The sequence below is a fragment of the Marmota flaviventris genome, chromosome 7, assembly GCF_047511675.1.
Source record: "Marmota flaviventris isolate mMarFla1 chromosome 7, mMarFla1.hap1, whole genome shotgun sequence".
In the NCBI taxonomy this organism is placed as follows: domain Eukaryota; kingdom Metazoa; phylum Chordata; class Mammalia; order Rodentia; family Sciuridae; genus Marmota; species Marmota flaviventris.
This window is the reverse complement of record NC_092504.1, coordinates 46,661,239-46,949,596: the sequence shown is the minus strand read 5'-3', so window position 1 is coordinate 46,949,596 and position 288,358 is coordinate 46,661,239. Positions and strand designations below refer to the sequence as shown.

Here is a 288,358-nt window from a genome sequence, read left to right as displayed (position 1 = left end):
CTTCTACCTCCTAAGAAATTGCAACTTGAACATAAATTGTGGTGAAATGAGTAAGCAGTAATATACACCTTAGCAAGGAACCTCAAAATATCTAAACTCAGAACTTTAATATTTTTAGTTGTAGATGGACACAATACCTTTATTTTGTTTATTTATTTTTTATGTGGTGCTGAGGATCAAACCCAGTGCCTCACATGTGTGAGATATGCATTCTACCACCGAGCTACAACACTAGTACAGTACTTACTCTTGATTATTTCTTAAGGCCCCTTCATCCTGTTCTTCCCTATGATCGACTTTGATACCTTCTGGGTTTGGACTCAGCACTAGAAATATAGCATGGATGTCTTTTGGGTCATCTCCTGACAGATTCTCAGGAGACAAAGTTTATTTTAGCAGAGCAGAATCGTTGTGCTGAGAGAAAGCAACTGACTTACATATAACCTCTGCCCTTCTCTTGGGCATTTTCAGGACTTTCTATGACATTATAAGTATAGAGTTGTTGTCCTAAGGATAATCTAATCCGAAATAGTTTTTGTAATATTCTTTAGCTATCTTCTGCCTCTCTTGTATTGAAAAAGAATTAAAGGAGTTTAGGCCATGGATAATTCTGGCTTATTGCATATATATTAACATAATGATAGCTCATTCCTTATTTAGTCTAACAGTGTATTAGAGACTCCTGTTGTTGACTGAACCAATACTTTATTTTGTAAGTAGCCTAAATAGCTTATAGTATTACAATGCATACATATAACATGTCATCCATTCATACGATGGACATTTGGGTTGTTTCCACTTGTGGCTGTTATGAACATTTTTGCACAACTCTTTTTGTGTACATATGTCTTCACTGTCTTGGGTAAATGCATGAGAGGTAGAATTATTTGGATCTAGAGTAGGTGTTGAAATAATTAGTTTTCTGAAGACATTCTTTTAACAGATTCAACAGATAATTTTATATATATATATATATATATATATATATATATATATATATATATATATATATAAGAACTTTATTTATTTATCTTTATGTGATGCTGAGGCTCAAACCCAGTGCCTCACATAGACTAGGCAAGTACTCTACCACTGAGCCACAATCCCACCCCAAAAGATAGTCGAGTGTTTTATTTTGATGAAGTCTAATTTATCATTTCATTTTATGATTTTATTTTTTGCAGTGTCTTCTCAAGGAAATCTTGTCTACTTCAAGCTCATGAAGATATTAGGCTTTCCCTGTGGAGTTTATATTTTTAACATTATTGGTTGGTCTTTGATGGATTTCAAATTAACTTTTGCATAGTGTTTGGAAGGACTTTATTTTTATATATTCATTCAGTTGTTATAGTACAATTTGTTGATTTCACTTTCCCCACTGAATTGCACTGCACTTTTGATGAAAATTGTTTCTGCAAGTTTTATTCCTAAATGCTCTCTTTGTGCCTATTGAATTATGTTTCTCTCCCCACACCAAGCCTATAGTATGTCATTACAATGCCTTTTTAGAAATTTTTAAATTCAAGCAGTGACAGTTTCCCAGACATATTCTTTTAAAAATTGTTGTATTGCTTAATCTAGATCTCTGCATTTCTATCTAAATTTTAAATCAGCTTCTCAACTGATGCCAACAATTCTATTGTACTTTTTTTTAAATTTTTATTGTTGGTTGTTCAAAACATTACATAGTTCTTGATATATCATATTTCACACTTTGATTCAAGTGGGTTATGAACTTTTGACTGGGTCTACATTGAAGCATACAGATCAATGTGGCACATCAAGAACACTGTCTTAAAGTCCATGAATATGGCATATGTCTCCATTTCATTGGATTGCTTTTAATTTCTTTTAGCAGCATTCTTTCCAGTGTAGAGACTGACTTTTCTTTCATTAACTCTATTCCTAAGTGGTTTATGTGAGCTTATAAGTGTTTTTAAGAAACACAGTTCCATTTCTGAAAGTTGCCTCATATATTTTGTCTAGTGTTTTATTTTTTATTCCAGGAGGTCACAACCAGTTACTTTGTCATGGCCACAAGTGAAAATGCTGCAGCAATCTTTTTATAAGAGAAAACAGAAAACATTTTATGTTACCTTCTATTCGAATTTCAATTACAGTGGAAGACCTTACAAGTCCTCAAGGGATTCTGTGGTTATGCACCATTCCTAACCTCACAACTCACTACTACTTCTCCCATTGTGATCATCATTCCAGTCATTACTCATTGTTCCTCAGAATTACCAGGAAAAATACAATATGTCCTTTGCTGAAATGCTCTCTGTGACTGTGACAATCCTATGTGGATTTCTATGAAGCTGATTCTCCCCCCTCCTTTTTGGCCTAATCTTATCTTCTCAATGGGGTCTACTCTAAAAACCCCATTTAGTACCGTAAACTAGGCTTTCTATAACCTGGAAATAACAATCCTTGCTAGCTTATTCTTTTTTTCCTTTTTGCCAGTGACATTTTTGTCTTCTTCTAACACACTTGAAGCTTATTTTTCTACTATGTCAGTTCCTTATTGTCTTTCTTAGTGTGGCATATCTGTCTGGGCTCTAACCAAGCCGTATAAACCTTTTACAGTACTCATGCTCTTACCCAAGTGCCATTATTTTTTGCAACTCTGGACTTTAGTACTTTCCTCCAGAACTATAGAATACTGTTCTGTGTGCAGCAGACTGAATGTGTGGAGAAATTAACACCTTCCAAGCACTTCTCCAATGACTCACACGAGTTAGTCCATAGATACTTTAGTTTTCTCAGTTTCCTGGTGGATAATTCTCAAACCTGTGTTTTCAACATTTTCCAAAAGTTTCCACTCAAGAGTAAGTGGCAGTTGCCCACTGCTCACTGTGATAACTGATTTAATAATCCATGACTGATTGGTTGCCTTTCTATCCCTCATTTAATCGATCACTACTGTGCCTTCCAAATAATGTACTTCTAAATAAATTATTTGCACTCAGATCCTTTATTCAAGATCTGTTCCTGAAGCAAACTGAACTAAGACATCAAATAGAGTGTAAGTTCTATGGAGGCAGGGATCCTTGACTTTTAAAAATTATTATAACTTTTAATTGATGTATCTCAGATGTCTACAACAATGTTGAGTGCAGAGTACATGTGCAAATGTTTGTGGAATGACTTAATGAATGTAGAAAATAGTTTCTAAAAGTATTCTTCAATAGTGAGACTTACAAAAAGCATCTGTTTTATCTGTTTCAATTTCTTGGTTGCCAATTTTCCAGTTTTATAAATCAACCTCACTTCTTTTTGCATTATAAATTTTTTATAAAATTGGTAATTTTGGATTTTTAAGGGACTCTTATGGCTAAGATATTTTATAATTTATGCAAATTATAAATTTTACATTTATAATTATGTAAAATTATATTTTATATTTTGAATTGTTCTTTACAAATTTATTTTTGGGGTACTGATATGTTAAATACTTTTTGCAAGTTTTTTTCCTTATGCTTTTAATCTTTCAATTTATTCAATGCCTAAAATGTTATATTTGTCTAGGTAGATCATCCTGTGATTCTCTATATGCCTATACTCAAAATATTTTTCAAAATATTAACCTCTGTATTCTGCTTTTATGTTATCTTTTAAAGTGGATGTTTATTCTTTATTTTCCCTAGAATTAAATGAGGTTTTCCCTTTGATATAGATAATGATTACCTTCATGATCAATGATTACTCTTTCTTTAATATAGTAAGCCATATTTTGAAGAATGGGGATTAACCATAAAGATAAGGAAGGGAACAAATTTTTCAGCAAATGGAACCATATGGTGAAAGACAAAAATATAAGTAAGAAAATAATGGGAACCAGGATCTATAGTAATTTAGCACATTGTTGGAAAAGTAAGTTTGGACCTCCATATTTAGTTTGGGACCTCAGTCTTATTATAGTACTATGTGTTGTAAAGGATTTGATAGTCCCTGTGATAGAGATGGTCCACATGCTTCCCTACATTTCCTGTCCTTCCTTTCAATTATGTTAGGACCATATGATTAATTCTGTGCTTAGGACTGTGAGTGGAAATGATGTGGGTCAAATCTGAGATAACACAATCAAAAGCATGCGTTAAATTCCATCCCCACTTTTTTTGTATAGATCAGCCACAGGCCTGTGTTTCAAATAATAGCTAAAAGGGGCAGAGTCTTCAACAGCCTAGAACAGTATAGACGAAATCCCCATGTAATCTGTGAGGGACACATAATGAATTTGAGTTCTCAGATGTGGGAGATAACATTCTGCATCATGGAGAACCTCACCTATACTAAAACAAGAAAAATGAAACAGAATTCATTTTTCATTACTCCAAATCCATTATCCCATTCAATTTTCTGATTTCTGTTCATGGCAAACTGGTTCTTGCCTTCTTAGGAATGTTTTGAGGATTATATAAATAAGTATATTTTGGCACTTAAAATTTATCAGTCTTTCAGTTAGTGTTTGATATCATTGTTGTTAGCTACCTGAGTGCAGAATATTGGACTTTCTTGTCTTAAGCCTTTTTCTCATTTAGTTAGTTATGGATACATTTTGTTCTATCTCCTAAATTCAGCATTAAATCAAGCTCACTTCCATTTCCCCTCCTGCTCTCTTAGTTTAAGCTTGACTTAGTCTATTCTAATAGTCTTATAACTAGTTTGCCTTCTGTTACAAGATTTATATTATTATTACACATGCAATCATATTCCTCTCAAGCTTCAATTGTTGCATGCTTTCCTATGACATACTAAGACTAAATTTTCATCTCAGGTTCTATGTGATTTAAGTGCAAGTTACACTCAAGCTTGATCTTATGCCATTCTTGTGAACCTTTTTCTTATATTACTGACCCAAACACACCTCATTTATTTTTTATTTTGTGCTTATGGAGGTGATAGCTTTAAACACTATATCAAATACACCAACTCTTGTTTGAGTTCCAACTTGAATATTACTTCTTCCCGATAACCTTCCATGATTTTCCTAGTTAAAAGTAACCTTTTTTTTTCCTGCTGATCTTTCAAGGCACATTGCATCTTACTGTATTCCAATAAATATCATATCTTTAAGAGTCTACATACTTAACTCATTTTTTGTTTTAATTGTCACTTAAAATAGTATCTTGAATCTCTTGAGTGAACACTATATATTTCTTGATACAGACTGAACAGTCCCAAGGTAATTTTATGTTAGAAACTTTACATGCCAAGTTCTTCATAATCTGTGTTTTCTTTGCAGAACTTAGTTGTTGCTTATTTATGTACTTGGGGCCTATTTTTAAATCAACTCATTGAATTGTGTCCATTGCAATTTAGTAGTTATTAAATAAAACATTCAGGTTATTTGCTTTTATTTTTCTACAAGGTGACATTCATGCCATTATCCACTACAGACTTTAATTTCCTATGTGGAAAGGTCTAGATTAAGGAAATACACTTTCAAAGGCCAAGGAGAATAGCATAAGTTAGAAAAAAATTATTAGGAGCCTTAAAGATAAATAAAAGAAAAAATTATTAGGGGCCTTAAAAATAAGACAGTATGGAATATCCTCTGAAGCAGCTGCAACTAAAAATGTTAATAAGAATCCATGAAAGAACAAAAACTGTAAATGAGTCTTTTAACAGGTAGAAATACAATAAATTGCACTACTCTGGATAATCACAATTAGCAAAATGGAGAATAATTAACAAAACCAAATGAGAGCACATATAGTGATAAACGAGGTTAGACTCATTAAGAACTGTGTCATTAGCAGATTCTTTCTGCTGGTGGGTAAAAGAATAAGGAGAGAAAGTTTTCATGAAAATAAAAGGTGGATGTCCATGCCCTATTACACTTAATGAAATAGTGGTCTAACAGTGAGCTGTCCACAGGGATGAAAATCTACAACTAGGCAAATGTTCCTGAGCCCTCAGGGAGGCAGCCTCTGTCGCACAACTGTCACTCAAGTAAGTACTTGGAAGATTCAGGTCACTAAATACTAACCTTTTCCTGCCCGTGTTTTCCTTTGCAGAGAGTGGCTATGAATTACACAGCAGGAGAGGTGCGTGTCTGTGCTTATTAAAGTCAGGGAGGCTTGATCACATGTTTTCTGATACTGAAGGTTAACTGTGCTAACTAGAATATTCTTAAGAAAATAGTGTCCTTCCATACCAATAATCCCTAAAAATATTCTTGAAATGGTATACATTCTCCGAGTTATCCTTGATTTATCAGAAACAATATGAGAATTGACTGTTTTGGCTAAGCAGCATGCTCTCATCCCAAAGTCTGGGATTTGTGTTGAGTGCCACCTCTGAAATAATGGAAATGTCAGGCCTGTGCCTCGAGCCTTCTAGGACTGAGTTTATCAGTGTAATCTGGTAGAAATGGGTGTACTAAGTTGTTTTGTTCAGTTCTCCTGATCAAATTACTTTAGAGTCATACTCTTAAATGACTAGAAGTTACAGCTATGTGCCCACGTGAGTAGCTTAACACTTTTAAACTCCTGAACACTGCTTTACCCTAATGTCTATTACTTTCAATAACTGCCTACCTGCTATAGTTGTTTGGTTTGTGAAGGATACACTGGTTAGAAAATACATACAGTTTCCAAATATACAAAATTCATGACATCTATGTTGTTCACAGATATCTAAATGAGTTTGTGGTTATTACCAAATTATATAAACCTCCTAGAGTATCCCAAACTGCTATTTCAATAATTTCCTGAAGAGAACAGTTCCTGTTCAAATATCTGATCCTATTTTTTTGTCTGTTATGAGTCGATAAATGTACATATATTTGCATTTTGCTTCTTCAACATGCATGGAGAGTCTCCATAAGGTAAGCACTGGTTTAAGCATTAGAAATAGGGGATTGAGTAAGAAACAAGTTTTTGTATAAAGATTATTTTTAATGGGGAAAGATAGACAATAAACAGATGAACATACAACATTCAGTACAATGTATTGAATATAAAACAGGATGTTATGCTGGATATTAAGTGGTCAGGAAAGGCTTTCCTTCTTGAGAAGATAACATTGGAAAGTGATTCCTGAATTTAGACGAGTAAACATTTAAATGTTCTACAAGACCCTAAGATTTGAATGCTATTGTTGTATTTGAAGAACAGAAAAATCAGTATTATTAGAGTGTTCTGAGCAAGGCACAGCATGGTGTTAGATAGGTCTGAAGTTGTCAAAGGATCAGTAGTTTGGTACATTGCATGTGATTTTTTTTCTAAGTGTAGTAGAAAGCATTTAGTTAATTTTAAAGGGAGAAACATTATAGTATGATTCCATTTTTTTTTTATCTGTACTTGGAATTGCACCCAGAGCCTTTTTCATGCTAGGTAAACATCTTGCTACTGAGCTAAATCCCCAGATTCTTGATTTCTATTTTGGTTGTTCAGTTGAGAAGGATTGGAAAGGGACAAGAGTGGAAAAGAAGAAATCATTAGAAATCGCTTATAGTAATCTAGATCAGAGTTGAGAACAGCAAAAATAATGTGAGGTTAAGTTAATCAGAATTATTGGAGAGAGGGGTTGGAGGACAATGAAAACATTTTTTTCTTTAAACATGTTAATTATGAGATGCCTATTAAAAATCCAAGTGGATGGATCATATAGATAGCTGGAGTCTGAGTCTTCAATTTAGAAAAGATCTTAGGACGGAATGTATACATTGGAGGTCAAAGACACATCAATGTATTTTAAACTTGAGCTAAATGAGATTGTCAAAGGAAAGATGGATAAAAGAATGAGGCTAGGATAGTATCCATGAATAATGAGAAATTGAGTAGAAGTGTAGAAGCCAGCAAAGGACAGTGAAAAGGAATAGCCAGTAAGGAAGGAGGAGAACTAGGAATGCCTGAGATGAAATAATTACAAGAAACATAGGATGTCCCATTTTGTTACATCTTTCTGAGCAATCAAAATATGTAAGAGAGTATCCTAGGACCGATGGGGAGGGAAGTGGTGTAGTGATTATAGGAGAATAGAGAGATAAGCAGGACTTATTTTATTTAAGAGTGCTTGCATGCCATGGGCAATGCTCCCACAGAGATAAATTGCTGGTGCAAAAAAAAAAAAAAAAATAAGTCATTGCAAAGCTTCATATAAATTTTGTAGGGACTTGTCTGAATAGATCACTTTCAGCTTGTGCACTGCAAAATTAAGAACAAAACTTGGAATTACCAGTACAGTACTAATCCTGGGAAAATGAACCTGAATCAGCTATTTAACGTGATTCACTGTGTTTCTGCATAGTAGGCACTGTGAATGTTGTTGTTTGGCATGGATTATTTTACCACTATCATTGTACAGTGTGGTAATTTTGTGAAATAAAATTAAAGTTTTGCTAAGTTTAAATTATTTAATCAGGAAGAGTAATATAGTGAAGATAAAATATTTCAGTTCATAACATAGAGAAGATCTATTGTCTTGAATTGTAATAGGTGGAAACTTGGCTATAAAATGTCCAAAGTCACATATAACAGTTATAGCTATTAGAGAAGTTATGGAAACAAGATCTGCAGATATCTTTGCTTTTTAAACTGCCATCCAATCAATATGTAAATAAAATATGGTGATGTATATCTGTGAATCATTTTTTATGCTTCTTTACATATATATGTATATCTTTAGAAAACATGCTTTTGATTTGCTGAAAATAATAAGGATGTTTCTTCCCCACCCCCCCCCCCCACATACACACACACACACACACACAGATTAGGGTTTTTTTGTCTGTTTTAAGTGTTCTTTTCATGTATTTTCAGCAGTGCATTTTATGTGAATGAATGTCATAAAGTGGTAAAGATATCTAACAACTGCCCTTTGAAGTAGTCTTTACTCATCAGCCCTGTTTTTCAGAGTGGCCATTTAGTGAGTAATGCTTTTATGTTGTATGGTCTGTATACATTACCTTGAATCTTGACAAAGGCCAACACATAAGTTATTATGATGTAACTTTATAGATTGAGGAAGTATAAGTCCATGTGGTTGAATATACTTTCCTAAATTCACTCACATTGTTGGTGAATTAATGTAGATTTGAACTGTTGTATGTCTGATTTGTCATTCTGTTTATCAGTCACTACCTTTCTTATTGCAAAAGCTTAAGTATATAAGTGCCAATCTATTTAGTTTATTTAATTATAATTTTTATACTTGGAAAAATCAAAATTATTTTCTTCCTGAGAGAAAATGGTATAAAAGAAGAAACATGTTTCAAAAGTCCATCATCTGTCAGAAAAAAGTGAAATATGAGGGGCTGGGGTTGTGGCTCAGTGGTAGAATGCTCGCCTTGCACATGAGAGACCCTGGGTTCGATTCTCAGCATCACATAAATATAAACATTTTTTTAAAAAAGTGAAATATGATAAAAAATACTTATCTGGATTTTTGTCTTTGTTCAACAATATAATTAATGTGTAATCTTAGCCAAATTGACTCTCTGAACCTGATTTCTTCATCAACAAAAGTTTGTTATTAACTATTTCAGATTTTGTGAAGTTTAAATTATACATATTTTGACTGTGTTTAGGGGCATAATGTGCTATTCTTCAAACTTCAAGATAAGGTAATGTTCTGAAACTAAAATAATGACAAGTCCACATAAAAGTAATATTTATTGAGGAAACACAAGTTAATAGGAATTTAATGGCAGCAGAAGCATATTGGAAGACTCAAAGTCCAATCAAAATTTAATATTCAAGTTTGTGGATATTATTGAAAATACAAAAGCTTAACACCCAGTAATCAGCCACAGAATAATCTGAACAGTTGAAATAAAAAGAATTTAGTCTCTTTGTTTGCAGGGTAGTTCCCATAAAAATGGATCTGAATACTCTACATATGAGGAGGTATATACTGATTAAAGAGGGAATAGATGATAACCAGGCTTATGCATCTTAGCCTAAAGTAAATAAATGTTAAGTTTTTCTGTCATTTTTTTTATTCCAAGTAATGAAATGAACATTGAGTTCATACTAGAAAGGTAGGGAATGCATGTGTATTTCCTTAGTAACAAATCTATTAAGATATAACTGATATACGAAGAACTTCATGTATTTAAAGTTGAAAATTTGTTAAGTTTTGACCTATGAATACACTCAGGAAATAATCACTATAACCAAGGCAATGAGCATATCTATCACCCCCAGAGTTTCACTGATGCTCATTTAAAATCCCTCTTTCCTATTCCTCCCACTTCCTCCCACTGCCCAAATATTCATTTCCTTCCTGTCACTATAAATATGTTTGCATTTCCTATGAATTATATAAATGGAATCATACAGACTTTACTCATTTTTGCCTGCATTTTAAAATGTAATAATTATTTTGAGATAATGAATAGACACATCTTGTGTGTATAGTTACTTCATTATATTTTATATTTGATTAGTATTGTATTGTAATAGTTTATACATTTGCCTTTTGATTGATATTTGTGTTTTATTCCAGTTTCAAGCTATTACAAATAAAGCCATTATAAAGATTTATGAACAATTATTTATATACTAATATGCTTTCATTTTTTTCTTGGTGAATACCTGGAAGTGGAAATTCTCAGTCAAAATTTAGGAAGGTACCATTAATTTTATAAGTTACTACTAAAATGTTTACCAAAGTGGTTGTAACATTTTACATTTCACCAACAATGTAGGGAAATTCTTGTTGTTCATATCTTCACTGACTCTTGGAATACTTAGTATTTTTAATATTAACTATTCAAATAAATGGGTAGCAATGTTTCATGGTGTATTTACCTGACTTTTTTCTAATATCTAATAGTGTTGAACATTTTTATGAGCTTATTTAACACCCCTATATCTTCTTTGGCAAAATTTCTCTTTAAATCTTTTGTCCATTCCTTAAATTGGATTACTGATTATGTTATTAAATTTGGAGGGTTATTTTGTACATTCTGGGTAATATTATATCAAATATGTAGTTTGCAGTAGTTTTGTTAGTGGCACCTTATTTTTTCATGCTCTTATTAGTATCTTTAAACTAAAATTTTTTTCATGAAGTCTGATTCTTCATTTTTTTGTGGGTTATGCATTTGATACTGTATGTAGCTGAGATAATTGCCTGAACAAGTTTGCAAGCATTTACTTATAGGTTTTCCCAAGATTTCTAGAAATCTGGCTGTTATTTTTTTGTTATGACACTTCCAGTACATACACAAGTTGGGGACATAGTATGATGAATTTTCATGCATTTATAATCTGTTTTATTAATTAACACATTGCAAATCTTGTTTCATCTGTATTCCTCCCTACTTCTACTTACCCTCAAGTTATTAATGGATTTTAAAAATTTTATTGACATACAATCCATATACAGAGAAGTCTACAAATCATAAATGTGTAGCTTAATCAATTTTTAAAAAGTCAGACATTTGTATAATCAGCATCCCAATCAAGAATGTCAATATTACCAGTCTTCCAGAAATTCCCTTATGTTCCAAAAGGAACTCTTACTCTTAATTCTGATATGATGCATAATTCTGGCCTGTAACCAAACTTACAAAATGTAATCTGTAGTATATTCACTCCAGTCTCTTAGCTCTTTCATATGTCACTATGTTTATAAATTTATTCATGTTGTTTCTTGTGGTAAATATTTTTTCATTTATTATTCCATTGTATAAATATATTATAATTTATTTGTACAGTCGGTTCTTGGTGGACCTTTGGATTTTTTAAAATTTCTACTTCTTACATACAGTGCTGCTCTGAACAATTTTGTGCAATTTGGTTTTAATTATACATATGCAGTGTGTGTGTGTGTGTGTGTGTGTGTGTGTGTGTGTGTGTATCATAACATTGAGTCCAAAACTAAAGGTAGAATTGTTGGGTAGTCAAGTATATGTATAATAAGCTTTAGTAGGCATTGACACTTTTTATATAAGTAGTTGCATCAACAATGTATGAAAGAATATTGTATACATATATGCCATGTAATCTTCAGGATGATAAATTTTAATCCCTTAAATTCTTTAAGTATTTCTGCACCCGTAAGCAGTAGAAAATCATTTGATGCCATTTTGCATTTGTTTTTTATGAGTGATTTCTCTGAACTTATTCAATTTTTTGGTCCAACAATTGAATTTCTGGCTACAATGTTGAGACTGGGTCTGTACATGAAGAAACCAACCAAAGTTTTTCCATTTCCTGATACTTCAATAAAGTGCTATTTGGTCTCCATAGAAATTATTTTTGGTTCATTTCATTATAGCTGCAACAGTTTGTTAAAAAAAAAAAAACAAAACAAAACAAACAAACAAACAAAAAAAAAAACTCTTCTAAAGCCTAGTATATAGATGTACAATAAATGTGATTCTCTTTCCTTCTATTACAGTAATCTTTTTACAATTTCCTTTAGCCTTTTCATTATTGTTAACATCTAGCTTTTTACAAAAAAACACCTCCATGGCCAAATCTAGACAAAAAGTAGAAATCCATCGCCATGTAAGCCTTCAAGCTTCAATGACAAATCAATACCACATCTCTATGAAACAAGTATATCTTAACGTATTTTCACAAAGGTCCTGACTCACCCTATCTTTATGTAAGTTTGGGCCCAATCCAATAAAATTGTAGATCTGAAAAAAAAAAATCTTCCCTATCAAGTAATGCTGTTGAAGGCTTTGAGATAAATTCTTAACAGCAAAAAAATCACTCTTTTGAAAATCTGAATGCCTCATTTTCACTAATACAAAGAATTAAGTTGCTGATTTGTGTTTTTAGTGTGGTGACAGGAAGTATTTGAATTATACACATGAACATATTTTATGCATAACTAGTTATTATTTAAAATGGTTACATTTTTGTGTGTGCCTGCCTCTCTATTTTGATATTTTATCTAGTTAACAGCTAGACGGCAGAAAACATTGTGAATATAGAATCATCAATTGTATGGTTTGTATGACTTTACTAATCACTACTACTTGTGAATAGACATTTTCACATTGGGTAACGAATGGCAAAATTGATTACAGGTGATAAGCCAATTAGGTGGCACTGAGGTGATTGAGGGACAGGTGAATAATACTAAAATAAATATGAGGTCTAATTTGCACATTCACAATACATCTCAAGATCTGTTATTAATAGTAAGGTGGAGCCACTTGTGTTTTTCAAAAAATCCACTCATTTATGTGCAACTCTGTAATATAACTTACTTCAAAACAAGGGGCAAATCATAGAACTTGATCTTTTGGTATTTATTGATTCCCAGTATTTTGGAAGTGTCTTTAGAACAAACAGAGAGGGGAAAAAAAGTGGGAAATTAAAAGCAAAATAGTTTCTCTCAGAAAGTTTATGTTATGGTAGATCATATGTAATATATATTTACTGGGAAGGAAAATTTAAGACATGCCAAAGTTTCTGAAATGTTGAGTTTAATATTTAACATTTATTTTGCTGAATTTTAAATAAGAGATGTCAACTATTATTTTTATTTAAAATTTAACCTATTTAAGAAAGTCTTTTTGATTTATTCTGTGTCTTAAGAGTTATTTTTTTCCCTGTGTATTATAGGGCTATTCAGCAGTCTCTTTAGTTAGTACTCGTTGAATCAATATACTGCTAATATAGCAGAATCATTGTACAATGGTAAAATACAGAATCCTTAACTTCACAGCTGAACTAAAAAAGGGTTAGGGCAGTGGCTTTGTCATTTGTACTTTTCTAGAAGTTCCGCAGAAAGTTCTGATTCCAAAGGCTAGTTTGCCATTCCTTACATTGCCTGGTGGGGGGTGGAGGTGGGGTAGGGGAGAGTCCCTCCCATATCTCTATGGCAGTGAATACTAGCAGCTACATACCAGAATCATTGTCCTTATAATAAGATTAGACCAAGTGACTTTGTTTCAGTCAAAGTGGTAGGAACAGATGTGATGCCAATTATGATATGAACGATTTGTGATTTCAACAAAAATATTTTTTTCACTGAATCTTCCACTCCCTTCCCTGTCAATTGGATGATTTTCCCATTATTAAACTTTATAGTCAGGAGTTGGATTCCAGACTCTCTATCAGTCCATGTGCTTAAATCATTGTGTGGAGGAGAGCCTCTTTACTGATAGGAAATTCCTTATAAGACAATATCAAACTTCTTCTATTGTATTGGAGCTATTGTTGACATTTGGAGGCAAATTTAACTTACTCTAACAAACAGTTTATCAAGGAATCTGCTGCTTACAAAAATACATAGGAGAGGGTATTGTTTCTGTTCTTTTCGAAGACCACAGAATAAGAGTGGAATAAGGAGATAAACAAATAATGGTGTACAGCATGAAAAGTTCTTTGATTATGTGAAAAGTACAGATAGGAATGTCACCTTTCCTAGGGAGGAAGGTGCATAGTCAAAAATCACGAAGCCCTAAAAAGGAAGTATTTTTGGAATGTCAACTAGGGAATAAATATGAATTTTCCAGGTAGAGAAGGCACTTTATGGAGTATTCAAAGACAGACTGCTTTCAGGAGCAGAGGTTAAGTTGCAGGACTGAAGACCCAGCAGCAGGAACTAATGGAAAGGAATAGATCAGGTGGTGATCTTTATGCCATACTAAAGAGTTGGGCACTTATTTAAAGAGCAATCAGTGTATACTGGTTTTGAAAACAATTAACAGGGTTAGGTGTGTTTTGAGCAACATCACTTTTATGTAAGAAAAGAAAATGGAGACAGAGAACATGATTTGGATGTTTTAAAATAACATCTGAAATTAAGTGACAACATTAATAATGGGAAGGAGACAAGAAGCTGCAAAAGATTTTTAGCAGAAGATGAAAAATCATTTGGTAAAGAACCAAATATCTGAATAGTGATGAAGATTCAGGTTTGGCAAATGAGCAGACATTGGTGGTGGTCACTGAAAAAGGGAAGTTGGCAATGAAGTTAGTAACAAAAATGGCAGCTTTATCTGATACTTCACTTGTATTGTGCCAAGTCATTTAAATGTACTAACCTATAAAATGTTCATACCTCTTCTGTGAAGTTAGTTCTATCCTTTATGGATTTTATAGATATAATTATGGAGAGGTGACACATTTAAAAACATGCTGGTGGTGATATAAAGTAGTCAATGGAGAAGCCGGTGTGCATAGAGTCTAGGTCCAGGCCAAGCTCTTAATCACCATCCTGTAATGACTGCCTGAGAATTGAAAACATAAAAAGTCTGTTTGGGTTTTGTTGAATTAGAAATGTTTGTGTCATTTGGTGGAGAATTTGTGAACATCTAAAATATAATGTTCTGTTTTGTGACAGAAGAGAATCAACACTAGTTATGAGAGTTAATAATGCAAAAGTTGAAGAGATGTCACAGTAAGAAAATATATAATGAAAAAATAAGAGGATGGAGGATGGTTAATTAGTGAAGACAAATATATAGACATGATAAGAAAGGGATAAATATCAGCACACCAAGAATCAAAAAACTAAAAAGAAATTTAAAAAGAGCCTATTTTAATGAGAAAAAAAGTTCATAAAAGAGTAGTTAAAAAACATGCCAGATGTGGCAGAGACTTCAAGTAATATAAGATTGGAAAAAAATCAGTGGCAACCTTAGCTAGATTAATGTTAATATGTGGGAATTGAGATCAGAGTGGAAAGAGCTGAAAATTCATTTGTGAGAAATTAAGGAAATGAAGGGAAAAAATCTTTCAGATTTTTGAGTAGATAAGTTTTCAGGGAAGGAATTTTTAAGATTAATACATCTTGAATCTGTTTTAAGTTACACTTTCATAATTTATCAGTTGCTTTATGTAATAAACACATCCAGAATTTTGACACTGGTCTAAAACATCTATTTCTGTAACGTCTATTTTGTCATATAACTCCCAGCAATAGTTCTTCCATTTGTTTTCCTTAAATTTCTTCTTTTGGAGTTTGACACTCATTTTCTTCTTCTATATGAGAGGATTGTTTCTTACCATTTCCAATTTTTTGCACACATAGTTGACTTTTTCCAATTTAAATTAACTTCTAGAGCTAAGAAAATGCTAACTGGAAATATTTCCAAGTTAGAAGGAATTATAAAGTCTTAACTTAAAAAAAAACAGATACAAAAGGATTAAAACACAATGAAAAATGCAAGTAGAAATTTATTCTTAATGCATTAAATAAAATTCCAAAACAAAAGTTTATTACTATGCAGTATAAAGATTATCAGAAATTAGCACATGTTCAACCAAATTAATAAAGGCATCTCTTCCTTAAATTATTAAAATTTACTTTGATTTCATATGCAATTAACATGGGCAACTACAATCATGTGAACATGAGAGTTCCAAGAGTTTTATACAAAGTAAAAGCTGGGAATTGATCTTTGTTTTTATTTGGATCTGAAGATGCAGAAAAGGAAAAAAGAAATGGTACAAAATTGCCAATCACATTATCTTCATTGTGAATTTATTCTTTTATATATTTATTCATGATAATCAGTCCACACAAATTCAGATGAAAATACATTTTGGTCTTAGAAATGGTGAAGATAAAACAAAGAGAAAAAATATGTTTAACAATGTGACAACATGGAGTAATGGAGGAAAGGCAGAGTTACTTTAGTTCTGGAAAACTTAGGTCTGCCTCCCACATATTCTGTTGTATTCTCAATGGCCAAATCAAAAAAAAAAAAAAAAAAAAAAGAAAAGAAAGAAAGAATAAAAATATTTCCCATAGTTGATCATATTAGAATCTAAAAAAAGATGGTGTGGGTGGAGTGGGAAGGGAGGACTGCTAAGACACAAATATAACCAAGAAGCCTGCCCACTTTATTACAAAACAAGAGAATCTAATGGTACTATGTATGACATTTGTGGGACTTCACTGACTCTTGAGCTATGTCTACATATCTCAAATTTGAAAACCAGTAAGGAGATATTATATAGCAATTCTAGATAAATGAGTAAAGCAATTAAATTTCCTGTGAAAATATTATGGACACAAATAATGAAAACCACAGCTGAAAGTGAAAATTTAACAAAGAAAAGAGCCACTTGAAATTGTATTAAAAAATCTATCAATAGCACCAGGTTAGGGATGAAATTTTTTGTTAGAGAAGAGGTAGATGCCCAGGAACTCAAGAATTCCTGTCTTGAGTAATATTAGAAGCAATGGGCAGATGAGTTTAAAGGAATTACACTGAGTTGGAGGTATCTATGGGAAAACTAAAGTGTGACCTATGTGAGGTAGAAGTCACTAAAAATTCACAGATTTTTTTTTAATAGAAACATGCTGTCTACCAATATTAAATAAACTACACCTAATTTTATAAACATGGACAACTGTAGAAAAAGAAGACCAGACTTCTTTAAAACAAAAGAGGAAAAAAATAAAAAATTATAAAACTTATTCTCATAAATATTTGACTCATATACTGCATATCAGAAAAAAACTTCACGAACTATTATAAAAGTTTTTTTAGAATACGAATACAAAACACGTTATAAATTTTAAAAATATTTGACATAAATATGAAATAAATAAACCTATGAAGTGAACAAATTAAAGGAGAAAGAAATAGTGAAATTCTACTTGAAGAAAGAGATAAAAATATGAAGAAATTTTGAAAGAAAAAATAAAATTTAGAAAAAGATAATTTGTTATTTGTGTATTTTTCAGAGAGAAAGAATGAAGCAGAGTTGGAAGACCATCAATAATAAAAAAGAGAAGGAAGTATTATACAACCACCAATAATATGTGAATTTTACATTATTTGTTGAGCAGGATTAACATTACAAATAGCTGTACTTGATATTTACCAATGGCATCTCTTTATTTTTCATATAAAATGGAATTTTAAAAATATTAAGACACAAATTCTTACAAAACTCATACAGTGAATAAATAATTGTCAGTAAATATATCTATAAATAAAGACCAAAGACAGGACTGTTTAACATATACATTTTGATAACAAAAGTTTAGATGATGTGGAGCAATATTTCTAGATTTTTGAATCTCTTGTTTTCTATACCTAGGTAAAACTATCTTTCTTTTGTGAAGCTGATTTTACAAAAGGAGATTTGTCCCTCACTTGTGCATTATGTATTTGTGAATCTGCCTGCCTGCTGAAATTTGTTTGTAGCCACTAAATTAAAACTAATGATGTTTTATGGTCACTTGTTGATATATACATTTGAAACTCAAAAAAAAAAAAAATTGAGAAACCCGAGGTCAGTGTTCCTATTTGAAGATAAGTAAGGCAGCAGTTTACCTTTTTGTTTTAGTTCTCAGACTAAGAATAGGCATCCTTCTCAATGTCTATCCATTGCCACGTTTTCACCATTTTTCAGCTGTGTGTGTGTGTGTGTGTGATTTTGTTCTTTGAAAATTTTCTCTCACACCCAATTCTTGTCTATTATTCCTAAGTGCAAGATAACTTTAATGTGCCTTACAGGAAAAAAATGTGTTAAATAAATTTCTTTCAGGTCTGTGATTCAATTTATATAAAATTTTTAAAGATAGCCAAGATCCTGTAAATATTGTTGAAATGTAAATGTATATACATTAAAGTTCAGACAGAATGCATGGAAATAACAACATGAAGCTCATGAGTGTAGATTCTTTGGGGATGAGAAGAGAAAATTCAACAAAACCATCTAAGAATTTTCAATTACAATACTTCATTTCTTAAGGTGAATGCTAGGTACCATATCATACCATCATTTTATATTTCAGGTGAAATGTTGCATTATAATAAAACAGCATACTTTACACCAAATCTGTGCAGAAAAGTCCTGATTCTGTCATGAAATATAGGCAGCTTAAATATATGAAAGTAAATTATTTAAAAACTCATTTATATTTCTATATGACACTAAGATACAGCATTAAAAGTAAGAGATGAATCCATTTCAAACTATCAGAAACAGCTTTTAAAGTATATGTTTGTCAAGAGAAAATAAATGCCTGCTGTAGTTGAGCTTATCACCTCAAGAAATTTTCAGCCATTAATAAATAAACTCATATCGGTGGTCACTATAAGACTATTAAGATAATCTTGAAATTTTATGAAACAGTAGAGATAAACTAGCTTGAGTCTGGTTTACATGGAGAAACTTTCCTGAGTCTTTTTGAGTTTCAATGTCTGTATTTATAAAACTGGTATTTAAAAGCATTTAATACATGAGTGAGTAATAAGGATTAACTAGTAAAGAACATAAATACTTAAGTGTAAAAGTGCCACATGAATGCTATAGAATAATGTAAAACATTTGTCTACTGTAGGTGTTTTGTTGATATTTGTTCAACAATATACAATTACGTGATTTCATATACTACTCAGGCAGAGTGAGTTTGTTTGCTTTTTTGCTTTTTTAGTCATTGTTACTATTGGTAAAAATTCCAGATAAAACAAGAAAAAGCTCTTGATTCAAGGTAAGAACAGTGAGTTCATCTTTTTCTTACAGAGTTTAGAAAGAATCCAATCCTCCATAACAATGGGAAAAAAATGAATATGAAGGATTCCTCTCTCCTCTTCAAGTGCTTTTAAAACTCAAGCTGATCACTTCTGTAACAAGGATGTGAGTCTAAGTGGACCATTAATATGACTTGGTGGGGAATCCTTTCCTCACATGCTCAAATAAGCTGGCTTTCTTTGAAATATAACCTTTAGCATGTATTCTTGGAGACATGCAGCAATCTGTAGACAGGCATGGGATAATGACAACTCTTACTCATGTTGACAATCATCTCTTCCTTTGGTGTTTTAGCTAGTTATTAATCATGCTATCCTCTACCATTTCCAACTAGACAACACATGTTAATTTTTATAACATGAATATAGGCTGCCACAGGAAAAAAATGCTAATAAAATAAGAATCAATAAATAAAAGGAAAGAGTTTTCTAAACCCTTTTCTTGACCTGGCATGCTTTATGTTTCCTATTTGCTTCGAGCTATTAAAATGTTATACAAAACAGCAGGCTAAATAAGACAGATTTCCAAGGAGCTGAGCTATAAATTTCTTGACATATTATTTGATGAAGGTAAATAATGTCATTTTCTACTTTATTAACTTCATGTGATATGCACTCTGATCTTTAAAAATTTATTATATTTGGAAGAGAGAGGAGATAGCTTGTTTAAAATCCCCTCTACCTATAATTTATTGGGCCTCTTATGACGGTTGTGCATCTCACACTCTGATCTATTCACATTATCTAGTATTTGGGTAATTGGATGTATTTTGGTTTTTCTTTATCTAAAATATGACAAAATAAGAATAAGAGATGTCTTTTTAAAGGGCAATGGGATTTATGAATCATCAAACAGGTAAATCAGGTTTTTTCTTTTTTTTTTTTTTTAACACTCCATGTCTATTTAAAAGATTGTCATTATCCTAGTTCTGTCATAGTTTTTTCTTCTTATTGTAACTTCTGGCATTTACGAGCAATATGTGTGAATTTGACCTTGACAGTATTAATCCTGGCTGTGTTTGTCACAACTTTATCTTCATTTCCTCCCAAGCAGCCTGAGTAAGTAGACTGTGATTAACCAGGCAAAAGAACAATTTTCAGCTTCTATTTTCTTGAGCCTAAGAAGTTGAATTACCTCCTAAGTCCCTGGGAATTATTAAACAGGATGCCCATCAAAATTAGTGAATATGTGCAGCACTTTTCCTTAATGAGGATACTGAATGTCTATTTTCTATAGGAAGAGATAATTCTTCTGGTTTAGCAGTTCTCACAATTTATTATTTTCTGCAGAGTCACACTTGACAGATGATAGTCCCATGACCAACATGCCCCCATGAACTTATAGAGAAGGGCATTCAGTCCCCTACATGAGCCCGCTCATTCCCACTTGTATAAATGCCCTACTCAATGCCAGGGTACATGATGCTGTTGTAGGAGTGACAACAAATAACTTAATTTATATTTTTCCCAAGGTAAATGAACTGAGAGAGGCAATGTTATAAATATTTGCGGTAACAAATCAGAATCATGCCTTTTTCACCAGTGTGATACCCAGTGTCTTGACTTCAGAATTGAGTATGGCTGCTCTAGATAGTATGTAAGATTTTAGAACTTAACTAAACACACAAAACTCAAGGATTCATGAAGTGGTTGTTTTCAATGCCTTTTAAAATATAATATGCTGTTATGAAATTGGTAGTATTTCATATTAAGAAGGTGAGGGAAATGGATAAATCTTATATTTCTTGGTGAAAATAGTATAGAAATGGAAGAGTACTTATCATGCTTTTGTTTTTGATTATGCTAAGACCAAAATGAAAGAATGTGAATCTTACCAACTTGGAATAATCTAAGGGTATCATGGGACTGATTACTAAAAGAAAAAAAATACAAAATAAAAAATTATTTCCTTATTATATTGAAATTCTGATTACCAGAGAAATGATCTGCTTGAAACTGTGTCTTAGGCAAAGCATGCTTTTAAGTATTTGCTGACATTACTAGGTGCTGTGCTTTTTAATAATTCTGTGACATCTCCCATTCTCAGGAAACAGTAAGGTGAATGAAAGACCACTTAAAGCAGCTCTTTTCATTCTATAGATAAATAATTGTGAGCAGTACAAAGAGCACATATAAAGAGGACAGAAATGAATCTTTATATCAGGCTTCAATGACTTCCTGAGCCCTGGGAATCAGTATGCGTAATCATAGTTATATGGACATTTAGGGGGAGGAGTCCATAACTTTGTTATTTTCTTAAATGGGGTTAATGATCTACTCAAGAAATCAAGGACCAAACAATTTTAGTATTAATGTTTTATAAGAGACTGAGAATAATCACATTGGCGGACTGGGGAATGGAAAGGATGTGGTTTGCCAAGCTAGATGACTTTCTTCTCATTCTGACTTGAATAGACCACAACAGTGTTTCCTCTTTAGATGAAGTCAGTTGGATAAAAACAAACATAATCACAAAACTTTGCAATGTCAAATATAAAGTATTCTAGGGCTAATCATCTTTGGGGCATTCCACTTTTGCTTCTCTTCACTGCATCCAACCAAGAGTTAGCAAACTATATTCTGTGGGCTGAATATGGCCCAGAGTCTATATTGATAATATTTGCCAGCTAAGAAAACTTTCATATATTTTTTACAGAGACACAGACAGAAGTTTCTTTAGGAAAGCAGAAACATATTCAAGGAAGAATGTGGACTCTTGAGAGTGGGAAGGTCTTGGGGGTAAAGCAAAGGGTACACATCCAAGGGGGTCTACAAACCATCTCCAGGGGGAGAAAAAGCTGAAAACTTTTATATTTTTAAAGAGCATGTAACAGAAAACGTTCGTGGTCTGTAAATTATAAACTATGTACTATCTGACTTTTTATAGAGAAAGTTGACCTTGGTCAGCCATGGATTAGACAAATCATTAAGTTATTTGAACAATAACTAATGTTTTCTAAGGGTTATCAAGCATCTGATGAGATTTTAGAGCTGATAATACATCAGTGCAAAAAAAATGACCTAAGTACCTACTTTAGTAAATCTCACATCTATTTAAAGAACAACAACAACAACAAAAATAAAGGTAGTAAAAGAGTTAATATGTAGCATATTGTAAGTAATAAATGTGGGGAAAATAGAGCAGGGTATGGGATTTGGGGAGCAGTTGGGACAGGTGGGATGTGTTCTTATAAGGAGTGCTTGGAGTTAAGTTCACTGAGAAAGTACTTTCAGTGCAGACTTGAAAGAGATAAGGTAGTAAGGCCTGAAGGTCTTCAAAGGAAGAGTGCAGTAAGCAGGTCAGTGCAAAGGACCTGATGTGGGATATTTTGTTGCAGGAAGATTGAGAACAACACTTTAGAATTGACTTTGTATCAATAATCCATGCTTTAAGTCTCCCAGGCATAATTTACCTATAACATATTTATTTTAAATTTTGGTAACATGTAAATCTATCTTTGTTTTACCAATATCTACACAAACATAATGACACATTTTGATTTATGATTTAAGTGCTATCCACAAGTGGATTGACATTGTAATTTCATTAAACTTCTCAGATCTTATGAGGGTATCAGTATAATAAGTCAGAGATGAAAAATTTAAACTATCATGAATTATGTTTAGGATATTTTAATGTGTAAGAAGTGAATGCAATTGTGCAAAATAGCTGCTCATGTACACCATATGTGAAGAAAAAATTATCCTTAAGCATGCAAAAATATTTAATTGCTTTCAAAGAACCATGCCTGAATGAGTTCCTGATGATTTGTGTAGAAGACTTTTAATTCTGCGCTGTCCAGTATAATAGCCATTGGCAACATGTGACCATTTTAATTTAAGTTGAAGTTGTTAAAGACAACAAAACATTCAGCTCTTTAGGTGTACTGGCCACATTCCAAGTGCATGGTAGTCACACATGGCTAGTGTATTGAACAGCACAGATAATAGAACATTTCCACCCTAGGGTTGCTTTGACAGAAATAGTGAATTTGATTATGCTTAATATAACTTACCTGAGGAATTGGGACTTTAGATATAGAAGAATAAGGATGACTCCAAAGATATATATTTCATGTAGAGGAATAATATATGGGCAAAACCAATCAATTGATTAGTACAGACAATGTTTTTAGGTTATATCAATTAAAATTAATCAATGAATGTAATATAAATTACATCAAGAAATAAATGAATGATGGGTAAGAATCATTCTGCAATTTCAAAACTTATTCTGACAACTTTCTTGAAAGCTAATCGAGTAAATCCAACTTGATCATATTAAGTATTGTTGTTAAGAACTGGTTTGTTGACTCTTCATCCCCTTTTATATATTACATACACAAATGTGATCTTTATTCAAAAATTTGGCCAGAATAAATATAATAATGAAATATTTTATATTTACCTAAAGATGGTCATTTATACTCCTTGAAGTTGAATGTTTGGTGCTCCAAGATAGCAGTGTGATTCCCTTAATTAGAGAAGATAATTTTCTAGCACCATAAATGAGGCCAGCAACAGAGCAGGAAGTCATGTTGGCTCTGAATTAAAGAAACATACACTTAAATGCTTGTTCCCTGGGGATTCAAAAGGCAAGTAGCTAAAAGATAAACTTCAAAGCACCAACCCCATAGATTGTGATAGTCTTTGAAGAAGCCTAGACAGAATAATGGCTTCCTCTAGACACTCCAAAGTTCTTCTGCTCTTGCAAAATTTGAGATGGATAACAAAAAGAGGGTGAATGAAGTTTTTCATATATGGGGCAATTAAATGTCAAGGCCCTGAGATTTGTAGTTTAGATTGGCTGTGACTGGTGCCCCAATGTAAAAGAAACCACAAATACAGTTGATTAACTCAAGCTAGAGAGACTCTTGATTTTTAAAAAGTAAATTGATAAAGATGTACTGAAGAGTCACAGTTACTATTTTCATAATTTTCTTTCTCAGATTCATGAAAAAATGTGAAAATGAATGATGATTTAATTATGAAATGTTAAGGCTTTGATACCTGCATACCATAGCATTTATAAACTGGAACATGGCACAGTGTAATTCATATTCAGGTCATTGCTTGATATGCTAAGAAACATGTTCACATACTAAATGGCAAATGTTCAGGGCACTGACGATTTGGTGTGAGAAAAAATATTTTCATATAAAATGTGCGTTTGGAAACTTAAAATATCAACAATAGGATTATGAATAACCTGTCCTGTATGTTTATATCCATCTTTCAAATTTCATACAATAAGCAGTTATTCATTTTATAAACAGAGGAGAATATAGAATTGGAAATATTATAATTGGAAGCCTTTCTTATTTTATGATACTTTTCTTTTTATCTCAATAGAAATATGTAGAAAAAATAACAAGGAGCACAGATCTTGAAATTTCTGTGAAGTTTTATCATGATACTGAGAAAAGATGCTGCTTTATTATCATATGTACATTTCCAGGTAGATCTGAAATTTTCATATTATTAAGTTACTAATATTTTTTATATTATTCATAGAGAATTTCACTTTATTCATAATTTAAAATTATGAATAAAGTTAATACATTTTCATATTATTAAGATAAGTCATTGGAACATGAACTATCAATTTTTCAGCAAAATATTAAAATAAAAAGCAGAACTAAAGTACCAAGCAAAGTATTTTGATACTGGATATTTTCTCTTCAACCTCTCATCTCATTCTTTGGTCAGTAAAATTCTCCTAGATTATAACACCTGATATTTTCCCTGAAATTTGCTACATTTATGCTCTGGGTCTAAAACATTGGGCAAGAAAGACAAATGGAAAAATGTTGGGAAAGAAAAAAAGAGGGGAAAAATACCCTAAATCCTAGGCAGCCTTGCAACTTAGAAATATAACATGAAATTGTTACAAAATGCTTTTGTTGCAGGACAGATGATGGTGGGAGCAAATACAGTCTTAATTCAGGTGGCATAATCATTTTCCGTTAAATGCTCAGAAGTCCTGCTTTCTTCCACAGCACAACAATTACACAGCAGAACATAATTATTTTACAGTCAATTGAGTACACCAAATGGGCATATTTATGAAACCTGATTTATCCCTCATACTTGCAACACTACATGGAGCATGGCTTCACCTCCCACCAAACCTGCAGCCAGTAAAGCTATCAGAAGGACTCTGCTTCAGCCCCACAGCAAAATAATTTCAGTTTGAGCACTCCTTTTGAATGTTGGTACTGCACTTAGCTTTTTTCTATCAAGTTTCCTGCAAAGAGTAAAGGCAAAACAAGTAATGTGGTATCTGTGGAGAAGCTCCATAAAAGTTTTATGGCTTTAGTTCATGCCCTGATTCTTGCTGTGGTGAGCGAGTACATTTTTCATTAGCCTATCCCACAAAGCAATGAGACCGTCTACATTTAAGTAATGACCTTCTCCATATAAACTCAAATTTGTTTTCCTTGTGCTTCAATAACCAAAAATTATTTATGAAGGTTTTCATAATTACCCAAGGTGGTGCAGTAGTTTGATCACATTGTGACCTTCCTAAAAACTTCTCTGAATATGTTAGTTCTAAGATTTTTGAAGATATTAGACTCCTGCTCCTTTTTCAGAATGATATCCTTTTCTCACTGATTTGTACAATTTGCAAGCCTTCATCTGTTTATTGTGATGGCTTTTTAGTGCCATCAGTGAATTTTGTATTGCCTGTATAATGCATGTAGATCTAGTATCTTTTTTACATGCAAAAAAAAAAAAATCAGGTTGATATGCTGAGACTATTTCAAAAGTCACATAATAAGTCACATAATAAGGATTACATAATAAGTGATTTTGTTGATTTGCTGATTAACTATATTCAGTGTATATGTTTTTCTTGTTAATTGCTTCATTTTAGACAATTGCATGAGAGTATAAAGTCTCCTGTTCCACTCAAGACTGAAAAGGAAAGGGAGTACTTATTCAGCATTAACTAGAGCACTGTGTGGTCTCTGGTCTCTCTGTAATTCTTTATCTTCAATCTCTGAGCACAACCTAATATGGAGACTGTAAGACATGATTCCTCTATCTAACTTTGACTTCCAAATGAAAAAAGATTTTTCACTCCTTTTATAATACCTGTGAAAATCGGCTCATGTTGATGGCCTCCAAGCACAGTAAACTAACACATAAGGGTAAACAGATGTTTTCTCTATTAACAGCATCAACCACCTGGCTGCAGGCCAAGTCTAGTCTGGGGAGTAATTTCAACTGGCCTGCTTGTTAATGTGAAAACTGACTAAACACTTTCTCCTGTTAGTCTTCCCATCCTGTAGTTGATGTTTCTTCCAGTGTATGATTCACGCAAGAACAGGAAGGAGGGAGATCATTTCAGAGATTTAATTAATTCTTAGTTGAAATTTTATTCAATTACCTGTTTAAAATATAAAATGCATAGCATTTGAGATGTTAGAATATAAACTAAATATGATTTGGAGAATTAGGGAAAACATAGAGATAAATTTTCCTAAACACTGGAATCAGCTGTGGTATTTAATTTAATCTTTATTTAAACAAGCTCAGTTCCTGGGAGATTATGAAACTAGGTTGCAGACTGTCTTCTAAACAGTAAAGGAGTGAAAGTAACTTTTGTGAAGAGTAGGTAGAATCATGATCATACCACATATTATTTAGTTTTAATCAATGAATATATTATATTTTTCCAAATAGAATTGCCTTAATTCTAAATTTTAATGTTTTCTTTAGTAAAGACTCTTGAACAACATGAATGTATTGTGCTCTTAATGAACCCTAAATTATTTGAATTAAAAGTTACAATTTATAGCAGTATTATTTTCACAGATGTAAAATTGTCATGATTTAGGACAAATATCAGTGGTTTTTATTCATGGGTATTTGTTATAAATATCCACCTTTGCAGAATTTCTCTTTTTTTCTTATTTATGGCTAAATGCTTTGATTACATTTTTTTGATTACATTTTATTTTAATATCAGATTAGGTATACATAGTGGGAAATTCCAACCCAAGAAGAGCAATCCTTACAAATGGAGAACTGATTTTGGTCCAGAAATTATCTGATATTGATGCATGGCATCTTTTTCCGACTAAACCTAGTGCAAATATTTCTCCTCCTGTGTTGAAGAGGTCTCTAACTCTAGGAATAGTTAAAAATTTTGCTTAAGGCTTCTAGACTCAAGTTGGCTTACTTAAGGAACACGTGGTTTTTACTGGCTGCATAGAATTTCTTGAATGGATCAGCTAACAGGGAGGTGAAACTTGATGACAGTACTGATCAAGCTCCTTGCCTGGTGTGGAGAGAGCTTCAAGTCTGTAGACTCTGATTTGAGTCTTAAACTAACACTTACTAGTTGCCCATTCCTTGCAGAAATGCATTACCAAGTTCCTTTAAATAATTACTAATGGGTTTATTGTGTGCCAAGTACTGTGTTCATAGCTCATGGTAGCTTTTAGGCTACCATAAATTTTAACCTCATAGAACAGGTAGTCTTATTGAGAAAATAGACATAAGCTGGCATAATTAAACATTGAGGCCCATGCAATAAAGGAGAAGAATTGAGTGCTGTGACAAGAAGTTATATACTTCAGTTTTGTGACTCATTTTGTATTGGTGGATTAGACAACGTTTCTTTAATGAAGAGGTATTTAAAAGGACACCACAGAGGTAACAGGGCAGCTGTTTAGATGGAAGAAGGAAGTGTGTTGAAGACAATAAGAGCAGAATATGTAAGCTCCATGAAAAGAAAGAACCGAGGGGGTTAAAAAATTGAAAGAAAAATGTCACTTCTGATATTTCCCAGCCATGTTAGATGAGCATCTGCACAATAGATCTAATGTGATGTACACTTCAGATACTTGTTTTGGGAATAATTATGCCTAATGTTTATTAAGAAGTTACTATTTACCAAGTACAAGTGGAAGCACTTGCCTTGAATTTATTCAGTTAGATTTTATAAGTCACCTCATAACCACTCCCTCTCCATTTTCTAGATAAGGAAACTGAGTTTTTGGATAAATTTCAAAATTAATATTGGATTGACAGGGTAAAGTTGTAATCCAGAAGGATGGCATCTTGAATGGCATGATGTAGTTGATGCTTTAAGTGTAGAAATTGTTATTATCAATACTTTACATGATACAGAAATATATTAGTCTGATGTACTGGCCTCCCACATTTTATAGTTATTTTTACAATTTATATTTCATGCCAGAATGATTTCAGAATGAGAGTGTTTAATTATAGGAGGAGAAGTATAAATCTAAATTGTACTGGTCAAACTGGGACAGATGGTTGTCCTGCCTAAAATGTTGTAAATTTGCCATAATTGGCTTGAGGTCACTATTTAGTGAATAGCAGAAGTACTATACCTTCATGAATTTATTAAGCTGGAAGTGAATTTAGAGGCTATCAATTCCAATTTCTTGTTTTATAAATAATTTATTTTTAAGGGTCAGAGATCTGAGTTTCTTGCCTAATGTAGGAACTGGTTAGGAATAGAGCTAAGAATAGAAATCCATTGTCCTCATTAGTTTGGGCTGCTATAACAAGGTACCATTGATGGATGGCTTATAAATAACAGAAAAAAATCCTCATGGTTCTGAAGACTGGAAGTTTGAGATCTGGGTGTAAGCACAATTGGGTTCTAATGAGGGCCATCTTCCAGGTTGAAGACTATGGACTTGTCTCTAATCCTCATGTTGGAAAGATTTCAGTAGGGTTCTCTATAGAATCCATTTTATGAAGGCACTAATCCTATTTTTGAGGGCCACCCTCATGACACAATTGCCCCCAAAAGGTCCTATCTACTAATACTACTCCCTTGGGGATAAGAATTTCAACATATGAATTTTAGGGGGATGTAAACATTCAGTTTGTTGGATTCAGTGATTTTTTTTCAGACTGCTTTAAAGTGGGTGCAGTGGATCATACTTATAATCCCAGCAACTAAGGATGCTGAGGCATGAGGATGGCAAATTCAAAACTAGCCTCAGAAACTAATTGAGGCCCTATGCAATTTAGTGAGACCTTATCTTAAAATAAAATATAAAAAAGGCTGGGGATTTGACAAATGTATATTTTTAGTTGAAATATATGGAGTTTACTTTCCTATTATACATTTCTTTTTTAAATCCATGACCTACATTACAGAAATGACCATGATTTCCAACTAATCTTGGAAACTATTTAGAGAGGGACCATAGTGAGTTTACTGAGATGTGCAATTGATATTTCTTAAACATAGGCTGTTAATTTTGACTTTGTCATTAATCAGTTAATTTAATGGTCTTAAGTCAGTCAATTATTCTCCTTAAGCCTTGATTTCCTTATATTGAGAGGAAAAAAAAAACTTGCCTTTCAAGTCCTTTTAGCTTGAACTTTTATGAGAACAACAGTTTGAGTTTGAGAAAGGAAGAGTTGGTAAAGGGAAAAACAAAGATAATAAAAGATTTCAATTTTGCCAAGGGCTAGGCCTGAGTCTTTTGCATGTTAAATCACATAGTTCCTCCACTGGATTAGTGAGTAGGTAGATAGAGTTATTGATTAGGACACTAGTGATTATCCAGTAAATTATGCATGACTGAGTTTAAGTAGACCAACAGGATACTTTTGGACTGTTTCCCACAAGACAAACTAACATTGACAGCTCATTTTCTGGAATCATGTGGGATTGTTCAAGTCTTTACAAATGGGCAATCATGGGTATTTTAAATTTTTAATCCTAAAAATAAATAGAACTAAGAGTCTAGAAAAATGAATTCCAACATTATTTGAATTTAAAAAAAAGTTAGGAAGGTAGAGACTTGCATTTGCCTCTCCATTTTCTATATAATCTGGAAACAGTTGCTAAATATTTGTGTTATTTAAAATATGGTAATGACACTAAAAGAACACAGGTAAAATTTTAGGCATTTGGATTTGGAGTCAAGTAGATAAGTTTAAATCAAATGACTAAAACATAATAGCTTTTTGATATTTGGCAAGAGTTATGTCCACATTTGTAAAATGCAGCTATTACAATTTGTGGATTTATAGGATTGTGATGAGAATCAATTGAATACTTACCTCATCCTTTATTGTGCCCTAGCTACACGGCTTTCCTTTCATTCTCTGATTGCATTACATTCTCTTCAGCCACAGAGTTTGTGAAAAATACTGTAGATTGATTGGCTCGTTCAACTTCCCTTGTACAGAGTTTGAAAAGCTAGACTCTTTTCTAGGATTTAAATGTATCCAGAATTCCATAGACTTACTTCTACCAAACAGACCCACACAAATGAGAACAGGAGGGCAAAAATAAACATTGGGAGAAGTTTTATTTTTACTTTTGGTTAACATGTAGAAATTGTACATTTTAATAGAGTTCAGTGAGATATTTTAATGTACACATTTGTGTACTAATCAAACTTTAACCTTTTTTTTAACCCCTGTCTCAGGCCCCACCTTTCCTAACCTCTAGTAATCACTATTCTGCTTTTGATCAATGTTTCCTTTTTAGCTTCCACATATGAGAAAGAATATGCAGTACATGTATTTCTGTGTCTGACCTATTTTACTTAACATGTCTTTAGTTTCAAACATTTTACTGCAAATGGCTGGATTTTGTTCTTCTTTATGGTGGAATAGTGATCCACATTCTCTTTATCCATTGATCTATTATAGATAGGCATCTAGGTTGGTTCCATGTCATAGCTATTCTGAAGTACTATATAATAAACATGGTATGCTAATTTCATTTTCTTTGAATATATACTCATAAATGGAATATAGCTTCCCACTATCATATAGTAGATCCATTCCATTGCTACTTTTTTGAGGATACTTCATACTGTTCTGCATAATGATCGCATTCATTTACATTTTCACCAACAGTATATGAGAATTACTTTTTGTCCAGATTCTCACCAGCATTTGTCATTATTTTTGTTGTTGTTATTTTTACACAGGTAAGAAGGTTTTTTATTCCTGAAATATCTGAGAGGATCTTATGTCTAATCCTTTGCTTTCTAGGACCACTGAATGCAGATGGTAGCATCAATGAGGTTTCTGGTGGTAGTGTTGGGTATAGCTTCTGGTTGAGTCACCTGGTTGTTTCGCATCAGTTTTACCTCCTTGATGTCCCCCAAATTCTATGCATTATTAATAAGCTATTATATGTGCTCTTCTTTTTAAACAAGTCAGAATAGGTGCTGTTGATTGTAATTAAAAATCTTAAAAATACTACAGAGATTTTGAACATTAAAAGAATTCCATTAAAGTCTCTGGCTACAGGAGAATCTTTATTTGTATATGTATCCTTTCAAAATAATTATTTAACATAAGACATTGTGTTAAATGCTGCCAATCTACTGAACAAATTAAAACATGTTATCCTTAGATGTAGAAGTTAAAAACTATTAGGGGAGACAGATTATTAACAAGTGACTAAACAAATAAATATATATGCTAAAATAGTAATTGTGATGTGAATTAAATAGATGAGCTAAAGTGATATAATAGGAGAAGCAGCCCAGTTATGTTGAAAGAGATTGCCTGAGGAAGAGAAGAAGTCAGAGAGTAAGAGTGTGAGAAGAGAATATCTCAGCTCTTGAGGTAAAAATTGTGTTTGGTGCACTAAGAACTTCTGGTGAATTTTACAGATGTCCATTACATAGCAAGTAGTTAAGTTAAAAAATTTTTAAAATAGAGAAAACCTAAAGTCTGGTGGTAACTGATATATACTTATTAATGAAATGTAATTCTGATAACATGACAAAAGCAGCAAAAGTGATCTATTTCTAATAGCTGGATACCTACATAATTGTTTCCAAATATTTTTTAAAAGCTTCTTTGATTTTTTTTTTAAGAAAAGAGGATGGTGATTATCTAGTTGGTGATTATCTCTCCACCAACTAGCTCCTCTAATAACACATTACTCAAGTTAAAGTCGTACTTTTATTAAAAACCATATACTTTATATACAAAGATATGAAAAATCGTGCTCTATATGTGTAATAAGAATTGTAATGCATTCCACTGTCATGTATTTAAAAAATAAAATCAATTAAATAAAAAAAATCATATGGCATATCTATGGTGGTGGGAATCCTATGATCACATATGATAGAAAAATAAGGTGAGGAACAAGTCTAGTTATGAACAGCAAAATGAGCAAGCTAACAAATTTGGAATGACCCAGTGGCTGCACACTATCATTTACCACTGTTGGGAAGACTATGATTACTGGGTTCTCTATAATTCTTCTTCCACATTACTACTAATTTTAAAGATAAATTTTGTCTTTAGTATATTAATTTACTTTTTACAAGGGCTCACTGCTCTTAAAATTTAAAGTGATATTTTAGGGTCAGCAGAGAGACTTGTGATTAACACAACTGGGAACAAACTGGATCTTGAAGCTTTTTTAAAGACTTGGCTCATACTAATCAAATGGTGTGATGTGTTTTCAGTATTCACCGTTTAACTGGGTCTTCAACAATCAGGAGTTGTTTTTTTTTTAATTTTTTACCAAAATATGCTTATTTGTATAGGACACAAATTTTCTCTTTAACCTGTCTTTGGCTGGTACCTTGGTCCAGCTAAGCCTGGCGGAGTGTTCTTTGGATGGGCACACTGCCATCATGGCAGATGGTCCTGGGGCAGCTAGTTCAAAAGCCAGAACATATATTGTATTTGACAAAGAAGGGCACAATGACATGGGTGTTTATGGAAATAGCACTTGGTGTTCAATCTCCCTCCCTGTGGCTGAGGAGACATGACCCACTAATCTAGCTGAGCAATGAATTAACTTCATAATCTAAAACATTTAAGCCTAATCACTACAGCTCTATTGCCTGGGAAAGTTAAGGATGGGATTCAGGGTATGTTGGGAGAGATGAAAATGTAAAGTTTTGTCTCAAGATATACTTTGAAGAAAATATTTGATATAGATATTTCTTCAAAAAAGGATTCTTATCATCTACAAATATCACATTGATCATATACTCCATTCATGCTACTTGTAAGGTACTATATCTTATAAACAAACTCTTAGAGAAAAGATTTATGATTTGTTTTCTTCACATAAACAAAAGTACATTATCTGAGCAATAGAAAATTTATACTTTATATCTCTTTCATTTTTATATATCCTATTAATATATTCCAGGGTCTCCTCTTTAATTTCTTCAATGCCATCTTTCCTCTTCAAATGCTTTACTGTATATTATATTACACTTCACCAAGAATGAATATTTTGCAAAATATCTTTTAAAGCATTTACCTACCTCACTTCCATCCTCTTAATCCTGCTTTTGTGATTTCTGGCAATGGTGTTACAATTACCCTGATTTGAAACATCAAGGTCATCTTTGACATTCACTTACTTTCATTTACATACCTAAATATTATTCAAATTTTGCCAATTGTATCACCAAATTACCTTTTCAATTAATCTTCTTATTCCCAAGCACAACTTTGTTATTTTAATCTTTAACCACATTATCTCTTACCTGGATCAAGAAAATATTCTCCTAAGTACTTACCATAATGACTTTGAAGTAAGATTTGTTATTAATTCTGGTGAAACCATTTTGATGTCTAGCCAGAGTAGGTGCTGTTGATTGTAATTAAAAATCTTAAATGCACTACAGAGATTTTGAACATTCTTCATCCTGAAGAATTTGTAAAACAATATTTATCTCTAAAAATTGGGGAGTGAGGAGGAAGATAAAATAGCAATATGTATATGAATATAAATATGTAAATATTAACTAAAATAAATGGTTACTGTATTTGCTATTATTAGCATCGTTATTAATATGTTTTCTGGTTTCTTCTCTCTTATTGCTATGATTCATTAGTTAGATGCCACATCTAAACATATAATGACCAAACACCACTTCTACCCTCTACTTCAAACTTGCCTAAGATATCCTCCCCATTTTTATTAAATAAAATGGAAACACCTAAGTATGTACTGCAGCAGATAATAAGGTTTTGGTGTCTAGCATACTATATTAAGATCTTAGCTTGGGGATTTTTTGAAAAAAAAAGTATTGGTGACCTATTGCTTACATGGGACTTTGCTGAAGACTAAAAATAGAAAAGTCAACCAAACAAACATAATTACCCTCTTTTATCAATTTTAAATCTCAATTTACGTTGCTACTCTGGTGTCTACTGTCTCTATTTATAAAATAAGGGATAATATTTTAAACTGTGAAGCTCTTTGAAAGGTTTCATGTAATAAGAGTTAATGTTGTTATCATTAATGATTTTTAAAAGAATACACAGTGATAATTAAGAGTAATCAGATATGGGACTGGAGTGGTAGAGTGAAAAAAAAGGTAATACATATAGACGCCGAAGTTCACCTTCATAATGTTGAGGGAGTGCTCTAGGTAGAGGAATAAGGAATAAAACAAATCTAAAACCTGAAATACAACTGAACATTGTATTTATGACCATAGATGCAAATACAGTCTTTAAAAAGATCATTTGGACATACATACAACTATCAGCTTTTGTTTGTGGTTGGTTGCTTACTTTAAAACATATTTGCACTATGTGTATTACTTTTATCTTTCAACTTCTCTTACTGTTTTTTTTCAATATTTAAGTGTTAATAAGTTTGCATATTATTATTTTGTATAAAAATAAAATTGAATCATAATTATAATGCTAATAAAATAATAAAAAGTGGGTGGGTTGGAACCATGTAGGATTTTGGAAATCATAAAAAGAATGAATTTTGTTATTGTAACGGGAGAGTTTTGGGGGGAGATAATATGAGGGAATCTAGGCTTTAACTAGTTCGCACACTACTTTGTAAAGAACAGAAGGTAGTAAGGCATGACAATAGTTTAAGGAACAGTTAGAGGGAGGCCCACTAGGAGTCGATGGTGGTAAAGTGGTAATGGTAAAAAGGTAGTGAAATTCTGCATATGTATGTGAAGTAGACATAATGAATTTGCTAACTGGTAGAAAGTGGGGCTTGAGAAAAGTATGTGAGTGGAAGATGACTCCAACTAATAAATAGTAAGGAACTGCCCTTTGCTGAGAAGTGTTGGACTGAAAGGGGACCAAGGTCTGAAAGGTGAAGTGGTTATACTGCATTTGGCATAGTCTCAGATATTACAGATCCTCTTCTGTGAAAATAATAGGATTACACTTCCCTATCTTTCTTAGGGCATGCCCATATGATTTGTTTTAGCTAAAAAAAAATATGAGAGGAAGTGATAGATGTCATTTCCAGGTGGAAACTTTTAAGGACCCCTACTTGATTCTACATTTTACAGACTTTTTCAGACTTGAACATAGAGACTGAGGTTAAGATGAAGTGTCTGGATATATTTGCTATTAAGCTTCATCCACGTAAATAAGCAACTAAAATTATTTTAACTTCCTGTTAATCCATTTTGGAAGTGTAGCAAAACCCAGAAGTGATTTTTTGTTATGCTAGACCACTGAGATTTGGGGGCTTTTCACCACTGCAGCATATCATATCTTATCTTGATTGACACTAGAGAAGAATGGCAGAAACTAAATTTTGAAATTGCTATGTGTGCAGTGTTATTAGATATATGACTGAAGATGTCAAGATGGATATATCTGAATTTTGAGAGACAAGACTATAGATATAGATGTGGAAGTCATCAGGATATAAATCATTTTTATGGCACAGTGGTGGATGAGATCACTAAAAGAATAATGTAGAAAGAAAAAAAAAGTGTCTAAAACCTGAGTTTTGAGCCTTGCTATTCTAAAAAATCCAGAAAGAAAGATGGAGCCTGCAGAGAAAACTTAGAGGAGCAAACAGTAAGATTCTGGCATTATGCATGCCAAGTAAGGATAGAGTAATCAAGAGAATAGATTAATAAACTGCCAAATGCTGATGGTGGGTTAGTTAAGATAAAAAATAAAAATTTGCTACTGAATTTAACAAAATGAAAGTTACTTGTGAGCTTGAAAAGGAAAATTTTGGTGGCATGGAAGAGAAAAACTTGACTTCCTACTTTTATCTTCCTTTTCTATCACTGCCTGATATGCATTCATTCATACAATCATTTAAATTGTTTGTCTATCCCACTAGAATGATCCTAGGTCTTTGTCTTTTATGTTTACCTTTTTATGTCTAATGACTAGAATAGTTCTTCAATAATTATTTGCTGAAAGAAAGGATAAACATCAAAAGCCCAAGAAGATTCAAAGAACAAATGAATATGGCTTCTCTACTATTAGCAAGAATTAACATTTTGTCACATATTTTTTTTAAACTCCAGGATCTTTTAATTAGCACTTTTGCTAGAATTGAGACACTAATTATTTAGCCAGCAGGCCATTGCATCTCCCTTCTCACATTCAGGACAGAAGTTATGAATTAATCATAGAACTTTGAATATTAGTCAACATGCTCTCATAATCCTTCTCAACCCCTTGCTCTATGTAGTCACAATCAATTGGGTGGAAATTGTATACGGTATTATTTAAAACTTATTTATTGAGAGGTACCAGGAAGTTAACTATAAATAGATATTACAAGTAATGGTGTTACACAATGTAAAAAAGCCATATATGTCTGTAACATCAGTAAATTTTTGATCTCTTTAGGAAAATAGACAATAAACAAATGTATAGTATATTAGATAGAGATTAGGGGATTTTTTGTTATTTATAGGTTGGTGTATCATTTGAAGTATACATAGCTCTTGCAACAGACAAATGTTGAAATCTCATTTAAATTTGTTTCTTCTTCATAATTGTAAATGACAGAAACTATGTATGCTCAACTCTTTGCAGTCCTTCGGAGATCTAGACTAATGTGTGTCCTACTGTTTTCAAAGTGTGAGTCCCAGTGTTAACTTGGGCAGCAGAATCTAGATGGCAGATAAGAAATGAGGATGTAGCAATTTCACAGATTTTTATGTGGTGGGCACAGAGTGGTGGGTCACCTCTCCCACTCCCCCCTTTCACTCTGTATTATGAAATTACATGATTGCTGTAGGTTGAAGGGGTGTTGGCAACTGTAGTTCTTGCCTGGGCAGCCACTTGCTGTGCTGGTAATCATGGAAGATGAAAACCATTTTTGATATATTTGGTCTGGCAATTGTTGACTGAGAGTTCAGCATTTGAAAGGAAAGCTGGAAGTAATGGTAGGGTAAACATATAGCTCTCTCCATGAAGAGCTAGTAGGCACAGAGAATAACAGATATAAAGCTCCTGAAAAGGGAAAGAGGTGTTCTTTGGGAGAAATAGCAAGATAAGCAAGAAAATGAATATCTAATGAACAAAGGCAGAGCCATAAGACACAATATTAGAGGTGACCTGAGCAGATTCTGAGCAGATCCTAAGGTCAAAGTAACTGTGGTCAGAGTTTCACTTTTTACTCTGAGTGATATAAGTAGTCACAGGAAGGAACATAGGAGTGGTGAGTTATAGTTTGGAAGAGAACTACTCTACTATAGAGAATAGATTATAGAGGCCCATGAGCAGAAGTAGGAAGAATTATGATATTAATTCTAAAGCTCACACAGGTTGAGAAAAAGTGGTTAAGAACAAGCAGGTAGAGTTGGATGGATATCCTAAGAAGCGATTCTGGGGAAAAATAGGTTGTAGAATCATCACTTGTATCAGACTTTTTATTCTAATATCTTAAACCCAGAGAATATTGAAATAACAGTAAAATAAATCAGAGTATATTTAACTTTCAATTTGATTCACCAATTGTTATTATTTTACTGTAGTTGCTTTAGCTTTATCTACTTCTGACTATGTGTGTATATATGTTCACATTTAAGTTCTGTTTTTTTTTTTTTTTTTTGGCTCAATTAATTTTAAAGTAGTTTGTAAACAAATTCATGACCTAACATTCCTCAATGCTTCATACTGCAATTCTTAAGGATAAAAAATTAGCCTACTTTACAATAATACTGCAAATATTTTGAAAGCACAACTGACAAGATTTCCTGATGGATATTTGTGGGATGTAAGAGAAAGACATAATCAAAAATGATTCCAAAGATTTTGGCAGGAGCAACTAGAAGCATGGAGATGCAGTTTACATACACAAGGAAAACTGCAAGAGAAGCTGGTTTTAAGCCCAAGAGATTAAACTTCCTGCCATCCTTGTCTAGACTTCGTTGGGCAAGGTTATGCTTTAAAACCTTGGGGGTATGTATGGTGCTGTACAAAACTACATGATCCTAGTGTTATAATATTTTTAGTAAAATATTTTTATAGGAAACTCAAATGGAAAATGAAGTTATGTCATTTGTAATCTGTAACAGGATTCCAAACTCAAACTGCAGTAACTTCTGAAAAACTATTAATTCTAATATGAAGAAATGCAGAGTAGGGTAGTTTGCAGAGTTGACTGAGTTGATGGTTAGAAGTATTTCTAGTTTTCCATCCTATCATGCTAACTATAGATTTTATTTTGATAATGATTCCCATTGTGTTCAAAAAACAGCTATTAGAAATACCTAAAGCAATGTTTATTTGTTCTTGTCCAATGAAATAGCAAGAGAGGAGGCTTGGTTTGTAATTCCCTGTTTTAATAATGCTTGATTGTATAAGGAAGATGAAGGAGTAGGCAAATAACAGAGTCCATTACTCAAAACGCTTTCATACTTCACCCAATATTGCCTTTTTGGTTTTTTTTATGATAGATTATTATGTTTTGATCAAGAAGTACATAAAAATTTATCCATATAGTATATACTCATTTGGTATGGTTTCTTTGGTTATGCATAATCTCTGAGATATTTATTTATTCCTTTATGTTGTATGTGTATAGACACACAAGATATATCTATTCTTTGTTTTTTTTTTAATATTAGTACATAGTATGAATATACTGTATGAATATTTTAGTTAATGACTAAATGATCCAACCAGAACAACTTCAGGGGAGGAAAATTTTATTTGAGGGCTCATGGTTTCAGAGGTCTTAATCCATAGAAGGCCAGCTCCATTCCTTGGGACTCCAGGTGAGGCAGACCATCATGGCAGGAGAGTGTGGCAGAGGGAAACAGCTCACATGTTAATCAGAAAGCAGAGAGAGAGACTTCACTCTCCAGATACAAAGATACATGGCAAAGCAATATCCCAATTCCCACCTCCTGTAGCCATACCCTATCACTTCAGTTACCACTCAGTTGATCCCTATCAGGGGATTAAATCTTTGATTGGGTTAAGACTCTCACAATCCAATCATTTCTTCTCTGAACCTTTTTGCATTGTCTCACACATGATCTTTTGGGGGGACACCATATCTACACCATAACAATGGATGTTCGGCTATTAGTGGTTTTGGTACTTTTGATTAATGCTACTATGAACTTTGGGAACTATGCATATTTTCATTTCTATTGGGTAAATACCCAGGAGCAGAACTGCTGGGTCACACCAAAGGTGAATGTGTAACTTTGTAAGAAACTGCCAAAACTTTTTTCGAAGTGAAGTCTTGGAAATAACAGAAGCAGAACGAAGGTATTAGCATTTGCGATTATGAATCATTTAATACAAAATTTAAATTATTGTATGAACTGTTAATTCTTAATTTCCAAATTACTATATGTAGAGAAAGGAGTAAGGTATAGGTCTTATTTACTGAAGGCATGCACTGATTCTTTCCAAGGTTGGCCAATGCAAAACTGCTGGCATATGATATTTGAATCTCAGAAAGAAGAGTGTAAATGGATCTTCCTGATGGACAGAATACTCAATACTGTCTTAGAGATTCAGAAACTGAATCATCAACTTACTAGAGCCAAGAAAGGGCCATGGCACAGGACTGGAGCCTGATCTTTAAAATAATGTTAAACTCCAAGAACTGTTACAAGAACTGTTACATCTCCTGAATGGAATGTGTTTTCTCTGAATTAGGAAAGGTCTGGTCACTTGTTAAATCATGGAGATTAGTGAGTTGTCATCTCCATGCTGTGGGTACTGGTGCCAACCCTGCAAGGTCATTTCTGACTCACCTATATACCCCTTTACCAGGTGCATTTTTACTGCCTGTCTACTCATAGGGCAGCATCCATCTGGGGGGGGGTGGCATCAAAGATGTGCAATTCCAATACAAATATAAATTGCAAGCAAGTTTATTTGTTATGGCCCAGTTAGTTTACTTTTCTTGGCCTACCCTTTTTCTCCTTATAAATCTTGAAAAAATGGCTGTTGTAGATAATAAGCCCTTTCATTGTTCTTCATTTCTTTCTTCTCTACTTTTTACTAACAATTATTTATAGCTAGTTTTATTCTGTATGCCCTACTTTTCATGACTTGTAAATATGCAACTGTGTACTTCTTTGACTTTTTCTTATCTTCTAGACTAAAAGAATTTGTTCTATAGGACTATTTGCTTTCTAACATATTTAACAAGTGCCAGGATCAGCTCACAAATGTACTCTCATTACTTTGTATGTACACTCATTGGCTTTTGGTCACTAAATGAGAGCCCATGTACAGCCAAACTTTAAGAATGACAGTACTACTTAATATTGGTTTCTTTTCCTTTATGTACATGTTGCTACAATTTGTCATTGGCAGCAAAGTGAAATATTTGCAGGCCTAGGGTGACATTTTTTCCCCACTCTTTTTTTTGAGTAAATCCCTTGGCTTGAGGTCATTATTTTTAATAGAGTAAGTGATAATGTGATTGTCATATTTCCAATTTGGAACCAGGGTGTTTTGATGTAATGATTACATAGGAAATACTTACTTGACTAGTTACAAGTGTTAACTTGGGCTCTTTCTATAATTATTGGTGTGAAGTGGAGAGGTATACATCCTCCTTTATAACCCATTTGTTAAAATAATTAAAAATCCCTGATTCTATATTTTTCATTGACTCAATAGATACGTGGTTAATAAATGGATAGTTAGGTCAATCTATTGATCTAATTTCCTGGTGCCACTTCTATATTTCTCATCAATTGCAGAGTTCAGTCTTGCAATTCTGAGAAGTCATTGCCTCTGGATTCACCATGTTAGCTCAGTGTCTTCATTGTTCTAGTTTTTTTTTTTGCAACTGCTTCATCGTAGGCCAAACCAGCTTGGTTCTTCCCTTTCTTTTCTAAAACACCACTCATATAAGTTTGTGCATCTAATAGATCATGAACAATAGGATAACAGACAGTAGTGAGATCTTACAGAACCTTTTTTGTTAAAATAGAAACCAAGACTACGATACCTTCCTACATTGCATCATCTCTTCCCTGTCACGGAATAATTTTTGCTGACTTTTTTGCCTCATTAGACCTCAGCTCATTACCATTGCCTTGGGCTTGTTTCTCTACCAGCTTTCCTTTGCTACTTACAGGCTATCAAATGCAGACCTCCACATTGCTTTCCTGGTGCAGAGATTTTTATCTTCTTTTTCCTACTCTTGCTCAGATATATCCGGAGACCCCCTACTTTACTAATATTGTAGACTCATCAAGTTTCTACAAGTGTTTAATACATTGAAACAAGGAAAATACTTTTGTTTTCTTTGCTAAAAGAAATATTTGATCCATATTTGGCTATAAACATACCTCTTTTATATCTATTGAGATTCCTTATCCATTACCTCACTCTGATTATAATTTGAATCAGATTTCTGAGCTCCGTGATTTAAATCATTTTTTAACATCTCAGTACAGAAAGCAGTGAATATGAACTATATTGCACTCAGATTAAATTTTTCTAAGATTGCCCAAAGTGTTTTCTCTTCATATTTAACTATTAAACTGAGCATATCAAAAGAGATTATCAAGTGATAAAAACAATTTTTAACCTAATACTAAATCATAGTAAATTGAAGTGCCATTCTTGTACCATTTCATCATTTTGTAAAGGGAATGGTAAACTTTAAAATTTGGGTCATGAACCAAATACATCCCTTCTACACAGCTAGGTCATGCTTTTGCCACTTCGTTCCTGAAGTCCAACATGGGAAAACTGACTGAAAACTACCCTCCTAAGTCCCATTGTTTTTGTCATCAACTAAATACCCAGTGTTTTAGTCTTTTGGGGCTACTATTTTTAAATTTTTTAAGCTGAGCTGCTTAAAATATATAGAAAGCTCATTTCACAGGTTTGGAGCCTGGGAAGCCAAAGTCAAGGGACTGGCAGGTTCGGTGTCAGGTCTGCTTCCTCGCTAATGATTGCTTCTGGTGTACTTAAATGTGGCAGGGACAAACAAACTCTTTAGGACTCTTTTCTAAGGTCACTAATCCTATTCATGAGGGTTCAGTTCTCATGACACAATTGCCTCCCAAAGTCCTACCTATTAATATGTACCACCTTGGGAGTTAGGAGTGTAACAGATGAATTTGTGGGAGACACAAACATTCAGATCATGTAGTACTCAGGAGAATAAGGCTCTTTTACAATCTCTGAGCACCTTGTAAAGAGAAGTTTACTCAGGATCTCACTTTTGCAAAGCACTTAGAAGACACCTAGAAAGTACTTAAATGGTGTTGCTATCAGGATTAATGAGAGGTAACATCACAATAGTTACAAGACTGAGCTCTGGAATAAAACTGCCTAGATTCGAATCTTGGCACACCTTACTTACTACTTGCTGTGATTTGGGCAGTATTCTTATATTTTCTGGGTCTCATTTTATTGTCTATGAATAAAATGTTATAATAATGAAAAGTATAACAGGATATTGATTAGAGGATTAAGTCACTTACTACATGTGATGTACTTAGAAATGTGTTGGTGCATATAAGTACTAAATGAGAAGAGTTCCTCTCTTTGTTCTTGCTTTTGCCAGAGGCTGCCTAAAATCACTTCCAGTGCCTAGAATCACTTCATCTGTGCTCTGTGGCTTTGATAATTTCATAAGTTGGTGAGAAATATGAAACTGTGGTGATACTGTATCTGATTAACAATGAAAGGAAAAGATCTGGTGTTATCAACACCGTTTTTTTTTTTTTTTTTTTTTTTTTTACTGGTTTTATTTTTTTAAATACATGACAGTGGAATGCATACTGTGGATACTGCAGATCAAGTGGAGCTCTGTCTAGAAAATTTTAAAAGGGTATCTCATAGGGTAACTAAAGTATGTGTGTGCTGATCCAGGGGAGACTTGGTAATGTATATTCCCAGTTCAAGCTAAACCATGAAATTTCAAATGAAGTAAAATATATTTTCACTGGGGATCTAAGGGTTCTTACAACTCTACTAATTATAGAAAGGAATCAATGGCAATTTTGTCATGCACACTATTTCTGCTGTTTTTCTTTAATGTTCAGATTTGGAAATTCGGCTGATCTAAATATGTATAATCCATCAGGTTCTTTCATGTTTTGGCAAATGGAAGCCATGAGAATTTTATTAGGGTTTTCTGGGTGTGTTGAGGGAGGTGTTCTTTTTCCTCTTCTGCCAGTGTTTTCTCCAGCTACTGGCACTTCTCCGTGGTTTTGGTACCTGGATTGGGTCAGGTGAACCTTGGTAAGGGTTAGTTCATCTCACTGGGAATCTTACCTTGGTATTATTCAATTCCAAGGGTCTTTTATTCTTCAGGTTCAGGAATGTGGGTCTCGGATTTGTTGGCTCTGTTTGGCAGTATACAGGTTCTGATTTGTAATAGAGGTCTGGGAAAATATTCAGGCATCTGTTGGAAGGCAGGAACTGAGCCAGGGTAACTGCTGGAAAGCAATTGACTTTTTGACAACAAAAACTGCTTGTCTTTGCTTCCACATATGCAACTCTGTGAACAAAGGTAGAGATGGGAGTAATGAGTGGTGTGTGGCTTCTTATTTACCAGGAAGGGACTGGGCAATTTACTAGCATCTCCAAAAATCTAGCTGTGTGATTCTGTGGATGTATGTATGGAAATGATTATAAAGCTGAGCAAATAGGCAACAATGAGCAAAAGACCCCAGCATCTTTCAGAGTTGGCTGAATTAAGTGAAGTGGCCTCTATATCATGCAAAACAAAAGATGGATTCAGAAGAGGAAGAAAGCCAATGCCCCATGATTCTACAAGACCCAAACGGAACTTATGATCTTTTACCATGCTGCTACAATATTTTAAAAGAAACACATAACATAAAAGTGCCAAGGGCAGAGTTTTACATAAACTTTTCTTTTACATTATTTTGCAATCAACTTGCATGTTTCAATTAAGATGACACTTTAATGCTTAATGTGTAGAAATTTACACTATTAAATGAGAATTCCATGGTAATTTTTTTGAATGTGTTAGGCAGGGTACTCCATGAATTATTTTAGGTCATTTAGTTAATGATAAGGAAAGGATTTACTTTGGTGTAAAAATATCAGTTAAGAGTTTACTATTGGGATAAGATATGGCTTTAGAACATGTTCCTTGGTTGGGTTTAAGAAGGTTACAGGTGGAGTGCTCATGGTGGTTCACACCAATAAATCCAGCTACTCAGGAGAAGGAGTTAGGTAGATCAAAATTTTTAGATCTGCCTGGGCAAAACTGTCTCCAAATAAAACATAAAAAAAAGAGCTGAAGATATAGCTCAGTGCTAAAGTATCCCTGGGTTCAATCCCTAGTACAAAAAAAAAAAAAAAAAAAAAAAAAAGAAAATGTAAGAATTGGGACATTTAGTTCAATTTATAATCCATCACATCCATTATTCATTAACAAATATTTATTGAGTGACACCTACACACAAAGCTGTTTCTTGGCTCTAGAGTTACTTCTGTGTAAGACTGGTTTCCTGGTCTGAAGAATATCAAAATCTGATGAAAACTAATGCTTAACAAGTAATCTTGATAAAACAGAATTATGTAGTCTCTGACAAGAGACATCAAAGATGAATGTGCAGGCTGTCACAACTGGGGTTCCACTTCAGCTTTCAATGCTTACAAGTGCTTTTATCTTTGGTTAGTTATTTATCTCTCTGAGCTTCAATTTCCTATCTCTCAAATGGAAATAAAATTATCATTTAAGGAAGATTCTTGGTATTGTTAAGAATATTAAATTTAAAAAAAAAACTTCATTAGATGTGTATAGTACCCAGCATATAGTAAGTGATATTCATGATTCCTCCACCACATACAGTTTGTAATAAATGATTTGTAAGTAATACTGGCACAATTTTGTTTTTTAAAAGGAGCTTTACATAATGGTCCCATACATCACTGTTTGTGCAAAACAATTTGATATAAAGTCTGCAACAATTAGGTGGTGGAATTAAGTAACATTAAGAAGGTAACATTAAGTAGGCCTGAGAAAATGGATATTGGAAGAACATAAATTCATCTCTCAAGTACTTTCAATGAAGCTAAAAGAGAGAGAAAGACAATGGATTCCAAAGTTGACTGCCACCTACTGGATAGATGACTTTGGAAATATGCTTTTTTATGCTTCAATTTACTTCTCAGGAATATAGGTCTGTTTCAGAAACAAACAGGATAGTCTATGTAAGCACTGAAACAGCGCTGTGTGCATAAGAAGTGCTTATTTCAGTGTATTGAAAGCCATAGGAGAAGATGGTGGAAGAACGCCATAATCTGTCCAAAATGTTGAAGTGACTATTCTAGCTGATAATGAAAAGCAATAAATAAATGGAAGGAAGAGATGTATAGAAGTGTTGAAAAGAGCAAAGAGGACTACAGCAAAAGGACTACTACATGGAACTGGGTGGTGTCAGTAGAGTTTTGAGGGGGAATTATGTTTTAAGATGTTTATATATTTGATGGTGAGCAAATAGGATTTACTGATATGGAATGAGAGAAAAGAGTTAAGATGTTTAGAAAAATTGGGTTTGAACATCCTGTTGTCCCCTTTTATCACTATGTTATTATAACCATTACTTCCCCCAAGTTTACACCATATGCACTATACTGTCTTGCTTAGTAAAAATTTAAGAACACTGTGGTAGTTTTTTTTTCTGTAAAATGCTTTAAATGCAAAGGCTATTAAAATAAGTGATATTGTTTTAAGTATTAGAGACAATATATTGAAGTGGAAACAATAGAAATTTATAAAAAGGCAAACTGAGGTTCAACTGTGAGGTTAAATATTTAAGTTTTCTGAGGACCTATGTTGAGTCCTAGGTTCTGATTCAGTTCTCTGTCTAGTACATTCTCTGAGATGGCATATGCCTACAATTTTTGTTGTTGTTTTTATGCCATCCCTTTAAGTTGTTAATAACCAGTATGTTAAATTTTGGTTCCCTATTATTTTTCGTTAATATTTTAGGATGATCACATTTTCTTCCTGTATCCAGTGACCCCTAACATTATTTGATCCTTACCTTTTTTTAGGTGACCTGTTGTCCATGTAGGCTCCCAGGATTTTCTTTTGTCTTTTGAGTTTTCATAGCTTTCCTCCTCCTCCTCCTCTTATCTCCTAAATATAAAAGGTATATTATTATTATTTTAAATTATCTGTAACTCTACTTTGAATGATAGGTTTCTGAGGAATTAGCTTTGTATTTAAAGAGCTCCAGCCAGGCTGCATTGGTCTCATGAAGTTTAGGGAGGAATGAATCAGTTTTGAGTGTTAGTGTGGGTGATCCCCATGGTCACAAAATGCCAATAAATATCTTATGTCAGGTTTTCATTACAAACCTTTAGAAAGAACAAATTTTGAGTTAACCAGTGTCCCCCAAACTGTAATCCTACCGTGTTGGGTACCCAAAAGGGGAACTTTCATGGTTTTCTAGTTAATCTTCCCTCTCGCATTCCCTTCACAAAGTTCTACATTGAGTTCTGTACAGCTGCTGCGACTGATTGCTCTGGTGAAGGCGCTCAGTATGATGCTCCACAAGCTGTGCTGGACAGAGTCAAGAACAGCATGCAAACTATGCTTTCACCCTTTTCTTGCCACCAGTGACTGTCCTTAGTCCTGGGTTGGAGGTCTACTGACCCTTATTCTTCGTGCATTCAGCACACACCAGTTCAAGAAAAAAGGCTTCCCAAATCTATTGCTTGTGTTTTTGTTGTTTAGTTTGTTAATTCCTGAAGTCCAAGCCCATTTCTGTTTTCTATAACTTCTCTGGATTGATTTAATAAGAGAAAGCAAATAGTTCACTGCAGTTCCTTATCTTGTATGGTGCTCTACCCTTTAAGACAATACTCAGGCTTTCCCAAATCCTGAGGAAACACATGCAAATTGAACATGATTATTCATTACAATATAACTTTTCATTTGTATATTTAGATTGTAATTTTATTTTTAGTTTTACTCAATGTCCCTCCTTCAAAAAATAAAATTTTGTCTTGCATTTTATTCTCATCATTGAACATTGAGGAGCATGTGATATTTGCTTGTAAAACTGCCTCTACTTATGCACCTTAAAAAATGACTTTCTAAAATATAAGCTCTATTTCTGTTGTCACACTTGTGAGATGATAAAACAGGAGGCCTGCGATGTGATGCGTTATAGTTAGTTTTTTTTTTTTTTTTCTCTTATTGCTGTGGCCTTGCAAAAACAAATACTTCACCAACAAATAAAGTAGACAAAATAGGCTTGGATATAGAAAATGCAGCAAATGAAGTTAGAGAAAGTGACAGCTCACTGCTCTTCAAAATATTATGGGAACAATTGCTCTGAAAAGAGATTGTTGTGTGTGTGTTTTTTTTAACCTGCCCATTTATTTATACTCCTTTCATTTGTTGAAATGGGTTTTTATTTGATTACGATACATATATATGTATATATATTTCAATGACACAAGCACAATATAGGACATTAGGTACTTGAAGAATCATTTAATGCTTTTTAAAATTTTTTTGCTTCAGGAGTTCAAAGCCAATTACAATCATAATATATTCATTAATGTGCTTATCTAGATGAGGCTAATGGACATGATTCATTGGAATTTAAAGAAGCAAATTAAATAATAATGGGAATTTCTTAATGATTAAGAAACATCATAGACTCTATTAGAAAGTGAGAAGTGGAAGGGAGGAAACAGATTTGTGCCAGCTTTCTAGGCTAGCTCCTTCCTCTGCTATGTAATTTGGAAGTTAACCTGGCATATTCTGCAGTTGTTTCAAACACATTTATTGAATGTTTTACAATTACGTGTTTTCCCTGTTTGCTTGGGTAGGTGACCTTTGGTTCGGCTTCTGTGTGTACACACAATCTAATTGAAGCTTTTAGAGATTTCCAAGGAAATGGAATTAGTTTTCCAGATGTTGTCTCTCAGAGAAATCTAGCCAGGAGGTGTGAAGGTTCTGGGGTTAAATAGCTGCCTTTTAATGGTAAGACTATATCATTTATTCTCTCTATTCCATTTCCTTTCCTTTTCTCTCTTTCCATATACTATATTTTCTTGTTGTTGGTTAGAACCTACTGTGATTCAACTAGAAACCAGAACTAAAAGAATTGGGATGTTTATCTGACCTTAAACAAATCAGTTTCAGATTAGATAGGTGTTAAAGCAAATGAATTAATTTTATATATCATGAATATTACAGACATGAAATATGGTATAGCTAAATGAAGTTGGATTTAAGAAAGCCAACAGCAAAGTAAATGTTTAGGAGTTATTGTCAAAGACAATTCTATTTTTAAACAAAACGCTTTTTGTACAAAAAAAAAAAAAACATTTGTATGAGATGCATTGAAAATTTTTTTTAAACTGAGAAATTTGTTCAAAACAAAATCTGATAAATAATATAATCATCAAGTTATTTTACTATTGGTAATGCCTTTAAAGCCTTCCTTTAAAAAATGTAATTTTGAAAAAGGAATGCTTTCTGTGTGCTCTAAACTGATGGAGAGCAGTTCCTGAAAGAGAAGCTCCCATGTGATCAAGCACAAATAACGTAATTAATATAATGTCTAGATTTCCCAGGGGACAGTAGTCAGCACATATATTTGTGTATTTAGGTCCTAGTGTGTTTATGACTAAATCAGGCCTATCCTCATAAAGTCAAATTGTGTATACTTTTGCAGTTAAGGTTAAGATATTACCTATTCATTTCATGTACTGTGAAAAAGGATGGGGGAAAAGAGAAGAAAGAAAAGAGTGGTGTTAAGAACAATTTATATGCAATAAAATTCAGCTGGATTGAAAGCTTTGAAGCAAAGGAACAAGTTTCCAGGCAAGAATAATATGTTACCCAATGATTATAACAGATGCACTGAATTTGATGGCTATCAAATGACAAAAACATTGTCAATGTTTATCAGCTTTTTTTTAATTACATTCCAGAAATATGGAAAATAGAGTTAGATACTTAAAGACAAGGAAGAAGAAAAATACAGTCTAATCTGTTCAAAGTTATCCACAAGCAGAATAATAGTATTTGCATATGAATACCAAAGGAAATCTCTACTGCCTAGTCCATTGATTTGTAATGTAAAATATTATTGAACTTTTGCCACCTCTAAGATTTTTTCTTGCTAATATATAGTGCTGATGTTCTATGCATCTTTTTATCTTTAAGACAAAAACAAACAAAAAACAGTTTTTAGTACCAAATAGCAAGGAGATGTCTCCCTCCCTCCCTCCCTCTTTCTTTCTCTCTCTCCTTCCTTCCTTCCTTCCTTCCTTCCTTCCTTCCTTCCTTCCTTCCTTCCTTCCTTCCTTCCTTTCTTTCTTTCTTTCTTTCTTTCTTTCCTCTGCCCAGCCTATGAATTCCTTCTTATGGTAAGTATAGACTGCATCATGGAATACTCTATGGAGCTTTGTCAGGCTGAATCTATCTGTAGGTACAGGTTCTGATAAAACCTTTGGACCTTTGTGGCAGTCAAAACATGAACATGACTTAGTATCAGTAATCAGGGCTTGGTAAAGGGGCCAGGGACAGGGGTGCATTCATTTTGCTCATGGAGCAGAAAACCTTTGTCATTTCTAGGGGAAGACATGGCATGGTGCCAGTTGCTGCATCCAATGTCTGGTGGTGGTAAGTGTGGAAACCAATGTAGGGGAGACAGGTTGGTTAAGATCCTTGGACTGGCAAGATTTTCATTTTAGTTATTTATTGAGCTCTTACTGTGTCTCCAGCACTGATCTAAATACTATCCATTGATTTAATTCATTTATTTTTATAAAAATGATGTAGGTAGATACTGTTTTTATTGCCGTTACACAGATGAATTAATAAGGAATAGGAAAGATGAGCAGTTAGACTTAAGTAGGCAGACATAGGGATGAAACCCAAGTATCATGTCATTGGCACCTAATTGGTTAGCCTCTTTGCTTTCTGGTCTTCCTTTGCTCCTGTATTTTCCATGTCTCATGTCAGAACCTTCCAATCGTTCTAATATATATATAATATATATAATATATATATATATATGCACACACACTAGGGTTTGAACTCAGAAGCACTCAACCAGTGATCCACATACCCAGCCCTATATTGAATTTTTATTTAGAGACATGGTCTCACTGAGTTGCCTAGTGCCTCACCCTTGCTAAGGCTGGCTTTGAACTTGTGATCCTCCTGCCTCAGCCTCCCTAGCTACTGGGATTACAGGAGTGCACCACTGCACCAGCCCCAGTATTCTTTTAATATGCTATTTTTATGCTCAAAATATCCAGTGAGCTTCAGTTGCTAACAGTTAAGATCCCTACCTGATACCATAATTATTTTATAAATGAATTAGTTGTACAATCATAAGCAGATCCATTAATCTATTGAATCACATATATGTGTATGTACACATATATATGTACATATGAAAATTTATGAGTGTTCTTATTTTCTACCCTTCAAGCTTTCAAAGAATAATAAAATACTGTTTAGAGAATTACTTTATAAACTAATATTATTAAACTCACTAATTTCATCTGAACCAGCATTACTTCTAACCTCTTGGATATAAACAACTTATAGTAGATATAAACCGCATCATAAGTAGATAATTGCCCATCGACTATCACAATATACCAGTCACTGCCCAAAATGGAAAACAGGAACTACTATGGATATTGTCAGTAACTGTTATAAAATTGTTGGAAGGACTTGAGAAGCAAAATGATGGACTCTTACTCTATTTAGACTTCAGTAATTACAGGAAGCCCCTGCTGTGCCTGTTGTTGGAGGAATGAAAGTGATGAAGCATGAGTCAGCAATTAGAAGTTACAGAAAGCTGGTGCTCTCCGGGTGGCTGGAGACTTATGGGGTTTAGTATCAAAAGATAATATTTGACACATTACATTTAATTCTAGAAACTTTTTAATGTGTAATTATTAAAATTTATTTTGCTTATCAAGTTATTTTTATCTATAATATTATTAAATTGTTATTGGTGGCAAGCAAATGTTAGGAGGAAATCTGCCAACAATGGTACCATTCTCTGCCTTTTTTCAATTAGAAAGTGGATAAGATTATTGAAAATGTTCATTGATATTTCATCAATTCCATGTGGGGTTATCTTTTCATCAAACTTTATAGTCTTGCTAAGATTGTAATTAGTCTTCAAATCCAATACCACAATATTATCAAACTTTAGAGGGATGAAAAAGTCTTTGAGACTTTCTGGTTTAATTTAGTATGTTATAGAACTTACTGGTCAGGCCTTGACTGCAAGTCCCTTCTGATACTTCAGTTCAATTTCTGTGTCCCAAATGTGGTACAGGGAATATAGTTTCTGTCTGTGAAAGCTGCCAGGGAAAGCTCTGGTAACTGTCCATGGTCAGGCCTCAAAAATGAAATATAGAGTTTTGTCTAGGAACCAGACTTCTCAGAGGTGAGAGGGGTGTAATGTTCCTGTCAGTTGTTCTAATTAGTTATACTTGATAGTAGAATGTATTATGACGTATTGTATGGTGTATAATGTCTCATTTGTCTGGTTGTACATGATGTAGAATTACATTGGTCATGTAATTATACATGCACACAGGATAGTAATGTTCATTTTTTCCCTACTATCTCCCATTTTCTAATTCCCCTGACCTTCCCTTCATTCCCCTTTCTCTAATCTAAAGCACTTCTATTTTTCCCTAACTGCCCTCACTTGTTGTAAATTAGAATCTGTACATCAGAGAAAACATTCACCCTTTGATGTTTTGGGTTGGCTTATTTTACCTGGGATGATATTCTCCAGTTCCATCCATTTACAGGCAAATGGCATAATTTCATTTTTTTAATGGCTGAGTAATATTTTATTGTGTATATATACCAGAGTTTCTTTATCATTCACCTATTGAAAGGCATCTAGCTTGGTTCCACAGTTTAGCTATTGTGAATTGAGCTGCTATAAACATTGATGTGGCTATGTCACTGTAGTATGATGATTTTAATTCCTTTGGGTATGAACAAAGGAGTGGGATAACTGGGTCAAATGGTGGTTCTATTCCAAGTTTTCTGAGGAATCTTCATATTGATTCCCATAATGGTTACACCAATTTGCAGTCCCACCAGCAATGTAAGAGTGTACCTTTTTCCCCACATCCTCACCAATATTTGTTGTTGTTTGTATTCTTGACAATTGCCATTCAGACTGAGTGAGATGAAAGGAATTAAACTAAAAAGCTTGTTCACAGAAAAATGAAACAATCAGTAATGTGAAGAGAGAGCCCATAGAATAGAAAAAAATCTGTTCTGCACCTGCACCTCAGATTGAGCATTAATCTCAAGGACATATAAAGAACTAAAAACACTTAACACACACACACACACACACACACACACACACACAAAACCAAAACAAAACAAAACAAAAAACCCAAATAACCCAACCAATACTTGGGCAAAGCAACTGAACATATGCTTCATGGAAGAAGAAATATTATCAGTCAACAAATAAATGAAAAAATGTTCAATATCTCTAGCAATTAGTGAAATGCAAATTAAAACTTCACTGAAATTTCATCTCACTCCCTTAGATGATGCTTCAAAATGCATCATCTAAGGTATAGTGTGAATAGGAATTAGGAAAGCTAATCCACAGAGAGAAATACCTTCAGTCACAGGGTGCCAAACTGTGAAGGACCAAACATGGGATGAAATAATAGTTTGAGGCATCATAGGCATCATCTTTTGTCTCTTTAATTGATTTGGAAAATGTCTCAGGGACAAAGAACATATAACCTCTTTTTGTGGCTTTTTTCCTCCTAAAATATGAAGCCCTGAAGTAGAGAAAGTATTTAAAGCCAGTGGGAGGAGGAAAAAAGGATAATTTTCTTGTTGCAAAATAGATTAATTTGGCATTAAAAACAGAATAGGAAAAGCCCATGCCAAAAGAAGGGTGGTAGCAGGAGATATCTCTGTGGAGAGAAGGCAGCCGACCATTATTTCCCTGCCCTAAAGGAAGAAGAAAGTATAAAGGGTGATGGAGGACCTTGTGTCCACAGCCTTCAGTCTTTTTGTTTGTTTGTTTTGTTTGTGGTCCTGGAGATTGAACCTAAGACTGCTTAACCACTCAGCCACACCCCCAGCACGTTTTTATATTTTATATTTTTATATTTTATTTACAGGCAGGGTCATGCTAAATTGCTTAGTGCCTCAAATTATGCTGAAGCTGGCTTTGAAGTCATAATCCTCCTGCCTCAGCCTCCTGAGCTTCTGGGATTACAGGCATGCACCACTGTGCCCAGTTTAAAGCCTTCTGACTTACCAAGAGCTTGCCACTACATATGGTTCCAGTCCTCTAACAAGTCCTGGTATGGAAGGGAGAACTGAGGTTAAGTGTTTAGATTTGAAATACAGCTGAGCTTGAAAAAAATATGTTATAATGTGAGCTGAGATTAACATGTTCTCTGTGAAACTGACATAAATTCTTTAATAATATGCACTTAGTTTTAATGAACATTTATTGTATGCCTGATATTTTAGGAATAACATTTAACGACGTTCATGAAAACCCATTGGACACATATAATTAACATCTACTCTACCCAGTTGAGAATATTGAGGCTTGGGTATGTAAAATGACTTCCCCATACTTTGCAAAGTTGGCAGGTGGCTGATGTCAGGCTTCATCATAAGTATACACCTCTAGAGATTTTGCTGTTAGCTTTTACAACACTGAAGTTATCAGGTGAAAAACAAGACTGTTCCTTACCAAGAAAGGTAATATTTCTCTAATCATATATAAAAAATGAAGACAAGCTTTCAGTTTTGAAGGCTGGGCTTGCCCTGGAGATGAAGGTTATACTGATCCTTGTGGATATAGATTAGATAATCTGAGAAAAAGAAATTTAGATGGAGGGGCTAGAGATTGTATCTGTTTATGATGACTAATCAGTGTGTCCCCACTGCAAGCACAGTGCTGGGAATGAAAAACAAAATACTATAGAGATTCGTACTCTCACATGGGGGGGGGGGGAGAGAGAGAGAGAGAGAGAGAGAGAGAGAGAGAGAGAGAGAGAGAGAGATCCCATTTGCACAAAAGAGGTGTGAGCACACAGTAATATGGCAGCCTCCTACAAATGAAGAGAAGTCACAATGAAATTTACCTTGTCAGCACCTTGATCTTAAGACTTCCAGTCTGCAGAACTCTAAGGAATCATTTATATTGTTAAGCCATCCAGTTTATAGTACTTTGTCATGGCAATTTGAGCAGATTAATACACAGGTATTTCAATTTACCATGCTCTAACTTAATTCTAACTTAATACAAGAGATATGTTTAGAAAAACTACTCTCTAAAAAGTTAGTCTGTTCTTTAGACTGTCTCCTTGAAATACGAGGTGTTTGCATAGAGGTTTTGGAAAGTGTTAGATCACATATTATTCAAGGTTTAATTATTTATTCTATAAAACCTGTCCTGTGAAATGGTTGAGAGAGCAATACTTTCTTTTTTATAGCTGCTTAAATTTCACAAAAAACACTTTTTCTAATATCATCTTATCTGATCCTAAAACAGCCTTGTGTTGCAATCTTTTCCCACTTTTCAGATAAAAAAAAAAATAAGGTCCTTAAAGAAAAGTAGATTGCCAAAGATTAGTTTATTTTTTCAACTGACATTAAATATACATTCACTGACTTTTTCTTTTTTATTCCAGGCACTGTGCTTGCAATAGGGACACATTGATTAGTGATCATAAACAGATGTGATCTCTAGCCCCATGGGGACTCTACCTTCATGACCTCATCTCACCATAACTGCCTCCCCTAGGCCCCATCTCCAAATACCATTACATTGGAGGGTTACAGCTTTGATATATGAATTTTGGGAAGACAAAATTCAGTCCATAGCTAATGGATTTCTTGTGTTATCATTTAGTTTTGTGTTCTGGGCTTTATCTTCCAAGGCTTATTACAGGACATGGCCTTTTGAAGAATGATTGCATATCCTCATTTGATTATATCTGAAAACCCTGTTGGCCATGATAACCTTATATCTGGAAGCACAAGGTAGGTACTGACATGACTTAGGCTCAAAGGAAGTTTATGCTCTCAAAATTCACTCCCGTTTCCTATCTAGCAATGAAGTCTCTACCTAATGCATTTTTATTGTCTTTAATGCCAGGAGGAAAAAGGGCTAAAATCAGAGTTTTGTTTTTATAAGCAATTTATCATACGTCCCTGATTTAGTTTTGTACTGTCTTAATCATTTACATAATTTATAGTGTATCTTGGGCACTTGCTGTTTAAAAAAATCATTATTGTTTATTATTGTTCTGTTCTTACATTTGCTTATTTTCCATAAAAATTTCAAGATTTTTAAGCTGCTATGAAAAAAATCAACCCAGAGCTTGGCAGACAGCAAACTTAAAAGAAAAAGACATATGCATTCCTCTCCCACTGTGATTATCTGGGTCTCAGGTCTTCCTACTGCCTTGTTTTATTTTTCACATTAATAAATTTAGGAGAGGGATTGTGGTGACCTATTTATCATACAATATTGGGAGAAGATAATTTTATAAATTACAACACTCTAAAGAACCAGAGGGCTTAAATTCTAGGAGCAATATAAATAATACATTACACTTCAGTCCCAGTTAATTTCCATAGACACAGAAAAGAATGAGTATGCATGAGAGTTTTAAATTATCATTATTCTGAAAAGAGAGGATCAGAAGAGTGCAAAACTTTATTTGGGGGTATTTCAGAGGCAGATAATGCTTTTAATATGCTTGTCTTGGTTGGAGTCATGTCACAGTAACAGATGCCAGGAGGCACACAGCTCCTCTGATTGGAGGAGCGGCAGAGTAGCTGTACAGTGACATGTGAGGATGTGCTTTATACATTAGGATGCTTAGTCCAGCTTAGGAGTCCCAGAGAATGATAAGTGATACTTGCTTGAGGTTCTCTTGCATTTAGATTCTCCACTAAACAAACACACACACACATAGCAAGACAGAAGGACATTCCAGTGTGGGAGCACCTTCACTGACTGCCTTATTTTCCCCGCAGGCACATTCCAAGTTCAATGGTCAATGCAGCCCTTACACAGTATGGAATCTATCATGTTAGAGGAGACCACAAGAACAGGATTTTTTTTTCTCATTAGCCTGTGGGCAGGTCCAAATTGTAGCCAAAGGTCTCTCCTATTACCAGTAAGGTCATTCTGTCATTCTTGTTGACAATGTTTCCTAGTTCTATATTCTATTTGTTAATACTATCATCTAGCCTAGAGCAGGCAGGTCCATAACCTGCTGCAGATATAAGCACAGGAAAATAAACAGAAAACAAAGCAGACCCTTTTGGATAGAGGTGAAAATACACCATTAAGTGTTTATTCTTCCGGGGTTTCTCTACCTTGAACTGAAATAATGCTGTTTAAATTATATAATTCAATGGTACAGTGAGATAATTTTCTCCAGTGAAATAAAAGCACTGACAAAGATACTCCTTCTAACTGAAGATTTCTGCAGTTCACTTAACATCTGAAACACTTAGAATTGAATATACAAAATAAACCATAGAAGATAGTGATTTTGATTATTTTGTCTGAAAGAGTCACTATATGACCTTGGACAATTTCTTAGTTTTCTTAAGGCACTTTACTGCTTACAAAATAATTTTTGTAATTATGACGATTACAAAAACCTGGCCAGGTTCAGTGGCATATGCCTGTGATCCCAGCAACTCTAGCAGCTGAGGCAAGAGAATCGAAAGTTCAAAGTCAGCCTCAGCAACTTAGTGAGATAAGCAATTTAGCAAGGCCCTATCTCAAATTGAAACATAAAAAAGATGGTTTTATTTTGTTGTTTTATTTGTGGTTCGTGGTTAAGCACCCTTGAGTTTAATCTCTGGTGCCAAAAAAACAAAACAAAACAAAACAAAAATATAAAACAAAACCCATAACATTATATACTATGCATATGGTTTACTGTATGGATTGTAATAATTGGTAGATATTCTATGATTAATATGCTATAACATTTGCAAGATTTATAATAACTTGAGCTATGACAGGCCTTGAAAGTATTAGTATCATTAAAATTTTTCAGTCTTTTATCAACTTTTCTTACATTTGTTTCCTAAAATATACTAATGACTGGCAGCAAAAATAGGAAAATCTATAAGATTTCTCTAACGATTTGTGCCAAAACAGTTCTCTAAGTATAGAACTGATCAAGTAAATAAAGGACAATCTAGAGAAGGATTATAGAGTATACATAACCATAAAACCCATTTTGAAAGTGTTATTTAAAGTAGCAAAAGAACATTTATATGCCTCCAACAAATAATAATTTGAATCACAACATTATTTTCTTCAAAAGCACCAAAAATAAAACACCCCCATATCTCTTTAATAATTCAATTAAATTACCTAATGACTTATACTGTTAAAAAGTAGAGATGTTTTTCTCTATTTTTTGAAGTATAGTTGAAATTCTTGAGTAATATGTATAAAATAAACATAAGAAAATGGTAGAAGGCAGAGAAAAGGAAGCAGATGAGACCTTCATGTCTGACTTAAGGCAGTGAGTCCCTGGGTTTTATCTTTGTTTCATATATCACAGATTTGGCACCAGAGAAACAGACATTTAACATATAGGAAAAAGGTCCAAGAAAAGTCTGTTCTTTCTACAAAAGGGAAAAGGAAAGAAGTAGCCTATAAAGACACAGGCCTTTTAGATAATAATTCTTGTATTTTTCCTAACCAGTGTGAATAAGTTGTGGCCTCAAATGTATTAGTAAGGGCAGAGTGGAGAACTTGGACTTCACCCTTTGCCAGACTCTAAGGAGTCACCAAAACCCCTGCCTGGACAACGTCAGAGAAAGGAACAGGAAATTTCTTTTTTATTACAGAGTTATAATTATAAATAGTATTGGGGTTCATTTTGACAAAATCATGCATGTAAAGAATAGATTTTGACCCTCATCCTCCTCCTTTGCCTTCCCTCTTCCCTCCCCCCAATCTCCCTCCTCTACTCTACCAATCTTCCTTTCTTCTACATACACATACATGTGAAATTCCCTTTGGTATCTTTATATGTGAATGTAGTATGATTTCGTGAAATTCATTCCATTTTTCTTCCCCTTTCCCTGCCTTCCTCCCTCATTTTATTCTCCTTCTTCTATTCCACTTAACTTCCCTGTATTTTTATGATATCTGATCCCTTCCCCAACTTCCTTCTTTCCCTTTATTTTGCTCTGCCTTCCATATATGAGAGAAAACATTCAACCCTTGATTTTCTGAGACTGATTTATTTCACTTAGCATGATTTTCTCCATTTTCATCTGTTTACCAGCAAATATCCCTAATTTATTCTTCTTTATGACTGACTAATACTCCATTGCATATATATGATATAATATACAAGTATGATATCATATCATATCTATCTATCTATGACATTTCCTTTGTCCATTCATTTTTTGAAGGGCATTTGGTTGATTCCATAATTTGGCTATTGTGAATTGTGCTGTGTAAATATTAAAGTGACTGTATGTAAAATGTTTGGTTTTAGATTTTTTGGATAAATACCAAGGAGTGAGATAGCTGGATCATATGGTGGTTCCATTCCTAGTTTTTTGAAGATCTCCATATTGCTTTCAGAGTGGTTGTACTAATTTGCAGTTCCACCAACAATATACAAGTGTACCATTTCCCCCACATCCTCACCTGCATATTATTTGTGTTCTTGATAATTGCCATTCTGACTACAGAGAAATGAAATTTTAGTAATTTTTGATTTGTGTTTCAGGGACTTTTATTTTTGATGGACAGTTAGGAGCCCTGGAGCATCGTCTCATGAGTAGAGACCATGTGGTGAATCTGGACTTCCACCCCCATTAATATATTGAGGCATGCTTTTCCCTTGTTGTGGTGGTGTCCTAAAAGCCTCAGGTGGGAACAGTGACTTATGCTGTGTCTTCCACTGTGTCAGTAGAACCACATCAGAGGAAGGCAGGAGAAATCGCTGTGCCTCTAGGCCAGGATGATGTGATCAGAAGTTTAATGGAGAGCTTGAACATCCACCACCAACTGGACCATGACAAGAGTCTCCTCTTACACATCAGGAGTCAAACTCATGATGAAATATGAAGAATGTGAACTTCCATTCTTACCTGAAAGTAAGAAAATGATGTCAGATGATGCCTGCTAAAACACAATCATCAATTAATATTCATTCTTATAGAGCCCAAACACAGATTTTAATTGAAAATCACTAACCATATGATGAAATAAGAATATCTAAAATTCAATGAGAAAAGACAAACAACAGATATCATCATTGATATTACACAATTCTAGGGTTACCTGACAGGAATTTTAAAACAACCATCATAATATGCCTCAATAAGCAATTGAAAACATGCTTGAAACAGATAAAACAATTGAAAATCATAGCAAAGAGGTAGAAGATAGAAGGATAAAATGAAAATTTTAGTACTGTGAGATATAATAGCTGAAATTAAACAGTCAATGATGGGTTGAGAAGCAAATTAAGAAGACAGAGGTAAGAATCCAAAAATGAGGACAGAACAATAGAAACTCTTCCAGTCTCAACAACAGAGAAACTGAAAAAATAATGATCAGGGTGTTGGGTGATTATACCGAATATATAATATTCATGTCATGAGAATGTAGTAGGAAAGAAATAAAGGGGACTAACGGGAAAATCCTTGAAGAAATAATGCAGAAATCTTCCCATATTTGGCCAAATACATAAATCTGCAGAGTCAATAAGCTGTGTAAATACCAAGGAGGATACATTTAAAGAAATCTGCACCAAGACCTGACAGTAAAAATTTAAATAATCACAGACAAAGAAAACCCTAAAACCAATCATAGAGAAACAGTATGTTATATATAGGGAAAGTATTTGAATTACAGAACATTTTTCAAAAGCAATCATGTAAGCCAAAAAACGACATACCACATGCTCTACATGTGCTAAAACAGAAGACCTGCTGATTTGGAATTATTTATCCATTGAAAATATCTTTCAGGAGTGAAGAGAGGCTATAAACATTTTATGATGAAGGTAAACGCAGTACTTTGGCCATCAGTGGACCTAAAACTAAAAAGAACAGCTAAAGGAGTTTCCCTAACTATAAAGGACATGATAAAAAGAGGAATTTTGGAAAAACCAGGAAGGAATAACAAAGGAAAGGGCATATATATGATAAAATATGATATATATTCCCCTTGAGTTCCTAAGTTATATTTGAAGGATAAATTAGAAATTGTAATACTATTTAACATGGTTTTCAATGAATATAGAAGAAATACTTAAGGCAATTTCAAATGGGATTTTTAAAGGGACTAAAATAAAGATAGTTTTTGTACTTCGCTTAGACTGGAAATGTGTTAACATTAGTAGAGTGTGATAAATTATGTATTGCAGTTTTGTTGCATAATGATGGAAAACAACTCATACATACAATGGTGGTCCCATAAGATTATAATGTAGCTGAAAAATTGTTATTGCCTAGTAATGTGATAGCATAATGACATTGTCTTCATGCAACACATTACTTATTTGTTTGTGGTGATGCTGGAATAAATAAACTGACTGTACTGCCAGTGGTATAAAGGTACAGCACATACAATTATATATATTATATTTTATAAAGATAAACAACTTTGTTACTGACTTATGTGTTTATTACATGATATTATTCGTCATCATTTAGAATGTATGTCTTCTACTTGTAAAATTGTATTTATTGTAAAGCAGTATGCCATATTATGCTGGCAGCAGCCTTGTATAGTTCATACTTACCATGTCTCTTGATCATGTGCTTAATTTTTCCTTGTTTTAAAATTTTATCTCATATTATTTTGTTCATCATGGCCCCTAAACATACAGAACCCACTGCTAATGTTGCCACTAAGAGGTTACATTGAAAGATTGAACTAGAAGTGAAATTAAGAGTGATCAAGGACTATGAAAGCAAAGACTCAGTAATGTTTATTGCTTGCCAACAATGCAAGATCCATTCTACCATAGCTACATTATTGAAGAACAAGAACAAAGTAATGGAAGCTGATAAAGCATCCCTTCTTTGCAAGCACTATACCAACAGAAATTCAAGAAAGACCAATATCAGATATGGAGAAACTCTACAATTGGACCAAAGACCAGATAACAGAACTGTATCTCTCTTAACATGACAATCACAGAGCAAAAAAAAAATTGTCTTTCAGTGTTGAACAAAAGATCTGGACCTGGCCATGTAGATTAATTGATTGCCAGATGCAGATGGTTTAATTGACTCAAGAATTGTTATTCATTACATAATGTGAGAGTGAGTGGTGAGTATATGAGGACTGAAGTGACAGGAATTGAAAAGTTTCTTAAAACTTGACATATGCTGATTATGGAAGAAAATTACTTGCCAGAGGAAATCTGACAAAACAATAGGTCATACTACATAGGCTAAGAGTGTGGTAGGCAATACCATCTAAGTTTGTGAACGTAAGTTCTATGATGTTCACACAATGAAAACTCTCTAACAACACATTACTCAGAACATATTCCTGTTTTTAGGTAATACATGACTGTATAATGTTACACTGTGGATGAAAACTAAAAAAAGAAATGTGGAGAAACACTTAAAGTTATTATAGGTAAATTAAAATGGGATTCTACTACTGTTGAATTAACCCACATGAAGGTAGGGAAATGTAAATACGGAAATGAAAACCAGAAACATACCTGCAAAGCAAAAGATAAAATGGCAGACTTTAACATATCAATAATTACATTAAGTATGAATTACCTAAACATATGAACGAAAAGACATAAATTAGGAGGTAAATAAAATTATGACTCAATCTTCAGGATTTTCCCCAAACTCACTTCATATATATATAGTAGGCAGACTAAACATGAAGGGGTGAAAAAGTTATACTATTACATTAAGTAAGAAGCACCTAATGAAACTGAATGAAATTATTGGCTTTTCTGTTTAAATGAAGCCTTATCACATCAAATCAGTAGTGGGAGCTGATGAAAACACACCAAAGATTATTGGTAGAAAGTATACTGGCAGAGTAAAATACCTAAGCAAACTGAATTACCTATATAGAAAAGTAGAATTTATAAAATAAAGGAATAAAAACAGGATTTCACATCAATAGAAGGGAGATCAATAGAGCAGAGGAAGAGGATTGAGAGCGAGAAGGAAGGGTATGAGGAAGTACTAGGGAAAGAAATTTACCAAATTATATATGCCATGTCTATATATGAATATACCACAATGAATCCTGTCTTTATACATAATTCATAATTGTAATGTCTTAATTAAAATAATAATAATAACAGTAGTAGTAGAAGGAATATCATAGAGTAAAGCAAGGGGGTCAGGAAGAGTAAAGAGAAGAGGAAAAGGGAACTTAATGATGAATGAGATTGCACATATTATATGCATGCACAAATATGGTATAGTAAAAATGAATACCACTATTTTGTACTATCATAAAGCAAAATTTAGTGCATCAGAGAGAAAACAAATGATATATGACAGTATAAAGATATCAAGCTAATAAATGAGCTGTTTTATTGTGAAGGATAGAGCCATTGGCCTTTCTACCACTTGGGTGCAAATGTGAGGGCCCACAATAATTGTGAAATGTGAGTTGCTTTGTAGTTCTTTTACATGTATTTACAAGTATTTTACATGTATTCTTTTACATGACAATTACTATCATTTTTCTTATTTAATCCTCAAGTCAGGAAATGTGCATAGTGAACCCCTTCTATACAAATAACAGGTTGTTGTCCCAGAAAGCTAGTAGTTCAGAGATATAAGCAGGCATAAATAATGTAGAACCAAATAAGCAAGAGTGCTGAGTATCCCCTGAAACTTAAATACTTAAGGGTACAAGGAAATTTTTTTGTGAATTAAGAAAAAAAGAGACAAAAATATGGAAAATTATACTAGAGATTATTATTAATGCTTCCTTAGTATTTTCTGTATCTTAGTGTCTATGACTGAAACATACATAGCACAGAATATTTGGCTGTCATCTTGCTTTAGCCAAGAATTGGATAGAAACTAAAAGAAAATAAAGAAGTGTGAGCAATAAATAATAATAAATTCATAGGCTTATACATAATTTAATTATAACAGAGAGTAATCTACTGATAATATTAAAATCATGAAAAAAATATACTGGAAAGAATAGTGTGTGCCTGTAATCCCAGATGTTCAGGAGGATCACAAGTTCAAAATCAGCCTCAGCAATTTAGTGAGGCCCTAAGCAACTCAGTAAGATACTGTCTCAAAATAAATAAATAAATAAATAAAAAGGGTTGGGGATATGGCTCAGTGGTTAAGTGCCCCTGGGTTCAATAGCTAGTACCAAAACAAAACAAAACAAACAATATTTATCTTCCATTTTTGGTAGATTATTCATGATATAGTTATATAGGAAGTGATATTTTATATTTTATAGCAAACTTTTGAGAGTATTTATAGGTTCTTTTATGGCATATAAATTCTTTGTTGAAGCTAGGTGTCTTAATGTAACAGATTTCTAGCAGGTCTAATTTAAGGAAGAATATAAAATTTATCCTAAAAGTCATCCCAATGATATTAAAGGATTTTAAAAAGGTAAAAAGCTAATCAAATTTACATTTTAGAATGCTCACTGTGGCAACCATGAGATGGATGTCTGTAGAATTATGGGGATGTAATTATAATCCAGTTAATAAGGGATGAGGGATTGAAGAATGGCAAGAGACATTGCAAAAGTGAAATAATTCAAGGCATTTAGAGATAATCTATAGATCTTAGAAACTGATGAAACCAGTAATGAAGAAGGAAGAAATGCAGAATAATAAAAGTAAATTATATTGATTGTGTCTGTACTATTTACTAACTAAAGGAATAGAAAAAGACACATGTTTTGAAATTTGGTGTTGAAGTGCTTGTAAGACATGCAAGTGAAAATGCCCAGGAGACATTAAATGGAGATCAAGTGAGAATTCTCAGCTAAATCCACAAAGGTTGCAAACAGCACATTCACACTAAGTCAACGATATTTGTCAAATGTGTATAGCATGCTGTAGGTACTGAGCTTGGTGCTGATTATGCAGGGTGAATAAAATACTTCTACCCAAAAAATATACATTCTACTGGGTAATAAGAAAACTGAAATTTATGCATATGAAAGATTTGCTTAAATTTACTGCTTGGGTGAAAATGAGTATACTCAGTCACCTAGTTTGCAAATGCTGGTAATCTGGGGAAATAAAGTTTTTGATTTTTTTTTAAAAACCTATTATTATAATGTATTTTAAATGTTTATGTGTTTTTCCCCAGTGCAAAGGTCACATATTCTAAAATGGAAGACAATCAAAGCAAAAAAAGTAATTTATTCATAAACATTTAAGGTGTGCCCAATACATATCAAGTGTTGTACTGTGTGTTGACATTAAATTTCTTCTCCTCTCTGGTCCAACCAAAGAGCAGTGTGCTTGCTTTGTATCAGACCAGAGTGGTCCACGTGTGGTAACCGTTTTCTTCTTTTTCTCTAAGTTCACTCAGTTTATTTTTATTTGCCCTTCAAGTTTCCACCTCTTTGTCCCTTATTCTGAGATGGCTCCTTTGACATGGACCTTACAGATGAAATTATGTGTTTCCATGTTATTCTGTCCTTACCCAGCTTTTGGCAAATTTCCCAACATGTGGTAATTTCCTGTTTATTAGCACCAGGTGATTTTTGATAAAAATAATTTGGCTAAAATCATATTAATTGGCTTGAGAGTGTGTGCAAAAAATGACAATTTGAAAGTCAATATTTCTCATCACAGAATTTTTGATATTGTTGATTTTGACACACTGAAAAGGTCGTTTGCAACTTTTGCCCATTCTTTTGCTAAGAATTTCTGATTTTTCTTAAATAGTTTTCCCAATCTTCAGTCAATTTTCTTGCTTTATAATCTTTTCAGTTGGAAAATATTGGCATACTTTACATAATTAGTTCAAATCATAGTGACTGAGATTAAGAAGCTGAAAAGTCTAACAGGTCTTATAAACCATTGGAGACATGCATTTCAGCAGATCACATCCTAGTACTGGACCCTCGCTATTAGAATCTGTTCTTCAGTGACAATTGCCCTCTCACTCAAATTCATTATTGTTGCATACCTAGTGACATTAAAAAAACCAAAAGAATGGTAGGATCCATAATTATTAGTTTTCCTTATATGAATAATCACTATCAGGAGGTGGCTTGCATTTGACATATTAAAACTGAACTATGAGCTGATGTGTCATTTTCTGATTTCAGATGGCCTAGGAATATGTTATCTTTGGGTCAAAGGACCAAAAAAGCAAAAGAGCCACTATTTAAAAGCTTCATCATTCCCATTCTGTACCATCCCAGGTATAGAAAGTGGGTTATAATCAGGAACATTGGTTTAGACTTTTTGCTTCATTTTGGGGTGGTGTTTCTGCCAGGCAACAAGAACCCTATTAGATTTTATTCATTATGTTTATCTAAAAATTTCATTTGACCTTTTCCTTTCACCCTGCTGGAAAATTCTAAGGCAATATTGACTTGTAAAAGTCTAGGTTTCTCCAATTATATCTGAATTGGCAGTGAACGTGTCAGATCATGGCATCATGAATCAAGCCAGCATTATGCCACTTTCTAACCTCCTGCAATGAGTTCCATGCTGAGTTTCATCACCAGCTCCAGAGCCCCGTCTGTGGCCTACACAGGCATAGAGACATGGAGACTGGATTCTGCTAATTACCAGGATGCATTTCTTTTAGTAATAAGTACATTCTGGAACATTTGGTCTATTTCCTTCCTGTTTGGAACAGAGAAATTTGGAAATAATTAGAGCTTTTTCTCAAGTTAAAACATTGACTGGTTATAATGGCACTTAAATTTTACATTGCATGCTCAGAGAAAACAAAACCAAAATCGTGTTCAGAGTCACAGGGTTTCATCTAGATAAATAGTGCCTTGAATGCAGAACAGGTATTTAGCTTTGTATCATGGGAGGCAAAGCAGTGCTTGGAACTTCTGAATTGTACTCTTGACTCACTCTTCTGTGTTATTCTGAATAGCACCTTCATGCCAGGATGAATTCATTAAGCCAACGATTATTTTGGGCCTCTATCATATATCAAGCACTATTTTAGATGGCGAGGTTACAGTGGTGAGTGAAACAAAGTTTCTTACCTGATGGAGTTTATAAATTTGTTTTATTCAGAAACAAATGCTTATGAAAGATGTATTCTTTATTATGGCACATGACTTTCACTCAATTTTGAGTAGTGAAGAGACAGGGGGAACACAAACTTCTGCCTTTCCTTTTATAGCTTGGACATCACACATGTAGTCAGAGGCCATCTGCCCTCCCGTATGAACTCTTTGAACTTTTTAGTTCAGCCTGTGCAAAGGAGACAGTAAGCCAGCAAGACTTAGACCACATCTGCGATTTTCTTTGTTGATACTCCCTAAGTATGTGAAAATAATGGGTTAGAATCAGACAGCAATTGTCACTTAAGCAAAGCTTCTAATACTGAGGGTTAAGTGCTGAAGGTGATCCACACGTCAACTACAGATATGCAAGTCTTAGAGTCACTGATGGCAGAATGATGGGGACCTTGTCAAAGATTCACTTCTGTATTAAGTCCCTATTTTGCACAGTGACATTAGGGATGTTAATGTGAAGGTTCATAAGTTTGCCTTCTTCAGATTTTAGTTTATTTTCCTTTGGTCTTTTTTTTATTCCCTTCAGTAATAATATTTTGATTTTTTTGTTGGTGAAAATGTTGAGGAAGAGAAAATGAGCCATATTCTCCTGTAGCAACCATTTAACTTTGTGATCTCCCAGCCCCTCCTGTCCAGCCTGCCCAGAAAATCAACTCTACCTCATGGCTATATAAAAAGTACAATAAAATCTAACTTTCCCAGGATGTGAGGGGCAATTATTCTCTGGTTCCTAATGGGAGGTGATGACTCAGTGCTTTCTTTGGCCTGAAATATTGAACTAAACTAGAAAAATTCTATCAGCTTTTTGAGATCACCCCAGAGTAGCTGGGCTCCAGATATGCCAGAAGGAAAGAGGGAAAGGGGAGGGAAGTTAGCCTTGTGTACAAGTGTTTCTGGCACCAGAGTCAGAGGTGAGATTGCCAAATAAATAGGACAACAGGTCACTGAGGGAGAGGGATAAATTTTGGATTTTAAGGTTGTTGATTTTATTGAGCTGGAGCAGACACTAGGGCCACAAATCAGCTGGCAAGGTCATCCATCTCTGCCAAGTAAACACACAGCAAAGGTGTGAGATAGGCAAGATCTTATGACCCACTAAACCACCAGGAAAGAAATGAGACCACTAACCACAGAAACATGAGAATGATTTCAGAACCATGCATTGTTAGTCTTGATGCAGAATGGAGCCCTATGGTGTGCTGGTAAATTAACTGGAGCATTTGCTATTTTCTATAGTACAGATAATTTCTCCATGGCTAATTTTAAGCTACCAGTGGTTTGACATTTCACTCAACAGACATCCCCGAATATTTAATGGTTGGTTCTCATGGACCATTAGTAAATGCCTCCAGGAGACCACTGACTAGGAAGTGGTATATGGTATTATTTTTCTTTTTCTTTTCTTCCTTTCTTCTTCTCTCCCTCTCCACCCTTCTTTTTTTCTTCTCCTTTCTCTTTCTTTACTTCTAACATTAAAACATGGAAGATGATAGTAAAACTAGAATAATTTTATAAAGATTGAAGAAGAATGTCTTTATCTAAAGTAAAAGAAGAACAAGGTTATAGATTAAAAATTAGAAAATAGAAAGTTTCAAGGATGACTTGAATCAAGTCAAGCTTGTGTATCTGGATGGATGATTGTCTCATTCACTAAGAGAAAACAAGGAGAAAAAATGCTCTATAAGGGATGGGCTGAAGAATCAAATTTAACTTTGGACATCCTGAATTTGAGGTAAGCATGAAAATAGTTGCTCTAACAGAATTGATGATGATTAGAACAGAGTCCACAAGCAGGTGAGCTATGATGGAATAAAGAGCATAATTAATTGATAATTCTCTTATTGAAGGAGGAAAGAAAGGAAAAAGAAAAGTATGGATCCTGACAACTTTGTTGTTGTCTTGAAAGGAAGTTGAGAAAGTTCTTGGCTCATGTCCTTGATTTACTCAGTAAAATGGGACACACAGTCATTTGCTGAGGTTGAGGCATAATGTAGGCGTTTTGTAAAAACAAGAAAAAAATTAGGGATATTTATTAAGGTAAATCATTAGCAGAGACAGCTGAAAGGAAATTTCCTAGGGAGTACTAATGACCCAAATGAAATTGAGTTTGTAGTGGTTTTGATTCAATGTTTTAAATAGCTACATGCCTTTTTAGTAATTAGAGAATATTATTAAATATTCTCTACCTCATGCTTTCCACTCATTCCAATATAGTCTCTGGCTAAAGAGCAAACTATTATATATTCTGAAAGCAAACAATTTAGTGCTGTTAACTCCTAATAATTTTGTATTTTACTCGCTGATTTAATCATTGTAGCAATCCTAGGAGGCAGATACCATGACTTCTCTCATTTTGCAGATGAGGAAATATAGTCCTGGGACATTAGTAAACTGCCCAAGGTCATATATCACCATTGAAATCACAGCCCTTCCCTAGGCTTCAAATCTGGTGCTTTCAGTCATTTACATACCTCCCAGTATAGAATTATACATATAGAGATGACTCAGAAACCTCAGTTCTTTTATTCTGTTTAATTGTATTTTATCATTATGTCATCCAAATTAAGTAGATATAAAACAAGAAAACGTGAAAGCAAAGCAACAAGCAGTGAGGTTATAATAAGCACCTTTATGTAGTTTTATTTATTTATACTCAGGGGAATATTGCATAATTCAAAAACACAGTATACAAAGATTGAACAATCTTTAAATAACGAAAGAAATATCTTTCATGATGCTCTATGTGGAAGTAGTTTTTCTCTTATTAGAAATTGAGACAACCTAGAAATCCCATTTGATACCAGTATCAAAGCTATTCCCAGGCAAGCATACACAACCATGTTATTTAAGGAAATCTCTGAAGAATCAATAGTAGTAAATAGAACATTGGAATTATAAGACTACATGTGGAGAAGACTTTATTTTAAGGGTTGATTTTGTTTAGATTGAGATGTCTTTGAAATTAGCATGTCAGTTTTGTTACTAGGATATGATTAATTCAAATTGAGCAACACAGCAAGAGGAAAAATCGACAATTCCATAGTGGCTCCTGTCTATGTTTTACCAACATTTAAAAGAAAAGATTTTGTATTATTTATATTTTATGGTCTCTATATACACCAAATATATGAAACTGTATCATTTAAAAAACTAAGCTGTACTTATTTTTTTAACTACCACTTACAAATTAAAAAAAAAAAAACTATGTTTAAATGTTTTAAGTAAAAGACTAGCAGACAAAACTGATAATCATAGTTAAGAGTTTAATGGTCAGATATGGCTGGTCAAGTAAGTTGAATTATCACAGAACATTTCTGAGCAAGTCTGATTCATGAGTCTTCAAACATCATTATAACACCGCACCTTATGTCATGTTTTAAATAATATTAACATTATATCTTAAGATTATGTCCATCTGGGATTTAGTGCAAGATTGCCTTCACAGCACAACTTTTAGTATCTCAGTCTATTTTGCTGTGATACCTCTAACTTTGCTGAGAGAACATGGGCTTTCTTATAATATGATAGCAGCTCACCACTATTTAAAAGCATCAATCTGAAGGACACCATGCTTTTAAAAAAGGCCTGTGGTATCCCGAACTCATTTATATTTTATTATTGCTAATTCAGTAATGTGCTGCATTTTTGTTGATGTAATAACATGAACAATGAGTTTGAAATAACCTTATGGTGATTATTTAAGGATGAGAATTTGGTATATTTCTAAAGACTTTCCCTACTTTTATTTTCTCATCACATTAATCTACACAACATATCAATTACTTTGACAAACATCATTAATATTGTACTGTATTCCCAAAAGAGGATGATACAAAGCTAGGTGAAACACATCAAAAGAAATCAATAATTTTACTGTATCATATATTATGAAGAAGATGAAGGAAAAATGACATCCAAAATAGGTAATACTACAATTAAAGTAGCAGCATATACAAAGGTATGAAATAATAAAAGTTTAGAATATAAAAATGGTTTGGTCTTGCTGAATTATAAAGAAGGAAAAACAGAAAATCAAGCAAGGATCATATGAAGAATTTTAAAATCTTCCTTACTTATACCTATAATCCTTATCTTCTGCTTTCATAATTGTGCATGTTTCCATGCTATATCAAATCAATCCTGAGTATTTCTACATGGAAATAAAGATGTTGTTTTTAAAAATCTGATATTAGCCTACCTTATCACCCTTCTTTACTTCATCTCTCTTTCCATGTAAATTTAGCATTTGTTGACCTCTTCAAATATTTGTCACCTTTTTTCACTGTCCCCAGTGCCTGAGAAATTTCTTGTATTTGCCATGACCCCACTCATTTTTTGAAGGCAAAGTTCAAAGACACAATTGCAAGAAGCATTCAAAGTTTTCCCAGTGGTATATTATCCCTCGTTTTCCTGAAAACACATGAATTCCTATAATTCAGGGTATTTCTTTCTGAAGCTTTTCATAGCACAGATTTTTAAATTTGTGAATGCCTCTGTTTTTCCATAAGTTTATGAGCTCTTTTTTATTTCTTGCTAACCATAAAATTACATAGGCTACAGCAAAAATAAATAAATAAATAAATGATCCGAAAAGCAATGGTCTGACTCAATAAGAACATACTTTATTCACATGGAAAAGTGCTGGGGAGGTGAACAGGGTAGCTGTTGCGCTCTCCTCTGCAGATTCAGGAACCCAGGAAAGGAGAAATTGCGCCATTTTCACCAAATACTTTCCAAGGCTGATATTGGTACTAATATCCCAACTGACCAGAAGAGAGAATGAGCCTGAAACATAAGGAAGCCTACCTTCCTGGGCCTGGCTTGGCCTCACTCTCCCTTGCCTGTGGTTTAGCCACATGACCACACTTAAGAGTAAAGGAGTCTACGGTTCATAGTCCAGATAACATGAGGGTTCAGCTACTGATCTTGGCCATGGTGCATTGTTATAATATTTTAATTATAACAATGTTAGTCAATATTGATAGAGCATTTATCATATGTTGGACATTTTTTCTTAAGGGCTTTGCATGTGTTTACTGATTCACAAAAAGCCTTGAAAATAAATGCAGGCACTTTCTTATCTCTCTTATTTTAAACAAGGAAAGACAGAAACAAAGGAAATGTAAGTAATACCACGACGGTCACTTGGTTAGAATGTCAGGAAGTAGGGCTGTCTTCACAGGGTCCGTGTTCTAAGCCATTGCTTTTAGGAGAGTAAACTCTCAGACGTCCATCAAATGAGTATACTTGAGGTCTATCAAGTAGCACATCAGGACCAGGACATATTTACAGTTCAGGTTCCATATATACAGAGTGGGAAAGTGGCTAATTAGAACTATTCTAAAAACAATTTTTAGGGATCCATTTGCCAAATGTTTACACAGCACCTTTAGGAAGACATTTTGGAATGTTTTCATGTTATTGTACTGAGTCTCATCATCAAAATATTATGAACATTAGGAAATGGACATTTTTTATATTTTTTTATTTACTATAATTCTTAATCAATAGATGAAAGTCAACAATAAACATAAAGGCAGTTTACCTACCCTTCATTTAAAACACTGCTTGGAGGTGGTTGGTGTGCCAGACAGCCTGGAGACGTTGTATTGACAGCTGAGTCTGAGTAAATCAATGGATCTGTGCCTTGAAACCAGTTCAAAAAACATTTTTACCAATGCATTGAAGAATGCTGAAGGTAAAATTGTAATGGAAAGGTCTTCAGTGAGTGGGGTCAGCCTTTCTTAGACTTTGTTTTCACTTTCTAATACAAAAGTTAACTAATGTGTCTTAACAGGTCATCACTTTTTTAGTGTTCTTTCAGATTTGTGCTGTATTCTATGTGATTCTCCTCTACCAAGAAGAGCATTTATTGATTTTTTTTGAGCAGCCAGCTGCAAACTTGGAGTCTCTTGGCTCAATCAACCCAACCTGAGCATTTTGCAGAGCATTAACTGAAGGATTTTATGGAATGTTTCTTAAAACTTTATAATTTGAAGGAAGCACATTTCTTTCCTTACAGGTGGGCATTAGGATGATATATTGATATTTTTATTAGCACAGATATATAGTAGTGAATGTTTGCCATCTTTTCAGTTCCTAGAAATTATACCATATTCTTGTGGTAACAATATTTCTTTTTTTTTATCTGTGGCACTACCTATCTTTTTTTCATTGCGATAGCTCAGTAATTTTGGGTGGATGGTTTTTGCCCAAATCTGGAGAAAAGATTGTATTGTTATCCTCCAAAATAAACTAAAGAGATTTATGGAGATTTAGACTGTGGCTACTTGTATAGGTGACCATAATATTTTCTGCTGAATTTAAACTGTGAAGGCAGGAATCTGGAATTACTATTGCCATTTAACTTTCATTCATTTATTTACTTACTTACTCAATACATATTTATACAATATCTACCATAAGTATAGCACAAGCACTTTGAATACAACAACAAATAACATAAACAGAAATTCCAGAAAACTGGATGTAGGAATCAGCTTGAGAAGAGAATTAACACTGTTGAAATAGAACTGAGAAAATAGAGGATGGGATTTTTTTCAACATTGTTTGTGTCCCATGATAAAGCCTGAATGAAGTTAACAGTGGCATGAAAAATTCTATTTCATATCCTGATACATTTCCTTCTTAAGTAGTATGGGTTAAATCTTTCACTTGCATTCAAAGACACCTCAATTAACATTTATACTTGCAATGACATATACTATGAAAATCACCTGAGTCATATGACTTGTACACTCTACCCGATTATTATAAATTATTCCTCTCTAGATTTTCTTCTTGCTACTGCTGCCTTACTGCTTTAGGTTAGGGGTTGCATCATATTCATTTTATGGTTTAGAAAATTGAATGTGAAGTTCTAGAACACATAAATATTCTTTGTATTGCTATTACCCAGGGCTTGGGATATAAATGTGGAAAATACCTGGTATGTATATATGTAGTTACTTCTAATTTTCAACATATGTACATTATATTGATTGAAGGTATGATTTATAATTGTGAGGAACAAAATATTTTTGTCCTAATTATTATTTGCAGTGTGGACTCAAAAGATTTTTGATGTTGTTTTAATGTTGTTCATTTGTACACTAATTATATCATTTAAGAAAAACATCATGCCCTAGTGAAGTACTTTCAAATTGAAAGAACATTGTATAATGATGTTTTATTAATTATGCTTAAAATACCTCTTTCACTTTCCATTAAAGCTGTTTGTCTTATGGTATGATGTATTTCTTCCAATGTGGAAAACAAGCACATCTAAAATTTAGATTGAAATATAGGTAATTTTGTAGGAATAAGCAATTACTATATGCTTAATGTACAAAATGAGAAAATGTAGAAAGATAAACTAGATAAAAAATCACCCCTACTGCCACAAACCAACTGATATGTTTGTGCATTTCCTTCCAGAAGTGTTTTAAATGATACAGAAGTATTTTTAAATGACTTATTTCTCATCTAAAGCATTAGGTATGGACTTTCATCACCTACTTCTGTTTTGAGTTTCTACTAAATAATTCTAAGTAAGAAAGATAATATCCCCAACATATCTAATTTATTGTCATACCATGATCTCTTTAAATGTTCCTCTATTGTGCAAATTTACATTGTTTATAAATTCATTATTTTAAGAAATACTATAGCCGGCTTCTTACTCTGTAATGTTTAGCTGCATTTCTGATTATTTAATGCAAAAATTCCCTGAAGCTTAGTTTTAAAACACAAAAATAATACTTTATCTTTACCAGGCATGGTGGCATACACCTGTAATCCCCGTGGCTCCATGGGGCTGAGGCAGGAGGATTGCAAATTCAAAGCAATCTCTGCAATTTAGTGAGGACCTGACTCAAAATAAAAGGTAAAAAAAAAAAAGGGGGGGGCTTTGGGTGTGAATCAGTGGATCAGTGGCTAAGCACCCCTGGCTTCAATCCTTGGTACCAAACCAAACCAAACCAAACAACAATACTTTAAATTTTTGTCTTTATTACTAAAGATAAATAAGTTGTCTTTTGAACTTCTTTCTCCATTTTTCCAGTATTGTGTGGGCTTTATTCCTTTGCTTGTTTCTCTGTGTAACAAATAAATTAACCTTTTTTCTCCCATGTTCATTGCCAGTATTTCTCTAAATTTATCTTTCAATTTGATTTAAGAAATTATTGGCATAAGAAGACATATGTTTGCATGCATGCTGAAAAACTTACTATTTATCTTTCTTTACAATTATTTGCAATGTCTTTTTGTTCAGAAAAATCTATACCCATACTTAAATCATTTACATAATACTTAAATAGTGTCTTAGTCACCTTTTTCATTACTGTAACCAAAAGATTTGGCAAAAACAATTTTAAAGGGGAAAAGTTTATTTTGCACTCAGAGTTTCAGAGGTCTCAGTCCACACATGGCCAGCTCTGTTCCCTGAGACCTGAGGTGAGGCAGGACATCAACGTGGAGGAAAGCAGCTCAGGATATGGCCACCAAGAATCAGAGAGAGAAGGAGATTAAGCTCAGTTCACAAAATATATACCTCAAAAGCAGTGATCCACCACCTCTAGCTACATCATAACCTGCCTACAGTTACCAATGAGTTAATCCCTATCAGGGGATTAAGGCACTGACCAGATTAAGGCTTTCATAAACTAATCATTTTACCTCTAAACTTCCTTGAATTGTCCCACTCATGAGCTTTTGGGGACACCTCATATCTAAACCATAAAAAATTCACTTTAAAATATCCTTTCAGCATACAAGATAACAATTGGTAAGTACAATTTGCTAATTAGTGGGGAGTTAATTTTGAATTATGGCATAGACAAAACTTGCATTTTTCATTTTTAACTTAGCTATTTTCTCTCATATCATTTGTTGCTTAACTTTTATTTTCCCCATTTAATTTGATTTCTTTATCATGTAACTATTTAAATATAATACAAAATTCTTTTCCATTGATTCTGGGATTTTAAAAAATCTATTTACCAGTTTTTCTCTAGTAGTATACTACATTAATTTTTATAGCTGTGTCCTAGCTAATAACTAGTGTATTATCTTCACCACTTTTCTTTTTTGAGTACTTTCATATCAATTCTGGACTCTTTATATTTATAAGTAAATTTTAGAATAGTACTTTGAAAATTTTATAAAAATTCACCTACTGTTTTTATTGGAATTTCTCTAGTTTTCTATGTTGATTAATAAAAATTTGATTAATCTCAAATGTTTACATCTTTCCTGAAACATAATGTGTGACTTTAATCATTTATAAATTCTGTAATATCTATAGGTATATTTATCTCTTTTAACCTATACATACATACAAATATATGTACACACATATATATGTATGCACACACATATACATCTACTTGCTTTTTGTTTTGCTGATTTCCAAAATATTTTCATTTTCTATTGGTAAGTATATATATATATATATATATATATATATATATATATATATATAAAAATATTTTATATGTCAATATATTATATATGTCAATATATTATATATGTCAATATATATGTCAGTACACACACACACACAGACATATATGTATGTGTGTGTGTGTGTGTAATATATGCCCAGTATATATTTAAGAAATATATGTCCTGTTGGGCATGGTGGTGCACAACTATAATCCCAGTGGCTCAGGAGGATGAGGCAGGAGATTCTCCAGTTCAAAGCCAGCCTCAGCAATTTACTGAGGCCCTGAGCAATTTAGTGAGACCGTATCTCAAAAGAAAACATAAAAAGGATTGGGGATATGGCTCAGTGGTTAACCAAACTTGGGTTGTATTCCTGGTATCAAAAGAAAAAGAAAAAGAAAAAATATATATATGATCCTTAGGTATTTCAGCATTACTGTGATTTATATAGGAAATTATTTGAATGGAGCATTATTGGAATAGCTGAAGGAGTGAGACCTACATTCCATTTATGATCTCAGGAACACTGATATTGATTTTTCTTCACCTGCCTCTGTTTCTCATGAATTTTGACTGTTAGACACATACCACGGCCACTACAACAGTCTCCTAGTATTTGTGTGGCTATGACATTGCTTGACCTCAGATGGAACACTTGAGCAGGTTTCTGCATAATTTCTGTCTTCCAAATCTGGCAAAAGTACAACAAAGTATTGGAATATGTTTTGTATCCAAACTTCACTGTTAAGTTACTGTGAAAAGTGTAGATTTTAGGTTGTGAGCCTGTAGAATTGAATCTGAGTCAATCTATAAGATCAATCATAATGGTATTGTTCATTACCTATTCTTAAAAATTGTCCCTGATATACAGTACATCCATTGAGATTGAATATTTCTTAGATTGATTTTAATTTTAATTCAAATTTACTTTTAACACTAGCTATAAAAACAAAAATAAATAAATTTACAATTATAAATATGGTCTGATTGATAAACTTTAAAAATTTAGATTGCATTGAATTGAAATTATTAAAGCATAAAAATTATATTATCAATAATGTCTGAGTGATTGAAGTGGTGACACAAGCATATAATCTCAGCAAGTCAGAAGGATGCCGAGGCAGGAAAATTGCAAATTTGAGTCTCAGCAACTTAGCCAGACCACCAGCAAGCTACCAGAAACCCGGTCTCAAAAGCAAAAAAAGGGAGTCAGTCACAGTGTCAAATGCCTGTAATTCCAGTGGCTTGGGAGGCTGAGGCAGGAGGATCACAAGTTGAAAGCCAGCCTCAGCAATTTAGAGAGGCCTGAAGTAACTTACTGAGCCCCCGTCTCAAAAAAAAAAAAAAAAAAAAAAAAAGTAATTGAGGAGGCTCATTGTTTAGGCACCTCTGGATTCAATCCCCAGTACCAAAAAGTAAAAATAAAATAAAATAAAAATAAAGGACTACAGATATACTCAGCAGTAAAGCAACCTTGGGTTCAATTACCAATATAAATAAATAAATGAATAGATAGATAGATAGATAGATTGATTGATTGATTGATTGATTGATTGATGCTAGCTGGCTGGACTGGCGACATGAGCTGGGCTCAAAGGAGCTTGCTGTATCAATAACTAAGAAAACAGTGAAGAATCCATGCAGCACATGAACATGGGTTTCTAAGATAGAGGGTGGGACTGCTCTGTGACCCCAAGGGTCAGCTCCACGCTGGGCAGTACTGGAAAGACAGAGCAGGCACCCAGATTCTTTTTATTTTATAGAGAGGACACACACAAGGGAGGTATGATGGAATGTTCTTCACCAAATAAGGCAGGGAATAGGGTTTTGAAGGTGGAGTCTTGTTTTGTGAGGTCTTGTGGTCAGCAGATTGATTGACATCTTGGCTAGTCACACCCATCTCCGGTGCTGTGTGGGATCACAGGCAGAGCAAGAGGGAAGGCACTCCTGCATTGGACAGCCCAATCAGTGTGCAACACCAGACCAGTTCCCTCACATGCTCAAATGTGCATAGCTCACACACTCAGCCCATGGATGGCTCACAACAATAGATAGATAAAATATCAAAGTTAAGTAAAAATGTAATTTTTGGTAAGTATTTTATTTGATAGTTTTTAATTTCTTCTTCCTCATTTCCTTTCCTTTGTGACCTAACAATCAGTTATTCCTAGTCTTCAATGTCTAGCAATTTAAAAATGTACTATGGGGCTGGGATGTGCCTCAAGCGGTAGCATGCTCGCCTGGCATGCATGCGGCCTGGGGTTCGATCCTCAGCACCACATACAAACAAAGCTGTTGGGACCATCGAAAACTAAAAAATAAATAAATATTAAAATTCTCTCTCTCTCTCTCTCTCTCTCTCTCTCTCTCTCTCTCTCTCTCTCCCCTCCCCTCTCTCTCTTTAAAAAAATATATATCTATAAAAAATGCACTATGCTTTTATCTGGTTTATTTTACTATGAACTTTGAACGACATTAATAATAACTTTGACAACATTTTCTTACACATTGACTTGATATCCTTAAAACCACACAATATATTTGTTAATAGAATAAATAACTGTAAATATATCCAGGTTATATTAATTTTGCTTCAGAAACCAGTGTGAATTGGCATGTAGACTATTTTCTCAGATAAATATTCAAATGTTTTTAAAGTCATATTTTGTTAATTTAAAAATGAGGACTTTTACAATAACTTAAGAATGGTTTCATTTTTCTGAGAGACACATAATATAAAAGCTAGAATAAAAACTCAAAAAACAGAGTCCTGCTGCTATCACTTTCATACTTGCACATTTTAAAAATACATTGAGTGTTAAAAAAGAAGCACTCTTTACTGATTTTTATTATTGAACATTCTTGTATAGTGGCTGATGGGATGGGAGAGAGGATGGGATTTAGAACTAGCTATAACAGTAATTTCTCATGTTCTCATATACCCCTGCTTTCACGGCACTCTATAGTCAACAACAAAAAGCAATGATAACACCCAACTATCAACTTAAAAGAAATTCATTCCTTTTAGGAAAATGGCTTTCTCTGTTTGCAGTGTGTCATTTTATTTTGTAATATTTATGTGATTAATGCTAGTAATATTTGGAGACTGTTCAGCATTCTCTACAATTTCAGTATAATTCAGTGCAACATCTTTATGTGCAGTAATATTTGATGAGGTCTGATGATTTAGTATTTCTAATTTTACTATCAGATGGAAAAGTTTGCCAGTTTAAGGCTTCTAATTTATTAATGATGTGCTTCAAAAGGTATTGTCTTTATTATATATGGTGTCTGGATATTTTTATGTACAGTTGTTTATGTGAATCCATAATTATAAACCTTTACCCCAGGCGTTGCCTTTATTTATTACCATGCCTGTTCTCTTATTCCTAACCAGCAGTCCTCTTTTCTGTTTATTTTGGTTTTCTCTGAGCCAAATGCCCTAGTAGCTTCAAGCAATACCAAAAAAATAGAGTGTATAGAGTTCAACAGTAAACCAAACTAACAGTTTATAATTCAAATCCCTACCCAATTCTGTTTTTTCACGGCTCGTTTGTTTTACCCTTCTTCCCTGTCATCTGCACCTTCCGAATCTGAAGAAGACAGTACACATGTTGATTTGTGACTCTGAATGTCAGAACTTTCTGTAGACATAGTAGCTAAAGTTCACTCCATGGTATTATGTTTCTAATAGAGAGAAAACTGAACTGGGAATCAGGAAATTGGATTTTTAGCCTCCTCCGATGTGTTGAACTGAAAGGAGCTGTGTTTTCTTTTCTATGTCTTGTACTAGAAAGGCAGTTAGAGCTGGAGGGAGAATACTGTTGAGATTAATGCTGTGATTGAATATGACAATTATATACAAGTTGAAGACAAAGGGATTTTCCTAAAGAGGATGAAAATTATAGAGTCAGGCTTCATGATGGGAAATATAAATGGAACTTCAAAGGTTTCGTATGTGGATAGAAAACAATTAAATAATATGCTTACCACAAACCTGTTCCAACTCCTGGATGATCAGTTGAGTTTGGAAAAAGCCACCTGGTAAAAAAACAAAACCTTTAAGACAGATCTCTATGTTAAAATTATAGCTTGAGAGGCTGGGGTTGTGGCTCAGTGATAGAACACTGGGCTGGCATGTGTGAGGCACTGGGTTAGATCCTCAGCACCACATAAAAATAAAATAAAGGTATAGTGTCGAACTACAACTAAAAAAAATATAAAAATACATAGCTTGATACATTCCTTTGTTGCTGTATATAGCTTAATATGAGAAAAGATTTTTAGAGGAATTAATTCACTATTTACTGAAAACTCAATAATTGGATTACTGATTTGCAGCCAGAGTTACATCAGAAAACAGATGGTCTCATACAATTTATATTTTAATGTGTTTCAAGTATATATTAAGATTGCCATGATAAAAAATTCTAGGATTCTGAATATTGAAAATTCAGTAGAATAATGAACAAAACACTTGAAGAGTCACCTCACATGAAACATCTTATATGAAACAGAAATGGCCAACCAACATATGAAAACAAAGCTATCTTCATTATTATATGTGTGTGTGTGTGTGTGTGTACAATGTCTTAGTCTATTTTTTAATGTTATGATAAAATACTCGAGACAGAGTAGTTTGTAAAGAACAGAAATATATTTAGCATGGTTCTAGAGGCTGGGAAATACATGGTCAAAGTGCCATCATGTTGGTTATTTTGTTGAGGGTCTAATCTCTATTTCCCAGATGGTACCTTGAATACTCCATCCTCTGGAGGACAGGGATGATGTGTCTCTTCATATGACTAGAGGCAAAGGGGCAAAATGGCTGAATACTGAATTTGATTTTTTACAAAATAAAGCCCTTAATCTTATTCATTAGGGGAAAAGCCTTACCTTCAATTAGCCATTAGATTTTAACACTTGAATTTTAGGGGGACATATTCAAATCAGGAGTGATGCCTAATAGACTCCATAAAATGAAAAGATGGGAAAATAAACAAATAAAAACAAGTATTCTAAAGAAGAAAGCCCAGATTCTTACATTGCTAGATAAAGTAGAAATGGCCATATACACATTGTAAAATTCTTTGGCAGAACCTATCAAAGGTGAACACTTGACACACTAAAGAAACAGTAGAAATTCTACTGTCAGGCATATACAGGACATAAATGCATAGAGAGGTTCAACAGAAGATATGCACTTTTCACATGGGCAATATTTGTAAGCAACACAAATTGGAACCCAGTAAAGTGTGCATAAGTAGAAGAACATAAAAAGAAATTGTGGTATTCCACAATGGAACAATTCTTGTGAATATAAAGTTGAGCAAAAGACGCCAGACATAAAAGAATACATACTCTGTGGTTTCAACTATATAATAAACCAAACGAGCAATTGAGGTTAGAAATCAGAATAGCAGTTGTCATTGAGAGCAGATGTTGTGACTGGAAGGGAACACGAGAGGTACTTTTTGAGCTCTGGTAACATTAGGGATTTTTACTTGTGAGCTGACTATATAGGCCTTTACAGTTTGCAAAAATTTATTGAACTGGACACTTATGAAACATATTCTTTTGTTTGTATTATTGGTCAATTAAAAATAAAGTTGTTTTGTGATTAGTCCCTACTCAGTTCAGCTCATTGCATTCACTGATTAGTCAGTCACTTTAAGCTCCATTAAACATAGAGATGATTAAATAGCTAGAATAAGTTTATAACAGACTTGTAAGTCCATGCCATTTCATGAATATGAAAAATCATGCTTTAAACATGATGATAGGAATCCAGAACTCTCAAATTTTCCTCATAGAAGTAGTAGCCATATGAAAAGACTAGTAGAAATAATAGGAAGAAAAACCTTACAATTCACTATCCTATTAATGAATATTGTGATAGAAATAACTTCCTATATCAATTTCAATGAAAATAATGAAAATTTACATGAATATCTTTGGAAAAAGGCTCTTATTTAGAGGTTTTCAAATACATAGACATACTTCTAATCTGCCTGTACCAACAAAGAGTTGTGTAGTCCTTGGCAAGTTATAGTCTGAATCTCATTAACCAATATATTCTGAATTAGATTGGCCAGAACATGAGCAAGATACGACAATCTGCTAGATATATGGGGTCTCTCCTGTGCTGGTGGTCTTCCTTTGCATCTCTGAAACCAACTTAATATTTACTAAACAGTGTCCCTAATTTATTAATATCTGGGAAATAAATGAAAGACATTAATATACAGGTGATCAATGAGTGACTTAGTGTATTACATACTTACTTTATATTTTTAGAATTTATAGGGTATCATTTTTAATCCTCACTGATGATTATCTAATAATGTATTGTCACTTTCAGACAACTAGTAGAGACTGTCCAATTTCTCAAAATTAGGAGAGGAAGTACTTTATCTAAAGAATTTCATGCTCAAGCCTACTTCTCTTATGACTATATAATACTAAAATATGTGGTTGTTGAAAATACATAGAAAGAAACAGTCTTGTGGAATTTCAGAGCTAAAAATGGCTTCAATTTTTATTGGTCTCTAACTCTGTGAAGGATTGTTGTCAAACATATCATGAATATATGTGCAGTAATGGGAAATCCCCTACAATTGTTGGGTACATGCATCATAAATCAACAGCTATAATTGTGAAATATCTCTTGTCTTGATTTAAATTGCCTCCAAAATAAATTATACCCATTAGAGAGCCAAAGATGAGCCCATTGTCTACCTTGGTTTATGTATATCCAGAGAAGTAGTTCCTAGTTTGTGATGAGATGCCAAAGAAAATAATAAAGATTACCCCAAACCAAACCAACCAAACAAACAAACAAAAAACCCCCCACATGATTAGACTAACTCAGCCTAAAATTCTGTTGACATTTTCAGTAGCCACCTTACAATATTGTCTGTACTATAGAATTTATTATTTTCAAACCTTGTTATGATGTACTTCACATAGGTTGTACAAGGACCTTAAGTTCCAAAATGGCAAATTCTCAATCTATATATATATATTTTTTGTTAAGGCTATAATATTTCCATTAATTTCAGCAAGTATTTATTGATTGCCTATTATATGGCCTTGCTTTTGTAGAGTAAGAGATACAATAGTGAATAAAACAAAGTTCTCTGATATCAAAGAACTTATGTTCTAGTTCAGAAAAGTAGTCTCCAAGGCAAAAATGGTAAACTGTAATCAACTTCTTTTTCAGAAATGTACATTTTTTTAAATAAGTTAAGTACTCCAAACCCCAATTACTGCCAATTATGGCTAATAAGAGAGGGCTTTGATATTAACTAAAGTTATTAAAAATCATGCCTTTTATGAGCAGAGTCCAATGAATTAATTGGTTTCTATTATTTCTAGTCAAATGAACTTTTTATGTAATTTCATTATTCTTTGAGAAGAGCCATAATTAAAATTCTGATTTGCAAACCTTCCATATAATGTTGATTCTAGGGTGGGTGGAAATACTTTCTAAAATACATTCACAAAAATAAAATGGAAAATTACTTCAATGATTCTGTTGAATTAAGACTAAAAAGGCAGGTAGATATTTAATGATTTTCCTGATAAGGATGGCACTATACGCCTCATCATCACTATTTAAATTTCTGCATAACAAAGCTGAGTTAATTCAGTATAAATTTACAATTCTGTTTATTGCTTTAGTTAGGTTGTGACTTCTTGTGAGAAATGTAAGTAAATTACATAATGATGATGGTAGAGTGGTGGTGAGAAATCCTATTTATAGACTATATTAATTTAGACCAAAACATTGAGAGGAAGAGGAGGCCCATATACAAAGGCACAAGGAGATACTCCTCACATCAAAACATAGTTAAATCATAAATGTGGTAATTATTTAAGGTCTAAGTTAAATGGATTATAAGGGTTAATGAAGATTAGCTCACTTTGTTACTATCACCACTGTATTTTTGAAAATTATTATTTGAATGAAGCACTACTTTAAATCCAACCCTATAACCATGTGAAAAATCATACAAGTATTACATTGTAAATGTGTTAGAGTTCCATTTTTTTTCTGCCTAAGCAGAGTTCTTTTTTTTTTCTACAAATAGTAAATTTGTTCATCTGTATATTTAGTTACCTGATAATAGGAACATGCATACTAATTTTATTGTGGTTTTAAATTAAATAGCATATTCTTTAATATTTTCAGAGTATATTCAAGATAATAAATATTTTTTCAGGTCCTCCCTAAACTTACCTGGGCATTTCTACACAGAAGTCAACATCACTGTTGATGATTGTTTACTATTCTGCTTGGTTGCCACAACAAAATGCTGGAGACTGGTAGCTGAAACACCAGAAATATATGGTTTCGCAGTTTTGGAGGTAAGACGTCCCAGATAAATGTGCTGGCAGATGACTTTTCTAATGAGGCCTCTGACTTGTGGGCAGCCATTTCTCCCCTGTGTTTCCATGACCTTTCCTCTGTGTAGGCTTGGTGTCTCTTCCTCTTCTTCTAAGGATCCCATTCCTATTGGCTCAGGGCCTCTTTCAACCTTCTTTACCTTTTTAAAGGCCCTCTCTCTAAATGTAGTTACCTTGGGCTGAGGGATTCAACATAGAAATTAGAAGTAGGGTGAGGTAAGGCAGAATTCAGTCCATTTCAAGATGTTCAAATATTACTCTTTTTTTTCAAATAAACTTTTTATTATAGAACATTTTTATGTTTACCCCCAAATTATGAAGATGGTATGGAGCATTACCATATGCACTATATTCAGTGTCCCTTTTTATTAACTCATATAAAAATATGTTCATTTGTTACAATTAATGAACCAATATTCATACATTAATATTACAGTCCATGTTTTACTAATGTTCAATTTTTATCTCATGTTTCTTCTTTCTTTCTTATTTTTATTCCTTCCTTCCTCACTTTCCCTCTCTCCCTTCCTTCCAAACACACACACACACACACACACACACACACACATCCACACATCTCTCTCTCTCCCTGTCTCTCTCCTTCTCTCTCTCTTTTTTTCTCCCACTCAGGATAACATTACAGTTAGTAGTCATTAGGCCCCACATGACTATGGTAGCATCTCATATTTTTTCTTGTTTTTGATAATCTTGACACTTTTGAAGATCGTGATTTATTTATTTATTTATTCATACATACGTATGTACCAGGGATTGAATTCATGGGCACTCCAACACTGAGCCACATCTCCAGCCCTATTTTGTATTTTATTTACAGACAGGGTCTCACTGAGTTGCTTCATGCCTTACTGTCTCTGAGGATGGCTTCGAACTCTTGATCCTCCTGTCTCAGCCTCCCAACCTACTGGGATTACAGGTGTGTGCCACCATGCTCAGATCTAGGTCATATGTTTCACAGAAGCAGTGGGATTTTGTTCAAAGTTGAACTGGGCTTGTGCATTTTGAAAGAACTGACCACAGAGATAACAGTGCTATTTTTATTACACCATATGAAGAATTCATATTATCAATTTGACTTATTATTGAAGATGTTAATTTTAATCATTTATCTCAGACAGTATTTGTCAGGTTTCTCCACTGTGAAGTTACTGTTTGCTTGCTCCACTTTCCATACTGTATTCTCTGAGAGACAGTTACTATGCTCTGCCCATACTTAAGAAGAACGAAGCAGTTATATCCTCTTCTTAAGAGCAGAGTATCTTTATAAATTATTTGGAATTTTTTTGCACTGGTCACTGTTTCTTCACTTATTCATTTAATAATTTATATTTTGGTTGTACTCATGTACAATTATTTGATACTTTATAGTCCAGTATTACTTTATTTAGTTGCCCAAATTTTTATGGCTTTGGCTACTGGTAATCTTCTCACTTGGCTCCTGTCTTTCTTTAACATAACTCCATTATTGTGCCTTTTAATTAAAAAAAAAAATTGAGCAATTCCTTACTCTCTGGCACTACAAGGAATTCCAGGTTCTTCTTGTATATTTTCTGGACCAATCCTAGAATCAGCTACTTTGCCAAAGTGCTCTAATCCCTTTTTGCTGGACTATGATATTAGAGATCAAGATTGGGGTATTAGATGTGCTCCTTGTTACTGGGATGTGTTGCTTTTAAGCCTTTTCAGCTTCTCAGTACAAGGAGATACATGCACATATGTAGTGCTGTGCACATTATGAAATTTGTATATTTAATGTATGTCAAGCTAACATTTTTACTGATGTCCCAACTTCAATAAATCACTATCTGGGTCTTTGCTGATCCTCTCCCCTTTCTTATCAGCAACTTCCCACTTCAGTACTTTCAAATTTCAATCCAATTATCTTCCCTTCAATTGCTTAATTATTGTTTAATTAAATAAAACAACTGTACATAGCACCATACCTTGGTTAAGTAGTTTACCACAGAAGTATGGGTGAACAATTTGATGCTTGTGTTGTGGGCATCTTATCCAATAAATCGTTGTGAAACTCAATGAATCTCTCCCACTAAGTTTTTTTTCTAAGAGATTCACAGTTTCAGGTCTTATATTTATGCTTTTAGTCCATATTCAGTTGATTTTGTTATTGTGTGAGATAAGAGTCCAATTTCGATCTTTTGCATGTGTATTTCACCGTTTCCCACTACCATTTTGTTGAGGAGACAAATCTTTCACCATTATGTTCTTGACACCCTTGTTGAAGATCCGCTGGCTGTGTCTGTGTGGGTTTCTTTCTCAACTGATGCTATAGAAATAGAAAAGATCATTAGACACTATTATGAATGACATGCCACTAATTCAGATAGCCTAGAAGAAATGAACAAATTAACAAATTCTCCAGGACTTACTCATTGGTAAATTCTACCAAACATTTAAAGCATTAACACCAATACTTTTTAATAACTTTCAAAAAATAGAAGAAAATAAAGCACTTCCAAATCTATTTTATGAACCCAACATTACACAATCACTATTATTTTAAAATAATAGAGTTTTTTTAAAGGTCAGTGTTGGGTTCTGTTTGAGTATAATTTGTCTGTAGAAAGTTATTCATGGTGTATGATATAATTGGAACCAAGATAAACAGGCTCCTCAGGAGTTGAGCTGTGTTGAAGATTCCTGTACATGTAGGCAACGGAGGTGTCCTAATTCTCATTTTCACCTTCTGTTGTTTATTTTGGATTGAACCTAAGTATTTCTCCTTTGGAGTCTCTTTCAAGGTAAGTCACTTTTTAATCCTGTGTTATAATATAACCCCTTTGGTGTTTGGTATAATACACTTTAGGAGAGGATGTGCTCTATAAACTTCAGATTTATTCTCATTCCTTTGTGGCATGGGTCCTTCTTTTGGGTGTAGTTCTCTTGTTTCTTCATTGTATAATATTTTGCTCCCTTAGGTGAGACAGGCAGGCCAGCAGGGACTGGAGGTGTAAGGGGTGAGTTTCCTTCTTCAGCAGAGCCAAAGATCTGCTGAAGTCGCTCCCCCTGAAGAGCATGTCTTTATTAAGAAAAAGACTGTGAGGTTTTCCTAAGCATTCTTTTTCTCCTGCCAGTCATAATGGGATCTTTCTTGGATCTTCACTGAGATCCTTTTATAAAACCTGGGGGTAAATCTATAACAGTGTGAGGAGCTTCCTAAGATAAAGCTGCCAGAATCTTTTGCTCTGATACTTGTGGATTTTCAGCCCCCAGCAGTTCATCAAATTACCACTTAAGTGTTCCTACCAGTGTGTGGCTCCAGTAACTTCTGATCTAGTTAAGCAGATCTCAGCTCTGACTCTCTATTTTTCTGTCTCTCCACCTTTTGGGGTGACATTTTTTCCTAAGACCTTAGTCCTCTGATGGGTCAAAAAAGTAATTGGTTTTTCAGTTCCTTGAGTTTTCTTGTGAAAAGGGAACTGATGACTTCCAATCACTTTATGTGTCAGAGCTAAAACTGGCAGTCTCGTATTTTTCTTTTAAAGATTTATGTGGCCAGATGTTTACCCAGACTCTCAATACAAACATCTGTAGCCGTTTAGGCAGTTTAACAAAATGCTAATAATTTCCTTTATGTATTCAGAGCAAATGACCATCTGTAACTGCTGTGGTCAATTAAATTGTATATGGTCACTATGTATGGCAAATTCTGAGTTCATGTAGAAACTAACTTTTTGTTCTTAAGTCTTGAGTTCATGTGGTTTAATAGCTATCATAAACATCTTAGTTAAATTTTCAAAATATCCAGATTACAGCTGTGGTAGTCAGAGTCCTAATTAGCTCCTTGGATTCCAAACATGCTTATATACATGCTCTGGGTAATTCCTCTCCCAGTGAGAGGGACATGTCATGTGATGAGATATCCTTTCTATGATTATATCACACTATATGACAGAAGAGACTTTAAAGATGTAATTAAGGTTCCCAATCAGTGACTCTGAGTTAATCAAAAAAGAGATTATTCTGCTTTGATTTATTTTAATCATATGAGGCATTGAAAAGGTCAAAAAGATTCAAGGCAAGAGGGATTCTTCCTGCTGACCTTGAAAAGACAAAGCCCCTTTTGGGAATTACTTATTGAGGGGGTTACATGGCAAGAAATTGATGGTGATTGATCTCTAAGGCTCAGAGTTTTCTTTAACATATGGAGAAAAAAAGGTGTATTCAGTTCCTATAGTCACAAAGAGCTAAACTCTTTAAACAACCAGTAAGTTTGGAAGAGAAATTGAACCTCCAATGCAAATACAATCCTCACAAACACCTTGATTTCAGCCTAGTGAAAACTGCTGGGGATGGGTCTCAGCTAACCCATAATGAGTTTTGAGTCTTGGAAACTGAGATAATGAATGTATGCTGCTTCATACTGCTAATCTGTAAAAAAAATTAATAGAAAAAGCTGGGTGAAAATGCACAATGTGAAAGTATTTGATTATTTTGTTAACATTAGCCCTATTGGAAACATAATCAGAATTTAGATCTACAAGAATTAAATTCCATTTTTATTCTTATATTTAACTTCTTAAATATAAGACTAATCTATAGACATGCATAGGTGTGTTGCCACCTTCAGTGGGTTGTGATTTCCATGTGGTCAGTGCAACCAAATAACATGGGATTACCCAGGAGCACTACAAAATTCAAGCATTGAAAATTTACCAGTTTGATGCTAGCTGTTGACAGGCAGGTAGCAAACAATTCCAAGATCTGTATTTGTTTCACAGTATTAATTTGCTTAACTGTAATTTTAAGAAGAATAAATATGATAGATCTGTGTGTACCTAATTAGCATACAAAAGTGTTAATTAATATGTCAAAGACAGACCAAATAGATAAAGACTAGAAATCCTTCACTGAGAAGTAAAATGGCAAAGAACACCAAAGAATAAATAATGAGAATAAAAAAGAAACACTCTGATTAATCAAATGAAAAAAATTACAGGTGAAAAACTAATGCTTAAAATGCAAAGAACTAAAGAGGAGTATGTGTTGAACTGTGAGAGCTGTGTTGTTTTCTTCCCCCTCACTTTGTTAGGTCTGCCTTCCTGTGATTTTCATCTGGAACTATTTGAGTTTCAACTTTCATAGTTGTAATAAGCCATTATTCTATGTAGTTAGCTTTCCAGAGCCAGAATTTTCTGTGTTCAAAAGTCTAGAATTAAATTGTCAAAATTTGAATTTTTACCTTCTTATGTGCAGCTCCCTGAGAATGAGATCATGTTTATCATGAATAAGATAAAATGGTACTGTACTATATTTTTATATAATATTCTTAATATTTTAAGAGAGGAATTCAAAAATAGAAACAAATATCCATCTTACTATGTAAATTGTCATATATTTTTATTATACTAGAGAAATATTTTAAAAATCATCCCCACTTAAAAAATCTTTAGCATAGTGGACTTGTTTTCAAAAGTTGTTTATATTTCTGTTTTTCTGAATGTATTCCCAATTTGTTATCATTTTCTTTGTGGTTCTTTACCTTGAGGATTTAAGACTCCTCAAATTCTCAAAAAAGGATGCCTATCTGCCTCCCTATTTGAGACCCAAATTCCTGTGTACAACCTCTTTGTTGGTTGAAAATTACTTCTCCACTAACTCCACTGTGAATTGTGGTCTGAATTCTTCCTTACCATCTCCCATTTTAAGAGTCTACTTAAAATGCAGGCTCTTTGGGCACTTTTGTCTTCCTGTGTCTTCAGTAACTCCTCTTCAGCCTCTTGTTAACTCTGTCTCTGGTATCTGCAGTGCATGACCTCCTTTAGATTTGGGGGAATCCTTTGAGTTTCACTTGCTTTATTTTCTCTCTCTCTCTCTCTCTCTCTCTCTCTCTCTCTCTCTCTCTCTTTTAAATCTGCTCATCACTTCCTACTTGATTATATTGTGAGTTACCAAGGCATCACAACGTGTGGTATAATTTTTTTTGCTCATGTTATTTTTATGTTTCAGTGTTACATCAATTCTCTTTTACCCCTTTTCTTGTCTAGTGGATAATGTTTAAGATTGACAGTTACGATGTTTTTTATAATAATAGGTGTGATATTTGTTGCTGTATACTGTTGGCATATTCTTACCTATCTTTATTAAATAACATTTTGAACACCTGAAAAGACATGAACTTATACTGAATATGGATGAGAAAATAGAAAGTCTTTATATATCTAACAAAGAAGAAGACTGCTGATGTTTTCCTTTTTACCTGAAATAATTTTGTTCAGTTAAAAATGCTCCAGTTTTCTTTTTTAAAGCCAATGAGCCAATCTCCTGATGTCTTTTAGGTGCCCTCTAAAATAAAGAGGAGACAATTTGTTATGTGTGTAAATAATCATTGACATATATTAAGTATGCTTCTTTCCTGAAATATCTGTATAATAAATCTTTATTTAAATCATACTGCAACAATGCTTAAACTACTTTTCTACTTCATAGCCCTTTCTTCTTTTGTGTACAAATTAGTTTGTAATTAAATAATTGGACTAATTTTGTAATCAGGGAAACTAGAATTTATTTTCTAATGTCATAAGGTATTATAAAAGAAAACAGGTTCACAGAGGAATCCTGTATTGAAAATCTACTTACAAACTTTGAATTACATCACTGTGCCATAGGTGAACTCGGTGCTCAAGTGCCAGTTTTGGAAACCACTTTTCAACATCTTAAAGAATTCCCTTTTTCAAAGCAGTGACAGTGAATGACTTGTGAGATGGCATGCTTTGCTAAATAGAATCAGTGTGCATTTTCCTCCAAATAAATTATCCAATGTACAGTAAAATTAATTTTTTAAAATAAATTAGAATTTAAAAAAGGAGTTGTGGTATTATGGGTTGAAACCCAGAGACAAATTAATATTTGGCATCGTTATTATATTAGTGCTAATATCTTCTTTAGATGTACAATTTAATATTAAAGATTTGTAAATGTTTATTTAAAGATGATAAAAAATGAATATGTATGTTGTATCATTATGTTACATTGCTATATTGAATGAGAACAACTCTGCTTTACTTGTTTGATATGGTCATGGTGTTTTGAAAATGTTTTTAAATTGGTAATATTCTACTAAATTGCAAAGTGATGTCAGTAGGGGGCATGTATTATCTATTTGAGTTAAACTACCATGAAAACATACAGAGAATCTTCATATATCAATGAAAACAATCTAATCATCAAGGAATTGTTTTACCCAAATGTTGTAACTACTATTAAAAGTTGTGAGCTGTTCATGATGGCATATTTCTGTAATCCTAGTGGCTTGGGAGGCTGAGGCAGGAGACTGCGAGTTCAAAGCCAACCTCAGCAACTTAGTGAGGCCCTAAGCAACTCTGTGAGACCCTGTCTCTAAATAATATAGAAAATAGGGCTGGGGATGTGGCTCCGTGGTCCAGTGCCCCTGAGTTAAAACCAATAAATAAATAAATAAATAAATAAATAAATAAATAAATAAATAAGCAAGCAAGCAAAACATTGTGTTATGATCAGTTTGAAATATTTGCACAGTTCTTACTAGTTATTTGTTGTCAGATGAATAAAAGGACTGGCAGAGTTATAGATTGAACAGTTCAGAGAAAAATAATGCAATCAAATAGTAGTAACATTAAAATCATTATTGTACAATTATAGTAAAAGCAATATCTGCTATCAACTTCTTGAATATTTATGTGTATGTTACTGAGTATAATGTTTCTGGTGGTGTTCTGATCACTTTCTAAGGGTAAAATCATTTATTTCCCACAATAATATTATGTAGTAGTTATTATTTTCCAACTTATAGTCGATAAAAAACTCGATACAGAGAGAAATCAAATAAATACAAGGAAGTACTTAATACCATCAACCCAAGATGGCTCACATTGTCCTTTCCTTTCTCTCATGAAGCAGACAGACTAGCTGGACCTGATCATGGAGTTCTTTGTTTTATGCAGAGGTTTCTAGCATGTAATGGGCTTGCTGAGGATATTCAACAATGATTTGTCATGACATGCAACTGAATCAGTAAGGGTCACTCAAGGTGAATTGGGCTGTCTACTAAATAACCAAACAGAGACAGAAAATACCTTTTTTGGGGTGTTCAGTGATGGCTCCTCAATCTCAGCTTCCACAAGAGAGGCAAGAAAAGCAGGCAAAGAGAGAGAACATGCCTGAAACCTATTTATTGAGGGGGAAGCATTGGAGAAAGTTCAACCCAAATAAGGCAAGGGATTGGGTTTCAGGAGGATGTAGCCCAGTCCCACTGGGTGACACCCACTCCCAGAGCTTTAATTCCTTGCTTAGGGAAGGTGCAGTCCACCTGCTTTTGAGCTGCGATTGGAAGTCAGTTCTATACCTTCACTGCTCAAGGCTAAGGGTATGTGCTCAGCTCCGACATGCTCAGCTGCTGTTCATTGTGGTCCCAGACAAAGATTCATGTGAACAACATAATGGTCTCACTGGACAAGAGAAATCATCCTTTAGTTAGATGTCCATCATGAACACTCACTCTGTTTCTGTCTCTCTCTGTCTGGGCCTTGGGACATGTTCACACATGGCCAAGGGATCAGATAATCTGTGGAACTATTGAAAAGCAGGTTATTGGTCTGGAAGTTACACTATATAAATAATACAAATGAAAGCAAGCATTATGATAACTACTACTAATAATAATAATAGAAAGATATCTTGTAGTAAAATAATAGTAAGTTATGTTTTTGATGTTTATATCTCACCAAATAGTTCTCAAATTGATTATTTGTATAACTAGTAAAGCAATATTATTGAGAATATTTTATTATCGTCCTAACTTTGAAAAAAGGAGCTACGTTTCCAGGAGATGGGTCGCACAGCCAGAACTTAGTAAAACCAAGTCTTGTCATTCCTGTCTTTTAGTAACAAACATCCCTAAGATTTACTAGTTTAAAACAGTATGGTTGATCCTTCAGGTCCATGATTTGGGCTGAATTTCACTGGTCATGGCCAGACTTTCTCCAGCATGTGCAGTCAATTGCTGGTCAGCCATGTAGCTCTGAAGGTTGGCTGATGGTGAGCTGAAATGAAGGGGAGGACTGAGCCAGTATCTCTCATCTAACAGTGTTCTAAAATTAGTAAAAGGAAAAATGCTACAATGTTCCTTCACTTTTCAAGTTTTTGCTTGTATCTCATTTCTGTTATCTCACTGGTCAAAGAAAGTGACATGGCCAAGTTTAGTGTAGGTGGTTGCGGACCACCCAACAACATTGGTAGAAAGAGATGTGAACTGCTTGAGGCCATAATTGTAAGGATCTACCAAACATACTTAAAGGATAAAGCCCCTCCAGTTTGATAGGTCCTATGACAGTTATTTCTAAGGGCACATTGATTATTGATTCAAAAAGAAATGAAAGTGTAAAATCTTTCAAAGGTTATGGAGAGAGTGTGGTGTAATGTAACAGTCATTTAAATCTCAAGCTATAAATCTCTAAAGATTTTTATAACACATTGTTCCTGAGAATTGTTCTTTCAAGAGATGAATATTCTCATCAAAAATGTTTAGAAAATGCTTATATTCCTGTTTATATTATCCTGAGATTACACATTAGCACATATAATAGTTAGTTGTTTGTGTCAACTTTTGACTGCCCAGACATTTGATTAAATATAATTCTGGATGTGTCTGTAAGGATATTTCTGGATGTGACTAACATTTGAAAGAGAGTGCCTTTATTAATGTGGGGTGGGATTCTTATCCCATCACCTGAAGAACTAAATATGACAAAAAGAGGAAATTTTTCCTTTCTGACTGCTCAACCGGAATATCAGTCTTTTTTCAGCTCTTGAATGCAAAGTGAAAAATTGTCTCTCATTGGGTCTTGAGGCTGCCTGATTTCAAATTTAACTTACACATTGGCTTTCCTGGTACTTAGGACAAAATGAAATGGCGTAATGTACTTATTCTTGCATAGAAGTTTCTAAGCAAAGCAGAGCTTTCAGTGAGATTCTTCTGAGTTACATCTTTTTTGGGAAAGGCTGATTACTAGATGGAAGATTTATATGTTTGATAAGAAGATAATATAATAAACAATAGTAATGACAGTCCCATATAGTTCTCGGTCATCCTTAAGTTTCAGAGTATGTGTTACCTCATTTATAACATAACTCATGAACAAAAAAGCAGGACTTTTGATATGGCCACATAGTCACAAACTACTAGAAAGTTCTACTGGTTGACAGATCAACTACTCGAAAGCAGAAAGAGTGTCATGAATACCTTGTCCTTACAGATTCAGAATATGAGGTTGATAAAGAACAAATAACATGGACAAAATGGATCACTCTGAAATATCAAAATAATAGTTTTAGGTTAAATTTTTTTTATTGCATCTAATAAGTAAAGATTACATTAAATATCCCTTACTCTAACCAATCTCAAAAATGGAAACTTCAACACTGTGGTGTCTGGGTGAAAGTGATTTCATTCTTTTCCCTTAATGTTCTGTGCCTCCCATAAAGTTTATTTTAGCTGGAACCAACTAATGTTATTCATTCATATATATATATATATATATATATATATATATATATATATATATTCATTCATATATATATATATATATATATATATATATATATGATGGAGTAATCATTATTATACTACTTCTCCAGTTGGTGTATAATTAATAGAGGATTCTGTCATTTTTCTCATCTTTTGTACATTGTGACCTATTCGCACAAGGATGAGGAAGCTAGAAAACTTTTGGCTACAACAATTCATCATCAATGTTCATAGCAGCTCAAGTCACAATAGCTAAACTGTGGAATCAACCTAGATGCCCTTCAACAGATGAATGGATAAAAAATGGTGGTATATTTACACAATGGAATATTGCTCAGCATTAAAAGAGAATAAAATTATGGCATTTGCAGGTAAATGGATGGAGTTGGAAAATATCAGGCTAAGCAAAGTAAGTCAATCCCCAAAACACCAAAGGCTGAATGTTCTCTCTTGTAAGTGGATGCTGATTCATAATGGTGGGGGGGGGCGGGTGGTAGGGATGGAGGAACTTTGATTGGGCAAAAAGGAGGGAGGAAAGGGGAGGGCCATGAGGGCAGGAATGATGGTGGAACGAGATGAACATCATTACCCTAGGTACATTTATGACTGCACATGTGGTGTGACTCTACATCATTTACAACCAGAGAAATGAAAAGTTGTGCTCCATTTGTGTACAATGAATTGAAATGCATTCTGTTATCATGTATAACTACTTAGAACAAATTTAAGAAAGAAAAATTATTACTATATTTCTAACTGCATATATAAAATCTACTGCTTCTTTAAAGAGATGTGCAGAAATATGAGCATTTTCTTATACTATTTGTTGGTGATTGATAGAAGTCAGACTGATACAATGATGATAAAATGTTTCTTTTTGTGTCTATAGTTACATTTTTCTTCCATCACAGACTAGACCTAATCAAGAACAATTTATTTTTTATATTCTTATTTTTCTTCTCAAAGGCCTTGGGCAAAAGTTAGTTAATAGATGAATTTCTAGAAACCCAAATCTCTACTGGGACAGTCAATTAATTTGAAAACCATATTGAGAAAGAGGAAATGAGATCTTTATTTATGCAAAAAATACAATGAAATGAAAATCATCTTTAGAGTTCTCCAGTATGAAGCTTGATATCTAATCATCTCTTTCCTGAGCGTAGATCATAATTCAGCCAACTCTTTTTCCTCACCATGCATTTCACAATCCAGTTAAAATCTTAATCCCGTTATTATTTTTCCCTGAATAGTGCATCTGAATGCAATCTTTTTCTTTTCATCTTCCAAATCAATATTTTCTACACTGTTTATGTTATCTTTTTTCACACGTAGGTGAATAATGTCATGGTTAAGAGCATGAATCACAGATCTTAAGGACTGAGGTTCAAGTCTAGCTCCACATTTATTTGCACTATTCACCTGATTCTTTCATGTTCCTGTCAGTTAATCTCCATGAGGTATGACAGGCACATATGCCATTTAGGTTATTATAAAAATATTTAATAAAATGTCTGATACATACTCTGAGTTTTAAAAAAAATGATCTTGTATCATAAGCTTTATGAAAATTCTCAATGTTATATTTCTAGTTATAGTTTAGATACAAAGGATGGGACAAATTTATAACATTTATTTTTTTTAACATCCACATTGACAGTGCAATGTCTTGCTCCTAGTTGGTACATAAAAATACTTGTAGATAAATAGTTGTCTGATACTAGCTAAAAAATGAATAAAAAGTAAAGATAAAGGGTAAACTATTTCTATATGGACAATACTAACATTAAAATTAATATCTGGGTGTCAACATTTAGCATCTATGTTAAATCAATAGAGTAAATGCTAACATATTAGACAAAGATTCTTTCAGGCTATGTTCACATAAGCTGTAATTCTTGTACTATGATATATTTTTTTAATTTTTTATTGTTGGTTGTTCGAAACATTACAAATTTTTTGATATATCATATTTCACACTTTGATTCAAGTGGGTTATGAACTCCCATTTTTACCCCATATACAGATTGCAGAATCACATCAGTTACACATCCATTGATTTACATATTGCCATACTAGTGTCTGTTCTGTTCTGCTGCCTTTCCTATCCTCTACTATCACCCCTCCCCTCCCCTCTTCTCTCTCTACCCCCTCTACTGTCATTCATTTCTCCCCCTTGTATTATTTTCCCCTTTCCCCTCACTTCCTCTTGTATGTACTTTTGTATAACCCTGAGGGTCTCCTTCCATTTCCATACAATTTCCCTTCTCTCTCCCTTTCCCTCCCACCTGTCATCCCTGTTTAATGTTAATCTTCTTCTCCTGCTCTTCGTCCCTACTCTGTTCTTAGTTACTCTCCTTATATCAAAGAAGACATTTGGCATTTGTTTTTTAGGGATTGGCTAGCTTCACTTAGCATAATCAGCTCTAATGCCATCCATTTCCCTGCAAATTCTATGATTTTGTCATTTTTTAATGCAGAGTAATACTCCATTGTGCATAAATGCCACATTTTTTTTTTATCCATTCGTCTATTGAAGGGCATCTAGGTTGGTTCCACAGTCTTGCTATTGTGAATTGTGCTGCTATGAACATCGATGTAGCAGTGTCCCTGTAGCATGCACTTTTTAGGTCTTTAGGGAATAGACAGAGAAGGGCAATAGCTGGGTGAAATGGTGGCTCCAATCCCAGCTTTCCAAGAAACCTCCATACTGCTTTCCAAATTGGCTGCACCAATTTGCAGTCCCACCAGCAATGTACAAGTGTACCCTTTTCCCCACATCCTCACCAGCACTTGTTGTTGTTTGACTTCATAATGGCTGCCAATCTTACTGGAGTGAGATGGTATCTTAGGGTGGTTTTGATTTGCATTTCTCTGACTGCTAGAGATGGTGAGCATTTTTTCATGTACTTGTTGATTGACTGTATGTCCTCCTCTGAGAAGTGTCTGTTCAGGTCCTTGGCCCATTTGTTGATTGGGTTGTTTGTTATCTTATTGTCTAATTTTTTGAGTTCTTTGTATACTCTGGATATTAGGGCTCTATCTGAAGTGTGAGGAGTAAAGATTTGTTCCCAGGATGTAGGCTCCCTATTTACCTCTCTTATTGTTTCTTGCTGAGAAAAAACTTTTTAGTTTGAGTAAGTCCCATTTGTTGGTTCTAGTTATTAACTTTTGTGCTATGGGTGTCCTATTGAGGAATTTGGAGCCCGACCCCACCGTATGTAGATCGTAGCCAACTTTTTCTTCTATCAGACGGCGCGTCTCTGATTTGATATCAAGCTCCTTGATCCATTTTGAATTAACTTTTGTGCATGGCGAGAGAAAGGGATTCAGTTTCATTTTGTTGCATATGGATTTCCAGTTTTCCCAGCACCATTTGTTGAAGATGCTATCCTTCCTCCATTGCATGCTTTTAGCCCCTTTATCAAATATAAGATAGTTGTAGTTTTGTGGATTGGTTTCTGTGTCCTCTATTCTGTACCATTGGTCCACCCGCCTGTTTTGGTACCAGTACCATGCTGTTTTTGTTACTATTGCTCTGTAGTATAGTTTGAAGTCTGGTATCGCTATACCACCTGATTCACACTTCCTGCTTAGCATTGTTTTTGCTATTCTGGGTCTTTTATTTTTCCATATGAATTTCATGATTGCTTTCTCTATTTCTACAAGAAATGCCGTTGGGATTTTGATTGGCATTGCATTAAACCTATAGAGAACTTTTGGTAATATCGCCATTTTGATGATGTTAGTTCTGCCTATCCATGAACAGTGTATATTTTTCCATCTTCTAAGATCGTCTTCTATTTCTCTCTTTAGGGTTCTGTAGTTTTCATTGTATAAGTCTTTCACCTCTTTTGTTAGGTTGATTCCCAAGTATTTTATTTTTTTTTTTGAAGATATTGTGAATATAGTGGTTGTCCTCATTTCCATTTCAGAGGATTTGTCGCTGATATACAGGAATGCCTTTGATTTATGCGTGTTGATTTTATATCCTGCCACTTTGCTGAATTCATTTATTAGCTCTAATAGTTTCTTTGTAGACCCTTTTGGGTCTGCTAGGTATAGAATCATGTCAACTGCAAATAGTGATAATTTATGTTCTTCTTTTCCTATTTTGATGCCTTTAATTTCTTTCGTCTGTCTAATTGCTCTGGCCAGTGTTTCGAGAACTATGTTGAACAGAAGTGGAGAGAGAGGGCATCCCTGTCTTGTTCCAGATTTTAGAGGGAATGCCTTCAATTGTTCTCCATTCAGAATGATGCTAGCCTGAGGCTTAGCATAGATTGCTTTTACAATATTGAGGTATGTTCCTGTTATCCCTATTTTTTCTAGAGTTTTGAACATAAAGGAATGCTGTACTTTTTTGAATGCTTTTTCAGCATCTATCGAGATGATCATATGGTTCTTATTTTTAAGTCTATTGATGTGGTGAATAACATTTATTGATTTCCATATATTGAACCAGCCTTGCATCCCAGGGATGAATCCTACTTGATCATGGTGCACAATTTTTTTGATATGTTTTTGTATCCGATTCGCCAGAATTTTATTGAGGATTTTTGCATCTAGGTTCATTAGAGATATTGGTCTGTAGTTTTCTTTCTTTGAAGTGTCTTTGTCTGGTTTAGGAATCAGGGTGATGTTGGCCTCGTAGAATGAATTTGGAAGTTCTCCCTCTTTTTCTATTTCCTGAAGTAGCTTGAAAAGTATTGGTATTAGTTCCTCTTTAAAGGTTTTGTAAAACTCTGCTGTATACCCATCCAGTCCTGGGCTTTTCTTAGTTGGTAGTCTTTTGATGGTTTCTTCTATGTCCTCAATTGATATTGGTCTGTTTAGGTTGTCTATATCCTCCTGACTCAATCTGGGCAGATCATATGACTTAAGAAATTTATCTATGCCTTCACTATCTTCTAATTTATTGGAGTATAAGGATTCAAAATAATTTTTGATTATCTTCTGTATTTCTGAAGTGTCTGTTGTGATATTGCCTTTTTCATCCCGTATGCTAGTAATTTGAGTTCTCTCTCTTCTTCTCTTCACTAGCATGGCTAAGGGTCTGTCGATTTTGTTTATTTTTTCAAAGAACCAACTTTTAGTTTTGTCAGTTTTTTCAATTGTTTCGATTTTATTAATTTCAGCTCTGATTTTAATTATTTCTTGCCTTCTACTTCTTTTGCTGTTGTTTTGCTTTTCTTTTTCTAGGATTTTGAGATGAAGTATGATATCATTTATTTGTTGGTTTTTTCTTTTTTTAAGGAATGAACTCCAAGCAATGGAACTGCTTTCAATGTGTCCCATACATTCCGATATGTTGTGTCTGTGTTTTCATTTATCTCTAAGAATTTTTTAATTTCCTCCTTGATGTCTTCTATAACCCATTGATCATTCAGTAACCTATTGTTCATTCTCCAAGTGATGTATGCTTTTTCCTTCCTTCTTTTATCGTTGATTTTCAGTTTCATTCCATTATGATCAGATAAGATGCATGGTATTATCTCTACTCCTTTATATTGTCTAAGAGTTTCCCTGTGACATAATATATGATCTATTTTTGAGAAGGATCCATGTGCTGCTGAGAAAAAAGTGTAACTGCTTGATGTTGGCTGGTAAATTCTATATATGTCAATTAAGTCTAGGTTATTAATTGTGTTATTGAGTTCTATAGTTTCCTTATTCAACTTTTGTTTGGAAGATCTGTCCAGTGGAGAGAGAGGTGTGTTGAAGTCTCCCATGATTATTGTATGGTGGTCTATTAGACTCTTGAACTTGAGAAGAGTTTGTTTGATGAACATAGCTGCACCATTGTTTGGGGCATATATATTTATGATTTTTATGTCTTGTTGGTGTATGGTTTGCTTAAGCAGTATGTAGTGTCCCTCTTTATCCCTTTTGATTAACTTTGGCTTGAAATCTATTTTATTTGATATAAGTATGGACACTCCTGCTTGTTTCCGAAGTCCATATGAGTGATATGATTTTTCCCAACCTTTCACCTTCAGCCTATGTATGTCTTTTCCTATCAAATGCGTCTCCTGTAGGCAGCATATTGTTGGGTCTTGTTTTGTGATCCATTCTACTAGCCTGTGTCTCTTAATTGGTGAGTTTAAGCCATTAACATTTAGGGTTATTATTGAGATATGGGTTGTTCTTCCAGCCATATTTGTTTATTTATGTTACTAAACATGGTTTGTTTTCCTCTTTGATTATTTTCCCCCCTTTACTGTACTACCTCCCACTGTTGGTTTTCATTGTTATTTTCCATTTCCTCTTCCTGTAATGTTTTGCCGAGGATGTTTTGAAGAGATGGTTTTCTAGCTGCAAATTCTTTTAACTTTTGTTTATCGTGGAAGGTTTTAATTTCATCTTCCATCTTGAAGCTTAATTTTACTGGATACACAATTCTTGGTTGGAACCCATTTTCTTTCAGGGTTTGAAATATGTTATTCCAGGATCTTCTAGCTTTCAGAGTCTGTGTTGAAAGATCAGCTGTTATCCTGAATGCCTTACCCCTAAATGTAATCTGCTTCCTTTCTCTTGTAGCTTTTAAAATTCTCTCCTTATTCTGTATGTTGGGCATCTTCATTATCATGTGTCTAGGTGTGGATCTCTTATGATTTTGCTCATTCTGGGTCCTGCAGGCTTCTAGGATTTGGAATTCTGTCTCATTCTTCAAGTCTGGGAAGTTTTCTCCTATTATTTCATTGAATAGATTGCTCATTCCTTTGGTTTGGAGTTCTGTACCTTCCTGTATCCCAATAACTCTTAAGTTTGGTCTCTTTATGTTATCCCATATTTCTTGGATGTTCTGCTCATGGTTTCTTAACAGTCTTGCTGAGCTGTCTATGTTCTTTTCAAGTTGAAATACTTTGTCTTCATTGTGTGATGTTCTATCTTCTAAGTGTTCTACTCTGCTGGTAGTATTCTCCATTGAGTTTTTAAGTTGTTTTATTGCTTCCTGCATTTCTAGCATTTCTGTTTGTTGTTTTTTATAACCTCTATCTCCCTGTATATTTGATCCTTTGCTTCCTGGATTTGTTTGTGTAATTCATTGTCGAAGTGATCTTTCATTGTCTGATTTTGCTGTCTAATGTCTTCCTTGATACTCCAGATCATCTGAAGCATGTATATCCTGAATTCTTTATCTGACATTCCATCTGCTGCAGCTGTTACCTCTTATAAAGTTGAGTTGACCTGCATTGCTTGTGGTCCTTTCTTTCCTTGTCTTTTCATACTGCTTGTGTTTCTTTCTGCTTGGTGAAACTGTTGTGTTTTTGAAATGTTTTTTTCCCCTATATATTTATATTGCTCTTGTATAGTTGAAAAGTCTCCCTTGCAGGGCCGGGCGGCGGTCTGCCTACTTTGCAGGCGCGGGCGGCGGCTCTGCTCTGCCCCTCCTCCAATTGGTGTGACTTGTCTACCATGCCCGCGGACCCCTGGGCCAGTTCTGCCGGTCGGTCGCAGGTCTGCCTACCTTGCAGGCGCGGGCGGCGGCTCTGCTCTGCCCTTACTCCAATTGGGGTGACGTGTCTACCACGCCGGCGGGTCGCTGGGCTTATTCCGGTCACGGGAGGTGGCTCTGCTCTGCCCCTACTCCAATTGTGGTGACGAGTGTACCACGCCGGCAGGCCACTGGGCCTGATCCGCCGGTCGGTTGCAGTTCTGCCTACCCTGTAGGCGCGGGCGGCGGCTCTGCTCTGCCCCCCCTCCAATTGGTATGACTTGTCTACCACACCCGCGGACCGCTGGGCCTGTTCCGGACACGGGCGAAGGCTCTGTTCTGCTCCTACTCCTATTGGGGTGACGTGCCTACCACCTCTGCCGGCCGCTGGGCCTGTTCCACCGGTCGGTCGCAGGTCTGCCTATCTTGCGGGCACGGGCGGCGGCTCTTCTCTGTCCCTACTCCAAATGGGGTGACGTGTCTGTCGCACCGGCAGGCCAGTGGGCCTGTCCCGCTGGTCGGTCGCAGGTCTGCCCACCTTTCGGGCACGGGTGGTGGCTCTGCTCTGCCCCTAATCCAATTGGGGTGTTGTGACTACCACGCCGGCAGGTCGCTGGGCCTGTTCCTGGCACGGGTGGCGAATCTGCTCTGCCCGTACTCCAATTGGGGTGACGTGTGTACCACGCCGGCAGGCTGCTGGGCCTGATCCGCCGGTCTGTCGCAGGTCTGCCTACCTTGCAGGTTCGGGCGGCGGCTCTGCCCTGCCCCCACTCCAATTGGGGTCACGTGACCACCACACTGGAGGGGCCTGATCTGGGCGCGGGCGAAGGCTCTGCTCTGCCCCTACTCCAGTTGGGGTGACGTGTGTACCACGCTGGCATGCCGCTGGGCCTGACCCACCAGTCTGTCGCAGGTCTGCTTACCTTGCAGGCGCGGGCGGCGGCTCTGCCCTGCCCCTCCTACCACGCCCGTGTACCACTGGGTCGCAGGTCTGCCCACCTTGTGGGCGCGGGTGGCAGCTCCGATCTGCCCCCTCTCCAATTGGGGTCACGTGACCACCATGCCGGCGAGCCGCTGGGCCTGCTCCGGGCGCGGGCGGCGGCCCGGCTCCTCCCCTCTGGCTCCACGACAAAGCGAGAGAGACTCGGGTGTCTGTGACTCACCCTCCCTACCAGGAGACCAACTGTTTCTGTCACCGCTGGTATTGATGAAGTTCTCTCCTCCACCGCTTTCTGATGACATCAGATCTCTGCCATGTTGGTATCCTATGCGAATGGCAGCATTTCGTTCCCTTTGCCATGTGACCAAAGCAACGGGTGAGTCCTGACCGGCCCTCACAGGCCCCGTCTCAGTCCTGTTGCCACTGCCCACGAAGGCTCGGTTGGTATTTACCTCCACAGTACTCAGCAGGACCCGGACCGAGAAGCAGTTTCCGCGGGCTCCTTAGCCCTGGGCCAGAGCAGTTCCGGGAGCCGGAACTCGGCCGCTCCGTGCTCGGTGTATGCTCTGATAAGAGCAGGCTCCAAGAAGCAGTTTCTGCGGGTTATTTAGCACTGAGCCTGAGTAATCTGTCTGCAAGCCGCAGGTGAATGGCAGCCTGAAATTACCTGTTCTATGGCTGAATGAGCTGTGGTCAGTCGAAAACAGGGATGGTGACGTCAGCTCTCCAAGATGGTGGTCGCTGGCCTCCTCTGTGGTCTGACCAGTGTGGAGAACCGAATTGGACCGCTTCCTTCCCCCATCTCGAACCCAGAATTCAGCACTGAGTATGGTGCTTGCACGGCTGGCATAAACTGCAGCGCTGTATCCCTGCGTCGCTATCTCCTCGTTTCCCAACGCGCGCTGCAGACTCTAGCCGCAGGGCGATTTGCTGAATAAGCTGTGTTACCCTCCGTGCGACAAATCTCTCGCGTTTGAGTCCCCGTAGCCGATCCTCGTGCGATGGAAATCCTTCCTCCAGGTTCCGGAGCACCCCACTATTGCTGGAAATTCCTAACAAGATAGACTTTAGTCATCCTGACTCGTCATACTCCCACACAGTGTCGCGGCACATGGGGGCAATGCACTCCCCTTGCCGCCATCTTCCTCTCCCCTTTGTACTATGATTAAAATATTCTTGAAAGAACTAGAGGGTCAGTGAAAAAATAATCTATAATATTATGAATGTGTCAAGTAAAGTGAATATAAAAATTAGCACATAGAAAATTTCTATGATTTGCGTATGTGCCCTAAAATTTTATGTATTGGAAACTTGATCCCCCAAATCATATGTTAAGAATATTTGAAGGTGGGGTCTTTGGGAGGTATTTAGAATGAAAAGAGGTCATGGGGGTGGGGACCCCATGAATGACATTAGTGGCTTTGTTAGACGAAGACAGACTCAAGCTAGCATTCTTACCTCTGTCTTGCAACGTGGCGCTCTCTACATTATGAAGTGGTTAAAAGGCCCCTGCTAGATGCTGAGCACATTCCAGCCATTGTCATGCTTTTGCACCTCCCAGCTACCAGAACTATGAGCCAAATATACTTCTTTTCTTTATAAATTATCCAGTCTCAGGGATTTTGTTAAAGTCACAGGAAGCAGACTTAAAATAATAAACATCTCCAATTTTCTAGGCATTGTGGTAAATTCTGGGAATAAAGTGACTACAAGTCATCATCTCAAAGTAGCCCAAAGTCAAGAGGGCAGATAAGTAAGCAATAAATTGTGAGAGGGTGACATGACTTTACAGAAATATTTGTTCAAGATGGTAAAGAGGCACAGAAGAAGGGCACCCAAACAAGTCAAGAGAATGTGTGTGGGAACCATTTAGGGAAAGAAGTCTATTTTAGCAAATTTTTAAGACTCTGACAAATTGGTTAAGAGGCTACTGTGATTGCTTAGCCAAAGTATAATAAAGGTCTTGTAAAGATGCTGATTAAAATTAGACAATAAATGAACCAGAAAAAATAATTCAATATACTCCCATGGTAGTTCACCCCAAATCAATACGAGTTTGGAAATAATGGAATTATTGATTAACTCTCATCACATGCCCAACCTGTTCTTAGAAAGAAGGAGTCTTTGTCTTCTAAAGATGAGGCCAAGAAGAAAAATAGCTGAAATTTCATCTTGAGAAGATTTCTCACGTTCTCCTGTATCCATACTTACTGATTGTTGGTTTCAGACTGCACCATGGAAGTGGGTCTATTCCTAGGCAGAATCCCGAAATCACTGCTCTGTCCCAGAAGTTCCAGACTGTTAAAAGACCCAGCATCATCCTCTTGATTATTAAAACTGGGAAGCAACTGCCACCAGGTGGCACCAAATTGCAGGCTGGGGTTCCATGAATTTGGAGTACACAAGTTGTCTGATTCCTTTACCAGTAAGCTAGACAGGAGAGCCCATCATTTCATTAAGTGTACTACAACATGAGCCAACATTTCATATGACTTTTTCTGTGTTTTCAAGTAAAAGAAGAAAACTACAGCCTGGTGGAAGGAGACAAATGCAAGATCATTTGATTCTGCTGGCTCACCATCAGAGGAAGTGATTCAGTCGTTGGGGTGTGAAGAAGACTGGATTCATAAGAGTAGTGCAGGAAGAATCTTGACCTTCAACTGTTTAAGCTTCTGGGATAGATATTAATAAAGGAATGAGAATCAGAACAGGGGTAAGAAAGGCTGAGAGAGAAACCATTCTAACCATTTATATTTTAAGCAATTCATGAAAATTGGAGCAATGTTGGCATTGAGAGAAAAAAACCCTGGAGATCCTGATGTTCTTATATTGTTTCATTTTGTACTATTGACCAGTTCCTGAAATAGAATGGCTAGTTTTGTAATGTATAAAATCATTTCCGCTTGCTCCTCTCTCAAAGAATGTCATTGAAACGACTCTTGCCTTCTGATAATGGTTTAAACTGTTGGCAGTCCCAGGAACCAAATCTTAATTCCTGATAGTTTTATGCTTATTTTTAATTTCTCCCCAAAATCCATGCCCCTGTCTTCCTAATGCACTACTGACTTTGAGCTCTGTCTGGTGATATAGCGTTTTCATTGACTCAAGACCAGGCATTTTCTGTCCTCTTTCCTTGAGCTGCTCTTTGTCTTCCTTGCTTTGGAATTGCTCATGCCTATGAAACTTGCCTCCTAGGAGAACTTTGTCTCCAATTTTCATAATTGTTTTTGCTCTAAAATTATCTTGAGAAGATTCCTAAATTGACATAACTCTGGCTCAAATTTATTCAATTAGGTTCCTAGATATGACTGATACATTTACCATGTATGTTTCAACACACTGTGATTGCTGACCTTTTGATGAGTTGCACCTTGTGTTCCATTTCAACTCATACCATTATGTGGCAGAATCTACCTCTAATGTGATGCTCTGACTGAACAGGGGAATAAGTAGGGATTTTCTTGAGAAATCATCCTGTTACTGCACAGTCTGTCCTACAGTTGCTAGTTTTTTAAACACACTTTTCTAGATATTTTTTTGGTCTCCCATAGCAAAAAATAATAGACCTTCCACATATAGTCACTGTTCAAAAATTTTCTTTTCTTTTTTCTCATCCTGAGTTAGAAAATTCTACCTAGTATCCATTATTCTCATAAACTAATATTTGCCTTAAGCATTTACTGTAGCTTTACTACTTATTTCTGGTTATATAATTTTAACTATGAGATAGTAGGGGTTCTGAGTAAGATGTTCTCTACCTTTTATTCTGCAGTGAATCCTAATATAATATACTTTTCAGCAATGTGTGTGCAGAGGACATGTAATACCTTCACCCCACCTATGAGTATAGGGATCACTTTAGATTGTACCCAATAAATCCCTTAGTATTCAACAGTAACTTTTATGGTCTTCTCTAGGTTTTCTGTAATAATTTGAGATGCTTGCACTAATTCTAGTGCTTTTTTTCTGTATATGAGGGAATTTCTCAATATTTTCTGGGTTGTGAATCTTGCCTGGGAAGTCATTACATTCTGCATTCTGTGATTGTGATATCTTTGAGCCTTAGCCATACTAGCTGATTTATTAACAGCTAAAGCAACATACTCTGTCCAGCTACTCTATCTTTCATTTCCCTTATTAATATCTCTCTTTTCTCATCTTCTGAAATTCATTTCAAAATACATCTGTCTAAGATTTAGTTGTCCTTTTGAAGAAATCTCTCTTTCCCTGAAATAATTATGTTTCATTCTCATTCTTTTGGCATAATTTATGTAATAAAAAATTAAACTTTATTTTTTAGGTAATATCAGTTTCTCTTTGATTCACTATTATTCTTAGGGCTGTAAGTTCTAAACATGGATCTTTGTAAAAACATCTTTGGCCTTTGGATTTCCCATCATTTCATTGAACTAACTCTTCAAACAAAAGTAGATAGGGTATTCTCATAGGTATCCTTCTATTGTTGCTTGTTTTTAAGAAAAATATTGTCATTTACTTGTGAAGGAGGTTCAATTTTATGACTACAGAACTGAAGTCATTGTTAGATCTTGTATATTTAATCTAATTAACAATGAACTGAAGACCAAGGGCAGAGGTCAGGACTTGGGCTGTCAGGCAAATCCCAGATATAAAAATGCCTGATCCCATAGGTCTAAAGTATTCTCCTAAACTCAAAAATAAGAGGCATCAGAGTTTTTGTTTGTTTGTTTGTTTTGCTGGAGAAAAACAAGTTAGTAGGGAGAGACTAGATATTTTTATTTAAAAATATTCTCTTAGAAAGGAGAGGAGTAAACAAAGTTCTTTCCTAATGTTTAGTACCAAGTCCAGTGCAATTTCCCCTCAATAAATGGGGTATAGAGTTGGGGGCTGGGAAAGTTCTCCTTAATTTTAAGTGCCCCAAAGCTATTATGGAAACAAGTGGGAAGGACCACTTGACCAGAGATGAGACAGGTGGGATCACAGTGTATGACAGCTGGTTAACTGGGTTTTTATTTAGTTCTACAGTTGATAGTTCCCTCAGTTATGATAAGGAACAATAGTGATAAGGAATAACGATAGCAGAAATCAAGTGTATGTAAAATATGACAACATTTATATTAAAATATATTCTTATATATATCTTATTTCAAATTATAACATATTAGATTTATTATATAAAATGTTAAAGAATAGTAAACATATGAAAAATGCTAAACATCAGAGAAATTCAAGTTAAAGCACAATAGGATATCACTTCATAACCAATCAGAATGAATATTATAAAAAAGACAAAAGATAAATGTTGGAGAAGATGGAGAAGAAGGAACACTGGTACACAGTCGGGGCAAATGTGTTTAGTATAGCCATTATGGAAAACTCTGTGATGGGTACTAAGGGGGAAAAAACAAAAAAGAAAAAGAGAAAGAAAGAAAGAGAAAAAAAATAGAACTACTACATGATCCAGCAATCCCACTACTGTTTATATATCCAATGGAAGTAAAATCAGTGTGTTGAAGAGATATCTGCACTCCCATGTTTATTGAAGCATTATTCAGAATAGCTAACACATGGAATCAATTTGTGCACATTTTGTGAATATACATAATGGAATGGCATTCAGCTTTAAACAAAAAAGGAATCCCGTCATTTGTGGCAACATGAATGAACAGAGGACATTATGATAAATGAAAGTTGCCAGGCATAGAAATACAAAGATTGCATGATTTCATTTATATGTTGAATTTCAGAAAGTTCAACTCATAAAAGTAGAGAGTAGTATAGTGGTTACCAGGACCTGGGAAAGGAGGGATTGGGGAGATATTGATTAAAGAATATAAAATTTCAATTAGAAAGAATAAATTCAGAAGATATACTAAAACATGGTGACTATAGTTAATAATCAAGTATTGTATTATAGACAATTGTTAAGATAGTAGATTTTAAGAATTTTCATCAAAAGAAAAGGATGGAAGTAATATATAAATCAAACACAAATTAGTTCTATTTAGTTATTCCACAATGTATGTGGGAAAAATGTCTTATGTGGTCAATGTATACAAACTTTTATTAGTCAACAAAATAATTATTATTATTATTATTATTTTTTTTAGCAAAGACAGACTTTCTTATTCCTCGAGAAGATGCACTACTGTATGGCAGTATAACTCAAATAAAGTGCTGTCAACAGAGCTACCACAAGAATTTAAGAAATGTCTCTGTATTCAAAATCAATTTTGGAAATACATAGAATCTTATGCAAAACTTTGAAGAAAAGAGAGTATATATTAGGAATTATGACTTATATTCCATATCCAAAGCTCCCAGATTTCTGAGACTCAGGGAAGAAATCCCATATCTTTATTTATAAAAATAGATTAGTTTACTGATTTTCAAGACTCTTTTTAGTTGTAAAATATTAGAATTCTGACAAAGATGGAAAAATTTGTAATGATGTAAATGAAATAATTTTGACTTATGCGTAAGATTAAAAAATATACAGAATAAGTTTTGTTACATAATTATAATATATAATATTTATACTAATGTATTAATATGATGGATGTTTTATCTGTTTTCATATATAAATATTGATCCATACATAGTCTATACAATTAACGTTTTAAACCTTCATATCTTTTATCTGCAACCAAAGAAAATCTTAGAAAATAGACCAAACTAAAAGTAAGAACTTTGAGTGATGCCATCATATATTCTGTTCATTGGAAAGCAGCCAAGGCAAGGACTAGGGACACAGTCCATGGTCAAAGCCAAAGAACATCATAAGAAAGAGCCCTTAGCTTTTCCCATGGCCAGGTGTGTGCAGAAGCCCCGTCTATCCTCTGTACCTGTGTATCTCATTCTACAAAATATCCAGCTAGAGTAGTAAGTGTCTGGCATAGTTGAGTGACTGAGAAAATTTTCCTTGTAAGACCAATAATTGTTTAAAAGGAGTCTTTATACTGTGAACTTAACTTTACATTATTCAAATAATATATATAAATACTTTAAATTTTTCAAAAAGAAAATTTCAACTAATTTTGTTTAAAGGTCTAATTAGTCTTTATTGATTAAAAAATTAGAGAACCTCTCACAGATTTAGAAAAGGTACTCAGATGAGCTGAGCAGTAGAGATTTGCTTCATAAGCAGAGAATGACTGATGAAAATAGAAATAATGAACAAACAGCAAATTAGTTAGCATTGGGATATTCCATGTTTGTCATGTACTACTTAATGAAGATAGGTCTGTGTGAACCTCATAGAGCATTCCTATATAATCATAAAAGGTACAACCTACTACACCTGTAGGCTAGATGGTTTATATTATTTTATATTCGGCCCATCATTGGCCAAAACATTGCTATGTAGTGCATGAACAAAATTTTCTTATAAAGGTTAAAGTAGGCTTTCTTATTATCTCAAAAATAACTGTCCTTTTTGGGGATTTGGCTATTTTATCTTTATCTCCTGACTTTTAGTAAATCAGATATACAACTTATCTTCAGTATGATGCAAAAGAACTATAGCACAAGTGACTCCATTTTGTTTTGATTTGCTGGGGTCTAATGCAGGATCTCACTCCAAATCAATGAGCTCTTTTAAATTTTACTCAACAAATTATTCAGTTGGATTAATTTTTAAACACAAAATAATCAAGTACAAGTATTTGCTCTAACCCATGAACAGAAACTTGGAGAACAATACTTGTTGGCTATAGACAAACTAAATTTGTCTCTTCTTTAAGGCATTGAGAGTAAAACTTTGACATCAATGGCATTTTATGAATCAGAACTCTCAAGCAATAATCTGTATGTGTTGTGTTCAGATATACTGATGACTCTGAAAATACAACTTATGTAAAAAGAAACAACTTCTCTTTTTTTTACAGAAGCTGGAAGTTCAAGGCAAGGCACCTCAATGTGATCACTCAAGAATTCTAACCAAAATTAATAAATAGAAATTTGAACATCATTGCTCACCTCCATGTGTCAGGCACTGTGTGGTGAGGATAAAAGGGTGATCTTGGTGGGGATAAAAAGGTGATCAAGGCAGATATGGATTTCATGTTGAAACAAGGAGAGATAGAGGAAATAAAACAATAAATAGCATCATTCCAGATGGCAATAAGTGCTACAAAAAAACTACAACAAATTCATGAGATAAGAGTTTGTAGCATAGAAATTTATTTGGAACAAAGGATGAGAGAAGAACTCTGAGAAGACATCATTTTAATTCACATCAGAATCATTTGATTAAATAAATTATATGACAATGCAGAGTGAGAGAATAAGGTCATAAGGATCAAACTTGTTTGGTTAAAGCAAAAGAACACAGGTTAGTTTGGGTATGATTAAAGGTTGGGGGATAAGTTTGCAGAAATAGTCAGGGATACATCAAGCAAAGTCATAAGTAGCAGATGGGTTTTTACAGAGTCATGGCAGATAGATTCTTTTCTAAGTGGAATTACATAAAGGATAGCATTGGTGCCCAGTTCCCTGGAGATATGTATACTCTTTTTGTGTGTGTATATTTCACCTGCAGTGTTCTCTTCTAGGGATCTGTTTTGGAGGAGCAGTCCCCATGCTGTTGAAGTCTGCCTTGTTGACATTGTAAAGAAATATCTGAAAACAATTCCCAGAAAACAATGAGATAACTAATAGGTGGAACTTCTTGTTGGGAAAACACTAAGACTTCGTATTCTGTCTGGTATTAGAGTGGCTCTGTGCGCTCAGGCTGAAGCTGCCCTCCATGGGAATATCACATCCTTGCTTGTATTTATCCATTTCTCTGTCACATTTCTCTGTCATATTTTCCCAGTTCCTCCCTGGAAACAGCTCCCTCTCAGTTTCCCTGGGAATGGCTCTTTTTCAAAACCCTTGCATACCAAACCTCTTCTAACATTGTGTCTATACAACTCAACTTCTGACAGTTGGAAGACATTGGAGGAAGTTAACAAAAAAGACAAAAAATGACTAATGTTAAAAAATATTGCGATGTAAAGAATGTGTAGTGGGGATTGGGAGAGAGCCAGGAAGTAAGGACAAAGTCAAGGAGGCATTTATATAATCTGAACTAGATAGCAAGCTGTAATCGCCTAAATTAAGTTCTATAAGATGACATAGGTGCATTGGAGAGGTTGCCATAAATGAAGCAACATGGTGTAAAAAGAAAATGATATGTTTAATTTCTTTGTTTCATTCTAGAATTTAGGAAATAAATTATGCTTCACTATTAATTTGTGGGTGGACAGATATATACATGCTTATGCTTTAAAAACAAATTTATATATTTGAGGATGTGCTTCAAGATTTTGTACTGAGGAAGTAGGTCATCAAAAATGACCAGAGAACACTGGTTTTGGACCCCAACCATCCTTATATTCTCTATTAAAATGCCTCTATTCTTGAAAATCTTATGGATGCTTTTTATGTGTATCTGTCTCTGGTAAATACTTTTTCTCTTGAATCCTTCATTTTGAGGAAGGAGATTAAATTATTTGGGAGCTCCTATAGGATGGTTATTTTGAAAAATGAAGCCATTCAATTTGTTCTGAAGAAGTGCATAACTAGTTGTGGGGGCAAGCCTGATAATTCTCTATTATTTTCTGAGGATAAGAAAATTAAAAGTGCTCCAGATACTTTAAGTGTAATTTTCCACCTACCATAAATTTACTTCAGAATGCTTTCCTCAAACAAGGTCAGGGCATTAGTGCTCATTAAGGACTATATACATGCACAGCTTGAGAATTCATCAGAAAACCAATCAGTTGTTTGAACTCAGAGAAAGTCTGTAAAAAATTGTTGAGCTAACTTTCTTCCTCACTCAGCAATCCACTGACACCTTTTCCATCAGATATTGCTATTTTAAAATGTAAATTTTATTATTATTTAGGTACAGTCAGGCTAGCAGATCAGACGGCAATTGCTGTTAAAAAGATAACTTGTTACTTAAGAGATTCTAAGAGGAGAGGCACAAGGCCATGCATGCTACTTAAAACAGAGAGTGTCCTCTGGGTTTAAGAAGCATGTGAGAATTCAACAAAGGAGGTGCTTCATTCTGGGCATGAGCTTTAGATTGGTTGATTGGCACATGAAAGGGATCTTACAGGTCATTTTATACTCATTCTAGAAACTGGCTTACCCTGGGATGACAGTTTCTCCCAGGTCAGAAAGGTCCCAAGATATAAAGCATCAGAAAATTCAGGAAATAAAATGATGGTTAATACACTCACAAAAAAATGAAAGAAAATATGTTTTTATCATGGGATAAAAGAAGGAAAGAAGAAGAAGGGAGAAAGGGAAAAAAGAAGAGAAAGAAGAAAGGAGAAGAAGAAAAGGAAAGAGGAAAGAAACAAAATGGGGAAGAATGGAGAAAATAAAGATTGTACTTTTGCTAATTTTTAAGAGGAAACGATTTTAATGTGATAGTCTAATAAAAATTTTGTAGGCTTTAATTAAACTTCTCTCTTTCTAACATGAATTGACTCATTTAGCAGTGTGGAAAAGTGTGGCTAAGTAGATTTGAGACAACTGAATGACAACATATTTCATAATAATATCTCTATATTGAAAAATATATTGAATGTATTTTAACTTAAGCTTTACATAATTTCTTTTTGTAAGTTTTGTGCTTGAATGATTTCTTCCTTAAATGAATAGTGGAGATTTCTAGTCATCAAGAACTGCAAACTTGACAGGTGTTCAGGAGAGAATGTGGAACTCTTTTTTTTTTTTTTTTTCAGGTTAAATACTGAAAAATTAGAAAAAAAAAAACAGACATTTTTGTTGCAGATTTTATTTTTTCCCTTTTTTTCCTTTTCTTCTTGAGATAACACTGTAAATATTGGCTTGAGTAAAGTAGCATTTAATTATTTTAGCTATTCAAGGTTTTTTCAGGTGTCAGATCTTGCTTTTGCATTCACCTTGGATATGACTCCTATTGACACCTTTCTCACTACATATAAAACTGTCAACACACTCATGTTTCCTCCTTTATTCCTAATCTAGATTTTCTAAATCCGTCCCAGATGCTTGAGTGAATATAGAATCGACCATATGTCCAATGAATATACTTGGACATATGAGATCTGTAGCAAACAGACCAAGAGGCCAAATAATAATCTCTGCAGCACTCAGCACAGAATACCCAGGACTTTGCTAATGGATTATGAGCATCTATAACTTGGTTCTTCAGGACCATTTTCCCCTCAAAACCAATCACATAGGATACCCTGCCTTTTAGGTACCCCACATGCAGATTCCTTATGCCAACAAATCCTAGTTAAAGTGTACTTAAGCTTGTTTATTTATTTATTTATTTATTTACTTATCTACTTATTTATTTACTAGAAAGTATTCTCACTCCCTTACTGACTTTCACTCTCTACCAAAGGCAAGTTATGGTTCCTGTGATTGAAAGCTCTAAATAAATAGCCTCTACTAGTTCACTTAGATGGTCTTCTAAGATGTCTTTTTTCTTTATTTCAATAGTATGTAAATATATATATATATTTTCACACACACACACACACACACACACACACACACCAGGGATTAAACTCAGGGTGCTTAACCACTGAGCCACATCTGTAGCCCCTTTTTAAATATTTTATTTAGTGACAGGATCTTGCTGAGTTTCTTAGGGCCTCTTTAAATTGCTGAGGCTGACCTTGAAATCATTCTCCTGCCTCAGCCTCCTGAGATGCTGAGATTTCAGGCATGCACCACTGTGCCCTGATTTCTTCATAATTTTTGCTGAAGAAAAGGTAAATGATGTTGTCTTTCTACTGTACTGAATATTATTTAAAAATAGAATGATATTATATCAATCAGGGATGAATATGGGTAAAACCATGACTTAAGGTAGGTGGATTTCCTTTCAAGGCTCCTAGATGGTACAATTATTTCCTCTTATCTGGTGCCTGACATACTTTAAATTTTCTTCCCATGCCGAAGTCTGGCTGGGCACAAATCACGAGCCACTGAAGCAGGAACAAACTTTATTTCTGAACTCCACCAGCACACTCCACACAGGCTACCGGGAAAAATGCCGAACCACACCACAGGGCTCCTCCCGGGACACACTACACCAACAGGAAATCCCTCCTCCGGAATTCCTCCTACTGCACTTCCCCAACCAATGGGAACTCTCCTGGAGTCCTGAGAGAGCTCCAAAGTAGCAGGCTGAGACGGACAGCAGGGGTGTAATCTCCAATTGAATGCATCTCTTAACATAATCATTATCATCTCAATGGCTTGCTGGTGTCACCTTTCAACCAAAAATGCCATGTGTCATTCCTACTTGGCTATGGCTCTCAGCATTCCCATCCTTCCCTTCCCCTTCTGCTTTCCTTTCTCTCTCTCTCTCTTTCTTTCTCTCTCTCTCTCCTTCCTCCACCCCCCCTCCCTCCAACCACCTCTTTCTTTTTTCTTTCTCACTGAGGTTTTAACCTGAGGTCCTTAACCTCTGAGCCACACCCTGAGATTTTCTTTTCATTTTCACTTTTTCAGTGTGAGACAGGGTCTGGCTAAATTGTTGAGACTGGCTTCAAAATTGCAATCTTCCTGCCTCAGCTTCCCAATTTACTGGGATTACAGGCTTGCACCATGGATTCCCACATTTAACTTTTTATTCGATAAAACCCAAACCTTCTTTCAATACCAAACTACATTTTCAGAACCTTTGTGGGGTTAGTGGAGACAACATGAATTCTGTATCAAACTGCCAAATTCAAATTAGTTTCTCCTTTATAAAGCTATTTGACCTTAGATAATTCACTTAATTCTTTTGAATTTCAGGGTTCTTATTTGTTAGTGATTGCTTACCTAATGTAGATCAAACCCCCCCCCCCCAAAAAAAAATCATATAAATATTTTACAAACATTTTGTATACCTTTTCCCTTTTAAAATTTTAAATAATATTTAAACTGGGGTCAATTGTCCATTTCTATAATCCCAGCTATTCTGAAGATTAAAGTTATGGAGGAACCATAACCATGAATTTGAGCTGGTCAGCAACATAACAAAACTGTATAAAAAATGTTGTAAAATACAGTTTTGAGTAAATAGTTAAATTTACAGTTTTGAGTAAATAGTTCAGTAATAACAAAACACATTCATGTTGTTGTATGAATAATCTCCAGATTGCTTTTCATTTTGCAGGGCCAAAACTCTATGCCTATTAAATAATTCCTCATATCCTCTGTAGGGATATTCCTAAAATAATATATGACAAAAACTGTACGTCCATTTCACAGAATGATGTTTTGGCTGCCGATTCAGGTTTCTTTCTGTAGGAAGAGAGCATGGAGCAGCATCATCCTGGTCCCTGTAGTGGCCCAGGTCTGCCTACATTTACCATGCATTTATTTTGATTCTTCATGTCAAATTTTTGCTTATTCCTGTTCAGTCAAGTGATATTTCCAAAACCAAAGTAAAAGCATGTGTCTTTTAGTAAAAATTTTTGGTGGCATTGAGGGTATTCTGAGAAAAGACCAAAATCTAGAATTCGCCCTTTTAGAATTTTTTTTTAATTTCTTCAGCTTTATTTTTATAATAGTCTCCATCATAGATTGATTCAGCCTTACTGATCATTGGATTCCCAGAAGGGGTCTTGCTTCCTTCATCGCTCTTTCTTGTGTGTATGTGTGTGTGTTTGTGAGTGTGTGTGTGTGTGTATGCTGTGAAACTTGTTGGCAGTTTCTTTCACTTAGGACCATTTCCATGAATCCTGAGAGAAGGGTTAGAGCATTTCTTATGTCAAAATAATCTTATAACAACAAATTTCCACTATACTTTATCACATTACTAGGTAGAACCAGAAAATATAATGAAATTTCCATATAATGTATTAATGGAGGAAAGAGAGATAATATAATCAGTTACAATGTTAAAACTACTGAATGGCAAGAAGAAGGAGAATAACATGTAAGCATAATAGGAAATGATTTTATGTTTCCTCAAGGATCAAAAACTCAAACTGTATTAAAAATTGAGTTGGTTCCAAGTCAGTAGTACTGTTGTAAATGCATGTGATACAAGTGGTTAGCTGGGGGAAACTTCTGTGTACAATAAAACAACAACTAATGGTTTTCATTCTCTCTTATAATTAGAAACTTGACTTGTCCATGTTATCAAGTTATCTGAAGCCAAACTTTTAATATTGGGAAATGTCATTTATTTTTAATGTCTTTTCTTTATGAGTGTAAATGAGAGTCTGTCAAACCAAATCAAGCAATATTATAGTATTTGTATCCAGGATGACTATAAAGCAAAGTTGAGGTTCACTATTATATTCACCCATGATTTGGAAGACCTAAATTGCTTTGCATAGTAAGAGAAGAGATAGTGTAAGGAGGTATCAATACTATGAAAAAAATAAATTATTTCTTTTATTCTGAAAAAGCAGCTGTGCTGAGGTTCAGCAACAATCTTAAAATAGATTGGAATGTGTGAAAGTCTGGTCATTGTTGTCAACTATTTTTATGTTCTTTACTCTGATTTTCTCATAGAAAAGGAATCCACCCTGAAGATATTATGTGCTACTTGTCAGAACAATTTAAATATATGGAGATACAAAGGCAGACAGAGAGAAGAGAATCAGGACCCTTTTCTTCAGGCAACTATCTGTAACTATTTGATTTATAGTAGCAGACTTGGTTGCCAGTTACCATGGTGGTTATACCACATCTAAAAAATATGACAGATTCCTGGAAAGTAAAATAGCCTCATTTCTAATTAAGCATGGATAGACTTTTTAAGAAATTTGCAGCTATAATTTATCTGTTAATCCACAGTAATTAATTCTTGACTTTCAGAATACTTAAGAAAAAACTAGAGGCTATTTTTCTTCTGTAAGTTATATTTAAAATTCAAGAGTAAAAAATATTAAGACTAAATTGGATAGAGAATGACAATATTTGCAATAATTATGATGAATTTTGACAGTTCATTCCAGTGATTTGTGAGTGTGTGTGTGTGTGTGTGTTGTGTGTACTCACTTTTAAAGAATTCATTGTAGTGTGAATTGCCATAATGTCTTTCAAAAGGTTAGAAATTTTTAGTACTCTGACCTAAAAATCAACCATCAAAGATTTTGCTTTGGAGACAATAAGTGTTTCAAGTTCAAGTACATGGCATTAAATGGGGGTAGATAATCTTTCTCAGAAGTTCTTGCCCATCTCTCTAGTCTTTACCATCTAATCATCCTGTGGATTTGTACCCAAGAACACTCAAATACTGGCAATTTTAAGTCCATTTCTTATGCTTCCTGAATGAAAATTTCCTTATAATCTTGTTTCTGTTTGAATTTCAATACTCTTATTGCCATTTCATCATATTCCTGAAATAAGTGTGATGTGAAAATAGGATCAGATGAATTACTTAGGCATCATAATCTTAGAGCTTTGTGGCATTATTTTCAAAGTATCTTAGGGAATCTGGATACTTGCTGATTGCTTCCTCAGTATCCATTCCCCTTTTGTTTCCACCAAAAAGAACCTGAGTTTCTTCAGGAGAATTTACCCACCCACAGTTTAAAGCAGACATGTGTTTGGGATGATAGATGCCTCCCCCAAGTAAGTCTAGCAGTGCATTAAAAAAAAAGTATCAGAAAATCAATGAGAAAACTTGTAAAATACAATAGCAGTTTTATAACTCCTTATAATAGCAAGGAAGTGGCATAAAATCAAAACAAAATTAAAGAATGTATGTTTGTGATATTGTGCAACAAATAAAATTCTCTCTAATCTCTTCCCTAATTTGTAAAATGGTCATTGTAGTCCATGCGAGACTTTTCCTCTACCTTTTCAGTTTCTCTGGCTGGGCCTGAGGTTTAACTAGATATAAAGCAAATTAGCAGGAGAAATGTATCATGAACAAAGAACATCTTTTTCTTTTTTTTTCTTTTTTGACATGTCATCTTCAGTTTCTTTCATCAATGTTTGATAAATTTTCTTGCAGAGATATTCTACTTCTTCACTTAAATTTATTTTCAGATATAATTTATGTACCCATTGCATATGAGATTACTTTTCTTGAGCTCCGCTCTCGTTCTCTCTCTCTCTCTCTTTTGAAGTCTGAATTATTTTTCAGATAATTCACTTTCAGTATATAGATACTTATGGAGGTTTGTATGTTGATTTTTTTTTTGCTCTAATTTTGTTGAATTGTTTTATTAGCTCCTGATAGTTTTTAGGCGGATTATTTGGGGTTTTCTGTGTGTAGGAGCATGTAATCTGCAAGCAGTGACAGTTTGATTTGCTGTTAATTTGAATGCCCTTGTATATTTTCCATTTCTCTTACTTAGTTGTTCTTGATGGAATTTCTAGTACTATGTTTAATAAAAGCAATGAAATTCATCTGAAGAACTTCCTTCTGGATTTCTTGCAATGAACAACTTTTGGTGATAAATTCTTTTAATTTTCCTTTGTCTTTCATTTTAAGGGATAGCTTTGCTGTGTAAAATATTACCAATTGTTTATTTCCCTCAGCATTGTTAAGATCTCACTTTACTATTCCCTGGCCTATAAGCTTTTCTGTTGAGAAGACTGCTGTCAAGAATTAGGAGACTCTTATGTGTTTTTTACTTATTTTTCTCTTGTTGCTTTGAGAATACTCTCTTTATTGTCAGCATTTTAAATTTGATTGTAATGTGCCATATAGTATATATTGTTTAGTAGAATCTGACTAAAGACTGGACATTTATATCTTTCCCTAGGTTTGGTACATTATATGTTATTATCTCTTTTAATAAACTTTCTATCCCTTTGGCATTCTCAAGTCTCCACTGGGCCCCAATAACCTGAATGTTTGCTCTCTTAATACAAAGTACTCTGTCTGCATTTTTTTTTAATTTTTTTATTGTTGGTTGTTCAAAACATTACATAGTTCTTGATATATCATATTTCACACTTTGATTCAAGTGGGTTATGAACTCCCATTTTTACCCAGTATACAAATTGCAGAATCACATCAGTTACACATCCATTGATTTACATATTGCCATACTAGTGTCTGTTGTATTCTGCTGCCTTTCCTATCCTCTACTATCCCCCCTCTCCTTCCCTCCCCTCCCCTCTTCTCTCTCTACCCCCTCTACTGTCATTCATCTCTCCCCCTTGTATTATTTTCCCCTTTCCCCTCACTTCCTCTTGTATGAAATTTTGTATAACCCTGAGGGTCTCCTTCCATTTCCATGCAATTTCTCTTCTCTCTCCCTTTCCCCTCCCACCTCTCATCCCAGTTTAATGTTAATCTTCTCATGCTCTTTGTCCCTACTCTGTTCTTAGTTACTCTCCTTATATCAAAGAAGACATTTGGCATTTGTTTTTTAGGGATTGGCTAGCTTCACTTAGCATAATCTGCTCTAATGCCATCCATTTTTTGTTTATTCCTTTTTTGTTTTCCTTCTACCTGTGCATTTTCAATTAGCCTTTATTTGCAGTCACTGATACATTCTTCCCTTTGATCTTTTTCTTTGATGCCTTCCATCACATTTTGAACTTTCATTTAGTGTACTTTTCAACTCAAGCATTTCTGTTAGATCTTTAAAATGTACTTCAATCTCTTTGTTAAGTTTCTCTGATAAAGTGACCAATTGCTTCTTCATGTTTCTTGGAATTAGCTGGGTTTCCTTAGAACAGCTATTTTAAGTTGGTCAGAGAGTTTCACATATTGGTGTCTAGATGGTAGATTCCTTGTGCCTTATTTTGTCTCTTAGGGTAAGTGAAGGTTCACTGAAAGTTCTTCATGATTTGGGCATGCAAAATCTGTACTTTGAAAGATTCTATATTTATTTCAGTCTTCATAATCTATCTTTGTTACTCTGTTTCCAGAAATTTGAAGCTGGTTATTTTCTCTGAACCTGTGGCATTGCCTCCATTTCAGCACTAGGTGGTCCCCTTACTCCCAAGTTTGCTGTGAGTTCAAAAGTTTTGTTTTGCCACTGTTTCACTAGAGAGCACTCTAGGCCAAGTTTTTCCCAGTTCTGCAGTTGATTGTTATTCAGAATGGCATAAGGGTGTGTCTAAAAAGGATAAGCCATTCTCATAAGACACCATCTAGTGTTGTGGTGAGACAAATCCTTACCCACAGTTACAGTTAATGTGGTTTTGGAGGCACTGTCTGTAGGGACTAGCCTGGGGCAGGAGGCAGGGAGTGGTGCAGATGGTGGTGGTGGTGGTGGTGGTGAATTTCACTTTGGCAGGCCTAATACTGGGTTTCAAGTGTAAGGCCTGGACTTAACTCTTTATCCTTATGGAGATAGCTCTTATGCTGGGTTTCTTGGAGTTGGGGAAGAGCTGACATGAGAGCAACTGTTTCTTTCTTTGCCACAGTCTGGCTGGACACAAAATCATGAGCCACCACACAGCTTGTAGATTCAAACAGCAACTCTTTATTCCCGAACTCACACCGGCACTCTACAATCACGTTCTAGGGAAATCCACGTTCTCTGCCCAAATCCACCTCCACTGGGCTTCTGTCTCCCAAAAAATACTGTCTGAATCCCGTGAGAACTCAAGGGGAACTCAGGCAGCAGGATACGCCCTATTCCCAGCAGGAATAATCTTAAACCTTAAACCTGGAACCTAAACCGGGAACGCCCTAAACCCAATTATCCTAAACCAGGAACACCCTAATCTGCCCTGGTCCTTGAGCAAGGTCACCTACATGCAATGTCACTGCAAAATGTCCTATTTCCACGAGTCCTTCCACTAAGCAACATGGGGTACGCTGCCAAGGAAATTGTCATACCTACTTGGCTAATGGCTCCCAGCACTTCTTGTCTTATTTATTACAACTTTTCTTATTCCTACCAAAGCCAGATTCTGTGATCTCTCATTTTGTTTCCTTATCTGTGGTAAAGGTGATTTAGCTATGCCTCTTCAAATGTAAATTCTGATACCAGTATATAAGTAAATAAATAGATAAATAAAAAAGTTTGAACAATTTGTAGTTAGTCAGTACAAAGAAAAATTTATAGATTTCTCAGGAATTTGAGAACGATAGGTCTGGAAGAGGTACTGACATACGGAGTTACAGGCCTCAAAAATCATGGGCCCTCTTCTTTTATTTTTCTTTTCTACCTGTTTCTTATTTCTTCTATCCTACCTCACAATCAATAAGGTGGCAAACATATTTATGTCTAAAACCATGGGGTTTTCATTAGTATCTAATAAATAAATATTTGAGAGGGAAATAAATATGTTATACAAAGAATGTTTATCTACTGGTAATTGATGACACTGAGCATACTTTCATATGCTTATTAGCTTTCTTCTAAGTTGTTGTTCAAACATTTCAGGCACTTTCAATCTGATATTTCTTTTTTATTAATTTGTAAGAGTTTTTATGTATTCTAGATATAGATATTTTAAAACAAATACATTTTGTTTAAACATTTTTCATTTAAAGGAACCAAAAGGAAAAGACACAGAAAAGAGTAGGAGAGAAAGTCAAAACTAAAACAAAACAAAACAAACAAACAAAAACATGCTGTGTGAAAAGATGATAACTAGACATTTTACCAATAAATAATTGCAAGCTATTATAAAATATGAAGAATAAGAATGGGAAAACAAATTTGAAAGACAGTTAATAGTGAAGATTATAACATGTTTAGTAGGAGTCCCTTTGAATAAAGATTCAAGAAGTTCCCAGAAAACATGATTAAATTGCAATAGAAAAATAAATATAAATGCAAGAAATATACAAAAATTAGATGATCAGTTCATAATGTTAGACATTCAAATTTTAGGAGTTCTAAAAAGTTAGATATTTGAAAGTTGGAGATAGGATTGCAAATTGCTAAAGATTAGGTCACATGAGAAGACTCTAAATAATCCAAGAAAATGAAAAAACAGTTTCATACAAAAAATCATGACATATATACTGTCAATTTTCCCACACTATTACTAGAAAGTGAAAATACATACAGAAATAATTTTAGCTATCTGGGAAAATATTACTTTATCAAAATATCAATGAAATAATAACTATTGTAAGCATGTATGTCTTAAAAATATTATTTATTTGCCTTGTATCTTTTTGTTAAGAAACACTCAAAAATTGCTCTAGAAAGACAAGAGAGTAGTTATAAAAGGAAAGGATGGAAGACCCAAGAATCACGATACTTACAACAGAAACTTAGAAAGGTATATTAGTCAGCTTTCCATTACTACAACAAAATACCTGAGGCAGCTAACTTTGTTTTTTTATCTTTGATTTTGGAGACTGAACCCAGATGGTTTGTTATTGAGCTACATCCCAGTCCTTTTCATTTTTTAAAAAAAATTTGAGACAGAGTCTTGCTATGTTGTTGAAGATCCTGCTAAGTTGATGAGCCTGGCCTCAAATTTGTGGTATCCTATTGAGGTAGCTAACTTTATACAGATAACATCTTTATTTAGCTTACAGTTTGGGTAGTTCAAGGATATGGTTCCTGCATTTTTCAGGTGAATGTTCTCCCAGTTAGTCACATCATGGCAGGAGATTGTGTGTGTATAGAAAGGCTTATATCACCAGACAGGGGGAGAAAATCCAGGGCTCCATATTTCTCACCAAAGATGCAAAGCCACACCAGTAAAGTTCTCATTACTTTGTAACAGCAGCATCCAGGAAACCAAACCTTTAGTCACAATAGTCTCTTGGGGAACACAAGCCATATTTTATCTGTTGCAAAAGAAAATATGTAGTATGATGTTAAACCATGGCAATTATCCCTCACACCATAATAACAACCACTTCTTATAACATTGCATGTACCACACAAGCCCTCAACAGCTGAGCTACCCAGCCCTAATGGATTGTTACTATGAAAATAATATACTCACTTAACAGACCTGGGGAAAGCATAGTTGGTATAATCATAGAAAATAAATAAATAAATAATGTGAGTGTGTGCACAAAAAGTAAATATATAATTTGTTTAGTCTGAATAATATTTGCATAATCAAAAAATATAAATATTTTCTGATCACTTAACATAAAAAATTTGTTATGTAACTTTGAGGTAAGAGAGGTGTGTAAGAGACTGCTATGTATCATTATTTATCATAAAGGAGGCAAATGAAGATCTAACACTGAAAAAAACCCAAAAAATCAGAATATCATTTAGATTATTTAGTTAAGTATCAGATGATAGAAACAGCTAAAAGAATTCAAAATGTTTGTTTACCCGAGTAGGGTTTGGCATGACAGATTTGGGGATATTATTTTTCTGTGATAGATCTAGAGAATATAGTCTCTTAATGTCACTCTGACTTGAAAATATGTACTGTACTATTTTAATCAATTTAAGAATTAGTTTATACTAATTGACTTCCCAAATATTATAACCTTATAATTTCACTAAAAATTTGGAAGCATATATATTTTGTGAGAAAATCAGCCACGAAAATATCAATAGGAAAAATACTTACTAGAGCCTGGCTATAGTAGACTGTTAATTTGGAGTCATTTTCACATTTTTGTGCCAGAATATAATTAGTATTTACACAAAGACTGATAGGTTCCAGTGATCAGTATGGAGAAAATCCAAGTGATTGATGGAAATATTAATATTTGGGATGTTATTCTGGTTAATATACTTTTGCAATACTTAAAGGAATTGGAAAGAGTAAAAATGTGAGGAATTGACATAATTTTGCTTATAAATCTGGAAGTCTGTGAAACTCACATGAATGTAGATATTCCTTTCTGTTTGCTGCTGCAAGCCAAGAAATACTCCCAATAATTACTAGAAATAAGGGAGATTGTGAGGACATAATATAGTGATTTATCATCTTTACTTATAATTTGGTAGAAACATGACCCAAATGTAGAAACACTCATTCATAGGAATTAGTCAAATGAGATTTGATAACTTTTGATACTGAGGAGTTAAATGAGTAAATTTCAAGAGACTTCTCAGGTAATATCTTATGTTTGAAATGCATCCCTGAACTATCCTGTGATAAGCAAAACATGTTTGTAATTTTAATGGAAGAATACTACTTTTAGTTCAATAAATCTGTTTAATAAATTAGATTTTTAAAAGGTGTTTCTCTATTAGGCAGCAAATAGTCTTTTAATCAATGCAAGCATTAATGTAACTTCCTTCCTCCTTATTAGTCACTGTATTGAGAAGATCCTGGATGGCAGATTCTGGGCTGGTATTTTAAATATACCTGTAAATATTATAACAACCCAGGAAGTTTGAGAAATATTCTGAGAATAAGGAAATTTATTTTTAAAGATGTTAATTAAATTGCCCAATATCACAATGCTAGCAAATTGGAAAAAAAAAATATTTCTTTCTGAGAACAAATTTAATACTTTTCCATTACATCATCTCCTCTCATTTTAAACATGTATTCTTTCAATCAACTAGTGTTCATAGAGTGCCTAGTATCTGTCATACTCTATTCTTGACATTGAGATAGAGATATACACAATGTATTTTTCTCTTCTTATGATTCTCGTAGCTTAATGAAGAGAAGTATTCACATAAAAATTTATTTTGGGAAGCATGAAAAAATTGGTTTTGGTATTATTATTATTATTGTTTTTTGAGAATTTTGTATGTTGGGAAAATAAATTAAGAACAGAATGCCATTACAGAATTTCATGAAGGAAAAAAAATCCAAAATAACTCTGATAAATTATCTCCAATTGTGACATTTTAAAAAGATAATAAGGGGCTGGGGATGTGGCTCAAGCGGTAGTGCGCTCGCCTGGCATGCCTGTGGCCTGGGTTCCATCCTCAGCACCATATACAAACAAAGATGTTGTGTTCACCGAAAACTAAAAAAATAAATATTAAAATTCTCTCTCTCTCTCTCTCTCTCTCTCTCTTAAAAAAAAGATAATAAGAAGAAAAATTTTTGAAAGATAGAGAAAGCCAATGTAATGAAAACCTTATTTTGTTCCCATTTTTCATATTTTGAAATTGTTTTCACAAATTATTTGGGAACACAAAGCCTATATAGAAAAAAATTGAAGGAATTTCTCATTTAAATGACTGCAATAAAATGTTAAGCATTTTCTGTGTATAAAACATTTTTAGATTTACTCAAGCCATAAATTCTAAGTAATGGAATTATATATAAAAGACATGTTGTTGAAATACTACTTACACTGCTTCTGACTTACACTCTTCTGTGTACACCAACCCAAAAGTTTCCATATTATTGAATCAGTATATTTCTTTTTTTTAAATAATCATACATTTAACCACAAGATACTACTATAATTATTTTCTTTTGTGATGTTGAATAATGAAAAATTTAATTATTCGTATGCATTATTTTTGAGAGACTTCAGGATCTTACAAAGTTAATAACTGAGTGAATCTGATTGTTGAATTATATGTGGAATAGGAAGATCAGTAAAGAAAATGTTATAATTATAACTGACAATAAAATCAATATGGCAAAGGTTCTGAGTGACATGGGATAAAAAGATGATGGATAATTTTGTCCACATCCTTTGGGATGTGTTGAAAAAGTAATTATAATACAGAAAATGTAACAGAATGCCTGCCCTTACCCAGGAAAACAGTGATCTAATATTATCACTCCACTTAATCCAAAAACAATCTACATGACATAGAAAGATGATGGAACCGCATTGTCAGATATCAGATGTTCAAACAAGATGGAATTGAAGCTGTTACACTTTTTAAAACGATTGAACTAAGGAAAGCTTTGTCACTATACTCTGCCAATAACAATACTAACATACAAGACAGCTTGCTTGTAAAGAACATAATTTATTTGTTGGAATCTGCTTGAAAAATAACCAAACAGGTGTGACTTGATAGTAGCAGCCTTTCTTACATTATGCTTGCTATAAAGAGCCTCTCAACATTTTGCTTCCCAGAACATGCAGAAATTACTGTGCATGGAAATAAAGCTGAGATAGTTGCAGGTGGTAATTTGGAGATTTGTTATATTGAAACCTGATTTAGTCCATTTTCTTTTTCTATAGCAGAATACCACAGACTCGGTAATTTTTTTGACAAAAATAGATTTATTTGGCTCACAATTCTGGAGACGAGTAAGTCCAAGAACATGGCACTGACGGCAGTTGACAAAGACTTTTATCGTAGATCAAAACATGTAGAAAGAGCAAATTATGTTTGTGTGTATGTATGTGTGTGTGTGTCAAAGAGGAAGAGGGAGAAGGAGAGAGGTGGAGAGGGAGAGGCAGAGGGAAAAGAAGAATGAGAGGGAGAGAGGTGGAGAGGGAGAGGGGTAGAGAGAGAGGGAGAGGGAGAGAGGTGGAGAGGAAGAGGGAGCGAGGTGGAGAAGGAGAGGGAGAGGGAGAGGGGGAGAGAGATAGACAGAAAGATAGACAGAAAAAAGAAGTTATCAGTGCCTGAGCTGGGTTCGCTATTATAAAGCCTACTGTATTGAAAATGACTCAGTTCTACAATAACTAAATTAATCCAGTCACAGAATGGATTAGGTGTCCTCAATAGTGGGAATTGTGTTTTTTTTTTAATTTTTTTATTGTTGGTTGTTCAAAACATTACATAGTTCTTGATATATCATATTTCACACTTTGATTCAAGTGGGTTGTGAACTCCCATTTTTACCCCATATACAAATCGCAGAATCACATCAGTTACACATCCATTGATTTACATATTGCCATACTAGTGTCTGTTGTATTCTGCTGCCTTTCCTATCCTCTACTATCCCCCCTCCCCTTCCCTCCCCTCCCCTCTTCTCTCTCTACCCCCTCTACTGTCATTCATCTCTCCCCCTTGTATTATTTTCCCCTTTCCCCTCACTTCCTCTTGTATGAAATTTTGTATAACCCTGAGGGTCTCCTTCCATTTCCATGCAATTTCCCTTCTCTCTCCCTTTCCCTCCCACCTCTCATTCCAGTTTAATGTTAAACTTCTTCTCATGCTCTTCGTTCCTACTCTGTTCTTAGTTACTCTCCTTATATCAAAGAAGACATTTGGCATTTGTTTTTTAGGGATTGGCTAGCTTCGCTTAGCATAATCTGCTCTAATGCCATCCATTTCCCTGCAAATTCTATGATTTTGTCATTTTTTAATGCAGAATAATACTCCATTGTGTATAAATGCCACATTTTTTTTTTATCCATTCGTCTATTGAAGGGTATCTAGGTTGGTTCCACAGTCTTGCTATTGTGAATTGTGCTGCTATGAACATCGATGTAGCAGTGTCCCTGTAGCATGCTCTTTTTAGGTCTTTAGGGAATAGACCGAGAAGGGGAATAGCTGGGTCAAATGATGGTTCCATTCCCAGCTTTCCAAGAAATCTCCATACTGCTTTCCAAATTGGCTGCACCAATTTGCAGTCCCACCAGCAATGTACAAGTGTACCCTTTTCCCCACATCCTTGCCAGCACTTGTTGTTGTTTGACTTCATAATGGATGCCAATCTTACTGGAGTGAGATGGTATCTTAGGGTGGTTTTGATTTGCATTTCTCTGACTGCTAGAGATGGTGAGCATTTTTTCATGTACTTGTTGATTGACTGTATGTCCTCCTCTGAGAAGTGTCTGTTCAGGTCCTTGGCCCATTTGTTGATTGGGTTGTTTGTTATCTTATTGTCTAATTTTTTGAGTTCTTTGTATACTCTGGATATTAGGGCTCTATCTGAAGTGTGAGGAGTAAAGATTTGTTCCCAGGATGTAGGCTCCCTATTTACCTCTCTTATTGTTTCTTGCTGAGAAAAAACTTTTTAGTTTGAGTAAGTCCCATTTGTTGGTTCTAGTTATTAACTTTTGTGCTATGGGTGTCCTATTGAGGAATTTGGAGCCCGACCCCACCGTATGTAGATCGTAGCCAACTTTTTCTTCTATCAGACGGCGCGTCTCTGATTTGATATCAAGCTCCTTGATCCATTTTGAATTAACTTTTGTGCATGGCGAGAGAAAGGGATTCAGTTTCATTTTGTTGCATATGGATTTCCAGTTTTCCCAGCACCATTTGTTGAAGATGCTATCCTTCCTCCATTGCATGCTTTTAGCCCCTTTATCAAATATAAGATAGTTGTAGTTTTGTGGATTGGTTTCTGTGTCCTCTATTCTGTACCATTGGTCCACCCGCCTGTTTTGGTACCAGTACCATGCTGTTTTTGTTACTATTGCTCTGTAGTATAGTTTGAAGTCTGGTATCACTATACCGCCTGATTCACACTTCCTGCTTAGCATTGTTTTTGCTATTCTGGGTCTTTTATTTTTCCATATGAATTTCATGATTGCTTTCTCTATTTCTACAAGAAATGCCGTTGGAATTTTGATTGGCATTGCATTAAACCTATAGAGAACTTTTGGTAATATCGCCATTTTGATGATGTTAGTTCTGCATATCCATGAACATGGTATATTTTTCCATCTTCTAAGATCTTCTATTTCTCTCTTTAGGGTTCTGTAGTTTTCAATGTATAAGTCTTTCACCTCTTTTGTTAGGTTGATTCCCAAGTATTTTATTTTTTTTGAGGATATTGTGAATGGAGTGGTTGTCCTCATTTCCATTTCAGAGGATTTGTTGCTGATATATAGGAATGCCTTTGATTTATGTGTGTTGATTTTATATCCTGCCACTTCGCTGAATTCATTTATTAGCTCTAATAGTTTCTTTGTAGACCCTTTTGGGTCTTCTAGGTATCGAAATATGTCACCTGCAAATAGTGATAATTTAAGTTCTTCTTTTCCTATTTTGATGCCTTTAATTTCTTTCGTCTGTCTAATTGCTCTGGCCAGTGTTTCGAGAACTATGTTGAACAGAAGTGGTAAGAGAGGGCATCCCTGTCTTGTTCCAGATTTTAGAGGGAATGCCTTCAGTTTTTCTCCATTCAGAATGATGCTAGCCTGAGGCTTAGCATAGATTGCTTTTACAATATTGAGGTATGTTCCTGTTATTCCTATTTTTTCTAGAGTTTTGAACATAAAGGGATGCTGTACTTTGTCGAATGCTTTTCCACATCTATTGAGATGATCATATGGTTCTTATTTTTAAGTCTATTGATGTGGTGAATAACATTTATTGATTTCCATATATTGAACCAGCCTTGCATCCCAGGGATGAATCCTACTTGATCATGGTGCACAATTTTTTTGATATGTTTTTGTATCCGATTCGCCAGAATTTTATTGAGGATTTTTGCATCTAGGTTCATTAGAGATATTGGTCTGTAGTTTTCTTTCTTTGAAGTGTCTTTGTCTGGTTTAGGAATCAGGGTGATGTTGGCCTCATAGAATGAATTTGGAAGTTCTCCCTCTTTTTCTATTTCCCGAAGTAGCTTGAAAAGTATTGGTATTAGTTCCTCTTTAAAGGTTTTGTAAAACTCTGCTGTATACCTATCTGGTCCTGGGCTTTTCTTAGTTGGTAGTCTTTTGATGGTTTGTTCTATTTCCTCAATTGATATTGGTCTGTTTAGGTTGTCTATATCCTCCTGACTCAATCTGGGCAGATAATATGACTTAAGAAATTTATCAATGCCTTCACTATCTTCTAATTTATTGGAGTATAAGGATTCAAAATAATTTTTGATTATCTTCTGTATTTCTGAAGTGTCTGTTGTGATATTGCCTTTTTCATCCCGTATGCTAGTAATTTGAGTTCTCTCTCTTCTTCTCTTCACTAGCATGGCTAAGGGTCTGTCGATTTTATTTATTTTTTCAAAGAACCAACTTTTGGTTTTGTCAATTTTTTCAATTGTTTCTTTTGTTTCGATTTCATTAATTTCAACTCTGATTTTAATTATTTCTTGCCTTCTACTTCTTTTGCTGTTGTTTTGCTCTTCTTTTTCTAGGATTTTGAGATGAAGTATGAGGTCATTTATTTGTTGGTTTTTTCTTTTTTTAAGGAATGAACTCCAAGCAATGAATTTTCCTCTTAGAACTGCTTTCAATGTGTCCCATAGATTCCAATATGTTGTGTCTGTGTTTTCATTTATCTCTAAGAATTTTTTAATTTCCTCCTTGTTGTCTTCTATAACCCATTGATCATTCAGTAACCTATTGTTCATTCTCCAAGTGATGCATGATTTTTCCTTCCTTCTTTTATCGTTGATTTTCAGTTTCATTCCATTATGATCAGATAAGATGCATGGTATTATCTCTACTCCTTTATATTGTCTAAGAGTTGCCCTGTGACATAATATATAATCTGTTTTTGAGAAGGATCCATGAGCTGCTGAGAAAAAAGTGTAACTGCTTGATGTTGGGTGGTATATTCTATATATGTCAATTAAGTCTAGGTTATTAATTGTGTTATTGAGTTCTATAGTTTCCTTATTCAACTTTTGTTTGGAAGATCTGTCCATTGGTGAGAGAGGTGTGTTGAAGTCTCCCATGATTATTGTATGGTGGTCTATTAGACTCTTGAACTTGAGAAGAGTTTGTTTGATGAACATAGCTGCACCATTGTTTGGGGCATATATATTTATGATTGTTATGTCTTGTTGGTGTATGGTTCCCTTAAGCAGTATGTAGTGTCCCTCTTTATCCCTTTTGGTTAACTTTGGCTTGAAATCTATTTTATTTGATATGAGTATGGACACTCCTGCTTGTTTCCGAAGTCCATATGAGTGATATGATTTTTCCCAACCTTTCACCTTCAGCCTATGTATGTCTTTTCCTATCAAATGCGTCTCCTATAGGCGGCATATTGTTGGGTCTTGTTTTGTGATCCATTCTACTAGCATGGGGCTCTTAATTGGTGAGTTTAAGCCATTAACATTTAGGGTTATTATTGAGATATGGGTTGTCCTTCCAGCCATATTTGTTTATTTCTGTTACTAAACATGGTTTGTTTTCTCTTTGATTATTTTTCCCCCCTTTACTGTCCTACCTCCCACTATTGGTTTTCATTGTTATTTTCCATTTCCACTTCCTGTAATATTTTGCTGAGGATGTTTTGAAGAGATGGTTTTCTAGCTGCAAATTCTTTTAACTTTTGTTTATCGTGGAAGGTTTTAATTTCATCTTCCATCCTGAAGCTTAATTTCGCTGGATACACAATTCTTGGTTGGAACCCATTTTCTTTCAGGGTTTGAAATATGTTATTCCAGGATCTTCTAGCTTTCAGAGTCTGTGTTGAAAGATCAGCTGTTATCCTGATTGGCTTACCCCTAAATGTAATCTGCTTCCTTTCTCTTGTAGCTTTTAAAATTCTCTCCTTATTCTGTATGATGTGCATCTTCATTATAATGTGTCTAGATGTGGATCTCTTATGATTTTGCACATTCGGCGTCCTGTAGGCTTCTAGGATTTGGAATTCTGTCTCATTCTTCAAGTCTGGGAAGTTTTCTCCTATTATTTCATTGAATAGATTGCTCATTCCTTTGGTTTGGAGCTCTATACCTTCCTGTATCCCAATGACTCTTAAGTTTGGTCTCTTTATGTTATCCCATATTTCTTGGATGTTCTGCTCATGGTTTCTTAACAGTCTTGCTGAGCTGTCTATGTTCTTTTCAAGTTGAAATACTTTGTCTTCATTGTGTGATGTTCTATCTTCTAAGTTTTCTACTCTGATGGTAGTATTCTCCATTGAGTTTTTAAGTTGGTTTATTGTTTCCTGCATTTCTAGCATTTCTGTTTGTTGTTTTTTATAACCTCTATCTCCCTGTATATTTGATCCTTTGCTTCCTGGATTTGTTTGTGTAATTCATTGTCGAAGTGATCTTTCATTGTCTGATTTTGCTGTCTAATGTCTTCTTGGATACTCCAGATCATCTGAAGCATGTATATCCTGAATTCTTTATCTGACATTCCATCTGCTGCAGCTGTTACCTCTTATAAAGTTGAGTTGACCTGCATTGCTTGTGGTCCTTTCTTTCCTTGTCTTTTCATACTGCTTGTGTTTCTTTCTGCTTGGTGAAACTGTTGTGTTTTTGAAATGTTTTTTTCCCCTATATATTTATATTGCTCTTGTATAGTTGAAAAGTCTCCTTTGCAGGGTGGGTGGCGGTCTGCCTACCTTGCAAGCACGGGCGGCGGCTCTGCTCTGCCCTTCCTCCAATTGGTGTGACATGTCTACCACGCCCGCGGTCCCCTGGGCCTGTTCTGCTGGTTGATTGTAGGTCTGCCTACCTTGCAGGCGTATGCGGCTGCTCTGCTCTGCCCTTACTCCAATTGGGGTGACGTGTCTACCACGCCAGCGGGTTGCTGGGCTTATTCCGGGCACAGGAGGCGGCTCTGCTCTGCTCCAACTCCAATTGGGGTGATGTGACTACCACGCCGGAGGGCCGCTGGGCCTGTCCCGGGCGCGGGCGAAAGCTCTGCTCTGCCCCTACTCCAATTGGGGTGACGTGTGTACCACGCAGGCACGCCACCGGGCCTGATCCACCAGTCGGTTGCAGGTCTGCCTACCTTGTAGGCTCGGGTGGCGGCTCTGCTCTGCCCCTCCTCCAATTGGTGTGACTTGTCTACCACACCCGCGGACCGCAGGGCCTGTTCCGGGCACGGGCGAAGGATCTGCTCTGCTCCTACTCCAATTGGGGTGATGTGCCTACCACCCCGGCCGGCCGCTGGGCCTGTTCCACCGGTCAGTCGCAGGTCTGCCTACCTTGCGGGCATGGGCGGCGCCTCTGCTCTGCCCCTACTCCAAATGCGGTGATGTGTCTGTCGCACCGGCAGGCCACTGGGCCTGTTCCGCTGGTCGGTTGCAGGTCTGCCTACCTTTCGGGCGCGGGTGGCGGCTCTGCTCTGCCCCTACTCCAATTGGGGTGACGTGTGTACCACGCCGGCAAGGTCTGCCTACCTTGCAGGCGCGTTCGGCAGCTCTGCTCTGCCCCTCTGGCTTGATGACAAAGTGAGAGAGACTCGGGTGTTTGTGACTCACTTTCTTTACCAGGAGACCAACTGTTTCTGTCGCTGCTGGTAGCTGGTATCAATGAAGTTCTCTCCTCCGCCGCTTTCTGATGACATCAGATCTCTGCCATGTTGGTATCCTATGCGAATGGCAGCATTTTGTTCCCTCCACAGTATTCAGCAGGACCCGGACCAAGAAGCAGTTTCCACAGGTTCTTTATCCCTGGGCCAGAGCAGTTCCGGGAGCCGGAATTCGGCTGCTCCGTGCTCGGTGTATGTTCTGATAGGAGCAGGCTCCAAGAAGCAGTTTCCATGGGTTATTTAGCACTGAGCCTGAGTAATTTGTCTGCGAGCCGCAGGCGAATGGCAGCCTGAAATTACCTGTTCTATGGCTGAATGAGCTGAGATCAGTCGAAAACAGGGATGGTGACGTCAGCTCTCCAAGATGGTGGCCGCTGGATTCCTCTGTGGTCTGACAGGTGTGGAGAACAAATTGGACCTCTTCCTTCCCCCCTCTCAAACCCAGAATTCAGCACTGAGTACGGTGATTGCACAGCTGGCAGAAGCCCACAGAAACTGCAGTGCTGTATCTTTGCGTTGCTATCTCCTCGTTTCCCAGCGTGCGCCGCAGACTCTAGCCGCGGGGTGATTTGCTGAATAAGCATGGTGACCCTCCATGAGGACAAATCTCTCACGTTTGAGCCCCTGTAGCTGATCCTCGTGCGATGGAAATCCTTCCTCTAGGTTTTGGAGCACCCCAATTTTGCTGGAAATTCCTAACAAGATAGCTTTTAGCCATTCTAACTCATCATTCTCCCGCACAGTGACGCGGTACATGGGGGTAATGTTCTCCTTTCACCACCATCTTGCAGAGTCCGAATTGTGTTTTCTTGATGGGTATTTTGAGAGACATATTTAATCCATAGCAAAACCAGTTCAAATTGCCATTACTGTTATCTATGATCATGATTAAGGGAAATTTTGTTTCAGATGAATGTAAAATAACAATTAAGCAAAAATGTTCCTGATAAAACAATATATTTCAAGAGACCTTAAGTCTCTTGAAAACATGCAGACTCTTTAAGTAGTTGAACAACTTCAATTTTAAAGTTGATTTGATCACTTTATAGTAATTAAAGAGTTGATAAACCTTTTCCTAGACAATGAAAAACTTCCAAACTTAGTGGCTAGTTTCACCATAAATGGGAGCCTATTTTGGCAAAGTTACTATAAATTATCTTAAACACCCATTGTTTATACTTGAAAATAAGAAGAGAAATACTTTTTCCTAAATAAAATTTTAAAATCTTAAAATTTATTTTTTAAAATTTTAAGTAGAAAGACTGTAATCATAATTAATTTGGGGGGAAATTTTTCCAATTTTCTGAAAGTCCCATACATTCATTTCAGGATGGTATCACTTGGCTTCCTCTAAAAACTGATTTTAACATTCAACTCAATTCAAGGTATATTGAAGTCATATCTATGATTATAAAGTGGTGTGATAATTTTAGTAATAAAGACATTAACTCAAAGATATCCACTCAAGGAGATATATTGATAATCAGAAATGATGGTAGAACATTAAGGAAAGCTATAGACAAGTGTTTTATGGTAGTGTATAGAAATGAAAAAAAAAAAGTGCTAGGACTATAGCTCAGTGATAGAGTACATGATTGGCATGCAAGAAGCCCATGATTTTATCCCCCTCACACACACACACAAAATATATATATATAAAAAAGAAAGAAGAAAATAAATAAAGGAAAGAAAAAGGAACAAAGAACAGATAATAATAACCAATTTAATAGAAAATTTGTGTTAGTAGAACTATAAATACAAATTAATGCAATCACCATCATTTTGTACATCTTCTACAATGTCCACAGAACTGGTCAAATACATATAAAAATAAAATAAAATTGCCATATTTTATGCAATATGTTGTGTATGAGCCCTTATGTAAATGTTTAGTCTTCCTATTAACACCTATTATAAATAACCAAAAATTTTACATTTGATTGCATATTCCAGAATATACTATTTTTCTCATTTTAACATTTATTCCTTTTAAGGGCAAAATGTTTTCATTCTCATATGAATTTTTGGATGTACAGGAATTGTTGGAGTCTACAAAACTAGATAAAATGGTACCACTGCATCTTCTCCTCATCTAATAAAAGTAGAATTTTCTATATGATTGCGTATATGAGGAGTAGGAAGGATTAAAACCAGGAGACTAAAATCAAATATTGATTTTTGCCACTGGACCTCCAGTTCTAAATTTGTAGCTCCCTGCTGTGTCCAAAGAGACAAGAAGAAGACTGAAAACAGCAGCCCAATTTTACCCAGCCAAGGAAGTGCAGTGAAACAAGGTAGAGCTCAATTAAACAATTTTCAACTTAAAAATGACATCATAATATTTAGTAGAAGAAACAACTTGGTGACTCTAACCCAGTTCTTCTAGTGAAGATTCCCATTTACATTTTCCTGTATCATTCATTTTCCTCTTGACCTCTGCTTTTGAGGATGATGCAATTCTCCAAATCCTTCCAGACCTTACTACCCAAAGTGGAGCCAAGTGGATCACTGAAAATCCCTGTCTAAATTAATTTCCATATAATTGTTGTCTCCTGTAGAAGACCACTTAATTAGAACTTCTAGGAGAAGGTATTATATTCTAAACTTGGCCAGATTTTTTTGTGTGTGTTTTTGATTAGCTTCATTTTTGTGACCATAAGAATGTAATAATAATTTGATGTTTTTCTCCCTTTTGTTTGGCTATTTTTCTCTAAGATCTTGTGACACCTTGTATTTCCAGAATGCAGTAGCTTCTCAAATTTTCAAAGACTTCCCAATGGATTATAACATTATGATCTCTCTTCAGTTTTAAAGCATCACCCAATAAAATCTCCTATGTTTTCAAGTTTGTTAGGAGATGGTGAAGTGACATAAGGTGAAGCCAACTAATGTTACTGATATTTAGTCAACAGAGGTCTTCATTGTTTAGTACTGATTTCTTTTAAAGGAATGATGATACATTAGTTCAAATGCAAAAGTTTGACCATCAAAAAAAAGTGTGACATTTAACTTTAAAAAACATACACTCTTCCTAAAAGCCTCTACGGTATGAATGCTTTTCTCTAAATCACTGTGCCATTATTTTCCAGGCAGCCTGGCTGAAGGTAATTAGTTTTGCTTCTCTTTGTGAAATCCATTGAGAACAGGTCAGTGGATAATGAATGTGAATGAGAAAATCTTCAGCACATTCATTTTTAAACAATACACCACAATGACTAGTTGTTTATGGTTTGGTCCCCACTAGACAAGAGCAGCACAGGGATCCAGGAGGCCTGACACTGGCTTCTTTTTGCTGGATGATGTGAATCAGCTTTTGACACATTGTTGTAATATTTCAGGTTTTACTCTAGATAGGCATACATAGATATTTCCTATTCATTAATTTAATTTAAATCTTAAGGATGAAGATCAGATTGAAATCAAATTTTAAGCACATTGTTGGAAACATAATTCCATTCACTTATTTCAGAGATTTGAATGATGTTTCTGAAATTAATCATGTGGAAAATGGTCTTAAAGGGCAAATGAGATGGTGAAGTGACTTAAGTGGTACAATTTTTGACTTAAAATAACATCAAAGTTATTTAAGTTCTCACTTGAGAAAAAAAGAATGGCATAGACCATTCAAAAAGTCTCAATAGTAACCTGATGATTATCTTAAAACACCTTTAGCTGGGTGCCTTGAATGCCTGCCTATAATCCCAGTCCCTCGGGCATCAGGAGTTCAAAGCCAGTCTCAGGAAAAGTGAGGCGCAGAGCAACTCAATGAGACCCTATCTCTAAATAAAATACAAAATAAGGATGTGGATGTAGCTCAGTAGTCAAGTGCCTCTGAGTTCAATCCCTGGTACCCACACCCCCCCCCCCCCAAGAACAAAACAAAACAAAACAAAAAAACCTTTTGGAATTTTCTTAGAGTACTTCCTGAAAAGCTAATGTAACCAATTTTATTTTACAAATGCTGCTGTGTGGATTCAGCTAATTTTAATATAATTGATTAATCAGTACAGCTAAATAACTAGAAACTCGTTTATATTTATGGTTAATGGAGAATGTTTATTTAAAATATTGCATTATAAAAATAAGCAAATCATATGAAAATTAAATTTGTGATTCTAGAAATGCATATAACATTTAATACTCTTATTTATTACACCTCTGTGCTTACTTTTTAGAATTTTGTGAAGGCTTTTTAAAAATGTCATTCATCATCCTCTTCTTGCCTCCATCTAGACTAAGGAGTTTGGCAGTAGGAGGCATTTCATGATAGACAAAATGGGTCTGCAGGGAAAAGAGTAGTGGTCCAGGCCTTGAAAGTGGACCTGGTGAAGGAAGCTTGGTGTTTATGCCACCCACAAATTTTAGGAGGTTCACTTGGTAAGTTGGCATGCCTACAGTTGCTTCCATGAGAAGATACAAGCTCTGACTAGGAAGCTATCATCCTCAATAGATACATCCAAGAACATGAGTCACAGTGAGTGATAATAGCAGCTTGGGTCCTAGTTTTTCTTTGAAGGTGGATTGGATTAGTCAGCCAATTAGACAACACTGTGAAGCATATAAAGGGCATATGCCTATTCCTAGACAGTGTGGAATCTTCACTATACACAAGAATTAACTGTGGTGTGTGGTACAAGGAACTTTCCTTCATGCCTTTTTCAGAAATCATGATTTAGAAAATATATTTTTGAGTCCATTAAAAATCAAACTTTTAGGGCTGGGGCTGTAGCTCAGCCGTAGCACTGCATGGCATGGCATGTGTGAGGCATTGGGTTCAATGCTCAACACTGCATGTAAATAAAAAAAAATAAAGGTCTATCAACAACTTAAAAATAGTAAAAAAAAAACCCTTACTTTTTGGAGAATTTTTGATTTCTGGAAACTTCTGAATATAGTACAGAGTTTCTGTACATCTCATACCCAGGGGAATATTTTCCGAGGTAAACATGACTTAGATGTGTGTGTTTTGAAACTAGAGAAGAATCATTTTCTGCTCCTGAGGATGCAGAGTGGGGAATGTTTGTTACTTAGGCAAAGCTTGCACTATCTGGATCCATCATAACCTATACGGTTGGAGCAAAAGCTAATGGGTAGCTGGCTATGAGATTTTTTTTTTTTTTTTTTTTTTTAATAAAGGCACTGACAGGCATTATACATGAAATTCTGGTACTGGTAATGTATCTAAATTCTACAGGACTGAGAGATAGGATTGCTAATATATTTCCTTTTTCAAACAGAAAAGTCCTGACCTGAGCCTGCAGGTGCGTGATTTCTGTATTTCAAAGTAAAACTAACCAGGGAAAGCCTAGAAGTAAGGCTTTTATTCCATATGTTAGACTAGTTATAAGGTAAATCTTTCTAGAGTATTTAATATATAATATTCTCTCATATATTGATATAGCTTGCTTATACTGTTCTGTATTTATTCAGGAAGCTTATCCTGTTATGAAATTACATGAAGTCTTCAAGTTAAAACTATATTCTAATTTTCTTGCTTTCAAAGTACTATTTGTACATCATTCTATATGCTTTGTTTTGGGCCATGGGTAAAACAACTCTTTTAAAAGTGGGAATTGGAAATAAATATAACCCAAAAGAGAGCAAAGAAATACATTCATTCACTATGTGTTCATGAGTTTTTTTTTTTTTTTTTTAAGAATAGCAAACATGTACTTCTGAACATGGGATTTAGAAAATACTTTCATAGTTTAACTTATAGACTAGCCTAATGCTTTAACGGATGCATCTTAGAAATAAATGAGTATAAATTCATCATGATGAAAGGATTGATGGATTTCTGACAATGCTATGACAGCTGAATTGATGTGTGTGAAGTGTTAGCTTTAATGATAAACATTAATAAATGCTGCATGTAATTGAATTAACAGTGATGTTAAACAATTTTTTTGCTTCTATGCAAAACTCACTGAACCAGGCAGATACACTACATTCTTATGCCTAATATAAACAATTTCAAAGTAGAGCACCTTATACAGGATACTCATTGAGATTCCATTTATGTTGCCTAAGCTTGCATTCATCAAAGCTAATTTTCTTTGTGTAACTTCTTGAAAAAAAATCATAGCTTTGGTGCTAAAGTTCATATTCATAACATAGTATTTTTAAATAAATCGAGTGCTAATGAAATATCAAAATTGTACAAACTATGTAAGACCTACTAGTCCTTGATTATCCTTTTTATTAGTATGATACTAATAGCCTTTATATACAGGCAAGGCTGTTTCAATCAGGGACTACATTGTATATTAGTTTTTGGGTTGTTACAAAGCAAATATTCTCCCTTCATTCACCAATAATAATAATAATAATAATAATAATAATAATAATAATATAATACTGAAATAATCCAAAGTATTCTTGCTCCCTTCCTAATCCTTGAGTGAATTATGTAGTATCAAAAGAAGACAGTAGAATTGAAGCATCATCTAATTCAAAATAGATGAGTATTGTGCATGGATAGGAGAGTGAACTTAATAATTTTTTTTGAAAAATTAAAAAAAAATGGTAACAATTAATCCCTTCCTTATTACTTAAAGACAGAATGCCGTGTCTTTCACACCAATTTATTCTGGTTCCTGAACCTGGTGGCAAAGGGATTGAGAAAAGACAAACAGACACAAAACTAGAGAAAAAGCCGGGGCCTGGTGGTTCAGACAATCTCTAAAGGAGGAGGACTGACTGACCACGAGCAAGCTCAGCACATTTATAATATAAGTTTTAACATCAAAGGGTTTTATTGTGAGGAAGTTACTTTAAAACAAATAGAACTGAGGGCAAAAGTATGAACAGCCCAATTATAGTTATCAGCTTGCATCCATAATTCTCTACCTCAAGGTGGCTGACATTTGAACCTCAGGCCATGAACCGATACATTTTGTGGCTGGCATAGAATTCCCCTTTGAAGGGCATATCACCATAGCAACTGGGCAATCTTCAGTTGGTGACTTTGCATGGAGACATTCCCAACAGAGGTAATGCCTCAGTCTCTGGGCTGTTTAAGACCCATAATTCAGTTGTTGCTTCCACTAATAGATGTGTCCAAAACACAAAATTATGACTGGAAGCCAGTAGTATGTACAAATTTTTACTATCATTTGTAGATTCTACTGCATTTTGAATTACATATTCTACTGAATTATATATTTTCTAAAAATGAGTAAGGACTTTGCACTTTGCTCAGGTTGAATATGTCTAATTATGTTTTAAACTCTACATCCCACAACTATGCTTCATTTCTTAGAATAATTATTTTGATATGTTCTGTGAAAATTATATGGTTTTGTAGAGGAAATGAAAAATACATTTTGCATATATAAATGAGGCAAATAGATATGCAAGCAAGAAATTTAGTCTCATCCAAAACCTATTGAAGGACTGAAATTTCTTTCATCTCCTCCATTAGAATTTAAATAATATTTTTTCTTAGATATGTAATGATTTTGTGTGTAATTTTTTTCAGCATTCTAATTGTCATTGAGATTTTTCCTGAAAGAATTTATTTTATTTTAATTATGTTATTATGAAAATTTTAAACCATATCAAGAAATAATCAATATATTCCTATGAATGTGCCAAAGACTGATCTTTAGTTACAGATTCATCATTCAGTTCCAACTTAATGAATGTACACTAAATACCTAATAATGTCACATAAGATTTTGCTCCCTAGGAATTTTAATATAATCCTTTGCATTTATCTTTTCCAAATCCAAAAGGTATTCAATATTATGTTCTGTTTCTAGTGTTGAAAATGACAGTGAAGGGAAGTGAGCCACTACTTACTGCAAGTACACATGCCAGATGATTAAGAATCAGATCATAAAGCAGACCCTTTAATTTCAGATTTCATTTTCGTTCCAAAGCACAGGAAAAGGAGAGTTCTTGTGAAATCAAGGGGTGGAACAGGAAGGTGAGGGTGCAGTTGAAGCATCATCTAATTCAAAATAGATGAGTATTGTGCATTTATGGGAATGCCAGAAGACTATGAATGAAGGACTAAGACTGGCTTGCTTTCTAAATCTCCTTTCTTGAGGAAGAAATAGTTGAGAAGAGAAGACAATTCTTGTCACATAGGATTCTAAACAAAAATCTGACAGTGATGTAGGAGGATGTAGAAGGGGATAGATAGTTGTTACCTAAGCCTTTTTCATAAGTTCAATTAGGGAGACAGAACAAGATGATATTTTTCATAAACATACGTGTATTTTATGAGCTATCCTGCACATTGCTAAAATATATATTTTTGATTAACAATCATAATTACCAATAAGTCAGGTTTTACTGTTTCAATGATTTTATGCTTATCAATTAATTTTTAATTGGAGAAATGACTTTCTATTCAATTGGAAGACTGCATATAACATAGTAATACTTTTAACAGATCAGAGACTAAGTGAACTGTGGAAAAATTCTTTTCATACTCTACTTCTTCAATACAATAAATATTTATTTTCTTTATTTTTTTAAGAAGTTAAAAGCTCAAACACTTAACTTTTTGGATGCTTAGCTTGTTTTCTAATTTTAGGAATTTCTAAGTCTTAGTCTTATTCAGTCTTCAAATAGAAGTCCTTGAAATAAAAAAAAAAGTTGAAATTTTTGGCATTGCTTTCTGTTGATTTGGATATTAAAAATTCTTGAGCTTTTATTGTGGGAAATGACCTTACAAGGCTTTTCTTTTCTGACTATGTCTAACAAGTTTTCAGAAAGCTGGTTGAACACATTCAATAATGGGGTATTTGCCATTTACAAGGGTTGGTGTAAACTGCTGGCTAAAAAAAAATCTCTAAAGTCTTTTTATGTATTTTTGAACCTCAATTATGTTCCTTAATGTTTATTATTAAATTATTGAGCTGATTTGATGACTTGACACTCTAAGTTTATTCAGAATACTGTGACACATGGTAAATATCATCTAACAATTAGTTTCACATCCCAGGGCAATCATCTCATTTCTAAATGGATATACTTTAGAATACTTAGTATATATCCTAATTTATTCTATGAATTGGAAAACTTTTCTTCTGTTGGGCCAAGTAGTAAATATTTTCAGGCTTACAGGATACAAAGCCTCTGTTGTAGCTATAGACATGGTCACAAATGCAAAAAGCAGTCATCAACTTATAGATTAGTATAGATTCATGACAACTTAATGAATATAATAAACATAAAATGAATGGATGTGACTGTGTTCCAATAAAATTTATTTGTAAAAACAAGTGATGTGCTAAGTTTGGCCCACAGTTCATAGGTCACTAATCTCTGATTATGAAGAGTATTTCAGTTCTTTTATCAGTTTATCATTCAGACTAGAAGATACTTAAATCCAAGTTGAAACAAACATGCCCTAAGTAAGGAAATTATGTACTCTATGCTCCCTTGACAATAAATCCATTTGGATATCTGTCAACACAGTGGAGGAGCAATGGCATCTAGAAGATCACTATTAACTACAGTGAAAACCTGGAAGGGAATATCAGGGTTCTGATTTATGACTAAAATATAAGTCTATCCAAAGAAGTACATTTAAAAATTTCAGATAACTTTTAAGTAAAGATGTTAAACCTGTTGTGTATTATGATTTTGAATAGCAAAACCATACACATTTATACCATGTATGAAGACTTCATCTGCCAGTGTATTAGAAGAACTTATTAGTATTAATAAAAAAATTAATAAATATAATAATATTTTATATAAATTGATACTTAAAACAGTACACATATGATTTGGAATGAAAATTATAAATGTAAAATATTGAGAATTTTTAAAAGATCAATAATAATACATATTTTAAAAATTATACATTAGAATCTGAAAAGAAAACATAGTTAATAATTCTAAATATCCTTCTATTAAGTTGTCAAATGAATAATTAAACTAAAAATTGAAATAGAATTAATATTTAAAACATTTAAACATGCAACCACTCTGGAAAGGAGTATGGAGATTCCTCCAAAAACTAGGAATAAAACCACCATATGATCAAGCTATCCCATTCCTTGATACATATCCAAAAGATCTAAAATCAGCACATTACAAGAATACAGCCACATCAATATTTATAGCACAATTCACAACAGTCAAGTTATAGAACCAACTTAGGTGCCCATCAACAGATGATTGGATAAAGAAAATGGATAAATATATATTCACAATGAAGAATTATTCAGCCATAATGAAGAATGAAATTATGACACTTGCCAATTAATGTGTGGAACTGGAGAATACCCTGCTAAGTGAAATAAGCCAGACCCAGAAAGTCAAAGGTTAAAGGTTTTCTCTGATATGCAGAAGATAGTCCAAAGTAAACAGGGTGGGGGTGGGGGTGGGAGGGGAGGGAGATGGGGAACAAAGAAACAAAATGAAAGAAAAGGAAAGGAAGGTGAGAAATTCCATCAAATTAGATGCAAGATCAGTGGATAGGATTGAGAGGGAGGAAGGAAGGATAGGATAAGGAAAGAATAGTGCAGTGAATCTGACTAAATTTTTGTATGAACACATATGAATATATATAGTGATTCTCACTTTCCAATGTATCCACAAGACACTAATTTTAAAAAAAAGTAAGTAAATAGCAGAGAAATCATAGAGTAGAGGAAAGGGAACAGGGTGAGGGAAGAGAGGAAGAAACGGGGAAGTATTGGCAACTGAATTAGAGCAAATTATATTGTATACTTTTATAATTATGTCAAAATTAATCCCAATATTATGTATAACTAGAAAGAGCTAATAAGAATATATAAAAATACAAAAATAAAATAAAATACTAAAATCTGAAAACAATTGGTTCTACCTGCTTAAGAATAGTATTAAGTAACTTCTATTTTTAAAAGTATATGTTGAAAGCATTTTTGATAGTTGATACTTATAAATTAAATAAGATTTTGTGACCTATATATACATAAAGCTATTTTGTTAAGTTTAAAAGTTAGCAGAATGTAATCTAATTGTAGTAATATTCCTAAATGTAAGTTGATGTTATAATACTTAATGAAAAAATATTAATAGAATTTTCAGCAATTTTAAAATACATTTTACTTCTTTTACCTTCATGAATAAAGTATATAGGACTTTGTGTTATGGTTATCCCATCTGTGGAGGATGGAAGAACTGGGGAGGAGGAAAGAGATTAAAATTTGTAACAGAGGAAATGAAGAGTGAAATAGGTGGATTAGTAATACTTAGTAGTTTTCAGCTTCTGACATGTAATTCAATCATGCAAATGGACAATATCCTTTCAATCCAGTTATTGTTCTAACAGAGAATTTATCAAATTTATTTTCCCCCAATTTAATGCCTTGATTATCACTTAGTTTTTGGTATTACATGTACAAAGGTCAATAGAGTAAAAGAGCACTATTGCAGACTCTTAAAGCATAGATAAGTAGTACAAAGAGGGAATGGTACAGAACATCTAAAGAAAGGTCAATCTTTTATGCCTCTGGGGAATTTCATGAAAGAGAAAGAAGAAATAGAAGAATCAAGGAGGGTGATATCCATTGACTCTGAATAGAGAGGAAGAAAGTATTTCTTGTAAAATGAAGAAAGTATTTCTAGGGCCAAAGGTGGTCAAATTTTCACATTTGGCTTCTTCTTGGAATTCTAAATTAACTTTAAATTTAGCAATCTAAATTTTAAGCTTCTGTCAACCTTACATTAAAGACATGATTCGGAGGTGGTGTTTCAGGATTAGATCTCCTGAGCCAAACTCAATTCATTCTTATCAGTGACATTGAATACTGGGCTATATGTGTCATTGGTCCTGTGGTCGTACCACGTAAGCAGATGGAGGTGGCTACAACAGAGGATGGCTATATCTGGACCAGTGAAGACAATTACAGACTTAGGAAAATAAAACCAGAGATAATTTACTAAATATAAACAAATAAAATATAAGAAGACTAAAAATTCAACAGTTATATATTTCAGTATCAGAAAATGGCAGAAAAATCAATAGCCAATAGAAATGTGATACACATGACCAGAATAGCACCTCCCTTAATCCCACTCAAAATGGTACATAGCCAAATATCTGGTACCTATACTTCCTTTCAGTTTGTTTGTGTTGCCTTAGTAAAATACTTTAGATTGGTAATTTATAAACAAATATAAACTTGTTTCTCATAGATCTGAAGGCTGGCAACTCCAAGTTCAAGTTAGTTTTTAGTGAGGGTGCTCTCTCTCCTTCTAGATTGTGCCTTGTTGCTATGTTCTTGCATGGCACAAGGGCAAAAGTGCTAAACAACTGCTTTGTACCTCTTTTATGAGGTCATCAATCCACGTCATGAGGGATCCACTCATAACTTAATTACATCCTAAAAGTTCCTCCTCTCAATACTATCACATGGTGATTGAGTTTCCATGTATGAGTTTCAGGGGGAAATTTCAGAGGGTAGCAATCACAGAAACCATTTTGGAGAGGAAAAAAAGCTTATGTGAGAGTTTTAAGAGACTGAATGTTCTTTTCTTTAGAAACGAGCCTTACTTGAAAGCTGTCTTAACCTATGTTGCATCACTATTACAAAATAACTTGGGTTGGATAAGTATAAAAAAAAAAGTGATTCATTTAGGTCACTGTTCTGGAGATTCAAGGGCCTGAATCTAGTTATAGTCTCTTTGTTGGCAGAGTCCCAGAGAGTGCAAGGGATCACCTGACAAAAATCAGGGAGTGCATGCATGTCTGAATTATTTGGTACCTCTTTATTATAAAGCCACCTGTATTCAATCATGGGTCTTCTACCATTGTGATCTTATCCAATCCTATTCCAAAAAATGCACCTGTAAAGAACATAGTTAAGTTTTATTTCTCTTAACACTTCACAATGGTCCATAAATTTTAACCCTTAGGGGCAAACTCAGATCACCTCCAATCACTAACAAAGGAACTCCTAAAATTATCATTTTGGTTTAATAGTAAAACCAAATTAGATAATCAGGTTAATTCATCCACCTCAGCAATAGGTATGTGTTTGATAGAAGAAGACAAAATGAAATGCATACTAAATAAATAAATTATACAAAACTGAAGTGATTGACCTTGTTTCCTGGTCACTATTGTAATTTGTGAATGTCTTCACAGATTTATTATAGACAAATCAACAGTATGTATACAGTATAGAACCAATGTCTGACTTATTAATCATGGTAAAGAGAGATAAAGAGCACAAAACTTAGTTAACACATAAATAATTAAGACATTGACTTCTTGCTTCAAAATTCTCCCTGCTAATTTTTAACTAATCCATAGTAAGTAATTATTTATTTAAAAGGCTTATTAAGTATTTCATGAGTTCTGTGTTCTTTCATGAACACTAAAAGAATTAATAACATTTTTCACTCTTGGGGAACTTATTTATAAGATAAAATTTGAATACTTAGAAAATTAGATATTAACTCTAATAAATATCAGTAGAGAAGGTAAAATATTATATGAGAGATTGTTATTGGAATTGGAGGAAAAAGGTCACGATAGTTTGACCTTATAAAATTCATGTATTATTTGTATGTACACATGATAAAAGAATTAGATTGAGCTATATCTGAAGGGAGAGCAAATATGGAACATGACAAAAGTGTAGCATGGTCTTAGACCCATTTAAAGTCAAGACATATATTTGGAATCATTAAGCAACTACCAAAATAATAGCAATATTTAGAACTTACTATTTAAAATATTAACAACTCTATTATTGAGTTATTTTCTTTACTTGTATGTAACATTTCCCACAATTAAAAATAGATCTGTTGTGTACTGAACATAGGTATTTGCTTAAATTTATGTATTGAATTAGTAGCCCAAATTATGGTGGTACTAAGATGGAACATTTGGAAGGCAATTATGTGATTAGTGTGAATCCTTCAAGAGGATCTTTAGATTATTCCCTCCTCCTCCTCCTTCTTCTTTTTTTTTTGCTACATGAGGATGTAAAGAATCTGCATCCTGAAAGATGGGTCTCACCAGAACCTAACCATAACCATTCTGGCAAACTGATCTTGGAATTTTAACCTTTGAGAAAGAAATATTTGGTGTTTAAACCACCCTGTCTTCAGAATTTGTTTGGTAGCTCAGATTAAGACAAGATCTGTACTCAGATGCCAGTGTTTTAGCTCCTTGTCTCAAACACTTTACAAAACTGAAAGACTAAGACAACATCAAATAAGAGTGGACATGGAATACCAGATATAAGAATTTTAACATTGAAATAGAGATGTGATAACATAAATTGATTGATGTAACAGTAACTTTTTGATAGAGTTTATGTTCAGAAGGAATGATAAATAATGTATATAATATAAATATTAAAGCTTTTTGATATTATTGGATTTGGTTCTGAATCTGGGTTTGCTGATAACAAGATGATTACATTAAGTTCATTTCCTGATCTAAAAAGCTAATTAACCCTAACTTGGTTCTTCCAAAATGCAGGATGCTAAATTACGAGGTCACATGGGCTTCTACCAAGATTTCAATGGAAAGTCTAGAAGTTTATGCAAAGTATAGCAGAGTTAAATTCCTCCATGCATTGCTTGAGAGGATAATATGAGAACTTGTGAGAATGAAGTTGAGGTTGCAGTGTAGACTCCACAGAATTAAGAGATGCCAGTAACATGGAACATCTGCTGATGGAAGCTTCTGGGTATGAACACAGTCTCCCTAACAAGGAGACCTTGTTGTCTAGAACTGGCACTGCAAAAGGGGTAGGGCTTCTAAACCCCTTTGGAGAACATTCTTGCCACCATGTGTCTCAGATTCTGTACATTGAGCTACTGAATTTGTTTGCCCAACTGGGTTTTGATCTTGTTTTGGTCTGATTTTTTTTCTATCTATTCCATTATTTTCCCCTTTTATAATGAAAATCTTTACTTTGTGCCATTATATATTGTACATGTGTAATTTGCCTTTGATCCTTATGGGGTCACACTGCCAAGGGTTTGTCTTGAATCTTAGAGGAGTCTTTGGACTTCAAATTTTGAGCAATGCTGGAATTGTAAAAACTATGGGGACATTTGGATATAGACTAACTTCATTTTGCATTTTGAGATGAACATGAGCTTTTGGGAATCAGTTATGGCTTGGATATAAGGTGTCCCTGGAAAAGTTAAACAATAAAGAAATGCTCAGAGGTGAAATTGTCAGATTATGGTAGCTTTTACCTAATGATTGAATTAAACATTTTGATGGGTTATTGAGTTGAATTGATTGAACTGATTAGCTGTAACTATGAGGTGGAGAAAGTAGGTCCCTAAGGGGGCCTCCTTTTGGGCATTATATTTAATCCCTGGCTCTTTGCTTTTACTCATTGTGTTTCCATGATCTTAGCAGATTTCCTCTGCTGTGATCTTAGCAGCTTTCCTCTGCCATGTCTTTCTACCATGATATTCCACCCCATCTTGGGTGCAGACCAATGGAATCAGCTGATCATATAGTGAACCTCTGCACCTTGAGGCCAAAATAAACATTTTCTCCTCTAAGTGGTTCTTGTCAGTTATTTTGATCAGAGTGATAAAACAAAAGAAAACAAAACAAAAAACCCAAAACTACATGAGGGCATTGAACAAATACGGAATTGTGTGATATTTTTCTCTTTGGTATCCCTAGGTCCATAAGTGGAATAAAAGAGTTTATTTATTAAGACAATTTAATAATAATGGTCACAATCTTTAGGAACCAAAGAAGTCTTTCTTAGAACAGTTAGAAAAACAGAACTTTTGGGGAGGGGAAGTCTTTTGGAATATGGTGTGGAACATTTTGGAGTAAAAAGCACATCTCCCACACTGTGTAGAAAATGCATTAAGTGTTCTTCCATAGAGAATGGCTTTAGAGAATGGCATCTATGGATCTTCTAGAATGGAAATAAAATGGAACAAAAGTTCTTAAATTATTTCATACTTTCAGATTAATAAATTTGACAGGATTATGTATATTATGTATAACATATTATAGATGTTTGCTAAATAGTTGATTAAAAGTAAAATTGCTAATTGGCCTATTAATGTTATTTCATGAAAAATTCACCTTAAGAGAAGACAAAGGCTGAATTTCCTAGATTTGAGAATTACCTTGAATTATGATAAAAAAGCAATCATTCACAAGACACATTTAAACATTTATCAAATGCATGTACTATTTGTTATAATATATTGATGGATATGAATTGTGATGGTATAAGAAAACTTTATTGTTCTTATATTTTCTGCAACTCTGTACGGGAAATATCCAAATTTATTTTTTATACTCATTCACATTTAATGTGCCATAATAATTTTTAAAGCCTTTAGAAATTATACAGTCAACTTAAATTTGTCCTTAAGCAAAATTAGTCTAAAGGATAAGAAGTAAAGGAAGTGAGTATAAGAGTAAAGACAAGAATAATTTTGAAGACTTTATGAAACATCAAATACCTTTAATCTTCCAGACACTTGCAATCATAAAAATGAACTAAATGATCCTTTAATCATTCAACACCAAAGTCAATATTTCTACAACACTTGATCATCACCATTTTCCCTTTCTTATACTTACAAAATAGACTTTAATTAAATGTTCAATAACAAATACATTTTTTAATTCTTTGTATACTGACCTTGAATTCTAAGACCTTGCCATAATATACTTAATTTTTGTAAGATGTCTTCAAATTTTTAATTTACACAGTCATTTCATTTATGAATAAAGACAGTATTGTTTATTAGTTTCCAATTTTGGGGTAAATAATATTGCTTTGTTTGAATAAAGAAAATTAGTTAAAATGGATGATTCCACATTAAAAGTTGCTGAAGTTAATCTGTAAAATGTTCATTTATAATTTTAATGTACATAATAATGACTGTACTCAGTTATCTTTGCTGTACCTTTGCCCTGATATCACTGTTAAGATGACTGTGCAATGAGATAAACAGATGTCCTTTTATCCTATTCTTTGAAAGATTTTGATTGTTTCTTCATTAAATGTGAAGAATTATTTGTGGAGCCTTCCTGGGCATGGAGGTTACTTTGTGAGAATAGATTGAATTATTCAGATTCCTTAGCAGATGTTTATTCAGAAAAATATCTTGTTAATTTGGGTAATTTTGTTATTTTTCTTAGAGAATTTCCCAATTCATTTAAAATTTCAAGTGTATTAGAATAAATTTATTCATAATATTCACTTGTTATGTTTAATATTTTTGAAATCTCTGGTGTTATCTTTTTTCCATTCGTCATGTTGTATATGTGGTTTTTCTTTTGAATCTTCTTATGATGGATGTTGTAATTTTGTTTTCCAACTTTAGACATTGTTTCTTTCTACTAAATATTTCTTAATGCATTATTTCAGGCCTTTTACTCTTCTAAAATGTTTTTGAAAGTACAATTTTCTTTTTAATCACAGCTTTAGCTACATTCTACAAATTTTGCTTATTTTGATATTTCAAAAATTTTCATTGTGAGTTCTGTTTTCATTAATGGTTTAGCACTGTGTTGTTTATTTTTAAAATATTTGGAGAATTTTATTACACTTTTATTGTTTTCTTGATTAATTTTATTGTACTCTCATGATTTCAAAGTTTGCTAACACTTAAAAATTATCCATGTTCACAAATGTTCCAAAACATGAGAAAATAATTTGTATTGTGAAATTCTTGAGTGAAACATTCCATAGAATCAACTTTGTGAAGTTGTTTAAACTTTTTCTGATCTTTACATCCATATGTCTTATTTTATCCTTTATCAAAAATGGTATATTATCATATAGATATGTCTTTCAGTTTTCTTACTTCTCTTTTCATTTTTAGTTGTATATGGACCCAATGCCTTTATTTTATTTTATTTTTGCGGGGTTTGGGGGATACCAAGAACTGAACTCAGGGGCACTCAACCACTAAGCCACATTCCCAGCCCTATTTTATATTTTGATTTGGAGATGGTCTCACTGAGTGACTTAGTGCCTCACTTTTGCTGCGGCTGGCTTTGAACACATGGCTTTGAACACTCCTGCCTCAGCCTCCTGAGCTACTAGGATTACACGCATGTGCCACTGTGCCTGGTTTAGTCATTTACTTTTATGTGATGCTGAGGGTCAAACCTCATGCCTCACACATGCTAGGTAAATGCTCTATCACTGAGCTACAACCTCATCCCCTTATTTCATAATTTCTTTATTTTTAAGATAAAATACTAAATTCTTAAAAAAATATAATCTATTTATATTCCTGGTGGATTGATTTTTATTCTAAAAAATGATTCCTCTTCATTGTTGTAATTGAACATTGCTTTAAATACAATTTTTCTATTACTTGTATATGTTACATATTTTTCTTTAGGTTTCTGTGAACCACCAGATATCCTATAATTAAGATATATCTCTGAAAAGAAGAATACAAGTATGTTTGCTTTAAAACCCAATCTGAAAATATTTATCTTTTAGTTGGTCATTTAATCCATTTAAGTGTGTTTGGTTATAAGTACACAATTTTAACATGCTATGATTTTGCCACTTACCTTATATTCCTTAATTTGTTTCTCTTTCCCTGACATTATTCTGGATTAGTTAGGATTTATGTTATTACATTATTTCTCTTTACTACCTTAATGTTAACACATTCTGAAACTTCCACTGGAAAATACCTTGGAGAGTGCAATATGTACCATTAATTTGTTTAAACTATGAACTGCAATATTATAATAACTGCGTTACAGATAATGCTAGAACATTGAACCTTTGCTTAACAAAGTGTGATCCATAGACAAACAATATTGCCGTCACTTTGTTGTATTTAAAGCTTCAAATTCTCCCCCTTGAGACCTATTGCAACCAAGCCTGGAGTTTTTGAAAGAATCTCAGGTATATATTATGTATGTTAAATTTAAGGAACATTGATTTTGAACACTTTAACTGTATTAGACTTGTTTCTTGTCTTTTTCTTTAATTATGTCTGTGCAATTTCACTGCAAAGTATTGCAAAATTCAACAAATATCATTTTTTTAGCAAATAGTTTGGCTACCTATTTACCCATAATTTAGATATACTCACAAATAACATATTTACCTTTTCCCCTCTCTTCCTTCCTTCCTTCCTTCTTTTTGATAATTACACCAATAATAGTTTTCTTTCTACTAGAGTAAGTATGTCAATATTTCCATTATTGTAGACAAGCTGGTGTTTAATTCTCCCATTTTAATGTTTTATGAATGTACTTATGTATCTTTAATTTGGGGAATATATATGACATCATAGTTAATGCCTCCCAGAGGGTCTAGCACAATGTGTTTGACACAGTAGATCCTCTACATATTTGGTGAATTAATAGTTGAATTTAAGAAATTCATTTTCTTAATTGAGTGTGTTTGACATGTAACCCAATAGACAGTATCAGAGTATTTTTCTTAATAGGAAAAAGTGATCTCTTATTTTCAACATAATAAAACAGTCAATTATCCTTCTCTACTTTTTTTGTGCATGTGGAAATAATCTTTATAAAACCTCATATATATCAGTTACAAGAGTTGCAGGTCTGTATGGAAGTCACCAATGTTAATTAACTATATTCAATTTTAAAGTTTTGTCAAAGCAAATAAATACATAACAGCCTCCTATTGTGCATTAAGATTTCAATTCAGACTGAAATACTATAATACAATCTATTTATTTTTGTGATAGGCTTGGTTATAGCTGATCATGAATAGTTCTCAACAAAAGAGAGAATATATCTATATATAGATATAGATATAGATATAGATATATAACAAATAAATAACAAAACTACAGATTCTTTTGATAGATATACATCTTAGCTGGAAAAGAAGTGATTAAACCCTCTAGCTAAAGAAGCTTTGTTAAATACATAATGTGCTGAAGAGTTAGACATCAGACTACTGTTGCGACTCTTACAGCAAATTAAATGGAACATCTAGAATTGGCAATATGTACGTTTCTGTTTTAAGTGTGTGTCATCCAAATCACTTAAGTACTTTTCCTGTTCACAGTGACAGCTGTCAGTGTTCAGCAAACAAACAAAACAAACAAACCTACAAAATCCTTAACATCTGTTCTTATTTAGCTATAACTATTTTAATAGAGTTTGTTTTACATTCTATATAATGGGAAGAATGGGAAACCAGCAAATGAATATTACTCTTGGAAGTTATTTTTTACTGGTATTTACTAGTCTATAAATAACTGAAATGTCTATAAAGTGAGCATATGTTATTTTTTAATTAAATTTTTATTGTGTGCATAACATGTTGTGATATATAATAATGTGATGTTATGGGATATATATATATATATATATATATATATATATATATATATATATACACATACACACACACACACACACATACATACAACATATCATCTCATATGGCTACTTTTTGTGGAAAGAGCAGATAAAATATATTCATTGCATTAATCTCAAATTCAGTACAATTTTATTATTTATACTTTTCATGTTGTACTTTAAATCTCTATACCTGTTACTCTTACATACATTGTAACCTATGTTCTATATCTCCCATGTGCTCTTTATACCCAGTACCCCAACTCCACCCACAATAATCACTGTTTTATTAATTTTGTGTATTTATTTATTTATTTTTATTTAGTTTTTAGATCCCATATATAAGTGAGGTAATGCGATTTTTTTCCTGCATCTAACATTTCACTTTGCTTACTGTTCTCCAGCATCATCTAATTTGTTACAATGGCAAGATCTTCTGTTCAGAGCTGAATAATATTTCATTATATGTATGTGTGTGTAATCTTTAATTTTTTGCATATAGAATGATGTTATCTGTGAACAACCATAATTTGACTTCTTCTTTTCCAATTTATATCTCCTATTGGTTTTTCGTTGTCTGATTGCTTTTTGTTAGCACTTCCAGTACTATGTTGAACAGAAATGGTGAGAATGGGTACCCTTGCCTTGTACCACAGGTTAATAGAAAAGCTTTCAGATTTATTCCACTAGTTGTAACATTTGATATGTATTTTATTCTATAAGTGGTATTCATTATGTTACAAAACATTCCTTTTGTACTTAGACCTTTGAAAATTTTTATCAAGAAAGAATATTGGACCTTGTTGAGTATTTTTCTATATCAATTAAAATGATCATGTGACTTTCATCTTTTATCCAGCTAATCACATTAATTGCTTTTCATATGTTAGACTAACTTTTCATTCCAGGAATGAATATACTTAGGTCATTATGTGCAGTCTTTTTGTTGTTGCATTTTGTTTGCTAATACTTCCTCAAGGATTTTTTTGCATCCCTATGTATTTGAGAGATTGGCATTTCATTTTCTTCTTTTGTGACGTAGCTGACTCTCTTAGGTGTTAAGATTAAATTGATCTTATAAAATGTTTACAAGTATTCCTTCTAGGTCTATTTCTTGGGAGAGTTTAAGAAGCATTGGTATTAATATTTTTTTTTTGTACAATTCAGCCATAATATCATCTGGACGTGGGTGCTTCTTTGTTTGAAAAGCTTTTTTTTTTAAAAAAAATTATTACTTCCTCAATCTCTTTTTCATTTGACAGATAATGACAAACATGTAAGGTTTTCTAATGCTTTTTAACTCAATCTTCAGAGTTTATAGTTTTTTAGGAATTATCCATTTTGTCTTGGTTATTCAATTTGTAGGCATAGAGCTGTTCATAATAGTCTCTTATGATTATTTTTACTTCTAAGCCATCTGTTGTAATTTCTTCGTGTTTGGTTTTATTTATTTGAGTCTTCTCTAAATTCTTCTTAGACTTGCTAAAGGATTTTACATTTTATCTATTTTTTAAAAATCCACTTTTATTCATTCTTTCTGTAGTACTTATTTTATCTACCTGATTTATTTCTGTTATGATTTTATTGTTTCCTTTTTTTCTGCAAATTTTGGGTTTAGTTTTTTTCCTTTCCTAGTTCCTTGGGGCATAATGTTTGGTTATTTTGGATTCTCCTCCATTTTAAATGTAGACATGTATTAAAATTGCATTTGCTGCGTCCCGTAGGTTTGCATAGGTTTTAGTATGTTGCATTTCTGTTTTCACTTGAATAAAGACATTTAAAAATTTCCCTTTGATTTCTATTTTAACCTATTGAAATTTCAGAAACATGTTGCTTAATTGCATGTATTTATAAATTTTTAAAGATTTCTCTGACTATTGATTTCTGATTTCATGATATTTTCTAATGCAATACTTGATATGTTTTTATTATTTTTAAATTTGTTCTGACTTGTTCTGTGCCCTAACATATATGCTGTATCCTGCAGAATGTTCCTTGTGTTCTAAAGGAAAATATGGATTATAATGATTTTGGACGGAAAGTTCTGTATATGTTGTTAGATCCATTTAGTCAAAAGTACAATTCAAGTATAATATTCTTTATTAATTTTATGTCAAGTTGACCTATTTATAATTGAAACTACTCTGTTGAAATTCTCACTAGTATTGAATTCCTCTCTTTCTATTTTCATGTTGATTGTTTTCTTATATACTTAGGTACTACAATGTTGTGTGTATGCATATTTATAATTGTATATTCTTTTGATGAATTGACACCTTTATCATTACATGATGACTATTTTGCCTCTTGCAGCAGACTTATTTTTAAAATACAACAAACACTAGTATTGCTGTATGCATAAACGTGACTGTATAACCAAAGTGATTCTGCAATCTGTACACGTGGAAAAATAAGAATTCAACCCCATTTGAATCAAATGTGTGATATGTCAAGATCATTGTATTGTCTTGAGCAACTAATAAAAAAATTTACAAAACTTTTTGTTTCTTCTTTTTTATTGGTTCATAATAGTTATATATAACATTAGGTTTCACTTTGACAAATTATAAATGCATAGAGTATAGTTTACTCCAATCAAGTCCTGAGTACTTCCTGTTCCCCTTCTCCCTCCATCTGTCCCCTTTCCTCTATTATATTTATCTTTGTGCTTATTTAGTCTTTCATTAATAGTGTTTTGTATATATACATAATGATTATATTCACTGTAGCATATTCATATGTGTACATTGAAGATCAGTTAAGATTCATTCCACTCATTTTTTCCTTATCCTTTCTCTCTTCCTGTTCCCTCAAGCTCCTTCTTCAACTCCCTGATCACCCCTTTATTTTGATGGAAATTCCCCAATTTCTTTTTTTCTCTCTCTCTCCTTCCCCATACCACTAATTTTAGAATAGATTCTGCATATCAGAGAAAATATTTGGCCCTTGACTTTCTGAGTTTGACTTATTTCATTGAGCTGCAAATCTCCAGGTCCATCCATTTAACAACAAATGACATAATTTCATTCTTTTACCTGACTGAGTAATACTCCTTTATATATATATATATATATATATATATATATATATATATATTATATATATATAATATGTATATTGTATGTATGTATATGTGTGTTTGTGTAGATATATATGACATTTTCTTCTGTTGAAGGGCACCTGGGTTGGTTCCATAGTCAGGAAATTGTGAATTGTGTATCATGAAAGTCCCACCCTTGTAACCATACTAATGCTGGTTATATTAGAGCTTGAGACTATGAATTCTTTCATCCTCTCACTTTCCACAGTGGAATGAAATACCTTCACTTTAGACTTTAGACATCAGAATTGTGAGCTAAATAAATTTGTTAATTATAAAATAATAAGTTTGTGGTATTCTGTTATGCCAGTCCAAATGAACTAAGAAATTTATTACTAATAGGTAAGGATGCACTATTGCCATTTACATTTTTTCTCATTGTTTGAGGGCTCATTTGTTCATTTTTACCACTATTTTTGGCCACCTATGTGATAGTTTTCTATATTGCCAAGCTATGAATCACTTCTTTTAATGTTTGTAGATCTTTTTAATGTTGGTAATTTTTATTTGTGGTTACCATGAAGTTTATATAAAACATCTTATAATCAACTATTCTAAGCTTGTAACAACTTAATTCTGTCATTGACAAAATCTATAGACTTTTATCCTTCAGCCCCACAAATTATGGCTTTGATGTAACAACTCACATTTTTATATTGCTCATTCATTAGAAACTTCACTTAGTTTTAGTTATTTTTGAGTGTTCTGATTTTTTATCTTCATGTTAGAAATATGTGGATATATGTAATGTACACACACATCACCATTATAATATTGAAGATTTTTTATTTGACTATGTATTACTTCTACCAATGAGTTTTATATTTTTTAAATATATTTTTATTTGCAGATGTATACAATACCTTTATTTTATTTTATTTATTTTTGTGTGGTGCTGAGGATGGAACCCAGGGCCTCACATGTGCTAGTAAGGCACTCTACCACTGAGCCACAACCCCAGCCCCACGTTTTATATATTTTATATATAATACCATCCTTTTATTCCTACTTCATGAAGTCCTTTAAGAATATCTTGTATATTACATCTAGTGGTGAGGGAATCCTTCACTGTGCCTACAGAAGATTTATATTCCTTGATTTTAAAAATATTACTTTTCTAGACATAGTATTCTTGGTTGAATATTCTCTTTTTTTCAACATGTTCATATGTATCCCATTGTCTCCTAGATTGCATAGTTTCTACTGAGAAATCTGCTGAGAATTTAATATCACTTCCTGTTTCCATGTCATTTGCTGTTTTCTCTTCATGCTTTAATTTATTTTTTCCTTTTTAATTTTTGTCCTTGACTTTTGTCAATTTGATTATAATGTGCCTTAGAAAGTATCTCTTTGCATTTTTATCTTTTTGAGGATATTTGAGCTTCATGGACCTTGTTGTTCATATTGTTTCCAAGATCTAAAAAATTTTAGCAGTTATTCTATTAACTAAGCTTTCTGTCACTTTCTCTGTCTTTTCTTCTACAGCTCACATTAAGCAAATATTTGTGTACTTAAGGGTATCCCATAAATTCCATAGGTTGTCATCACTTTTTTTTTCATTCCTTTTCTTTTATTTCCTCTGAGTCACTTCAAAAGATTTATTTTCAAGTACACAGATTCTTTACTCTGCTTGATCTACTTTGCTTTTGAAATTCTGTATTGTAATTTTGTTCCATTATCAAATTCCTCATCTCCAAATTTTTTTTTGGTATTTATATCTGAATTTCTCATTCAGATCATTAATTTTTTTCCTGATTTCACTGAATTTTCTGTATTTTCTTATATCTCACTGAGTTTTCTTAGGATCATTATTTTGAATCCCTTTTCTGGTGGTTAACAAATACCATTTCTTTGGGAGTCAGTCACTAAAATTAATTATATTCCCGTGTTCCTTTGCTGGTGTTATGCTTAATTTTTTTGATATCCCTGAATTGATATCATGGATATAGTAGTGTGGTAGTATGGTAGCAGCTATTGTTGGGGAAGATTTTTACATGCAGATGGGCCTGAGCTGGGTTTGTTGGGCAGGGTGTGGTGACTGTAGTTCTGTGTTTATTCAGTGTTATAATCTTGGTGTAAATTCTTCTGTTGTGATCAGCATTAGAAATGACAATTGATTTAGTCAGCTTTCTTGATGCTGTGACTAAAGAATATGACCAGAATAATTTTAAAGGAGGAAATGTTTATTTGAGGGCTTATGGTTTCAGAGGTCTTCGTCCACAGAAGGCCAGCTCCATTCCTTGGGGCTCTAGGTGAGGCAGAACATCATGGCAGAAGAGTGTGTCAGAGGGAAACAGCTCACATGTTTACCCCAAAGCCACATCCTCAATTCCCACCACCTCCAGCCACACTTCACTCACCACTCATTTAATCCCTATCAGGTGATTAATTCACTGATTGGGTTAAGACTCTTATAACCCAATTATTTCTCCTCTGAATCATCTTGTATTGTCCCACATGTGAGCTTTTGGGGGGCACCTCACATCCCAAACCATTACAGCTATGTATTCCCCAATGATCTAGGCTGCAAGAGCTTTAATAAGTGATGATGCTGTATAGATAAACATAAACTTCTTGTTTCAGCAGAATGTGAAAACATCTTAGATTCTATGAGGGTAGCTGTATCAGCAGCAAGATTGTGCATGGCTGGTCTAGTTCCAGATAGGCATGGTACCAAGTCTGCTCATAATAGATGACTGATTATTTCAGTTATTTCAGGCTCTGATTCCCTGGGACGTGAGACATTGCTTCTGCTCAGCATGGAAAGCAAGGATACACTGATTGGAAGAGCTCCAGATACTAGGGCAGAGAGCTCTGCTTCAACTATGGCATTTGGAAGTGTACTTGAAAGAGTATTCTAGAGGCTTCTAGCTCCCCCAGTGAAGAATGCTTTCTTTCTGTGACAACAAGGGTTGGGTCAACTTATTCAGTGGGCTGGGGTTCTGAAATCCATAAGGGGTGGAAAACTGTCTCAGCTGTGACAATGATGTCAGAGAACATAACTACTCTGGTAGGCAGTTTTTCAGGAGGCCTGAGCTTTCCAGAAGTTGGGTACCATTTCAGCTTAGTCATAGAGGAAGCTGTAACAGTACATAGAATTAGGTCAATGGAGCAGATTATGAGTAGTTTGTCTGTAAGGAGTAGGGAATTACAGTAACTTGATTTGGGGATGGCATGCCACTGGTCGGGGGGTGTTATAATAGTGGGGAAGCTTTCAGGACAGAGGGTACAATGGCTATTTTTCTCTGGAGAAGGATGCACTCTAAAGGTGGTTCTGGTTTCAAGAAGGTGCAGTGGGACTGAAACACTGCACTAAATCTTCCAGGGATACTCAGCATGTACACTGTAGGGAGGATGGTTAGCTGGATCAGAGCTTCTAAGGACTACAGGAATCTCCTCTCACAAAGATTGCAGAGGTCCACAGTGGTGATGAGGATTCTGACTTTCTCTTGGTTACAAGAGATAGGAAGAAGTCCTCCCAATTCTGAACTGATTTTCACTGGGGGGATAGAGTGAGGCAATGTATTTCCTTCACTTCTCCATGCAGCTATACCACTCTGTATTTTATAGAACTTCTGCTGGCTCTTTATCTGTTCTTGGGAATGCTCTAGTTATTTTGTTTTTGTGTGTGTGAGCGGGGAAAAGTGTGTTAGGAGTTCCTAATCACCATCTCACTTGGTATTTGTTTTTTAAAAATACACTGAACAGCTATGTTTTAGGTAGACAATATTTTTGATAAGCTTAAGCTTAACTAATTAACTGACACAGATTTAGATTCTAATTGCTTTTGAAAGACAGCTAAGAAAATACATTTTCTATATCATGTAAAAAGGAAATTCTTTATCAAACCTAAATGTTGTGTGTTGTATCTTACTTTGGTTTGAAAAATATTTAGTCCATAAGAATGGGAAAGACTGCATCAAGCAACCCATTTATTATGTTTTTTTTTTTTTTTTTTATCTTTTACCTGATGAATTAGGTGGTTCTTTTCAGAACCCTGCTGCTTGATTTAGAAGTAGCAATAATACTTAAGTTCTTATTCCTATTCATAAACAGATTACTGTGACAGGGCATTATCATCTCAGGGAGCTACTAAAACTTCTAGATACTCTAGTTTTGTGTGGCAAAAGAGCTTACTTTTTTTTTTCTTCATCAAGCTACTATGTAGTACCAATATGTAGAAGTTCAACATTTTGGAATTATGTAATTAATAGAAAAAAAGAGCAATACCATAATAGAAATTAAAAAATATTATTCATCAAGCAATAAGGAAGGGGATCATTAAGCATCATTTTTTCCTTATCTCAGGTTTGAAACATTTTTTAAAGTTTGTAATCAACATTAAAAAAAATCATCTATTACCTCTACCTAACTCATTATGGATTGATATTTTGTCTACTTAATTATTATTATTTTTATTTAGTTAAATTGGCTTCCATGTTTTTGTACCAACTATGCACCAAAATAATGTGTGTGTGTGTGTGTGTGTGTATAAAATATATATAAAATATTTTATCTCCAACTGGAGGAAGAAGTGCATCCTCAGGGTAGTTGTGCTATGTCTTTAATCATTCTACTAAGTAGCTCTGAGAGCATGGTTTTTTTTGTGTGTGTTAAAACACTGAAATTTGAACTATATTATTTTTCCAAATTCATTACATTTTTAGTAATATGCCAATTTGAATTAATTAAAATTGCTCTGGTAACATTATTATAGATGGCCTGATAGAAAATTGGACTGAAACATATCCTTTACTTTGGAACTGAAAATTTTATAACAATTATAATGCTCAGCTCATACTTCAAAAATTTCCAGTATTTTGTAAATAATGCAGACTTCTTCCCTTTTGCATTCAGTGCAGAATTTAAACAATAAAAATCTTACTTCTAGTTTAGGGAAAACATAATCTAAAAAATACTGATATAAACAAAAATGTAGTAGATTCTTGTTTTTCCATGCAATCTGTCAACTTTTTAATAGAGAAAATAAAGATAATTTATAAAATAAGGGATGGCAACAGATCTAAGAAAGATTTATGCTTTATGCTTACTCATAGATGTGTCCTTTTAATACCTAATGTTTTTTTCTTTTTTTTATTAATTTGCTTTTAGTCATCTAGTTTAGTTATTAAAGATAGACACTATCTTCTTTTTCATGGATTACTATGTGAGATGAATTCAGATATTTCACTTATATATATTATTCTATTATCTATATTTGTAATATAATAAACTGTCAATTATAATTTGAAGTTATATATAATGATATGAGTAATGTATAATTAAGAATAATTAATCAATTTTAGGCATCATATTAAGCATTGATGTTATACTCTCTTTGAATTATAACTTGTAGCCTCCATGTAGTATCATATATGTAGTTATTAATGACAAAGAATGAGCAGTGTTAAAGAAAAAATATTGTGAATAATTTACAAAGTAGATAATTAGGGTCCCAAAACAAAATTGTAGGCTTTACCATTTTCAAAAGTAAACATTTGATGATGTATTCAATTTAAGATTAAGTGATTATAAAAAGAACATTCATATAGTTTTCTTAAGAGGAGAATATATATATTTATATATATATATTCTCCTCTTAAGATATATATATATATATATATATATATATATATATATATATATATATCACTACTACCAATACTATTAGCTTTAATAATAAACACTATTGATTGAGAACATTTGTTATCATGTGAAATTGAATTTAATCCTGTAAAAATTACTGTGGTTCTTCCCACTTTCGAATTATGATACCAAGTTACAGAGAATTAAGAAATTTGTGTAAAAATATGCTGTGAGAATTTAATAAAACCATTAATGCCCTCATTTTGGGAGGCAAGAAGACTGCAATTTGAGACCAGTTTTGGCAACTAAGCAAGATCCTAAGCAACTGTCTAAAATAAATAAATAAATAAATAAAAACACTGGGTGTGTAGCTCAGTGGTTAAGTGCCTCTGGGTTCAATTCCTGGTGTCTACCCACAAAAAAAAAAAAAAAAGGAAAAAGAGAGAGAGAGAGAGAGAGAGAGAGAGAGAGAGAGAGAAAGAAAGATAGATAGATTTAAAAAAGGATTTATGTACAGATAAATTTTTGGAGTGCATGATTTTAAGCTCAGTGAAACTGACTTTATGATGACATTTATTTTCCTACTAGGCCTTTTTTATACTTGCTGATTCCTGGTGATGGATATGGTAATATTACTTTCATTTAAAGTTCTATAACTTTTAATTAAAAGAAAGAAGTTATGATTAATTGGCAGAGTAAATTAGAATTTCTAAGTTAAACCATGTTTCAAAAATAAAATTATTTATGCCCAAATAAACAAAGCTAGTTGTACAATTCTTCAAATACCAAGTACAAGCCTATATTATTAGTCATCTTTTGCTTCATAACAGGATATCACAAATTTAGTGGCTTAAATTAAATCATTTATTATCTCATAGCATCTGAGGGTTAGGAATGTAGTCACCACTTGGCCATGTTTTCAGTTCAGGGTCCCCTTAACCTATGAACAACGGATCAGCTAAACCATGTTCTCTTCTGGAGGCCTCAATGAAGAACTGGCTTCTAAACTCTTGAAGCTGAGCAGCAGTTGGCAGAACTGGACTTCCTTCTGTTTTTGGCAAAATTTATTCCTTGCACTTTTATAACTAAAGGTTCTGAAGTGTTTTCTGGCTGTTGGTTGGAGACCACCTTCATGACCTGGAAGTTGCTTGAAATTCCTATAAAGGCCACCTTACCACAGAGGCTTCTCTAGTATGTTCAATTACCTCATCAAGGCCAAAAGGAGAGTCTCTGACTCCTCTGCCAAGACTTATAAAGGCTGATATAATGTAACATAATTACAGGAGTGATATCCCATAACCTTTGCCATATAATGTTACATATTCAAGCCTAATAGTGGGAGTGAAATCCTTTGATGTATGACATTACCTAGTTACAGGAGTGATATCCCATAACTGTGCCTTATTCCATTAGTTAGAAGTCAATGGCTGCATTTATAGACCAGAGAAGCAGTTTAATATTTCAATAGTGATAATTTTGGATCTGCAAATAGGCAACTTTACCTTCTGGCAATTTAACTTAGTTCAGTTCTAGTGTCCTTAATATCCAAAGATGATAGGAACTGTATCTGGCCAATTTAAGGGTATTCAACTCCCTTTTGGTTCAGAAATCTGCCTTCTTTTCTTTGCTTCAAAGGAATTTCAATTGTCAAACATAAGTTCACAATATTAAGACAGAATTTAGTCATGAAGGTGCATTTTACTGGCAAATTCTTAGTTGTAGATTATCTGCTATGTGTTGATTTTTCTCATTGGCTGCGTTTGCTGCTGTTGTACAAAATCCTGCCATGATCTTAGTTCTTTGACTTAAGTAGTTACATCCATGAAAATGTTCTCCTTTTTTTTTTTTCACTAGGGATTGAATCCATGGAAGCTTAATCACTGAGCCAGATCTTCAACCCCAACTCCCTCCTTTTTTTTTTCCCTTTGAGACAGGTTCTACACAACTTAGGGCCTCATTAAATTGCAAGGTTGGTTTTGAACATGTGATCCTCCTGCCTCAGCCTCCCAAGCCATGGGCCATGCACCTAGTGATTTCACCAATTCTTATCCTCCTTGGGAGGTAGAGTAATGGAGTTCTCAGATATGTTGGGAAAAGACTCTGTAAATTGCTCTCAAGACCATTAAGGCAAATCATTGTACATCAGCCACTACTACTCCATTACTCTGGTTCTTAAAGAGGAGCTAACTGAAAATCTATTCCTTTATCTCCATTTGTTTAAATATATGATACTTAGAAGAAAGAATGTATTATTTTAGTTTGTCAAACTAGGATGAGTGTGTGATATCCCATCTACTTTTACCCTCTAAGCTTCAATTGCACAGTAATTTTGTTTTCTGATAGTCAATTTCTAGTTCATCCTATCTGTCTCTTGAAGCTGTCTTCTAAGGCCATCTTCAATTTACCATTCAAATCTGAGCTCACTTGTCATTTCCTCCAAAAAATCTTTCATTAACATTTCTCTAAAGTCCCCTGCACACTTGCTATCACTTTATCTTGTGCTTTTCATTAAAGTACATATCTCATGTTATATCAATGTTTTGCCTTTCTCTCCTGAGCCAGGTCTTCAACCCCAAGATAGAGAGCCTTGTACTGGGTCCCATTTGTCACCCTAATACTTATCAAGGCCCAGCACATACAGATAAATGATTGCTTAATAAATAAATTACAGAAGAAGTAAACAAGAAATTCTTTATATTATATATAATATATGTATAATATTCTTCATATTAATAACAAATGTATCTCAATATGCTCTATGAAATAGGTTATTAAATTTCACTATGGGTGACTTTATGAACACAATTGTAAATTCAATTAAAATAGACTTAAGAAACCTTTTTAATGAAAGCCTGATCACAAATTTGAAAATGAGGTTTATAGCAGAAACTACTTTGTTTCATCATCATACAACATTACTTTTAAGTGCTATGGAAGTAGTATTTGACTTCAATTAGAGAAAGTTAAGGGAATTAGGCATTTATAATGTTTAACAAAGAAAAGTTCAGTATTGAAATCTAGAAAATTAGAAATATGCTATATTATAAAAGATATTGTAATAAGAGTAGATTAAATTATAATTCCACTTTAAAAAGTAGTACCAAAAAAACTGGTACAGAATGAGAGAGAAACAGTTACTCTGAAAATGGAGCAAAGAGAGAAAATAGAATATAAAGAATTATTTATAATTGAAGGGAGCACCTTGAAGTATAAAACCCAAAATAGAATGAGTTTATTGTTCATAAATGGCTTTTAAAATTATAATAAAAAGCATTTATAAAGATATACTCAGGGGAAATATCCTATTAGTGAAAAACTCCAGAAAGGAAGACTGTTAATGATGATATTAATTTAGAACACTATTGTCATGTAATATATAAATTTTCCTTTAAATTCTAGAGAGGAGAGAAATAAAGACCTCAAAAATATTGTCAGTTGATACAAAGTGGATGAAAGAATGGTAATTAGAAAAAATGACCACATGCAAATTAGCAGACCTGTTGACTTTATTTTCTATGATTTTAAAGGATTGTTTTGTGCATTTATCATGTTTGAAAAGTCCTCAGGTATTCGTGCTGCATTTGCCTGCATATGAAAAGTCATCTGGTATTGGAAAATCGCCTGAAAGTCTATAAAGAGTGAATCTAATTAGAAGGAGGAGTCTAACAGGGTGCCAGCCATTTGATGTCACATTGTCAGCCTTGAAATTTTAAATACTTTGAAAAGAGCTATTCAAATGACCTTTATAAATGATATTAAATAGGCACTGGGAAACCAGTGGAATCAGAAATCTTGTAACAGGTTTCAAGCTGTGAGTTCAATTTCTCAAATTTTGATATGCTGCAAGTAGTAACACATCTAAAATCTTCACAAAGATTTCTGAGTCTTCAGTTTAACTGAACTGAAGATCTAACACATCCTTATGATTAAGGCTTATCCCCATTGGAAAGTGAAAGAGAATTGAAAAAGGAGAGATGTGTAAAAGATAATATAAGAAATTTAAGCAAAGAGGGTGATAGAATGTTATGTGCCATGGAGAAAGAGTTACTGCTTTTATTGCTTGGTTTTATTGTTGGATTTTTCTCTGGTCTTGTCTTTCTGAAACAGAAATGTATCTTGTGAGAATCTAAAGGATGGGTATAAAATATCATGTAAATAAGCTTCCAGGGAAGATTGGAACATACTTCTACCAATTTTATAAACAAATGAGCTCTGATGGAAAAATAGATAACAAAATTATTAACCTTGTAAAATGTTTTGCCAGATACTAACAGTATATATTTGACACATGTATAAAAATAGAACAGATAACATTGCTACAGGTATATGTAATGGCTTTTCTTTATGTAATGTATGAATTGGACACATCTTTACATATCCTTTTATGGAAAGGTAAATAAGAAGGGTGCAGAGATTACCTCAGCAATGGGTACTTGCTGCTAAAATTCCTTAGACTCATTTTGAAACTAATCAACAGTGATGTATTAATAATGTCACAAATAATCCAGTTAGGTACAATCGAAATTATTTGTATTTTTTTTGATTTTTTTTGTATGTGTGTGTTGTACTGGGGATTGAACCCAGGTTGTGGTGCATACAAGGTTAAGTGCTCTAACACTGAGGAACTAACCCAAGTTATCATTTTCTCGTTTACATCTTTGAGTAGAAAGTGATCATTTAAGCAGCCTGGAAGGAAAGTTAGTGGTAAATTTTTTAAACAAGCAATAGAGGCAAAGTCATTTATTTAAAATATCTCATACACTTTCCTGAATTTCCAGCCTGCCAACCTGACCACAAAATCAAGCCAACATCATCAAGCCTGGTGGCACAGGACATCCAGAAGCTAAGGCAGGAGGATCACAAGTTCACAGCCAACCTCAGGAACTTAACAAGTCCCTGAGCAACTGAGTGAGACCCTGTCTCAAAAATAAATAAATAAAAAGAGCTGGGGAATTAGTTCAGTGGTAAAGAACCCATGGGTTAAAACCCCAGTACAAAACAAAAACAAAATATAGAAAAATAAAAAAGGAAGAAATTTGAATCCACAGACTTTGAGTTTTCTAGTCTCCCTATTCTGTGAGTCAGTTCCTTAAAATTTTCCTCAGTCTCTGTGTTTATGTAAGTCTCTCTTCATAATTAGATATGTATATTATATATAATATATGTAATATTGATTCACACACATGTATACACATAAGCATTCTTGTTTCTGATTCTTTAAAGAACCCTAATATAGGGGTCAATGTTGTCCTAGGATCTATGGTACATACTAACTTGTATAAGCAACATATTCTATTAGGTACTTGAGGGAATATTTTTATCTCACATCAGCAGTGCTACGAAAGCCTGAAGCTCAGAGACAAAAAGTATGGTATTGGTGTACTTTCATTTTTCTTTTTAGTAATAAAAACTTTAAAATTAACATCGCAGTAAAGCTAAGACTATAAGACTACATGAATGCAAGACTGTGTTTTTAGTAAATACCAGTTATGGTGCATCTGGGAGTTATATTTCAGAATATCATCACTGATTATTTTTCTATAAAAAATTCAATAATAGAAATTTTATCATCTCCAACTACAAAATTAGGAACTTATCAGATATCCCTTTTCAGATATCCTTTCAAATGAACATTCTTAATAAAGCGATAGGGTTGTTAAAACATGTCATTCTTCTAAATATTGTCACATTTACTTAAATTGTTAATACAAGGAATAATTTCAGGAAATTTGGAGAAGTGATTAAGAGGAATCAAAAAGGATTCATGTTATAATTTTGTCTGTTTGGAATGGCATAATAAGCCAGAATAGTGTTACATATTGTTAAATACTTCTATTATACACATTATAATTGGAGACATTATAATAATTTTAAAACATAGATTTCTCAATTTACAGCATTAAAGAGCCATGAAAATATTTAAAAAAACAGATGACAATGTGTGGGATATGGGTGGTGTTATGGCTCTGTGGGAGAGCGCTTGCCTGGCATGTGTGAAGTACTGTGTTTGATCCTTGCACCACATAAAAATAAATAAATATAAAGATATTGTGTCCATCTACAACTAACAAATAATATGTGGGAGAGTGAGAGAAATCATTCCATTTTCTTTTTCCAATAAACAAATTTATCTATCTCTTTAAAGTTTATAAAACAATTTATACACATTTTTTGTTTTCATATATTCCTATGATATGCAATAAGACCAGCCCATAGGATTTTTTCATGACAATTGCCTCAGTTAGACAATAATTGATGATTGGAAGTGGATATTGACTCCAAGTTCAACCTAACAAGGCACTTGTGCACACTATGGTATAGATGCATGAGCAAATGTATTGTCATTTCTTAAAAATATAACACAGAATATAATTACAGAAAAGCATTCAAGCACTGAAAAGAGCAAGAAGATTGTATATTTTTCCTGTTCCTTTATTATGTGAGTTTCTCCCTAGTGGAAATGTCCCTTTTAATTTATTTCGGCAAAATACTGTAAGGATTATTACATTTGATGGCTATAGGGGAATATTAGTGGTCACATGGTACACACACATTTAACCAGTCATTCATTTCTTTGAAAGGGTTCATAGCTTAGCACTCTCATAGAAAAATTTTCCATCATTATAAACTATTTCTTCTATTGGAAGTCCTTACTTTTAACCTTATCTATCTTGAATAATAATTGTTTTGGCTAGGTAATTATTTGATAACAAGACCACCATTTGCCTCTTCATACAACTTTAATAGATAATGACTGATTTGTCAAAGGTTAAAATGTTAGCCACAAGGACAAAGGTTTGGGTTGTCATGATTGTCTGATAAACATTTTATTCATTCTGCAAGTATCTTCTTTGCATTCTTGTTCACAGTTTACATTCTGGTCATCACAGTAGTCAATTTTCATAAGACTTTCTACTTATCAAAAGTCAGGTTACGAAGAGTCTAATTAGTTTATTCGTTTCTGGTGAATGCAAATACATTTAAGTTTCTTTTTCTACATCAACTTGTAAAGTCTTTTCAAATTTAGATCATTTAGTAAAATATTATAGAGAAAACTTCAATTTTTCATCTTTGACCAGGGGAGTTATATAGTTTAGATAATTCAAGGAGGATTATTTTTAATCTATAAACCCAGAATCTGCTGCATATCATTAAATTATTTCAGAATGGCAAGACCTTTCTATCATTCACTCCCAACAACATTCATCATTTTTGGCCTTAGGAAAATTCCTGAAACTATTATGATCCTTCTTTTGTCTGACCCTTTGATTCAACACTGTACTGTGCCTGATAGTGTCCTTCAAAATTACCATTGGGTATAAATACAGAAAATCTTTATAAGGCTAAGGATGTAGCTCAGTGGTATAGTTATTTACTCGAATATAAAAAGCTCTGGATTCAATCTCCAGCACTGAAAAACAAAAAGGAGAAATAAAGAAAAAAAGAGTGTGCAATATTTTTCATGTGTGTGCATAGCTGCAATTTCCAAGAGATTTTAAGAGGGATATGTGGTATGCTTACACCATTGCATGATCAGTTATGAATCATTTTTCAGAGGGGACAATAGGACTGTTGAACATTTTAAATAAATATTATAATTTATCAAACTGATTAATATGGTTAGTACAGAAAAGCATCTTTGTGAATTATGTGTTGTAAATGAAATTTCAAAATCTTGAGGAGGTCTATGAGGGTTATAATTAACCTCTTTTTTAAAAAATTAATATCTATTTAAGTGGAGAAGATATATTTTTATATGTATAGGATTTTTAAAATGTTCATGATTAGACAAAACTATGCAGTAATAAATTTTATACTTGACTTATGCATTCTATAAGCTAATTTTCCAGTGTACCAAATTTAACTCCTTATATCCTGTATACCTATTTAAAAATACAAAATTTCAATATGAGACCGTGAAATCAAGTTTTTGGGGGGCGGGGGGCTGGGGATAGTAAAATTCTTGAAGGAAGGAAATAGAAAATTAAAAACTAAAGGAACAAAATGTTAATGATTGAAAAGTGTTAGATATTTTTTTAGGGAAATTCAGAAACCCTAGGAGTAAGTTGGCAGAGAGACAAAGAGAATTGTTTTGAAGCTATTAACATTTTGATGTATAGATTTATTTTTTTAGCTTATGGCTTTGGGGTGGGGAAAATAGTGATTTGGAATGGAGGCTGAAGTAAACATCTACATTTTAGAATTTTTAATACAACCTTAGATAGAAAAAAATCATCTGAATCTTGAAATTAAAACATATGTAGAGGTGTTGGGGTTTTAGATGTAGAAATCAAACTAAAGCAGAATCTTCTGCTATGCTTTGTGGAATCTGGAATCATCATTAAATAAGACCAGTGCACTGGCATGCCTTGCCTGCCTCATATGACCAATTCATATTTATATTATAAGACATGTAAGTGAAAGAAAGTGATTCATATATATCTCCCTGTATACAAGTGTTTTGTAATGATGAACTGAGAATACCCATCTGTACAGAACAATTGGTGCTAATGATAGAGGATGGAAATAAACCAATAGAAACAAGATAAAACAAACAAGAAGCCCTTCAAAATTAACTACAAAAGAAGTCATGTGACAAATTGAAAATATATATATATATATATATATATATATATATATATATATATATATATATATTCATTTTAACAGATTATTTTCTTTTTAAAAAGGATTAATGGTATTTACCATGATATCTTCATATAGTTGTTCTATGTGATTGAACGTGTCCACCATCCACCCATTTTGCACCTTTGCCCTTGCAAACTTCCTCTTCTACTTTCAGATCAACTTTTAAAATTTTGTTTATTTATTAATTCATTTATTTTAGTTTCCACATATGAGAGAGAACATGTGATACTTGTCTTTCTGTTTCTGGGTTATTTTTCTTAACATGTGTCCTTCATTTCCATCTACTTTGCTGCAAATGACATAATTTTATTTTTCTTTATAACACGCACACACATACAAACACCTACACACATTTATTTATCCATTCATTTGTTGAAGGGCACTTAGACTCATTTTATATCTTACTTATAATGAATATTGCCACAATAAACATGGACATGAAGGTATCTCTTCTGTATACTGAGGTCATTCTCTTTGGACATATTACAGGAGTGGAATGTCTACATCATATGGTTGATATATTTTTGTTTTCTGAGGAACCTCATTACTGTTTTCTATATTGGCTATACTAATTGACATTCCTACCAACAATGTTAAGGGTTCCATTTTTTCCACATCCTTACTAACCTATGTTATTATTATTACTTTTCACTAATAGAAATTCTAATTGGGTGAGATGTCTCTCATTGTATTTTTATTTGAATTTCCAAAATGGCCAATTTAGCATTTTTTTCATATATTTATTGGTCATTTTTATTTTTTTCTTTTGAGAAGTGTTTCTTCTGATCATTTGCCCACTTTTTAATTGGATTACTTATTTTTTGTTAAGTTTTTTGAGTTCTTTATGTATTCTATTAACCCTCTGTCAGATGAGTAGCTTGCAAATATTTCCTCCTATCCTATAGTTAAAATAAGCCAGACACAAACAGATAGCTATGCACATTCTATCTCATATGTAAAAATGAATAAATAAATAAATATATATATAGATAGATAAATAGGATGATATATTGAAATTAGATAAGGGGTTCCCGGGAACCAGGAAGGTGCAGAGGGCAAAGATACTATTTACTCTGGTCACTGTTTGCTGTGTATAAGCTTTTTAGTTTGATGCAATGCAATATTTTAAATTTTTATTTCCTTCCTTTCTTCCTTCCTCCCTTCCTTCCTTCCCTTTTTCCTTCCTCTTTCTTTCACATTTGAAGTACCATTTAAGAAATATTTGCCTGTACCAATATTTTCATATCTTTCCCTTGTGTTTTCATTATATTTTCAGAATTTTCATGTCCATTTCAAGTTTTTTTTTTTTTTTTTTTTACAGGGTGGGAAATAGGAATCAAGGTTTAATCTCCTGCATGTGGATATCCAGTTTTCTAGGTATCATTTGTTTTGAAGGTCACACTTCCTCCAATATATGGTTTTGAGATCTTTGTCAAGAAGTAATTCATTTTAGTTATTTAGATTTATTTCTGCGTTCTCTTTTTTGTACCATTGGTCTATGTGTCTGGTTTTGTTTTGAAACCATGCTGGTTTTGTTACTACAGCTGTGTAGTATATCTTAAAATTGGGTATTATAATTCCTCCAGCTTTGCTCTTTTTGCTCAAGATTTTTTTTGGCTATTTGTAATTTTTTATTCTTACATTTGAATTTTAGAGATTTTGTTTTTAGTTCTGTGCCAAATGTCATTGGTATTTTGATGGTGGTTTTACTGAATCAGTAGATTCGTTTGATTAGTATGAAGTCTTTCAAAGACAGTCAAGGATAATTATGTTTCAAAATATAGAAATAGATTGCTATGGTTAAAATATATACTCAATATATAAAAGATGTATTCAAGAAAGAGAACTTTTGGAAATGGAATGCAAGATAGCCAACATGAAATACAAGTCAAAAGTTGAGAGAAGATATACATTTTAAGAATAACCGAGATCACAGAGCAAAAGCAAAACACAGAGGTAGATAAAGAGAGACGATAATGAGCAAGGTATGCTATTTCAAGACAGCCATTATCAGAACAACCCAGTTTTTTATTTTTATGAAGAGAGGGAAGGTGACAACAAAAGAGATTTCTCAAAGTTGAGTGTGTGCATTCATTGCTGTTATAATAATTGAATTCAAACCACATTTAGTCATACTAAAGTAAAATTACACCAATAAAGACATACGAAGATATTCTAAAAGCCTTCCAAAAAGAAATCAACTCAAACTAATCTAAACAAACAAACAATTATTCTGGAAGGGAACGAAGACAGACTGATATATGTATTCTCATTGGTGAAAAAAGATGTCAAAAGACACGTAGAAGTAAAATTTTACCTGATCACTTTTACCTTGATTAAAATGATATTCTGAAGGTATTTGACAGGTTTTGAGAATAAAATATCAGTATGCTGATAAGATACAGATATTTAAAGTCTCAGAAGCATAGTAAAACCAGAAGGCTATTAATGTATCAGACAAGTGCAAAAGGTTGTTATTTAATTTGCAAAACATTTCATTGTTCATTTAATCTATAGACTGTTGTAGGAAAATAAGCTAATGAGCTGTGTTAATCTTAGGTCTATAAAAAAGAGTTTAGGCTTTTCTATTAGCTGAAAATTATCAGTCTCTAGTGTTTAGTTTTTCTCCTCCTGGGATATGCAAGAAGAACAAATGATGGTTTTAGCAGATTTAAATCTAAACATAACATGAAACTGATTTATCTGGCATAATAAAAAGATTCTCAGAAATTGTTAGAAAAAATGAAATTTTTTATCTATAATTCATACCTGAATAATATATGCATTAATTGTTAGTATATCATAAAATAATTTTAAACTTTTATGGACTTAGTACTTTGACTTGATGGGTACTATTTCTTAGGGGGCTCTTTTAGTATATTCTCTAAGAAAACTAGGAAATACTCCAGGCATACTTTGTAGATCTCAGGTGTAGACCAGTTGGACTGAATGCCAGCATGTGCTGTGGCCCTGGTCAAATTATTAGCTCTGGCTCTCATTCAGAAGGGCACTGTATATAAGGTAAGGGAGTCACCGGTCAGCAATGTTTGCAGCCTTACTTTGTGAGAAATATAGATTGGAACAGTGGGAGAAAAGCCTCTAAAAGGGAGCTTTCTGGGGAGGGGCTTGGTGTAAAATGTGAAAGGGAATTAAAAGATTATGTGATCATATAATTTATAGCCAGAATAGCAGAGTTCATTTAAGATCATAAACTCTAGCCAGTGTTATGCTGCTCAATAATTCTGTGCCTTAGTTTCTTGTTCTCTGTAATTACAATAACAAGATTATTGTAGGAATGGATTATTTAAAATAAAGTAATGATAATAATAATGCAGGATACATGAGAAAACAATATGTAAGAGCTGAAGGAAAAATGAGGATAGGATAAAAATAGTTCAGGGAAACTAATTAAAGAAGTATTAATTAACTAAAATGTCAGACTAAAATGTCTGACTTAAAGAAAACAGTAAAAGTTTGAATTTGATCTTACAGTGTTCTTACAGAAGGCCAGGCTCTTGATATGCAATCAGTGGTTGAATAAAATAATTCCAAGTCAAAACTTGACTTCAGATTAAGTAATATTTAAAAAAATCATTATTATGTAAATATATTTTACTGGGATCAAAACTTTAGAGTAAATCTAATAAAAAGTGGTTGAAGAACAAAGTAAATGATTTTTTCTACCACCAATGTAAAACAAAAGAGAAAATAAATGTGTTGCTGAGAAAATATTAGCAGTGAAGAAGGAGGAAAAAATAAGGCTGCAGCATAGGACTTTTTCAAATGTTGATGGAGTTTCAAGAATAACATTGACAAGAATAATTAATAAAAACAATAGCTATACATAAATTGTCATTTAAGGATTCCAAATTTTGAAAATTGCAAAATTCTCATCATTTCTATCCAGGTGTTAGTAGAAATTGCTTTGATTTTGTTAAGCATAGAATAATGCTAGTCCAATCTAGATTTAAATCTCCCCACTTAAAAAAATGTAATAACTCACATTTTCAGCAATGCTAAGAGATGAAATCACTATCAACTTCACAGTATGTATACATCTAGAAAATAAACTCCTTATCCACTAGGCTGAGCTCCAGACCCCACACATGAGTGTGGTGGGCAAGGGCACATTGTCTCAAACAAACACATCCCACAGTGAATGCTAAATATTGAGAGCAATGCTGAGATCTAATAGGTCCAATAACAACTATTAAGAGATTGAAAGGAAGAAGCTCAGAAAGCTGTGGGAGCTGATTGTGAACACACTGCTTCTTTAGAGTAAGGAGGTCACTTGGAAGGAAGAGCATCTCCTTTTCCTGCTCTTTTTTTCCTTCTACCGTCTAATCCAGGAGATTGGGAGGTAGAAGAAAGGAAGAGAGCAGAAAAAGAAACTAATGGTCCTGTTGAAACACAAGCACATTATAAATTCAGCCTATATTGGTTTCCTATTGTATTGCTGCTGTAATAAATGACTACAAGTGGGCAACTTAAATGACTTAAATCTTTCATAGTTCTGGAGGCTGGAAGTCTGAAACCATTGCAGCAGGTTGAAGTCAAGGTGTCAACTGGAGTGATCCTTCTGGAGATTCTATAGGAAAATGTTTCTGGCCTTTCTAAGCTTCTAGTGGTTGTCTGTATACTCAGCCTTTGCAACCGTCTTTCCTCTTCAAAATGTGTCAATCAAATTCCTCCTTCAGTTTAAGTAAGTCCCATTTGTTGATTTTTGTTATCAACTTTTGTGCTATGGGTGTAAACTGAAAAGTTTTCTCTCAGCAAGAGAAACAATAAAAGAGGTAAATAGGGAGCCTACATCATGGGAACAAATTTTTACTCCTCACACTTCAGATAGAGCCCTAATATCCAGAGTATACAAAGAACTCAAAAAATTAAACAATAAGAAAACAAATAACCCAATCAACAAATGGGCCAAAGACCTGAACAGACACTTCTCAGAGGAGGACATACAATCAATCAACAAGTACATGAAAAAATGCTCACCATCTCTAGCAGTCAGAGAAATGCAAATCAAAACCACCCTAAGATACCATCTCACTCCAGTAAGATTGGCAGCCACTATGAAGTCAAACAACAACAAGTGCTGGAGAGGATGTGGGGAAAAGGGTACTCTTGTACATTGCTGGTGGGACTGCAAACTGGTGCGGCCAATCTGGAAATCAGTATGGAGATTCCTGGGAAAGCTGGGAATGGAACCACCATTTGACCCAGCTATTGCCCTTCTTGGACTTTTCCCCGAAGACCTTAAAAGAGCGTACTACAGGGATACTGCTACATCGATGTTCATAGCAGCACAATTCACAATTGCTAGACTGTGGAACCAACCCAGATGCCCTTCAGTAGATGAATGGATAAAAAAAATGTGGCATTTATACACCATGGAGTATTACGCAGCACTAAAAAATGACAAAATCATAGAATTTGCAGGGAAATGGATGGCACTAGAGCAGATTATGCTTAGTGAAGCTAGCCAATCCCTAAAAAACAAATACCAAATGTCTTCTTTGATATAATGAGAGCAACTAAGAACAGAGCAGGGAGGAAGAGCAGGAAGAAAAGATTAACATTAAACAGATAGATGAGGTGGGATGGAAAGGGAGAGAAAAGGGAAATTGCATGGTAATGGAGGGAGACCCTCATTGTTATACAAAATTACATATAAGAGGTTGTGAGGGGAATGGGAAAATAAACAAGGAGAGATATGAATTACAGTGGATGGGGTAGAGAGAGAAGATGGGAGGGGAGGGAGGGGGGATGGTAGAGGATAGGAAAGGTAGCAGAATACAACAGTTACTAATAGGGTATTATGTAAAAATGTGGATGTGTAACCGATGTGATTCTGCAATCTGTATTTGGGGTAAAATTGGGAGTTCATAACCAACTTGTATCTAATGTATGAAATATGATATGTCAAGAGCTTTATAATGTTTTTAACAACCAATAAAAAAAAATTAAAAAAAAAAAAAAACAAATTCCTCCTTCAGCCAGGGCAATGCATTCTGTCTCACCCCTTCTTCACTCTTACAAGGACCCATGTGATTACACTGGCTCCATCCTTGTAACCCAGGATAGTCTCCCCATCTCAAGATGCTTAGTTTGACCATAAAAGTCCCTTTCTTCTTACAAAGCAGCATTTACAGATTCTGGGGATTAAGACACAGACATATTTGGAGGACCACAATTGAAATTAACTACCTTCTCCCTACTGAAATATTGTAAAATGAACCACAAAAGAAACTGCACTTTTCTATACTAATGAAAGAGGGCAGTCTTGAACTAAGAAAACTAATTAGACCCTCAAATATTTCCTACATCTGCATACAACTAGGATCACTTGTCCCTGGGGCAGGAGGCAGGGGGTTAGGAAACCAAGAAAGATTGGGAAGACCACATCTATAAAGTGCTTCAGAAAGAAGAAAAAAATCAGAAAATAAAATGAAAATATTTCAAATTGTGGAAATTCTTTCAACAAGCACAAGTTCAAGTCAGAAGACAACTGCATCACAATACTCTAACCTCATAAAATATACTCAAGAAGAATTTTTATGTGAGGAAAACATCTCAAATTGAGAATTGAAAAAGTCAGGAAAATATGTAAAAACCAGAAGGATGTCAAATCAGAATTCATCAAACTTAGGAAAAATTCTTGAACAAAAACACCACATCTTAAAAGTAAAGATTAAATTCCAAAAGTTACCAAAACAAGTTACCAAAACAAGGGTATATTCACTTAAAATTTAATGAACATTGACAAGATGCCTGAAAACAGATAAGAGAATGAAGAATAAAAAAGTTTAAAATCAGAAAGGAACATTCAAAAGAAAATCTAAAGTATATTCAGCTAGAATATCAGAAGAAATAAAACAAAACAATGTCAAACAAATAATACATAATAACAAAAGCAATCTGAACATTAATCTGGATATTAAAAGGAGTTAATAAGGAAGCTGAATAATCAGACTATATAAAGAAGGAACCATAATACATTTGATAACATATAATAGCGGCAACAAAATAAAATGGCAGAGTTGAAACAAAGTATGTTGGCCATCTAAGTAAATGTATCTGGACTTAACTCACATATTTAGAAGATTTTCAGAGTGGTTCCCTAACAGAAATCAACTCTGTGTTGTTTAAATAAAAAGATTTCTTTTAAAAAAATTTAATTTGTTTCAATTATTTATACATGTCAGTATAATGCATTTATACACTTTGATATATCATATGTAGGTGGGATATAATTTCTCATTTTTCTGAGTGTACAGGTTGTAGAATCACATTGGGCATGCAGTCACACATATACATAAAGTAATAATGTCTGTTTTGTTCTACTATCCTTCCTATCCTCACACCCCTCCTCACCCCTCCCTTCACTTTCCTCTACTGAATCTGAGGTAACTTTATTCTTCTCTAGTGCCCTCCCCCATTATTGTGAATTAGCATCCTCATTATAGAGAAAACATTCAGCCTTTGTTTTTTTTTTTTTTTTTTTTTTGTCAAATGGTGGTTTCATTCCAAGTTTTCTGAAGGAAGCTCCATACTGCTTTCCATAGTGGTTGTACCAATTTGCAGTCTCACCAGTAATATATGAGTGTACCTTTTTAAATAAAAATATTTCTAAAATAAAAGAACTCTCAGAAGCCAGACACACACACACACACACACAGAGATCACAGATATATATGTACTTGTTTACATATCAAGAGATTAAAGGTCATATTCCAATATTTGACAGAAATTCAGGATGAAAAAGAAGTACATATGGCTAATAAAACAATTTGATATTCTGAAAGCTCCAGTTCACTTTGAGGTGTAACTATCAATATTTCTATATAGAAAAACATAGTGATCTTCATAAGCAGAAACTATAGGAGATACAAAATAATAATTATAATAATAATAATTAGAAACACTAACCAGAGACCAATACAACAATCACAGTTAAAAACAAGCTGAATGAACCAGCCAATAAGGACATAAAAATCATTAAAAACATAAATCTTAAGACAGATTTTAAGGTAATGTCTCAAACATTATAAATTTTAAGAGTGAGTACATTCAGCATGCAAAGAACATTCACAAAAATTTTGCTCAAATATTACATTTTAAAATAGCATTATTAAATTCTATGTCAAATAAAACTTCCACTCTCTGATAAAATTATTAGAACACTAGAAATTAATGAAAATCTAACAAAGTCTTTCCACTTGGAAATTTGAAATCTCTCTGTTCTAAAAGCGCCTGAGTAAAAGGGTGAAATGCAAGTTCAAAATGAAAGCCTTGTAAACTGTGATAATATAAACATTTCATATAAAGTGGGAACACTTAAAGCAGTAGACAGAGGAAAAGCTAATGCTTTACTCTATCAATAAAATCTAAGCAATGTGCATAATAAATCAAAAGGAAACAAATATAGTTAGAGAAATTGATGAGACAGAAAGAAGAAAGATATTATAAACAACTAATAAATCAAAACCTTCGTTTAAAATTGATAAAAAAGGCAAACAAATGAAAGAAAAACCTGGAAAAATAAATCTGAAAAATAAAAAAAAATACAAAGGAAACATTTAAAAAAGAAATAAGAAAAATATACTAGGCACAGATATTTAGCAACACTTAAGTCCAGAATATTATATTGCTACATAAATTGTTCTAGAGTTTATATAAAGCTTATACCAAACCCAATGAATAAAATCCCCTGAAAAAAATTATATAAAAAACTTAGTAATTCACACTGATACTAACAGCCTAGGTAAAGCATTAGCAAGCAGAATTTAGTACTATATTCAGATAGCAATATGTTGTGATACAAATGTATCATCTTCAGTTAAGTTTGTTTTTCTAAGAATTCTTCCACATTAATTTTTCAGAGCTGCAGTTACTGTTCCTACAAAGGATTCAGACAACTGACTCAAGGACAAAAACATGTAATGACATCATGTTGAATGATATTTGGAGAGCAGACTTCCATAAATGAAATCTTTTTTCAAGTAGCTACAACAATATTAGTGAGGACCAGGCCATCCCTGATGACCCCTGCTGCAGGTTTGATCAAGAGCAAAACCAAAGGGAAAGCAGTAAAAAGAAAAGATTCTTCCCATCCTTGGGCAAGATCTGCTTCAGGACTAAGTCAAACTTAACAACAGGATTCTGCAGAGTGTTTGTTTTGGAATTGAGTTGTCTGCTGAGGAAAGATCATGTTGATTTCTGCCTTAGAAGTGTATTTGTGTTGGTGAAAAGGCAAGCAGGGATTAAAGCTACTTATAGAATTTTGTTGACCAGAGTGAATCCACCACAGATTGAATAACTTTCAAAATGTGAGGCAGCCACCAATTGATTTGCTTTCGGAAGAAAGCTCACTGTAGTGATCTGTCACTGATCAATTAAATATGAAATCAGTTATGGTTTTGCCTGTTATGGTTGAGTAACTGCCATTAATTAAAATTTTTAAATCTGTTTCGATATTCATTTATAATTATTGATATAGATTTCTTCCCTCCACAGAACTATGGGAATTCATTTTTGTCATCACCATGACCTTGTTGTAGATCAGGAAATGCTCCCCACTCTAGACAAGTGGAATTAGTTTAATAATTTGAGCTTTCTATTTTAAGGACCCATTTTCTCATTGTCCAGTTGGTTTGTTGATCTACAGCTTTCCTCACCAAACCCACTTGTTTGCAAAATACTTTAGGAGTGTATCATTGCAGCATTAAAACATAACAGAAAAAAAATCTCCTAAGCACAGTGTGTGTTAGGCTGTGTAAATTTACAGAGCTCAAACAATATTTTCTTTTTATTCTGAAGAAAAGATAGAATCCAAAATATTTTGGGTCAAGCACAACTTACTGCTTTGCTATTATACCTAATTTCTCCATTCCCTCTACTTTTAATATGTACTCATATGTATACTGCTATTTGCATGTTTCACTATTTAATAAATGATGTTTGCTTAATCAACAACTAAGATTAACTAATGATCATAGTTATCAGACAGAGGTAAGATTTTACATTTTTGTTCAATTGTATTTTGGATATATTAAATTTTACCCTATTTTGTAGCAGAATAATAGAATATTGTGGCAGAGATTAATAATTACCTACATAATATTTATTCTCTCTTGTTTAAAGGGAAAATTCCACGTTGAGGGGAGATATCTCCCAAAAGTTGCATTACATTCCTATAGTTGGTGCTAAATAGATATAATTTATGACATTGGACTTCAGGAAAACCCCATTAAAGTGTGCTGTCTACTATCATGATCATTGGCCATCACCTTTTCCCTTTTCCCTTCCTATTTATCTTTACTAGAAATGTGATGAGATACTAGAAATGGAGAATTATCAACCAAAATGAATAATCTGAAGAAAAACCATGGAAGGGATATGGACAATAGAGATACTATAAAACAATCATGCTGGCTGTGCACTGCTTTCCTTTGATTTCCCTCAGAGACATAAAAATCCTTGCTTATTTGTATAGAAAGATTTGTTGTTGTTGTTGTTGTTGTGTGTGTAATTATATCCAGTTAAATTTATGCATACTTTCTACAAATACCTTTAAATAAGTGTTATTGCTATGCTCAGTAATACCAATTTATACTAAATAATCATAGAACAAAAATAAATTGCATTGTTTTTCATTGATGTGGGTCACATAAAGTGGGCTTTAGCACACATAGTCAGATGTTTTATACTAGAAAAAGACAACAGAAAAAAATATATACTTACATATGCATTCTCTCTTTCTCTTTCTGTATACATATACATGCTTTTGCTGATATATGTTGCACAGAACTTTAGTGTTCAAATATTGAATATTTATTTTGAGTTCTACTGTCATTGATCAATATTTATTTTGGGTTCTACTGTCATTGATCAGTTTAAACATAGGCATAAAATTGGGTGCATAGTGGAGTTTGAAATATTCAGACTCAAAATCAACTGAACCATACACATTTTAAAGCTGTTTTGGTATCATGTAGATCTAGTGGATATTTATGGTACTATAGAAAATAATAATGACATATATTAATGATTCTCTATGGAGAAGACATTGGGATCTGTAGTAAAGAAAAATTCAATCACCTTTTGAAATCTCCTTATGACAAGAGATATAGCTTGGCATTTATTATCCTTCTACTAAGAGCAAAATTTACTCTTAAGTGCCTCTGCTTAATCAACCTTAAAATAATTTAATTTTGATCATTAATTCCTTATTACAATACTAAATATAACAAAAGAGAGACAGATTTTATTGAATATTAAAGAACATTTTGATTGATTCTAAGCCAAAAAGTAACTGCCTCATATTTTCACTGGTATAAGTATGCTTTCTATTTCCTTTATGTAAAATTCGCTGCATTGGAGGGCCCATTTAGGAAAAAGTGAAGCCACAGCATTGTTTTGTACCTGCTGCATAGACATTTTCATGTCTTCTACTGCTTCTTTTCTAGAAATTCTCCAAGTTGAGGTTAAAGTCTTTAATGGCTATTACTAAAAATGTAAATAAACACTTAAATATATTTCAAGGAAAGCACGTGGCTTGTCCCTGAGTCTAACATGCGAGCAATAGGTATGTTTGTTAAAAGAGAATGATATTAACAAATGAGCATTTGCAATGACACATGCTCACTCCTTCCTCAGGGGAGATTTGTCACACTACAGATGTAATTCTTGAGGTATTCAGGGTGCAGTGTAATCACACTGTATAAGTACAGTAGTGCCCCAGCTTTGAGTCTTTGTATGCAGAAGTTTTTGGCAACTTGAAGGAGACTCATACGTTTTCTGAGTTTAGTTTCCAAAAAGTAAAGGAGGACACTGGCATATAGGACATTCAAAATTCCTGCTATATGTGAAAGCCAACAAAGTTTATGGGTGGACATAGGAAATATTGTTCTATTTTAATATGTTTTTCTTCCAGGCAAAGTTTGAGCTTCATCAGTTATCATGCTTTTCTGTGTTAAAGCATGAGCGGGAGGAAGGGCATAAAGTATGTTGGCCTTAATATCAGCAGATCAGACAAGAACTGGACTGAATCACATTTTGACTGCTTACTCCCTGTGCAACCTTTCACAAAGCAATTAACCTCCAGACACTCAGTTTTACCATCTGCTAAATGGCAGATGTTTCCCCAGATACAAACAGTGAAGGAAATTTTAGAAGGGCACCTAATAAAGTGGCTGGGATATTGTATGAAGTCAGTTAATATTAGTCTAATTGAAATTTTATTTTGAAAACATAGAGATAAACTCCAATATAGAATACAGTAGTTTATTAAGGTTCATTGGAAAGGAACCCTGATAACTATCTGATTCCAGGAGAGAATAAATCATGTTTGATCATGACACTAGCATATTGAATAAATAATACTTATCTATTGGAGTTGGATAATATTAACAAAATACTTCAAAGAATAAGTGCAACAGTTCTTATATTTCTATGGCGGATATTGTTTCTAAAAATCTGGCCAATTTACAAAACATTTAAGTGGCATAGTCAGGGAGATTTCAAAGAATAGTTCTATGATGGGACATTTTAAGAAGAGTTGCAGAAGCATAAGTTGAAGAGATGCACATCTCAAAGGAAAAGGAAGTAAATCAAATTAACATAGTGAACTAAAAGTTTTTCTTTTTTTTTTTTTTTTTCTTTTTCTTTTTCCGGTTACCTAAGTAGGTTTGGCTTTTTCATTAGAGAAGGCGATATCATGATTAATATCTCTTTTGTGGTTTAAATTACACATATATTTTCAGGAATACATACTGTAATTAAGTCATAGTGTGTTTGAATTTATTTCTTTATTTTTCTAATTATGTCCTCTAAAAACTGGGTGAAACTAAATACCATTTAAAGATAGCCAATTTTTTTTCTCTACTGTTGAAATGAACATACTTTTTGATCTTTTGCCATGATGCATTCATATTAAAATGCCTATGAGTAATTGATGAAGGAAGTTTTTAGCCTTATGCTAATGCTGTGGTCACTGTTATCAAATCTACCTCTTCTTAGCTGGAAGACTGTATTTTAATATAATTTGCATATTAATTATTATAATTATCTGTGATTTGCAAACCAAATGTAGACCTCTATTAAAAGATTTTTCTTACTCATGAGTCTGTAAATATCAACTGGATAATAGAACCAGAATTTTCCAAACTTTCCTTCTACAATTTGGTCCTCATAGCATGCTAAATGAGCTTTTCCAGCTATTCTTGAATTTGATAAAGTCATTTTAGTTACTTAACAAGGAAGCAATGAAGTACTGTATTCCACATCAGTTTATCTGTGTATTTTAGTATCTTGTTTGGCATAGATGAGTAAGTCCAGTGTTTTTTCTCTCTCTAGTGATATTTATTATTTCTATTTTCATAATTGAAATATTTGGCTATCTATCCTGGACTACTTTTGTAAGTACTGGAAGATTTATGATCTTATTAAGGTCTAAAATAGAATTTAAAAATTACTTGTATATTGCAAGTAAAGTTTGAACAAATATTGATACTGAGGAACTTCATTGTTTATTTTTATGCATCTTTACACCTCTTTGCAGAAATAAATAAGATAATGTTATTCATTTGTGAAGTATTACAAATGATGACAATATCCATTATACTTCTTATGTTATCAGTTAGATGTCTAAATGAAAAACTAAGAATGAGATAACATGAAAAAATAGGATTCAAATCTACAAATTACAGTATCCAGCCCAGGAAGGCATTCTTTTTTGTGTTAGACTTATAGGAAGTCACCATCATCTCTAGAGATGTCCAGATAGCTAGACTGTAACAACTGGTCCAGAATGCCCAGCACATGATTAATGATATTAATTGACAATTTCCCTAATGTTTCGGACTCATTTTCAAGTTAGAATCAACTAGATAAAGCAAAAATACATCCCTAACACATCACAGAGATGCTCCACTTCTAGTTAACCTGCTCCATGACATTTTATACCAACATCCTCCAATTACGCCACTTGTAAATCATTCCCTCTTTTTCACAGTGCTTTGCCACTCTTTTGCCTGTCATTGACTCTGCCCTAACACAAGTGGTGGCAGCTGACTCTCTGCTGAGACAAGTTCTGAACAAATTGCTTGTTCCTATTTTTACTTGGTTGACTTTTTATTTCAGCATTGGCCTAAACTATATAAAATGACTTTAGTTTAATACCTTCAATGTGACCTTTTTAATATGTTAGATTTTGTGCCAGGAATTGCTGTTTTGACAATTAACACATAGTGAGTTCGTGCCTTCACTAGATTTAAATTGGCAAAGAAAAAGAGCAGGTAAATATAAAATATTAATATAATGAAATAACTTTGAATGTAGAGGTAGGCACAGGTTGTTATGGGAACACAGTCACCTCCAAATAGGAAAGATTATTCAGCAGAATCTGAACTTGGTGGTCCATCCTTGTAATCACAGGGACTCTTGAGGGTGAGGCAAGAGGATTGTTTAAGTCAAGGCCAACCTCAGCAACTTAGTGAGACCCTAAGCAACTGAGTGAAAACCTGTCTCAAAACAAAACAAAAAATAAAAAAAGTTGAGGATGTAGCCCAGTGGGAAAACACTCTGGGTTCAATCTCCCTTACCAAAAAAAAAAAAAAAAAAAAAAAAAAGATTACGTAGCTTAAAGAAATAGACTAGTACATATGCAATACATTTTAAATGTTAATGTAAAAATTTAATAAATTATTTTACAAACAACAATCATTTTTATACTATTATTTTCAAGTAATTCCTTTTAACAAAAGGATTATCATTTTATTATTATGACTTAATATACTTCCAATATATGTTTCTCAAATATTTCTTCAGATTTTCTTTTATGCTGATAGATATTCAGCTCAGCACATCTTTTTGTCTTTTGGGACTAATGAGATTAGACTCTCCTTTGATGAGTATGTAATAGATGTTTCCTCTTAGGTTCTCATATGTTTTTCACATTATACATGGATCAAATGGAAAATTGTACTAATTTGAATTTTGTAATTAGAATTCTTCAACTGTCTCACGTTTAAATAAAACCATTTAATTTTAGTTTAGAAAATAATTTCTGCACATTTTGGGGCAATTAATATATGATGGATTGCTTCTCTTCTTGAGGCTAAAATGTGGTGTTAACTACCTGGTGTGTTGCTAGACTGCTGAAATCTTTTTGAAATCTTAAAACTATTCACTATCTTAACACTATTGCCCCTCATAAGCTGTAGCTTAAAACAAGCTTGAGATAATCTACAATTAAGCCAAATTCATGAACTTATTTTTTATCAAGTTTATTAAAAATATATAAATGGATTTAACTCTCAGTTTGCAAGGCACAGATTATCAAACTAGTGAATACACACACACACACACACACACACAGACTCTATATGTTGATATCAAAAGACATAATGAAACTGAAGAGAGGAGAAATGTTTAAAATCAAAAGGAGAAATATGTTAGGAAAGTGTTTTAAAATATGTTTTGTTGGATATTTATTTTGCCATTGAGATTTAAAGGCCAAAAAGCAATATCAGAAATCTGTATGTGTCTATATCATGGTAAAGTTTCAATTTGATGGAAGGATATAGTTATTACAGATTTTGCTGGATATAAATAAGGAAGCTTCAGAATATATAAAGAATATATCAGATAATTGCAACAAGAGAATATGATAAATTCATTTTCATATTTAAAGACTTTTATACATATCTCAGTATTTTATCAAATAACTACACATTAAAATATAGACCAATTAGGGGCTCAGAGGTAGAGTGCTCACCTAGTATTCATGAGGCACTGGGTTCAATACTCAGTATCACATAAAAATAAATTAAAGATATTGTGTCCACCTATAACTAACACATATATCTATATATCTATATCTATACATCTATATATATATATATATATGTCAGAGATGAGCTTTCATCTGCCCTTTGGTTTAAAAAATATATATGAAACAATTAACGTGTTACAATTGTCATAAAACACCTATTTAGCTGATTTTTTAAAATTGGAATTATGTATTTATTTATTTATGGTACCAGGGATTAAAACCCAGGAGTACTTAACCACTAATCCACATCCTCAGCCCTTTTAAAAAATATTTTAATTAGAGTAAGGATCTTGTTGTGTTGCTTAGGCCTTGAAAGTTGTTGAGGCTGGCTTTGAACTCATGATCCTCCTGTGTCAGCCTCTTAAGCCACTGGAATTACAGGCATGCACCACCATGCCCAGCTTTAGCTGATTATTATAAAATACACATTTTAAAGTGTAAACTTGAGCATATATCATTCACTAAATTCTGAGCCAACAAATTCTAAACAACAGGTTTTTTTATACAGACCAAAATTTCTTAACCAGGGGCTGGGATGTTGCTTTGCAGTAGAACACTTGGTTCTTTCAAAAGATTAATAAAATTGACAAAACTATAAGTAGAATTAAGGAAACAAAACAATGCAATAAAAGTACTAAAATGTAATAAAAATACTAGGATGCAAAAGTGTTACAATGTAAAATATAACTTCAATGAATAAAATATAATATTCAAAAATATATTCATTATATATAGAATATAATGAAATTAACTTGGACAATTATATACGCTCCTTGAAAAATATAAATTGCCAAAACTGACTAAAGAGGAACAAATCCAAATCATTCCTACAATCAATAAAAACAGAAATTGGAATTTTCTCAAAACAAAATCCAACTTCTAGATAGTTTAGAGTATGTTCAGCTCACAATCAAAAGAAATGAATAGAAGGAGTCAGGGAGTTCATAGCAGTTCATTTTAAATATTACTGCATAAGCTAAGTAACCCAAGGTTACTTAATCACTGAGCAACACTCCCAGCCCCTTTTATTTTTTATTTTATTACAGGGTCTTACTAAATTGCTTAGGGCCTCGCTAAGTTGCTAAGGCTGGTCTTGAAATGGGGATCCTCCTGCATCCTACTTCAGTGTTGCTGGGATTACAGGCGTGCATCACCTTGCCAGGCTAGTCTATGCTTATCTTTGAAGGTCTTTATTTTCCTTTGATTCTGAAGGATAACTTTGCTGGGTATAGTAATCATGATTGACAGTTTAGTTATTTTATTTTGGGAATGGAAATACATCATTTCATGCCTTCCTGGTCTTTTGAGTTTCTTCTAAGAAATATGCTGATATTTTGATAATAAGAATTGTAATGCAAAAAAAAGTACATGCATAAAGACATGAATTGGTGTGAACATACTTTATATACAAAGATATGAAAAAATGTTCTATATGTGTAATAATAATTGTAATACATTCTGCTGTCATATATTTTAAAAATAAAATAAATTAAATTAAAAAAATAAATTAAAATAACAGATAGTTTTACCTCGAAATCTACTTTCTGACAGGGTGCAGTAAGTAAATGTTGTGTGGATCTGTATGGAAAACTAAATACCTGTACCCAAAAGACAATATAAACATTTGATGATGTGTCTGAATCACAAATATCAAGGTACATTTTTATTGTTGATGTAATTAAATAAGAGAAGATTTTGAATAAAAAAATTTAATAAGGATAAATATCTATATTGATTCCCTTTAAATTATGATCTCTCTCTCTCTCTCTCTCTCTCTCTCTCTCGCTCATTATGGATTTTTTGTTTCTTAAGTATGTAACTAAAAGACAACAGTATTGTTGAAGACCCGATCTTAATGTGTTTTAAATGAAGCAAGAACAAGGAACTTCTGATGGACCCAGATTCTAGTATAGAAGATTATTTTGCAGGGTCTAAGTGCATGTTATGCTCTCTTCACACCAATAATTAATTAAGATTATATATTACTTCTCTTTGATTTTCCTTTCCATATTAAAATTGTTAAGATGCTAATAATCAAATGGTGTTTGTTCACCAGTTAATTTATTTTGGATTTTTTAAAGTGTAGGAACAAATTAGCATGGCATATGACACACAAACACCATAACAGCATAACAAGCAAAAGAAAATAAATGAATATGCACATATTAAAATTACTTAGAAGAATTAATTTTATTTTAGTTTTTGAGAAAGAGGCTGATACTTTATATGCTTGGTGGAAATTTCCATTTAATTGGGATATGTAGTAGATATTTCTGAAGGTTTTATTGAAATTAAACTGACCATTATTATGAGAAGAATAACTTCTTTCTTATGTTGTGGAGATTTTCTTATATTGACTCATTGTGTGCATGTATTTCATCAACAGTTAATCTGTACCAACATTCTAGAAACTTCTATCTTACTTGTATTCAGAATATGCCTGCACAATTTTTATTCAACATAGATGAATCAAAATATCTTAGTATTTTGTGTACAAGAAAAAACACTTCTAAAATCCTACACAATAAAATTTCTATTATTTGATGAGAACTTAATTTTAACAACAACAACAACAACAAAGCAGTCTCTTAACATCTTTATATGCAGACAAAGATACCTGGCATATAGTAAGGATACATTAATAAAAAAAATGAATAAATACAAAAGTGGATCAGTGACTTTCTAGATAACCAAAAATGATTTTATAACAATAAATAACTAAAAATAGTTTTAATTATTTGTTGTTATATTAGAATACCTCACAATATATGTAGAATGACAATTTTATATTTTTAATGAGGTAGAATGTGCTGAAGAGAAAATGGAATCTCTGGGTGACAGTCACACAGTATAATGAAGTAGCATAAAATGGCCCATAGAAATGAGACAAGTGTTTTGGCAACATTTTTGGCACATTATGTGACATTTTTTCCCCTTTGAGAAAGTCCCTCTTCAGTGACAGTGCATTCTATCTGGTGTTGGAGTTTGGTTTGTGACTTTTGAAGGCAGCTCTTGTTTGGATGCCAACATCATCACCTGTAAAGAAAGAAGATCTGTGTCATTTAGACCTATAACAGAACCTGATGTTTACAAAAAGACCCTTGGCACAGAAGCATCAATTCTTAGAGCCAAGCAACCTCTGCAGCAAAAAGGCTTTTAGAGAAGGGGAGACAATGGAATGCTTTATATTCTTTTGTTTATTTTGATCAGGCTTATGTCTAAAGGTAATTGATGCCTTTCAAAGTGTAAATGGCCTCTTACCTTGAACTGAATTTAAGTTTTGTGGCAGATATCAGTTCTCCTGTGAATTTATTCATTAAAATTGATTTTTGTTTTTTCCTTTCACTAGTAAGGGATTTCATACATACCCTCCTAAACTGTCATGATTGGCTTTCTTCCATTAAAAAGGAAATCCAAACATGACTTACGACTTATATAAAGACTGAAATATCTTTTTCTGGAAAGAGATGAATGAATGTTAGCAATGAATGTATAACTCCTTCTGAGAGAAAAATCAAAAGGTATTAAAAGGTTATTCCAAATCAAATTTCCATGGTTTTCTCAACATAGTTTTATTAACTGAGTTGAATACTGTCCCGATTAAATTCATGTTCACTCTGAACCTATGACTGTGACTGTTCAAGTTTGAATGTTGAAGGTCTCTTAAAGATCAGTGTAATAAAGGCTTAGTCCCCAGATTGGTGCTATGGGGGATGAAGAACATTCAGGAGGTAATGCCGAATGGGAGGTCCTTATGTCTTTTGGGGACTATAGGCCTCTGGCTCAGTCTTTTGAAACTTTTTATTCCTGGTGTTGAGGTGAGTGGTTTTGCTCAGCATATACTCTCACCATAATGTGCCACCCCACCAAAGGCCCAAAGCAATGGAACCAAAAAATCATGCCCTGGAAACTTCAAAACAGAAAAATACACCTTTTCTGTTCATAAATTAAGCATCTCAGGTATTTTTTTATAGTGACAGAAAGGTGAGCAGAAAGTGACTTCATTTGGAAATAGGTTGTTTGCAAGTGTAATGAACTAATGTGATATTTTATATATATATGTATGTGTATATAAATTATATATATATGTATGTGTATATAAATTATATATATATGTATGTGTATATAAATTATATATATATATAATTAAGAGTAATACACACACACACACACACACATACACGCCCTAAGGCCAATAGATATTTGTCCTTAAAAGAGAAGAAAATTTGGACACAGATAAGAAGATACACAGTAAAGAAAGCCATGGGAAAATTAAAACTTTTGACACCCAAAGAAAGAAAGAGAAACTAAGAAAAGATTCTCCCACATAGACATCAGAGGGACCTCGGTCTGCTCATTTTCAATTTCTGCTCTCCCAAACTGTGAGACAGAAAAGTCTTTCTTAAGCTATCAAGTTTGTGTAATTTGTTTGTATCTCAGAGAAACACTTTTATTAAGATTCTGCTGCTGGAAAGTTGGATCTTGATGTAAAAAAATAAAATTTAATAAAATAACTAAAATGAGACAGTGGTAATCCAATAGGCCCTTCATCCACGGTTTTGCTTTCCATAGTTTCCTGAGGTTAACTGCAATCTGGAAATATTAATCGGAAAATTCCATAAATAAATAATTCACAAAATTATGGGCCATTATGATTATGTGATGAAATCTTCCTCTTTCCTACTCCATCCTATATGAGATTTGATTGATCCCTCTGTGCAGCATACTCACAATACATATACTGCTGACTCAGTCACTCGCTGGCTTTCCAGGTATCAGATACCGTTGTGGTATTGCAATGGTTGTGTTCAAATAACTCTTGTTTTAATTAGTAATGACTCAAAATACAAGAATAATGATGGCAGCAATTCAAATTAGTGACGAGAAGCCAAAAGTACTGTCTTTAAGTGAAAATGTGAAAGTTCTTGACCTGATAGGAAAGACAAAAATATCATATGTTGAAGTTCCTAATATTTATATAAGTACTATTAATCTTTTCCTGTGCTTAAACTATAAATAAGATTTTATTATAGGCATTTGTATATAGGAAAAAACAGTATAGATAGAATTTGTTACTATCTGTGGTTTCAGGTTATCTACCAGGAGACTTTGAACCTTACTCTTATAATGGCATGGTTTCCCTAGGCTTCAACAGAAGACAATCAAGAATTTTGAAAATTTTATATGGGAACAAAACTGCAGACCTTAACTAAAAGAAATAGAGATAGGCCAGATTTCTATTTTAAGCCATCGTTTTGTGGGATCTTATTATTCAACACTTGGAAATAAATAAAACCTTTAAAAGAAGAAAAACTCAATTGAGTAATTCATACCTAATAAAGTGATATTTTCTTCTAAACGGAGAGGCAATGTTTGAGATGAGCTGTATGAGATTATTAATGTCTTTTGAACAATGTCTCTAATATCTTTATCATTAGGAGATTAAGAATAATCTACAGGTTAGATCAAAAGTAAATATAATAATTGACAATTTATACTATTATGGGACTATATGAGCAAATTAAATGAGTGAAAACACATGAAATATTTAGAGTTTATGTGGATATATTTTTGATTTACACAAGAAATGTGTTCTCACAATTTTTTGAAGGTATTATTTTCAAATGCTTTCTGTTTTCACCAAACCCCTTTTCTGCTTTTGAAGGCACATTGGTATAGCCCCATGGCTTTGCTGGCAACTACTCAACTTTGTCATTGTAGGGCAAAAGGAGCACTGCAAAATACATAAGTGAATGAGCATGGCTGTATTTTATTTACAGAAAGAGACAAGGCTGGATTTGGTCAATGGACCTTCAATTTTTCCTATGGGTTGATCCCTGCTCTAGATGACAATAGAGATAACACTTTTATTTATCACTAAAGAACTATGTAGGCATCTATACAGTGTAGAAACTGCCCTTAAATTCAAAGTTTAGGTGACATGTAAGTAGAATATGTTAGTAGCTACCTTTCTAAACCTGCCACAGATATTCTCAGCTCTGATCCTTTTTACATGCTAGTGCCCTTGAAGTACAGTTCTGTGCATGTTGATTTTCTATACATATTTATTTATTGGGGTTTCCACGGAAAATAGAGGAAAGTTCAAATTCCAGCCTCTCATCTTTCAGACTTAGATTAATATTACTTTAAATTACGTCCATCTTACTAAATTGAAATATTGCTTTCATTAGCCTTCCTCCCTTTGATCATTCTATTCCTTCCAATTTGATATGCCAATATTCTCAGGTAGTTAAAACTACTCATCATAATCCAAGTTGATGATTTTCCAGCCTCTGTTACAACACCCACAGGATTTGTTTTATTTATGCTTTTCTTCTGGCATTTCATCTTCACATTCTGTTCTAATTTTTGGTGTAATACATTATCTTTTTTAACTATAAAAAGATTTTTGAAGATAGGATTGGTTTATGATTCATCCCTATTTTTTCCCCACTTATCTCACTAGGAGCCAAACAAATACTGCTTCTTTGAGTTAATGTACAATGCAAAACTGTAACGCAGATATATTTGAAAGATGTATATATAGTACGTGTGTGTGTGTGTATATATATATATATATATATATATATATATATATATATATATATAATTTATACATTTTTAATCTTCCTATTTTACATATAACAAATCATTCTTCCTAAGGCTTTTTCTTAAAGTAGCTATTTTATCCATAATATATGTACATATATACATATATTTGTGTTGTTTTATATTTTTAAACAATGTTATTAAGTGTGGGGGTGATTGAAAAAGAAAGAATCTGTTTCGAATAAAATAAAGGTATCCTCAAGCATAGGAAGGCTAGAGTCAGAAACCTTAGCTTTCATCTTGACTCCTCTATTTATCTGATAGCAGGCAATGAGAAAATTATCTAAATACTTAGTTTTAGTGTTTTAATCTGTAAAACATAGATAATGAAATTAACTACCTCATAGGGTTTCTATTTCAACTAAGTACTTGGCACAGGTGAAATACAACATTATTCCTTCAATTAATTTCAGTTTTTAGTATAATTAATCACATGTATAAGAATATTATATCTGATTTTAGACTTCAATGCCCATCATTAATATCCTAATAATTTTCAATTTTTAAACATCTTAAAGCAGATATTCATATGTTTTGTTTTGTTTTTTTTTCCCCTGTAGCAAAAGTTCTTACCACATTTCAGTGGTGCAACTAGAGAAAATACTGCTTGAGGTTCCTATATGATGTTAATCTCAGCAATTTCTGGATACATTAATATATATAGGGACTACAATTAATTGAAGAATAGCACAAAGTATAATAGGCAACATTTTTATTTAAACTGAGTAATTTATACTAGAATGAAAGAAGTAGTGAAAAGATTGAAAAGTGACCAGTATTTATTTCCACAAAGAAATACCAAAATTATGGTCTGGGTCTGTAGCTCAGGGATAGAGCACTAGCCTTGCACTTGCGAGGCACTGGATTTGATCCTCAGCATCACTTAGAAATAAATAAGTAAAAATATTTAAAAAAAATACCAAAAAATTTCAGTCTTTTTTTCTTTTAAAATATAGCAACATTGCTTTATTGCATCTATGCCTTTATCTTTTCTTAAATTGAAGAAAAATATTTGAATTCATATATAGCAGGCTAGAGTTATCTTACTTTGATTTCTAAACATAAATCATCGATAAATAAAACATCATAGACCACAAAAATAAAAATATAAGTCATGCATTTCAAGTCTGGAAAATTATCTATTATCTTACTTTGGCATTTAATGAATGAATAGAATGAATCCATTCTACAGTGAATAACATGAACCTTCTGTTATGTTTTGGATATATGGTGTCCTCCAAAGTCTCCTGTGTTAAAGCAGGAGGACTCGGAGGTGTTATGGTTTGATTATGGGAGCTTTATGTTAATCAGTTCATCTTAGTATGATGCACTAATTGGGTGGCAACTGTAGGCAGCCCAGGGTGTGACTAGGGGAGGTGGGTCATCACCCTTATTTATGTTCCCGTGTTCTTCTCAGCCACCATGAATGGAGCACACCTCCTCCACCATACCCTTCTACCATGATGTTCTACGTCTCCTTGGGATTGCAGCAACAAAGTGATTGACTATGGACTGAACCTCTGTAATCATAAGCCAAAATAAACTTTACTCCTGTAAGAAGTTCTTATTGGATATTTTGATCACTGTGACAAACTGCTGACTAATACGTTTCTGTTCCAAATATGAGTCTCTTGAGATTTAAGACTTTCGTAACTGTTTGTTTCTGGCTTGGAAGCTACTACTTCTGCAGGAACTTCATTTTAGAAATATGATGACATTTTAAGGTCACTGATTGCTACTTTAACCCTGTAGACTACTCTTAAAGCCTAGAAATAGGACATGCTTATTGAGATAGGATTCAAATATTTTTGTATGGGCTTAATATGCATTAGTTTAATTGTCTTAAGTCTGTTTTGTTCTAGAATAACAGAATAATACAGAGTGGGTAATTATAAAAAAGTTCATAAAAAATAATTTATGTCTTACAGTTCTTGAGTCTGAGAAATCTGAGATGAAGGGACTTCACCTTTTGAGGGCCTACTTCCTGCACCGTAACACGACAAAATGTATCATATGTCAATACAGCATATAAGCTTAGATCCATAACCAAGCCATACCCAGGAAAACTAACCCACTCACTCCACAATAACACAAATCCATTCATGAGGGCAAAGGCCTCAAGACCTAAACATTTCTTGAAGGTACCACCCCTCATCACTATTGCAATGGGCGACACATTCAAACCATAACAAAGTGCAAATAATATTTTCTAATGTATCAAAATGAAAGAAACTTTTTTATATACATTGAAAAAAGCCCAAAATGTTATAAGTTATCTTAACCAAAAAGCTGGGTTTAAATACATAAGTTTTGAAAAATACTGTTTTTGAGCAAGTCTGACAATACATACTGCTGTTACACAGCCTCAAGAATTCTATGGAGCAATATCTAGATTATAGCTAAGGTTAAAACAATTAATATCCTGGCAGGGCATTGTGGTCAGTCACCCTGCAGCTATAGAGTAGGCCACAATTGAAGGAATGGTGGTCTTTGTACTTTAAGGAATAAATGAACAACCTTAAGGGACTGCAGGATGAATCATGGACTGAGGTCAAATATAAATGGAGTAGCCCTTCTAGAACATGTAGTATTATTTTAGTCAAAGGATTTTATTATTTAGTCAAAGGATTTAGTTAATGTCTTTCATGTATTTTCTTTTAAGCAAGTAGAGTAAATAATTGCCTATTTACATCTATCATTGATGGCTAGCTGCTTAAGTCATTTTCAGTTGTCTTTGATCAGTCTGCTTGTCTGAACATCCTGAAGGTTAGACATGTGGTGTTGCAGATGATTCTTCACTATTGAAACTTTTAGAAACATTTGGTACATTGGTAATTCTGATGAAACTCAAGAGATGAAATTCAAAGATTATTTTTTTAAATTTGTTTTTTATTCTAATTTGTTATATATTACAGCAGAATGTATTACAATTCAAATTACACATATAGAGCACATTTTTTCATAACTCTGGTTGTATACAAAGTATATTCACACCATTTGTGTCTCATACATGCTCTTAGGGTAATGATGTCCATCTCATTCCACCATTTTTTCTACCCCCATGCCCTCTTCTTTTCCCTCCCACCTCATTCATCTCTCTAGAGTTTGTCTAATCATCCCATGCTCCCCCTCCCAACCCCACTATGAATCAGCCTCCTTATATCAGAGAAAACATTCAGCAGTTTTTTTAGGATAGGCTAACTTCATTTAGCATGATATTCTCCAACTCCATCCATTTGCGTGCAAATGCCACGATTTTATTTTCTTTTGTTGCTGAGTAATATTCAATTGCATATATATATATATATATATATATATATATATATATATATATCACATTTTCTTTATCCATTAATCTACTGAAGGGCATCTAGGTTGGTTCTCCAGTTTAGCTATTGTGAATTGTGCCACTATAAACATCGATGTGATTATGTCCCTGTAGTATGCTATTTTTAAGTCCTTTTAGTTTAGACCTAGAAATGGGATAGCTGGGTTAAATGGTGATTCCATTCCCAGTTTTCCAAGGAATCTCCATACTGTTTTCCAGATTGGCTGCACCAAGTTACATTCCCACCAGCAATGCAAGTGTGCCTTTTCCCCTATATTCTTGCCAGCACTTATTGTTGTTTGTATTCTTAATAGCTGCCATTCTGACTGGAGTGAGATGAAATCTTAGAGTAGTTTTGATTTGCATTTCTCTAATTGCTAGAGATGTTGAACAGTTTTTTTTTTCATGTATTTGTTGATTAATTGTATAACATCTTCTGAGGAAGGAGTGTCTGTTCAGGTCCTTGGCATATTTATTGATTGTTTTTTTTTTTTTTTGTGTGTGTGTGTGTGTATGTTTAGCTTTTTGAGTTCTTTATGTACCATAGAGATTAGTGCTCTATCTGATGTGCAAGTGGTAAAAATTTGCTCCCAGGATGTGGCTCTCTATTCATCTCACTGATTGTTTCTTTTGCTGAGAAGAAGCTTTTTAGTTTGAATTAATCTCATTTATTGATTCTTGTTTTCAATTCTTGTGCTATAGGAATCTTATTATGGAAGTCAGGGCCTAATCTGACATGATGGAGATTTGGGCCTGCTTTTTCTTTTATTAGACCCAGGGTCACTGGTTTTATTCCTAGGTCCTTGATCCACTTTGAGTTGAGTTTTGTGCATGGTGACAGAGAGGGGTTTACTTTCATTTTGTTGCATATGAATTTCCAGTTTTACCAGCACCATTTGTTGAAGAGGCTATCTTTTCTCCAATGTATGTTTTTGGCACCTTTGTCTAATATGAGTTAACTGTAATTTTGTGGGTTAGTCTCTGTGTCCTGTATTCTATGCCATTGGTCTACAAGTCTATTTTGGTGCCAATACCTTGCTGTTTCTGTTACTATTGCTCTGTAGTATAGTTTAAGGTCTGATATAGTGATGCCACCTGCTTCACTCTTCTTTCTAAGGACTGCTTTAGCTGTTCTGGGTCTCTTATTTTTCCAAATGAATTTCATGACTGCCTTTTCTATTTCTATAAGGAATATCCTTGGGATTTAATTGGAATTGCATTAAATCTGTATAGTGCTTTTGATAATATGGTAATTTTGACAATATTAACTCTGCCTATCTAAGAACAAGGAACATCTTTCCATCTTCTGAGGTGTTCTTTGATTTATTTCTTTAGTGTTCTGCAGTTTTCATTATAAAGGTCTTTCACCTCTTAGATTGATTCCCAAGGTTTTGTGTTTTTTTTTTTGAGACTATTATAAATGGGATAGTTTTCCTCATTTCCCTTTCAGAGGATTTGTCACTGATATATCAAAAATAAATTTAAGATAAATTTGTAGTGTGCACAAATGTGTAAATTTACAAGATATACCAAGACATATAAAATATAGGCCATTAAATAATATGAAGAAATATATGGCAATTTATAAGTGTGTTTCAATTTGCTTAATAATAAAAACATATAGAAAGAACTTACTTAAGGAACCATGTTATAAATTCATATCATTCTAGATAGGAATCTCAGTGAATTGGAAACAATTATTTTTATATACCTTTGGTCTCTTGTTTCCTTTGCTTTAAATAATGTTCTGATATGTATTTATATTTGCAGAGAAAGACTGACAAATAGTTGGAGGGACTGTGTGGAAAAGAAATGAACAGGATGAAGAAAGAATAAAAGGCTCAATTAAGACCAACAGAATTAGGACCTCTTTTATAGTCACAGTAAGAGAATAGCTAGGTCATTTATTATTTTCATGACAAGATATGGAAGGTACACTTTTTGTTGGCTTGAGTTTCCTCAATAATGACCTAAAAATGGCATTTCTTAGAAATTTTTAGTTAACATAGTTTTGGGCTTTGATAGATTAACTCTCATTTGCTTCACTTATGGCTTCTTTTCTTTTTTCTTTTATGGAGGGGGGCACGTACTGGGGATTGAACTAAGGGGAGCTTGACCACTGAGCAACATCCTCAGCCCTAGTTTGTATTTTATTTAGAGACAGTGTCTCACTGAGTTGCTTAGTACCCTGCTTTTGCTGAGGATGGCTTTGAACTCACGATCCTCCTACTTTAGCCTCCTGAGCTGCTGGGATTACAGGCATGTGTCATGATGCCTGTCTCACTTGCAGCTTTGTGGGCCTGACCTAACTTATTAGCCATTTTGAGTCTTAGTTTGTAAAACAAGAATTTTACCTACCTTAAAGAATTCTTATGAAAATTCAATGAAAAGATAAATATTGGAAGCTCTGATATAATTAGCATAGTACTTGTAATACAATGAGTGATTTGTGATGTTAACACTCCTCACCTTTTGTCTTGACATATAACTATCAGAAATATACAAAGAATTCAAGAACCACTTTCACAAGCTCACAATTGTGGTTATAATTTTGTTGATTTGTATAATTTCCTATTATCAATGCAGACAATTTGTACATTGCAGCAGATCTTTCATATGCACCTTCCTACTTCTTTAGTTGTTATTTAGTTAACTGAAATCTCAATTTCTTTCATAGGAGCCACTGCAGTGCATTAGTGTTTTCCTTATCCTTCAATATTGCTATGTAAATATAAGACATCATTTATGATTTTATCTTTTTGGTCTTACATCATCCTAGAATGTATAAATCTTTTGGGTCTCTAATTTTGTCTTTCCAGTTCATTATTATCATTAAAAGTGATAAGAGTGCTATCTATATTAAGATTGTACACAATATGCAAAACATCTTTTTAGTGGAAGATGCTAAAGATCTATGGATTTCCAGTTATTGTCTATATTATTGCTATGGGAAGCTTCAACCACACCATCATCCTGCTCATGCATTTCATCTTGTGAATATGACTACAATGCGACTTTGTTAATGTCTTGTTTAAATTTTAAAATACTCTACTGCAGGTGTCTACCTGATATGGTATTCTAATATCTAATTCTGTGAAGGAATTGATGTCAGTCTGATATGACTCATACACAGCTATCACTATTTCGTTTTCCAAATACTTAACAGACTATTATTTTAATGAACCATTTGAAAATTTGGTTTAATTACAGATTCTCTGGTCTATAATTTTTCACCATTTTTACCCTTTCAAAATTAGAACATTATTTATGCATATATTTTCTTCACCACTTTCCAGCTAGCCTTGATCAGTCAAAAATTAATATCAATGCCAATATAATCGTGAAACAACTTTTCTTTGTAACATGGTAAAAATTTGTTCTATGCCTTAAAGTTGCATTTCCTGAAAAGCTTAAGTGTTAGCTAAATTTTTATCATTGTGACCAAAATACCTGAGAATAACAACTTAGAGGAAGGAAATTTTATTTTGGTTCATGTTTTTAGAGCTTCAGTCAGTTCCATTTATTTGGGCCTGGGTTTGGCAACCATCTTGACTGTTTTAGTCAGCCTTTTCACTGCTGTGGCCAAAGTACCTGTCAAGAACAGTTTTAGAAGAAGAAAAGTTTATTTGGGGGCTCATGGTTTCAGATATCTCAGTCCATAGATGGCTGACTCTATTGCTCTGGGCAAGAGATATAGTGGGACATCATGGGGAAAGTCTGCAGAGGTGGAAAACAGTTCAGGACATGACAATGAGGAAGCAGAGAGATTCCCTTCACCAGGGAAAAATATTCTACACCAGGGTCATGTCCCAGTTTTCCAACTACTGCAGCCACACCCTATAGACTTTACCTGCCTACAGTTACACTCAAGTAATCCCTATCAGTGAATTAGTGCACTGATTAGGTTAAGTATCTCATACCCTAATAAATTTTCTTTATTTGTTCATTTGTTGATGGATACTTATATGCTTGCTTGATGACTTGGTTTTTACTAATTATGCTGCTATAAATATGGGTGTGAATGTGTCTTATAGGATGATGACCTTAATTCATTTAACCTAATCATTTTATAAGATCCAAGGCATTTCAAATACTTTTTCTTGATCCTACATGTACTTCATACTTCTTTTCACAAAGGATTTAATCTTTAAGCATAACGGAAGTTGTTTGGTATTGAATTTAACTGATCTAGATTCAAATACTTGTTCCCTGATGGGCCTTGGAGATATTGGTTAAACTCTGTGCTCAAGAAAATATTATTCTCTGTCCTCAAGAAAATATTATTTTGACTTCTTCAAATGTGGATTTGAATGGGTCAGTATAGAAATAATTTGTAATGGATTTAAACTTTGGTATTTAGACTTCCAGTAGCCAAGTTGTATTACAGTCTACCCCAAAATATTTTAAGAATTCTGAAATTAAACTAAATATCACTTGTCTTAAGTAGGGTTTCCTGGTAAACAGACTTTGATGGAAATTTGCATGCCGATAGTTTATTAGGGAGTGCTTTTGGGGATCAATACCAATTATGTAGTGAGATGAGGGAAAGTTGTACTGCTATGTATGAAGCTCTGCATCTGACATGTCTTTATTTTAGGCAAGGGGGTATGGATTTTATATTTCTGCATTGACCAGACACAGGATGAGGATTGCCCCTGGGAAGGGGACATTAGGCTCTGGTGAAGCAATTCTTTTTGGTGGAGAATACTTTTTGGAGAATGAAAGCTTCAACCTTAAGAGGTATCTAAAGGGAACATCACAGAATCTTCTACAGTTCATTTTTGTGCTTCTAAGATCCATTTTATTTCATATAATTGACTTTAATTTTCATCAGATACTCAGGGATTCAGATTAGTCTCTAATCCTTGGAAAATTTACAGGAGGAAGACTAATGGGACAAAGTATAAGCCACCTACTGCAGCTAGAGTTAAGGCTTCAAATAATACCCGTCACTCTCTCCCCTACTAACAATTCTAGATTTTCTTCATATTTGCTTAGAAACTCTGTGCCTTATTTGGTGGGATAACCCTACCAATTATTGCTGATGAGTCAGCATATCAATTCATGTATGTCTCCTGTTTATCTGCTAGATTTTCAATTTATGTTTAAATTTGGGCAGAGGAATACTGTTAAGTGTCTAGTGGATCACCTTTATGGCAGACATGTTCTCCCTTGCCCCCATAGCATAACTGCAACCTATTTTCCCGTGGCAATTCAGGTCACTGCTAATCAATTTCAATTTAGATTTTGTGAATAATGGTCCTTCAAATGTCATAACATTCTCTCCCTTCTTCTTTTTCAATGCATTGTCATATGAATAAGTGATTCATAGGTTTCAGTAAGAGTATTGAATTATTTACTGATATATTTGCTTTGTTTTCAAGGTCCTTGTTCCTGGGAAATCTGTTCTTGTATTCAACAAATTATGAGTCTAAAAATTGTCTCAATCTTTCATATTTTTGGGCCTCGAAGTCTCTAAGCTCCTGCTTATTCAACCTTGATTTCTTTTTGTTCAATAGATCAATACCTTTCTTGCCCATCTATGTTGTTCCAAGGCATGTTGTGTTTTATTAATCATCTCCATAGCTCTGTATCAAATTATCATGGTTGCCATCTAATCTAGCCACTCATCCATTAAGTATGTCTGACTTTAATGGTTCTATTTTCTTCTATTATTAGGGGACTCTTCTAAATTAGTATTTCCTACCCTCAGTTCTAGCTTACAGAAGACAGTTTCAATTGATTTTCTCAATCAAGTGTTTTGTTCTACCTGGAGCATTTCTAATTTCTATAGTAAAACAAATGTTTGCTAGCCCTTTTATGGATATTATTCAGCTGGTAGGTTTTCTGGCTTTATGTATCATATCAATTCTAGTATGCTTCTTTCTTTGAACTTATTTCTTCCTCTCTGCCAAAACAGGTCTGTTATTTCTCCTTAATTTAGTGTGAGTCATCAATCTCTGAAGGCTTCTAAGGGCCATTCTAGCTGTATTTTAGCACCTTCATCTGGAGCCTTTCCAAGTTATTTTATTCTGTATCATGGGAGAGTTCTCCCATATTGAAATAAATTCTTATTAATCCAACTTTATATACCAATTTCCTTGATCCAGCACTTTTAGGAGCCATTCTGAAACATACTTTCTTTACTTCTTTGGATACCTGTATTTCCATTCTTGTGGAGAATGTTCCCTTTTTTCCTTTAACAGACATGACATTTTCCTGATCAAATTATATTGACACTTCTAGGTATTGGTATAGAGGTCAGCATGGAAGGTGAGGATAGAGCTTGAGGTTTGTGACATGTAGTCTATTAATCCAATGGCTTCGGCATCATATTCAAGGAAGGAGAGAATACTAGTGCTAACTTAGAAGCACATTACTTCAAAAAAATATAAAGTTCAGACAGATGCAAACTGCGAAAAAAAAAAGTGAAAGTAAAAAGCCCAATTTCTCTATTTCATATCTCAGGAGAGCACTCCTTTCAAATCAGGGACATGATAATAATTTATTAGCTTACTACCCTTATAAGAGATTCTTCAGCAAGACCTTTTTTTATTGTAATCTAATTGCAGGAGATAATAGACTCTTAAGCAAGCATCAAAGAGGATGCTATTGCCGTCATATTATGCATTATTTTTCATAAGTAGCAGAGCAAGATGTTTACAAAGAGGCAGGATACACTTAAGAAATGGATTGCAGGTGATGAGAGAGTGAGAGGGAGATTGATTGATTGATTATATTTTAAGTTAGTATATGATCATTCTTCTTCTTTTATTATCCTCCTTCAAAGCATATTTTGTGTGTGTGTCTGTAATATGGTTATGAATATATAACATATATGTGAATATATATTTATATTATATATTATTAAATATATGTGTGTGTATATATGTGTACACATATGTATATATAACATAAAAATATATATGTGCGCATACACACACACAAAATAATTATTCATATCTACAGACCTTATAACTATTTTATCTATCAGAGGTCATGATCACACCTGCTAGTGCATTCCTTTATGTTGTATACATAAATAAGTCCAATTCTTCACCAGCAAAGTTCTCAACTATTTCTTCACTACTGCTTGATGAGGGCTATTAACGCTCTGCCTCCTGGCGAGGTGGTTGTTGTAAGCTGGCTGACCAATAATCCAACTCCCAAATCCCACTATACCTACTCTTGTAGATTCAATTGCAGAATTAAGAATCTGCAGAAATTATTACTCTTGGGAGTAACAGTTGGAAGAGAGTGAGGAAAGCAGGATTGAAGTCGGGGAGAATTTCAGGTTCCATACAAAGTCAACAGAGGCTTCAGCTGATCCCTGGAGAATTTCTAAAGTTTGTATGGTTCTTCAGAGATGCTCTGCATCCAGCCAATTGGTTCAGGCTGCCCTCTAGTGATGAGGCATACCTTAGAGGAAGCATCTTTCCTTGGCCAAGGGAGAGTATCAGCTGTGCATGGCAGCAGCAGCTCTCAGTAGCTGAGAGAATGAGCACCTACATTGTGTAAAGTGTTATCTTAATGGTATACTACACCAACCACTACCCTTCATGATCTCATGAAGTTTACATCAAAGCAGATCAAGAATTGTTTTCATGGGAGCAGGAAAAGAAATGTTACAATAAGGCAATAAAGTGAAATGTTGTTTTAAGCATCAATATTTTCAGCTAACATAATAATGGTACACTGAATGAATGAAATATGATTTTTTTTCTTTTTTCCATTGGTGCATTATAGTTATACCCATAAGTGGAATTCATTGTCATATGTTCATACATGCACATGACATGATTTGATTACTTCATTCAGCTATTCCTTCTCTTCCCTGTTCCTCTTCCTTCTGCTTCTTTTCTTTCCTCTACTCCACTCCTCCCCTTTAAAAATTCTATATTTCTCTCTATCTTCCACAAGAAGCAAAAACATTTGACCCTCGGCTTTATGAACCTGGCTTGTTTTACTTAGCATGATGTTCTCTAGTTCCATCTATTTGCTGGCAATGTCTATTCTTTTTTATGGCTGGTTCCATAGCTTGGCTATTGTGAATTGTGCAGCTATGATTCCATATAATATGCTGATTTTAGTTCTTTTGGATAAATACAGGGAGTTGGATAGCTGTGTCATGTGGTTGTTCCATTTCTAGTCTTTTGAGGAATATCCACACTGCTTTCCAAAGAGATTATACTAATTTGCATTTGCACCAACAGTGTTTAAGTGGGTGTTTACTCTCACATCCTCAGCAGCATATACTGTTCTTTGTATTTTTGATGACACCATTCTAACTAGAGTGAGATGGATTCTAGTGTAGTCTCATTTGAATTTCCCTGATTGCTAAATATGTTGAACACTTTTTTCACATATTTTTTTTTGGCCATTTGCCTTTCTTCTTTTCTATAATATAGGTTTGGAATTATTATTTTTTGAATTCTTATTTCTCAAAAGAAGGAACTTTTGTTTCTTAAAAGAGAAATGTTTGAAATTTTCAAAAAAGGGACATGTAAATTTTTTGATTAAAATATTTTCTTTTTCTCTCACTTTAATTGTGTTTTATTTGTTCTTTTCATATACACACGACAGTAGAATGTATTTTGACATGTCATATATCCATGGATATAACTTCCCATGGTTGTGGTTGTACATGATGTGGAGTTATACTGGTCGTGTATTCATATATGAACATTGGAAAGTTATGTCCGATTCATTGTACTTTTTTTCCCCCATTCCCATCTCCTCTCCCTTCCCCTCAATCCCCACTGTCCAATCCTGTGAACCTACCCTACTTCTTCCCCATGCCTATTGTGAGTCAGCCTTTGCATATCAGAGCCATCGTTCAGCCTTTGGTTTTTTGTTTTTCCCTCACTTTTAAGGCTTTTGATATATCAGTTGCTGTGCTTTTAACTCTGTGTAACAGAATACCCCAAGAGTGAATTACATGTGAGATATATATATATATATATATATATATATATATATAATTAACAATTAAGCTTGAGATAGATATGTAAGAGAGTTCATTCAAAAACGTCACAATGTCAACTGGGCCTTAGGTTCTTACATATTTTCACTAGATTCTCAGTGACACTTAAAGCATTCCATTCTTAGCAAAACTCTGTTCTGCAGACTGAAGCGGAAGAGTCAGAGAGAAATGTTTCTCCCTTCTTTTCTCCATTTGGGTTAGAGATGAAAATTTCTCCTCAGCCTCTTTTCTTCCTTGACCATAAAAATTTCACCTGGTTACTCCTAGAATTGCAAAAAGAGATGAGATTAATAAAGTTGGCATAGATCAATTGATTCATCACTTGGGACAGGGCATATTGTCTCTCATCCCATCTGAATAAGCATCTGTAACCAAGAAAAAAGAAAGAGTAGGTGTTGTATAGGCAGATAATTTACTTTGCCACTATTACTTTAGCAGGATGAGACTGGTGTAAATCAGGATGTGGAGGATGACATATTCAAATTTAAGAAATGATGGAAGAGCAGGTGTGATTATATTAAATAAAATTGTATTAACTCACTCAGGAGCAATTTTACATCGTAGAAAGAAACCCTTCTCTTGGAGACTTCAAATAAAAACAATGTCTTGATCATCATTTTATGGCGTAATATTTATCTTTTCATTGAATATACTCCTAAGCTTGTCATCATTTCAATGTATGGCATATCAGTATGTCAACTGAAAATGATGACAGGTAAGTTTTTACTGCAGTATTGGTTTTCTACTAAAGTATTTAAAATATTCTGATATTTAAGGAAGATGACAAAGAACCCTGAGAGCATACAATTCTTGCTTTTATCTGTATGAACATACATGTATGCGCGCACACACACATGCACACACAATTTTACCATTGTCTTCTTATGAAGCATACAATTCTTCCAGGAAATGTATGTTTTAAAAGAATTATTACTTTCATATGCATTTATGAATGAATGAATCTGATGTCTGCTTTTTAAACTTTTCTTTCAATTCTATTTATAGCTCTCTGACACTGCTTAGTTTTGCTTTCTGTTGAATGTTCACAGCGCTTAGCTTCTGTTTTCTAATAACTTTTCAAACTTTTATATTACTCCCTGTTTTTATTCTTTGTCTCCAAAGACAGCACTCACTCGACTCTGACTCACTAGACTGTTTCTCACCTGTGGCTATCTCTCAGTTCTTGTTGAGCAATCCAGAAGTTCATGTTCAACTTCTTTTACTCTCAGATTCGAATTTTTTTCCTTACATTTAACACTTTTAACACATAATATATTTTTGAAGATTAAACATTGCAATATTTGAGAAAATTAATGTTGCTCTGAGAGGTCTTAGAAAGAACTATTTACATATGTTTAAATTTAATTCTGTTTTTAAGCAAAAAGAAATTGCCATGATATGCCTTTTCTATTATTATTATTATTTGCACAGCAATGTCACTGCACAGGGTTCCTTGCAGGTACTTCCAAGGGTATACTAGAACATAAACTCAGCCAAGATGGATTATTGCCTTATACTACTGAAAATAATTTCAGAACTTGTTGAAAACAGATCGTAAGCAAATATTTATTAAAGGATAGTGTAGGTGTACATAACCCAACAACAGGGTGAGGACACTCCTTGTCTCAAAGAAGACAAATGACTCACTCAGGGTTGAGGTATCTGACATATAGGATTTTTCAGGGAAGAAAAGTGCAAGTTTCCAGGTAAGCCTTTGTGATAATCGAGTGCAATGTTAATCATTTCATATTTGGGGTTCTGAATGTTTCTTCTTGGTTAAGCCATCTAGACACAAATCAGTTGTGGGCACATTGTATAGATTTTTGAGTCTGATGACATTTAAATTGATTATGTTTTTGTTCTAATTGATGTCATCTAGGCCCACACAGGAGGTTTTGTTTATCTAACTAAAGAGACAAGCATGTCTGGTGGTGTTCTATGTCTAGGTTTCCATATAGTGAGGTTCTGTCTTTCTCTCCCTGAGAATCTACCTATCTCAATAACTTTTTAAGACCATCTATGTTACTTTTAAAGAGATTGTTTAATAATCATATTTCATATCACAATGTTAAGATTTAAATGTGCATATGGAAATGTAACATAGAATGAATACAAACATGAAGTTTTACAATTTATAATATACCATGTTTTAATTCATTCACTAGATTATTCAATATCCATGCATTATATGAACTTGGAATACAATGAAAAAAATTAACATTAACTACATATTAATGTGGAAGCTTCTGTTGTGTAGAACCATCAATTCCTCTGCACTCTACCAAATAGCCTTAGATCAATTTAAATTTATGAAATATTCAATTATTTCCATGATTGCAATAGCTTTAGCATCGTACCCTTTAAAATAATTATGATTATTTTCTTTAGTACAAACTGATTCTGGATTTTTTTTTTTACTAAAATCAATGGAAATCACAGAAGAAGTTTAAGCAAAAATAACATAATTAGTTAAACGATTCCTATGGCATGATAATGAATAAATCAGAGAACAAGAGGTGCTTACTGTAAAAACAGTTGGGGAATATTCTAGTCCAATCATGGCTGGGCAATTCAAAACTTTGGTGCCAGGGGTTGTATAAAACTTCCTTAAACTGTAGAGTTTCAGATGAAGACTAACAAATGGAGTTTAACTCCAGTGTAGGAATACTACAGTGATTTGAGGTCAGGTCTAGAGAGACCTGATGATCAGTTGTTAAGAACAGAATGCTCTGGGATATTTTAAAATGGTTCCTTTTCTCCTGTTCCTACCAGAAGTTATAAGGGTGTATTCTCTCATCATTGAGAAAATCTGGTAGAACACTTGGGAGATAAAAATCACAAAAGTCCCATCCCCCCATTACTGGGTTCTCCTGGATTTAAAAAAAAAAAAAAATCTGAAACCCATTCCACAGGCAGCCTCCAGCAATTTTGTGAATTTCAATTCAAGTTTCTCCATCTCTGTGCTAGTTCCCCTGGAGTTAGTCAGTTTCTGCTTCAGTAAGTTGTGATTCTTATAACCTCCAGCCCCATTATGTCTTTCAGGTTTTGGGAGACAGTGGTTTGTGCTGAAACCTTACATTTTTGACAATTCTAAGGAGATTTGATTTTTTCAGTTTGTATAGTTTTTGCTTCTTGCTAGGATGGAGAGATAGAGGGACATCTTTTAGGCTCCTCAGATGCCTGAACAGAAACAAGAAAACCAGTTTTTTTTTTTTTAACTCAATAATGATAACTTCTTAGAGCAACTGCATCTGAATGGGACTTAGGTCTGAAGTCAGGATTAGGTAGTTGAATTAAAGAACACAAATCCTGAATGATACTTTTTAGTTGATGATATAGAACACAAAAAAGGTGAAGATAGAAAGAATACTGAGTAAAAGAATTATTAAAAAAATTAAGAAGAAACTTCAAGCATGTGAATTTGTTCATGTTAAAATAATCATTTTTTTAATTAAATTGATCCATTATTAGGTCATAATATACATTTTACTACCAACATTTAAACAGTTATATAATAAAAAGAATGAAAGAATTTAGAATATTACTTATAGTGAGTTTAAATATTATCTTTGTACTTTACTTCTGTATTGTATACATTATGATTGTATGTGAATTTTTATCAAAATTTTCATTTCACAATACACAATGAGCAATACTACATATTTTTTAAAGTTTTTTTTAAATTTGTTTTAATTAGTTACCCATGACAGCACAATGATCTTGACATATACAATTGAATCAGATGGGATATAATTTCTCATTTTTTCTGAGTGTACAGGTTGCAGAATTACATTGGTCATGCAGTCACGTACATACCCACAGCAATAATAATGTCTATTTTATTCTGCTGACAACAGAATAAAATACTACATGTTAAATGTTAATTGTTTACTTAATGATCAAATATGTACTTCTATTTTCAAATTAACTGATATGAAATGTGTTAGTAGTGGGACAACTAGAAATTATATATATATATATATATATATATATATATATATATATATATATATATATATATATATGACAAAACTAAGTTCCAAAACAAGGACCAGTCATGCTACCTCTTGAACCATATTGGCTGTGGGGTCAATTTCTTCTTATTGTGAGCTTTTATTCTCTCAATATATTGGTGGTTACCCATGCTACAGACGGAATGCAAAATGATAAAAGAAGAATTCCTGGTTCAATCTTGCAAGAGTAGATTTTCTTCCTGATATTTTGTATATGACAACCATTTGTGATGTCTGAGAGACATTTGAGTATAGTTTCTAATTGGCCTGGTGGAATAGAGGTACATATATGACTCTTAGTACATTATGACTTCCTCATAGCTGCTTATTCGTAGTGTTTTTGATAAAAATGTAGAAAGACCTTTTTAAATGAAACATAAGTACAGATTCCAACCATGTTCAATTTTTTTTTTCTTTTCATTTAGAAAAGAACTTAGAATAGACTATTCAAGGTTATATTTTTCTGGGATTTCTAAGACAATTGAGGTGACATATTTTTGCATTAGACATGGAAAAAGGGTGACAGTTTTGGAAGAGAAAGTGTAGTTTGATTTTATCCAAAATTTTTAAAAATTTCACTGTATATTTTTTGAAATATCATATTAATATGCACATCAATGATATATAATGAGAAAACAAAAAAAAAATGAACATATGAACAAGGACTTTTCACCAGGAAAAAACAATTCTAAACAGTTTTTCTATTTGCAGAGATTGTTGAAAAAAGTGAATTTTGCCTAAAATTTTTGTCACACTGAAAGGTAAAACACAGTTTCATTGTTTCTGTTCATTTGTTGTGTAGTTAAAGTGTAAAGATATGGGATAGATAGCTTTTGTTTATCAGAGGATTTTGATAAGGTTTTATACAATTATAAATCCTGACCCTAATTGATGTGTGTTTGTGAGTATTACAAACTAGGGTGTTAGGCATAAGGAAGAATTAGAAATGTGAGTATCATAAACTTACTTATCAGTTAGATTTTACTGTGTAATATGACAAAAATCCAGAGGCTTAAAATAACCAAACTTTTAGTTCACATTTTGAAGGTTGGTTAGAAGTGTTGAATTCCAATATGGGCTATGTTTGCCTGATCTTTCCTGGACTTTGGTCAGCTGTCATGTGGAAAAGGACTGGCTGGATTAGGATGGCTTCAGTTAGAAAGGCTAAGAGGACATAGAGCTCTTTCCAGCAGACTAGCCAAGCTTATTTATGGGAAAGTTCTTAGAGTTATTATAATAGCAAAAAGGCAAGTTCCCCTGTGCAGGACCTTATCCTCCGCTTGCTTCATATTGCTGTTTTCCAAGACCTTTTACATCATGTAACCTTGAGAAATTATAGGCTGGTACTGACCAAGAACTTAGTTATAGGATTTATGAGAGATTGTTCCTGCAATCAGTCCACTTTGGCTGCTATGATTCAGGATGATTTCACATGACCAAGGCAAGCTGATACTGGAAGAGTGATATACACACTTATATTTACCATATTTAGAGAGTTAGGCTATACCCCGCTCTGAGTTACTCATTGATGTATAGAACAGCAGTTTTCAGACTGTGCCTAAACCTGAGTTACTCAATTTTGTAAAGGAGTAATTTGCCATAGTGGCTCCATTTTGAGTACAAGTGTCAAGATAGGATGATGTCACACCTTGTACAAATAAACAACCACCATCTGCTCAGCACCACCATAAGGCACAAATTGAAAAATGACTTATACTTGCCAATTTGTCAAACAAAATCAAGGGGTAAGTGGACATGTGGAGGTACCAAATCACATCAGGAATAACAGACATTGTGACTTAGCAGCCTCACCAGATGAGAACCACTCACTCAAGGCCCATAAAAAGAGGATCAGCCCAAGGCTGGGCAAAGTGTCTCCTTGAGCTTGTAACCTGCCTCAGGAAAATGGCCACAGTGACCAACATCCATTTCCTGTCCCCCTTAGGCTTCAGCAGAGTGTGGTTACTCCTGCCTGAGATCACCACATATAGCTCACTCCAAGCTGACACCTTAAACTGAAACTACTGTCTATCTGAACCTCTGCTTTGACAACTCAGCAAAATTGGTTCATTTAAAATCCTTATTGGACCAATAACAGTGACTCTTTGACTCCATTCATCTTTCTCTTCGTGCACTTTTGGCATAGCATTCTGTAATCCTGAGATGGCGTTATAAACCTTTCTTAGTCTTTCTGTGACCTATTTATATAACATTGAGTGAAGTATGTGTAACATGAATATTATAGGTATTAAAAATGATTATTAGAGTAAAATAATTTTTGTTTGCCCAGCTTATATTCACTAAGTGACCCACAAATATTCAATGAACTACCATTGATGAAAGTGTTGTAGTCTATGAATTTATTGTTATTCTATAAATTTTAACATTGTGGAAAGGCACAAATGTGTTTTGTCTATGTTAATGACAGAGCACACTCATGACACCATAGCAAGTGCAACAAATAGCCACTTTGCAATGCTATAACCTTGCTGTGATTTTGCTCAAATGTCAGCAAAAGTTTTTTTTTTTTTTGAGAGGAAGTGAGGGGAAAGGAAAAAAAAAAAACAAGGGAGAGAAATGAACTACAGTAGATGAGATAGAGAGAGAAGATGGGAGGGGAGAGGAGGGGAGGGGGGATAGTAGAGGATAGGAAAGGCAGCAGAATACAACAGACACTAATATGGCAATATGTAAATCAATGGATGTGTAACTGATGTGATTCTGCAATCTGTATATGGGGGAAAAATGGGAGTTCATAACCCACTTGAATCAAATGTATGAAATATGTAAAGAGCTTTGTAATGTTTTGAACAACTAATAATAAAAAAATAAAGCCAATTAATATTTTTAAAAAAGTTTTTTGGGTGTGTGATTCTCTATTCTTAACACAATGACTTTTAGTTAGTGTGCACTCTGATGAAATGAATGAACTGTGATGTTATCCATTATGGGACTATTGGAATATAAAAAGAGATATTAGAAGGCAACATGCAAAGGGAAGATTAAGAATTCATTATAAACAAGAAGTTTGGTTCAAGGGTGATTATCATGATAAGAAACCTCATAAACTTCTGCAAGTTTGGGGAATATTTTGGGTTTCTTATTGAAAGTCGAGTCAGCATTTAATAATAATAAGAGATAATCCTTGTAAGATATTCAGCCCATTCTATAACATCTTTTAGCTTATTTAACACAATATTCTTATATATTATCTTGTTATTCACATTATACAAAAATGGAAACCTAAGTGCATAATATTTGAGTGATTTCTACAGGGCTCCATCTCCACGGGGCTTGTAGAAGTTGAACCCCTGTGAAAATAGAAATAAATTTCCTATTGACACAAAACTCTTAGCTATTTATTGAGGTAAAATGAAAATGAATCAGTTCACTTATGAATGTAAAACTAGAGGTTTCAATAATATTGTTAAGCCTTTGAAGGACAATTTATTTTATTATAAGTTTCAGAATATATCCATTTAAGGTAAACACATATTCTGTATTTCCCTGTCTACTGTTTATTCCTGTATTTCCTGTATATTCTATGTTTGTTGCTATTAAAAATTTCATCATAGCTCTCTCCTTGGTTTTAAAAACAACCTTGTTGATATATCTACCCTCACTTCATAAAGACCTCATTGGTGGTGTAATTAAGCTGTTCTATTTTAATATTAAATAAAAACTATAAACAAAACACTACTTAGCTTCATTAGCCAGTCTTGGATTTTAATGAATTGTGTGTTTCCTGTGACTGAGCTGCCTATTTTTATCAAAATTTCTGGATATGTGTTCCTCATATTCTCATTTTATTAACATATAGAGAGAAAGTTTGTCATATGGCTTCAATATTAAATAAAGTATAACTATAAAGAGGCTGAAAAATGCAGACAGCTTTAAGTTAGATAATGGCAGTCCTCTGTCGCCCAGTAGATAGCACTTCCTAATATAGCATGAAAAGGCTTTTTCTGTTAGTGAAAGTGGACTAATAATGGCAGCATTTGCCTTTTCAGGCTAGCAACAAAGTGCCATAGACTATGTGAAATTTACTTCTCAAAGTTCTAAAGGTTGAAGGTCTCAGAAACAGCATTGGCAGATTTGATTTCACCTGAGACCGCCCTCCTTGGTTTGCAGGCAGTTTCCTTCCCACTGGGTTCACACATATCCTGTCCTTTGTATATGCTCACTTTTGGTATCTCTTCCTCTTCTTATAAGGGCACAAGTAGGGTCCTTATTAAAGAGGGATATTATAGTGCAATATATGTAAACACACCTTTCCAATCAGTGAGTAGCTTTATGTAAAAAGTGGGGGGCTACCATTCTGAAAATGTTTCTAGCGAAGAGTCGACCTCACTTTCTGGGATATGGTTGTGTGGTAGGTTGGTGTAAAAGACTACAAAGGTTTATTCCTCCCAGCTTCCAAACTCTAATCTTAATTGATTGAATTTTTAGATTTGCCTGCATGGATCATACTTGATCCTAGAAAGAATTTTTCAATACAATGAAGGAAGAGAACTTTCAGAATCTGAAGGGATAGAAAAAAATAATTTTAAGTGGAAATTGATGCAGTTACTCAGATGAAGAGATGTTCGTAGAGAAAGAACAAAATCAAGTGGTAATTACAATGAGCTTCAGGTATAAGTGGTACTGCCATGTAGGCTATATGCATGTGCAGAGAGGAAGGGGAAGATTGTGATGGTGGAGTTACACAAGTGTGAGATCATTCAGAACACTGCAGTACAGAGCCCGACTGAGCTGTTTTTGAACTCAATCTAAATTGAGTCAAGCTCAGCAATTGTCTGTAATTTGTTTGAGAGACTCTTTATCACATATTCTTTGAAATTGGATTTAGTATTAAGATTAGCTATACATAATGGATTTTTGATAGGACCTACAGGATAATTGGCTGAGAGAATAATTCTGAGATATCAGTGATGAACTAGGCTCAGAAAATATTATTTTTTTTCTTTTTAGGAACAAGTTGAAACCAGAGCTAAGTCTATGCATATTAAGTATGTCGATATAAACTGAAATTCTTTAGAATGCTGGATATCATTTGATTGCTATAGGGAAATTAAATTTAATGATTTTCCATATTTCATTCAAATATTAGTACCTCTGAAATTTGTATTTTGTGCATAATTCTCAGGTTTTATTTTTCATAGTAATTACCTTAATATATCATCAGTTTTTTAAGTTTTAAATTTGCAAAATTTAAAATAATTTTAATTCCACAAAACAGAATGTAGCCCTTTCTTTGCATGGATATTATTAGTCCAATTATGTGTATATGTTTCTTGACTAATTTTTATGTTTTATTAGACAAACTAGAATAATTTAAAATTCAGTAACAAATAGACTAAAATATCAGGATGAACTCCACATAGATCTATTGTTCTTATTGTACTTGGTACACCTTTATATCTTTCCTTGGAATCTATGCTCATATAAAAATCTTCAATATTCTCAAAGGTATCTGATTCCATGACGCTGTCTTCTTATATATGTGCTCCCTTGTGTCAAGATAGAGCCAGGAAGAGGCAAACAAAGGAGATTTTAGCACCGCCCCCTCCAATCCTTCCTCCCCCACCCACAACCCCCACCCGCCCCACCAATATGTCATTTCCTTGAACTCCCTTACCCACCCTCAGCTCAAATGCAAGCATCAATCCTGAAAACTGTAGTCTTCTTTTGTGATCCAGAAGGAGAAAATGAAATCAGAATTGTAAAATGCATAGCATGGTCTTGATTATATGATACTTAAAGATATGTTCTGGGAAATAGGGACAGAGAAGGAAATGAGAATGTTTTTGGCACATATGTGATCTAAAAGACCAGAGGCTGGTAAGGGACAAAGTTGCCTAGTAAATAAAATTAAGGAAACATGTACTGATGAGAATTCAGCAACAACTTCAGTCCAGTCAACCAGAGAGGAGAGGATTAATGGATTATTAAAACAGAGATGCCAGACCACTTATTAAAAAGTGATGTAGGGCTGCAGTAATTGGAGGGACAAGGGAAACATGTGCTGAGGCATGATGTGTAGGACAGTCAAATGTGGGAGTTGGTATTAATTTTCAAAGATATATGCGATGCTCTTCCTGAAGTGATATTACACATTCTCATGCACTTGAACTCTGAAACAAATATAACTTGCTTTGACAAATAAAATATGAATGCAAGACACAGGTTCACTCCCAGGCAGAACTGTTAAGAATGAGTGTGCTGTATTTCATGAAATTTTTCCCCCATTCTTTGGACATGAAATCTTGGGTTGAGATGCAGATTCTATCAGCTGATGTTTTTAGGTGACAGAAATGAGCAGATCCTCCTAAGCACATACAAACATGCAGTGTAAAACTTGTAATTACTTAGAGATATTCAGGTTGTTTGTAGTTGCAGAACAGCTTATCCTCTCCTGACTGAGACAGAAATTGAAAGGAGGAATAGGGACCTGATGTACCAGAAAAGTACATTATGTGTTTTTTAATTAGATAGTGCACAGGAATGATTTTCTTATTGGGGGATGAAAAGATTATGCAAAAGTAAAACATCCCCTTGTATAATGTGGAAGGTTGAATAGTCTTAAATATTTTGTACCTTTCAAGAAAGATGGAAAAACACACAAAAGAAATTAGGAGACCAACTATTATAAAAGTTTTATAAGCAAAAAGTACTCAGTTTTAATTCTGGAGTAAAATTGTTCTTATAGACACAATGGCTATGTGGGTATATACAAAGAATTTTGCAATAAAGTACACATATATAATGCACACAGGTGACTATATTTATCTTGTTGACTGTTATTATTCCAACCACCCAACAAATGCCTAAAACATAACAGTGTTGTCACAAGTGTTGTGTAATATTTCCAGTTTGTAATATTTTCTCTCTCTAGAGACAGAGAAAGAATGAAAGAAATGATGCCATACATTATTATGTTATGTTTGCTAGTCATCATTTCTCTCCTTTTTTACTTGTTCAGTGTTTTTTATTTGTTACAAATATAAATAAAAGAAAAAGAGCTTTACATATGCAGCTTTTGAGTGTATAAAATCCACAAACACTTGTCCTCCTGAATATACTGACAAACTTCTAAGCATTGGTTTCTCTGGATGATATTACACTAAGTAATAGATGAAGTCCTTGAGATTACTCTTCATATATTCATTTCAATAAGTAACTTCTCCACTATTTTAATAAGTTTCTCAAATTTATTTAAGAAATTTTGGAAATTTTCTACCACAATATTTGATTTTTTATATTATGGAAGGTCTGTCATTTGTAAGGTTTTCTATACAGGTTTGGGTTTCTGTCTTCTTGATATCTTTACAAAATGTTCTTAATTCGTTTTGTGTTTTCTATTTGTATCTTTTGTCTCATTTAAAAACTCTTAACCTTCCATTAATTAATAAAACAAATATAATGCCATTCTCTGTTAGAAATCTTGTCCTTACTAACTTCTGTTCAAAAATTGTTTCCTATGTATATTTTAGTCCATTACTTTATGGACCTTTGATTTTTATATTATTGGGTTTGGAGTATTTTCAGATAATCTTTAAAAATTAAAACAATTCTTTAAATTAAACAATTAAATTAAATATTCTTTCTCCAAATATTCTAAAATTGTCCAAATTTTATTTACTTTGTGTACTTGAGAAGAGAAGATATTTTTAAAGTTGCCAATGATGAGATGGTTCATTTTTTCATTTCTCACTTCAGACAGTAATTTCAGGAAGATACATTTCACACAATGGCATGAAAACCCAATCATACTGCTCATGAACCATAAAAAGATGTGATAGGATTTGATAACCCATTTTTAATCATTTTTTCAACTCCTTTGACTCCTTTACATCTTCTGTTTATATGTCAAATCATTAGCATTTGTGCTCAAACATATTTATTAAATCTTTATTCCTACTGAATGGCTCTATTGTCTGATACAGTAGGCTTCTATTTACCTTTTTTTCTTCTCTTGCTCTTAGATTCAGTTGAAATTCCCTTTAATAATTAAACTGTCTTATATGTAGAAATGGTATCCTTAATTTTTTTTTCTCATTTCTTCTTGATGTTATACAAATTTAGAACACTGATATTTTCCCATACTGAGTTCTGGAATTGTGAATATGGATTATGAAATGTGAAATAAAATGTTCATGTATTCTAGACATCTCTTCCAAATACCTACACACATATAGTAAACTACTCTGGCCTAAAGCTATTTTCATGATAATGGCTAAAACAACACTAGAGAGAGAGAGATAACTCAAGGGACAAGGCATTTAATGTGTCTTCATGGAGGTTCAAGAAACTCACGTATTTCCCCTTTTATCACTTGACAAAATTATCATGACATTTTCAAAAGTCTGTTTTCTCCTACGGCGTCCATAAAGGCAGGACCTTGCCCTCCTTTCCATCCCAAGTGCCTCACATGTTGCCTGGCACATAAGAGTTTTGTTATGAATGGAGTTTTTTTGAATAGGAAGTGTTTGGAGAATGAAGCAGGTTCCTCAGTCAGAGGACACAGCTGGGGTTACTCCCACTTCGGTTACCCTCTGTGCTGTGATGGTGCTGAACTAGAGATCTTCAGTGTTGTTACTCTTTTTTCAATTATGTATGTAAAACACTACTAACTTTCTAGTCATAAAAAACATATTTAATTTCTTTTCTTTTCCTAAGTTCCATACAATGACTGTAAGTTGAATTCATGTATTCCCAAGTGTTTTCCTAGTTCTTATTAGACTACACCTCCACAAGGAAACTAAAGTGTTCCTGTCTCAAATTTTCTTACTTTGATACCTCAAATCTGTCTCTTGCTCCTACTTTATATACATAAATATAACCCAAATCCTAAATATCATCACTTCACTTCCCCATAGATGTTTGGAATTTAGTCTACCTGCTTGTCTTGTTCTGTTCCATAATTCATTGAATGGCACCCAGAACCACTAAATTCTTAAGGAAGTAAACTTGTCTTCATCTTAATTGCTCCCTCGCTTTTGAACACACTTTCATCATTTCTGATACAGCATATTTTGGTCATAGATGGTTAGCAAAGTTGTCACAGCTTCCTACTCCCATTGCTAACTTCCTTTCAGGCTACTGTCAATTCCAGTAAAGGTTACCTTGAAAGCATAGTATTTTTTACTCCAATTTTTTCCTCCTCCATGCTTCTGGCAAAATGAAGTTTATAAAATGCAAGCATGATTCTGGCATTCCATGACTAATTTCATTCTATCATTTTTTGCAAGAATTTATTAATTGACAATAACCTTGTTCATTACCTCTTTCAACCTTAAAATCTTAAGCACGATTTTTATATCATTAGTAATGTGGCATTTGCTTGCCCTTCCAGATTTTTCTTTCATCAGTTGCAATGTATGTCGAAATTATACTCAACTCTGATCAGTTTCCTTATGCCCCTGGGATATGCCTATCCGACCACCTCACCTTATGTTCTTCCTCTAGCTAATGTCTGTTCATTATGATTGCCTTAGCTTTGAGGTCTTCTCTTTCTGTTACTCTTCCACAATTTTCCAAGTATAGCTTAGATGTCCCTGACATGAACTTCTGTTGGTACTTATACTGCTAACTTATGCCCTCACAAAATATCACTATTATTTATTCTATATCTAAATGTATTATGATCCTTGTGATTGAATCATGTCTTCTTTGTTCAACTTTGCATTCTTTGGACTGAGTACAGAACATGGAACATGCATGCTATTCAAATATGTACTATTGAATGTTGAAGGGAAGACACCTTTTTAGAAGTGGAGTTTCTAAATTTTATTTCTAAGAATTCATTTTGCATTGTCATCATCAGACAAACCTAAATATTGAGGTTAAAAAAGTAAAGCAGACAAATAAAAGATTCTAGCTTTTGAGAGGTGGAGTGTTTAATGTAAATAAGTCCTTAGCAAACATTCAGAGTCAATTTGGACACAAACACAATGAATTCCCAGCAGTAGCACCAAGTGTGGAGTGTACCATAGTCCATGAGGCACTGAACACCTAAAGCAAAGAACCTGGATCAACTTTTAAAAATTGTGGTCTATAATTAAAAACCACATAAAAATTCTAAATCCCACATTTCTTAAGGAATATTGTTAGTTTATGCAAGTGTTTGGTGCGCATAAATATAGAGTGAATTGCACAAGTTGGGAATTCTTGTGGGGACTGTGAAAGCCAGCGGTGCTCTCCCTGACATCAATCACAAGAGTTAGCAACTATAGATCCCACAGAAATCAATTCCGCAGACAAGTGCCTTACGTTCTACAGATACAGAAACAGGCCATTTTGTGTAGGTATGTATGATGATCACTCTGTAACTTTAAGCCAACAATTTTAACAATATATACTAATAGATAACACCATTACTTACAGACTATTCAAATATGTACTATTGGAATTGGTTTTGGCTAGTAAACTGAATTTTCTGAAGTTTAAACAAATTACTTGGGCCTCTGACTTCCTAGAATTCGTAATACGATTATACAATTTCAATTCTCTTCACAATACTACTGAAATTGTATTTTCAGATAAACATGGAGAGCAAATGGGCACTTAAGCTTGTATGCTCCCCTATCTTTATGTGTGTGTGTTTGTGTATGTATGTGTGAGGTTTGTGTTTTGGTGACATTTGGCTTTTGTTGGGTTGGAAACACAGAAGTTATTTTGCTTTTTTATATGAGCTTTCCATACCTCACTTCCTTTGATTGATTTATTCTCAGTGTCCTGATGGGATTGCTTTCTCTCCCTTCTCCACTCACTTGATCCTCTGTCTATTTTCAGTGGGCCCCTGGCCATTTTTCCTTTGGTATTTCTCTGCCTTTATTCCTTTAGATGTCTTTCCTCACACTGTTCCTCCACACTCTGAGAATCTAGGAAAATGCACTTCTCCTGCTAACTAGCCCCTTGTCTCCTTGGGAGATCTTGCTCTTACTTTCTGTTTCTTCCTTATTTCATGTTTATTCCTTGCTTGCATGTTTCTTACTCCTTTTTTTGAAATTTCCCTGCTCTTTGAACTTTCCTATTTTTTTTCCTTCCTGTCCCATTGGACTCCTTTTATATTTGTGACAGTGAGGCAGGGGGTCACATAGAAAGATTCTGAGATGGAGACCCAGAGATTGCTAGGCTTCAACATGGCTTGTTTCTTGCTACCTGTGTAGCCTTGGACAAATAATTGGCACTTTCCGAGGCTCAGTTTCTTTCTCAGTGAAACAGATAATAATAATCACCTTGTGAGATTGTTGCCAGAATTAGAGATAATGAAAGTAAAGTGCTAGCCTGGTGGCTGGCACTGTACATCAGAGGGCCCTTCTTGTCGTTTTCATCCTTATTACTGCCCCAGTAGGGTTACTGCATTCACTAGTGTAGACTTAATAGTTTTGTTGATTCATTTTTCCTTCCAATTTATGTACCCTTGAAGCTGTACAGCTGGGCCTGTTTCAGTTCTCATTTGACATGTTTTGGGGCAGTTTGTATGGAAAAAGTTTTATTCTTTGGAATAATCTTTGGGTCACATTTAATCATTTTTTTTCATAAATAATCACTAATACATACTTCTCCTTTATTTAGAAAAAACTTTATGTCTGATTATCTTTATCATTTTGGGTGGTATTTTGGGCTATTGTGAATGATGAATCTGCCCTTTAATTTACTTATACCCTTAGATTAACAGTCCTTTATGAAATAGTGTATTATATTTTAATATCACATTTTAAACTAAAAGCAAATATGCTGACATTTCTTGGAACCATGATGACATTATTTTTAAAATCAATTCCTAATGTTCAAAATCAATTCCTAATATTCACCATGACTGTCTGTATACATTATTAGGGCATTCATGTTGTTGGAAGACTGATTTCTTATTTTGAGTAATATGAAAACAGTAATATCTACAATACATTTCAGAGAACAGTCCATCAAGTAAAGATATTTGCGACAGAATGATTGATTTATAACACTAAATACAACAAAGAAAACTGTTGTCTTTTTAGCTTCCACTTACTAAAAAGAATGTCTAAAACTTGTTGGATTTTTTTGGGTATCAAAGATACTAAGTGCCCTATACGGACATGTTCCTTGGTCCTTCAGATGGACTAACTCATAAACAGTGTCTTTTGAATGAAGCTCAAACCAGTAGACTGTAGGGAAGGCATTTCTCAAGCCCCAACACTCTCTACTATTGGACACAAACCCTGAGTGACCTCTTGAAAACATGTGTACTCTGACTGGCTTGCCTTTAAAAATGGGCATCCTCAAATTGGAGATGATCCTTGGGGTTTTGAATTCAATATGTTCCCTTAAAGTTATTTTGCATCATATGTACTTATTTGTAAAATAAGCAAGCCTATATATTAGTCAACTCAGGTTGCCAATAACAACAATAAAAATAAAAAATACAAAAAAATATAGACTGAATGGATTGAACAATAGAAATTAATTTTCTAATTGGTCTGAAAATTGGAATTTCAGTATCAAAAATCACCATAGTCAGGTTTTGGTAAAGAATCTCTTCAGGTTATAGTTGGCCATCATTTCATTGTGTCCTTATGTGGTAATGTTGGCGGGACAGAAAATGGGAGAAATGGGAGAGAGAGGGAGAGAGAGACTGAGAGAGACAGAGAGAGAGGGAGGGAGAGAGGGAGGGAGGGACTGTGTTCTCTGGTGCCTTTTCTTACTAGCATTAATCTTATCCTGAGGATGATCCCACACTATTGAACTCATAATTAACTCTATTTCACAAAAATCCCATCTCTAAACCCCATCACATTAGTATAATTACAGGTTTGGTTTCAGCAGAACACTCTTGGGAGGAGGCAGAACCTTTGGGAGATGAGGTTCAGTAGGAGAAGGTTAAACCATTGTGAATCCCTTGAAAGGGATTTTGGGAACCCATCTCTCTCTGATTCTAGTTTGAGATGCAATTACCTGCTTATTCCTGTGTATGCTCCCATGGTGATGAACCACTATCTTATGCCCTTTACCTACCAACTACAGCCAACCACTATCATGGGAAATTTAAAAAAGAAAATTACTATTATTCTTTATTAAGACCCAGGATGAGATCCCCATTCCCCATTTCTTGAAAAAGAAAGTTTAGTTTCTGTTCTTGGATCCAAGGGGCTCTCTGATCTAGGCCTAGAATAGTTTGCCAGCAATTCACAAATGTAGAACCTTTTATTGGAACATCCCAAACTCCCTTTCTCTCTTCCTCTCCCCCACCCACATTTATTTTGAAAGGTATGGCTTTCATTGTTTCTTTGCCTTTCTACAGTTTATTCTCTTTCTTCCAAGATATGCTCAGAACTGTTTTGTAGTATTTATACACCAATATCCTTCTGGAGTTTGAACTTATGGAGAATAGGGACCTATTCATAATTATAGTCTTGATTTAAAGCCTAGAAACTTATATTTTATTAAATCAATCAAATAAGCATGTTTTTGGCTTGTGGCTCTGGAAAATGATTTCACTATAATTTTGTTTATGTGCTATTAAGCAAAACTGTTATTTTTCTCTATGTATGTTCAGTTGATAAGGATGTTTATGCTAGAATTCTTAAGTTATCTTAGTCACTGAAATTCTAGGTGTACATGTAATTGTTTTATGCCTTTACTTCTTATGTTTCATTATTACTTGACAAGAACAGCCATTGAGCCAAAGCTAAGATCCATAATGTAGGACAACTGGGTTTTAGAGAGTTCCACTCCCCATGTTGCTCCTGGGCTTCTGGCCTCACAGAAGATAATGCAGAAATCTTACTTCATGTAGAAGGGATCATGAAGTCATGGCAAGGGAGGAGTTGGAAACCCAAATCTTTCTTCTGAATTAGAAGGCAATTAATAATATGTAGATACAACAACAAAAAAAAGAACCAGATCTAAGCATTTTATTAGTTTTCTCTTATTAATTTTATTATTGTTCCCTCTATTTAAGCATGGATATTTTTTAATGAATGTATTCTGTGGTATTGTGGTCCTAACAAACATTGGAAACTTTATTCACACACGTGCCGCAGTCCGGCTGCAGCAAAATAACCGGGGGGTGACGAATAACTTGTGTACGTTGATACAGCAGGAGTAGGAGCCGTTTATTGCAGGAGAGGAGCGGTATTTATACATTCCATGCAGCTTATCTAATTAGCATAAACTAGATACATCAGTCAACCAATCAGGAATCTCCACACTTAATGGCGCGCTTTTGTTACTTCTCAAACCACTCCCTCTGGCATTTTGCCAGGCACCATCCAGACTTGTTTACGAACTCTAACATTCCCCTGGCAAAATGCCAGGTGTTATTTTGACTTGTTTACAGACTCTAACACACACGCACACATCATATATATATATATATATATATATATATATATATATATATATGTATATATATGTGTGTGTATATATATATGTGTATATAATATATACATATTATATACATATAATATATATATATATATATATATATATATATATATATATATATATATATATATAAATTTAAAAAAATTTAAGTGATGCTAATTCCAGCTGGTTCTTCCTACATTCTGCCCTGGAATAGACTTGTACTTCTTGACAGTGGAAGAGCAAACACAAGAAGACATGGGCTCTTGACACTGAAGGATTGCATTTTAATTTGTGGCATTTCCAAGGTTCTTTTTCCAGAGTATTTTTTTAACTTACTTTTCCCAAACACACTAACTTTAACAAATATTCTTTCAGAAGTGACAGGTATTGAGATCACTCTGGGGAATTCTCTGGATCTTTCTATTACATTTCCCAGGTAACAGATTTGAAACCTACTGCCCACACATGTTTCTGCTATAGCAACATCTATATTAATGATAAAATATAAGAATTTGTATTTCAAAATGCTGCACTTGAAGTATAAAAGTTATAGGATTGTTTTTATCATCTTTGTGGGATATAAAACAAAATGCTTTCAGAAAAATAGATGATATTTAAGCAAATAATTGGGAATAAACATCATTCCTTTCTTTCTTTTTCTTTTTCTTTTCTTTTCTTTTTTTTTTTTTTAAGAAAAATAGTCCTTCAGAGATTTTGGTGAGAAATTATTGCCTCTAGGAGTTGTTAACTGTTTGCAAATATTTTATCTTTAAGCATTTGCGTTAGTGGATGCTATTATTTTAATTGATGTTGCATATAAGAATATTTTAATAGCAATTTATTCTGAATATATTAAGGCTAAACAGGCATAATATTTGATTTACAAATATGAATTAAATACCTGATAAATTAAAAACTTTTATAATAAAAATATAAAGTTTTATAAGTGAATTTTAAATATAAATTTGATGTAAAATCTGGTACTGTTTTGTTACATTGTGCATCACAGAAGAATCCTGAATATTACTTGACTGTTCTGCATGGTCTAGGTAACACTATGGCCCTCATACATAATTTTCAGAGGCCAATGATTTTTGTCTATCTTTATTCACTGCTGTAAGTCTACAGGGTCTAGAAATAGAGTTTGATATATAGTAGACACATAAAAATGTTTGTTGAAAGAATAAATATACCATCATCTCTTGACTACTAGGTCAATAGACATACAACTTTGAGTATAAATCCTGTAATTCAATATGATTCCCTTTGCTCTTTATTAAATATATGGTCAACCACTGAGGAAATGGGAGTTACTTCATTTAAATTTAAAAAAGAGTAAGAATAAAATGACATTTAGAAGAATGCTTTTCTAGGAGACAATACAATGAGGGTGAGGACATTTTTTTACAGCCTTAATTAGGTTGTTTTTGTTAATTTGAGGATTAAAATTGTTGTTGCTATGTTTTTAATTTTTTTCTTCCCAATGTTCCAAAATAATGAAATGGAATAAATAAATAAATATTCAGGTACTGTTCTGGGTTGGCTGAGTGGAGTGTGGAAATCCAACCTGAGAAGCAAACCTGAAGATCCCTTGGCCAATATCTATTCTACTTATTTTCTTGCCCTGTGTATTTTATCCCCTACTTACCCCAATAAAAAAACACCACCTTCACACACACCCCAAAATGTATATAGACTTGACTTTATACTGGACTCCTTGAGAACTATCTTCTAGTTTTTTAATCTGTAAAATTGTTGTTAAGATTAAACTTATATAGCTGTCAGAAATGCCTCTCTTTTGACATGTCTAAAAATCCTTAGGAAAATTTGTTAGTCAGTTCCTAATTTAGCAAAGATGACTTAGAATGTCAGTAATTGGGATGTTAAAAAAAAAGAAAGAAAAATAAATTTGGAAGCTTAATTGATGCTTCAATACCTTTAAAGGTGACTTCCCTTGATACTGCTGACCATGTTTAAAGGTGAAGCCTGAACACAGAATGAAGGGTCTCATCTCCTTCTGACAATGAAACTGAACATTCAGCAAAATCTTTTGTTATCTCTTGCTGCTTGTAATCTGACCAACTGTCACAAAGCATTGTCTCTTTAGCCTGACAAGTACTAAAATACCCTGAGGAACCCTGTTTTGTTGATCTGGCAAAACAATGATTAGAATAATGACAGTTTGTAGGAGGCAATGTATGTGCAAAGCCTCTTAACACTGTAGTGCTCTGTACATGTGAGCTGTTTTTATTACCCATAACTGAAGTTGTCATGACTTACTATTTTCTCTGCTGGGTGAGAAAGTCTTTATTTAACCCAGGCTTCCTTTTGCATTGGCTGAGAATGTATGTCTCGTGGACATTAACTGTGACAGTTTTCTGGAAAGCTTCTTCTTGTTTGTAATATCTTTGGGGAGGTTTTCTTAAGGTTACAAATCTAGGTTCAGAAGGTGGCTTTTTAGCTGGTAAATGAATTATTTGTGAAGGAAGGTCACTGTGCGATGTATTATTGAAAACACTGAAGATGATGCAGTTTGCTGACTTTTTCAGAAAATAGTGATTCCTGCATATTTTAATATTAATTGAACCTAGAGTTTGTAGTGGAAAGAGTTAAGAAACAGAAAGAAAAGAATCTGAGTCTAATGAGGAAATGCTAGAAGGCATGCTCATTAGTACCCACTGGAACTTTAACCCTCAATAGTACAGAAACCTTTCTCTGTGTCAACACTAATTCACATATTCGTGCCTCCCTTACAAATGGATAGAGAAACTAAATCTGTCCTTTGTCCTTTGTCCTCCTCCTTTCACTTGGTATCTCTTTGTGTGTTTTGGCATACATGTATCCTGTGTTCTCAGAAGTAGTCACTTAGTATTTGAGTATATAAAATGACATTTTTAGATTCAAATTAACAGCATGTGACGAATTAGCAGTTGAAATTTTCCTACTCATTTCCTCAGTCCCTATTCATCATATTTTTTCCTGCAATTCTCTGCTCCTTATATAGCTACTAATGAGAGGTGCTTCCCCCAACAGGAAGTAGAATGGGCAAATGGGAAGAAATCCTGCTCTGTGATGGTCTCCCATTGACATACCCTCAAATAGCTTAGCTCAGAATCTCTGCTCTCTGGTCAGTAGTGGAATGAACATTAGCTTATGTGATAAATGGAATAGCTAAACTGAATTTCTGTAGACAAATAGATGATTAATCCATATAAAACTCGTACATAATATGATCTATTAATATGATCAACTTTTATCTAACTTTTGTGCTAACTTTAAGGAGTCACATGCACATTCTTATTCATTCCTGGAATTGTCCTATAAAACTATATCTTCTGACCTTATAATCTTACTGAAATGTTAGGTGTGCATGATTTGTTGTAGGGTAGAGTAAATAGAAGAGTAAGTCAAGGCTTGTGTCTGAGATAATTGTCCCTCAAATGCGTGCTGTCAAAGATACGTAGTTTTGTAAATGCACCTTACAGGTCTGTAAGTATTGCATTTGTTTTCTAAGAGCCTACTATGTGTTTTGAAGACACAACATACAAATAGTAGACCTTTGCCTACTTGCAAATGGTGATTATCTGGTAATTTTTGTAATAGGCCATATTTGCATAATTGCACAATATTCTGCAGTTAGTAGAAACTCAAGTTTTCAGGCAAAATCTAAGCCATCAAGGATCTTGTCTCCTACCCTATGATTCCACCATTGTTAATAATGGCTGCTGTACACCAGGCATCACATGGATAGTTCTGGCATAGACAAAGATGCAGAGCAGGAGTACTCTGGTTCATTGGCCAAACTTGAATACACGGCTCAGTTTTTATAATATCTAATAACACATGTGGGCACACTTCTATCTTCCACATGTCAGAATTATCCGTGAAGGTAGGTCACTGTGCAATGTATTATTGTTCTGTTTGTTATTTGAGATGCAGCAACTCATTTGGAAAGTAGCCATTTGTCATTTAGCAGAATTACTCAGGAAAAATTGAAGAAAATATTCTGAAAAATACCCTGCATATCATAATCTCATTTTTAAAAAAGTAAAACATTTGTGGCACAAAAAGAAAGACAATTCTGTAATGTCACAAGGGTTTATCTCAGTTAAACCTAGATGGAAGATCTGCAGGCACTCTGGAACATCCTGTCCCTAAAGACAAGTGGGGCAGAAGTCTCACTCTGTCCTTAGGCAGGCAGCGCTCCAACTGTCATCTAGGAATACTGAAGTAAATTCAAACCTAGGAGAGTTTTATATTCATAAGAACCAGGGAACAAGGCTCATTAATGTGCTTACAAGACCTAAAAAGGAGCCAACGACGTGTCTCTTATTTCCCCACTGAGAAATCCATCAGATTTTTGTTCAGGCACACAATTGCCAAAATCCTTTTCTCTATTTCTGAATCTTAGCTCCTCAGCAGTGATAAAAGAATAACTGTTGTAAACATTTCCCTTAAATATTTATCCTGTCAATTATAATCATCAGAGTTTTAAAAATTCCTTGGCTTCCATATTGCTTTTTAGTATGATGTACTTCCACACTATTCTATTTTTGTGCAAATCCATATAATTTAAGAACAAAGATTTCTGAAGCTAGAATAAACTTCAAAATCACTTCTTCAAGGCTTCTTGTCATGAGGCAGGCAAGATTATACTATACTCATTTCAGGGAAGATATCCTAAATCCAAAATGGCTTTTATACTCTGTTTATGGGGGGAAAGTGCAAATGAGTGTTGAGAGGAATTGATACAACTCAGTCTTGGAAGTCAGATCAGCAATGAGCTGGCTGCTGGATTTCCAGGCATGAGTGGCATATACAGATATTTTACAGTCGCCTTTCTAAAAATGATGTGAGCAAGGGTTCATAAATGAGGTGTCAGAGACAAACTGGTACTATGTGTTGCGTGAATCACAAATGATTGAGTGAAACCCTTACTGATTGAGTGATGGAATGAATGAATGAATGGAGAATGAATGGAGACTCTAACCAGCAATACAGTTCAATTGAGGATACTCATTCAAGCATGAAGCCATTGCTGAGAGTTAATGCAACTAAGGTGCCGATAAGCAGGAATGAATCAGGAACCAAGTTACTCAGACCCCATATTTGTCTTTTCTCATGAACATTTTAATACCCCTATTCAGAAAAGTGACACAGACATACCCCTAGTTCTAATTCTGGTACCAGTTCAAATAAATTATTGCCTATGCTAATCCTAGGTTCCACGATGGATATAGGAAAAGAATAGACTAGTCAAATTCCTAATGCAAGAAAAATGTGAAATAATCATTTTGTCTGAAAACAGAATCCAACAATATTAAAAGGGGGTACAGTGGTGAAAGGCATTGAAAATCCAATGTTGATTGATTCTGCTGGAGAGTCCTTAATTAAGGATGACTGGACCAGAGGTTGGGGTTTTGTCCTTTCAGTAGAAATGATTAGAAAAAGAAGTAGGTCAGATCAGTGTTTGACTTGACTTGTAGTCACTTGACTTACTGGTTCTTTTGTTTTTAAGTTATTATTTGCTAAAATGTTCAATGCACAAAGTTTTAAATATTAATAATTTTTTATAGCTTTATAATAACATTGAAAAGAACCCTGCTCTATCACTCCACACTTCTGATTATTGTTTCTTATGGATAGCTGTTTTAGACATTTCTTCTAATAATCACCTCTGCATGTCTGTTTATATGATGTTCTGAGCTCTTTAGTTTTAGATGTTATCTATTGAGCTATTAGATAATATGAGGATTTTGTTTCCTCAGCTTGACTAGCATTTCATCCTAAACCCATTTCCCTTCTTCTGATGCTTCCTAGAGTTAGTACATTAAAATTACTATCTAATGCATACATTACTATCTCAATGTAAATACCAAATACAACTAGCCCCTTTAATCACACACAAAAAATACATTTCCTTTCTTATTAACTTTATTTTGTTTTGCTTTGTTATAGTTAAATAGCCTTAACCAGCTGTGTTGGCACCTGCATAACATCCTGGCCATCAAGGGGCTGAGGTTGGAGGATTGCTTTAATTGAGAAATTGAAGACCAGTGTGGTCAAATTAGAAAGCCCTCCATCTCAACTAAAAAAAAAAAAGTCCAATTTTTTATTCATTTTGTTTTCTATACATCTATGTGAATTTATTATCAAATCTGAAAGTGTAAATCAATGTTTTTTTTTTTTTTTAACATTCTTTGCATCATTCTTAATCAGAGCCTGTATCCCTGCTCTGGCATATCCTACCCTGGTTCTTCTCTGAGCCCTTCACCCAAACCCTGAGGATTCCCTTTACCTATTGCCTGGGCTTAATCTCTAGTGTTCTCAACCCTATGTCATTTCTTTCTTGATCATCTTACTGATGTTGATAGAATGTATTTTTCAATATGCTTTGAGGAAGAAATGATTGTAGGTAAACATGTTGAAAATTGTGCATTATTTAAAGTTCCTTCCATCCTTGGTTGATGTTGGATACCAAATTCTCCAAAAAAGAAATTAATGCCCACCCCCCGAATTTCTAAGTCATTACTTAGCTACTTTCTGGTTTCCAGGGTTGCTTTTGTGAAGCATAACATCTCTGGAAATTTTGAAATATTCCTTATGTGATATTTATATTTAGAATTTCACTGGGTAATACCTTGGTGAGAATTTTAATTTTATCCTCTGGTGTATGAGTTTTGTAGGACCACTATATCAAAATGTCACAGGATTGGTACCTTCTGGAGATAGAAAATCCAAGATCAAGGTGCTCACATTTTGGTCTCTCCTGAGCCCTCTTTGCTTGGCTTGTAGATGGTCACCTCTACACACATTTTTTCTCTATGTGAGCATGCCCCTGGTGTGTCTTTGTGTGTTCAAAATTTCCTCTTCTTATCAACACACAGGTCAGATTGGATTAGCAACCATCCTAACCGCCTCCCCTCTTGAAAGGTATTTATTTACAAATACAGTCACCTTCTAAGGTACTGTATGTTAAACTTGAACATACAAATTTAAGGGCATAATTCAGCATATGCATCTTAGAGTTAGCCCTTTAATTCTGAGATATTTCCTTGAATCATTATGATTAATACTTTTTATGGTCTACTCTATCAATTTTCTTTCTTTTTGAGATTTTTATCATATAGATACTGAATATCTTAATCTTCTAGTGTTTGAATGTTTTCTTTCCATTTTTTCATTATATTTTTCCTTGCTTTCCCAGTAGAGATAGTGAACTTTTTTTTAATATTGATTGTATTTGTGTATTGCAGTATCTCTTTTTAACAGATGTTTTGTATTAGCTCTTCTTATTTCATTTAGTTTAATCATTTTCCTTACCCATGAAATATCATGATATGTTGTTTTTAATTTTTTTCTGCTTTTAGCATTTTCTCTTTTTCATTTTATATCTTAGAGTTTTTGCTCAGATGATTGGTGATATTTATCCACTTAAATTTAAGAATGAGACACCATAAATATTATTGGAAGTTTTGCAACTATGGATGAGTTTTATCAACTATCTGTTTCCATTATGGGATGTTCTCTTCTTGGAAAAAAAAAACAATCTGTTGGTATTTGTAAATTATTCTTTAATATCTTCTCCATAGCTAAATCCCCTAAATTCTGACCACAGCACAGAAACCAATATTTCATAATTTTCAAAATCTATGGAATAGAGCATTATATGCTTTCTAGCAAATATAGTCACTGTACCTTCTTTTTTTTGTTTTTGAGTCTTGGACCTCTGGCAAGGTATCTGTGTTTTCTGATACTGCTAAGTCCAGAGTGTCTGTGCTTTAACTTCTTCACAATAAACTCTATTTTCTGGAGGTTTATAAAACTTGATCTGGGAGACTAATTGCTCTATATAAAGGTTTGCAACCTATCCTGCCTGCCTTTCTCCTGTTATTTTGTACCTTATTAAACTTTTTGTGCCATTTTACTGAGGTTTTTATGAGTAAGAGAAGGAAATCATGGATGTTCAATCCATCAACATTAACCAGAATTCATTACTCAGGCCCAGGTTAGGGACAGGAGTAACTCCATAGCAGTGACTCTCAGCCAAGGACACTTGACAATTTTGAACTCTTTTTTGTTGTATGTATTCTGCTAAGTATTCTACAGTGCACGGCACAGACCTCCTCCCCCAAGAAGAGAATAATTTAGCCCAAAATTTCTATTGTGTTACAGTTAAGAAAGCCTGTCCTAATGGGAATTTAAAAGGCTGTCTGTAGGGGAAATTAAAAGATGTTAAAGACTTAAAGGATTTGTACATGAAGAACAAGTCAAATGCTAAAGGGTATAGTAAACCTTGGAAGTTTTTTTGTGCAAAAAAACTCAATTGTGAGCATTTGTTTTAAATATCTTAGTAAACATTTAGACTGACATTTGTGTTCAGTTAAAAATTTTAAGGCAAGAAGTTAATAAGAAATATCCACATATATTAAATAGGAAAATGAATATACCACAGTGCTTCTCAACTCCTTATGGACATTAGAGTCAAGTGCAAAACTTTGAAAAATAAATAGTGTTGCCTATATACTACACAAACAAATTGAATCAGCATCTCTTGGGGACATATACTAATAGCATTGTTTCTAGAAAAGTCCCCAAATGATTCTAATGTGCAGTCAGGTTTTTGAATCACTGATCTAGAGCAAATATCCAAGTCCTTTTCACATCCACCTAATGGTTAATTACTGTTTATTTGATGCATTGTGTTCTCCTTTCTGACCTTTCTTACATCATGAGAAAAATTAAACTATTGTATGTGCATTATGATATTGGCATATGGCTCCTTTCTCTTTTGTTAAATAAAAAACAAAGCTATCTCTTTTTAATCTGTCCTTCTTTGTAATGTTTTCTTTTCACTTTCATTAGAAAGTAAAGTTGTGGTCATTTTAAGCAGTAGTCTTTTAGTCTTTTTTTTTAACTTTATATATCTGTGGTGATTTATTTCCTGTCCTTTTAATAATGCTTACATAATGCCTGCTTAGCAGTGGGTCATCTATCTCAATTTCGTTGACCTTCTATTTGGTTTCCCTCAAAGTGACCATATTCCTTCCTTGCATAGATATTACCTGATTTTTGCCACTAAAATATTGATAACATGAAAAGAGCTTTTTAGAGTAAGTTAAAATAATTAATACATTTTTCTGGCTTTATTAAGGTTTTGGAAATTCTGAGTTCTATGTATGTATTTTTTAAAATTATGTAATCATTAATATCAGTTTCATTAAGACTATAGAATAAGAGAAAAATCCAAATTTATAATAACATATAAAAATTTTTAAATGACATGATTGCCACATAATATTTGAATATAACAATGTCAATAATAGCTAGCTGAGATTTATTAATAACTTACTACGCACATGGCATATAACATGAATTAATTGATGTAATCTAAATTAATCTGTTTAATATAACCTATCCATGTAGTAGGTACCATTTGAAGAATGAGGATACAAAGGCATAGAAAGGAATATATTGCCTGAAGACATAAAACTGACATGGAAGGCACAAGGATTTTATCTCAAGAGACAATGTTCTTCATCACTTTCTACTAACTTGGATTTTATAAATGTGCAAATTCATAGAGCAAAGTTACTGAAAAATAGAAAGTCAAAGGCAGATACTGTTTTGTAAAAATATTCCGTATTTTATATTTTCCTTTATTATTTTATAATTTTGTGTTGGAAAATAATTAACATGATTGATCTTAGATATATTTACAACTGTATAACATCTGTTTGTTTAAAAACAAGTATGTAATTAAATTAATATTCGAATATATCTTCCTGTACATATTTATTTTCATGGATTTTCAACTGCAAATGATAAAAATGTACAGATATGGACCGTTTATATTGGTTTATTTGTCTTTAAGACTGCCAAATCACTTTAATGTCAACTGATATATAGTTATTAAGAATCATGTAACTATTTCTTACACTGGCCACTATGACATGTTCACAATTAAATTTACAATAACATTTCATTCTAAAATTCCAATATTCTTGTTTTTTTTTCCCTCATTTGAAAAGCTACTATAGTGGACACTGGACTTATACAAGATTCAGTGTAAGATCAACATTTACTAGATCTATGGGATTTAGCAAGTTGCTTAATGTCTCTGAGTTCAAACTAGAATAACAACCTAACTCATTGCTGTGCAGAGGAAGACTGATTCAGAGTAGGGAAAAGGCTCCTTATATACTCCCCAAAGTTATATCTATCGCTGTACCAGGCCCTCAATTCCACCGTCACCACCAGCTGAGTTATATTTCTAGAACAAAAAGGCCTATAGATTCTATTATTCTCCTTTTAACTCTATTCTGAAAACATTCTTTTTTATGAGTTGCTCAAGACAATACAAATGATCTTGACATATCATACATTTGATTCAAATGGGGAATGAATTCTCATTTTTCCACGTGTACAGATTGCAGGATCACATTACATACATACAGCAATATGTATATACATACAGCAATACTAGTGTCTGTTGTATTCTGCCAACATTCTTGACAAGGAGGATGCAAAATGCCCAGTTCTAAAGGTTCCAAAAGAGGGTCTCAAAGCTTGGGAAGAATCATTCTAATGGATATGAAGGCAACATTGGGGTGCCTAAAGAAGCAAGTGATATAGATGCCTTCTTGGCAGTTTCTCTATCTCCATTCCTTCTAGTAAGTAAATAACATAAAGCCTTCTCAAAGGAACCAGATCATCCTACTCAATTTTGTAACACCTCCTTCTTAAGTTGGGAGTGTTTAGCTTTATCCCTTAGTGATGTGTTTTTCTTTACCATAAACTCCTCAACACCTATGCTCTGAAACTTTTATAGATTATCTTTTGAGGAGCACAGCACTTTATTTTTCTCAACAATCTTTCAATGTCATTAAATATCGCATAACCACCAAGAAACCAATCTAAAAGAATTCTTTCAAAAAGGAATAAAAATGAGATTGAAACCTGTGGGGTCTAAATTCTTTCCTTTATATCCTAACAATAAACCATTTATAGACTCACGGTATTGCACCTGGCTAATTTAAAGATTTCATATTCATAAAATTGGCAAATAGTTTCCCTGGCTTTAGATTCCATGTGATATTCAGACACATGTAGTTGAAGTTATACAATCAAAGTCTCCAGATAGAAGGACACCTTAGGAAACCCCATGTCTTAGGCCAATTATGCTGTTATAACAAAATGCCTAGACTTGGTAATTTATAAACAACTGAAATTTACATTTTTACAGTATTTAAGGATGAGAAGCCCAAGATTAAGTCTCCATCAAGTGTTATGTCTTTGGGAATTCCATTCGTTGTAGTTAGTACTCTGTAGGTATTCTAATGAGACATTAGGGATGGAAGGACAAAAGGAAGTAGATATTTTTTCAAGCTCTTTTATAACATCATGAACTCATTTATGAAGTTAGAGCCACCTAAAGATACTTCCAGTGTTTTAATTAGATCATTTAACTCAAGAGATTATTATGGCCTGTGCACATTTGTTGAGCTATCCAAACTCTTTAAACAAAAATTTTTGCTCCTTCTTAATAAATCTCATAGTAATGATACAAGAAGATTTTTATCAAGTTGGTAGTTTATTCTGAAATTCATGTTTTTTCAATTTAATAATCATATTATTGTTGAATTTATTTGTAGTAAAACACATTGAAGTTAGCATTTTAGAAAGCAAAAAACTCTTAGCTACTTTTTAAAAAAATGAAGTACTATGAAGTTATCATATTGAGGACTGGATTATACTCTAGGTATTTAATGTATTTGGTTAACCAGTAATTTGGTTAAACAATATTTTCAAAGTTTGGATTATTGCAGATAATTTTAAAATTATAACGTATTATTTAAAATATGTCAGATTCAGATCAAATTAATAGAGAAGTAATGAATTGCAATGTAGTTTTTATTGAGACTGTTTTTTATATCTCTATGCAGGATGTTATAATTTGATATATGTGCACAATAATCAAATCAAGGTAATAAGTATTTCTAGCTTTTCAAATATTAGCCATTTATTATGGAAATGCATAGTAATTTTAAAGTTTGTAAACAAAAGCACCACCACCAATTTAAAAAATACTGGTATATGCCAATTCCAAATCAACCAGAATGTATCTTAAGGAATTTCTTAGTTTCAGTTTTACACAATCCTAGATTTATAACCATTTTACTCATCTAGATTTTATCTATTATTTGTGTTTAGAGCTTTGAAATTCATATTGACATTTAGTTGACTGTTTTATAAGTTTTTGAAATAATATGTCTATAACATTTTCAGTCATTTCTCAAAGCTTAAGTCTTCCAGTTTTATCAATGGACCAAAAACCCCAAATAATACTTTTTAATCTGTGAAATAATCACATTATTGAAATATTTGTACTTCTTTTGTAACTTCTAGTCTGAAAAGATCTTCATGTCTTTATCTGAAGCATTTTTTTTTTTTTTTGCAATTGAGAAATATTCAGCAGGACCAGATTTTCTACAGACCAAGCTGATGTCTAGGGGGCTAGGGAGTTATATTCTTTTTTGGTTTCTTCTTCTTTTTATTTTTCAGACTAGGGATCTAATTCAGGATGCTTTACCAATGAATTACATCCTTAGCTCTTTATTTATTAGTTATTCATTATTTACTTATTTATGTACCAAGGATTGAACCCAGGGGCACTTAATCATTGAGCCACATCCTAAGCCCCCCCCCCCCTTTTTTCATTTTTTAATTTGAGACAGGGTCTCTTTAATTTGCTGAGGCTTGCTTTGAACTTGGGAGCCTGAGGCTCCCAAATCACTGAGATAACAGGAGTGCACCCTTGCTCCTAACAAACGGGGGGTTTTATTCTTAAGAAAATGATGACAAATTGTGGTATGGACAAGACATAAATGTTTGTTCTACAGAAAGTAAGATTTTTGATTTGTGATACTCCTGAAGTCCCTTAAACTTGAGTTAGCATATTGGTGAAAGTTTGGAGAGCACACCTTTCCTGCTTACTGTCATTTTCTTTTTATAGTGAGCATGGTTTTTATTTTCTGTGAGTACTGAACATTCTTTCCAGCAATCTTGACATTTGAATATTAAAGACTGAAAGACAAAGAACAAATCATTGAAAATTCATATTTTTTCTCTTTCAAATTTTTACCATCTTAATGAAAATAGCTATCTAAAAGTTAAGAATCAGAATAGTATCTAAGAGTTCAGATGTGGAACATTAGGAGTTACTTAGGAAGTAAAATGTTGCTTAGTGCTATCAAAGTAGATCAGGAAGGAGGAAGAAAGGAGATAGGATATACTTAAGAGTGCTTTAGTTTAAAAAAAATTAATATAATGAAAACAGAAAGCTATTTATTACACCATAGAATGTTTGTCACAAAGCCTTCTTTTTTGTTTTTTGTTTAAACACTTGTGATTGGTATGTGGACTCACAATATTAAATGTTAAATATGAAGACTTCCTTTTGGAAGAGAGAGTAATGAAAGTTTATGAATGCAGACTAGAGAATGGATAGAGGGAGATATGGGAGATACTGAAATTCAGAAGGCCAAGTCCCATACTTTAATTGATATAAGTATTTTGTTTGAGACTTCTTTTTTGTGAATCTGCCAGAGTATATCTATTGTATTTGGTTACATGAATTTTATTTCTATGACAATTATTAATAATCAACAGAATGTATTAACTTATGTTTATGTTTTATTAGGGCATGATAATTATGCATAATATTGGAGTTCATTTTCACAATCATACAAGCATGGATTATAATTTGCTCCACTTCTTCCCCTTTCCCTTCTCTTCTTCCTCCCCTGTTACACTTCCTTCATTCTATCTATCTTTCCTCTATTTATGTATAGTTTTTATTTTTTTTTAAATTATATCTTTATAGGTATACATAAAGGTGAAATTCACTGTGGTCTATTCATGTATGTACATAATACAAGTCAGTCAATTTCATTCTACTTTTTCTCTCTTCCTGTTCCTCTTCCCTTCGCCTGCTCCATTGATCTCCCTTCTATTTTTGTCTCTGCTTTTTTGGTCTAGTGTCAGCATATGAAAGAAAACATTGGACTTTGACTTTCTGAGTCTGACTTATTTCATTTAGCATGATATTTTCCAGTCCCACCAATTTACTAGCAAACATCATAATTTCATTCTTATTTATGGCTGAGTAAAACTTCATTGTGGATATATACCACATTTTATTTTATCCATTCATCTGTTGACAGGCATCTGGACTGGTTCCATCATTTGGCTATTGTGAATTAAGTTGCTAAAAACACTGATATGCCTGTATCACAAAACAACCCAATTATAAATGGACAAAAGGACTAAACATGCTCTTCTCAAAAGAAGAAACACATATGGCTAACAAATATATTTAAAAAAATGTTCAAAAACCTTAGCAAAAGGAAACGCATATCAAGGCAACAATGAGATTTCATCTTACTCCAGTTCAAATGGCAATCATTAAGGATACAAATAATAATAACTGTTGTTGAGTATGAGGGGAAAAAGCAACACTCATAAAATGTTGGTGAAGCAGCTGGGATTACAGCTGTGTGCCTCCACACCCAGCTCACTAGCTTTATTTTTCCAAAGACTTTTGCTTTAATTTGTACAACTTAAGTCAGCCTCCACTTATTTTTCCTGTCCTTACACTCTTAGGATTTTAAAAAAATACTTTTTTAGTTGTAGATTGACACAATATCTTTATTTATTTATTTTTATGTGGTGCTAAGGATCTATCCCAGTGCCTCACGCATGCAAGACAAGTGCTTTTAGCACTGAGCTACAACCCCAGCCCTACTCTTAGGATTTTATAACAACAGTTTATTCTGGATTACTTATGTTTTAAACTTAAAAAAAAGGAAGGAAGATTCCTATCAGATATACAGCAGTTAAATCCTCCCTGTCTGAATTTCAGCTTTCTGCACTTAAGGAACTGTCAGTGGATATATTCTTTCAAGCCTCATTTCTAATATGACTGTCAGAACATTAAAGACAAGAATAGGTTTGAAATTTGTGCTTTTCTTATATTTATCATTGTGTATAAATATTCAAGTCCTTCATCTTGAATTGTCTTATGACTTCATAACTATTGCTATGCTTGCACTATTATTCTTTCCCCTAAAATTTTTAAAAGAAGAACACGTTATAAAGGTCTCATCTCACAAAATGGTTGTGAGCTAGAAGAACTAAAAATATTGAGATGTGGACAGAGTTAATTAGCTTTAGAACCCTAGTAAACCTCCTTATGTGAGAGCCGTAATTGTAAATACAAGCCTGCTTCAATCCACTCTCTCATTTGAGAGCAATCATAACGAGTACCATCTGCCAAAGGGGAGAGAGAAGGCTGCTTGGAGCAGTTGGTTTGTAGGACAAGCTGCTCATTGTGTCATTGTGTTCTGGCTCTTTGTTTCAAGAAAGTATGTTTGATTTGACAATGAGCTCTTATGTTTTCTTTTAAATATTGTTTACATGGGAGTTAAACATCAAATAAACAATAGGCATTGATGTTAAGAAATTTAGAGCTGATTTCCTTTATATCTTTCTTTCATCTAGAAGAGGATTATACTCTATTGTTCCTATTTGCATTCAAATTACTTGCATATGTTGTGATTAAAGTCTTTGAAGTTTACTGATTACCAATATGAATAAAACAAGTTATCATTTTTAATCTATATAAGCTGCACAGAGAGATAATATGTGTATAAAATGCTTCTAGGCATTGATGATATATACTAAAATTATGGGATATATTTTTCTATTATTAAGGGCTCTCTGCCCAGGTGTCAAGGCAGGGTATATACATAATAATAACAACTAACATTTTTGGTGTACATTATAATTCAGGTAGCTGCTAATTCAAATACTTTTCTTTCTTTTTTAAAGCATGCAGTAAACTTTATAATTCAATGGCTATACCTGGTTCCAAAACAGGTGCTGATATTGTTATGAGAGTGGAAACTATAATGTTAGTCAAAGTGGTAGGACATTGAATAAAAGGCTAAGATTATTATCATTATCATATTGATAAGTAGGTAGCAATAAATAAAGGATAAAAATAGAGAAGCTACATGAAGATCCATTTTGTAAAAAACTTTATAACAGTTGCTGCAGGACAAGGCCCTTTTCAGAAAACAGAGGTTGATAAAGATATTAAAAAAGTGTTCATTTGAAGAGGTGGGACTAAAACTCAAATGCCAGTTTGGGTAAGAGAGTAATCAGTCATTATAAGCTTATGCTAGAATGAAAGTAGAAGTTCAAAGTCAAGGCTATGATTAGAGAAGGGATTTAAGAGAATCATCTGGGTCATACTGAGTTAAGAATAAATGAAGGAGAAAATGAATGATAGACTTGCAAACAGCATGAGAAATTTGGTTATTAAAAGAAAGGAAAGAAATAAGAGGTAGTCAGAAGGATCAGTGGAATCAACTAAATCAATCATCAAAAAATAATGGTTATTGCTCAACTGCTAAGTATACAACATTATTTTCTATTAGCACTGCCTCATAGAGCATTCCATGATAACGGAAATGTTCTGTATTTACAGTCAGTAGCTGTTTGTGCTTACTGAGCACTGAAATTATGGCTGGGTGCAACTAAGGAACTGATTTTAAATTTCATTTGATTTTAAAGTACATACCCACATGTGATTCATATCTGCTCTTTTGAATAGGAGATCTAGATATTACCAATATAAACACGAGAAGAGAATAATGTTGAATTAGTCATCTTTTGGGCACTATAAAAATACCTAAGATAATCAACTTATAAAGAGAAAATGTTTATTTTGGTTCACAGTTTTAGGGGTTTCAATACATTTTCAATCGACCTGTTGCTTTGGGTCTGTTGCAGCACACAATGGCGATCATATGTGGAAGAGTAAAATCACTCATATCATGACCAGGAACAAAAGCAAGAGAAAGAGAACCAACTGCCACAGTCACATTATTACTGTTTAGATAGGAGGTGTCCCCCAGAAGCTCATGTGAGAGCAAATGAAAGATTTACAGGTGAGATAATTGGTTAATGACAACCTTAACCTAACCAGTGCATTAATGGATGGGTTATTGAATGGATTAACTGGTTGGGAATCCTAGGTATATAGGGTGTGGTTAGAGAAGGTGGGTCTCTGGGGCCATGGCTTTGGGGCTTATATTATATACCTGGTGGATGAAGTCTCTCTCTGTTTTCAGATTGCCATGTTCTGAGCTGCATTACTCCTCTCAAACTTTATACTATGGTGTTTCACCTCACTTCAGACTCAGAGCAACAGAGTCAGTTCTCTATGGACTGCAACCTCTGAAACCTTAAGCTGCAGATAAATATCTTTCTTCTCTAAAACTGTTGTTGTAGGGTCTTTGGTCACAACAGTAAAAAACACCCTTTCAAATGTATGTCCCCAACGATCTGAGGATGATCCTCAAGATCCTAACTCTTAATGTTTTCACCACTGCTATTTATTTATTTATTTGCCTATTTGTTTATTTATTTTTTAGTACAGGGAATTAAACCATGGGCTTTACCATTGAGTTTCATCCCTAGTTCTTTTTTATTTAATTTACTTATGTATTTTTTTAAATTTTGAGGCAGGTCTTGCTAAATTGCTTAGGTCTTGCTAAATTGCTGAGGCTGGCCTTGAACTTGCAATTCTCTTGCCTCACACTCCTGAGCTGCTGGGATTACAGGTGTACCCCACTGTGTCTGGCTATTCCACCCCATTTCAAGAGCACCAGGCTGGGGACCTAGCCTTTAATATATAGGTCTATGGTGGACAATATTGAAAAAGTAACAATCATCTTCTTTTGAAATTTAAAATTAATACAAGGTAAAATTCTTAAGTCTTAAAAGTCTAATTTGTTAAGTTTTAAGAAATGAATAATTCCATAAAACTACCACCCAAAAGTAGACACAGAAATTTTTATCAATCTTTGGATTGATAATTTTTTTATGTCCCATCAAATTAATCCCCTTCCTAAGTTTGAGAGCAGCCAATTTTTAGCTTTCTTACAAATAGATTCATGTAATATTTTCTCATTCCTGTCTGGATTGTTCCATAAAACATAAAACATTTAATGTTCATGCACACTTGTATACATATAAATATAGTTTTACATGTGAACAGAATAAAATAATTCATTCTGTTTATCGTTGAGTAATTTTCCTTCATATAAATAGATGATAATTTGTTTATATGCTTTCCTATTCATGAACATATGTGTTTGGGAGTTGTATTATATTCATTGCTGATTATCCAGAGGGAGAAATGTATCAGCCATGAATTTCTATTCAAGTTGTGGGCTACCCAGAATGCCCAGGCACATGTGTTTGAATTATCTAGGGGAAGGTTTGGTTTTAGATATAGCTTCCTACACATGCACACACGTGATCACCATTAAGATCCAATTTAACTTTATCTTCTACCTCCCTTCCTCATAGTCTAGCTTTTTGGTGGCAAAATGACTTGCAGAAACTTAAGTTTCCTATCTTTATAAGCATAATTTTATCAGATAATATAAAATAATAATATTCATAAGTAATATAAATCCAATTCTATAGGGATTTGACAATTTTCCTATTAACACCAAAGGTATTTCCAAAATATAAAGACCTAAAAAGAGCATGCTACAGGGACACTGCTACATCGATGTTCATAGCAACACAATTCACAATAGCAAGACTGTGGAACCAACCTAGATTCCCTTCAATAGACGAATGGATAAAAAAAATGTGGCATTTATACACAATGGAGTATTACTCTGCATTAAAAAATGACAAAATCATAGAATTTGCAGGGAAATGGATGGCATTAGAGCAGATTATGCTAAGTGAAGCTAGCCAATCCCTAAAAACAAATGCCAAATGTCTTATTTGATATAAGGAGAGTAACTGGGAACAGAGTAGGGACGAAGAGCAGGAGAAGAAGATTAACATTAAACAGGGATGAGAGGTGGGAGGGAAAGGGAGAGAGAAGGGAAATTGCATGGAAATGGAAGGAGACCCTCAGGGTTATACAAAGTTACATACAAGAGGAAGTGAGGGGAAAGGGGAAAATAATACAAGGGGGAGAAATGAATGACAGTAGAGGGGGTAGAGAGAGAAGAGGGGAGGGGAGGGGAGGGGAGGGGGGAGAGTAGAGGATAGGAAAGGCAGCAGAATACAACAGACACTAGTATGGCAATATGTAAATCAATGGATGTGTAACTGATGTGATTCTGCAATCTGTATATGGGGTAAAAATGGTAGTTCATAACCCACTTGAATCAAAGTGTGAAATATGATATGTCAAGAACTATGTAATGTTTTGAACAACCAACAATAAAAAATTTAAAAAAAAAGAGGAAGTGAGGGGAAAGGGGAAAATAATACAAGGGGGAGAAATGAATGACAGTAGAGGGGGTAGAGAGAGAAGAGGGGAGGGGAGGGGAGGGGGGATAGTAGAGGATAGGAAAGGCAGCAGAATACAACAGACACTAGAATGGCAATATGTAAATCAATGGATGTGTAACTGATATGATTCTGCAATCTGTATACGGGGTAAAAATGGGAGTTCATAACCCACTTGAATCAAAGTGTAAAATATGATATGTCAAGAACTATGTAATATTTTGAACAACCAACAATAAAAAATTAAAAAAAAATAATCCAAATTCCATGAACATATTGTGGTGGAAAGTTTGATTGCCATGCAGGTATTGTTTTTGAAGGACAATCTGAAGAAGAGACAAGCATAGTAGAATATTTATATTCTAATGGTTATTATTCTGGACTTTGGACAAGGGCAGATTTGAAGGTCCAAATATATAATATTGACCAAGTTATTCAGTACCTCTATTTCTTTATATATAAAATTGGAATACTTTATAGAGCTCAAAACATTGGTAAATGGTAAGGATTAAATGAAACAAGGTATGTAAAATGCTTAGCACACAGACTGACATAAAATGTTAATAAATATTAATAATTATTATTATCACTAAACATACTTTATGAAGTTCTTTTATGCATATGAAATTTAAGATTGTGGAGGTTTTTTTTGTTCTGTATTTGAGGGACTTATGATGTCTGTTATTAACTAACTTTTCTAAGTTTATATACCCATCATTTGCAGAACCAGAGCTGGAATCATTCCTTTTTTTCCCCTTTCTAATACAACAATATGTAAGCATTCTTGCAAGTCCTGGCCTATTTGTATCCTAATTTCCTCCTTTTTCTCTGAGACACAAAAAAGAATTTTACTTACAAACAGCCAAGTCAAATTACTGTCTTGGAGTGATCCCATTGCCACAGTGAAATAAAGTCATGGAATATAGTGTTGGTAATATGGAAACAGTTCAGAATTAGGAAAATAAAGAGAGTACTTGACTGTTTCCAAGTCTGTCCTGGTGTCATCTGCTTCCCCTTTATCCTCCTCCATGCCCCCACCATTAATGCCCCCATTAATTCCTAGTTACTCATATGAACTCTTCCTATTGGAGATTTTATCTTCTGCTCCCTTATCAACTTATCTAAGAGTCTTAACTGAAACCAGGCGGGTGTTCCTGACTTGTACATATCAGTAACTACCAATCACATTGGGATGACTGAAAGGATTTTCAACCCGGTATGGGGTTATCTATACTAGCATTTCCTTCTCTTACCACCACCTTCTCCATTTCACCTCCACTTACAGATAAAGCAGAGTATATGTTTCTATGTCAATGCACTTTTATAGTTCATTGTCAAAAGGGAATGTCAAGGAGAATTGAAGGTAAAAATAGACTAAAGAGGAGAAATATAAAAGAGTAATTGCCATGATTCAAATACACTGAATCCACTTTCTGCTGTTCCACTAGGCTATCACATTTGATATGTGGCTTTTATTCTACTAGGAAATGCTTTATACCGAAAGAAATAGAAAACAGTATAGAAGATTTGTATTGATACTTAGCAAGAATTTCCCTCTTGGTGGCAATAGCCTCTTTTCTCCCAAAGTGCCCTGATGGTGGTTTCCTAAAAGGGAGGTAAGTACACCCTCCTACCAAGCTGAGAAGAAGGAAAATATGTGAAAAAACTTGAGCAGACAACACATTCCTTGAAATGCAAAAGGGTGTAAGGACAGAGAACATGGGCAGGCGGGAAGTAGTTGAAGAGAAAATAAAGAGAAATACTGTGTTAACAGATGAGTTTGAAGAAAATCAGGGAAAAGAAGAGGGTCATGGCAGAAAGCAAAGAGAAAGGCAGAGAGCCAAAAGGAACATTTGACAGCAAAGGACAAACCAGCTTGTAGAACCTAGAAAAACAAGACCTATGCATGATAGTAACAAGAATAGCAGTGATACTTGCAGTGGAAATCTGTTTGGTACTTCAGTGTGCCCTATGACTTTAACCGAAGGAGCAATCAATCAAGACCAAATGTGTCAAGTAAATCCATTGGTATAGACCTGACTTCCCAGATTAGAAAACTTTCAGAATTATTTAGATAGGAGGAAATGGAAATTTGGGCTTATATTTTTAACATTTACCTAAAAGTATCTGTAAGTAGTTTTGCATTCAGTTTAACTGGTTATCACATCTGGCAATAATGTTGTGCATACCGTGCTGATTGAGCTGTATTTAGATCATCCTTTGACTTTGAGGTATGAATTTGAAAATCTTAACCCAGAAAACTGAAAATTGAAACATTTGAATTGGGCTATATTGTCCTAATATTTTTTATTACACTTTCATGTTTTATTGATGCAGTTGGAAAAATCCTTATCTTAATTTCTAACCAGCCTATTATTGCTACACTATGGAAGATCACTAGGCTGATTGTGTCCTGGAAAGAGAATCTGCTTGTTTTTACAGTAAAATGATACAATTTGGAGACACTGTCCAGAAGACAGAGTTTAGAGCAGTGTGGGAAGCATCACTGGGGAAATATTATTTCCAGGTTTCTGCTCATTTAAAAAAAAAGTTTTCATTCTGTTTAAAAATGTTTAGCACATGTATGAGGTATATGCGTACGTTTGGTAATAAATACTGTTTTCAGTATTACCATTTACATTAAGCATATACTATTATACTTTGAGTATTTAATATTGTTGATAAAATGTGGTCTCAATAGTGTCTACCATTTTCTGCTGAGTTTTTCTAGAAAAAAATTGCAAGTCATGTCCCTCTGACTGTGCTATTGTTTATATATTAAGTGTCCTCCAAAAGGTCCTGTGTGAGACAGTGCAAAAAGGTTTATGCATGGAATGATTGTATTAAGAGTTTTAACCCAATCAATCAGTAAATTAATCCCTGATAGAAATGAACTGAGTGGTAACTGAAGGCAGGTAGGGTGTGGCTGGAGGATGGAGCTCATTGAGGGCATGCCTTTGGGTTTATACTTTGCATCTGGTGTGTGGAACCTCTCTTTTTGGGTTCTTCTTGGTGGACATGTCCTGACCTGCTTTCCTCCACCACATTCTTCCATCATGAAGTTCTGCCTTACAGTCCTGAGCAATGGAACTGACTCTTTATGGACTGAGACATCTGAAACAGTTCCCAAGCAAGTATTGATAAGTTGTACTAAAGCATTTTCCATGGTTTCCCCTCATTAAACCATCATTCACTGAATGGTAAAAGGAGTGTCCAATGAAAAATATTGAAAGATTGAATCTATAGAGAAAGAATAGACCATCAAAAATGATAGAGGGTACGTAGTAACAAAAGACTGTGATCTATTTCATTCTAAAATTTAAAATACCAATGCAGTGTGAAGTATTAAGTATTAGTTTAATCCTATCTCAACAAGTAGGGAAATATAGGAAAGATCTTTTAAACGTAAGGTGAGTTTCATGTTAGGATGTAAGGAATTAATGTAAATCACTTAATTTGAAAATTTGCCTGAATTATGAGGTAGAATTCAGTATTGAGAAACTTGAGAGTGATCTTATTAAAGATCTGATGGCAGAGTTCAAGGAATGGTGGTCATGAATTCCACCCAGCAGAATGTGTTCTTTTAGAAGGAAATATAGCCAAAGCAAGAATGTTTTGTGTCCATGGAGGAAAGATACTTTATAAACTATGGAAAATACAATAACAAAGAGTCATTTGAAGGACTTTAGAAAATGAAAGACTTGTATACTGTTTATATTTTTATTTTACTTTATTTTAAAAAATAAGTATTTTTGTGGTTTGTTTTCTTTTCAAGTACAGATTTTTCCTCTATAAATTATAGACTTCAAAAGAAATCTCAGATTCCTGATTAAGATTTTTTCCCCAAGATTTTTCCCTGTTATTCTTAAAAACTACAAATAAATAAAATGAAATAAAGAAAAAAAGAATGCTGTTCTAAATAAGAAACAAAAGACTTAAATAACAATATCGTAGTTCTTTTATAAAACTTATTTTTTCTCAAGTAGTTTTAATAAAAATATAACCTCTTCTACCTTTTACTTACAGGAGAGATTGTAAAAATGTGTGCAATTTCTAATACTTTACAATTGACACATTAGTATATCTTGAGTGAACTGCCTCCAATAAGCCACCTCATTTTGAGTTTTATGATTTTCATGTAGAGTGTTTTTTTTTTCTTTTTTCTGAAGACACCATGGTATAACTATTTGGCATAACACACACAATGTATACAATATTTAATAGAAATCCATGTCTTTATTTGTTAGAACTGTACCACTTCCTTATATCACATGTTTATTGTGTGAGTCAAATGTACATTCAAAAGTCAAGGGCAGAAAATTAATATCTGTTTTTAAGTCAGAAAATATATATTTAAAAGTCATAGCCATGTCATATTGATTATATTTGGTGGAAATATTACTCAAAGTTGGGGTAAACTTAAGGACTAAAACATGTTTGGAGGTCACTTTGGATTATCAACTTCTAAAAATTAATGAGTGATTGCAACCGGAGAACTGAAGTGTACACACAGAATTTTTCTGTAACTGTGAAAATGTCAGTGATGGGTATGAAGAGGACTGTGGTTCACCTGGAAATTTAGTAATAAGATCAGCCCCTACTTCATGCCCCAGCCAACATGTTGGGAGAGCTGGCCTATAGTAGGATAGATTCATGAAAATATGTTGTCAAAACTGAATTTAAAAATCCATTCTATATGCATAAATGCCCTAGTCAGTTGAAGACAGAAAGGCAGAAATCAGCGAGCAGCAACTAAACAGTAGTTATAAAGACTAGACAGGAGAATTACCATTGAGCTTAATTCCATGTTACCAATAGTATAGTCCATTTAAGAGTCTGAAGTGAGAATTATTCTTACTGTTGCTGATGGTTTCGTTAATACCATAAAAATTGTGTGGAAGGACAAAGGATTAGAAAGAAATGCAATGTGCTCTTTTTTCTTTGTCTATATTTTTACAGGCTAGTAAATGATTACTTAGTTGATCTTATTCAACTTCATATCAGGGTACATACAATTATGTGTTACAATGTAGAGGTAAATTACAAGTTTGGAAATAAATGAACGACTCTCTTGGAATTAGAGTATAAAGAAAGACATGGAATATTTAGAGTACATCATAGGCACTTTACAAACGTGTACAATTATAGCAATTCAGCTCAATGTAGCCTAATGTGATAAAGCCATTTGCAGAGGACAAGTGAAAAATATTCAGTGATTCTTTTTTGAGTCCAGAACTTTTTTTGATAATCTCAAAGAATGGACATCTATGCCCCCCAAAGACTCATGTACAGTTACTCAATCCTTCACCCATATTCAATCTTGGGTAATTAAGGACTATCAGAAGTTTGTATTCGATTTCATGATGGCTTCTTTTTTTATTTTCTAATATAGAGTAATCAGACTAATTCAGTCTGTCTTTTATAGTCTTAGTTTACTCTTGTGTTTCTGGGTAAGTGATATCCAGATTTTCTAGAGAAATTTCTCTTCTTTAAGTTGAGATATTATACAAATTTATTGTATCTATTAAAGGCCATCTGAGTAAGATCTAGATGCATGTTTGATGGAATAATGAGATTGTAATCTAGAAAAATTCACATGTCAAAAAATTATCAAAATTGTTATATAGTATGTGGATTTAGGTGTCAACAATATTTATTATTTATAAAATACCATATCTGTCTTCCCTAATGCTTTGAGCATGTAATACCCAAGAGTGAAAATTTGAATCTATGGTTCCTAAAATATTACAACTGTTTAATATTGTAAGGATTATAATGAATGCTCATAAGAATCATTGAAGTAGTAATTCACCTGTTTTTTATACCTGAAGTGAATTTCCAAGCATAGTCATGGGTACATGCATGTTTATATTGTGGCTTTAATTTTGAAAATAAACACACCCTATTTTTTCCAGTATCCTGAGAGATACTTTATGATAATGCTATTTTTCACTAAAACATTTAGTATATGTTTTTAGAGCTATAAATCCACAGTTATTACACATACATGTGCCAACCTATTAAGTTTTGCTATTAACATAATTTTCCCATTTGATGTTCTTAGTCAATGAAAGTTCGTGAATGAAATTGTTCTGTATGTTTATTACAAGAATTATGTCTTCCACCATATCATTAATTCTCAGATGTGAAGCCCTAGATATAGCTACTACAAACTGAATAAAATATGGGGTTCTTGCTGGTTAGTTCATTGTGGCTTCACTTTAATTAGTCTTTTCTAGTTTGTTAAAATTTTTTTCATAATAATGCCTGAAAATTGTGAATAAATTTTGGAGTATCAAAATAGAGAACTCTCCTTCACAGTGGTTCTAGAAAATTTAAGGAATATATAGCACACACAGATCTTGGTAATTAAAGATTAATTATCACATGCATGCATGTAATATTTACTATACCTAGGAAACTTTTTCAACAATTATAGAAAATGTAGCTGGAAGCAATTCTGGTCTAAGATCTATTATTACTCTATTATTACTCAGGAGATTCAAGGGAATGGAAGGAGTAGCCACCAATTTGGAATCTGAGAGCTTAGCACTGATTGACTAAGAGTGCCTTCACTAGAGACGTATCACCTCTCCTCTGCTTCCGGGAAAAATGTGGAATGCAAGTACCAAAGTAGTTTTTAATGTGAATGCTGTCCTCTGTGTGTTTTGTGCAAAATTTTTGTTGTACATGAAAAACTATAAAATAGTTCTTTATATTTAAATAGCATAAGAGGTAAATTTGGAGTAAATTCAGAAGTGAGCATAATAATATCTGTTAAATAACCACACAGTAAGGACAACACAAGGCTGTCAACAGCAGGATATACTAGCTGCAAAGGAAAGGTGCAGATAAGTAATGGAAGGGAAACACTTCTTGATAGAGGATAAGTTGACTCTGATCACAAAGGATGGGCAGGGTTTGCCCCAAAAGAACGTAAAATAAAACCTTATGGATGGAGGAAGAAACATTGAGTTGAGCTGGCAATGGTGTGCCTAGCAGACCTATGGGGAATATAACTAGGAGAGCCATAATTAGTGGGTGATGAGAGTAGAAAAGCAGACTGTGATCAATCCAAGTAGGAACATAAATACCAGGAAACAAAGTCTGGAGTTTATCCTTATAGGTAATGATTCCTGAGAGAGCCATCAGCATAGTGAGTAGTGACAAGAAAAATTGAACATAAGAATTTGAGAGAACACTTTAACTTAATAAATGTATCAGCTGTATCATTTACCATAATGGATAGAATAATATGATTTATTTTAGTGCTAATAGTAACACAGGAGGCCAGTGTTCTAATGAAAATGATTTGGTTAATGAATTAACTTGTAAACGTACTGGGCAAGATATCTAATGCTATGTCAGGTCCCAGGCTTCGTGTACTGCCAGTATTCCAGGAGTAAAATATAATAACAGAACTTGTCAAGAATGAAGCAATACAAGTGTCATTAAACCCAAAAGACAAGAAGATCACTTAGCTTTCACTTACCCAGGAATATATACTTCCATTTTTTCTCAGGAAAATCTAAAAGTCTGTTAATGAATTTATACTGAAAAATGAATACATTATGCAAATGTACAGCATGATTCAGGTCCCCACATCATAAAGAAAAAGGAATCCTACTTGTGTTGATTGGTCTCTTAAGAGGTGTATGGGGGAAACACCCCTCTCCTAATCTCTGAATTAAGTGGAATTTGCTAGCATTGGTTTAATCAGTTACCCTGTAATCAAATCAGGCATGAAATCAAGTTTTGATTATATATTATTCTCCCTATTACTAACAAATTGGCAAATCATTGGAAACACCCCTACATATGAGGGAGGATGGCAAAGAATTGGCAAAGCAAATAGTTTATTTAGTAAAACAGAGAAATACAATTAGATCTCACCATATTTTCAGAGCTCTTCAGCCTTCATTTTTGAGCTATCCTGGGAAACTTAAATTCCCAACATCTTGTACCTGATCTTAAGCTACTGTGAAGGGTTGTAGCTTGAATATAGATAGGGAAAACTACTTGTTTCCTCTGTCTCCTCTAAACAGTCTTAAAAACATGGAGACAGCTTTAAAAACAAAATGCAAAGACTTTCTAGTTTTCTATCAATATTCCTACTTAATCATTCCATTAAAGGTGATTATACAAAGCAAAAAGTAAATTTTATTCTAAAATATTTGCTTTCCTCTAGGTAAAGATATAATTAAGGCTATGACTTACATTTTCACACTAAAATATTTTTGTTGTTATTGTTTTTGCTGTTTTTGGTACCAAGGATTGAACCCAGGAGTGCTTAACTACTGTACCATATCTCCAGCCTTTTTTTGTTTTTTATTTTGAGAGAAGGTCTCCACTGAGTTGTTTAGGGCCTTGCTAAGTTGCTGAGGCTGGCCTCCAGCTTGCAATTCTCCTGCCTCAGCTTTCCAAGTCTCTGGATAAACAGGTGTGCGCCACCTTGCCCAGTTACATTTTCACATTAAATTCTAACAACCCTCATAGTGAAGGTATGTTCCATTGCATAGATAAGAAGAATGAGTTCAATATCTTTCATCATATAACTTACTAAATAGCGAATGTGAAACTGAGATGAGGTCAATTACATACAACTAATTTTTCATATTTCCATTAAAAATAATATTTACATTCTAAGGTATATACATTTTTCCATTTCAGGATATTAGCAAGCAAGAAGCCAGTGATGGGAAAATGTACCCTTGCAGGCCAACAGAGGCCTAATAAGAGAAATCTTTTCAAACCAGGAAATTACATAAAGAGTTGTATTAGTTCTCAAGTCATTGACAGATTGCCTGTTGAATGTGCATCAACTCAACAACGTACAACTGCAGTTCTTCAGCATATCTAATTACAGTCGTGTGCCATATAATGATATATAGGTCAACTCTGGGTTGTGTTCATGATGGAGATTCTCTAGGACTATAATGGGACTGAAATATTGATATCACTCATTTTGAAATCTTAATTAGCATCTAGTGATGAACTTTTGAAAATTGATGAACAACTTGGAATTGTGGAGCAGTTCCTTCACATATTGCCCCACTGACAGATCTTTGGGTGAAATAGTACACTTGGATCTATCTTCTTTTCTTCTGGTACACTTTCTGTTGATAAAAGAGAGAACTCTGCAAGCCATGCATAGTCTTATACCAACACTTCAGTTACATTCTTTCTTTCTGTCACATGAAGCTAGGACTGCTGAACTACAGTCCTCTTATATATACAGAAAGTCTCCTGAAGTATATCATGACATCAATTTAAAGTCATTTTCAAGAAGATGAAAGTGTCTTCAGGGTGGCAATATTGATAAACAAGCTACTCTTGCAGAGATTATAGTATTTTTACTTAAAAAATTAAAAGCAACCAATTCACATATTTGGATATGGTGCACACCTCCCTCTCTGTGCAAAACTTTCAAAAGACTCTGCAGGATCCTTTGCTTCATGGACTCTGCACTAGTAGGCCTATTTACCCCTACTGTGGCAAACATATGTCTCTAATGTTCACATACAGTTTACGTCTTTGTCAGGCATCAATTGCAGCAAACGTCTGGTTTTCTGTATTTGATTATACCTTTTGTTCACGATTTTCCTCAAAGACTTTAAATCTGAGGCTCTCAAGGACTAACAAAGGAAAGGACAAGTGGGAAGTGAGATGTGCACGTGCCTCACATTCTCAGAATCTGACTAGAAAACCAACACATGGCTCATAGTATCAGGGATCACTGGGTTTTCTATCCTTTGAACATACTCCAATATATTTGGAGTAAAATAACTCTCTGTTTGGTTATTTAACATGAACACATTAGGCATTACAAACTTTCCATTTTTTTTTGTAGACAAGTATTGAGATTTTTCTTTATCTCAGCACAAACTGTGCACAGAATAATGAGTATATGCATAAATTCTTAGGGTTTTGGCTGTAGCACCCTACTAGATCTTTATGTCATCAATATAAAGTGGCTCATGATATTAAGTGGCTAAAAGCTCTGCTTTGACAAACACAAGATTCCTGTTGCTATTGGTTGCACAATATCTTTCATCCATTTAAATCATACACTCTTCTAACAGGCTAATTGTTTTGTATCCATTCTATTTTAGACCTTGATCTCTAGAAAATAAAACCTGAGGCAAGAAGTATTGCTGTCCTTGACTGAGAAGGTAAAGTTCCAGAGCAAGAATGAGAGAAAATGGAGGTACAGTGGAAAAGGATGGAGAGAAAGGCAAACTCATTAGAAACTGGGACAATAAAGCTGGGTGTTGAGCAGGCATGACAAATCTGCAAAGTAGGACATATCCCAGCAACATAGTATAGTCAAGGGGACTTAGGAAAAGGAGAGGTTTTTTTTTTTGGTTCAACTCTCAGTAGGGCTGTTTCTCAATGGTCAATGTTTCTACATGGGAGAAAAAAATTATCTTTTGACATTTTGTTTTACCCTTTCTTCATATTCTTCAAAAGTCACATCACAAGCCCTTTGATGGAAAATTCATTCTTTTAGGAAGGGTGGTAAAAAACAAGAAGTAAGGTCATATGGCATGTTGTTATGAGCATATAGAGATGGCCAAACCGAAAGATCTCAGACCTGTTAGGCAAACAGCAAGTAAACTCTGGCAGTAAAACCACATGGGCCCATGCTGAGCTCAGTGGAAGCCACAGCAGAATATGTGGCTGAGGATCTGGGAAATAATGGTCTTAAGTAATTGAGAGAAGGCATAGGAGACATATTTAGTATTCAACAACCCTATAGGACATGTTTATTTTCTTCTATCTCTTAGAGCTTTTTAATGTACCCATTAGGAAGGAGATACATACTTACTGATGATCATTATCAAAATCTACAATTTCACAATGAAAAATGAAATTAATACTCTATATGATTTACACATCAATTATTAAATATTTTACATGAATGACAAACAACTTGAGCTTCAAAACAAAATATCCAATATTGTTTGTTGAATGCCTAATATTGGGGGGAATTGGTCTAACTTCTGTGGATAGAAAACTGATTTTTTAAGACTAAAAATATCGCACTTCAAAGATTCACAGTGAAGCTGGAGATAAATAAAAGTACATAAAAAGTATATGATCTCACTAAACAGAAGAAACCTCAGGATATTATTGGAATATAGAAGAGAAACAGTCACATAATGCTTAATGGTATCAGAAGATTCCTTTAGGAGATTGTAGTTTATAGTCTCAAAGATAAAGTAAACAAGAGGATGAAGTAGATACACTCATTAAAGATATGACTTCAAATTGTTCAAATAATTGAAAGAATATTAGTTTATGATGCCTCATGAGATCAGCAACATGATTTAATTGAGGGAGTGGTAAGATTGAGATTGAAACACAAAGAAGAGTACATGTGTGTATAAGAAGAGAAGGGAGGAACAAGAGAGAAAAGGAGGAAGAGGAGCAGGGGCAAGGGAGAAAAAGTGGGGGAAAGAAGGAAGAGGGGGGCTGGAAAGAGAAGAAGAAGGGGAAAGGAGAAGGAGAAGAGAGCAAATTTCATTGCAGAAGTATAATTGAAGGTCAAGTAGTTTCTTTGACCTTCAGCAGTCACCTCCTTCCTGACCATTTCAAGCCCTTGTCTTCCACACTATTGCAACAATTGTGCCTTATGCATAATGTTTTCAGCATATTTGCTAACTGAGTGGTATTCAGGAATTTGTCAATAAAGTGAATGGATTCTATCAGGAGTTGAGTTTTAAGTTGAATGTGTTATTGTCTATATGTTCACGAGGTATAGATATATGTCTATATCTTTTAAGTGTAAATAGAATACCTACCCACAGTATATAAATGTTAGAGTAGCCTGACAAGAGCAGTTCATAATAAGCAGAAAAGCATTTAATTCCTTTCTCAATGATGATGCTGATTTTTCTTTAGGAAGCCAGAAATCAAACTGGTACCGATGCTGAAATTTCTGCATACTGATCAGTGACGTCTGACAAATTAACTTTTGTGATATACTAAGGACATATATTTCAGAAAAACTAAATAACTTCAATTATACTTTAATTAGTATTAAGGCTTTATTAAAAATCATGATAATTCACAATAATGGACTAAAATCAGGTACAAACACTGAGGTGCAAGAAATTTTAAAATATATTAACTTTTATTGATAATTATTTTTTCTGACCTTTTCCAGGATCATTCACCATTTAATTCAGAAGTGATATGAAAGATGCAATTTGAATTAATAAATGAATTTGCATAACCCACTCATTATTTTGTATGGAAATGTTGCTCTGGAAAAATATTTTTTTTAGAATATAAAAGACAGTAAATGAAGTTGAATCATCTGTATTTTTTATATAAAGCAGCAAATTTTGTTATTCATAGTCTTATCTGTGTTTTCATTTTGTTTAATAATCTTCAATTTATATCCCAGTTATATGTATATATTCACTTAGACAGTTTCAGCACAACTATCATGGTGGAGATTTTACTTTGTCTTTGATGCTTAGTCTGTGAAATAATTTGTTTTTATACAATTAAGGTTATTGATTTAGGCCTTTATAAATTCTTTGAAAACTTAGTGAGTTCATGTCACCCTCCTCTTTGAAATACTTCAGCAGATCAATGATAAACAAAAGACAAAATTCATAGATAAATGAAAGGAATGAGCTTTGATAACTAGCATAATCCTTGCCTAAAATAGTGTGGACACTCCAAGGACTCCTCTCCATGTGCCCTTTCCATTGACTTGGCACTCATCCTGTCTTACTGGTGTTCTTTCAGTAACTCAAAGTCTCAAGAGTACTTCCCATTTCAAGCAAGTGCTACTTGCATTTCTTCCAATAGTTTCACTCCCATTCTTCTCTTGGTATCATTCCTCAGCTATGTTTTTCCTGTGCTACTTATTCAGCAAATAATTATGAGCTAACACTAAATGTCAGACATCTTCATTGTCCTACTAATATAGCAGGGAATGCAGAAGAAAAAATATCCAGGCCTTAGAGCTTATGTTCCAATGTGATAAAAATAATAAATCGAATATAAGGTTAATAAATAGAATGCCAAGAAGTGAAAAGTATAGAGAAAAAATAAATAGCAAGATAGAAAATAGAGTGAAAAGCAGGTGCAGTTTTAAATGACTGTTTAAATGTCTGTTTAAAGGTTTCTTGGGTTACACTTCTTAGGTTATACTTGAGCAAAAATCTAAATCAAAATTCTAAATCATGCCAATATCTAGAATAAAATGGTCAAAAAAGAGAAAAATATGGCAAAAGCTCTGATGGAAGAGCCAGCATTTCTGTTTTCAAAGAGGAGTGAGGACAGTATAGCTGTGGCCCTGTGAGGCAGGGACAGAGCCCAAAATGGTATAGACAAAAGGAAAGTGAGACCACATTTTGTAGGTTTTATTGTCCAGGTATGATATTTTGTACTTTATTATAAATATAATTAAAATCTATTGAATAATTTGAATAAAGAAATAGAATTATCTGAATTAACTTTAAGAATAATAGATCTAGCTATTCAACAATAGATTCTAGAAAATGTAGTAGTTGTATTTTGCCAAGAAACAATTAACACCAGACTCCCAACACAGTGGAGGGCGAAAAAAACATATGATGTTGAGATGGCATACAAAAGGTGGTTATCATAAGAAATCATGAAATCGAAACCATTAAGGACATGTATTAACCTGAGGGAGCTGATGTGATAGTCCCTGATGCTCTCTGTGTTTTATTTAAAAAAAAGTAGTATTAGAGGAAATGGACTGGGAAGAGGGAGTTGGAGTTGAAAGAGAAGGAAAATTTTAATGGAAGCTTGAATGTGGTGACATTATTGGTAATGTCTAGGATATGGGCATAGGAGTTGGTAGGTAAGAAAAGGCACAAAGTGAGATCAAAAGAAGTGAGGAAGTGAAGGAACTGAGAGACCAAAGTAACCATAAGACAGAAATAGTCATGATGAAAAAGAACAAAAATATGATGTCTTTAGTGAAAAAAAAAAAAGCCCAATAGGGAGGGTAGTGGATGACTGCAATGAGCAGAGACTACTGGAACCATGTTTGATATGTGTTTTAGAGAAGCTGAATTGTTGTAGGATTAGGGAAAAGCCCTCATCTAGAAACAACTATAACAAGCAAAGATGGATACATAGGTGATTGTGGTCGGGTATTTCAGAATCAGGAATCAGGCAGAACTCATGATGTTTCCTCCCTTCAAACATAACAGGGCCTCAGTAATTATTTGCATGGAAGAATGATAAAGGATTAAAATGAATTTGGATGAAAAAGAAGGGTCTTGAGCCTAATGAAATTAAAATAGTTTAAAAATATTAGTGATATTTTTGTTTTTACTGAAGAAAATATTTGGACTAGATTTCTATGTGTGATAATTGACTCAAAATAGCACTATTTAAAGTATTATTGTTAATTTCAGTTATTCAAAAATACAGCTTATTTTAAAAAGCACTAAGAATAACATTGATGGGCTGGGGATGTGGCTCAAGCAGTAAGTGCACTTGCCTGGCATGCAAGGGCCCTGGGTTCGATCCTCAGCACCACATAAAGATAAAATAAAGATGTTGTATCCACTGAAAAAATTAAAAAATAAATATTAAAAAATTCTCTCTCTCTCTCTCTCTCTCTCTAAAAAAAGAATAACATTGAATACTAGTTATTTTGAAAATTTATAAAATGCTGTATTTTTTTTTTTACCTATTTGGTATATTTAAATGTATCTCCACATTGTTTGTTTTTTTCCTTCAAATTTATTTTAAATAATTACACTTATATTCTAAATATCATGGCATTTTTTTGTAATATTCTTATTGATGATGTCTCTTATAAACATTGGAAAGACTACTATTGCTCTGAAGTAACCATATTTTGTATTTTATCTCTGACATTTTTATTATGATTTTCATCTACTAAATTTCTCTTACAAGTCTGTAAGTTTTCACACCAAAATTACATAAGTTTATCATTTGTATTTTTCTAAATATTCTTGAGTTCTCTTAGGAAAATAATATCAATAAAAATTCCTTCATTCCAATTTTTAATAAAATAGTAAAATGGATATTATATAAATTATCTGGAGCTTTCAAATATATTAATGATAATCTCCTCTGAAGGACATTTGCTCCTAAGAATAGAATTTTGCTGATATTTATGGAACTTGGAATATGGCTGAAAGAACAAGTATAAAAATAAATTGAAGAATTATGAACTTGAGTTCTAGAACATTGTAAGACAACCTACAGAGAGAAAAGCTGGCAAAAAGATGTTTGAGAAAGTTAATAAGGCGATTATTGAGTTATACTCTAGGTAGTTTTTCTTGAAAGGAATGAAAAAAAAATCATTTGGAGATATTTTATAGATAATAAGAAGCAATTGAAAGTCTAAAAGTTATATATTCCTCTAGCAAAAGTAATAGGTAGAAACAATGTGAAAAACATTTGAGTACCTCTGCCTATTCTTAAATCACAACAAATCAATTAAGATTTACCCCTGTAAGGCAAGGTATTCAGAAGATAAATTTAAATACAGTAACACTACAGACTTATTATTTGTGTATCTAAAATATATTGAAAATAAAACATTTTTCTGGGTAATACAAAAAATATATTCCAATGCTAAATTTCTAGGCATTGTCATCATTAACAACTATTAATTATCTAGTATGTGCATAACACTGGGCTAGGTTCCTGGGTATACACCTTTATTTTGTTGATTTCATGTTGTATATTGCAATTTGCAATAATCATTTCAACCCTTCATTAAGGCAAATATTTAAACAATCTTTTTATTTACTTCATATAATGTTGAAATATGTTATTATTTAATTTATTTTTTATTATATAAAATAAATTTATCCTGACACTTAAATACAGTGTCACTCATGCTGTTTAGCAGTCTTCATAAAACAATATATATTCAGCAGATAAAAGAGAAGGAAAAAAACAATTTGTAAGCTTTCTAAAAATATTTTCAGAGGTTGTTTTGTGAGCCCAATCAAATAATTAAGGTGATATGGGTAAATCAAGAAACAGGTCAAGATGACTGTGAAAGAGCTTACTTAAAACATGCATGTAATATTAGCAGTCTTAATATTACAATATCATACTGGAATGACTAAATTTTTACACATTTCATCGTTTGGAGGATAAAAAGAATCCTATGTATATGTTATGGCAAAGATTGTGTGATGCATAAAAATGATTAGTTTTTCACTGCTGAAATAACGTGATAATGGCATAGAAAAAAAAAAGTTACATTATTTGCCACTCAAGAGTTCTTCCTTCCTGTCATTGGTGTGTGAACATGCATGTGTGTGCCATTGTACATGTCAATACATGGAAAACATTAATAAAAGCAACAGCAACAAAGAAAGGGGTATGTAAAATATGAAAGAGATGAAATTAGGTCTAAAAATGATGAGTAAGAAATAAAAATATAGTCCAAAAGTGTGAGACGTTTTTTCTTTTTACATTTGGTAATATTTTGGAAAACTTTTCCTGTCAAGTAAAGAGTCTATTTTTAGTACAATAGCACAAGCTGAACACCATTAAGGAATAATAACAATTAAATATAAAAATAGGCAATATTAGCCACTACTAGCCTGAGGAAAATTACATTTCCCCATTTTCTCTCTTGACTTGTGGATCTCATTATATTTGTGTTGAGGGATTTTTTTTCTTTGTTTTTGGTTGCTTGTTTTGGTACTGGGTGTTGAACCCAGGGTAATTTATTACTGAGTTTCATCCCAAGCCCTTTTTATTTTTGATTGATTGGTTGATTTTAACACAAGGTCTTGCTAAGTTTCTTATGGACTTGCTACATTGCTGAGGCTGTCTTGAACTTGTGATCCTCTTGTCTCAGATACCTGAGCCATTGGGATCACAGGTGAGCACCACCATGCCCTGCCAGTCCTAGCCCTTTTAATTTTTGAGATAGTTCTTGCAAATTTTCCCAAGCTGGTCTTGAACTTTTGATCCCCACAACACCAGTTGCTGGGATTACTAGTATGCCCTACCAAGCCCTGCTGTGTTGAAGGTACTTATGTATTATTTTGCTAAATCACAGTGGTGGACATGAACTAAACATACTAAAACCCATTTCACTCCAAGTTATCTTTTTAATTTAACCAATCATAATAAGTGAGGTGGTTAATTTGTTCATTTGTTTTATTTCATTTGAACTCTGTACAGCTTGTTCTTTTTATCTTCTTTTGATAAAACATCCTTAGTAAGTATTTGTTGTGAGATTTTTAGAAAGGCATAATTTCTTACTTTAGAGTAAGATAAAGTGTTACTCAGGTGATCATATATCACATCAATACCATTAGGTAGGTGGAGGTAGTGACAGCTTAAATTCCACCATTGATAAATTTTGAGAATGCTATTAATTAAAAATTCCCTTATCAACTATACTAGTTCACTAAAAGAATCTTCAGGCATCTATCATATGCCATTGCATTTTTATAAACAAATACAGCATCCATCCACAGTCGCCTATGAATACTGAATGTAGTTGCTTAGGGTTTGGCACAACATCTTTTAAAAATATTCCAAATCTAGGTCAGTGTTTCTTCTCATCAATCACCCACTTACTCTAATAATGGCATGTGTAAATGTGCTGACAATGTATTGTCTCCTCAGAATATGCCTTAACATGCTTATATGTGAGTGTTTTTTAACATGATTTACTGTTCAAAAGAAAAAAAATGAAAATATTCATTGATACATACAGAAGGCATGTCATTATTTATGAATTATTTATGATATCCATTACCAAAGAATATATGGACATCTTAACTGACTACTTTGGGACTTATCCTTTTAGACAATTTGCACATATTCAGACCTATTACCCTGAAGTAAGATGGTGAAATACTTTCAATCAGATTGGCTTCTGCATCAGTATACATTTTATTTTAAGACTCTTCATTATGGTAAATTTTGAGTGTGCCTCTGCTGCAATATCACAGACAAAAATTACATTAAACAAATGCACTTTTTTCCTATAAGAAGACTAGAAAATATATGTACAAAAAATTCCATAAAATTTTAGAAATCTTCTAGGTCCCCCAAGTGAATACACTAGTTAGAAAAATAAGCTATTCTGCAATGATGCACCAGAAAATGAATGTTTTGTTGTTTCCCGATTGAAGAATGGCATTTTATTAGGTCTTATGAAGGACATTAAGAATAATTGAAATTTATACATTTATGGGACATACAAGGCAAATATATATTAAGATGTAGACATGAAATATACCAAATTCCTGTAGAAGAAACTACTCAAAATCTGAATAAGACATAGGGTTAATCATATGTCCCAGAATCCAGTTATCATTTAAAACAAGTGCACCAACCAGGGGTTTTCAAATAGGAATTTTAAGATTTGGAGAAGATAGTGTGACGGGAGTGGAGAGATGATTTCTGTCTACAGCAAAGGTTTACACAAAAGCCAGGAAAAGATAATCAAAATGTATCAGTGAGAAAAACAAAATCACTTTAGTGAGTCCAGAATGGAACTTACGCACAGATAGTACTGAGAGATAAGTATAAGTAAATGAGAGAGGGTCATAGGAAACAGGTGGCATACTCTGGAAAGACACACTAAAGAGATTGAGTTTGAAAATAATGGCAAAACATGCCATTTTTTAAAATAAAGAATAAAATAAATTTTTACCAGATCTGCAGAGTTTGCAAAACTGATGTGCTGTTGTAGAGTGTTCAGTTAGACCCTCCTGTAATTGATACCCAGTAAGCTTGGGTGATCAGGGATGCAGTGTGTTCTCTAATTGCCAAAGAACTACTCTTTCCTATCTGGAGTGGTAGTTCGGGCATTTCCAAAAATACCAATGCTTGAATTTTGAAAACATCATGAAAAATTTTCTTGAATTGATATTGATCAATTTTAAGGGGTTTTAAATGATGTACCACTTCATATTTGTGTCTAATTTAAAGAGCTTATGGAGTAAAGAGCACTTTTTGGCTCAGTATCACCTTGAGGAAACAAAATTAGGAATAGGATTTGGACAGAGAAGTACATTAATGGGAACTGAATCTCAGTATAATTGATTATTTCAAAATAATTATTCCTTAATATAAATCAGAAAGGATTTTTGTTTTTTTATATTCTTGATCATCCTTCTCAATACAGCTATAAAATCTCCTATGACACTTTCATATTTGACAATTCTGCTTGATGTAGAGTTTAATAAAATAATTGATGACTATTTCTGCATTATTACAAATGCCCCCCCACACACACACACACCAATAGATAATGCTGTTTTCTTGTTCTCTCTACATAGTTAAATTTCTGGAATCACACCCTCCACCTTCCTTATTGGATCCTACTCTCTCTGGACAAAGCGGCTGTATGGAATGCCTTCTTTCAGATATCTGAAAAATCTGCTCCTCTCTCTCATTTATATCTTCACTGAGAGGACTTAGAATGCATAGATCTAAAAGAACCCATGATTCCTTTCTTTAGTTTATGACTACTTATTTTTCTTTATTGAACTGTATCATTTTATTTCCTGGCTCTTCCACTAGAATGTAAGCTTTGTGAAGGTCCAAAGTAGATACTTAATAAAACTTTAATACTTGTTGAATAAATGCAAAAAAATCAACAAGCATTGTGGTCATTATAATCAAATTAATATTGTTTATCTTTGTAATCATCAATATTTAGCAACTTTTATACTTTGCACAAATAAAACTTTTTAAAAATTCATTAAATATCATTGCAACTATTACTGCTCTTAATGAAAATTAAAGGTGGAAGGAATCAAATCATATTATGGATTTATAAACTAACTTGTCCTCTAAGAAGTGAAAATCACTTTATAAAACTGAATTCAAATTTTCAGCTCATGGGTAAGATTCTTTATTAAGTGCTTGAGTTCCTCAGAAATCAGTCTAGACTTACTTCCTTTTCATTTTGTATTTTGTTTTGGGGTGATATCTTCCATGTCCATGATTTTACAATGCTTACAAACACATCGTTTACATATTTTATACTTCGCCCAGGCTTTTTCCCCTGTGTGCCAGATTCTGAATACAAATGTGTATTTGCATTTTTGCATGGATCATTGAAAGGTATTTTAAAATGAACACGTCTGAAAACAAATTCATTATTTTCTACACCCATCACTTTCTCTTTTCTTGTTTTTCTGTCTTACTAATGGCAACAGTATTCATAGGTAAGCAAAATACCTAAAAGCATTGATTAATCCTGACATCTGTAACTTTCATTTCAAAGTATCACTTAATGGATTTGGTACCCTTAAATCAGGATCAATACCCCTAAGTCTTTATGTATATTATTCAGAATTTCACTTTCTTGGTTTTCAATAGTTTCATGATATTCTGTTTGTATAAAATGTTATTTTGTCCAAATAGCTGACAGGTATTTTGATTGCATATGACATCAGAGATTGACATTCAAGTTTTTCTTAATGCATTGAACATGTTATTCTGGTGTATTCTAGCTGTCAATATTTCAGTTAAGAGATTCAGTATTTAATCTAATATTCATTCAATTGAAATCAATCATCTTTTTATTTATTTCTTATTGCTTTTAGAATTTTCTTTTTTTTAGTGTTTCATGTGTCTTGATTCATAACACCTATTTATTATTACTCCTTATGTTTTGGGAGGGACTCAGCAGTCTTCTTATCTCTGTGGAATTTGGAATTCATTTTCATGTCAAATATTGTGTCCTTTAATTTTCTTTCTCATGCCTTTCTGGATCCCCAACTGGATATATATTGGATATTTAAAATCTACTCCTTATGCCTCCAATTAGAATTTTCCTATCTTCACCCTATTTGTTCTATTACATTTTTAATAATATCCTTATGACAATTTTTAGAACATGAATTTCCTTCAATTGTGATAAATCTCCTTGTCCTTTAGGTGTTGAGGCTGGCCTCTAACTTGTGATCCTCTTGCCTCAGCCTCCCAGGTCTCTGTGATTAAAGGTGTGCACCATTATGCCTGGCTGTTGAAGTGCTTTTTTAAAATGTTTGATAATCTCAATATCTGAAATTGTTGAATGGACTCTCATTCTTGTCTTTTTCTTCTGTCAGTCTTTGCTGAAGTTTTTGCTTCATTTTTACTACTTTGCTTTCTTCTTGTAGAATCGCCTCTAGAGATTTCTAGATGCTCCTATTGAAGGTGAGAACATTTACGAGGAATAAGGAGAAGACATGGAGGAAGAAGAGAATGACAAGGAAGGAAAAGAAAAGGAAGAGGTTTTTATGTTTGTTTGTTTGTTTGTTTTGGTACCAGGGATTTAATCCAGGGGTTTGCTTTACCACTGAATCACATCCCTTCTCCTTTTTATTTTCATTTTTGAAATAGGGCCATTTTGAGACTGGTTTTGAACTTGTGATCCTCCTTTTTTTTTTGTTCCATAATTTATTTATTTATTTTTATTTTATTTTATTTTTTATTAGTTACACATGACAGTGCAATGATCTTGGCATATAATACATTTGAATCAAATGGGGTATAATTTCTCATTTTTCTGAGTGTACAGGTTGCAGAATCACATTGGTTATACAGTCACATATATACATACAGCGATACTAGTGTCTATTTTATTCTGCTGTCCTTCCTTCCCCCCCTTCCCCTCTCCTCCCCTCCCATCACTTCTCTCTACCTAATCTAATGTGACACACTTATTTTTCCCCCTCACATTTTCATACATGTATTCTGTATAACGATGAGGGTCTCCTTCCATCTTCCGTGCAATTCCCCTTCTCCCTCCCTTTCCTTCCCATGTCTCTTCCCTATTTAGTGGTAATCTTCTTCTCATGTTCTTCCTCCCGATTCCATTTTGAGTCACCCTCCTTATATCAGAGAAGACATTTGGCATTTGTTTTTTAGGGATTGGCTAACTTCACTTAGCATAATCTGCTCTAATGCCATCCATTTCCCTACAAATGGCATGATCTCGTTATTTTTTAGTGCTGAGTAATATTCTATTGTGTATAAATGCCACATTTTTTTATCCATTCATCTACTGAAGGGCATCTAGATTGGTTCCACAGTCTAGCTATTGTGAATTGTGCTGCTATAAACATTGATGTGGCTGTGTCCCTGTAGTATGCTCTTTTAAGTTCTTTTGGATATAGTCCGAGAGGTGGAATAGCTGGGTCAAATGGTGGTTCCATTCCCAGCTTTCCAAGGAATCTCCATACTGCTTTCCAAATTGGCTGCACCAATTTGCAGTACCACCAGCAATGTATGAGTGTACATTTTCCCTGCATCCTTGCCAGCACTTGTTGTTAATTTACTTCATAATGCTGCCATTCTTACTGGAGTGAGATAGTATCTTAGAGTAGATTTAATTTGCATTTCTCTGATTTCTAGAGATGGTGAGCATTTTTCAGGCCAGCATCATTCTAAATGGAGAAAAATTGAAGGCATTCCCTCTAAAATCTGGAACAAGACAGGGATGCCCTCTCTCACCACTTCTATTCAACACAGTTCTTGAAACACTAGCCAGAGCAATTAGATGAAAGAAATTAAAGGCATAAATATAGGAGAAAAAGAACTTAAATTAGCACTATTTGCTGGTGACATGATCCTATACCTAGCAGACCCAAAAGGTTCTACCAAGAAACTTCTAGAACTGGTAAATGAATTCAGCAAAGTGGCAGGATATAAAATCAACACCCATAAATCAAAGGCATTCCTGTATATCAGTGACAAATCCTCTGAAATGGAAATGAAGAAAACTACCCCATTCACAATATCCTTAAAAAATAAAATAAAATACTTGGGAATCAACCTAACAAAAGAAGTGAAAGATCTATACAATGAAAACTACAGAACCTTAAAGAGAGAAATAGAAGAAGACCTTAGAAGATGGAAAGATATACCTTGATCATGGATAGGCAGAATTAATACTATTAAAATGGCCATATTACCAAAAGCACTTTACAGATTCAATGTGATTCCAATCAAAATCTCAATGACATTCCTTGCAGAAATAGAAAAAGCGATCATGAAATTCTTCTGGAAAAATAAGAGACCCAGAATAACTAAAGCAATTTTAAGCAGGAAGCATGAAACAGGTGATCCTCCTTTCTCAACCTCCCAAACTCTGGGATTACAGGCTTGTGCTACTATGCCCAGCTGTATTTGCTTTTTAAAAGCATATGGGACTACTACCAACTTTTAATCATTTTAAATTAAATTATTACTTTGAGCTCATATTTAGGATTCCTCAAGAAAAATTTATCCTCTATTTCTAAAAATTAACCTTAGTTACTTATTTTTATCCGAATAGCTAAACACAATAACACATGGATAATGGGCATTTTAGTAATGTATTTGTTCTAAACTCTCAAAATCATAAAGATTTAGGCAGGCAAAAAGTAGTATATCTAAAAGAAAAAATTGAGAGAACTGGTGGCAAAGGGAATGTAAATAGCCTTCTCAAACAGTCCCTTCAATTGAAAAAATATAGTACTTGTCCCACCTCTTGATACTGAGAGTTAAATTTAGGGAAGGGTGATAATCTCACTACAATGAAGCATGAATACAAATAAAATAAAACCGCTAAGAAGGCAAACAAAACATATATCAAACCATTTAAAAATGCTATCTGTTAAATTTGATAGGAAGGTGATTTGTTACCAAAATGTTTACCACACTTTTATTGTAGTTGCTCAAATGCCTATCTTAGTCTAGAGCAGAAGTACAGAAGTTGAAGTGTTGGCTGGGTCTGCCCACCCAACACACGCAGACTGTCACATTTAAGAACTTCTACAGACTGACAAAACAGTGACTTTCCTGTAATCTAATGAGGTCTGAATATTCTGAGACACCAACTGTTGTCAACACCACTATTTTAGAAAATGTTTCCTAAAGTCCGCTTTGTGTTTTCAACTGAGATATCGCTGTGGTTAGTAATTAACTAGGCAGCATCTTTTCTCTCTCTCTGTGAGTAAAACAAAAAAGCCTATCTTTGCCAAAGATTCCAACATAAGATCAATACAAAAACAAAATATCAAATGAACAAAAGTAGGAAATGTACATTCTTGTCTTTTAAGCTGCTGTAAATTATTTTATTATGTTCTATTAACAAGGCTCATTTGTTCATAAATTGATTGCCAGCTATTCTCCTTTTTATGCCCAATGTAAGAAAAATTCTGTACAATAGCCAAAGAACATTTTATTAAAATATTTATTTTTTTAATGAAGAAATTCTTCTTGATGCAGCATGCAAAGGAAGCTAGAAAAAGCTAAAAAAAGAAATAAAGTAAGAATGAAAGAAGGAAGGAAGAAAACAAAATGGGCTTAAAACACCTACATCCAAGAATGAGCATTATGTTTGAGACCATCCTTCTAATTGTTTGCCTATCTATATTGGATAGATAAATTACAAAAATCATGCAATGTGCATATATACACATATAAGAAATATGCATAATTATATATCACACAAAGTTTGCTTTTAAAAGCACATACATATGTACTGGACATGAAGTTCCTGCATCTATTCTCTTAATCTTTTGATAAGCAAAGGACAGTGGTAAATATCATAGATCCTTTAATGTGGTATATTTTAAACTATGTAATTTTAATTATTCATAGTATCTTCCCACTAAGCCTAAATGATACCCACTTATGACACTATCTCCTTAGTTCTCTAAATAATTCCCATCTTGAAAAGACTCTGTATTGTGGGGAGAGAATTTTTATCTGATCTTTGTTCTTTAAACTTGAGTACTAGTGAATGTCCAATTCACATATACAAGTCTTGAGAGCTTAAGTGTACTATAAATACCTATAATAGCTACAACTTTTATAGCACTTTTTATTATATAGATAAAAAATTTCAATCACTATTTTATAATATCTCTGAGGTAGATGTTATTAGTAGCAGACTGTATAGATTTAGGGTTGAAATAGATTTAGTTGAAATCAGCCCTGCTATGGTATAGTTATATATTAATATCTCAGATCCCCAGTTTCTCTTTCAACAAAAGCAGATAGTATAGTCTATCACCTCTAGTAACTGGAGTAAATTCAATGAAAGATACATGTTTGATTGCTTAGCATTTTGTTAGCACACAGTAAATATCCTGTTACCAACTGTCTTCTTTTCAGATAGGGGAATGGCAGGTTGGAGAGAGAGCAATTATGTATCCAAATGTATTTGGGAGTAGTAGAAGCAGAGTTGGCACTTGATCCCCAGTTTTTCAGTTCAGTATTATCTTAAATTATTGCCCTTCTAATACTTAGTGGTGTCTACTGACAAGAGGTATGAAAGAGAAATGACAGGTCTAATTTTGACTCTCAGCTAAGAATTATAGAATTGTAGAGGGAAAAATTGGATATATTCTCTGTTTCTGAATTACACTAAAACATATAAGGGAAGTAGTTCAAGTCTTCACTCTTATAAATGATCATAAAATATTAGAAGGGATTTATGGAAGTAGAGTGAAAGCAAAAAAAATGAAATTCTGCTCTGATGACGATTTCAAACACATTATTCTCAAAACTAGGAAGGGAAGGAGGGCTTTTGTATATTGCTACTCAATATCAAATCAATTTTACACTACTTTATTCATGATTATGTACATTTTGTAAAATTTTAGATTGAAACATTTCATTATACAATATTATAGTTTTAAGAAGTTATTTTCTACATTACTGTGACTAGATTGATGTAAATATTGAAACTAAAGTTAATGTGTACTAATTCTGTGTGGAATATAGAGAAGCATTTCTTTTTTTTTTTTAAGAGTTTTTTTTAATTGAGATGACATATGCTAGTTTGATATATAAAAACTATCTTTTGTTAATAAGACCACTGACAAATTCACTGACATAAAGTAATAGTTTTATCTTAGTGGACTCTTAGAAGGGAGCAATGCCCTCTAATTGCAATGAGTCTATCAGTATTGCTATCTATCCATCATTTATTTTCCAACCAACGGTATTTTTGTTGTCTGTTTTTACAAAAAAAAAAAAAAAAAAATCAGGCTAGTGAAGTCACTTATGACTGCTCATGCTTCATATTTAGCAAGTATTTACTGAGTGCTCATTATATCCTGATGCTAGCTTGGTACTTTTACAGTGTTAATTCATTTGATTGTCACAATAATCTTGGAGATATTCATTGATAGTCCCATTTTTTTTTTGAATGAGGAAGTTGCAGTCTAGGTTGGTTGTGTGACAGGTAGTAAATGGAATTGTTGGCTCCATGAGGGGACTGTCTGTTATGCCTCATTCAGTGCTAGAATTCCAGGAGTTAACACTGAAGTATTAATTTTTAGCAAATATGAGATTGATGAACAAATGAGGGTAAGTAAGGGAAAAATCTGAATTCAAACAGAACTCTTCTAATGACAAGCACTATATTGTGTCCTTTATTGTAAGACATGTCAAAGCATTTCCATATCGTTAAAAAATCTTAACCAGAAAAAAATATTTTAATGGTTCTATTATAGAGCTAACAAATGGTCATAGTGAAGATCTAACTGCTCAGAGTAGTGTGCTATAAGAAATCCTCTGTGCCCCATACCAGAAGCAGCCATTAAAATTAAGTGTGTGCCCTTCCACACAAGAGGGTATGAATACATACCTACATGTAATAGTCAGGGCTCTTCAGAGAAGCAGAAACTGAAAGGATCAATGTTGAATCTCTGTATCTAGGCATTTTACATTTTCAAGTCTTCTTTTATGCTACATGGTAGAGTTTTAAATCTTTCCTCTTGGATTAATATTAAATTTGTTCACTTGGTTTTAACTTTTTGGTTATTATTTTAATAATCTTATTTTTACATTTATTTTCTAATACTTTTTTATAGAAAGGAAAACTATTGATTGATTTTTGTAAGTAAATTTTATAAATGAATCCCATATTGGTTTTTCTTATTGTGCCTATGCTGGTTTTCCCCTATTTTTTCAAGTTCATAATGATATCATTGTATATAATAAAATTCTTTCCTCTTATTTGCAAAGTTTACACTACACCTCTTACTTTCTTATTTCAATGCATGGACACATTTCTAACACTCTGATTGAATGGGTTTAGTTTTGTCTACATTTGGCGGTGGAACATTTATTTATCTTAGTAGGTATTAAATGTCCTTATCATTTTAAAAACAGAAATCACTTTAAATATATTTAAAATAAGGACTTCATAATACTCATATTTGTGTTAAAACTAATTGCCAGTACCAATAGTGAAACTGGAATGAACTACTAAATAAAGAAAAGAAATCCTTTAAGTCATAGTCATAATAGGAATTTAAATTTTAAGTGGATAAATATCTGTGTCTTAATTATAGAATTTAATATCTATATTAACAGTGACTAAATCACTAGACATATTTCATTCCAAATTTTTCTTCTCTAAAAAAGAGAGAAGAGATAATCAATAAAAAGGAATTACTTCACTACCTGAGACAAAATGGATGGTTACCATTCAGTTGCTATAAAGATTGTAGAAATATAACAACAAATCTATAGGATCAAATTTTCTGTTATTAGATAAATGAAATAGGCTTATATAATGCTGTTCTTGTGAGGTACACCTGACAATCTACCAAGTGTGAGTTTTAAAAATGTAATGTATAAAAATGTAATGTTCTCTAGCACTGTGGGGAAATTCTTCTAGCTTTGTGCCCCGCAAGAAATAAATTTAATATTGGTAGTTCTCAATCTACATATCAGAATCATTTGAGAATTTTTTAAACTTCATATGTTTCTTAGGATACATTCTATTAAAAAATTGTAAGTGTTTTATTACCCTTGCATTTCTATCAAGTGTTAGAATTAGTGTTACATTATCTCCTCAGGTGATTTTGACGATTGGCCCATCTCTGAATCTGCTCCATTTGCTAATCTCTCCTCATAGTCATCTTCACCCTGATGCTGTGTTCAAGACAACTGACAGATTCTGTTTATGAATTTCTTTCTCTGTCATCTTGACAACATAAGCAGTTGTGAAGAGAGACGGACAGGAATATTCTGAGAGAAGTCAGATCTTGGCAGTAAATTAATGCAGTTGAATATGATTTACAAAGCATTATCTTGTTCATTAATAGGCAATATAGAGTATCCTCAGAATAAATTCATTCTAGCAATAACCACAAAAAAAGTTTCAACCCTACAACCCTGAGAACCAGACTCTGGCTAGTGGTGATTCCAGAGTGCTATCATATATCATCCTGCTTGGCCCAATGTAAACTCTTACCTACTCTTAGAATTTTCTTCTATATCTGCACTTAATAAAGTTAGAAATTAATATAAAATTAAAAGGGGTTCTAAGTCATTTTCAAGACCTTGTGAGTGTACGGTAAATACAAGTCAACAGAAGTTTATATTCATCAAAACTAACCACGTAGTAGAGGATATATTTTCCAAGGCTTATTTTTTTAAGTACAAAACAGTAGAATGAATTACAATTCTTATTACACACATAAGGCACAATTTTCCATATCTCTGTTTGTATATAAAGAATGTTCAGAATTTATGTCTTCATTTATGTACTTTGGATAATAATGTCTATCACATTCCATCATCATTGCTAACCCCCTGCTCCCTCCCTTCCCCTCTCACACCTCTGCCCTATCTAGAGTTCCTCTATTCCTCCATGCTTCTGCTCCCTACCCCATTATGGGTCAGGCACTTTATATCAATGAGAAAACATTCAGCATTTTTTTTTTGGGGGGGGGATTAGATAACTTCACATAGCATTATTTTCTACAACGCCATCCATTTACCTGCAAATGCCATGATTTTATTCTCCTTTATTGCTGAGTAAAATTCCATTGTGTATATAAGCCACACTTTTTAAAATCCATTCATCTACTGAGGGGCATTTAGGTTGGCTCCACAGTTTAGCTATTGTGAATAGTGCTGCTATAAACATTGATGTGGCTGTGTCCTTGTAGTATGCTGTTTTTAAGTCCTTTGGGTATAGACCTAGGAATGGGATAGCTGGGTTAAATGGGGATTCCATTCCAGTTTTCCAAGGAATCTCCACACTGCTTTCCATATTGGCTGCATCAATTTGCAGTCCCACTAGCAATGTATGAGTGTGCCTTTTCCCCCACATCCTCGCCAACACTTATTGTTGTTCTTCATAATAGCTGCCATTCTGACTGGAGTGAGATGATATCTTAGAGTAGCTTTGATTTGCATTTCTTCAATTGTGAGAGAGGATGAACATTTTTTCATATATTTGTTAATTGATTGTATATGCTTTTCTGAGAAGTGTCTCTTCGGGTCCTTGGTTCATTTGTTGATTGGGTTATTTGGTTTTTTTGTTGCTTAGCTTTTTGAATTCTTTATATACCCTATAGATTAGTGCTCTATCTAATGTGTGAGGGGTAAATTTTGTTCCCAAAATGTAGGCTCTCTATTCACCTCACAGATCGTTTCTTTTTCTGAGAAGAAACTTTGTAGTTTGAGGCCATCACATTTATTGGTTCTTGGTTTTAATTCTCCTGCTATAGGAGTCTTATTAAGGAAATTGGGGCCTAATCCCATATGATGAAGATTAGGGCCTACTTTTTCTTCTATTGGTTGCAAAGTCTCTGGTTTAATTCCTAGGTCCTTGATCCACTTTGAGTTGAGTTTTATGCATGGTGATAGATAGGGGTTTAATTTCATTTTGTTGCATATGGATTTCCAAGTACCATTTGTTGAAGAGGCTATTTTTTTTCCCCAATGCATGTTTTTGGCATGTTTGTCTAATATAAGATAATTGTAATTTTCTGGGTTAGTCTCTATGTCCTCTATTCTGTACCATTGGTCTACTAGTCTGTTTTGGTGCCAATGCCATGCTGTTTTTGTTACTATTGCTTTGTAGTATAGTTTAAGGTCTGGTATAGTGATGCTACCTGCTTTACTCTTCCTGCTAAGGGTTGCTTTATGTATTCCGGGTCTCTTATTTTTCCAGATGAATTTCATGATTGCTTTTTCTATTTATATGAGAAATGCCATTGGAATTTTGATCAGAATTGCATTAAATCTGTATAGTGCTTTTGGAAGTATGGCCATTTTAATAATATTAAATCTACCTATCCAAGAATATTAAATCTGTCTGTCTTCTAAGTTCTTCTTTGATTTTTTTTTTTTAGGGTTCTATAGTTTCCATTGTATAGATCTTTCACCTCTGACGTTGAGTCCAAAGTATTTTATTTTATTTTTTTTTGAGGCTATTGTAAATGGGGTAGTTTTCCTTGTTTCCCTTCCTGAGAATTTATGACTGATAAAGATAAATGATTTTGATTTATGGGTGTTGATTTTATATCCTGCTACTTTGCTGAATTCATTTACTAGTTCTACATTTTTCTGGTGGAGCTTTTTGGGTATTCTAGGTATAGAATTGTATCATCAGAAAATAGTGCTAATTTAAGTTCTTCTTTTCCTAAAGGTATCTCTTTAATTTCTTTTGTCTGTCTAATTGCTCTGGCTAGTGTTTCAAGAACTAAGTAAAATAGAAGTGGTGAAAGAGGGCATCCTTGCCTTGTTACGGTTTTTAGAGGGAATGCCTTTAAGTTTTCTCCATTTAGAATGGTGTTGGCCTTGGGCTTAGCATAGATAGCCTTTACGATGTTGAGATATGTTCCTGTTATCCCTGGTTATCTCTAGTGTCCCTATTTCTAGTGTTTTGAACATAAAGGGGTGCTGTATTTTGTCAAATGCTTTTTCTGCATCTATTTAGATGATCATATTATTCTTATCTTTGAGTCTTTTTATGTGATGAATTACATTATTGATTTTCTTATGTTGAACCAACCTTGCATCCCTGGGAGGAATCCCACTTGATCATAGTGCACAATCTTTTTGATATGTTTTGTATTTGATTTGGCATAATTTTATTGAGTATTTTTGCATCTTAAGTTCATTAGAGATATTGGTCTAAAGTTTTATTTCTTTGATGTGTCTTTGCCTGGTTTTGGAATCAGGGTGATACTGGCCTCATAGAGTGAGTTTGGAAGTGCTGCCTCTTTTTCTATTTCCTAAAATAAATTGAAGAGTATTGGTATTAGTTCTTCTTTAATGGTCTTGTGGAACTCGGTTGTTTATACATCTGGTCCTGGGCTTTTCTTGGCTTGTTTTTACTGTAGACCCAATATCAACAATATACCACCTATGAACACTTTGTTGTTATTAAGTCATTCATAGTTTAGTCTCAATGTACAGAAATATTGGATTCAATTATTATCTAAAATATAATCAATAGTTTTGTATAAAGGTTTACAGTTTCTCATGGTGGACAATGAACTGGGGGTGGGGTGTAGGACCATATGCTGAGGAGGTATGATGTGAGGATATAGAGTTAATATATCTTAGGAAGTGTGAATGAAAAATCTAATGAAGAGGGCTAATAGCAAGAGAATAGATAGGTAATTTAGAGTAGGGAAGTATGTGGGAAAACAGTAGAGTACATAAAACAGATACACATATGTATTTAGAAAAATACAGATGTTAAAATTGTAAAATTTGTAGGGGGAAAGAAAAATGAAAGAAGAAAAAGGAAAAGAAAAAAGAGCATATTCAACACCTCAATATTATATTGTTCAGATGATTTAGTCCTCAAAATCCTATTTCATGCAAAGTTTTTGGTTTCACATTTGTTGGGGATGTGAGGGCTGGAGGGTAGAGGGGTAGAAGAGAAAAAAAAAAGGAAAAAAACAGGGTTGTTGCTAGTTTTATTTATCCATATCTTTCCTGATTTTCTTCTTATCCAATAGATGGGATTGTCTGTTGTAAGCTGGTGTCTCTGCCCTCAGGATGGTGGAGGAAACCAGGGTGGGAAATCTGGTCTTGGTGCAGGTCACCTGGAAGCGGGGAGTGGAACCTGCCAGTCCCTGCAGGAAGACTGCACCTCACAGGTCTCTTTTTTTGGGACCACTCATCTGACTTGAGCACCTGGTACTATCTCTCTATCTTGCCTAGATATTTCCCAGTTCCTGGTTTCTCTGTTAGGCTCCAAAGTTTAGCCCCATCTCCCTCTACCTTAGCGGTTCCTAATTGAGGAACCTCTCACAGCAGGGCTATCTTGGGTGGCTCCCTGATCACACTGCACACCTGTGTTGGGCAGCTACTGTGTTGGGTAACCACTGCTTGGGAGGCAGGTTTGGAAAGGTGTTACCTGACCACTGGAGATCCAATCTGGGAGCTGCCCCCACCTAATATGGTGAGAATGTTGAGGTAAGATGGAGACCATCTGCTTTCAGCTCTGGGGTGTCTGGTGAGATGAGGGGAGCTTGTCGATGGCATTGTGCTGTGTGTAGGTAGCAACTGAGTGACCTATGTGGAAGCAGAGCAAAGTCTTGGTGATCGCAGATGTGTTGATAGGTGATTCTGCTAAGGCTCTCGCAAGCCTTGCCTAGGCTAGAACTTCTGGCTTTGGGTACTGCTCCAATGCTGAGGCCCAGAGCCCTGCACGGGGTCACAGTGTTGGTGATTTCTGTGGAGAGCAGCTGAATAGGGGTCCTCTAACACTCTCAGAGATGCAGTATTCTGACTAGATGAGATCTGGATCACTGAACAACACAGAATCCTGCCTCCTTCTGGCCCACCATCTTGAAACTCATGCATAACATATTTTTCATGTGATAATATAATTAATATTTTATTCTATTTTAATTTTGATGATAAACTTGATTAGAAATCTAGGCATTCCTAACTTTTCGTTACATTGCAAGAAGTTTTGATTTGATTACTCTGCTTATATCCAGAACTGACTATACACCCAACAAGGATTATACATCAGTAAAGCAATATGATCAATATATTAACAAATAAACATAACATGATTGGGGAAGCCTTGAAGAAGTCACTAGATGATATTTCAGAGTACATTTTTTGGCTTTAATATAGAAACACCAAAACCTGTGCTAAATGAACAGCATTTCTAACTAATTTTGTCAATCTCTGATAGCAGAAAAGAAACAGCAATGTAGAATCTACCTCTTACAGCATTTTCAATGACTTTATAAGAATTTTGACAGGCTCCCCACCCCACAGCCTTAATTAACTATACACATTGTTAATCTCTGGAAAGCTGTTCACATTTACCAAATTTGATTCTCTGTCTTGTGAAATGATAGATAAATTAATGTCATCAAGAAGTAATGGATTTTTCAAAGACCTAGAAGGTAGTTAAATGCCTCTCTCATGTAAAATAAACTCTTAATCTCTAGCAAAAATAGATTATTTAAAATCATTTGTACTTTCAGTGGACTTCGTGAATTTACATTATGAAGGCTACATTATGACTTGTTATAAAATCTAGTATTACAAGTACCTTGACACTACCAGAATTTACTGTGGAAAGGATGCTGAAGTTCCTGAGAAGGTAATGTAACAAAGCATTCTCTCTTAAGGACATTGGTATCCATTGTCTTTGACAGCACTACCATGATTGGCTACATTCTTCCTTAAGACATTTAAATGCAGCACAATATCAATTTCACATAATTTAAATGAGAGCCATGTAGTATTGCATTTGTGCTTATGCTGTAAAATCAAGATTCATGAGGGCTCAAAAAGAATCAGACAATGAATGTGTTATAAATGAAAGTGCTAAAGGCCGTAAAACTAAGACAGTCATGTTATGACAAATTGGTACTCCCATTACAAATATAAATCTGAAAAATATATGCTACATTGTAAGAGATTATAATGAATACATACAAAATTATATTCATTTAATTAGATTTTCTAGCATTTGAAAGAAAATATTATTTTAGAATCTTCTCCTGAGAATGATTGACATATACCAGAAGGCTTGTGATGCTTTATAGCTGAGATATATTTGGTTTTCACAATGAAACTTGTATGGGCTTTACTTGACATTCCTATGTAATTGATCTATGCTAAAATAGACATTTCAGAAAGATGATATTTGCCTTAAGGAATGGCTTTCTGAATTCATACAGACACGAAATAATAACCTTAGTCCTTAAATCCTCTTTCATTGATTAAAATACTAACTCACTTTGATTTTGTCAAATTTTTATATAATAATTACCAAACTGTACTTATTTTAATAGCATTGATCCTGAATGGATTCTTTGTTACGTTTAAATCATGTTACTTGGTTAATTTTATGCATATATAGTTGTTTGTATGGGCTTTAGAAAAGAATAAGTCAACATGCTTAAGTAAAACATCACGAATTATGATTATATTTTAAACCAATGTACTTTGCAGATTTAAAATTGATGTGCATTAAAAATGTTTATTGTTGGAACATGCTTGGTGTAGTAAGTACACACATAATATAGAGAAAACTTAGTATGATGATGGCCTTTGAGACTTAACTGTCCATTGCAAAACAGTATGGCCATTAATTAAAAAGATCCTGCGAATCTTGTCAATATTGTTTAAACAGATATCCAACATCACCAATATGTTTTCTTATTCTTTATGTTTTGACTTTTTCTTTTTTCCCAATTGCTCTTTTTTTTTTTAAAGAGAGAGAGAATTTTTTAATATTTATTTATTTTTTTTAGTTTTCGGCGGACATGGACACAACATCTTTGTTTGTATGTGGTGCTGAGGATTGAACCCGGGCTGCACGCATGCCAGGCGAGCGCGCTACCGCTTGAGCCACATCCCCAGCCCCCCAATTGCTCTTACGAATGGCTTCTATATTTATTTCTCACCTGTAGTTGTAATTACTCTTGCCCTAATCTCCCAAGCCCTTCAACTTCATCACCTGATAAACACTTCCTCATTAAGATGATCTGATGCTATGTGGTGTTTTTTTGTTGTTTCTTTTTTTTGTGTTGTCATTGTTGTTGTTTGCTTGGATCTTAATTTTTTAAATAGGCAATTCTTTCAGACTCAAATTTTACAGCCACTCCTTCTTCCCTCTAAATACCACTTATCTATTCTTCCTTTTGCTCTTTTTCTGCTCTTCCTTGGATCTTTGGTTGAATACAACTGTTAAAGGCTTTCCCTGTGTTCTGGGTCTGAATTGCTTCCCTTATTAGTTTCTCCCAAATTAACCCATTTTGTCCTTTATATCACAACATTAATGATAATAATTATGGATCTTTTCAGTTATTTGGTTTCCATATATTTCTTTTACTAAAAAACAAGCTAATCAAAGATAAGTCCCATATTCCTAGGCTTTTTTTATATTGCATTAAATAGTCATACAGGGAAAATATTTTAAATTAAATATAGTCAATGTGAGCATTAAATTGATGTGCAAGACAACCATCTGTGAAATATCCAGGAAAGTTAATTATGAATTAAGATTATATTCAAATAAGATCCAAAGTGAATGCAAGTGAGTTGTATTACAGATTTAGATGTCAGGCAGTCATTTGAATCTCAGTTGTGATACTTACCTACTGAAATGTGACTAAGATAATTTATATATTTTAATGATTTTCCACATCTATAAAACAAGATAGATCTAGTACAATGACTAAAATGCAAGATGTGTGAAATCAACAGCTATTTTTGAACTACGTAGAACTATACTATTAAAAGTCTTTTCTCAAATTTAATGATAATAAAAAATAGACTCAAACTCTTCACAATTTTGGAGTGTGAAACTATATTTTTTTTTAAAAAAATTGTTCTTTTTTGGTGGCTATTGCTTCACAAAAGTCATTTAGTTGTATTATCTTACTTGTGGTTTATTACAAAATGAAGGTTTTAGCTGCATTTCAATGTTTTGTCCGATTCATGTTATATTCTCTTTTGCAGATAGGTCTATAGATCATTTTGCATAATCTGCAAAAGATAGTGGGAAAATCATTAAAATGTAAAACCTCTATCTTTCATCATCATTACTAACTTCTTGATATTGTGTGAGCTTTTAATATATGTGTATTTGTGAGACTAAATATGTGACTGTCCACGTGCTTGGGTGTGTGTTTTTGTGGTCGTGGGTTGGTCTTGGTGCATGTGTGTTAGAGAGGGGAAGGATGGCCTAGTATACACACTGTTGGATTATACATATTCTTCTATAAAAAGTGAAGATATTTTTTCTTCAATTTATACTTTTCTTTTAGAATTTGATCAGAGATGAAAGTTTTACAGATTTTATTGGGAAAAACACATGAGTCTTTATTCTATAGGAACAAAGTTAAATGGCAAACAAACAACAATATCAATTAAACACCTATTTTATCATTATATTTTTGTGTTTTATGTTTTCACTAGTTATTTATGCAAAAGTATAAGCATGATGATTAAAAACAAGTAAGTTCAAACTTCCATTCTGTCTCCTGAAGATGATGGTCATGCATGAAGCCTTATTAAAGTACCAAAAATATTCTTTTGAGATTTTTTATAATTTTAAAAAATATTAGTTTAAAAATAATTAAATTGATTAAACATGTATGACAATGAAGCTTTAGGGTGACTTCATTGTCTTAATCAATCATGTGGCCTACTTAAATGTTAAAATATTTAACTTGTTTATTTCAGTTTTCATTAATTTTTATTTGTACTTTTTAGTTATGCATGATCCGTAGAATGCTTTTTAACATACCATATATACACCGAGTATAACTTCTCATATTTGTGGTTTGTTTCAGTTTTTGTGTATTGGTCTTAACATAAATTTCTATAGTCATTTGGTGAATATTTTTCTATAGTTTCAAATATTCCATTTCAGATATATACTTTACTTTTCTTCTTTTTGAATCATTTTTTATTTATGTTGTAAACCTGATTTTATATATATATGTGTATATATATATATATATATATATATATATATATATATATATATATATGACAGCAACCTATAAAAATGATTGAAGTAATTTATTCTAAGATACCACATATTCCCCTGTTTGGGAATTGTATTTAAGAATATACAATAAATCACAATAAATCAGACTTAATAAAGTTAAAGAAAAACATCTAGAGATTTTTTTTCCCCCATGGAAACTATCTGCTTTACCTTATTTTCTCTGACCATTTCCTAGTTCCTCAAAATAAAATGGGTCTTCAGTGGTACCTTACCCTTCCGTGAATTTCTCAGATTACTACTTTGCTTTGAATAAAATTTAAATTACAACACTTAGTTGAACCATAACCTAAGACTCAGAATTGATCACTTTGAGAAGTTGTGAATTACTTGAGGAAAAAAAAATGTAAAAGAGGAAATTTCTGTTTAGCATTATGTAACATTTGTTTCTCAACAAGCCTATGTCATTAGAAGGTGCACAGGATGCCACTTGATCTATTTTTTCCCTTCTGAAAATAGTTGGCAAATTGAATGTTTTTGAAGCCTGAGACCCGTCAGCACCACACTGAGCTTTCCTTCCTTGGTGCTCTTATCAGACAATGACAATGATTAAAAGTGATGAATAGCAGATGCATTTGAATCTATAATTGAACGTCTTTAAGCATAATGACATTTTTTCTCATTTTGAGTTGGATTGTAGGATCCTGATGTTCAGCAAGAGCAAACATTCACACTAGAATGACTTATCTGTGGTCCCAGGTTGGTGCCTTCAAATACTCTTGTTGCAGCTGGCAACCTTTAAATCAGAGACTAAAGCCAAATCATAAGAGAGCTGAAACTTGTGTCATATTGAAATGCAAGCTATGTACTAGCCTTGAAGTACATATTATGCATTTGCTTTGCAGAGGATTATGTTTTTTCCTCCACTGATAGGACCAGATGTTGCTGTTAATACATCTGGGGAACACATTTTTCTTTGTTTTGGTGTCATTGATGAGAAGATGCTGTCAATTCTGGAAAAATGCCAATTGTATTTCTCAAGTTGTAGAGGGCACAAGGAAGGTAGGTAGTTAATTACAGAATGGAATTGCAGTGTTTTACATTATCAAATCTTTTCAGAACTTTGACCAAGCATTCACATTATGGTATGCTAAATTATTAGTCAGAAAACCTACAATTCCCAACAATATTTAATGAGTACTGGGTGATGTGTCTTTCATCTGGCATTCTTAGTGTATTTCCTGGAGAAGATTTTAAAATTCAGTCATGTGAGTTGATAAATTAGATTCAAATACTGACCATTTATCTGTTTTCCTTCTGCAAACTGGGAATAAATGAGTCATTTGTTTGTCTCTGTGAGACAATATGATATAATGGAAAAACTATATTAGCAATCATAATGTAAGAGTGTTAGTTGTAATTTTGTAAGACCTTGACTCATGGCCTTATTTTTCAGTCTTTTTTTCTTAAATTATGAAAAAAGGCTGACATAATAATCTCTGAGGCCTTTTGATTTCTAAGCATCTATGAAGTTTGTTACTTTTGACATGGAAATAAAAGTAATTTACATCATACTTCTTTAGAACAGAAACTCTATATTTAAAATGCGTTCCATTCTAACCTTATCCAGCTCCTCAATCTTTTACTCTTCTACTTGACATTATGTGTTGAAATAAATTTCTACCATAGAAAACTGTTCTGTATAAGTTTTTATAGTCTTATTGCAATGTTTTAAAATGTGTATATAGAAAATAATAGTCTCATTATGATAGCCCCATAGTTGTTATTAACAGTAACATTCTTCTTTTAGAGAATCATTAAAGTCATTCTTCTATTAGAGATAAGGCAATGGAAATGTTCAATGAATGTTATGTTTGGATCTAAAAATATCCCCCAAAGACTTCATGTGTTAAACTATGTTCAGAAGTGGAAAGATTAGATTATGAGAGCTGTAAACCTTATCAGCAGATTAATTCAATTGGTGAATTAATAACTTGAATGGAACTACGGGGTTGTAACTGTATGCAGAGGAAGTTGGTCCCTGGGAGCATGCCTTGGACTATAACTTGTTCCTGACTTTTCTCCTGTTCTTGCTACTTCCCAGATACCGTGAGCTAAGCAGTTTTCCTTTGCCACACCTTCTGCCATGATATTCTGCTCACCTAAGTCCCAGAGCAATGGAGTTGACTAACAATGGACTAAACCTCTGAAATTGTGACCCCTCCCAAACAAACATTATCTCCTCTAAATTGTTTTTTTTAATCATATATTTGTTCAGAGTGACAAAAAGCTAACTAAAACAGTGAACTACCTGAAGTTTGCCGGTTATTATCATGAAAAGAACCCAATGTTGAATCCGCATCATTTATATTAAATATTCAAAGTATATCTGTCTATTCTTTCTGTAAACTTTAGAGTGAGTCAAATTTCTTACTTCTGTTGTAGTCTTTGTGGTTGGCTAGATAAATTCTCCCAGGGCATTCCACTAGTGATCTTCTTGAATGTATAGTTCAAGGCCCACAATGCCACAGTTGATATATAGTGAAATAATAACAAAATTAAATATTGGGGGGAATTACAAACTCTCTGTTATATTATAAGTCACATAAAATTTATCAAAACAGGAAAGTTTTCAATAAGGATTTAAATTACAAACCTTTTTATAGAAAGTTAAAATAATTGTTAAAAAGAAGAAATAGCAGGCCTATGATACTAGGCTTTATATCTTGCCCTTAGGATGTGGGTTTGGGTACATTAAAGCTATTCTATGTTTTAATTTCTTCATTTTAAAAATAATGATGGGCCAGAGAAGCATTAATACCTTTGGTTTCAAACTTTTTAGACTTTTTAAAAAAAAGTTCAGTCAACTCTTCAAATAATATATCATGAAGAAAGAAAAAAATTGCTGATTTTGGTATAGCTTGATTATATTCCCCCAAAGGTACATGTGATTGGGCATTTGGTTCTCAAGATAGTGGTATTGTGAGGTGGTGTAACTTTAAGTAGGAGGTGCCTAGAAGGAGGTCTTTAGATTATCAGAGGAATGAGGTATTTCTCATGTGACCCTTTGATAGGTCTCAAAAAGTATTGTTATAAAAGGAGCAAACCTGCTCAAATCATCTGTCTTTACTTCCTGTGTTAATATTTAATCTGCTTGCTCCATAATGCATGCCCATTATTGCTATGTACCATGAGGTGGTGCAAACAAAAATCAGTCTTTGCTGAGCTTGTGCTGTGACATTTGGTTTTGAACCTGCAGAACTATGAGTTAAATAACCCTTTTTTCTCCATAAGTAACTTTTTTCAGGTGTTCCATTACAAGACAACAAACTGACTTATCTAGCAATTCATAACATAAATTATGTTTTTTCTCAGTAGATGTACAAAAACTATAGGATTAAAAGCTTATACCATCTATTCTATTCTTAGAACATCCTCTGAACAAAATACCTAACAAGAACAACTTAGAAGAGAAAAAGATTATTTGGCTCACATTTCTAGAGGTTTCAGTCCATAGTTAAAAGACTATTGCTCTTGGCCAGAGGTGAGGCAGAAAATCATGTTGGAAAGACATGGCAGAGGAAAGCTTGTCAGGCCATGGATACTAGGAAGCAGAGAGGGAGGAAGGGGGAGAGAGAATGGGAGGGGTTGTACCAGGGGCATGGGGAATGGGGAGATAAATTCTTCCAGGGCATTCCACTAGTGATCTTCTTCCAGTTGGGTCCCACTACTGAGTACTCCATTCAGCTATAAATGGATTAATATATTTTTTAGATTAATTCTCATATGAGGTCAAAACCTTGATAATTTAATCATTACCTAAAAACCTCACCTCTGAGCCTTTCTGCATTGGAAACATTGTTTTCAACACATGACCTTTTAGTGTCATTCCAGATTTAAACCATAACAACTTGGTTTCAGTAATACTGGGCTTCTGTATTTCTCTTGTACAAACAACTCTATTTTACTTTTTCCAAAATGGAGTTACCTTCCATTTTCTTGTTGTTTTAATTCCAAGACATCAAGTACCACTTATGGCAGCTTGATGATCACAAAAATGTATGCCTCTAACCATGACTTACTTCTTGAACTCTGGTTCTGTATTTTAAAAAGCCTATTAAACATTTTATGGTAATGTCATTTGTGCATTTCAAACTTAGTTTATCCTGGTAGGACGTGATTTATTTTCCAATATACCTTCTGCCTCAAATGTTAGCCTATTCTCCACTTTTTATTGATATTTCATGACATTTTATTCAACTATATCCTGAAAGTTTTAATATCTTTTTCTCTTTCTCTGTCCCACTTTCCATTTCCCATGTCACATAAGATTCAATTTGTGTAAAATTTTCTTTGCTAACTCTTATGCATACCCTTCTCTTTGCATGCTTATTCTTGTAACAAATCCTTCTTCCTTCTTGTTACAAGTATTTGTTTCTGTGATGGGACCCTTCACTAAATCATGAATGTATGAAGGTCATAGACAAAGCCTTAGAAACACTGTGACTGTATTGCAAGTAGAACCATGTTTTATCAATAGGAATATTTCATATATATGGATTTATTATGATTTTAAGCTTTTTTTGGAGGGGTAAGATTTGTGTTTTATTTACTTATTCTAACAAACCACAGCTGTTAAGTCTGACAATGCATGTTTCTGACTTTTGGTTATACAAAGAAATTATAACAATCACAATCACAATGGTTTTATTTTTTAATCATCTATTATTAAAAAATACTTAAATCAACATAAAATGTGCCAATGATAGCTAAAATTAAATCAATATTTAAAATAAAAAATGGTCAAAATATCATGCCTGTAGTACTAATCTCAATGTAATATTAATTTTGTTACACAGGTGTCATAATATTCAAACATTTGATATAATAACTACTTTTAAATTATAACTGAATGCTATGTAATTTTAATTAATAATATACTGTTGATGGGATCTTAAATTAATACAATCAATTTGAAAATAAGTACAGATGTTCTACAAAATACTAGGAATAAAACCATCATATGACCTAGTTATACTACTCTTTGCTATATAGCCTAAAGAATTAAAGTCATAAAGCTAATGTTACATGCATACCCATGTTTAAAGCAGCACAATTTATAATAGCTAAACTATTGAACCATCCTAGGTGTCCAACAATGGACGACTAAATTAAAGAAAGGTGTGGTACATACACAATGGCATTTTATTCATACAAAAGAATAAAATTATGTCATACACAGGAGAATGTAAGAAACTGGAGAACATTATGGTAAGCAAAATAAGCCAAAGGGTCAAGAGTCATATGTTTTTTCTTCTATGTGAGAGTTTGAGAGAAAAAGAAAGAAAAAGAGGGGGCTTGAATCTCATTCAAATCCATGGGAGATCAGTGGAGTAGAGGACAGGGAGCAGGGGAGCAAGACAGAAAATGAAAGGAGAAATACTGGGGAATGATATTGGCCAAATTATAATGTTATATCGTATGCTTGTATGAATATGTAACAACAATTCCCACCATTATGTACAACTATATTATGTAAATTTATCAACCTCCACATGAATCTGGCACTAAAGCCAGAAAAAGTACAACATCCTTAACCTAATGTAGCCACTTCACTACTTGGCTCATCTCTGCCCTCAGATGAAGTCCAATTTCCTTAGTACCTGGCTTTCTGCTCACTCATCCAGCTTCTACTCTCAGCCCCAACAAAGTGAGCACATGGTCACATATTTGCAGTTTCATTTTTTTTTAACCTGCATAATTTCCTAGCATTCAGACTTTTGCTTGTGTAGTTTTCTTTCTCTGAAAGATAAAATTCTTCTTTGTAGGGAAAATTTGCTCTTACTCCTTTCTATGACCGGACCATTAAAATCTCACATGTATGTATATATGAATTTCTCCTGAGAACTCTTTCTCAATTGACATCTCTCTCCCCTAACTTAAGTACAGGCTAGTCATTTGTTTGGTGGACTCTCATAAGTCTGTTCTTCTTTATCTTGCCATTTCTCTGATTTTTTTTTTAAATTCCTCAGTAGCAGTACTTATTTTTGCCCTAGCCTTATTCAATTGCATCCTTAGTGTCTGACAATATTTAAAATAGATCCTGAATTAATGTTCTTTAGTGAAATGAATTACAGTTTTCATAATTCGTCCTAGATTTATCTCTTTAAAACTCATTTAATTATTGGTGAACTTGATGAACCTTTATAATTTTAGCTTGTTCTCATACTTATGATTTGATAGTTCAAGGGTTCATGATCTATGAGCCAGAAATCTGTCATGCAAGTTAGGCATTAGGATCACATTTTGAACCCAAAGTAATAGAAACTTGATATTCTTGGGTTTTAACATTGGCAGCTTCAACAATGATTTTCTTATTATCCAGAAGGCTAATAAAAAATGACAATATTTGTACAGTGGCTATGATATCAATTGGAAAAAAATAAATTTTAGGCTGATTTGAAGAAAGGAGTCACTTAACTAATTGTTGAGGCTACTTTGACTTTCTAGCTTCTGACTCTCAGTATGGCTTTATTTTTCTACAAGGCAATCATGTCTGTAAAACAATGGTTTTGGAGAAAAATCAAGTTTTGGGAGTTGCTTATGATTGAAATAAAATTTAGGAATTATAATTCTTAGTTTAAAGAAGAAGTTTTATGAGGAAAATAAGGTATAAATGGTATTCACATCTCCAATAATTTCTGGGACAAGTTATTAAGGAGGGGGGAGGGGAAGGAAAAGAAATGAAGGAAAAGGAAATGAAGAGAGAGGACAGGCATAGTAATATTTACAAAATTGACATTTACAAAACTATCCAGCTGTATCAGCTACAAATATCAAAAGTTTATTTTATAAAGGCACCATTGACAGTGGTTCTACCACAGAACGATAAATGTGGTAAATAGAGAAAAAAATATAATTAGACTCTGACAATTCCTGTGAGAATTATGGTTTTCCATCTTCACTAGCTTTGGAGTAGGATATAAAGCATTGTAATGTAAAGAACTTTAAATTCTAAGCTAAGTGAGGCCTTTTGTACTTACAATTTTCTAACGTTTTGTTTGGTTTCACA

General features: G+C 33.7%; 1 pseudogene; it reads right to left on the bottom strand.

Annotated features, from left to right (window-relative positions):
* Positions 1-218,535: 218,535 nt before the first annotated feature.
* On the bottom strand, positions 218,536-218,646 carry LOC114102104 (small nucleolar RNA U13; annotated as a pseudogene).
* Between the last annotated feature and the right edge of the window lie 69,712 nt (positions 218,647-288,358).